Source organism: Rhinolophus hipposideros (genome assembly GCF_964194185.1).
Source record: "Rhinolophus hipposideros genome assembly, chromosome: 6".
NCBI classification, from domain to species: Eukaryota; Metazoa; Chordata; class Mammalia; order Chiroptera; family Rhinolophidae; genus Rhinolophus; species Rhinolophus hipposideros.
The window spans coordinates 925,614-1,213,971 of record NC_138052.1 but is presented as its reverse complement, the minus strand read 5'-3'; the positions used below and the strand labels follow the sequence as shown (position 1 = coordinate 1,213,971).

Here is a 288,358-nt window from a genome sequence, read left to right as displayed (position 1 = left end):
GATGGCAATTATTTCTTGACTGCCAAGCCCTGGGTCAGCTCAGGGAACCCCCTCCCGCACTGAGTGGTGTGATTGCCTCCAGCTCGGTTTTATAGTGAAAATAGCCAAACTTGACTCTATTTTTAAAAAGTGTTAGATTCACTGATTTAAGATACATCTTCTAAAAGTTCAATATGTTTAGATTTCTCATGAGCATTTTTTTAACAATTTGCATTTTCTAGAGTGCTTTCAGCTTTTTAAAACACATTCACACTTACATTATATCAATACCACTGCCCTATTAATAACTCCATGATATAAATGAGGAAACTGGGGGATACACAAGCAAATAACTTGTGTGAATGGGTGAAGGAAAGACAGGGATACTTGGTGAGCGACCACATGTGCCAGGCACTGGGGTGCCCTTTACACTTGTTATCTTGTCTCATTTTGTCCCCACGAGAACTCTTGGAAGTGGGAATGTGCATGGTGGCCCATTTTACAGATGAGAAAAATGAAACTCTGAGATTAGGTTCACAGCTGGAGGCTCACAGCTGGAGGAAGATGAGGCGGAACCATGGTTTAGTTTATGGCATTACTGAACCTTTTCATCCCTCTGGGCTGTTAAAGGTCACACTCCTTCACTTGGAGAAGTTTTGGCCCCTATGGAAAGAGCAATAGGGACATCCTCTCAGGAATGAATGAAAACCACTACGAGAGTGAAGGAACAAGATGGTAGGACTTTTCTTATGATGACTGATGCACTGGGACAGTCTAGAACTCTGCGACACTAGGACATGGGCATTGGTCCCATGACCCACCCCCTTCACGGCTAGGTCCCTTTAGAAAGTCTGCTAACCATTCTAATCTAAAATGAATAAACATCATCAGGTTTTGTAACGGTCAATGTAGATAAGCATGGTAGTTATTAGCACCATTCCCCAAAAAGTCTGGTTCTCCTTTTAAGGCACACGTTAGGAAGTCATGCCCCTGGCATCTTGGAGTTAGGTATGGTCATGGGATTCCCCTTGTTCAATGAGCAGAAGTGACCCATGCCACCTCCAGAAAGAAGTTTTAAGAGCCAGTCTACAAGTCTCATAGTCCCTTTCACATTGCCTTGGCAGTAGACAAAGAGATGGAGCCTGGGTCCTTAAGCAAAGAAGATCAGTCCCTAATGGATCTGCGATGGCCATGTAGTATATGGGAGAAATGTGTTGTTTTTATTATAGTTTCTGAGACTTGGGGAATGTTTGTTACAGCAGCAAACTCTAGCCTATCCTAACTGACACAATAATATATTTGAAAACAGTATACTTTCTAGACAGATGTTTTATTATAACATGTATTTGCCTCATTCTTTTCATCTATAAAATTGGGATGACATGTTATGAGGTTATGAGGACTAAATGAATAATACACATAAATGAGTGTATGCTTGGCATAGAGTATGAAGTAGACATGTTAACTGTTATTATTAATGTTGTTGATCTTGCTCTTATTTCTTTTTGTTGTTGTTGTTGTTTTTTGTTGAGAGCCCACTGGCCCATGTGGGAATCGAACCGGCAGCCTTCAGAGTTAGGAGCATGGAGCTCTAACCACCTGAGCCATCGGGCCGGCCCTCTTATTTCTTTTTTAATCTTTTCCTCCATACGCCCCAATTCCTAAGCAGGATCAGCCCAGTATGTAAGGGGAGGAGTTGGGACTTGCTCTGCAGGACTACCAGTGTGAAGGGCAAAGGTGGGGCCAGGTCTCCCCATGGACAGTCAGCTCTGGGAGTGAGCCAGTCCCTGCACAGTCTCTCTGCGATGGCAATTGCCCTGTCAGCCACATTTAAAACAAGTTCTGTTATAGTAGTCATGCATAGTCTCTACTTTGAAAATGTAGAAAGTATACAAACGTGTAAACAAAAGTATTACCTATAATCCCACTCCAGAGATAACCTCTTTTAATATTTTTTATATATCCTTCTCATGTTTTCCTTTCATCATTTCATTTTTCCAAATAGCACTTATACTGCATGTAGTAGTCAGGCAACCTATGTCACCTTTTTTGTTTTCTTTTGTTTTGTTTACTAATAATATGTCAAAAACATTTTCCCAACAAAATAATTCTAGTGCAGTTAACAAGGCACATATGAATGTGCTGCAATTAAATTACCAATTCCTAATTCAGAATCCAACACCAAACTGATTGAGCATTTACTACGTTCTACTGATAAGGTGGTGAAGAAAATCAGCCGGCTCAGTCCTCCAGAAGCCAACTTTCACTACAAGGGGACTTGCACCTTATGGGAGACTCGGGCTCTTGGCCTTGGGGGAGGGGCCCAGAGAACATTCGTAAACCTAATCTTTGTGTCCTGTGTGCCTGAATTGAGATCGTGCTAGAAGCAGGCTAAAACATAACAAACACCTTCTTAAATGAATAACTCAGTTCAAAAAGAAATGGGAATAGTACTAAGGACCCAAAATGGGAAAAGACATGGAAACAAGAGGACTAAGTAGTGCTGTACTTCAGAGGGAGGGGGGATGACAGGGTCCGTTGATGACCCCTAGAGCATGGATTTTGTCTGTGTGAAAAAGAAGAGGTCATGGGCCCAGCAGGGTGAGGGGCTGTGGCTGAGATCCCAGCATAAGATGGCACCTCAGATGCTTCATATTTTGTAAAAGAGCAGGTTGTACCTTGTAAAAAGGGGAAACAAGGATACTTCCCTGTTTAGCACCAAAGTAGGGGACAACGGATGAGCCCCAAGATTTTGTAAACTCAAGACATAACTTGCATAGGTTTAGTGTTCAACTTTACTGTACCTCATGGCCTAGGTACCAAACAAACCAAGTAATTAATAAATGAAAAGTATTCCTGAGCTGGTAACACACCATGGGCACCTGGCAAAAGTCAATATCAATGCCCTCAATCCAGATCACAAAGAAGTCCCCCAGAAAAAGCCCTAGCTCTCTTGCCAAAATTACAAAATAGTCATGAATGTGAACAATCAGAACCAAGAGTCAAAAGAAACAACAGAGAATCAGAACTCCAAATATTTCGTATAATGGGAATAGCTGATAAATACTATATTGTTAAACACATAAAGGAAGAAATGGAATTATAAAAAAAACAAAAGAGCCGAATATTGTAGAAAAAGAGAGGGCAGGTACTCAGATAAAACATTGAATGCTGCATGTGTTAACATCAGTCATTTCTCACTTCCCAAGAAGATTCCTCTGTCAGTAGTCTTGTATTTGACTGCAAGTAACAGAAAACCCAACTTATCTACAATGGCTACAACAAATCTGGATTATTTCTCATATAACCACAAATTCAAAGAAGGGCTTCCCTTGGCACCAGTTCAGCTATTCAACTGTGGCATCAAGGGCCCAGGCTCTCATCCCTCCACTTGACCTCCTATAGTAAACTATTTTGTATCCTCATCCTTGCTATCTCATGGTCACATAAAAGAAAGGTTAAAAATGAAGATGTGCCCCTGCTTCCCCCAAACCACCACCATCACCACCACCATCACCTTCACCACCATCACTACAACCACCATCACCACCACCACCACCCATCATCACCTCCACCACCCCCATCACCCCACCGACACCACCACCCTTGCAGAAGATTTAGCTTGTGTCTCCCTGGCAGGAACTATGAGCTATATTCACCGCAAGCCTCTGGGGAGGCTGAGAAAGAGACTATGTCACCTGAGACTGGCACAGGACTGATCTAAACAAAACTGAGATACTTCTACATAGCAAGGAAAATGAGAGGGAAGGATGCTATTGAGTAGACTGCTGACAGGGTTCCACAAGCCCCCAGTTATGATCCCCAACACACACACCGTAGCTTCTTCTGGTGATTTGGATGGAGGTAGGAGGCATGGGGCCACATCAGACTTTTAGTAGGAACTTTTCAAACTACTCTACCCATTCCCTACATACCCAAGATTCCACCAGGCCTCCAGGGGTGTGTCCTCCCAGCCCCATATCCTGCATGCTGAGTCACTGAGATACTGAATGTGTGGTTCCCAAAACAGGCCAGAGCTGGCATAAAGGTTAAAGCCTCGCACTGTGACAGCCAGTTCAGGCTAAGGTCCACTTCTGCTGGCTACCCATGCCATTCTGCATAATCTCCCCATACACCCACTCCCTCTCTTACAGGTACTTTCTTCTTCCTCAGGGACACTTCCTTCCAGAAGACTCCAGTGTGGCAACAGGGGTTGGGCAGGAAGTTTCTTAACTAAAGATGAATGTAGAGGACTGCTAAAGAAATAAGAAGCATTATTAAAAGTAAAACAGCTGGAGGTAATGTTTAACCAGCCCAAGAAAACACACTCTTCAATCAAGTTCACACTCACTATTAAAACATGAACCATATGTGATATTTCTTCAATTACTATAGAAAGGAGAACTTAAGATAAAATTTTGGGTCCAAATTCCATTTTTGGCTATTACTTGAAAGTAATAACATTTTATAAATAGATAATATTAGAGGTTGTCACAAACTCCACTGGAATTAGCTCAAAGCCACAATATTGAAAACCACCGTGAGAAGGTTCCAGAAGCTGGCCCACAGTGTCACTGGTGGTGGGAACACCTGTCCACGCTATTCTTGCATCCCAGCCACAACCCCTGGTGGAATTTGGCTGTAAACCCCCAGGCTATTTTAAGATTTGTGGAAACACAGAATCTGCATGGAATTAAGTGAGGAACCAATGGGTCATTAAACAGCAGTTGGATATTTGTTATGAAGCACAGAACAAACTCTATCAAAGGCAAGACAGAGCAAATTAAGTTCAAGGAGGAAAATTCACTTGCTGAAAATGCGAAGTCTCTGTTAGAAAAGACATTACAACTTCTATATTTGCATGCTTAACTCCACTAAGACTCCAAATCCTTGCTGTTTCTGTTTTTTAATATAAATTTAGTGGAAATCTGGTTGGTGATGAGTTGAATTTACTTTCAACAACTGAGAACAATTAAGACACATACATAAATGTTGAATCACTATCTTGTACACCTGAAACATAGTACAGTATTTTATGTCAACTATAAAAAAGAAAGAAAAGTCCACATAAAACAAGATTTGCCACTCAGGCCAGGAAAAAAAAAAGACAATTATTGATGACCAGGGCTCCAAGTCTGGATGCCTGGGGAATTCTGGGAGCTGGGGCTTTTCTTCCCTGGCAGGTGGTGCTGGGGCTGGTGGGTGCAAAGGGGTCCTGCACACTGCGGAACAAACAAGAGATGCAGAGACAGCTCCCACTGAGGGCGGGAGAGAACAGTGCCCTCTTTCCCAAGGAAAGAGGGACTAGGGTGCAGGCAGAAATGCAGATACTGGCCTCACTCCCTGGGGTTGAAACTGGTCTTGCTATGGTCCCCTGGTGCCTAGGGAATCATCCCAAAGCCTGGAGGGGTGAGGCTGGGCAGAGCAGAGTGGTACAGTGGCCTGACCGCTGCGGAGGTGACAAGGCTGGTGGGCGGAATAGAGACCCTTCTTCTGTGTCCCAGTCCCCTCCCCTAGGCAGCCAGTCCTTTTCTCCACGGAGGGGGCTTACCTGCCCTCCCCATCACCCCACCCCAAACTGCAGGAGGGGCTGAGGCTGGTGAGTGAAGACCTGCTCTCAGACATCTGATGGAGTCCAAAGAACACAGATGGTCCTGCTACAGCTCAGCGAGGGAGCTTGGTCAGGGCACCCAATTTCTCTGAGGCTCAGTTTCCTTATCTGTAAAATAGGGCTCCCGTACTATCTAGGGCATCTGGCAGCAGACTTAGAACAGCACTTGGCACCAAATGTCTTCGCTGATATTATCATTGTTATCCCCATTTTGAGGAAGAAACTGAGGCAGACAGAGTTAAGTAGTTTATCCAAGGCCACTCAGCTGGGTTTGAACCAGCAGGCAAACCCAGACTGTGTGCTGCTTTCCCTGTGATGGACCTAGGAAGCCTTGTGTCCCTGCTGTCTCCAGGCTCTGTCCTTGGCAGGGTGCAAGGAGAGAGACACACAGCGCCTCGTGAGCAAGGCAGGTTTGGTGGCTGTGGTCCCAAGCATACTAACACTAGCATTGCCAGGCTCTGTGGCTGGCCCAAAAGGTGCCCTGAGGAAGGCCAGAGGCAAGTACCCACTTCTCCATGACCCTCAGCTTCCCTCACACCAAGGTCCTCAGCCTTCCACAGCCTACATCCTCACACAAGGCCACCGCAGGCCCACACCTTCTGAGGATACTTTCTAGACACAAGCTGTGCATGTGGGCCAGTCACTCCACGGGCCTCAGCGTTCTCCTCTGTAAACTGGGACAACAGAAATCCCACCTTATGAGGCTGTTATGAAAATAGTAGAAGTTAATGCTCCTGCAGCTACCAAGTTCAGAGTCCACCCAGGCGACGGCTCAGGAAGTGTTATCCCAGTTTCCTCCATTGTCTTTTGTCTCACCACCTAAAATACTTAGGTGCATTTCTCCAATTTTCCTCCAGACAGGGTTTCCCCAGGGATTTCCATGGCTCAGCAGGGTGGGCTTTGCCCCGAATGCCTCCAGCCAGTGCAGAGGACATGGCCAGCATGAGTGACCACACCACCCGTACCATATAGACATCTTCCCCGACCACCAGCGGTCAGGACAGGGGGAATAGGAACAAGGCCCACGTGGCAGGTGCTCGGGATTTAATAATCAGAACCAGATAAAGCCCTTGTCATACCTCTTTGGCCAGTACTAGAGAGCTTTTCTAAAGAAGACCTGAGGAGAGGGAAGTTGTGGCTATGCAGATGACTTTTTGGGAGGTCAAACATGAGGGGGCGGGGGCAGGAAAGGGGGGATAGGGTAAGAAGATTGTTGACTTAATTTATTAGTCCCATCAGTGCTTACTGAGCGCCTGCTAGATGCCAGCCACTGCCCCACAGAGCCTGCGGAGGCCACGGCCAGCGGAGAGGCCCTGCCCCTGGGACTGACACGCCCGTTGTATGAAACACTTGGGCCTCAGAACGGTAAGCAAGTCTCCTGCCCATCCTAAGTCATGGCCTTTGCAAAAGTTGTGTGTGTGTGTGTTTTAACATAATCATGTGTTTTTCTCTTAATGTTCCTACAATAAATCCTATTTTGACATGGTGTAGTGCTATTGGATTAAAATTTCTATTAGTGTTTTTACTTTAATATTCAAAAGTTCACTTTGCCTACAGTTGTGTGGATACACATGCGTGAGTACATATGCACACACACAGTGGGTAGATACTGACAATCAAGTTTTGACATCGAGGAAATTTGATGGAAATTACTTCCTAAAACTTTGGTAAACTTTGACTATAGAATTGCTTGTACCCATTAGAAAATACAATAGAAAAAGGATTAGATTTATAACAATAAACAATAAATATCTAGATATAAACTTCCCTCCATAGTATTGTTCTTTTTCATTGATGTATAATTTATATACCACAAAATGCACAGATTTTCATTTTTCAGTTCAAGAATTTTGACAGTTACAAACACCCAACTCAAGATCTAGAATATTTCCATCACTCCAGAAAGTTTCCTCATGCTCTTTTCCTGTCAAGGCCCCATATGCACATTCAGAATCAGTCTGATCTCTATAACCAGAAATTAGTATTGCTTGTCCTAGAAATTTGTATAAATGGAACACACTGGATAAACTCTTTTGTGTCCAGTTTCTTTCATGCAGCATAATATTTTTGAGATTCAACCACATAGCAGTTCACTTTATTGCTAGTAGTATTCCATTTTTGAATATATCAAAAGTGTTTAATACATTCACCTATTGATGAATTGGGAATTTTTCCAGTGTTTTGTTATTTGAGTAAAGCTGCAATGCACATTCATGCACAAGCCTTTTTAAGAATTCTTGAGTAAATACCTAGGGGGCAATTGACAGGACATAGGATACAGGTATGTTTAGCTTTAGAAGGAATTGCTTTCCTATTTTACATGCCCAGCAGCAATGTGTGAGAGTTCCAGTTTCTCCACATGCTCACCAATACCTGAAATAATGAGCTGTTTTAATTTTATCCATTCTAGTATGTTTATACTGGTAATTATTTTTTAATTTATTGCAGTGAAAATTGTAAGTAAAATTACATAGATTTCAGGTGTACAATTCTGTATTACATCATCTATAAATCCCATGTGTGTTCACCACCCAGAGTCAGTTCTCCTTCCATCACCATATATTTGATCCCCTTTACCCTCATCACCCACCCCCCACCAAACCCTCTGGTAACCACTAAACTATTGTCTGTGTCTATGAGTTTTTGTTTCTCATTTGTTTGTCGTGTTCTTCTGTTGTTTTTGGTTGATGTACCATGTATCAGTGAAATCATAGGGTTCCTGCTTTTTCTGTCTGACTTATTTCGCTTAGCATTATACTCTCAAGATCCATCCATGTTGTCACAAATGGTCCTATTTCATCTTTTCTTACCACCGAATAATATTCCATGGTATATACATATACCACAACTTCTTTATCCATTCATCTATCAAAGGACATTTTGGTTGTTTCCATGTCTTGGCCACTGTAAATAAAGCTGCAATGAACATTGGAGCACGTGTATCTTTATGTATAAATGTTTTCAGATTTTTAGGATAGATACCCAGGAGAGCGATTGCTGGGCCATATGGTTACTCTATTCGTGATTTTTTTAAGGAACCGCCACACTGCCTTCCATAACGGCTGCACCAGTCTGCATTCCCACCAACAGCGTATGAGGGTTCCTTTTTCTCCACAGCCTCTCCAACACTTGTTACTATTTGTCTTGTTGATGAAAGCCATTCTGACTGGGGTGAGGTGATATCTCATTGTGGTTTTTATTTGCATTTCTCTGATGATTAGTGATGTTGAGCACTTTTCATATGTCTATTTGCCATTTGTATGTCCTCTTTGGAGAAATGTCTCTTCAGGTCCTCTGCCCATTTTTCAATTGGGTTGTTTGTTTTTTTGTTGTTGAGTTTCATGAGTTCCTTGTATATTTTGGATATTAGACCCTTATCGCAGGAACTGTTTGCAAAAATCTTCTCCCATTCAGTCGGTTGCCTCTTTATTTTGTCGATGGTTTCTTTTGCTGTGCAGAAACTTTTAAGTTTCATATAGTCCCATTAGTTTATTTTAGCTTTTACTTCCATTGCCTTTGGAGTCAAATTCATAAAATGCTCTTTGAACCCAAGGTCCATAAGTTTAGTACCTATGTTTTCTTCTATGCAGTTTATTGTGTCAGGTCTTATGCTTAAGTCTTTGATCCATTTTGAATTAATTTTGGTAAATGGTGACAGATAACAGTCGTTTCATTCTTTTGCACATGGCTATCCAATTCTCCCAGCACCATTTATTGAAGAGGCTATCTTTCCTCCATTGTATGTTTTTAGCTTCTTTGTCAAAAATTATCTGTCCATATTTATGTGGTTTTATTTCTGGGTTCTCAATTCTATTCCATTGGTCTATGTGTCTCTTTTTCTGCCAATACCAAGCTGTTTTGATTATTGTAACCCTGTAGTACAAGCTAAAGTCAGGCAGTGTGATGCCTCCAGCATTGTTCTTTTTTCTTAAGATTGCTTTGGCTATTCAAGGTCTTTTGTGGTGCCAAACAAATCTGACGATTTTTTGTTCTACTTCTTTAAAAAATGCCATTGGGATTTTGATGGGGATTGCATTAAATCTGTATATTGCTTTGGGTAATATGGCCATTTTAACTATGTTGATTCTTCCAATCCATGAGCACGGAATCTCTTTCCATTTCTTTGTGTCTTCTTCAATTTCTTTCAAAACTGTCTTATAGTTTTCAGCATATGAATCCTTCACATCCTTAGTTAAGTTTATTCCTAGGCATTTTATTCTTTTTGCTGCAATTGCAAAGGGAATTGTTTTTTGTATTTCTTTTCCTGAGATTTCATTGTTAGTATATAGGAATGCAATGGACTTTTGTACATTGATTTTGTAGCCAGCAACTTTACTGTATTCGTTGATTGTTTCTAATAGCTTTTTGGTGGAGTCTTTAGGGTTTTCTATATATAGCATCATGTCATCTGCAAAGAGTGACACTTTAACTTCTTCATTCCCAATTTGGATGCCTTTTATTTCATTCTCTTGCCTGATTGCTCTGGCAAGGACTTCCAACACTGTGTTGAAAAGCAGAGGTGATAGAGGACAGCCTTGTCGTGCTCCTGAACATAGAGCAAAGGGCTTCAGTTTTTCACCATTAATTATGAGGTTAGCTGAGGGCTTGTCATAGATGGCCTTTATTATGTTAAAATATTTTCCTTCTATACCTATTTTATTAAGTGTTTTCAGCATAAATGGATGTTGTATCTTGTCAAATGCTTTTTCTGCATCAATTGACATAATCATATGATTTTTGTCCTTTATTTTGTTTATGTGATGTATCACATTGATGGATTTGCGGATGTTGAACCATCCTTGTGCCTCAGGGATGAACCCCACTTGGTCGTGATGAATAATATTTGTAATGCATTGTTGTATTCGATTTGCTAGAATTTTGTTTAGGATTTTAGCATCTGTATTCATCAGAGATATTGGTCTGTAGTTTTCTTTTTTTGTGTTGTCCTTACCAGGTTTTGGTATCAGGGTAATGTTGGCCTCATAAAATGAGTTAGGGAGTACTGTCTCTTCTTCAATTTTTTGGAAGAGTTTGAGCAGGATTGGTATTAGATGCTGTTTGAAGGTTTGGTAGAATTCACTAGTGAAGCCATCTGGTCCCGGACTTTTGCTTTTGGGAAGGTTTTGGTGACTGATTCAATTTCTTTACTGGTGATCAGTCTGTTTAGATTTTCCAGTTCTTCATGGTTCAGCCTTGGAAAGCTATATGTTTATAAGGACTTGTCTATTTCTTCTAGGTTATTGAATTTGGTGGCATATAGTCCTTCATAGTATTCTTGAATGATCCTTTGTATTTCTGTGGTGTCCGTGATAACTTCCCCTTTCTCATTTCTGATTTTGTTAATTAGTGTCTTCTCTCTTTTTGTCTTAGTGAGTCTAGCCAAGAGTTTGTTGATTTTATTAATTTTTTTCAAAGAACCAGCTCTTTGTCACATTAATTTTTTCTGTCGTCTTTTTGTTCTCTATTTCATTGAGCTCTGCTCTGATTTTTGTTATTTCCTTTCATCTGCTGACCTTGGGTTTCACTTGTTCTTCTTTTTCTAGTTCTTTAAGGTGTAACATGAGGTTATTTATTTGGGATTTTTCTTGTTTCTTGAGATAGGCCTGTAATGATATAAATTTCCCTCTTAAAACTGCTTTCGCTACGCTCCAAAAATTTTGGTAGGATGTATTTTCATTGTCATTTGTTTCCATGTATCTTTTGCTCTCTCCTCTAATTTCTTCTTTGACCCAGTCGTTCTTTAAAAGTATGTTGTTTAATCTCCATGTATTTGTGTTTTTTCATGCTTTCTATTTGCAGTTGATATCCAATTTCAAAGACTTTTGATCAGAGAATATGCTTGGTATGATTTCAATCTTCTTATATTTGCTTAGGCTGCATTTATGCCCCAATATGTGGTCTATCCTTGAGAATGTTCCATGTACACTCGAAAAGAATGTATAGTCTGATGGTTTAGGATGAAGTGCTCTATATATGTCAATGATGTCCATTTCATCTAATGTGTCATTTAGGGCTGCGGTTTCGTTACTTATTTTCTATTTGTATGATCCATCCATAGCTGTCAATGATGTATTCAAATCCCCTAGTATAATTGTGTTTTGGTCAATTTCTCCCTTTAGTTCTGTTAGTAGTTGCTTGGTATATTTCGGTGCTCCCTGATTGGGGGCATAAATATTGATGACTGTTATGTCTTCTTGTTGTATAGTCCCCTTTACCATTATGAAATGTCCATCTTTGTCTCTTGTTACCTTTTTCACCCTGAAGTCTGTTTCATCTGATATCATTATGGCTACACCTGATTTTCTCTGGGTACCATTTGCTTGGAGTGTCAATTTCCACCCTTTCACTTTGAGTCTATGCTTGTCCTTGTAGCTGAGATGTGTCTCTTGGAGACAGCATATGGTTGGATTTAGTTTTTTGATCCAATCTGCTACTCTGTGCCTTTTTATTGGTGAGTTCAGTCCATTTACATTTAGGGTGATTATTGATACGAGGGGATTTCCTGTCATTCTATCTTTAGATTTCTGGTAAGGCTGTGTCTCCATTGTTTCTTTGCCTTTTTGTTGTTGTCTATTATTTCTGTGTGGTGGTATTCTATGATGTTTCCCTCTGTTTCTTCTTTTATTACAGTACATATTTTAGTTCTAGACTTTCTTTGAGTGGTTACCCTTAAGTTTATGTAAAAGAAAGTTTGATATTTAGAGTATTCCATTTTCTTCAGCACGCTTACTTTCTCCATTCCCATATTCTGGTTCAGGCCTTTACTCTCCCCCTTTTTATGTTTTAGTTGCTACATGTTGTGCCTGTCGTTGGTGGTCGAATAGCCTCCTTTAGTATTTCTTGTCGTGTATTAGTGCAGGTCGTGTATTAGAAAATTCCCTCAGCTACTGTATGTCTGGAAAAATCTTTATTCCTCCTTCATATCTAAAGGATATCTTTGCTGGATATATTATTCTTGGCTCATAATTTCTTTCTTTCAATGGTTTGAATATTTGGTTCCACTCCCTCCTGGCTTGTAGAGTTTCTGCTGAAAAATCCGATGATAATCTAATGGGCTTTACCGTCTTCTTTTCCCTGGCTGCCTTGAGGATTCTGTCTTTGTGGTTGATTTTAGACAGCGTCAATAAAATGTGCCTTGGAGAAGGCCTGTTGGAATTGAGGTAATTAGGTGATCTGTTTTCTTCTTGGATTCGAGGATCCAGTTCTGTCCACAAGTTTGGGAAGTTCTCATCAACAATTTGTTTGAACATAGTCTCTGTTCCCTTCTCTCTTTCTTCTCCTTCTGGTATGCCCATTATTCTTATATTGCTCTTTCTGATGGAGTCAGAAAGTTCTTGTAGAGTTCTTTCATTTCTTTTAAGTCTCAAGTCTCTTTCTTCTTCCATCTGTGTAATTTTCAGGTTTCTATCTTCGATGTCACTGATTCTTTCCTTCATATGGTCAACTTTACTACCTAAGCTGGTTATTTCATTCTTAATTTCTTCTATTGAGTGCTTAATCTCCAGAAATTCCATTTGGTTCTTTTTTAAAATTTCAATCTCTTTCATAAAATGCTCATATTGTTCTTTGATTGTTTTTCTGAGTTCATTAAATTGCCTTTCTGTGTTTTCTTGCATCTCGTTGAGTTTTTTCAGAACTGCAATCTTGAATTCTCTGTCATTTAAGTCACATATTCCCATATTTTTAAGTACCTTTTCTGAAGACTTTTCACTTTCTTTCTGAGCTGTCTTATTGCCTTGGTTATTCATGGCAATTACTGATTTATTATTTCTCTTCCTAGACATCTACAGGAGTGGCTTCTGCAACCGGTTGAAAGAAAGAGGTCTTTCTTTTGTTTTCTAATACTTGTTGGTGGAATGTTTTATTTTCTCTCCGACTGCAGCCTTTTTTTTCCTCTCTCACACAGTAGTGCTATGTTTTCTCTGCACTATTCCAGCTTCTCACACAATGGGGGTTTTCCTGGGAGACGGGCTTCTCCTCTGTTAATAATTCGCCTAGGTAACAGGGCGTAGCGTCAGTGTTGGTATGAGGAGAGCTTTTGAAGTTCCAAAGCTCTTTCTGCACCAGATTCAGATCCCATATGTTCCAGCAGTTCTGTTTACTCCTGCAGGGATCCGCCCAGATTGGTGGGGCCAGGGGCGGGTGGGTTGTACGAGGTGGCCCAGAGCAATGGCGGCGACCACCACCACAGCCAGTCCTGCTTCCACAGCTCCCTCCCCTTTGCCGGAACTAGTTGGGCTGCGAATCTGTGTCTGCGGTCCACAGTTCTCAGAGCAGCAAATATTCTGTTCTTTTGATCTGACACTGCTACTGTTCCGCTTCTAGCACCGGGCAGTTGGAGGCTGGGCGAGCTCCGGGAGGGTAGGGAGGAGGCGACTAGTCTCAGTGCCTAAGGCTTCCATTCTCTGCTCGGCAGTGAGGGCTTAAACCACCGATTTCAGCCTTCTTCCCTCAGTCTTTGCTCCGAGGTTTCTGCCGTGAGTGTTGGGTTCAGCTGTGTTATATGCTGCCCCCTCAGCCCTGTGGGCCGTAAGCGGAGCCCTAGCAGTCCGAGTCCTTCCCTCTCCCGCAGCTGCGGTAGTTCCAGGATGCAGCGAGCTCGGAGCACTGAGCTAGGTCTGTGTCCTGCGCCCGCGTGGCTCCGTCACCACACTTCTCCCTTCCCTCTTCCCGGCTCACGCGATTCTCCCACCTTTTAGGCGACTTCAGTAGTGGGTCTGTTCATCTTGCCTGTTTGCTGTTTAGGGGTCCTTTGTGGAGTTATTGTTGTTCGATTAGTTGTAAATTCCAGGGGAGCTTTACCGAGGCTCACCTCACCCCGCCATTTTAATCACAAAATCCGAAATAATGTTTTTAAAATCAAATGACATACCAAAATGATAAGGGTAACTGTTTTCAAAAGGTGAGTCTCAGAAAAATGCAAAGAAAAAAAAAAGCACATTTCTCTTTGATGGTTATTAAGAATTTTCTTTGTCTCTCATTTTTACAAGTTTAATTATGATGTGTGTTGACATTAATTTGGGGGACTTACCCTATTTGGGGTTTACTCAGCTTCTTGAATTTCTAGGCTTATGTATTTTGCAAAATACAAGATATTTTCAGTCATGATTTCTCCAGATACTGTTTCATTCCCACTCTCGTTTTCCACTGGACCCCAATGATACATGACACAAATGTTGGATCTTTTGTTATTGTTCCACAAGATCCTGAGGTTCTGTTTTCACTTTTGTTTTCAGTCTATTTTCTGTCTGTTGCTCAGATTAGGTGAATTATATTGTCCTCAAGTTCACTGGTATTCTATGCTCTGTAATCTCCACTCTATCATCGAGCCCATCCACTGGACTTTATTTAAAAATTCCTGTTATGGCATTTTTCAGGTATAGTTTTATTACTTCTACTTTTTTGTTATGAATTTTCTATTTTTTAATTTGTTTCAAGAGAATTTGTCATTGCTTGTTGAAGCATTTTAATCCTAGATTGTTAAAACATCTGGTTCCTCTCTAGGATGGCATTAATTGATTTTCTTTTCATATTTAAGTTGTGGTTTTCCTGGCTCATTGCATAATGGATGATTTTTATTGTATCCTTGACAATTTCTCTACTATATTTGAAGACTGTGTGTATGGTTATATGTTTTATTTTAACAGTCAATTGCCAGTTTAGGTTTAGTATGCACGTCTAGCCTACTTTTGTGGTCTATTTTTTCAATGAGAATCTAATTTTCAGAGGCTTACATCACAATTTTGTTCTGATTGGTTTGTCCTGTGTTGCTGGGGCTCCCACAAGTCCCTGCTGTTGCCTAAGGAGCTGATGGGATTTCCCCAGGCCCAGCTACCTGGTGCCTCTAGGTAGGTAGAGGGACAAAGAGGCTTCCTTGGCTGGGACTTGTGGCTGGGACTTGTGGATGTGGCGTCCCCCTTGCTGGTGCCATTGTTTCTGGGTGGAGTGAGGGGGAGTCTCAGGCCCAGCAGGGAAAGAGAGTGTTTGCCCTGGCCACCTATTGTCATCAGACCTCCCCCCGGACCCTACATGGCTCATTGTGTTTTTAGTGGCACTGCTGGTCCACTGAGGGAGGAATGAGCCCACTGGGCCTCCTTATGTTGCTAGATTGGGGATTGGGAAGCAGCAGGTCTGGGCCCTTCTGTGGGTGAGGTTTGTAAGCAGCCTTCCCTCTTTGCTGTTCCTGCCATCCTGGAGCCTCAAAACAGCTGGCCTTCCTCGTTTACCTCCCAGAGTCCTTCTCTGGTTGTTTCTGGTGACATTCCAGGGTTTGTCTCTGTACTTAGCACGGAGGAGCAGGGAGGAATGGGTCTATGCCACCTTGTCCAGACCGGAAGTTGAAACATTGCTTTTTATTTCTCTCCCTGCTCTGATCTGCTTGACAACCACATCCCAGTATTACAACAGGCAACATTTGATTTAGTCACATCCAGCCATTCCAGTCTCATCCAATAATTGTTAATATTTTTTTTGTTTCTTAGCTTTTGTTTCTGAAAAGTTAAAATTCACACAAAAATAGAGAAGGTAGCACAGAGAAACCACACCTGTTCTTCCCCAGCATCTATAATTAACATCCCGCACCCACCATGTTTCATATGTACCCCCTCCCCGCTGGAACATTTTAAAGCAAATTCCAAAAGTGCTTCAAATTGCGTTCTCTAACTGAGAGTGATCCTCAGACCCTTTCTTTGGACAATGCAGTCTCCATTTGAGCGGCTCAAGTAAATGTTTGGTCTTTCAGAATTCTGAATTCTTTAGCAGTTCAAGAGGGCGCAGAGCAAGAGGGCAGGTGAAACTCACAGGGAGCTCGCTAGCTGCTGGGAATGAGCCGGCCACTGTACTGTGTGAGGAGATTGGTCAGGCCTGCCCACCATGCACGGCACGTGCCTTGCTGCAGCCCATGAGCTGGCGGTCACGGGGGTGGCCTGGTCCGGGTCATCCACAGGGAGCCACCCTGCCCCACGATGCATCCAACTTCTGCATCCTCACTTGGGAGAACAAACTCAGCCCATCTCTCCTCCTGATTGTGCCACCCCCCATGTTTATACTGCTGGGAGCTCCCCCTGTTGGGGCAGGCCACCCTCCAGGACAGACTGCATTCAGCAGCTACAAAGGGACTGGGCCCTTCATAGGCACCTCTGTATTCAAGAATACCTACTTTCATCTTGAAATGTTAAGAGAGAAGATTTAGGAAATCTTTGTCTATCAGCAAAATCTGCCTCTCAAAAATCTGCCTACTGGCCAAGTACAAACTCAGAAGCCTCATTTTGCAGTCCTGAATCTGAATAGTCCCTCTTGCAAGCCCAACGTACCTGAGGCAATTGGATGCATCCAGCACAAGAGGGAGATGTCAGGACCAGGAGATGAAATGAGATGGATGTATTAACATGTTTCAAAAATGTTATTCCCATAAAAATGTGACAACGGCTATATGAGGGAAACAAGGGGCCTAGAGGCACTGTCAGGAGGTTCCCAGGAGGGAAACATGGACGCCCCAAATCTCCAGGCCAAGGCGAGTCAGACCAACTCAGGCACAGCGGGGGTCTGGGCTCTGCCCCAGAATCTGGTTCTCGGTTTTCCCAACACTGAGCTGCCTGGAAGGAAGAAAGTGGACAGGACCCAAAGCCAAGGCTCTGTCTAGGCAGGGACAGTATAACCTTAGCCAAGTCACTTATACTTGCTCATCCTCAACTTCCTCATTTGTGAAATAGGGGAATGATGCTAGGGCTGCTAAGAGAACCAAATGAAATAATGCGCAGAGGAGACCAGCACAGAGCCTGGTACATGAGAGAAGCTGTAATTTAATACACTGACATTAATATAGTGATTACTATAGACCAGCAGTACATTTAGCGATTTACATATGTTGACTCACTTATTCCTTACAGTGACCCTATGAAGTAGTCCTAACATTATCCTCATTTTACAAATGAGGAAACCAACACTCAGAGAGGTTAAGTAACTTGCCCCAGGTCACACAGCTAAGTAGATGGAACTGGGATAGGCACACAGCACCCTTGCTCCTAACAGCCCCACTTGACTTTGTTTTCATAAGGCTGAGGCCAAGACCCTACTCCTTGGGCCTCCAGCCTAGGTGGGCCTCCTTTGATCAGCATGAGGAGGAAAGGAATGCCCAGACTGGTCACCCAACAGCCAAAGTCAGGAGAAAAACACCCACAAGGAGGCCCTAACCCGGCCCAGGGGTGCCTGCGCCTGTCACTCTTTGTGCTGGAAGCCTGCCTCCAGCCTGTTGCCATTGTGGGCACAGCCTCAGCAAGGCCCTGTCCTCAGCCCCAGCCCCTAGCCAGGTGGATGCCCTGGTATGCCCCACACGTGTGGTGTGACCCTGACCTCTGGCAGCTGTGGGACCCAAGTACAGGCAGACCTCAGAGACAGTGCCCGTTTGGTTCCAGTCCACCACAGTAAAGCAAATATCGCAATAAAGCAAGTCACACAAGTTTTTTGGTTTCCCAGTGCTTATAAAAATTATTTATAGTATACTGCAGTATGTCTAAAAAAACAATGGTTATACCTTAATTTAAAAAAAAATTTTATGATAAAAAAATGCTATCCTTGAGCCTTCAGCAAGTCATAAACTTTTTGCTGGTGGAGGGTCAATGCTGATGGCGGCTGACTACCAGGGTGGTGGTTGCTAAGGTTGAAGTGGCTGTGGCAGTTTCTTAAAATAGGGCCACAATGAAGTTTGCCACATGGATTGGTTATTACTTTCACAAATGATTTCTCTGTAGCACTAGATGCTGTTTGATAGCATTTTACCCACAGTAGAACTTCTTTCAAAATTGGAGTAAATCCTCTCAAAGCCTGATACTGCTTTTCAACTAAGTTTAGGTAATATCCTAAATGCTTTGTTGTCATTTCAACAATCTTCATAGCATCTTCACCGGGAGTAGATTCCATCTTTGAAAAACACCACTTTCTTTTCTCATTGATAAGAAGCAACCCTTCATCCTTTAAACTCTTATGATGAGGTTGCAGCAATTCAGTCACATCTCCAGGCTCCACTTCCAGTTCTAGTTCTCTTGTTGTTTCTATGACATCTGCAATTACTTCCTCCACTAAATTCTGGACCCCTCACAGTCATCCGTGAGAGCTGGAATCAACATGTTCTGAGCTCATGTTGTTGGTATTTGCCCTCTGCCCATGAATCATGAATGTGCTTAATGACATCTAGGCAGTGACTCGTTTCCAGAAGGATTTACTTTACTTTCCCCATATGCATTAGGCAAATTATTTTCTACGGCAGCTATAGCCTTATGAAATGTATTTTTTAAATAATAAAATTTGGAAGTTGAAATGACTCCTTGATCCATGGGCTGAGAAATAGATGTTGTGTTCGCAGCATGAAAACAACATTCATCTCATTGTCCATCTCTATCACAGCTCTTGGGTGACCGGGTGCATTGTCAATGAGCAGCAATGTTTCGGAAGAAATCTCTTTTTTTCTAAGCATTAAGTCTCAACGGTGAGCTTAAAATGTTCATTAGACCATAATGTAAACAGATATGCTGTCATCCAGGCTTTGTTCTTCCATTTGCAGAGCACAGACAGAGTACGATTAGCATAATTCTTAAGGGCCCTAGGATTTGCAGAATGGTAAATGAGCATTGGCTTCAACTTAAAGCCCCAGCTGCATGAGCCCCTAACAGGAGAGTCAGCCCGTCCTTGAAGCTTTGAAGCCAGGCACTGACTTCTCTCTGGCTATGAAAGTCCTGGATGGCATCTTCTCTCAATATAAGGCTCTTTGTGGGAACAGAGCCCCATAGAGCAGTTTCCAGGCTCTCGGCCTCACATGGAAAGGTGCTGGCTCGGTTATTAGATGGCCGTCAACTGTAATCAGATGGCCATCTGCTGTGGCTGGGTGGCCATCACCTGTTACTGGTTAGCCATTAGCCACTAATATAGCTGCCGTGGCTACGCTAGGGGATTGATTGGTTGGCAGAGAAGCGGACGGTGAATTGCAGCTAGCAAGTTGGGTGGGTTGGCAAAGAAGCGGATAGCGGATTGCGGCTGGCAATTGCGGATGACAGATTGCGGATCGTGTGGATGCCACTTCCTGTGTCTCATCTGGCTGCCAGAGAGAGGAGAAGGGTGCAGGAAGACCCCCCGTTGGGGTACTGGCAGATGTTTGCTTTTGTGTCTCGACCAGCCACCAGCAAGAATATAGTGGTCTGAACCCCCTATCTATGGCTCCGTTGTTCCTTTTTGGCCTCATATATCCTTTGTTCTTGTGTGGGGAGTAGGAGCTGAGACCCTGCGTGACACCCTTTCATCTACATTGCAAACCTGTTGTTTAGTGTAGCACCTTCGTTAATCGTCTTACCTGATCTTCTGGATGGCTGGGTGCGGCTTCTACATCAGGACTTGCTGCTTCGCTTGGCACTTTATGCTACAGTGACGGCTTCTCTCCTAAACCTCATGAACCAACCTGTGCTGGCTTCCAACTCTTCTTCTGCAGCTTCCTCACCTCTCTCAGCCCTCACAGAATTGAAGAGAGTTGGGCCTTGCTCTGAATTAGGCTTTGGTTTAAGGAAATGTTGTGTTGTGGCTGGTTTGATGTTCTATCCAGACCACTCAAACTTGTATTATATCAGCAAGAAGGCTGTTTTACTTTCTTATCATTCATGATCTCACTAGAAAAGCACTTTTAATTTCCTTCAAGAACTTTTCCTTTACATTCACAAACTGGTGCAAGAGGCCTAGTTTTCAGCCTATCTTGGCTTTTTAAATGCCTTCTTCACAAATTTAATTGTTTCTAGCTTTTGATTTAAAGTGAGAGATGTGTGACTCTTCCTTTCACTTGAGCACTTAGAGGCCATTGTAGGGAAATTAACTGGCCTGATTTCAATGTTGATGTGTGTCTGGGAACAGGGAGATTTGACAAGATGAAGACAGCCAGTTGGCAGAGCAGTCAAATACACACAACATTTACCAATGAAGTTTGCTGTCTTATATGGGCATCGTTCACCGTACCCCAAAACCAATAAAATAGTGACAACAAAAACCACTGATCACACTTGTAGTCAAGGTAGCAAAATAAGTCATTTTAATAGGTAATTTTAATAGGTAATCTCTGTGCTAGTCTCTTCGACACCACTTCAAAATCACAACTAAATTATAGAAGAGCCGTCCTTGAGCACGGCCTGAGGACCGGCTGAGCGAAGGTCTTATAACGAAGGGTACAAAGAAGCAGCACTAAGGCTGGTAGGAGGGGCAGAGACGTGAAACAGGCCGGTCCCACATCCACGTGAGACAGTCAAGAATCAGGAGGCATATCTCAGCCGTGGGGGTCCCGCCCCACACCAGGCAGCTCCAGCTCCAACCACCAGTGCAGGGAAGAAGAGTTCCCACATCTGGCTGTGAAAATCAGCAGGAATTCCATCTGGATGAGACAGAGCCCATGCATGGACTTACTTGCTGATGGATGCACTTGTTCTAAGCGCCAAAACTGTGAAGCATCTCAAAAAGCATCCGGGAAATACAGGGAGGGTTGAATTGTCTGGCTTCAGAACAAGAGCTGAAGGGCAAGCTCTCTCTGCCATTTTGTTCCTTGTTGAGCCCTCCCCTCACAAAGCCAGCAGGTTGGCACCATTGTTCCCTGGCTGAGCCCTCCCTTAACCCAGTCTGTAGGCACTGGCAGGAGGGCACCAAATCTATGTCTCCACCAAACTCCCACCCTGGCCAGAAATTCTTTCAGTAGCTGACTGCATGGGCATGGACTGGCATGGGCCCACACCACGGACTTACCTAAGACCTATGAAAGGTCCACAAACCCCAAACAAGCTGTGCCTGGCCTTCACATGTCTTGCACCTCTTGCTAAGTGGCCCCCAACAGTACTAGTGGCAGCTCAGTTTGCAGCATAGTCTCTCCTAGGTACCTCCAACCTAGCACAGGCAGCGACCAACTGCAGATGACTCTGTAACACCTATCAGGTAGTCCCTGCTTTGCACAGGCAGCAGCTGACTTGGTCTCATACCAGAGCCCCTTCAAAGAGGCCCCAGAACGACACACCTTGTAATCAGTTTCAGACCTCTCTATAGCACCACTCAATTAGCTCCACAAACAAAACACTCAAAGGGTAGACTCAGCAGGCACCAGAGCCCCACTAAAGTGAATCCCACTCAATGGGGTCAGCCCCCACACAACAGCTAATCCACTGTAGTCATGGCTAGTCCTCAAAGCCAGTCAGCCTGAGAGTCAATTCCACCCACTGACATGCCAATGGCAGTCAAGGCTCAACTACAACAGGAGGTCACAGACAACCCATACAAGGGATACTCCTGGAGCACCCAGAGCAGGTAATCAGAGAGAGTGCACCACTGGGCCCTACAGGACACCTACAACATAAGGCCACTCCGCCAAGACTGGGAGATGTAGCAGATCTACCCAATATACAGAAACAAACACAGGAAGGCAGCCAAGTCAGGGAGACAAGGAAACATGTCCCAAATGAAATAACAGGACAAAACTCCAGGAGAAAGAAAAAAAATTAAATGAAAAGGAGGCAAGCAATCAATCAGATACAGAGTTCAAAACACTGGTTATAAGGATGCTCAATGATGAATTCAGTGAGAACTTACACAAAGAAATAGTAAACACAAAAGAAGACAAAAACCATAAAAAAGAACCAGTCAAAAATGAAAAACACGAAACTGAAATGAAGAATATATTAGATGGAATCAACAGCAGATTAGATGAAGCAGAGGATCAAATCAGTGATTTGGAAGATAAGGTAGCAGAAAACACCCGTAATAGGAACAGCAAAAAGAAAAACAAAGAATTTTAAAAATGAGGATTGTTTAAGGGACCCCCGGGACAACATCAAGTGTAACAACTTTTGCATCCTCATCAGGACAAACAAAAGAAAAAATAAACAAATGGATCTACATCAAACTAATAAGTTTTTGCACAGCAAAGGAAACTATCAACAACACAAAAAGAAAACTTACTGAATGGGAGAAGATATCCACCAATGATACCTCTGATAATGGGTTAACATCCAAAATATATAAGGAACTCATACACTTTAACACCAAAAAGACAAACAATCTGATTAAAAAAATGGGCAGAGGACCTGAAGAGACATTTCTCCAAAGAGGACTTACAGATGGTCAATAGACATATGAAAAAATGCTCAACCTCACTAATCATCAGGGAAATGCAAATCAAAACCACAATGAGATATCACCTCACCCCTGTCAGAATGGCTGTCATGAAAAAATCAACAAACGAAAAAGCATTGGAGAGGATGTGGAGAAAAGGGAACCCTTGTACACTGTTGGTGGGATTGCAGATTGGTGCAGTCGCTATGGGAAATAGTATGGAGGTTCCTTATAAAATTAAAAATAGAACTATCTTATGACACAACAATCCTACTTCTGGGTATTTATTAAAAGAAATACAAAACACTAATTTGAAAAAGACATATGCAGCATTATTTACTATAGCCAAGATATGAAAGAAGTGTCCATCAATAGATGATTGGATAAAGAGGTGGCACATATATGTGTGTGTGTGTGTGTGTGTGTGTATATATGTTATTCAGCCATAAAAAAGAATGAAATCTTACCATTTGCAGTGGCTCTATTATGCTGAGTGAAATAAGTCAGACTGAGAAAGACAAATACCATACGATTTCACTTATACATGGAATCAAAAATCAAAATAAATGAACCAACAAAACAGAAACAAACTCATAGATACAGAGAACTGATAGTTACCAGGTGGGCGGGGTGGGTGGGTGGATGAGTAAAAGGTGAAGGGAATAAGAAGTACAAATTGGCAGTGACAAAATAGTCACAGGCATGTGAAATACAGCCTAGGGAATATAGTTAATAATATTGTAATAACTAGGTATGGTGTCAGGTGGGTACTAGACTTTTGGGGGAATCACTTTATAAGTTATATAAGTGTCTAACCGCTATGCTGTACACCCGAAACTAATATAATATTCAACATCAACTGTAATTTAATTTTTTTATTTTTTTAAAGATCACTGATCACAGATCACCATAACAAATATATTGAAAAGTTTGAAATATTATGAGAATTATCAAAATGTGACAAAGACACAAAGTTGGAAAAATGGTGCCAATAGACTTACTTGGTTGGTTCGCAGGTTGGTTGTCACAAACCTTCCATGTGTAAAAAATGTAGCATCTGCAAAGCACAATAAAGTGAAGTGCAATAAAATGAGGCATGCCTGTAGTTGAGGTACACCAACCACGGATGACTCGGTAGCTTCTACCAGGCAGCCCACAGCTGGGCAGAGGCAGCGGCTGACCTGCGCTTGTGCCAGAACCCCTTCAAAGAGGCTCCACAACCAACACAGATGTGACCAAAACATACAGTGAATATTTAAATTAAAAATATACATTACAGTAAAAGACACATTGCCATTAAAATACTCCTTCTCGCTTCGAACTCTCGTATCCCATTGTTCTTGCCACTTTCTGAAGCAGTTCTGGAAGTCCTCTTCCATGAGCATCATTAGTTGTGCTGTTGTGGCTGCCTCGATGTCCTGAATCATTTTGACTTTGGGGGAGATCCAGAAGGCTCACGGTGCCAGATCTGGTGAATAAGGTGGATGAGGACACTCCGTAATATTTTTATGTGACAAATTGCTGTATACTGGAAGTGATGTGTGACACCGAGCGTTGTCATGATGGAGGATGATTTAGGGCACGCTTTACAACACACCTTCTCTCAACTGTAGCTCACACCCCACTGACTGCACCGAACAAGTTGAAACTTGCCACACACTGTTACTAAGGTTCAAAATATGGCTTCCCGTATTGAAGATCCCTGCCTTTCCATTGGATGGCACTCAGCAGCAGCATTCACTGTATTTTTTTTTTATCACATCTCATGGATGCTCTGGCTGCAGGCTAGGCTCCCTACCTGCCACCACCCATCTTGTGATGCCAAGAGGGGTGCTGTCTCCTTCTTCCGCTGGCTGCTCAGAACCCTTGGACCAGGCAGTGTCATTTCCATAAAAGGTTCCTCTTTAATAGAAGAGGTTAAAGGGGGCAAGGCAGAAATGAATAGCAAGAACATTACCATTTGGAGCAAATGAAAGGTGGTCACTGCAGAGCTGGGAGAAAGTGTCATGGCCAGCCAGGTTCACAGCTGCGGGCCCTGGGGACAGAGTGGGGGTTGCCTGCTAGGCTGGTCTCTTTAATAGAAGAGGCTAAAGGGGGCAAGGCAGAAATGAATAGCAAGAACATTACCATTTGGAGCAAATGAAAGGTGGTCACTGCAGAGCTGGGAGAAAGTGTCATGGCCAACCAGGTTCACAGCTGCGGGCCCTGGGGACAGAGTGGGGGTTGCCTGCTAGGCTGGTCTCCAGGACAGAGGGGCCCCTTCCCCACAGTGTCGCTGGGGCAGGCAGGGCAGACAAGGAGACAGCCTCTCTGAAACCTGGTTCTGTCCTTGGAGCTGCCAGTGCTCTCTACCCTGTGTGCCCACCCAGGGCCAGACCCCATGAGAGGCCCCGTAGCCCTGCCCCAGAAAGAAGCTTCTGTTAGAAAAATCAGCTGAGCTGTCATGCAGATTTTAATCTATGAGGAGGGTGACTGTAATAACATTTGAGATGAAGCCAGGCCAGATAAGGGAGGGAGCAGGCCATCATCTGGTGAGGGGAGCTGGTGAGAGGGGAAAACACCCCCAAATGTGTTCTACAGAGAAGTAGCTGTAGAGGGCAAGCTACCTCAGTGAGGGGTGACCAGATGAGCCCAGGAAACACAGAAAGAGGCATGAGCTGGTCACAAACCCAAACAAAGAGTCCTGCCAGAGGGCGCTGACCACCCCAGCCCTGCAAAAACATCAGGGCCCCTGCACAGGCACTCTTTCATTGCCCGCACCCCCATGCCCAGACCAAATAGGCTTCAACACTGGGTGGGGGTCAGTGGCTTTTCTCAGTCTATTCCATTTAACCCTTAAAAGAGTCACTATGCCCCCAGGGTATATTCCCATCACCCCACTGCCCTCCCTGGTAGCTACCTCCCCACCCATCCCTGCTGGGTTGGGGTCCCTTCTGGGAAGGAAAAACAGTGATATAAATCTGAGATTACGTCCTGCTGGGAGCTGGACACTCCACACAGACACCTCTCAACCTCTCTATTTACTTCTCCCTGCCACACAGACTTTTGGAGCCTGACTTTGCCCTAGAATTTCTAAAGGCGTGTCCCTTTAGGAGAGGTTCCAAGTATAAGAAAGAGGACAATGCCCTCAGGATAACATTATGCCTGTGTACGCCTCACCAAGCTGGCAGAACCTGCCGCTGTCCGGTCAACGACCCTGCCAGCAGGGAAACAAGCAGCGGGGAGGGTGGGCTTCCAGGTGGGGAGGGACACCCAAACAGGGCCTCCACTGCAGGGCAGAGTCCACACCTGGCAGCAGGCGAAGCAGGTTCCTGCCCAACCACCCACGGGGAGGGCAGGGCCAAGTTCCCAGGTGCCCCTGCTCAGCCAGGGTGACCGGTCACCCGGGCTCTGCAGGGCAGGGGGCCGTGAAGGGCCACACTAGTTTCTCCCGCAGCCACAACTAGGTCACAAACCTCAGCTCTTGAGGGTGGGGGAAGATCAGGGCCATGTTGTTTCCATCTGAATTACTCTGATTCTCATTAATTTATTTACACTCCCACTTTCTTCCCAAAAGCAGTTCTGGGGGCCTAAAATCCAGCGGGAGAAAGCACAAAGAAAAGTGGGAAGCAGATGAAAAGGAGGCCCAGGCTGCTCAGAAGGACAGCAGCCGAGGGCTGCTCAGCTGGCTCTGCTGTGCCCTTCAGCCACTGCCCACTCTCCCCGAAGGGTCAGGACAGGCAAAGAGAAGCCGAGAGGGCTGCTCTGAGCGCCCCTCCCCCATGTCTGGCATTCCAGGCCCTTCCAAGTTCGTTTAGGTAGAAGTGTGGCTGCAGGCTCCCCAGCGCCCGGGCGGGCTCCTACAGCCTGTGTCCTGCAGGCCACGAGACAGCTACCCCGGGATGACACTGTGCCGGCGTCCGTGCGGGGCTGCGGCGGGAAGGGCGGGCTCCCTCGCCGAGCCTGAGTGCCAGCCAGTAGTCCGCCTGGAGGGGGCCTGGCCACGGGGACGCACTGCGGCGGGAGGGAGCCGGAGAGAGGGCTCCCTGGAGGCGGGGGTGGCCTGACCCCGGCGGGCCGGCCTCCGCAGGGGCCCGGGGCACAGCGGGGAGGGCACAGGCAGGGAGCGGCGGGCCTCCACGGAGGGGGCAGCACAGGCGGAACCAGAGGCCAGGGCGGCCGGCTCCGCGCCCGGCCCCCCCTCTCGGTCCCGCTGGGCCAGCCACCGGGGTCTGGGCCGCCCCTCGCTGCCCCACGGCCCTCCAGCGGGTCTCACGGCAGCGCCGATTCCACCGCGATCCACCGTGATCCCCTTGAAAGTTTGTCCACAAATCAAACCCCTCTCTCGCCCCGCCGTGGGAATCGGGGCCATCCCCAGAGGAAGCTCTGAGAACAAACGTGCTGTCCTCCTCCCCTTCGAAACAGCACGGGAAGAGGCAGAAAGAACGCGGGCGCAGCAGGGAAAACCCGCCCACCCCGCAAAGCCTACTGCGGGGCGCCGGGCCGGCCTCTGGCGGCAGTGCTGCCCCCGCACGCCCTCCGGCGGGACTGCAGCCCGGGAGCGAGCGGAGACAGGGTTGATCTCCTGGTTCTCAGACTTTGAGGACGTATTGTCGGCAGGGTGGGAAAGCTTGCATTTGTGTTCTGAGGCTCTTTCAGGTTCACAGAAAATTGCGTTTCACTCCTAAAGCCGAAATTTTATCGCAGCTTGCGCTTTCCCGGAGCAGCAGTACAATGACTTGTTTTTATCTGATCATCACTTCCCACCACTGGCATGTTCTTTTCTTTTTCGACACTAAGTCAGAGATCATACATTAAAGAATTTGTGAAGTGGATATTCAGGGTTCAAAGATAGTCACAGAGCAGAGAGTTGCAAATGCTTATGCTTGGACTCTGAAAACACTCAGGGCTGGACGCTGCCTCCCGCAAACTATTAGACCGCCTCATATTCATATACAACCTTAAGACCAAGGGGAAACTTGGCTGCCCCGTAAATCGAGCCAGGTTGCCAAGTGAAGGGGACCTACTGAGTGCGAGGAGTTGGCTGTGCTCTGTGATGTCACTTCAATCCACGACTGCCCTTTAATGTGCACGTTTCTGGTAGTTTTTCAGGGGGTGACACTGAAGGCTCAGTGCAGAATAGCTTGATGAAAGCTTCCCAGCCAGGCAATGAGGTGTAGTTTGCATTCCATCCTGCTCCGGCATGTTCACTGATTGACTGGAGCAACTTCACTCAGGGTTGCTGTCTCATCTGGATTGACTTTAATGTGAGAAACTGACCTGCAGCCTTGGGGCCTCAGTGCATGTGCAGTGCTTAGATCAAAGGGGAAAATAGGGTAAAATCCTGTAGCCCAGTAGGAAATTTTCTTCCTCCTAAGAGAACTCTAAGTCTCCCTGGCTAAGTAGGGGGTTCCCTATCAGCCATTCCAGTAAGTATGAAGTTGGATTACTCAGCTTCTGCAGGGAAGGGGAGGGGTGAGGCTGTTTATCTGTGGGTCAGGCTGCTCATGGGAGGGGCAGCCACCCACTGGGGACCCTTTATTAGACCTTCCCAATCCGGGCCTCAGTTTCTCCATTGGGACAGTGAAATTGTCACAAGATGGAGCCATGGGCCAAGCACAGATGGTTTTGGTGGCCTTTGGATAACACCCTAGCTTTCTGCTGAACACTCTGGACCCACATTCCTATCTGGCAGCAGAGACAGTTGTCAGGAGCTAAGAAGTAGCCCCTCTAGACCTTCTCACAGCTCCCCACCCTAGCCTTGGCCCCTAGCATGGGGGAGCTGAAGTGAGTGCAGGGTGGAAAAGGGCCAGTCTCCGGAGCCAGGTTGCCCAAGATCAGAATTCCAGCTAGGCTGACTCTCTCACAAGAGTGAGAGGAGCTTGGCTGACCCTGGTAGACATCCATGGGCTCCAGGCTGGGCCCAGACACCAGGGCCGAGGGCAGGGGTGCCCATGCAGGAGGCTTCAGCCTTCTCTCCTCAGTCAGGAAGAGGAAATGTTACGGAAAAACCAGGTTCAGCTGCTTGCCTGAGAAAACTAAAGTCCAGGAGACAACTGTTGCTGGAAAGAAAAGGAAGTTTATTCAAAATGCCGGCATTCCAGGAAGATGGCGGACTCCTGTCTCAAAGGCCATCTCCCCATTCCTAGAATGGCCAGAAAGTTTTATAGGCATGTAAGAAGCCGAACAAAGGAAAGGGGGAGTTAGGCAAGCGATTCCTGAATGCTTACATCCAGAAAAAGACATCCTAGGGTCTGGTTCAAAATAATGTTATTTCAGACAGGGTCACAGGGGCAATTCATGCATCATCTGGTGGAAAATTGCAAGGGAGTTGCAGCCTGGTTATTGGAGTCTAGAGGTCTAAGGGCTGAAACAGTTTCTTTTGAGTCCATGTTCTGGCAATTAACCAGGTTAACTATGTATGCACATAACTGAGTAATTGAATCAGGGAAGAGGGGAAGGAAACAAAGAAGAAAAACAAACTAGATTGTTACATCTTGCAAAATACTGTCACCCTTAGGAAGTACCAGCCAGCCACGTGACCTTGGCCAGGGCCTTCCTTCATCCCCTCTGAGCCTGTTTTCTGTAAAATAGCTTGCTAATGGGATTAGGAATGACACTTTAACAGTTAACTCTGGATGAAGAGCAGCCTCAACTGTGACTTAACACTTGGTAGAAGAGTGTCATCTGGGTAAGGATGCCTTCTGATTGATCCATGGCATCTCTGCATTCCAGGCCTGGGGTTCAGCCTCCAGGCTAATGAAGTAAGACTCCCCAGGACTCAGCCTGAAGAGGGGTCAAGTGACTGCAGGCAGAGGCGGGCGTATCCTAGCACACCTGGTTCCAGCCCCACTCCTGGCAAGCAGGAATCATTTCTGGGGAAGTCTGATCAGGTCACCCCAAGCTTCCCTAGGCCAGGGATAGTTTTAAAACAGCTAAGGATGGGTGGGGGCTTTGGGACCCAAGGTCTCACCACCCCAACACCCAGCAGCTCTGTCACTCTGCATTGTGTTCAGGACACTGCACCGTTCTGTCCAGAGTGGCTGTTCTTTCAGATCCTTTTGACAATTCCATGTTTCCCTTAGTGGGTTTTGGGGTGTTGGGGGTGATTTTTCCAGCTCCCTGGGTTTGCTTCCAGCAGTCTTCTGGTATAATTTAATATAAAGTGTTACCGAGATTGACATAATAAAGCCTCACAACCCTCCCCCCATGCTTTCATGACCCCCAACAAAAGGAAACCAAGGACCCCCCTGGCGGGGGTTGGTGTGGGCATTTGTACCCAGGCCTGGTAGCTGTACTCCCTCCCCAAGGCCAGTCTGTTCTGAGTAAAATCCCAGCTGACCTGAGCTGAAATTCCACGCCAGTCATTTCACACCCCAGCCCAGCCCACCTCCTTATCCGAAGAGGTGCCACCCTGTGAGTATGAGCTTAGCCCACTCCTGATGCCTGCGGGAGGCGTCCAGAGAAGCCCCCCAGCTGGAAGCCGGACACGCCAGGGCACCACCGCAGACCAGTCAGGCCCAGGGCAGCCAGACCCTCCCAACGACCAACCAAAGCTGGAAACTGAACATTTGTGTACGGACTCTCAATTTTTATATATCGGCTCAAGTTTTTACAACTTTTTCATTGGGTTGTAATAAACATTGAGGAAAACATGCACACTGCAGAGGAACTTCATAAACCTGGCTGGCAGGCCTCTGCGGATACTCCAGCATGGCTCCCCGAGGGGCTCCGGCTCATTGTCCCAGGGCCACGGCGGGTGGGGGAGGGGTGGCCCACGCGGCCGCCGCCCAGGCCCCTCCTCCGCAACCCTCTGTCCCTCCCCGGCTCTCGCCCCTAACGGGGTGCTGCCGGCCCCCACCGCCCTCCAGTCCCTCCAAATGTAGCCCGCCTGTCGGCGTTTGGAATTCAGAGCTCCCAGTGTGCCAGGTCACTGCCTCTTCTCCCGAGAAGTGGGGAAGGGCCTAGTCCACTCGCGGCCGGGACCCAGGGGAAGGAGCACCCCAGCCCAGAGGCGCCAGGCGCCGCGCGCCCCTCCCGCCCAGAAGGGCCGCCGCGCCCCGGCTCCACGTCCTCCAGCCGCTCCCACGCCTCGGCACGCGGGAAGCGGGCCCCAGCGGGTGGCACCCCGCCTCGGAGAGGCCCTCCGCGGCCAGAGACCGGCGCGCACGCCCAGCCGGGGCCTGCCGCCCAGCGCACTCTGGGGGCGGAGCCGAGGGCCGGCGCGGGCGGCGACGGTAAGAGGCGCCGCGGGGGCGGGGCGGAGGCGGGGCAGGCGGACTGCGGAGACGCGGCGGCGTGCGGGGCGGCGCAGAGCCTTCTCGGCGCCGAGCGCGGCGGGGCGGCGTGGGGGCGGGGGTGCGGGGGTGCGGGGGTGCGGGCGGGCGCCGAGCCGGAGTCGAGCCCGCATCGGGCCGGGGGGCCGGGGCGCGCGGAGAGCGGCCATGGCGCCGCTCGGGGCCAGGGCCCGATCGGCTGCGCGCAGCCCGGGCGCCGAGTAGGCAGGCCGGATCGCGGCGGAGGCAGCTGCACTCGCGCCCCCGCCCTCGCAGGCCCCGCGCCCCGCGCCGCGGCCGCCGGCGATGGTGACACATGTGGCGGCGGCGCGCCGGCGGCAGGACCATGGTTGAGCGCGCCAGCAAGTTCGTGCTGGTGGTGGCGGGCTCGGCGTGCTTCATGCTCATCCTGTACCAGTACGCGGGCCCGGGGCTGAGCCTGGGCGCGCCCGGCCGCGCGCCGCCCGACGACCTGGACCTCTTCCCGACGCCCGACCCGCACTACGAGAAGAAGTACTACTTCCCGGTGCGCGAGCTGGAGCGCTCGCTGCGCTTCGACATGAAAGGCGACGACGTGATCGTCTTCCTGCACATCCAGAAGACGGGCGGCACCACCTTCGGCCGCCACCTCGTGCAGAACGTGCGCCTCGAAGTGCCCTGCGACTGCCGGCCGGGCCAGAAGAAGTGCACCTGCTACCGGCCGAACCGCCGCGAGACCTGGCTCTTCTCCCGGTTCTCCACGGGCTGGAGCTGCGGGCTGCACGCCGACTGGACGGAGCTCACCAACTGCGTGCCCGGCGTGCTGGACCGCCGCGACCCCGCCGCGCTGCGCGCGCCCAGGTGAGGCCCGCCCGACGCGGGGCCGCGCTGCGGGACCCAGCGTGCGGCGGCTCCCGGGCCGTGCCCCTGGGCCCGTCTCCCTCCCCGCTCTCTTCTCTTGCCCTCTGGGGGCCCCCACGAGCCACGGCCCTTCGGGAGCCGCTGCGCCTGCAGGCGCCCGAAGCCCCCGGTGGCCTGCAGCGGCCGCGGTCACACCGCGCCCTGGTACTGCTCTCCTCTCTGTCCCGCGCCTCTGCCTTTCCCCACGTCCCGCCGCGCTGCGCAGTGCCCGGGCTTCCACCGGGCCGGCGCCAGCCCTAGGCCCAGGCTGGCCTTGGGTCGTCCGGTGGGCGAGTGGGTTCCTGTGCGCGCCGAGCTCGGCCGGGCTGTGCGCGTTCCTGCGCTGGGCAGACGTAGGACGCGAGTGAACAGTGGGGGGCCTCTCCCCCTGCACCTGTGGGGCCCCCAGCCCGTCAGCCTGCCTTGAGGGGCTGGGGAGGAGCTGCCAGGGGAGGGAATTGGCTCCGCCTGCCCGTGTCTGCAGGTAGAACAAAGGCCCGAGTGTGACCTGGGGCTGCGGGCGGGAGCAGGCAGTACCGTAGTGCTGCCCGCCCTCTAAGTTGGGTCAGAACCCGGTGCTATTTTCCTTTGAAAGGAACAAAAGCGGCCCAACAGCCAGGTTTGGGGAAACTGAGCTGGTCGGGGGTACCTGTGCAGCCAGACACCTTTCCTGTAGGCCCCTACTGTGCAGGTTGGGGGCACAGGGCTGCCTGGGGGGGGGCTTCTCTCCTGAGAAGCACTTTGCAGCCAGAACCCCAAGTTAGTGTGGGGGTAGTGCTGGGTTTCAGCTGGTTCGCGTTGGGATTTTTTCCTTCCTGTTGGTGTTGGTGCCCCGTGGAGCCTTCTCCCCAGGATGTCTGTTGGGAAAGGCCAGGAGTGAGATCTTGTTGCTTTTTGTTTACCTTCCGTATTTGCCTTATGACTGCATTCTCAGATGGGTGGGGTGGGGAGCTGTGTCGCCGTCCTGTTCCTGGCACTGGTTGTCCGGAAGGTGTAGGGTCTCTGGTGAGGCTGGAGGATGAAAGTGAGCATCTGGCCAGTCCTGTGCTGAGTGACATCCACGCATTGCTCTCCCTGCTCCTCCCTCCGTCCTTTTCCTGGGGTCTTTCCCAGACTGTCAGGAAATTGGGGCTCTAGAACTGGCAGGAGGTGGGGGGTGACTTCCCACTTTCCCTTGGCTGTGTTGTCTACCCCCCAACCTGCCCTCCCACCCCTCTCCTTCCCCCAACAGCTCCTAGCCTGAGAGGTGATGTTCCCCACCCCTAAAGGCCGTGCTTACAGATCTGCCCGTTCAGGGCCCATGAAGCATTGCTTCCTGCCCACTCTTGGCCTGGGGTCACAGCCACCCTTCGGCCTCTACCCCCCATGGCTCAGCCACTCTGTACTAGACTGAGCTTGGCCTGGGGCCTTGCAGCCACCACCCCCAAGCAGGACTGTGGGCTCCTGGGAATTGGGCACTGCTGAACTCAGATAGGCCCAGGTGGAGTGGGGGATGGGGACATACACTATCCTGTGTGCCAGAGGGAATTAGCGCAGCAAAGCCCCTTTAGGGAGGGTGTGCAGAATGTGGTTTGGGGGCTGCCGCGAGGCCTGAATCAAGCTTGCCCAGTGTATACGTGGCCGTGGCCCTAGTTTGCAACGAGGACACCTAAGTCCCACCTCCTAAGATTGATTATCCCTTTGGGTCAGTAGGGTGAAAGGCCCCTGGCCTCCCTTTTCTGCAGCTTGTCCATCAGAATAGGAGGCCAGCCGCCCTCACAGACAGAAGTGGGAGGGTCACGTGGAACTGACTGGCCCCCTTCCTGCCATGCCAGTGTCCCATGGTGGGGGTGGGGGGTGTATATAGCAAGAATAAGAAATGCCTGCCTGTTCAGCCAGCCGCCTTTGGCTGCATGGGCTACCAGCCCCCTCCTGCCCACCTGGAAGTTGCTGAGCTCAGCAGCAGCAGCAGGCCTGGTGGAGGAGGGGTTTCTAGGGTCCTCAGGAGGCCCTTGCTCTGCCTTCCACTCTGGGAGCTCTGTGCCAGCAGGCAGGTGACAGATTCACCTTCCAAGTCGCTCTCCTCCCCCTCCTCTCATTTCTTTCCAGGCGCTAGTTAGATGGCTTTTTTAATGAGCTTCTTTGAAAGGCCGAGGTAATCTTGGGTTTTTTATAAGCCCATCTGCACTGAGGTTTACCTGCCAGTGCTCCCCTAGTCTGTGGAGGTTGGGGTACAATTCTCCCATCTGTGTAGGCACCCAGCTCCTCTCAGGATGCTGGCAGTGCCCAGCCTCCATGGGGTGCCTGGGGTTGGTGTGCCCGGTTTCACGAGTCTCAGATGTCACCTTTGCCCTCCTTCCAGCAGGGCCAGGTCCCACTCTCCCTGTGGACCAGTGGGTGCTGCTGGGGTCTGGGCCTGGAATGAGAACCCTTTTTTTCTCTTCTCTGGTCCCAGGGCCAAGCACATTGCAGGGTTCAGACAGATGCCTTCCTGCCATGAGGGGTGCTTCTACAACCTCTCTTCCGAGCTCCCAGCTCCTGGTGCCAGCGTCTGCCTTATTTTGAGGCCTAGGAGAAGTGGGCCTTGTGCAAGAAGTGAGGGTATTCCCAGCTACACCTTTCATCCCATGGGTCAGGCTGGGTCATCTCAACTGGGCACGTGTTGAGGTGACAAGTGGAGCTGGACAGGTTTTCAGTCCCTTCCTGGAATATGGTTTAAAAGTTCTAGCAGCTCTTACTGCTTCCTGACTTGGAAAAGAAAGATAGGTGTGCGAGCGAAGCATTGGCAGATCCCTCTTTTGTCCTGTGCCCATCGAGGGTGCTGCCACACCTGCTGACATTAGCCAAGGAGCTTGTAAGGCCCCCCCAGGAAGACCTGGCCTTGAGAGGTGTGGCTGCCCAGGGGCAGCTGGCAGGTAGCTGGCTGTTGCTGCCAAGAACCACTTTGGTTAGAGTGTCTCCCGGGTCGCCTCACAGGGTTGGAATGGTGCTCCTAAGCTGCCAGAATGTTCCTCTTCTCTTTCCATCTGCCTGAAGGGGATAGAAGACACAGTCAGGGTCTTCCCTGGGTTGCCCTGGAAATGTCCCTGAAATCATTAGGCTTCATTTGGCACCAATAAGGGCATTTGGGACCTGAATGTGGCTTCTGGGCCATCTTGGGGTGCTGGGCTGACCACATCCTCCCTGTGGCATGGCCCCCCGAGCTCCTGGTGGGCTCCCAGCACCTATGATGTTGCCCTCAGAGACCGTGCGTCCTACAAGGGGCCAAGAAGCCTGGCATGATGGAGTGTGCCTTCTCGGTCCTGCATCCTCTCTCCACCATCCTGAAGTCCCCTCTGGTTGCAGAAATGTGCTTGTGCTGCACTCTGCCCGGCTTGCCCCCGTCTCCTCTCACTCCTCTGCGGTCTCTACCTCCTTCCTGCCTCTGCTCTGCTGCAGCTCCCTCCAGGAAGGTTTCCCTGGCAGTACTCTGTTGCCATAGGTCCCTGTGGCCGCTTTCCATCTTGGCATGTTCATGGCATGTTGGCACAGGCTGGGTGCCAGTGGGTACTTCCCTCATGTGGGCACCAGTGGGGATGTTCTCCTCCTGACCCACAGCCTCTCCAGGAGCTGTGCTCAGCTGGCTTTCCCTGAATAAGTCAGGTGTAGGGAGTCGGCCCTGAGTGCAGTGCTGGTCCCAGAGCACCCCGAGATCTCCTCTGTGGGCCCGACCAGTTGACGCACTTAGGTTGGAGTGGTTCTGGCACAGTTTTTTTTCTATGGCATTCAGCAATTCTCCACTTGCCTTTACAATCACTTTCTTATGTGCCGTGAAGGGATAAAACCCACATTTGCCTTCAGATGTCACCCAGAGCATGTGACTGGGACCAATGAACAGGGCCCTGCCACCTCCAGGACCTGATTGGGGTGTTCCCATGGCCTGAATCACCTGGAGAGTGCTTGGGTTAAGCCAAAAAGAATCTGAAGTCAAATGTTCAGAATTAGATTTTCATTTAAAACCAAACAAAACTTCTTTTGAGCAAATGCATGACAACTTTCGTTTTAAGCAAACTTTCAAATGGCTTACTGACAGTCATTTTAAATGGTGCTCTGGCTTGCGAAGTTGCCATGTTCTAAATCACGGGGCCTTGCTCGGCCAGGGCTGCCTGTCTTTGTAGGCACTGCCCTGGTGGGGCCTGGGGCCATGCGGAGGCCATTGGACCCTATTCTGTGGCACTCCCTCCTGTCTGGGGGCTGGTCTGCTCCTGGGTCAGAGAGGCTTCCCCTGTGGCCGCAGAAGCACCATGAATAGGGGTTTCTTTCTTGGTAGGAGGTCTGAGAGGTTTAGCAGCTGCAGTTGGGGAGTGGCAGGCGGTCGGGGGGCCTGACTTTGTTGTCCTTAAAGGGCCCTGAGTCTCTCACATCCTCTCTTTTTGTTGTTGTTGTAAAGTAATGAGTGTGATGGATACTTGGGAGGAAGGTATAAAAGAAGTCACCCTATACTCCATGCATCCTTTTCTTCTGGAATTGAAACCATAATACAAATTCTCTGTTAAGATTATTCCTTGTCATTAAAAGCACGATACTTCAGGGCCTGTAGATGACCCCGCATTGGTTTGCAGACGCTGTCTCTGACCCCGTGCAGTGCTGCAGTGGATGTCCTTTTGTGTAAATATTTGGCGTATCTCTGATTTCCTCAGAAAATTCCTAGGAGGAGAATTTGAGAGTTGAATGGTCTGAATGCTTAAATGCTCTCCATATACCTGTTAAATTACTTATCACAAAGTCTACACCCATAATGTTGCCACCTGTGGTATTTGAGTGCCCATCTCAGCAGCAGCTTCTTTGTACTGAATATTGTTGTGGGTTTAAAAAGGGTTTACTTTCTTAAATAATCAAAATGGATCTGTCTATGGTTTTTATGAAAGAATCCTGCCTGATGAGTATCCCCTTGAGTTTAGCCCATCACTTTTGTGGGTATGGCAGGGGCCATGCCCAGTCACCCCAAATGCCTGCCCATCTTGTTACAGATATGTGCATGTCACCCCTGCTCAGAGAGGGGTGCAGCTGTGCCATCTGGAGTCCGGTGAGGGGTGACTGGGCTGTGAGGGGAGCCAGGGGTCAGAGAGGGAAGGCTGTATACGGGAGGCTGGCTCTTGTTCCCTGAGTGCTCAGTAGGTATTTGGAATGGGTCTCACTTGGTTCCCCCCCACTCAAGGCAGGTGTGTGACAGTTGTCCCCATTTTCCGCACAAGAAAGTCAGGGCCCAGAAAATTTGGGGAATTTGCAGAGTCCCTCAGTCTGGAGAGCCAGGAGCTGACATTCGGCTATCTGTCTGTCCTGAAGCCTGTGTGCCCGCCCAGCCTGTGGCTGCCACCCTGCACTGTCCCCCAGCTGGGAGACTGTAAGTGAGAACAGTAGACAGCCATTAGGGCAGATAGGCCAGGCTCAGCGTGTGTGGGCTTCCGAGGCCCTGGGCAGACACGGCCAATTCCGCAGGCAGACTGTGTCGTTCAGTTTACTGGGAAACATCTGGCAGCCTTTACTGCAATAGCAGCAAGACCCTAATTAGGCCACATCCTCTTGGTTCTGGCAAGGTACCTGGTGAGGTTTGCTGATGGCGTCGGCACTACTGGCAGCTTAGACCACCGTGGCGGCAAGGCCAGTGCCGCCTCCTGCCTGCCCTGTGCAGTAGGCCGTGCTCAAGTGGTCCTGCGGACGGAGCCGCCAGCCACACCACCTGGCCCCGTCGGGAGGTTGTGTGACTCAGGCCAGGTGGGCATTCAGCTGGTCTGTGGAGAGCACGCCCAGCGGCTGGGGCTCGGCCCTCCCCTGACAGCATGTTGTCTGACTGCTTCTCCTTGAAACCACAGGGACTCTCCTCCTCCCTGAGGAGGTACCGTACCAAGGTACGGGCTGTACCTTGGCCTCCCTGGCCAGCACTCACAGGTAGGGAGACACGTTTGCAAGGTTTTCATCTCTCAAGAGTCTTGTTCTTACCTGTTCTACAACTTAGTTGGCTCTTTCTCTTCCCACTAAATTTTTGCTATTTGGGTCTTTTTTCTTTTTTTGGTGGGGGTGGGAGGTGTTACACAGAAAAAAGGTCCTAAGCTTGGTCAAGGCCACAGGGGATGACATGCTGCCCAGCCACAAAAATGGGCCGGCATGTGAGTGGTGACAGCAGGAGGTATGACCTGTAACGTCTGGGGGCGTGGAGAAGCTGCCTACACATAGGCTTTGCAGAATGAGTACAAGTGTGGACAGGAAGTGGTGCTCTGGAAACACTGTTAGGTTCCAGACGCACCCTCGGAGACATAGCCAGTCACAGGGACAGGTAGAGCAAAAAAGGGGAGTGGGCATGCGGGACAGTGAGCAGAGCAGGGCTCTACCAGGGGGGCAGGCAGAGGCCCAGGTGTTGGTGTCCAGTCTGCCCTGAGTGCAGGTCTGTCACTTTCCAGCTATGGGACTCACGGCCTAATCTGTGTCCCTCCCTGGGTGAAATGCCCCCTTCTGGTATGGCATTGTCCCAAGTCCCCAGCTTCCAGGGCCTGTTGTTTTGGAAGAGTGTGGCATGCACATCCCTCCACCCCAGAGAGAGTTAAAATGCTGATTGCAGACTGCCTGACCTGGGTGGACACTTTTAGAGGACATCAGGATAAGCTGAGCAGGCAGGAAAGGAGACTGTCCGGCAGCTGGAGCCCACACACATCCTGCCCAGCCCTGGCTTGGGCCTGGGCCCTGTTTTCCTTGATGGAAGGACAGAAACCAGCCAGGGCAGCCTTTCCCTCCCACTGCCACCAGCTGCCTGTGACCAGGCTCCTAGCCAGCTGAGAATGCGCAGCGCCCCCACACCGCCACCCTGCAGTGCTGCCTGCTTGCACCCCTTTCCAGGCAGTCTCCAGGGTGGCTGGACTGCTTGGGGCTCCAGCTTACCAAGGGCTACCTGCAGGGACTGTCACCCCAAGTCCCGCAAGGCCACCACAGGGCTCTTGGGCCCTCTCTGAGGCTCCAGAGGAGGGCTGAGGCGTGTGGGGATTCAGCCCCTCAGCTCCTTCCGGGCAGCCAGGCAGCAGTTCTGGGCTTCAGCGGGCCCAGCGGGAAACCGGAGGAGGAAGGCAGAGGCCCCTGGGCAGCGTCTCTTACCTTGTGTCTGGAGCCAGGGTTCCCATGGGCACAGGGCAGCCGTCTGTCTGAGCCCCAGTTCCCATCTCTGAAATGGTGGTGTTTGTCGTCTCGTTCTGTAGAGGAGCCAGTGTGACCTGTTACCTCCTGTGACCTCAAGGTCCCTCCAGCCTCACCTTGTTGTGTGCATGTCTCGTCGGAGCTGTGGCCACTCATAACCCCTTAGAATTCTACAGTCCAGAGGTGGAGCACAGGCCTCGCTGCCCAGGAGTGGGGCTTTGCTTCCCGCAGCTCTGTGGGAGGCTGGCCGTGGTGGCAGGGGCTGGGGCGCTTGGTGAGAGGCAGGCAGCTCTCAGATGTCTGAGCGTGGCCTGTCTGAGGGCCACGTGTGAGCAGCGCTGCTGTCCTGTTTTTTTACATGGTGAACGGGCGTCAGAGCAAATCAGTAGTCGTCTGGGAGGACAGTGAAGAGATGAAAACTCCACCATTAATTATTTATAAACCTATGGAGTTGAAGGGGGTCAGTGTCTGTGCAGACCCAGCTGCATTGGTCACAGCAGGAGCTGGGGACCCAGGTACCTCGGGAAAGCACCCGTTCCTGCAGCCCTGGCCTGGCTGCACACCTCGGTGTGCTTCGAGCTCCCTCAGCCTCGTGTTCCTTCCCTGCCTTGTGGAGTGCTGGGAGGACGGGACGACACACTTGGCTCCTGAAATGTGTGTCCGCCCTCCACAGTAATTCAGGACAGAGGTGGTCCATGGGCAGCCCAAGCAAGGAAGCCAGCTAGAAGAAAATAGGCCGCAACAGATGGGAGCGCAAGAGCAGGAAACCCATGACCATAGCCGGGGGAGGAGGGGGCCATAGAGCAAGTGTGGGTGCGCAGGTGTACAGCCGGACCAACGGGTCAGATCCCAGTTCTGCCACTCACAAGCTCTGACTGCTGTGCGTCGGTTTCCCACCTGTGAAGTGGGCGTACTGACAGTGCCTGCCTCATAGAATGCTACTTGGAATTGTGCCTGGTGCTGGGGACTCTTTTTTACACGAGGCTGCAATGCATTTCCTCTCTCTGGGGACAGGGCAGGACCCTTCAGAGCCAGCGAGGAGTTTGGCTCCTGACCCTACTCTGGATTGGTCAGCTCCGGGGCCAGCAGGGCACTTCCTTTACGGCAGCTGACGACCAGGCAGCTAGGGCGCCGTTGTCTGGGACATGCACCAAGCATCGCTGGCTTGCCTACATGACGACCTGGGCTGTGCCGTGCTTCAGCTGGGGGGGTCTGCCCACCCCCACAGCTGTGGCACTGGGACCAGCCTGTTCCTTCGTCTCCGTGCCCACTGAGCAAAAGGGCTTTGCTGTGTTTGCCCCCGGGATTCCCGGCAGACCCCCCCTCCCCCTGGCCGACAGCCCAGATGAAAGGAGCACAGTAACCAGCGCCTGCGGGGATGTCCAGTTGGTCCTGCTGTCTATGGCCTGTGTCAGCAGCAGCTGTCCCTCTGAGAACGCAACCAGGAAGAGCTCAGTGGCGAGGGTAGGAAGAGGTGAAAAGTGGGTGACCTCGACTAGGCACAGAGAGGCTAGCTTTGCAGAAACCTCGGGGTGTGCCCGGGCTGCTGTCGTCACCCACCCACAAGCGTGTGAGGGGGCGGGCTCGTGTTTTCACTTGGTGTTTGCCATGACCTCTTTGGCCTGTACTTCTGTCCCTACTGCAGGCTCAGCGCTCCAGCACGGCACAGGAAGCCTGCTATGGCCTCCCCTTTGCCCACCCCCATCACCTCTATCTGCACTGTGCATTTTTCATGCACCCTTTTATGCTCTCATGGCAGATATGTATCCCATAAACAGTGCACAGCACTGTTTAGGTGTTACGAACTTTCTAGAACTTGCGTCAGAATGTACTTGACCTTCTGCAACTTGCTTTCTTCACTTGGCCTTGTTGAGAATTATCCCTATTGGTCCATGACATGAATATTTAATTCATTGACTGCTAGATTTAACATCAAGTTTGTCTAGACACATCTCTTGTTTCCCTATGCTTTGTTCTGAGAGCACATGGGAGGAGTATTTCACAGACGGGTGATGGGGACGGGCTTGCCCCCTTCCTCTCGTCCCCATCGTGGGCAGGAGGGTGGGTGGTCTGTCCCAAGCCCTACTGGACAGGACCAGAACATTCCAGACTGCCTCCGACCCCCACACTCTGTCCTGCGGTTCCCCACCACTTGGCGTGTCAGACATTGCCAGTAGCCGTGGTCTTAGCACATTTTTCCTACGATGGCTGAGACGGGCATCCTATTGTGTGGTTACTGGCCTCTGCAGTCTCCTCCCGCTTCTTAGTTTTGGTGTCTCTGTGCTGCTTTCTCCCCTGAGGGGTAGTTTGTCCCCTTATGTGTCCTACGACGAAGTTCTGCGGGGAATGTACATACCAGGCTCCTCACGGCTGTCCTCCCGCACTGCATGTGACCTGGGCGTTTGCTTTACCAGCACCTGCACCCTAGGGACTGGGGACCAGCACGCCCATCTCCCAGCCAACAGCACCAAGTGCGCATGCAGCAGAAGGAGGGGAGTGGACCTGCTGACCTCTGAACCCTTCTGGGACCCCCTGTGGGGGCTCAGCCAGAAGCCCAGGAGGCTGAGTGGGTAGACAGATGGCCACTAAAGCCAGCCATCCTCCCTGCAACAGGGACGTCCCCAGGGCCGTCCTATGAAGTCCTCAGCAGCTCTCGGGTTTGCAGGAGCTGAGCCCAGAGGCCAGATGAGTGGGTGGGCCTTCTGTCTGGCATCTCACGCCCTCTGCCCCTAGTTTGTTGGGGTTTCTGTGAGGTTGGGTTGGAAGAAAGGATCCCGCAGCCACAACCAGAGCCTGGGGCCCACTGCTTGGAAGTCACAGGACCCTCCTGCCCTCCGACGGAAATCTGGGTGGGGCTGCCTGCGTCCCTTTGCCTCCTGCCTGGTGCCCTGTACCCTGTCTCCTCAGCCACACCCCAGGGCTGCCCCTGTGTGGCACTCTGTAGACGGAGCTTCCTGCCTCCTTCCGGAGAGGGGCATGAGGGCAGGGCTCCCTCACTGTTCCGTCAACCTTGGCATGCACCCCGCCAGCCCTGCTTGACCCCAAACCCGTATCTGCGGCGCTTGCTCCTAGCCCACTTCTCTCACTGGCCTGGGAGTGGTGGCCCCTAAGTCACCATCCATGGAGAAGTAGACAGCTCTGCCACCACAGGACTTACAGGGTCCCAGAGACAACCGTGGGCACGTCTGTGGCCCAACGAGGGCCATGAGCAGCACCCCCCTGAGTTAGGAGTTTTAAAGGCTCACGGGTAAATATTTACCTCTTTGGAGCCGCCCTGTCCTGGGGAACTAAGGACCTGCCAGCACTGAGCTTTCTCATTTGTGTCACTGCAGCAAGAGGCAGGCAGTGAAGTCAGGGTATAACGTGTAGCACTGCATTTTCTCTGCAATCCTGCATCATGTTCTTGTCAGAGAAAACTTTGCAACAGCAAGAAGTCCTCCAGCCAGACCACAGCTCATGGAATGGGGATCTTGGGGAAGGTGCTGTCTGTGAGGTGCACTGCTATTCCCCTAGGCACCCCACGTACAGGGCGTGTATTATACTTGGGGGCTGGGGCACACTCTGCACTCACTCAGTGCCAGGCCTTCCTCATTCTTGCCTCACTGTTAGGTGTCCCACAGTATGGATGAGGAAAGAGCCAAAATAACCAGCTACCCAACATCACAGGTGGCAGAGCTGTGGCCCCAGGGTGACAAGGAGTAGGAGAAGTCCCCAACTAGGAGCGAGTGCCAGGCACCAACTGGCCACACTGCCTGCCTGTGCTGGAGGTTAGCATGACAACTTCAAGGATGGGCTTTTCCAGGAGCCCAAGATGGTGCAGGGGTTCTGGGGGGAGGCCGCTGAGTGACTGTCCGGTCACTCTCCTTGAGGCCCAGCCTAATGGGCCTCAAGTGGCTGGCTGCCTGCTGGAAGCAGCCAAGTCTTTAGGTCTGATGTGTAGCTTCCCGGAGAGGCAGAGCAGGTGGTCTCCTGCGGGGGAGGAAGTCGTCTGGTGTCACCTGTAAGGAGAGGGAACAAGTGGGCCATGGCATGAGAGCACAGTTCCTACGCTCTCTGGAGAACGAAGGCCTCTCCTCTGCAGCCTCAGACCCTTCCCACAGCCCTCCTTCCCGCCCAGCCCATGGCAGCGCCCCAGGGCCCCCATCCTGCAGAGGACAGACCTCAGCTCCAGGTACAGCCCCCTCCTTCTCTCCTCTGCTCCCTGATGGCAGGCAGGTGGCTGGGCAGGCAGATGTAGGCAGTTTGTTTTGCTCACGTCAGTTCAGACAGAAGGCTGCTTTCTGGCGTACCGTCTGAACCCCGTGAAAGCTCGGGGCCTAATGAGTCCTGCTTTAAAACCATCAGGAATAGGCACTCATGAAGCCCAGCCCTGTAGGAGAGGAGGTTTTTTTCTTTTCTTTCCTGGATGCTGGGCTGGCGCTGTGCCCAAGTAGAAGTGGGAAAACACCCACTTCAGCCAAGCAGGTGAAAGGGGGGTGATGGGATTGGTGTGGAGTGTCCCAGAGCAGGAAAAGACCCTGTCCTCAGGCTGCTGGGTCAAAAGGGTCCCTGCGGACTTCAGGCAGCTGGCTCAGGGGCACAGACTGCACTGCAGGCCAGCTGAGTCCGAGTGTGAGTGCTCCCGGCCCTGCCGTTCTGACGTCCTTCTGACTTGTTCTATGCGTGGCCCCTCCTGCCTCACCAAGCCCTGACCTGGCCTTTCAGGTGCACAGAAGATGAGAAGCAGAGGCCAGCGGCCAGTGCCTTGGGCCCCTTCACACACCACAGCACCTGTCTGTGGGCCAGCACTTGCCACGAGGCCCTCTCTGGGCAGCAGAGCAGATTTGAGTTTTCAGGGGCTTCCCACAGACCAAGGAAGCCCCCTGCTGGGGGGTGGGCCCCTCCTGTGGCGTCCAGCACAACGCGGGCAGTGAGGGTACGAGAAGGGGCGGCTTTGGGTTAAGTTTTAAGAAAGAAACATACAGAGACTTAATGCGGTTAAATCTCAGAAGGCCAGAGGTCTCACAGTCATGAAAGACTGGAGCCCAGAATAAAGCCGACTGGAGGTTTTTATTGATAAGTATACAAGGGAGTAGCAGTGTTTTTGACAGGGTCTGTGATACTCATTATTGGGTTGTTTATAGAAACAACCCAAACCAATTATGTTGATCTTTAAACAGCCGAAGCAGAAAGTCCTTGAGGTGAGGTCTGCAACTCTTTTAAGGGACATATATCACATGTTGAAATTGTTTCACAGAGCTGAGCAGAGAGCTTAATCTTATCACTCTTGAGACTTTTCTCCCAATTAGGTGAGAGGGAAAAGTCAGAGCCAGCAGCTGCTTTTCCCAGGCAGGGGGAAAGGGAGACAAGGCTCCTTCCCAGATCTTTCTAAGGCAGCTCATGGGGGTCTTCATGGGGCTCTGCCTGGCTTGAGTTGTCCCCCCCCACCCCGTGGGGAATCTTACTCGTCATTGGCTGCAAACCTTCTGTTGGAGACTAAATAGAGAGAAATAGACAGTCCCAGAGATGCACAGTCTCACAGACTCTTCTTTCCTTAAGGAAAGACACGGGGGACAGTCTGCGAGGCTGCTGTGTGACAGCACCCTTCCATGCCTCAGCCACCCTCATCCTCTGCACTGCTCCCCAACCCCCACCCCTGCCATCTGGTCACTGTGTCCCTCCACTGGCCAGGCCAGAGGCAGCCTGAGGTGGTGCCAGGTGTCGGGTGGGGTAGTGCACAGGCCGCACAGTGTGCCTCAGGTGGGGGGACAGGGCTGGGTGGTGTTGCAGCCCAGCCAGCTCCTGCTGGACAGTCAACCATCCCATGAGCTGTTGCAGGTCATTTCCAGAGGAAATGCTCTCCAGGGGGTCAGTGGTTACCCTAGAGTCCGGGGGAGTCGGCCTGCAGCTGTGTGTGCGCACTGGTCACTGGCCTCGCTGGCCTGCCCAGCTCGGAGCCCTGGCTGAGCCATGCAGTCAGCTGGCAGAGGAGCCCGACCTGCAGGCCAGCTAGTGGCTATTGCATGCTGAGCCAATAGGAAGCCAGCCTCCACCAGCCTGGGCTCTGTCATGGAGCCTTCTGCATTGTCTTGTTTAGCAGGTTTTCACTGAGCTTTCAGTCTAGCAGTCCTGAGAGGGACACTGACATAGGATCCAGCCTGCCCTCCCTGCCAGGACTCCCCAGGTCTGGGAGGGCCTGGGGATCTTTGGCACCTCCCTTAGGTTGTGCTGGTGGACCCCTTGAGCTTACAGGGCTAATCGGAGGGCCCTAGCACCCTCTGGTGGCATCTCTGCTGCCCATCTTCCAAGCCAGATGCTGGTCTTCTCCACGTGACATCATGCACATCTTGCTCTCTTCTCGCCCTGCTCACTTGGCTGCCTCTGCTGTGACTCATCCTTGGGCCTGGGCACAGGCTGTGAAGGGGTCTCCACTGCTCCTGTTACAGGTGGGAGAACGGGCACAGAGAGGTCAGGGACTTGCCAAAGGTCACATGGCTGAGGCAGCAGACGCGGGACTTGAACCCAAGCATTCTGGAGTCCTGTCTGGCCCTGTCCACTCCCCTGGCTGCAGCCACTTGGCAGCTGTTGTTCTGGAGCCATGTTCATAGAGAGGGTCATGTGCAGGACGGGCCCCTGTCCTGCCCCAAAAAGTAGTGACTGACTGAGAGAAGGTGGTCGCAGGAACACAGCCAACATCCTGGGCCGGGCCAGGGTCACCCAGAGGCAGCTCCGTCTGTCCCACATGTGGCAAAGAGGAAACTCAGGGCCATGGAAATTTACTGCTAGACCTGAACATTACTTTTTCAATATCTTCAGTTCTTCCTCTAACAGTAATAACTGCCGTAGCTCAGTAGCCAGCCAGGGAATCTGGGGCCCGAGACTGGACCCCCAGCCATCCTTGCTGCACCTCTCTCAGGCCTCTGAAGCCCGTGACGCCAGCTGAGAGTTCAGGGCCTGTGGTCACACTGCACAGCGAGCAGTCAGGGAGGCCAGGCCATCGGTGCTCCTGATCCCCACCTGGTTTCCAGGCGTGCCCCGTGTTCTGAGGGCCAGGACTAGCTCTTGCTGAGGCAGGAATGCGTTCTAGTGGGGACTTGACTCTGGCCTGCCTCTGCCCTCTGGCCGAGGGCATCTCCAAGTGGTTTTGGCAGTGGAGGCATGCTGTCCCCAACTGCTTATCGGCCCCAGCCATGTGGGCTGGCGGAGAAACAGGCCATTTGGGCTAGCCAAGCCCTGAGGACAAACTCAGCCATGGTTTCCCAGGTACCAGGGATCCCGTGGGGGCCGGGCTCCAGCAGGCAGAGCCACAGGCCTCGAACCTGCACACTCATGTCCCTTAAGTTGGGACAAGCACCTCTGCCTCCACCCTGTGCACAGGTTATGCACGTGTCTGATAACCTCTGGGTCTCTGCTGGCTCCCAGCCCCCTCCTACTCCTCGCGGCTATGCACACAACCCAGGAGAAGAGGTGATAGGCACTGATGCTGGGGGCGGGTCCACGGTCCGTCTGGGGCCAGCCACGTGGCACACACCCTTATTTAGTGTGTGATCTGTGCTCCCTGTCTCCACCAACCACAGGCTGTCGTCTGCCTCACAGAGCAGCGGCCTCAGGGCATGACTGGACCTATGTGGGCCTCGGCACATCGGCCCCTCCTCCCAGAGGGTAAGGGGCTGGGGCTCCCAGGGCTGACCGACACAGGCTGCACAAGACCCCCCACCTCCAGTCATAGAGCCTCCCCCCCCCCCCCCCCCCCCCCGCTTCTTCCCTTACTCCCTCCCAGCAGCGTGCAGTGACTCAGAAATATCCTGGAACAAGAATTCCTTTTTTTCTTACAAGCGGTTGGCACTTTGGGACATTTCCTCCCTTTTGAAATTCTTTCCCACAAACCCCCTTTAAGAGCTGAGCAATTTTCCATTCTATGGCTAGGCCATCGCTCTGTCCCTGCCCCCTCAGGACCGGCCAGGGTATGAGGGAAGTGTGTTTTCATGGGAGATTTTCTGTCACTGCAAAAGCAGGGAAGGGGCAGCCTGGAGCCAACCCGTTGCCCCTTGGGTCCCCTGCCCACACAGAGTGGGAGTGCCGCTGCTGGGCTTTGGGGGAGGCTACACAGGGCTGAGAGACCAGACTCCTCAGGCAGCTGGACCTCGGGCGCTCCCTCCCCTTCTGTCCTCCCAGGAGAAGGGGCCTGGCTGATGACAGTGACAGCAGTCCTCGGGTCCTAAGTAGGCATAGCAGTGGGTATGCTGGGTGCTCCCTATGTGTGCCATCATGGCTACCCTCACTACACCCGAGACGTGGTGGCAGGGCTCCCACAGGAAGGAAGGACCTGAGCATGGACAGGCTCGGGGGCTGTGCTGCTGTGGACAGCAAAGCTAGTTCTGCACTTGCCACCTCTGGCTCATCCTTGGGATGGCCTCACAGTGACTGGGGCACCTGGCACTGAGGGCCCCAGGTGGCCTGGGAGTACGCGTGCGGCTGTGGAGTATGTGTGTCCTTCCCCAGTTGTTTTTCAGGCTTGCCTGAAGAGATTAGTTACAGATGCCCTACTGACAGTGGGGTTCAGAGGCTCAGCTGCCCCTCCTTCCCACGGGGAGAGATCTTGGGGACAGGCCTGGGGGAGCGGCTGGAGACCTCTAGCAACACCCCCATGAACACAGCACCTCCCCCATGACACCCCCCCCCCGGTAGATACACACACACACACACACACACACACACACACACACGGCCCCCCAGGTAGATACAACTGTCAACTGAAGTTTGTTGCCACCAATTTCAACATCAACAGGAGTCCCCAATTTGCGGTGCAGTGAAGGGAGAGACTTACGCAGTAAACAAGTCAATTGTGAGGCAGCTCAGGCACGAGGGCTCAGCCATGCAAGTATTACAGCTCTGGTGCTCACAGCTCAAGGCCAGGAAATGCCCCACAGGTTGAGAGGGGTGCCTGTCTTATATAGAGAAAGTTCCTACCCCCTGGTTTTTGATGGTCCATTTTCATGCAGATAAGGAATCCATATCTGCACGATTTGATTGGCCCAAATAACACTGTTGTGATTGGTCAGCAAAGATGCAAATGTGAGAGTATATGAGGTCGGACAGTTAAGTTCGCGAACTCATCCTAGAAAAAGTGCTGCATACCTCATTGCTGAATATCACTACAGTCACCTTTGAAGTCCTCCCCTTGGGAAGCTATGTACCGATGCCAGTGCCTAGTCCACCCTTCAAATCAATTTTGGAACTCTTTTTCTGGAATGGCCATCAGAGCTGTTGTCGTATTACCCTTGATGTCCTGAATGTCATCAAAATGTCTATCTTTCAATATTTCCTTTATCTTTGGGTAAAGAAAGAAGTCACTGGAGGCCAGATCAGGTGAGTAGGGAGGGTGTTCCAATACAGTTATGTGTTTACTGGCTAAAAACTCCCTCACAGACAGTGCTGTGTGAGCTGGTGCAGTGTTGTGATGCAAGAGCCATGAATTGTTGGCGAAAAGTTTAGGTTGTTTTTGTCTAACTTTATCACGGAGCCTTTCCAGAACTTCCAAGTAGTAAACTTGGTTAAGTGTTTGTCCAGTTGGTACAAATTCATAATGAATAAATCCCTCTGATATCAAAAAAGATTAGCAACATCATTTTAATTCTTGGTTTGGATTGACAGAACTTTTCTGGTCATGAAGAATTGGCTGAATTCCATTGTGCACTTTAACACTTTGTTTCAGGGTCGTATTGATACACCCATGTTTCATCACCAGTGATAACATGGCCCAAAACATCGTCTTGCCTCTCCAAAAGGTCTTGGCAAACTTCGACTCTCCTTTGCTTTTGTTCATTGGTGAGCTCCTTCAGGATCTTTTTTTTTATTATTATTGGGGAACAGTGTGCTTCTCCAGGGCCCATCAGCTCCAGGTCATTGTCCTTCAATCTAGTTGCAGAGGGCGCCGCTCAGCTCCAGTTGCTGTTTTTCAATCTTTAGTTGCAGGAGGCACAGTCCACCATCCCATGTGGGAATTGAACTGGCAACCTTGTTGTTGAGAGCTCATGCTCTAACCAACTGAGCCATCCCGGCGCCCCTCTGGCAGCTCAGCGGCAGCTCGTTGTCTTCAGTCTAGTTGTGGAGAGCGCAGTTCACTGATCCATGTGGGAATCGAACTAGCAACCATGTTGTTCAGAGCTAACCAACTGAGCCGTCTGGCCGCCCCTAGGACCATTTTTGCACACACCTTTCTCATGCCAAGATTTTCAGTTAAGATTGCCCTAATTGTTTCTCTATCAATGTTTACTTGGTCTGCTATGCTTCTCATAGGTAGCCAATGATTTTCACACACAGTTCAACGAATTTTTCAATGTTTTCATCAGTTCTGCTCGTTACTGGCTGCAGTGACCTCTCCTCATCAGTGATGCGTTCTCTCTCCTCAGAAAAACATTTAATCCATTTGTACACTGCCACTTTCTTCATGGCATTATCCCCATAAATTTGGACTAACATGTTCCTGATTTTACTTCCACTCTTGCCAAGTTTAACAAGAAATTTAATGTTTGTTCGTTGCTCTGATTCAAGCTCAGACATTCTCACAATGGCACACAAAAACACGAAACAATAATGAATGCCACTCAGCAAGACACCACCACACAGCGACAGGAACAGAGCTGTGAGACACTGATATACCAAGGTTATGAAGCCTTGCCAGGCTGTTTGTACAGTGCTGCCAGTGGAAGTGCACACGGTGGGGAATCTGGCAAGACCAGGTTCAGACTCAGTGGGCCCAGGCGGGGGCCCAGGACTGCACTTTGTGGAGGTGGGGGCAGGACAGAGGAATGTCAGGTCCTTGCCTTCAGGAGGCACAGAGCTCACGCCTACCTGCTTGCAACTCATGGTGTTTTTGTCCCTGCACTGGTGTCATTGCACAGCCCCAGATGGGCCCAGGCCCCGCCCCCAGTGATTTCCTCATGGCCAGTTCAGCGTCTGCTTGGTTCATGGTCTGAGGCCGACTGTGGGGCCAACTGGGCCCTGTGGTGGCCACAGATGCCTGCTCGTGGCACTGGCCTCCTGCAGCTCCCCGCCACCTCTAAGGGTGGGTGTGAATCCCTCAGCCCCCTGGGTAGTCAGGAAGCACTGTCTTTGTGCTCAGCGGTGTGACCTGCCCTGCTTTGCCCCTGGCCTAAGGCTGTGCACGCATGGGCACCCTGTGCTGGGCAATGCAGACGTCCTCTGCCTGTTTGTCCCTGAGGACCCCAAGCAGGCCACTGTGCAGGGGGTTGGGAGGGAGGCTGGGAGTGCGTGTCAAGCTCTCAAGGTCTCCGAGGCCCTGGATTTATGAGGGGTCCCTGCAAAGGATCATTTGTGGGTGGCGCTGTCCTTTCCTGGGTCTAGGGCTGTAACAGACATAGCGCTCCTCCCTTCGGTGCAGGGCTCCGCCCTCCAGGCAGAGTGTTCATCACCCAGGTGTCGCCACTGCAGGCCTGTAGCCTTCACATCCGTTTCCTGCTTCCCACATCCCCTGACTCGGGGATGGTGCAGGGGCCATGGCGTCCCAGGCCATCAGTAGCAGAGGCCTTTCTCGGCTGGCAGGAAGGGCCTTGGCAGTGCCCTGCAGGGCTGGATGCCACAGCCCTGGCTCATCCTCCAGACAATCTGGGCCACGTTTTTATTCCCCCTTGTGAGGTGTGTGTGTGTGTCCAATCTGAGACCTCCTGCGGCCTGGCAAGCTTGCTGGGCAGTGCACCTTCCCTCCCTTGTGGACACCCCCCCACTGCAGAGCCCCAGGCAGGACTGGCTGTGGAGCACCGGAGCTGGAGCTTGTAGGCACCAGGAGGACGTGTAGTGGGGCCTCCGGGGCGCCCGCCAGGCCACATTGTCTCATTCCCCATCTTGCAGTGCCTTCCCCATCCACACCCAGGCCTACCCTGCTTCGCGCCCGAGCTGTACACTGTGAGGCTGTGGACTCAGCAAGCAGGGATGGTCCTTCCCCAGCTCCCTTGGGGCCTGTAGTCATCTGCTGCTGCTACTTCACCCTGGACATTCCCCGCCTTTCTGGGGGTTGGAGGAGCGTGGACGTTTCCTGGACATCCTCCCGCTCTGTGTGCTACCACCACTGACTGCTTTTGCTCCTGGTTCCATGGAGCAGACAGCGTGCTCCTTGGTCAGTCTCGCTCCAAGCCTCTCTGAGCTCCCCAGCAGGCCGGGCCATGACACTTGGGCAGACAGACGCGTCCATTGGGAGGCTTGACGTGACTGACTGGGGGAGGGTATAATGGGGCCCGCTGTCTGGCGCGGCAATCCTGTGCTGCAGCCGCGGCCTTGCCTGCAGATGCCCCGAGCATTTGGCGCTCCGCGGTCAGACCCCGTGGTGCTCCAGGCCCGGCCTACAGCCCTCCTTCCCCGCGGTGGCTGCACACTGGCTCTGCACCCCATCTCTGAGCCAGGGAGGGCGGCCTGTCCGTGCTGGGGCGAGTGCTCACAGAGGAGGAGCATGGCTGACCCGCAGTGTGGGTGTGGCACACAGAGACCCAGCCGCACCTCCGGTCCCTCAAGCTGACCTTCTCAGAAGCCCCCATCTCAGGAGCCCTCCCATGTGACTCAGGCCCTCTTTTCCATCCGGATCCTGTCACCTGACGGCACCCCACCTGCCCCCTGAGCCTGCCTCCACCCCGTGCCTGGTGAGTCACTGCCCCCCTCCTCACACCCTGGACGACAGAACTCAGCACCCCAAATCTGGGGCCCTGCTCACTTCCTCAGATGCTGCTGCCTCTTCCTAAGGGCACCACTGTCCCCATCCGAGTGTCAGCCTCTGTCCCCTAGTGCTCGACCCAGGCCTCTGCAGGGCGCCCACAGCCAGGAGGGCTCTGTCTCCACTGCGCCACCCCCCCATCACACAGGTGTCTCCCCACCCCGTGCCAGCGGTTCCCCGTTACACCGTCAGTGTCCACCCAGGGCAGGTTGCTAGACCCAAGCCCTCCGTCATCCTACCCGGTCGCCCCCCTATCCCCAGGGCTTGGAAAGCCCCGCAGATGGGCACTTGCTGCCTGCTCCTCCTGGGAGGCAGGTTCTTGAGCTCCTAGCACAGAGCACACTTTCCCTTGTAGTACAAGGCTCGAGCTGGGTCGTCCAGGCTGGTATGGGGCTGGGCTCACCGCTGCTGCTGCTGCTGCATGTGGGGTGGGTATCGCTCTAATGTCTGGCCTGAGTGCATGCTGGAGAGATGTACCAGGAACCTCCACCCCACCTACCACCTCAGGAGCCTGTCCGACCCAGTGTTCTGCCAGGCTCAGACTCCACAGAAGGACAGGCAGGGCAGCTGTGGACAGTCCCTCTCAGGTCCCACCCCTTTCATCAAAGCTGGGCTTGGGGACTGCTCAGTCCACTCCACTGGCCTCCTGCCCCTGCTTTCCCTGCCCACTCAGCGTCCCCAGCCAGCTCCCTCTTCTCCAGACAACTCTGGGCTCCTTGCTGTCCTGCAGGGGCCTTCTGAGTCAGACCCCTCAACTGCAGCGAACTCAGAATCAGGGAAGTGTGCATTGGAAGGATCCTAAGCAGTGAGAGTTAGACGGAGGAAAGGTAGCAGTGTGTGTGCGCGCGCGTGCTCAGGAAAACACCTGTGGGCCCCTGGCAAAACCACGTGATGTGTGAGCAGACTGCAGGACCCTGTGCACTCCGGGCCTGGGCAGAGCTGTTAGCACCGTGCTGGCTGGGCTCTTCCTCCTCTAGGTCTGTCCAGAACCCACCCTCAGGACCCTGCTTGCTGCCTGTTCTCAGCACACCCATACCTCCCACAGACAGACAAGGGGCCAGCTGATGGGAGGCAGCCAGGGCTGGGCCACGGAGCAAGGAAACAGGCTTGAAGATGCCCTGGCCCCACATCTTGCCTCCATGGGTGCCCTCCAGGTCCACCTTGCTCCAGGAAGGGCTCAGCCTCTGGAGACCCAGGGTCATACAGCTCCCACAGAGGCACCTGCTGAGCTCACCCGGCACCCCGAGAGGCTGGCACAGGAGGATGTGGCTGAGGGAGGCAGCGCTTCCTGCTGCTCTGGTGGCGTGGCTGCTTCAAACCTCCCGAAGCTCGCCGTCTGAGAGCAGCCTGTACCCTTAACTGTGTGGCATGCTCGGACCCCCCCACCAGGGCACAGGATGTGCGAAGCAGTTCCCTCCCTTGGCCAAGGTTCGAAGGGCAAAGCCCCCAACCAGCGCCTGCACACAGGTGCTCAGCACAGGTGAGGTAAACAGGCTCCTTGTCGAGATTGGAGACCCTTGGTACAATGCAGGTTCGTAGCAGGGAAAGTGGGCGTCTTTGCCCTGTTCTTAGAGCCAATGCATCTGACTCTTCCTTGTATGGACCGTGTTTGTTCTAAGGTATTTTGGATACTTTTATCAGGTTAAGGGAACCCTGTGGGGACAGAGCCCCAGAAAGCAGTTTCCAGGCTCTTGGCCTCACATGGAAAGGTGCTGGCTCGGGTAGTAAATGGCCATCAACTGTGATTGGATGGCCATCGGCTGTGGCTAGTTGGCCGTCAGCTGTAGCCGGTTAGCCAATTGGCCACTAATATAACTGCTGTGGCTACGCTAGCAGAAAAGTGGGGGCTAGCAAGAAGATGGGGGCTGAGCCAGCAAGCGCGGATTGCAGTTAGGATGGCAGGTTGCGGACAGTGGATCCAGCCTCCAGGGTGACTGTAGTGCCGCCAGCGAGAATATAGTAGTACCCCCTGTCTATGGCTCTGTGGGTGTTCCTTTTAGGCCTCACCATGTCCTGCGTTCTTATGTGGGGAGCGGGAGCTGAGACCCCGCCTGCCGCCCTGCATGACAAACCCTCTCCTTTCCCTGCTTTACTGAGAGTTTTTATCGTGACTAGGTACAATAGTACCTTGGTTTACAAATGCTGTAAACCTGGAAGTAAATGCTTTGGTTTTTGAACATGACTCAGAAGTTGAACATGTCACACGGCTTCCACTGAGTGCGAGGTCCTGAGGCCTAGCTGTCGGCTGTTTTCGAACGTTTCAGAGCTCATGGATTATGTTCGAAAACCAAGGTACCACTGTATTTCACTCCAGCAAATGCTTCTTACACACCTGCTGAGATCTGTATTTGTTGGAGTGATAAATCACCTGTCTGGATTTTCTCCCACTAAATCATCCTTGCGTACAGGGGGTAGCCTGACGTGGTCACAGTGTCATATCTTTTATAGACTCTACTGGATTTGATTTGATAAGATTTTCATTTGGGATTTTTTTACATCTCCCTTGGTAATGAAAAGGGCTGTAATTTTACTTCTCATGCGTTTGATTTCGATATTGGGGTTATGTTGGCCTCTGAATGAGTTTTTTTGGGGGGAGATGGGGAGTTCTTTTCTTTATTGTTGTTTAGAAGAGTTTGCATAAAGTTGGATAATTTGTCCTTTGGTAAAAATAGCCTGGCATTTTCTTTGTAGGAATTTCACACACACACACACATACACACACTGTGGGGACAAAACCCCAAAAAACAGTTTCCAGGCTCTCGGCCTCACATAGAAAGGTGCTGGCTCGGGTAGTAAATGGCCATCAACTGTGATCAGATGGCCAGCAGCTGTGGCTAGTTGGCCGTCAGCTGTAACCCGTAAGCCATTGGCCACTAATATAACGGCTGTGGCTATGCTAGCAGAAAAAGGAATGGGGCTAGCAAGAAGATGGTGGCTGGCAAGCGCGGACTGCTGTTAGGCAGATTATGTAGATCCTGCTTCCTGTGTCTCCAGTCCAGCCGCCAGCGAGAATATATTGGTTTGACTCCCTTATCTATGACTCCATGGGTGTTCCTTTTTGGCCTTACCGTGTCCTGCGTTCTTGGGCGGGGAGTGGCAGCTGAGACCCTGCACGACAAATGGCGCAGCGAGCAGGGTACCCCGCGTGACACACACACTTTTTATTTTGAAACATGTCAGGCCTACAAAGTGGTGAAAGAGTAGTAAAACGTGTCCGTTTTACCCAGACATGCTGATTGTTAGTGTTTTGGCATGCGTGCCCGTGCGTGCTAGCTCTTGCTATCTGAATGTCCGTGTGTATCTGGGTATATGTACTTCTGTGTGTGCACCTTTTTGTTTTACTTTTTGGCAGAATTGTTTGAAATTAGGCTGCAGGCATTCCTCAGTACTCGAATACTTGTAGGAAGATTTTTAACGACTTCGAGTTTTTTAAGATTATAGGGCTACTTATGTTTTTTTGTTTGACGGCTTCTCTACCTCTCCCCCCTTACATATTCTCCTGCCCCCCCCCCCACAGTTGCTGAGAACAAGTGAGAGTCCATCCTTCCCCTTCTCTCCTAGCCCTCTTCTCCTTCCCTCATGGCTGGTTTTGGGCTCCCTGGGATGCCCCCCCACCCCATGTGGGGTGCTGTGCTGTAGACTCGAGGAAGCCAGGTGTCTGTGTCATGCAGTGAGGAAACACTCCTCAAGTTACGTGTCAGGGCCACACAGTCATCGAGTGGCAGAGCCCATGGCAAGCAGGGAGGCCGTTTCCTGATGCCCACGACAGCACACTCAGTGCCCGTGGGCACCCTGCCCTAGCTCCTCTGAGGCCGTAAGTCCAGGATGGGTCAGTGGCAGACACACACCAGACATGGATGCCCTTGATAACTGGGAGATTGTGGCCCATCTGTGGAGGGGGTGTAACGGTGGTACCCACCCCAGAGGCTGTAGGAATATAGTGAGGCGAATGTTTGCTGCGCCCCACTTCCCACACCAAGCCGCAGAACCCTTCTCCCACCCCTGACCACAGAAGTGGCCTTGGTGTTCCTGGTTCCAGAAAGAGGTGGTCACCCCCCGGGGCGGGAGCAGAGCTGGGTCAGCAGGGACCTTAGAACAGCAGGTGGGATGTTGCCGTTAGTTTGGGTCTTGAATGGCTTCTGTCTGGAGTGTCGTGTTTAGACTCTTAAATTTCTCTGTCTCGGGGAAAATAGTTTATGTTCCAAGAGCATGTGAAGCCATCGCTCTCTGGCTCACTGTGCGTGTGTAGGGTGAGGCATGTATGGGCTGAGGCGTGTGCCTGGAACGGGGCTGTTGTCAGCCCCTCCTCTCTGTTCACAGGCTCCATGGGGTCTCATGGGGGAGAAAGGAGGATCAACCTAGCATCCTGACAGGAGGGGTGTTGTGGGGCGTAGAGCCAGCCACGTGTTGCGGGGTTAGCAAGTTGAGCCTGGGATACCCCTAGTGGCCCTCAGACAGGCTCTGGCCTTCCTTATCTATAGAAATGCACATAGCTGGTGGTCTCATGGCTTTGGAGACACTCGAGTGGCTTCTGGGGAGGCCCAGAGCTCCCAGGCTCTGGCTTCACGTCTCAAGTACAAAAAAATGAGAATCAGAAGAACAAGGTGCCTGGGGTTCCAGGCCTGGGGGAAAAGCCCCCTTTGAAGGCTTGTGGCATTTGTTGCATTTCCCACCTTTTCTCTGTGCCCAGTCCATGTGTTTTCCAGAACTGGCCTCAAGTTGTAACACAGGCTGTGATGTGGCACTTAGGGTCCTCCTGTGTCACTACAGTCCCCAGAGGGCTGTGTCCCCCAGCTGCGATGGAGTTGCCAGGCGTAGGGATGAGATCGTGGGCCCCTGAGCGCACGTTGGGTCCTGGGCTGTTTGTACCCCTGCAGGGCAGTCCACTAAGACACCACGCTGCGTGGCCTCGGGGGCTCGGCCCTGGCTGCGCGTACAGTGTGTCCTTGGCACAAAGACCCAGAGGCTGGCTTTGCGTGGAGATGGAGCAGCAGGTAGAGAGAGCCCTGGCAGGCCCGACACTGCCCCCAGCTTCTCTCACAGGCCACTTCCCTGCTGGGGCCCTGGCAGCCATGACGGTCTGCAGTTCCCGCTGTGAGGACCTGGGGGAAGAGCCGCAAAGAAAGAGTGAGTCTGAGCCAGGATTCAAGCTGATGACAAGGCTCTGGAGGCAGGTCTCGCTGAGTCTGCAGGCACATGGCCCCTCCTAGGGAAGCCGCAGGGCACAGCCCTTTCATTGTAGCCTGGGGTAGGAGTGTGTGTGTTCTGCTGGAAGTGAAGTCTCCCCTGCTGGGTGTCAGGAGCCAGAAAGTGCCGGGCGGTCGGATGTGGAGCATGAATGGGCTGCTGTGTGCGTGGGTAAGCAGGCGGGAGATTGGTGCAGTTGGTGCAGTTGGAGGGCGTAGGGAAACTGTGAGGGGGGAGGAGGTGGGGGGGGAGGCGTGGGGGGGGCGTGGGGGAGGCGTGTGCGGAAGAGCCCCTGGGCGTGTGAGGAGACGCCTCTCTCCCCACTTTTCTCTCTCCAAAGGCCCACACAGAGCACAGCTTCTGACGTTTGCCCTGAAATCCAGGGCTGGGGCTGACCCTGGCCATGGTGGATGTGAGGACAGCGGGCAGGCTCCCAGAAAGCTTCAGCCAGTCCTGTGCCCGCTGGAGAGGATGTCTCTGGAAGTGCACAGTGGTACGTGTCCCAGCCCGTAGCTGGGAAGTGCATTTCTGGAGAAGGTGGCCTCACGTGCATTTTCGTGCCCCAGGTCCTGGACATGTCCACTGAGACGCTGTCACAGGGGTCACCGTGGTAAGAGGGGAAGGTGACTGGCACCCAGCCTGCAGCCAGGGAAGCGGGCAGGAGGCCCTGGCAGGGCCAGTCTGCGGCTGCGTCCAAACACTCTTGTGCCTCATGGCACCCCAGCCCTGGGCTGGGCCTTCCCCATCTGTGCCTGCGGAGGGATGAGGCCTGTACATCCCTGGGGAAGTACAGGGATGGGAAGGGATGGGGAAGGCCCTACAGTGCATGTGGCCCTAATGGTTAAGTCACTCCCTGCCCCATGGGTCACCAGGGGGCCTTGTGAGGATCGATGAGATCACAAAGTATGGGGCTTGGGGTAAAACCTCCCAGTGTGGGGCCCCAATTCCTGGTCACTTGCCTGAGGAGGAAGGTGGGGGCTTCAGCCCCCTGGAATGCGTTCAAAGAGGCTGCCTGCCTTGGGACCCCTGTGCCATGCCCCAGGCCAGCAGGGACCCTGGTAGTGCCCCGGATTCTCTGTGCGGTGGAGCCAGAGGTGAGGTAGCCTGCTCTATTTTCCTGAAACTTTGCTAACCTTGTTTGTAAGTCACAGGAAGATTTTCATTTGCCCACATAACCATATGTGTTGTCAGGAGGAAGACAACAGTGGAGCTGTTTCCTAAGCCTAAACTCACAAGACTTGTTTTTCTTCATATTTTCCCACAACTGGGAATTTTGAAACGAGGACTGAAATTTCGTTATTTCCCACCGTTCAACAACATGAAACCACAGGCTCCTTTCCCCTGCTCAGCGACCTTGCTCTTACAGGAACTGCAGTCTGGGGTCCCCCCTTCTCGTCCTCTGGGGATTTGTCAGGAATGCTGTCCCTCCCCCACCACACATTCACACACCCCTTCCCGCTCCTTCACATCTCAGCTCAGATGTCACACCTCAGAGGCCCTGCCTGACCCTCAGCAGAATTAGGCACACCCTTTGCTTCCTGGCACTTGCTCATCTGGATGTTTCTGGCCACATTCCCAGCCCTTCCAGATGCCACAGGAGGGCAGGGCTGTACCTTTCCTGCTAATGGGCCAGTGCACTGTGAAGGAGGAAAGGGTAAGTCAGCCTGCAGGGACCTTGGAGCCCAGGACTGGAGCTGAGCCCTGAGGCAGGGGAGGTCACCCGCTCACAGCTTCTGTCCTGCCCACAGCTCTTTGCCTCTGCCCAGCTATGAGGGCGTCACCTTTGTGCGTCCTCTGGCTGTGGTGCCTGGCACACACCCCCTTTACCATATCCGGCAGGAACCCGGGAGGTCCAGGAGGTGGTAACAGGCGTAGGGGGGCCGCGTGGGAGCAGGGGTCCCTGGCAGAGTCTGACTCTGGACCTGCCCCCCACTGTCTCCTTTACATTCTCAGCTCCTTACCATGATGGCTCCTGGGGACAAACAGTACCTCCATGCTGGCCCGGGGAAGGGGTTCGGGCTCAGCTCCCAGTACCACCCCCTCTGTGGAGAAGGGTCCAGGCCGAGCCAGCACTGGGCAGTAACTAACAGCCAAACCTCAAGGCAGGGTCTAGCCTGTGGGAGAGGTGCAGGCAGGGGGACCTGGGGGGCGGCGAGGCCTTCTGCTGATGGGAGCTTGCTGGAAGTTCCGTCCCCACCTCCTGGGGCCCCTGGTCACACAGCCCCCTCCCAACAGCGATGGCTGAGCACCCAGGGCAGGAAGGGGGTGCCCTGCATGCTAGGGCCACACCACCACTCCCCTGCAGTCCCTGCCTGTCCCTCGAGACCTTGAATCCAGAGGCCCTGGAAGGGGGGTGGTCAGAGAGGCCTGTGTCTGGAGCTGTGAGCCCGTGTAGCCCGTACACCCTGGACACACGGAGGCCTCTGGCCTAGCCGTCATCCTCCAGGTGGCAGCTTGGGGGGGCGCAGGCTTCTCCCTGGGAGCTGGACTGTGGAGCAGGGGTGGGGAAGGGGTTACGGCAGAGTTGCTGAGGCACTGATGGGTCAGAGCAGCCCTGCTCAAGGTCGCATGACCCCTGCCTTTGCAGAGACTCGAGAGCCCTGTGAGGATCAGTCGTGGCTCCCCCCCGTGTCTCTTGCTTCGGGGTCTCCGTCCATCTGGCTTTGCAGTAGGGACAGGAGTACTGTCAGCACTGCTCCCAAGCTCTAGACTGTGAGGCGACAATGGCGTCAGCCACTTGCCATCAGGAGATGGGGGCTGGGGCAGCACACGTGACCAGACCAGGAGCCTGCCCGGGGGCTCAGGGGAGGCCCATCCGATGTCCCCCAAGGTTCCGCCTGAGTCGGGTCCAAGCCCAGGGCGTCCCCTCCCTATGATGGCCAACGTGGCAGGGAGGTTTTGGGTGCAGTGGTTCAGCTCAGTGCTGCTCTGTCCTCATTGCAGGTCTGGACATGTATATTTCTGTATGTAGACCCTTCTGACTCTTAACTAACTCACTGTACTTTAAAGAAAATGGAGTGTAAACTGTGTTTGTAGTTAGTGGTTGGCAGTGGTCAGCAGGTAGCGGGGGCCGGCTTTGCCAGATGACATGCTTCTGCGCCTTCTGGGGGCTGTGGCTCAGCAGGTGAGCAGGTCTCATCAGGCAGTTAGTCTGGGTCCAGGCAGGCCTGGGCTCCCACCCCAGCGTGGCCACCGTCAGCTCTGTGGCCAGGGTTGATGTTTAACCTCTCTGGGCATAACCTCGTCTGCAAATGGGAGTATTTCCATCCTACAGGGTGTCTGAGTGTCAAGGACGACCAGGGTAAAGGACTGAGCGTTCGCTAAATTAATCCTGTTAATGCCGAGGCCCTGATACCCAGGCCTCACCCAGACCTGGCTGGCCCCCCCTGGGAACTCCTCTGCTCATGTCCAGGTCCTGAGTGTGTCGGCCCTGAGTAGATGGATTGGGTTCAGAGGCCAAAACAGGATGCAGTTTATTCCCCTCCCTTTGAACAGGACTCAGCGTAGGCAGGCTGGTGGTGCGGCCACGGGAAGCCCCAGGAACCGAGGCTCTTTCTCTTGCCGGATCACCCTAGAAAGCAGGGCTTCTGCCTCACAGTCAGAATGACTTCTGGTGTTCTGCGGTCACATCGTCATTCCAGCCAGCAGGAGGAGAACGGGGAAGGATGTGTGTGAGAACGTGCCGATACCCTGACTTGTCACTCAGCCACACCTGGCTGCAGGACATTCCCTCCTCAGGGGCGTCCATGCTGATTCCTAAGCCTATGGTGTCACCTGGGGCCCACTGAGCTCTCCTCTCTGTAGCTGGACTCTTCCCACTGTGAGAGCAGCTCCCTGGGGGAGCCAAGGAGGCCGTCCCTGCTCTGCTGGAGGTGGGAAGGGCAGGTCAGCCAAGCACCAGCCGCCAGCCCTGCCTGGGTCCAGGAACCCTGCGAGTGTAGGCCTTGCTGGAGGAAGATGACAGCGCCCACGTGCCCAGCCCTGCAGCTCGTCCCTGAAGAAGGGGTGGTATTCTGGGGCACGAGCTTCAGTACTGGCTCCAAGCACAGCCCCCATGGTTGAGCCGGCTGTTTGCCTCTCTGGGAGTCAGCCTCCCACTTCTCCGGCTGGCATGATCAATGTGGGGCCACCCCAGAGCTTCCATTCTAGTGTCCTGCCAAGGAAGTGGCAGCTTTAGGCTCTCCTGCTCTGGGAGTCCCAAAACAGGGTGCTCTGGGGGAGGGGTGGAGCTGCACGCCTGCGAGCACACAGCACCTGACCACGGGGTGGGGCTGCTCTCCCAACCCAGGCACATTTGGAAGTAGAGTCAATTAATCATGAATAATGGCTAGGGACGAAAAAAAATGGCGGCGTGAGGTGAGGCTCTGTAACGCTCCCCTGGAATTTACAACGAATTGGACAACAATAACTCCACAAAGGACTCCTTGCACAGCAGACAGGCAAGACGAAGAGGCCGACAACTGAATTCACCTCCAGGTGGGTGAATCGCGCGAGCGGGGGAGGAGGGAGAGGAGAAGTGCGGAGACGGAGCCGCGCGGGCTCAGGACACAGACCTAGCTCAGTGCTCAGAGCCCGCTGCTCCCGGAACCACCGCCGCTGCGGGAGAGGGAAGGACTCGGACTACTAGGGCTCCGCTTACGGCCCACAGGGCTGAGGGGGCAGCATACAAAACCGCTGAACCCAACGCTCGCTCACGGCAGACCTCGGAGCAAAGACTGAGGGAAGAGGGCTGAAATCTGTGGTTTAAGCCCTCACTGCCAAGCGGAGAACGGAAGCCTTAGGCACGGAGACTAGCCGCCCCCTCCCTACCCTCCCAGAGCTCGCCCCGCCCCCACCTGCCCCGTGCTAGAAGCGATAAAGTAGCAGTGTCGGATCAAAGGACAGAATATTTGCTGCCCTGAGAACTGTGGACCGCAGACACAGATTCGCAGCTCAACTAGTTCCGGCAAAGGGGAGGGAGCTGTGGAAGCAGGACTGGCTGTGGTGGTGGTCGCCGCCATTGCTCTGGGCCACCTCTCACAACTCACCCCGCCCCTGGCCCCACCTATCTGGGCGGATCCCTGCAGGAGTAAACAGAACTGCTGAAACAAACGGGCTCTGAATCTGGTGCAGAAAGAGCTTTGGAACTCCAAGAGCTCTTCGCATACCTATCAACCTGTTGCAGAAGACACTCCTGTAGATGTCTAGGAAGAGAAATAGTAAATCAGTGATTGCCATGAATAACCAAGGCAACAAGATAGCTCAGAAAGAAAGTGAAAAGTCTCCAGAAAAGGAACTTAGAGATATGGACCTTTGTGATTTAAATGACAGAGAATTCAAGATCGCAATTCTGAAAAAACTGAACGAGATGCAAGAAAACACAGAAAGGCAGTTTAATGAACTCAGAAACACAATCAAAGAACACCATGAGCATTTTACAAAAGAGATTGAAATCTTGAAAAAGAACCAAATAGAATTTCTGGAGATTAAGAACTCAATAGAAGAAATTAACAATAAAATATCCAGCTTAGGTAGTAGAGTTGACCATATGGAGGAAAGAATTAGTGACATCGAAGATAGGAACCTGGAATTTACACAGAGGGAAGAAGAAAGAGACTTGAGACTTAAAAGAAATGAAAGAACTCTACAAGAACTTTCTGACTCCATCAGAAAGAGCAATATAAGAATAATTCGTATACCAGAAGGAGAAGAAAGAGGGAAGGGAACAGAGAATATATTCAAACAAATCGTCGATGAGAACTTCCCAAACTTGTGGACAGAACTGGATCCTCGAATCCAAGAAGCAAATAGAACACCTAATTACCTCAATCCCAACAGGCCTTCACCAAGGCACATTGTATTGAAGCTGTCTAAAATCAATGATAAAGAAAGAATCCTCAAGGCAGCCAGGGAAAAGAAGACGGTAACTTACAAAGGAAAGCCCATTAGATTATCATCAGATTTTTCAGCAGAAACTCTACAAGCTAGGAGGGAATGAAACCAAATATTCAAACTATTGAAAGAGAGAAATCATGAGCCAAGAATAATATATCCAGCAAAGATCTCCTTTAGATATGAAGGAGGAATAAAGACCTTTCCAGACATCCAGAAGCTGAGGGAATTTTCTAATACATGACCTGCACTACAAGAAATACTAAAGGAGGCTATTAGACCACCATCAACAGGGACAACTTGTGGCAACCGAAACATAAAAAGGGGGAGCGTAAAGGCCTGAACTGGAATATGGGAATAGAGAAAGTAAGCGTACTGAAGAAACTGGAATACTCTAAATATCAAACTTTCTTTTACATAAACTCAAGGGTAACCACTCAAAAAACATCCAAATCTGAAATATATACTGTAATAAAAGAAGAAACAGAGGGAAACATCATAGAATACTACCACACAGAAATAACAGACAACAACAAAAAGGCAAAGAAACAATGGAGACACAGCCTTACCAGAAAACTAAAGACAGAATGACAGGAAATCCTCACATATCAATAATCACCCTGAATGTAAATGGACTGAACTCACCAATAAAGAGACACAGAGTAGCAGATTGGATCAAAAAACTAAACCCAAACATATGCTGCCTACAAGAGACACATCTCAGCTACAAGGACAAGCATAGACTCAAAGTGAAAGGGTGGAAATTGACACTTCAAGCAAATGGTACCCAGAAAAAATCAGGTGTAGCCATAATGATTTCCGATGAAACAGACTTCAGGGTGAAAAAGATAACAAGAGACAAAGATGGACATTTCATAATGGTAAAGGGGACTATACAACAAGAAGACATACAGTCATCAATATTTATGCCCCAATCAGGGAGCACCGAAATATACCAAGCAACTACTAACAGAACTAAAGGGAGAAATTGACCAAAACACAATTATACTAGGGGACTTAAATACATCATTGACAGCTATGGATAGATCATCCAAACAGAAGATAAATAACGAAATCGCAGCCCTAAATGACACATTAGATGAATTGGACATAATTGACATATATAGAGCACTTCATCCTAAAACATCAGACTATACATTCTTTTCTAGTGTACATGGAACATTCTCAAGGATAGACCATATATTGGGACACAAAATCAGCCTCAGCAAATTTAAGAAGATTGAAATCATACCAAGCATATTCTCTGATCACAAAGCTTTGAAATTGGATATCAACTGCAAAAAGAAAGCAGGAAAAAACACAAATACATGGAGATTAAACAACATACTTTTAAAGAACGACTGGGTCAAAGAAGAAATTAGAGGAGAGCTCAAAAGATACATAGAAACAAATGACAATGAAAATACATCCTACCAAAATTTTTGGGATGCCGCAAAAGCAGTTTTAAGAGGGAAATTTATATCATTACAGGCCTATCTCAAGAAACAAGAAAAATCCCAAATAAATAACCTCATGTTACACCTTAAAAAACTAGAAAAAGAAGAATAAGCGAAACCCAAGGTCAGCAGAAGAAAGGAAATAACAAAAATCAGAGCAGAACTAAATGAAATAGAGAACAAAAAGACAATAGAAAAAATTAATGTGACAAAAAGCTGGTTCTTTGAAAAGATTAACAAAATCGACAAACCCTTGGCTAGACTCACTAAGATAAAAAGAGAGAAGACACTAATTAACAAAATCAGAAATGAAAAAGGGGAAGTTATCACGGACACCACAGAAATACAAAGGATTATCCAAGAATACTATGAAGGACTATATGCCACCAAATTTAATAACTTAGAAGAAATGGACAAGTTCTTAGAAACATATAGCCTTCCAAGGCTGAATCATGAAGAACTGGAAAATCTTAACAGGCCGATCACCAGTAAGGAAATTGAATCAGTCATCAAAAACCTTCCCAAAATCAAAAGTCCTGGACCAGATGGCTTCACCAGTGAATTCTACCAAACCTTCAAAGAGGATCTAATACCAATCCTGCTCAAACTCTTCCAAAAAATTGAAGAAGAGTCAGTACTCCCTAACTCATTTTATGAGGCCAACATTACCCTGATACCAAAACCTGGTAAGGACAACACAAAAAAAGAAAACTACAGACCTATATCTCTGATGAATACAGATGCTAAAATCCTAAACAAAATTCTAGCAAATCGAATACAACAATGCATTAAAAAGATTATTCATCACGACCAAGTGGGGTTCATCCCCGGGGCACAAGGATGGTTCAACATTCGCAAATCCATCAATGTGATACATCACATAAACAAAATAAAGGACAAAAATCATATGATTCTATCAATTGATGCAGAAAAAGCATTTGATAAGATACAACATCCATTTATGATTAAAACACTTACTAAAATTGGTATAGAAGGAAAATACCTCAACATAATAAAGGCCATATACGACAAGCCCTCAGCTAACCTCATAATTAATGGTGAAAAGCTGAAGCCCTTTGCTCTACGTTCAGGAACACGACAAGGTTGTCCCCTATCACCTCTGCTTTTCAACATAGTGTTGGAAGTCCTCGCCAGAGCTATCAGGCAAGAGAAAGAAATAAAAGGCATCCAAATTGGGAATGAAGAAGTTAAATTGTCACTCTTTGCAGATGACATGATGCTATACATAGAAAACCCTAAAGACTCCACCAAAAAGCTATTAGAAACAATCAATGAATATAGTAAAGTTGCTGGCTACAAAATCAACGTACAAAAGTCCATTGCTTTCCTATATACCAACAATGAAATCTCAGAAAAAGAGATAGAAAAAACAATTCCTTTTGCAATTGCAGCCAAAAGAATAAAATACCTAGGAATAAACTTACCCAAGGATGTGAAGGATTTATATGCTGAAAACTATAAGACATTTTTGAAAGAAATTGAAGAAGACACAAAGAAATGGAAAGACATTCCGTGCTCATGGATTGGAAGAATCAACATAGTTAAAATGGCCATATTACCCAAAGCCATATACAGATTTAATGCAATCCCCATCAAAATCCCAATGGCATTTTTTAAAGAAATAGAACAAAAAATCATCAGATTTGTTTGGAACCACAAAAGACCCCGAATAGCCAAAGCAATATTAAAAAAAAAGAACAATACTGGAGGTATCACACTCCCTGATTTTTCCTTGTACTACAGGGCTACAATAATCAAAACAGCTTGGTATTGGCGGAAAAACAGACACATAGACCAATGGAATAGAATTGAGAACCCAAAAATAAAACCACATAAATATGGACAGATAATTTTTGACAAAGAAGCTAAAAACATACAATGGAGGAAAGACAGCCTCTTCAATAAATGGTGCTGGCAGAATTGGATAGCTACGTGCAAAAGAATGAAACTGGACTGCTATCTGTCACCATGTACCAAAATTAATTCAAAATGGATCAAAGACTTAAGCATAAGACCTGACACAATAAGCTGCATTGAAGAAAACATAGGTACTAAACTTATGGACCTTGGGTTCAAAGAGCATTTTATGAATTTGACTCCAAAGGCAATGGAAGTAAAAACTAAAATAAACAAATGGGATTATATGAAACTGAAAAGCTTCTGCACAGCAAAAGAAACTATTGACAAAATAATGAGGCAACCAACTGAATGGGAGAAGATTTTCGCAAACAGTTCCTCTGATAAGGAGCTAATATCCAAAATATACAAGGAACTCATGAAACTCAACAACAAAAAAACAAACAACCCAATTGAAAAATGGACAGAGGACCTGAAGAGACATTTCTCCAAAGAGGATATACAAATGGCAAATAGACATATGAAAAAATGCTCAACATCGCTAATCATCAGAGAAATGCAAATGAAAACCACAATGAGATATCACCTCACCCCAGTCAGAATGGCTTTCATCAACAAAACAAATAGTAACAAGTGTTGGAGAGGCTGTGGAGAAAAAGGAACTTTCATACACTGTTGGTGGGAATGCAGACTGGTGCAGCCGCTATGGAAGGCAGTGTGGAGGTTCCTCAAGAAATTACGAATAGAATTACCATATGACCCAGCAATCGCTCTCCTGGGTATCTACCCAAAAATATAAAAGCATTTCTCTATAGAGACACGTGTACGCCAATGTTCATTGCAGCTTTGTTTACGGTGGCCAAGACATGGAAACAACCAAAATGTCCTTCGATAGATGAATGGATAAAGAAGTTGTGGTACATATACACAATGGAATACTATTCGGCGTTAAGGAAAGATGATATAGGACCATTTGTGACAACATGGATGGATCTCGAGAGAATAATGCTAAGTGAAACAAGTCAGACAGAAAAAGCAGAGAACCCTATGATTTCACTGATATGTGGTATATAAACCAAAAAGAACAAGACAAACAAATGAGAAACAAAAACTCATAGACACAGACAATAATTTAGTGGTTACCAGATGGTAAGGGGGTGGGGGTGGGTGATCAGGGTAAAGGGGATCAAATATATGGTGATGGAAGGAGAACTGACTCTGGGTGGTGAACACACAATGGGATTTATAGACGATGTAATACAGAATTGTACACCTGAAATCTATGTAAATTTACTAACAATTGTCACCCCAATAAAATTAATTAAAAAAAAAAAAAAAAAAAAAAAGAATAATGGCTGTGAGTTCAGAGTTGCTCTGCAGTCTGTTGCCCAGGAAGAGGCAGCCTTACAGCAGCATTTTCTGCACTGCGTTTGGGGTGGGGGTTCCCTTGCCTGCACTGCCAGCTCAACACCTGATGATCCGGGTTTTCTTGCAAGCACTAGGAGGCACCGTGCTTGGGGCTGAGAGCAGCGCTGCCCTCACAGGGAGTGGTCTTCACTCTGTTGGGTGCTGGTTCGCTCTTGTGCTGCCTGTCTCTCCTGCGTCCTCCTTTGCCTGCCCTGTTCCCTCAGCTGTGCTCTCTCCATGATGCACATGAGGGTCCTGGTTCATAGAAGGGAGGTGACACAGCTGACAGCCAGTCTGGCCCTCACCCTGGGGACCTATGCCTGCAGGCCCCTTCCTGTCACAGGAAAGAAAAGGAAGCAGCCAGCCACACACAAGCGGTGGGAATCGAGCTAAAGTCAGACTTGTGTCTTCTAAGGCACTGAATCCCCATCTGGACTCTGCTGAGTTATTTCGCGCATGAACCGCACTCTCTGGAGCTGGCCTGACCCACATGCAGCGTTCTGGGCCCCCATAAGGGGCCGGGGGCTCGGGGTGGGCAGCAGGCAGCACTGACGAGGCTCTTCTCAGTAAGCGAACCTAGGCAGGTCATGCCGTGGGCTCCTGGCTGGGGCCACCACTGAGGTTGTCATTTCCTTCCTCTGAGGTAGACCCTAGCCTAGGCAAGGGTCCTGGCTCCCCTACCCTGAGGTGCCCCATGGTCCCCGTGGTGGGACAGTAATCAGAGCAAGGCTTTGGGGAGGCAGGGTGCCCGCATGTGAGCCCTGCCAGCCCCTGTGGTCCTGCACACGGGGGCACCCATGGCTAGTCCTGCGTGTCCCACTCTGAATATACAGATTCTTCTCGGAGTATGGCTTTTAAAATAATCATTTGCATCCTGGTGTCACAGTGTGGGCTTTGTCTTCATGAAGGGACTCCTGGGCCCTGGGAGACCAAAGGACACAGTGGGGATAGAAGGGGGCCCATGTACCCCTCACAGAGCTTCCCTAGCCACTCTGGGACCCCAGAGCTCACCCTGGGGGAGAAAGTGGCCACGTATTCTGTTGCTGCTTGAAGCTGGTCCCCATGGACCCTGACTAGGACTCTTGTGACACATGGCATTAGTTTTCTCCCAGTGACTGTGTATCCAGAAGTAATACAATAGTATTTCTTTAAAAAGAAAAAAGACTAATTCTGCTTCTAAATAACTGTGTCCTCCCCAGCAATTCAGGAGCTGCAGCGCTGAGGGCACTGGTAGAAAAATTCACCTTTGTTTTGGGGTCTGAGTTCAGAGAATTGTGAGTTAGACTCTTGTTCACAAAATCCCTGTCCTCTGAGCCCATGGCCCAACAGAGGAGTCGGGGCAGCCTGTGGCCCAGGCGAAGGGGCGCAGCCTGTGGTCCGGGAGAGGAAGTGAGGGGGAAGTGTGGCCCTGTAACATGCCAGCCTGATGGCGTTTTGTCACAGGACAAATGAACACAAACCTTGCAAAGCTGGCCCCATCTGGTGGCCTGTTTGCACCCAACACCCCATTCTAGGCAACAGGGATGTTTTATAACGTTTCTTACTATGTTTCAGTTATTTAAATAATGCACGACTCCTGTGAGAATGCAGGATCCAGTTCACGAGTCCTGGGAAAAGGCGGGAAGGGCTGCAGCCCATGCAGACTAGAATTATTCGTTTTATAGCATGAAATTTCTTTGAAGACCCACGTTTAACTTTGAAACCCATGTGAATTTTGCACTCTGTGCCATGACCCATCCAAGCTTGTTTTTCTGTAAGAGGAACAAGACCCCTTCCAGTCTGGCCCTGCATGCACCTTGTGCTTGCACTAACCCCCTTCTCCAGAAGGCTGTGCTCCCACAGTCTTTGAGAAGCCTCCCTGACCCCGCCCATTTGGGAGTGGTGCTTTTGGCCTTCCCGCCCTCCGTCATGTCCTATTGCCCTTGTGGGTCCCAGCCCACCCAGCCCTGAGCTCTTGGAAATGGGGCGACTGAGAGCTGTTCCCTGCCTGTGATGCCGAGGCCCATCCCCTGAAAGGGGAGAGAGGCCTCCTTGGCTGTGCCTGACATGCTGGAAACCTGAGTGACCATGGCCACTGTCACTTGTGAGGGGCCTGGCTGCACTGCTGCTTCATGTCATCTGAGCATTGGTGGCATGCTGTGGGGCCTCCTGAGTGCCAGGGCAGAAGCCACTGGCTCCCTCCTCCCTTCCTCACCCCATTTCCCCCCACCTGACCGGGGTCATTCCCATTGTGGGTTCTGGGGGACAGCCACCTGGCCCCAAGTTCTGTGTGCAGCTTTGGTACTGGAGGCAGAGGGGCTGAAAGCGTGACACCCCCGCCCTATGCTCTGTGCGTGGCTCAGTCCCAGATGGGCTGCACAGAGTGTTTGGGACATATAAAAGAACTTGCATAGTGTACATAAGAAATATAAAAGCAGACACGTGTGCCCTCGCTGCCTGCCTTAAGAATAAGAAGCCACCGTGACCTAGTACCACTCCGGCCTCCCACCCCCGCACACACCAAGGCGAGCCTCTGACTGGAATGGTCACATGTATCACATTTTAAAAAAGTAATTTCAATATATATGTGTGTGTATCACTAAATAGTATTTTCTTTGGTTTTGTTTATTTTTGGTAACTTGATAAACAGTATCGTTGTACTCAGTTAAATTTTCTTAATTTGCTTTTTTCCTGCAACATCTCGTTCATCAGATTTACACGAGTTACTGTGAGTAGCTGTAGGTGGTTCCTTTCTATGCTGAGCAGATGAGCACCGTCAGCACGCACATGCGCTGGGGCTGTCAGCAGTCCTACGGGCAGTGTCGTCCACATCTGGCAGTGGGCGCACACTGACAAGCCTGGACGCACGCAGGCCCTCAGCTCCCCAGCGGAGACGCTCCGTAATGGCTATCCCCAGTTCACGTCCCATGAGCACCTCTCAAAACTTGGCAGTGTTCCCTTCTGTTTTGCCACTCCAGTAGGTGTCCCACTGGGGCCTAAGCTGCCATTTGCTCAGTGACTGATGAAGTGGAGCGTCTTCCCATATGGTGGTTTTAGCCAGTTTCCTTATTGTTTTCTGTTATTTTTACTTTTTAAGTTAAAATAATTTATACTTATAGACAAATAGTTCCATATGTTCGTTGCAGCATTGTTTAGAATGGCCAACATGTGGAGGCAGCCTGGGTGTCTGTCAATAGAAGAACAGATGATGAGTAGGTGGTACATATATACAATGGAATACTGCTCGGCCATGGATGGGAATGGGTTCTTGCCATCTGCGGCGGCATGGATGGACCTGGGGGGAGGGTGTTGTGCTCAGTGGAGTTTGTCAGACAGACAAAGACAGATGCAATGTGATTTCGCTTACATGCAGAATCTAAAGAACAAAAAACAAAACAGAAACAAACTCACAGATACAGAACATTTTGATGGTTACCAGCTGGGAGAGGGTTGAGGGGGTGAGTGAAAAAGCGGAAGAGATTAAGAAGTACAAATTGGTTGTTACACAGTAATCATGGGGGTGTAGGGTATAGCATAAGGAATATAGTCAATATTGTAATAACTGTGTGGTATCATATGGGTACTAGATTTATCCCAGAAGGGAAGAGGGCTGGGGGACAGGGTGAAAAGGGTGAAGGGATTAAGAAGTACAGATTGGTAGTTACAAAACAGTCGTGGGGATGTAAAATACAGCATAGAGAATATAGTCGATAATATGGTAATACCGTGTTTCCCCAAAAATAAGACCTAGTCAGACCATCAGCTCTAATGCATCTTTTGGAGCAAAAATTAATATAAGACCCAGTCTTATACTATACTATATAAGACCTGGCTTTATATTATAGTAAAACTCCTGAAATTGATATAAAGTAATATTGAATGTCAACTGCAATTGAAAAATTTAAAACGCGGGGAAAGGTGAAGGGGAATAAGAGGTCCAAATTTCCTGATATAAAACAAGTAAGTCATGAGGATGTAATGTACAGCATGGGGAATGTAGTCAATAATGTTGTGATAGCCTGGTACGGTGTCAGACGGCTGCTGGACTCACAATGGTGGTCATTTCGTTAGGTATGTAGATATTGAACAACTGTGGTGTACCCCTGAAACTGATATAGTGTATATTAGCTATATTTTAACAAAAATCTTAAAAATATATATAAACACTGAAAAAAAACAAATAGTTCCAAGAGGCTTATGGTAAAAACCAACAGATCTGCCTTGAAACCTTCCCAAAGAACCACTTGCACTTATCTCCTTATTTCTAAATAATGCACAGTGCTATGTCTTGCTTTATTGATTTAAACGTTACTGTTTTTCTGTTTTGGTAAATGAAGATTAACATTTTCGTTTATGTTAATCCTATACATCCTTCTCCATACCCCACTCATCCTCCAAGTAGAGTTAAAGCTCAAGTTTTCACTAAGTCAGTAATCGCTGCTTACATTATAATGTCCCTAAAACCATTGTTTACTTCTGAACCTAATAGTATACTTCATTTTTTATATAACATTTTGTTTTTCCTGGAATTAATGATTGCCCTATTTTTTTTCACTTGCTTTGTTGTCTATCTTCATGGTCTTACTTTTTTCCAGGTGATTCCAAAGATCTGCTCTGTCCCTACCATTCATTCTTTTCCACAAATGCTCCGTTGTGTGAGGAATAAATTGCATGTCCCCTTTTCCTGGGACCCATGTCCCTCTGCTCCTGACAGGCCCAGCGGGGTGCACAGTTGACATCCTGGCTCTCCTCGGTTGAAGCTCCTGGCTCCCACATTTGTTTTTTTTTTTTGTTTACTAAATGAGATACATACTCCATTATCTTCCTAAAGCAGGATTCTTGGGAAATAAATTTCCTAAGCCTTTCTTTACATGTCTGAAAATATTTCTACTCTCCCGTCACACTTGGTCGATAGTTTGGCTGGGTATGACATCTAGTTGGTCAATTTTGAAGCCATTACTCGTTGATTTTTAGCATATGGTGTTGCTGTAAAGAAGTTTAGTCCCAGTCTGACAACCAGTTCTCTTTATGTAGTCTGTCTTTTCTGTCCAGATGCTTCCTGGGTCATCTCTTTAATCCTGGATGTGATCCCACATTCATTTGCTGGGCACTTGGTGAGCCATTTCACTCTAAATGAATTATTTCCTGCAGTTCTTGTTTCTTTCATCAGCTCCTTCCCTCTCTCTTTCTGGAAACATTGGCTATCACTTGGTCCACCTGGATGAACAGATCCGTGGGAGAGTCATAGGCAGAAAGACCCCTGTTTTGTGGGAAACCCCAGGTGTCAATAGAAGAGGAAATTTGCTCTGGGGCAGAGTCCATCCAGTTTCCTGTGGGTGGGGATAGGGCAGGATGAGGTTGGCCTGGTGGCGGGGCTGGGAACACCTGTTTTGCCCCGTGCTCAGTTCCTCATCTGTGAACTATGAGTGCCTCCAGAAAGTGCATCAGGTCTCATCCTGGGCAGAAAGCTGCCAGATGTGGGGGTCTGCCATCGGGGTCTTCCCCACACCACGCTGGGCCCTCGTTCCCCCTTTTGGCAGACAACAAACCAGAACACGAATAGCCAAGTGTGTCTGGTGATGTATCTAATGGGCAAAAGAGCCAAGCGAGAGATGGGAGTGGGGGCTTCCAGGCAGAGGGTGGCCAGGGCACAGTCTGCGGTGTCATGGTGGCAGAGTGCATGAGGTCAGGGTGGACGACGCGAGTGGAGGTCGGGCACGTGAGCTCCTGAGCAGGCTGGCAGAGTACAGGTGTACGTGCCCGACAAGGGCTCCAGCCCCAACCAGGCAGGATCAGGGCAGGAAGTGGGCAGTGACCTAGGGCTGCTGGCCCTATAAGCAGGTTCTAGAATCTGCCTGGGCCCTTTGTCTCCACCACAGGCCATGTCTGGGGGACAGAATCGGGGGCCCAGGGCATGACAAGGTCCTGAGCAGAGAAGGCGCGGCACGCCCCATCCTAACACCTGTCCCAGTCACTCTAGCTGTGGGCAAACCCCTGCTCCTGTCCACCTGGGCCAATATCCGGGAATGCAGCAAGGAGGGAAGCCACCTCACTCAGCACCCATGGTCACACAAGCAGCTGTGGGGTCAGCATGAGGCCCAGGGGGCGCAGTCAGTCTGTCTGGCTCCACCAGAGCCCACACAGGGACCACAGGCTCATACGAATCTCCTGGAACCTTCCATATACGTCAGTGCAGAAAGCGTCCTCAGCGACTCCATCCATGGGGGGGGGCCTCAAGCCCTCAAACACCGACATAATCAGTTTGATTGTCTAACCAGGCACAGCCGCCTGTGGGACTTCAAGTCAGCCAGTATGGACTCCAGCCCGCCTCACATATAACTCACTGTGTGATGCAGAGCAAATCACGTGCCATCTCTGGGCTGTGAACAGAGGCACCTGGAATACAGGTGGCCTTGCCCCTCAGGCAGGGCTCCCCTCCGTTTTGGCTGTCCAGATCCCAGCTGTAGGTAGGTCACTGGGTGACCTTCACCTCTGTGAGCTGACACCCTACAACAGGAATGCCTCATGGCCAAGGGCTTCTGGGACGTCTAACCTGGCCTCCTTGGGGCCTCAGGCATCACACTGCCAGCTGCCAGCACACTTTGGGGAGGGAGCGCCACTGTGTACGCTGTATCCTTGACCTCAGGTTACCTTTGGGGCCACGTTGAGCCCTATGTGGCCTTGGATGGGGCCAGGTAGACAAACCTCTCTGTCCGTTGATATGTCACTTTGATTTTCTGTGTCCAGGAGAAACAGTCACACTAGCCTGTTTCTGTGGGAGAGGTCAGGGCCCCACAGGATTGGGGGAGGTCTGTGTAGCCCCGGCCTCCCTGTGGGGCCTGAGGGCAGGACACACGAGCAAGCTGGGCATGGCAGCAGACACGTGTGTGCCTTCATCTTGCTCTTGGGATTTGTTTGTGTCTTTCTAGGCATGGCCTACATCTGTTACTCTGTGTCTGCCTGTCCATAGTGGCCTCTTTAGAAGTGGTGGTCGTGGTCAGGATTTATAAATGTCTTACACTTGGTCTCTAGGAAATTGGCCCTTCAATGAATTCATTTCCCTGGTCCTGGCCACACTTAAGGGCTTTCTCACTGGCCAGAAGCCACCAAACCAGCATCTGCAGAGAGGAGCCTGACCACCCGCCCCACACCAGCGCTGAAGCTGCTTGGGGCCTCTAGGCAGTTGCTTAACCTCTTGGCGACTGAAGGTTCTGTGTGAGGTGACCACCCTGAGACACCTTATCTCTTGGATCCCCTCACCCCTCTCGGTCTTGTCCCCAGGGAGGCACCATGGCCCTGCTTAGTGCACACACAGGTTCCACGTCCGTGCCTTCCTACTCCCTACCCCAGGATGAGCTCAGTGGTCAATGTGACATCACTGCTGTGACAAACGCCCAAGAGGGAGCCGTGTCTCTAACACAAGGCTTCCCTGGGAGGTGGCATTGGCTAAGGTCTAGAGGATGAGCCAGAGCCAGCAGATGAAGTAGAGAAGGAAAAGGACACAACCCATGCAAAGGCCCTGGGGTGTCTTCAGGAGCCAGGGAGAGGGCCAAGAGGAAGTCCCAGTTGTCGCAGAGGGCCTGGGAGGGCACAGGTGGGCCTTTGTTCTTCTACCAAGGTTGACAAGAGCCCCTGAAGTGTGTGTCACAGGAGCTTGGGGGGGGTTCATATTTGGGCCATAAGTTACTCTCGCTGGAGGGGCTGGAACATGAGCTACTTGCAGAAGCCAGAACCAGTGGCCACTGCCTGGGCTGGAGCACGGCCCATGGGGAGGATGCTTTAGAGCAGATGGGGGCCTGTCGGGCTCACCCCTCGGCCTGGCCCAGACCACAGCTGGTGAGGTGGAGCCCAGACCTGAGGCAGAGTGCAGACAGAACTCAGGCTTCAGGGCAGGGGCGAGAGTCAACATACCCATCTTGCTCTTTAGTCCTTGCTAAGAAAGAAGCTCTGACTTCCTCCCCACAGCCTTTGGTGGGCCCTCAGCCCCTGGTGTGCCTCTGTCCAAGCCCTGGCCCCACTGTCTGTTGGAGAACCTCAGTGGTAGAGCCTGGCTCTGCCTTGCCCAGCCACGAGTGGCTCAGCCCCTATGGGTGCCGTAGGGACTGTCCAGTGGCCAGCAGCTGCCCTGTCTTCCTCAGCAATCTGAGCGTAGCCAGACCAGTCTTTCCACCTGCCGCCTGGAGCCATCAGCTAGCTGCCTCTCCTGTTCAGGAGGCCGAGCCTTCTAAAGGACGTGTTTCAGAACTGCTAGCCTGCGGTTTTCTGGTGGTGCTCCCCTTAGGCTGGGGTGACCTCCACTGGTGCCCTACCACCTTTGCCCTTGCCAGTTACTTCACCCACCCACCAGGGCCCCCTTACCCCTGGTCAGGTCGAGGCAATGCCAGCAGACATTGTGCCCAGAGGCTCTCCCAGAGGGCAGTGTGAGGAGTGAATAAGTTGGGCACTCTTGTTTGGCCTCTACAAAGAGGGGGCAGTGTGGGTACTCTTCCATGTTGCCATCCGGGACATGCAGGGGGTCAGGGAGGTCTAGCCTGGATCTTCTCCCCCCGAGAGTGGTGTGTGGGGCCTAGTGGGCTCCTGCTGCCTGCTTGCAATCAAGGACATTACAGAGTGCCCACCCCAGGCCCTCATTCTCCTTGGCCTGAGGCCCACCACCATGCAGTCAGCCAGCTCTGGAGGAGGGGCCTCCAAGAATAGCTGTAGACTCCTCCAGGTGGACCCACATACACCAGGCCTGTCACAGGAACATCTGGCATTCGCCCCATGGCTCACGGTGTCCTGGTGCCATGGGGCCAGTCATAGCATGCCCTGAAGGGACATGAGTCATCCTTGGTTCCTGTCACGGGAGGGGGGTTGGGTAGAGCCTTCCTGCGTCCTTTCTTCCATGGTACGGACACTACCTTATGGTGGGAAGGTGACATCTTGAGGGATGCCCAGCTCTGTGGGACTGGCACAGTTTTGGGGAGACAATACAAATTACAGATTATAGCTCACCCTGGGGTCCTGGGCTGCGGGTCTGCTGGTGTCGTCCCCCACTGAGCCTCCTGGGAACCTGGGGTAGGAGGGTGTGCCTAGTGGGAGGCCCTGACCCAGGCCTGCCCGTGCAGCATGGGACTGTGTGTGACTTCCGCTGAGTGGTGCTTTGGACATCACCGAGCCTTGCTACTGAACAGCTTTTTAAATCACTGGTTCCAGGCCGTGTGGGCTCTGGGGCCACCCTGCTCCACGTGCATCAGGGTAAAGCCAGGTTGTCCGTCCTGAGGTGTGAGCAGGCAGGAGGGTGTGCCTGGGGCTCGGGGAAAGGCCTCCAGGGGAGCTCCCGGGCCTTTTGGGAGGGCACTGAGGCCCCGTACTGCAGGACACGACGATGGTCACACTGCAGCCGTGATGGTGGCTAGGTTTCTCATTCAGAAGTGGCCATTTGTGTTCCCGGAGTATAGACTCCGGGCAGTCAGACTTGGGGTTCCAGCCCCCTCCCTCCTTCACCCCATAAAGGCCCCTGCACCCGACCTTACCCCCTGTCGCCATCTCATTGCAGGAAGTTCTACTACATCACCCTGCTGCGAGACCCGGTGTCCCGCTACCTGAGCGAGTGGCGGCACGTGCAGCGGGGCGCCACGTGGAAGACGTCTCTGCACATGTGTGACGGGCGCACGCCCACGCCCGAGGAGCTGCCGCCCTGCTACGAGGGCACGGACTGGTCGGGCTGCACGCTGCAGGAGTTCATGGACTGCCCCTACAACCTGGCCAGCAACCGCCAGGTGCGCATGCTGGCCGACCTGAGCCTGGTGGGCTGCTACAACCTGTCCTTCGTCCCCGAGGGCCGGCGGGCCCAGCTGCTGCTGGACAGCGCCAAGAAGAACCTGCGGGGCATGGCCTTCTTCGGCCTCACGGAGTTCCAGCGCAAGACGCAGTACCTGTTCGAGCGGACGTTCACCCTCAAGTTCATCCGGCCCTTCATGCAGTACAACAGCACGAGGGCGGGGGGCGTGGAGGTGGACGCGGACACCATCCGGCGCATCGAGGAGCTCAACGACCTGGACATGCAGCTCTACGACTACGCCAGGGACCTGTTCCAGCAGCGCTACCAGTACCGGCGGCAGCTGGAGCGCAGGGAGCAGCGGCTGCGCAGCCGCGAGGAGCGCCTGCGCAGCCGCGCCAGGGAGGCGGCGCCCCGCGAGGACGCCGACGAGCCGGGCCGCGTGCCCACGGAGGACTACATGAGCCACATCCTCGAGAAGTGGTAGTGGCCCGGCAGAGCCGCCCGCACGCCCGCCACAGGCCGCCGCGTCCCGAACAAAGAGCGGCCGTGGGGCGTGGGAGGGGCGGCCCGGCTCGGCCCGTCGGGGCTCACGGTGTCCCCAGGGGCTCACGGTGTCCGGTGTCCGCCCCCGGCTCCGCGTCCGGGCCCCGCCTCGCTGTCCCAGCAGCCCGGAGTCGCAGACGGGCAGAGGCAGCGGGGCCCCGAGTGGCGGCAGCCCGCCCCGCACAGCGCCCCTCTCCCGGCACGCGCTTCGGCCGCCGGGGCCCCTGCCCAGGCCTTTGTGAAGCCCCTTCCCCGTAACACAGGCAGCCTCGGAGGTGGTGTCAGGAATGCACCGTCAGGGCCCGCCCATGGGGAGCCGCCCCCCTCTGGCCTCCTGCTGTGGGTCAGGAGGTCGGAGCACACCTCCTGGCTGTCCGCTTCCACCTTCCACAGCCCCCAGACTGAGGACGCTGCGGCGGTACGGGGTGGGGCCGGGAATGGCCTCCTGCCCCCTTCCGGAGGCAGGCACGCGGCATCCAGGAGTGGAAAGGCTATGTCCGAGCCGGCCTTCGGGGTAACCGCCCAGTTAGACCAGCTCAGACAGGAAGGGGGAGGCAAACCGAGGGCCCCCTTACCCCATTCTCTTTTCTGACCCCTGGGACTTGTTAGTGGAATGCTCCAGCCCCAAGCCATCACTTGGACATTTTTTCAGGGCTTATACCCCATGGCTCCCACCACCCGATGTATAAAAGTCCCCTGGCAGGAACACACGGACCACAGCTGCTGCCATGAGCCATACCTCAAGCATGGTGGTTCTGGATGGCCAAGAGAAGGGACTTGGGCTTTCAGAATCTCAGTAGGGTGGGAAGGAATGGCTCTGGGTGGCTCTCTGATACGCAGATTCACAGCCCTGCCTGCCCTGAGCTCTCCCTGCATTTCCCTGCCTACCCTTCCCCCCTCCACCACCCTCCCCCAAGCCGGTCATGCACTGTTTCCAGCAGCCCTGCAGAGTGAAGAAGCCATGTTACACTTTCCCCATGCCCATTCTGTCCTATGCTCAAGAAGGCCAGGCCAGGGCCTTATCTGGGGGTGCCCTCCCCGAATGAGGCCCAAGACCTGTGTTCTGGGGTGCTGGGTGTGAGCCCCACACTGATGGTGACAGGAGCCCTATCTCTCCAGAAAAGGAAGCACATGTGCCCCAAGTGCCACAGGCCACCTGGCAACGGGCTGACAAGGGCAGCGGCTTCATAGGCAGATCCCGCCAGCAGTTCCCTGCCCTTGGTTCCTTCTGCCACCCCAGCTTTCCCACCAGGGAGTGAGGAGTCGAGGAGCAAGGAACCTTCCGTAGCTCAGGAAAAGCCAACTTGATGTAAAATGAGGTGGCTGCCCAGGAGGAATTGGCTTTAGTCTTTGCTCGTCTGGCATAAGAGCCCCGCCTTGCAGCTTCCTACACTGGCCACTTCATCTTGTAGTTCAAGGACAGAGCAGTCAGCAGGCCGTGATGAGCACCACGCCAGCCCAACCCAGGACCACCCCCAGGAATGGGCACATCATGCTAAGGAGGCAGCACCCAGGTGACTTAATGGCTCTTCCCGAAGAAAGTGAAGGACAGCGTGGGGGTGGGGATCTGCTCAGATGCTCAGCATTTGGGGCTGGCAGCTCCAGGAAGGAGGGGGGGCATGTTCACAAGAGCTCTGGGGGCTTTGGCCTCCCATCAGGAAGTGGCCGACTCCAGGGTATAAGTGGAGAGTCCAGGCCCATTCTGCCTGAGGCCTGGCTGAGAAGATGGCTCTCCTTACTGCGGGCCTGAGCATAGGCTCTGTTCTGTACATACTGGAATGTTTTAACATATGGCCTGTTGTCTCCGTTCACACGGAAACATGGGTCTCAGTTGCTTTGCTGCATCTAGAAAACAGTCCTCCAGGCAGCACCCAAGCTGAGCTGCCCAGAGATGCAGTGCCCCTTGGCCCTTCTGGGCTCCAGTCTGGCACTTTCCACTAGGCCACCTGCTTTGGGGTGAAGGTTCCTTGTGCCTACAACATCTCCAATGCCAGGGCTGGGCTCCACAGACAGCATGGGGCGGCTCCACCCAGGGCCCTTCCCAGGTCTGAAAGGACAGAAGAAACACGCAGTGAGCGAACCACTCCCCACAGAGGCCTGCAATGTCCCCTCCTGGACAAGGGACCAGGGATGACAGAATTGTGCGAGCAATGAGTGAACTTTTGGGGAACTGGAAGTGTTTAACTTGAACCCAGGAACGTTTAAAGCTTTATTTATTTATAGCTTCTTAAAAAAAACAAAACAAAAAAAGTGTTGAGAAGAAATCTTTTGGTTATTCATACAAAAAATGAGTTGATGGAAAAGCAAGTCATAATCATGTAATTGTTTTTGTCTAGGGCAAGAGTGAATGTTAGCAGATGAAATAAACCCTGAAAAGGAGCCGCTGGTGTGCTGTGGTCTGTGGTGACATACTCTGCCCGGCGTGGCGTGGCGTGGCGTGGCGTGGCGTGGCCGGGACCTTCTGGTTTGATTTTCAAAATGATGTGAGCACAGGACCGGATGCAGGAACAGAGGCAGTTCCCTCAGGCCGTGAGGGACAAGTTAGCACGGTAGTGCTTTGTGAAAGTAAAAGATGTGGTTGTCATCTTTTACTAATCATTACCTGCAAAACTTGAGAAGATGAATTCAGCCGAAAGGCAGGGTGACAGATACAGACACCATCTGCTTGCTTTCTCAGTGACCTCTCCCTCGAGTGGTTCAGACCATAAGGCCTGAGGGGGTCCCTCCTTCTCCACCTTCCTAGTATCTCTACCTGGAATCTAACCCCATAAAGTCCACGTGGGACAAAGAATTGGGGGAAGGAGCCAGGTGTGTCAAGCTTCCAACCCACGCTGCCTGCAGAAAAAGGGAAGGGCAGGCCTCCCAAGCGAATGAAGGGCAGAGCAGAAACCCTGGAAATAGTGTAACAGCCAGTACCCATGCAGCCCCACTTTCTGGTCACCAGAGCTGTGTCTCTTACGTGGAGGAGACAGGCACACGTGGCTGCCCCTTATACCCCACACTCAGATCCAAATACAGAGCAAGGGAAGAGCAGAGACAGACTCCAAAGGGGACCCAATGTGGAGAGACCTACACAGAGACCACTCCAGGAACATCTCATTTGGTTCCCTCAGCCCAGTCCTCAGGACCCCATGATGGAAGCGCCCTCCACTCTCGGGGAGCTCCATTCAGCTCTGCAGGGCCAGTGTGTGATCACACAGAGGTGAGAGAAGTCCTAAGAACATCCCCCCCAGGTAGGGGTTTTCATCCTCCTACCTGTATTAAAGGGGGAGGCACTTCAAAGTCCCCTGAGCCTGAGGCCCAGGCGGCTCTCATCCCTGCACAGCCCTTGCCCAGGCCTGCACTCAATGTAGCCTCCCTGTGTCCCTGCACCCATGGCCCTCTGGCCTCCCACACTTCCAGGCCTGCCTGCTTGTGCCTTGGGTCTCTGGTTCTGACAGTTCCCCCTCCCCTCCTGTCCAGCTGCTGCCGCACCCCATCCACTGCACCCCCTATTTCCCTTGCTGTCCCTTCTTCACACCTGAAACTCCAGCTGTGACCAGGAACTGCGACTTCCTGGGGTGGGCCTGCCACCTACATGCTTTCCCTGGATCTACACCCCCAAGCACTTACCCTCACATGGTGCTCTGCCTGGTTCACTTCTCTCTTCCTAGGGGATGTCCTGCCCCACCTGGGCTTGGGCCCCTTTGTGGTGGCATAGAGAGGAGCCGGTCCTCTGGCGCCCAGAGCACTCAGGCTCCCTGGGGGCTGTTGGCCAACCTCGAGGGAAGGGAAGCCCACAGCCCTCTCCAGGGGCACGCATTTGGTCTCTGGGACCTCCAAGACTCGGAGCCCTCAGGAGGGCACTGGTTGCATGGATGTGATAGGGACACTTTGCCCAGACCCTTTCTGGTGGACCAGGTCCCCTCTCCAGAAACTCCTGCCCTAGTGGCCCAGGGTAGGCACCCAGCTCCCTTGACAAGGCCTGGCTTGGAGGGCTACGCCTCGTGCTCCAAGGAGACTGCTTGCTGTGGGGAGCCTGGTCTGGGCTCCCCTTCATGCTACAGCACAGAGAAAACTCAAGGAGAACAGCTTTGTTGTCAGCTCAGAGTTTGCATTCCAGCTGGGGCACTGACCTGCTGTTTGCCCCGCTCTGTGAAATGAGAAACTGCTGTAAGGATCCACCTGCTTCTGGAGAAAAAACCAGGCCTTGAAGAGGCAGACCTTGTGCTATCCCTCATCTGTCTCCAGCCCTGACCACGGACAGGCTGCTTGGAGGGCACTTGTTAGAAGCAATGTCCTGACCCTCCCCATGACCAGCTCAGTCACATCCACTGCGCTGCCCACCAGCAGAGCAAAGCCACCTGGGATTCAACTTCCCATAGGCACACCTAAGGACTATCCTGTTTTTCCTTTTTTTCCCCTCAAATGACCTTGACAACTTTTCAGGTCCTCCACTGGCCAGCCCCATCTATCCCCGCCCCCCCCCACCCCCATCAGCACCATCTTGTTTTCTGCCCCTAGGAGGTGGATGGGTCACTCAGCCTTCTGTCTCGCCAAACTGATACAAAAGACCACCTTGGCCGGACGTTGCTGGGCCTCCCACCCCACTCCATTCCTAGCCCAGCCCACCCAGGCCTCAGGCCTTCTGAACTAGGGCCTTGGGCTTCAGGTAGGACCTGGGTTCCAGGGTAGGCCCGGTGGTGGTGTCTAAACTCACACAGCACTGCCCAGCCTTGCCCCCAAACATGCCCTTTTTAAAGAAATAGCTCACACTCTGACTTTGTTTCCTTTCCCTCTAAGGTGTGATTTGATTTTTTAAAATTTGTCCATTTTACTTAACAGTCTCTCCTGGTTAGAACCAGAGTGTTAGGGCTCCCCCTGTCCTCTCTGGGTGGCATTGGGGCCCAGGGGACATTCCTGTCCCCCAGTGATGGGTGGCAGGGTGCTCACACATGGTCCCCTCTGCCATCCCCCTGCCACCTTGTCAAGAGAACCATCTGCCCTTGGCCATGACCACCAGTCTGTCCTCATGGCTCCACTGCAGAATGTCCAGGGCAGTCAGAATTCCATGTCACCCTCTTGGCTTGGGTGAGGCATAGAGATCCCTCCTGGGTCCAGTCTGCCCCTCTGATGCTCTAATGACAAGCCCCCACCTCAGCTCTCTCGTCCCTGTTGCCCTTCTCTCCAACCCCTCCCCCTTCCACAGGTTACTTCCCCCACCACCATGGGTATGGGGTTCTTAACCTCCCCCCCGACAGACCGCTTCCCCACCTACTCACCAGCCATGGGAGGCCCACTCTGTCTAAATTTACCACACTGCCATTTCCATGCCACTGCAGCTGACCTTCCTGCAACTGGGCTGGGTGTTGTCGCCCCTTTCTGCTTCCTTAGCCCATCCACGCTGTGAGGCCTGGCCCTGGCAAAGGCCATGGGCGGAGCACTGAGGCCCAGGGTGTCTTCCCTTCCTCTCTGCCTGAGGGCTCCCCACCTCCAGTGCCCCTGGAGCTTCTCAAGGCCCTCTCTGATGGGCCCATCCTCACTGGACCCCTTCTCCTGCCCTGCTCTCTCGCTCATGGGAACTCTGGGATTTCTCTGGGAAAGGAAGTGTAGGGACTGTGGGAAACAATTCTTTCTTAAACAAAAGCTAAGCATTCAAGACTTGACCTCTCCAAGACTTAAGGAGCCAGCCTGGCTCCTTGAGGCTCAGCTGGTTAGCAGTGCGGCTTTGTTCTGAATGGTGCTGCCCTTCCTGGGAGGCACGAGGCTGGATGCAGGGCTCCAGGAGCTCCAAGCAGGCTTGTTGGCGAGTTGCTGAACACATTAGTTCAGTGCTTCCACAGGGCCATCTCGAGGGAGGGCCCGTGGTGTGACAGCTGCACACACTGCAGGCGCTTGCTACAAAGGGCCCTGAGTTCCAGCAAGAGGGCTTCCAGTTGAATAACTCACACATTGTTCTTTAGGAAGCAGCTTAAAGCGCAGCCCAGTCTGTGCTTCCGAAGCGGGCCGAGAGGTACTGCCCAGGACCAGCCTGGAGTCTCTGCCCATTCTCAGCTGGCACTCCACGCAGGAAGTCATTTTTCCACTCCAAAGGATTTAAAACTCGGGCATCACAGCAGAAACTGCTACTTGTCCCTTGATATTTGTCTTCCCCTCCTTCCCTACATGTCAGTGGGAACACAGCCAGCCAGGGTCAAGACCACACTTCCCAGTCCCTTACAGTGCGATGTGGCTATAGCACTAAATTGTGGCCAACTGTGCAAGACGAGATGACACTCACAGCTTCGGGAAACAATCCTGAAAGAGAAGCAGTGTGCCCTTCTCCCTTCCATCCTCCTACATGATGGCTAGAGGAGGGTGTGATGGGAGTAAAGCAGCCATCTTGAGTCACAAAGCAGAAGCCTGTGTTGAGGACGGCAGAGCAACAAGATAGGTCCCTGATGACTATGGAACCACCCCCCCAGCTTTGGGCTGCCTACCTAGGCGTTTCATTCACGTAGGAGAGAAATAAATATGTATCTTAGTTAAGCTGCTGCTCGTTGGGGTTTCTGTCACTCTCAACTAAACCTAATCCTCACAATGATGGGCCCCATGGCATGGACACCAAAGGTGGTGTTTCTGCAAAGGAAACAGCTGGAGGCAGCAGCTCAAGTGACAACAGCTCATTCCGCCAGCTTCTGGGGACGTTCTGTTTCAGGTTTACCCACCTATGGCTCCTGGCATCATGCACATGGATGTGTTACGATGTAGAATACCCATTTGCACTTTTTGAATTTTGAAACATGTGAATGAAATAGGTGGCTGAAAATAAAAACAAAAGCAAATGGAAGATAACTGCTAAATTCATGATTTTCTCAGAATTCAAAGAACAGGGAGAGGGTGGGACTCAGGTTGGAGGAATAAAGGAACTCCAACTTTATCTGTAACATTTTACGTGTTACAGTTAGAAAACAGGCAAATAAAAGAATAACAGCTGTCACTGCTGGGTGTCCATGGGGATGTTGTTGTAGTATTATTCTTTGTACTTCTCTTTATGGTTTCATGTTCCGCAAAATAAAGCCACCCGTGTGACAAACTTACACGTGAGGCAGTGTAGGAGCTCAGACTGCCACTCAGGCTTCAGGCTCCTGAAACAGGAAGGGAGGCCGACAGACAGCCTGGCCCAAGAACTTCCAGGCTGAGCTGTGGGGCTGAGGGACATGGCTTTGAGCACTCATTTACGTCGTTTGGCTGCATGGATTGTAGTGTGATCATGCTCCTCCCCAGTGCGAGCCTACTCTCCCTCACACAACTGTTTGTCCCCTTCACCAGAGCCCCAAGTACAGGTAGGGCCCCCATTTGACCCCTCTTACCCCCTGACATGGGGTGCCTCACTATTGACACTCGTTGGAGGCTTATCCCAGCTAGTGGGAATGGGAGTCCTCACCCCCTCCTGGGCCTGCTTTGACACCACCCAGAGGGGCACTGGGCTTGTAGAGTCCAGGGTCACCACTTGGCTTTTGCCAGTGGGAGTGGGAGGTGGGGTGGGGCCACAGAGCCTCCTGTGGCATTTGCCTGGAGTGAGTGGTTATTGCCTAAGAATTTTCTGTTTGGTCTTGGCTAAGAGAGCAGGTGTTCTTTGGGCTTTTCTGTCTATGCTCATTGGCATCTCTGGGTTGCTGGCTGCTTCTGCTCCAATTCTGGGACACATGAGGCAAAAAGAAAACCCAGGAACTCATAACATGTCATTCCTTGGGCCTCAAGGTCCCTCATTGGTCTGTCTTCTTTTCTCTACATTTTAGGGTCTAGATGGATAGATGATAGATAGACAGATGATAGATATAGATAATATGTTGTATAATATACTATCTATCATATGCATGATACATACACCCTATATATATATCTGTATGTCTATGTCCAGGAAATAAGCAGTGTTTTCCGTAGCACTTAGCAGGAGCTTTAGGGACAAGTGCGTCCACTCCACATTCCCAGCAAAAGGTTCCTCACCAGAAGAATTTTATTTTTACTTCAATGAAGCTGCCTCTGGGCATGGTTATTCTTAACCCAGCACAGGCACCAACATTTCCTTCGATCAATTTAAAGGAGGCACCATGAGGAAGGATCTCAGGCACACTCTTGAGAAAGTTGATATGAGGAAAAACATAACTGTATCAAGTCCCGATGCTGCCGCCTTCTGCCAGCAAACCCCAACTCAGACCAGCCCTCCCGACAGGCTATTTCTGAGTTTCCCCACCAAGAGGAAGGACCGACCTCGTTCACAAGGTGAGTGCCGTCTGTTTGAGGGCCCAGGCAACCAGTAGGACCACTGCCATCCTTTTCTCTGCAATTACCTCTTTGGTTCTTTTTTAGTTCATTTAGGGGACCCGCTCCATGGAAGGCCACTATGAGCTCTATGCGGCTGGCTTTTCCTTCACAGGGTCTGGCCTCCCTTCAGGGCTGGGCTCACTGTGGGACCTTGTCACATGAAGTTGAGTGACAGGAGGGGCACTGAGCCAGGAAGGGAGCCCCATGGGCTCCTGCCTCAGCCCAGACTCTGTTCATGTCTTAATGGCTCAGGAAGGAAGGGGCTCCCGTGATGCCCCCACTGCCCTCGTGCCAGTCCTCACAGGCTCTTCTTTCATACTCACCCTTGACTGTCACTCTGGTCCTGAACTTACCAGCCTGGGAACTGGTGTGAAACTCTACCTTCAGCCCGTCCACATGCCAGCTTTGGGACAAAAATGCTCCCTCTCCATGAATATGTGTTTCTATTATAAAATGAGCAGTCAGATGAGATTCGAGATGCAAGTAGGTCATTGCTGCCTGGACCTCCCTGTGAGGTGCCATCTGTAGCTGGAGGATTAATGGCTCCAGGCTGCAAGAGGAACCATCTCCTGGAATCCCAAGGGCATTGACGTCCAGTGGCCTGGTGGGACCTGTGAATAAACCGCCCTTCATTGTCCTTCACACCCGCATGTACATACTGGAGCTTCCTAGAATCAGCTCCTGGAGACACTGCTTGCCGTTGAATTCTTACTTGGGTCCACACCTTGGGAACACAAACCTAGAGACCCTGACTCCAGGGCAGCCTCCAGAAGTCCTCTTTCCACGTTGCTTCTCCCTTGATGGAGCCACAGGAGGGCTGAGGGGAGGAAAGCCAGCTTCCTCACACCCCCAGCCTGAGGGTCAGGTCTACAAGGAGCCAGAAGTCTGGCACTGCCATAGTGACCACATCATGCGGTTCCGGGGCTACTACACAAAAGTGTCCCGGGCTGTTCCCTGCTCATAGCCACATCACAAAACCCCCTTCTTTAGACCAGCTCATTCAGGCCAGGCCCCGAGAAAAAAAATAAAGGTAGAGGGGGGTGGGGTGGGGTGGGGCAAAACAAGCCTGGTTGTACTCGCTAGAGATAGCAGGAGAGACGTGCCTTGTGGACAGGCAAACCACAGCTGTGCGTTCATGTTATGTGTGCTATGTGCTATGTATGTGCACATGCTGTATCTGTTACATGCTATGCATGTTACATACCCTATATGTTATATACATATTATGTACTGTGTTACATGCTACATTAAATGCTGTGTGTTACATGGTATACACATATGACTAGCGTGTGTTACATGCTATGCATGTTATACACTGTGTGTACCTGTCGCGTGTACCATATTATGTGTTACATGCTGTCTGTGTTGTATGTAATGCATTATATGGTTGTATGTTACATGTTATACATATAATGTCCTGTGTATGTTACACATAATATGATTCACTGTGTGCTATGTGCTCTGTATTACACACCATACACGTCACACCTATGTGTGTTGCATGTTACATGCATGTACTATATTTGGACACATGCTACATTGCATGTTGTGCATCTTCTACACTGTGTTACATGTCGTGGTCCATGCTATACATGGCTGTTCCATGCACCTCCTCACAGACACTGGCCAGTGGAGTCCAGTCCCCAGGAGGAGGTGCCAGTGGGGGAGCAGGCTGCACCCTCTCCGGCTCTCAGCTCCCTGTACCCCCACCTGCAGTGGCTGCAGAGGGTCCCAGGCCCGGCCCAGAGCCTTTGTGGGGGGCAGCTTGTGCTAGTAGCTGGGCTTATTGCATATGTGGCTGCAGTGGGGCCTTTGTGCTTTTTTACACCTGCATTATACTAATGTATGCAATTTCTCTCCCCATCCTCCTGTTGTTAGACATTGGGTTGTTTCCAATTTGTAGCTAGTTATGAATGCAGTTGTTATCAAACTATTTACATGGACATATATCTTTATTTTTACTGGGTAAATACCAAAGAGTGGAATTTATGGGCCATATAAAAGTATATTTTAACTTTATAACAGACTTCCAGTTTTCCAAAGTGTTTGAACTAATCTACCCCAACAGGCAGTGGGTGACAGTTTCCATTGCTCCATATCTTTGCCAAACTTTGTTGATATCAATCTTTCCCATTTTATACATTCCAGTAGTTGAATAGTGGTACAGCAGGTCCTTGAATAACGTTGTCTCATTAGATGTTGTTTCATTATAACGCTGATCAGAAGAAAAAAATCAGTTCCCAGTCAGGGCCACTGTCTGTGTGGTGTTTGCACATTTTCCCCAGGTCTGTGTGCTTTTCTCCAGGAATTCCGGTTTCCTCCCACATCCCAAAGATGTGCACAGTAAGTGAACTGAAGTGTCCATATTATTCCAGTTTGAGTGAGTGTGTGTGTGTATGTGTATGTATGTGGGAGTGTGTGCATGTGAGTGTGTCTGTGAGTGTGTGTGCGACTGAGTGTGTGTGTGTGTGTGTGTGTGTGTCCCTGCGAAGGGCGGGGTTCCTGCTTTGCACCTTGAGCTGCCATGAGAGGCTCCAGCCATTTGCGACTCTGAACTGGATTGGAAAGTGAATTGGAAAGTCATTAACTTACTATTTGATAGTTTTTTAAAATTTTTCTTAAATGTACTCACATTTATTTCAATGTTTAATATTAGAAGTGTTTTTGGTCTTTATTCAAAAGCTTGATTTTTGTGACCAGAAATATGCTGGAGGAACTTTTGTTTATACCATTAGTGAAATTGGTTTTGTTAGATGTCGTTTTGCTTAAAGTTATAGTTTCCAAGAACCTACCGGTAACATTAAGTGAGCACTTACCGTATCTCATGTGATTTTTAATTTTTATTGCCCAGATAAGTAATGATGTTGAATATCTTTTCATATGCTTGTGGCTATCTACTTTTGTGAAATGTGTCTTTTGCTTATTTTTTTTTTAAATTGGGTTGCTTGTCTTTTTATTAATTTGTATGAATTCTTTATATACTCTTTGTAGGAACCCTTTGTCAAATGTATGTATTAAGAATACCTTCTCCCAGCCTTTAGCTTCACTCTCTTGATGAACTTCTTTGATGAAGACAGGTTCTCAATTTTAACAAAGTCTAAATTACTATTTTTTGTTTGTTTTGTGGTTAGTGTTTTTTATGTCTTTTTGGCCAAATAAATGTAAGCATAGATCATACATAAGACTCGCAGGAAGCCTCCTTAAAAGTATAGGGCACGCCTTTCACCTTTCTTTTCTCTATCCTGCTGCCTAGAACGCAAATGTGATGGTTGGTACAGTAACATACGTCTTAGGCAATGAGGCGATCTTGGGAATGAAGCCAGAAGATAGATAGAAAGAGCCTGAGACATCATGAGGCATCATGAGGACTCCATACTGGCCCTAAAACTGTCTACTTCCAGACTTCTTTTATATGAGACAGAAACAAACTTCTATCTTGTATAAGCCTCTATTGTTTATGACTTGGTTCCTCGTAGATGAACCTAATCAAAACTGATATATAAAGACAGATCTGGGCCGGCCCAGTGGCTCAGGCGGTTAGAGTTCCATGCTCCTAACTCCAAAGGCTGCCGGTTCGATTCCCACATCAGCTAGTGGGCTCTCAACCACAAGGTTGCCGGTTCAACTCCTCGACTCCCACAAGGGATGATGGGCTGTGCCCCCTGCAACTAGCAACGGCAACTGGACCTGGAGCTGAGCTGCGCCCTCCACAACTAAGATTGAAAGAACAACAACTTGACTTTGAAAAAAAAGTCCTGGAAGTACACACTGTTCCCCAATAAAGTAAAAAAAAAAAAGATCAGTTAGAAAACTCACTAACTCCCCTTCTGTTCTCACTTCAGTTTCTAAGTCAGCAGGTCGTAATTCTCATTGTCCATAAGAGTTACTCAGTGAGCGTATAAAACCTGGGATGCCCAGGATTTTGGTAGGGCCTGGGTGGGAGGCTCAGGCACAGCATTTTTTCAGATAGCATGTAGTCTCTCCAGGAGATGCCCCGTGGGCTGTCAAGGTTGAGAATGGGTGCTTCAAATTAACACTTTATTCTTGACCTGAAAGTGTGGCCATAATTGTCTAGGTGCCTGAGCTTTGGCCTTTAGTGATGAAATGGACCAACAAAAATAGACTTATGAGATACAAATAGAAGTAATCTCATGAGTGCTAATTCATGCCTGGAAATATAAGGAACACTTGCCAGCCAGCAAAACAAACGAATTAGCTTCTTCAGTGCCCACACACAGTGTGGGACATGCAGCGGCACCCAGGCCCAGGGGCCAGAAGGGTCAGCTCCCAAAGGAATGGCCCTGAGCCAAAACCTCCGTGAGCCTCACTCCTCCTCTGAAATAGGAATTCTATTAGCAATAACACCTGCCTGGCCCCGGGTTGTTGAGAATCAAATAAGATAATGAATTTCAAACGGTCTGGTATGTCACTTCCAGGCAAGTTTCCCGTCTCTGCAGCACAGGCCTGAAAAGACTGTCCCATAGCGCAGCGCTCTGAGGGGTCACATGCTCAGCCCTGAGTCCTTCAGAGATTGGCCCTGAGCCACCAGACCAAGGCTCAGGCCCCCAGCCACCTAAGCAACTGTCTATATCGCCTTTTAGACCAGACGCCTCAGGAATCAAGTGAAAACTATTGATGTTCTATCTGGAAAACACAAAGGCCCAGACACATACCCACAAAACACGCACACGACCTCGGAGTTCACTAGGAACTGAAAGTGAGAACTCCTGTTCCACACTGTCACCTCCATTCAGGACCACAGACAGCAGCCACTCCACACAATGGGACCCCCTGTTAACTAGGGTGTGGTAGAGAATAAAACTGAGTGGTAAGTCCTCCAAAATGAGTGTGCTCATGGACAACTTGAGCCCCGTGGCCCTGAGACTCATCTCTTAACAGAAGGCAGCGCTCTACCCTTGAAAGGGAGGGAGAGTAGAAGGAAGGAAGGAAGGAAGGAAGGAAGGAAGGAAGGAAGGAAGGAAGGAAGGAAGGAAGGAAGGAAGAGAGGGAGGAAGGGAGGGAGGGAGGGAGGGAGGGAGAAAGGGAGAGAGGGAGGAAGAGAGAGAGGGAAGAAGGAAGGGAGGGAGGGAGGGAGGGAGGGAGGGAGGGAGGGAGGGAGGAAGAGAAGGAGAGGGAGGAAGCAAGGGAGGGAGGGAGGGAGGGAGGGAAAAAGGAAAGAAGGAAGGGAAGGAGGGAGGGAGGAAAGAAAGAAGGAAGGGAAGGAAGGAGGGTGGGAAGAAGGAAGGGAGAGAGGGAAGTAAGGAGGGAAGAAGGAAGGAAGGGAAGGAGAGAGGGGGAGGAAGTAAGGGAGGGAGGGAGGGAGAAAGGGAGGGAAGGAGGGAGGGAGAGAGGGAGGAAGGAAGGGAGAGACGGAGGAAGGAAAGAAGGAAGGGAAGGAAGGAGGGAGGAAGGAAGGAAGGAAGGGAGGGAGGAAGGGAGGGAGGAAGGGAGGGAAGGAGAGAGGGAGGAAGCAAGGGAGGGAGGGAAGGAAAAAGGAAAGAAGGAAGGGAAGGAGGGAAGGGGGAGGAAGTAAGGGAGGGAGGGAAAAAGAGAGAGAGAGAGGGAAAGAGAGAGAAAGAAACCAAATTGTGTCCCTTCAATATCCATATGTTGGAAACCTAACCCCCAATGTGACTATATTTTGGACGTAGGGCCTTTAAGGAGGTAATTAAGGTCATAAGGGTGGGGCCCTGATCCAATGTGACTGGTGTCCCTGTAAGAAGAGGGAGAGACACCAGAGACGCATATACACAGAGGAAAGCTCATGTGAAGACACAGTGAGAAGGCATCCATCTACAGGCCAAGGAGACAGGAACATGCCCACACCTTGATCTTGGACTTCCAGCCTTCAGAACCATTAGAAATTTCTGTTGTTTAAGTCACCCAGCCTGTGGCATTTTGTTATGGTGGCCCAAGGAAAGTGAGACAGGGCTTGTGCAGCCTGAGGCTCTCTCTGCACAGCTGGGGATGGGTGGGAAACATCGGCATTTGCAGAACATGAATCACTAGCTTGAATCGAAAACCCCACAACATCATTTTTATTTACAGGTTTACATATTTCTTTTTACAGAGCAGTGCCTTAAGGTCAGGGCTCAGCCAGGTGTGGTCCATCCCAGTTGGATAGCCCTGCCAGCCCCTGCAGGGGTGGCCACCCTGCCTCTGGGACCCGACGTTATCTCCACACACTGGACTAAAAGCTGTGTGCAGCTTCCTGAGAGGCAGGTCCCAGTGCTCAGGCATCCTGGCCCCAGGCCCCTCACCACACTCACTCAACCTCCTTCTTAGGGAGCTCGGCCTTCACTCTTGTAGGAGGAGCTCACTCCATCTCCAGGCACAACTGCCACATCACACTCAGGAGTGGCCAACTCAAAACTCACCCCCCCGCCCAGCTTCTTGGCCATCAGCCCTGTGCTCACGACAGCCACACAGCGGAGGGCTCACGAGGTGTCTGGATTTGTATTTCTTTCTCAGTGAATTAACCCACCATTCTCTGTCCAGCTGCCAAGCACAGCAAACCCCTCTCACTCCCGTCTAGCACCCTGGTCACCTAGATCATGGCAAGAGCCTCCTTCCCGGGTCTGCCTCCTTCTGGACCTTCTAAATGTCCTCCACACAGCAGCCAGCGTGGCCCTGTCAACACTGAGCCATGCCCATTCTTTCTGTGCTCTTTATGCCTCTCAGGGGAAAGTATTAAGCATGGCTTACAAGGTTGTATTACACGTCGCAGTCAGCAGATTACAGCCCACAAAGCAGTAATGTCCCACAGCCCATTTCTGTACCTACCGTTCACGGGAACACAGCCCCATGAGTTCATTCCCTGTGTCTATGGCTGCTTTCCTACTACAACGCTTCACATGGGGCACCCTAGACATTGCCATGAAGATACTCCAGTGACCCCAGGGACAGGCCCACTTAGAGAGCAACCAACAGCTGTGCCACACTGCCAGCCGTGCCAGTGGAACGGGACCCTCCAGCAGGGAGCCTTCAAATAATCAAGCATATATGTGCATATTAATACATATGTAGACCTATATACATGTATAGGTAGAGGGTTTGATTCATTTGCTTTACAAAGTGGGATCCTGTTTCACACTTTTCCGCATCTTGATTTTCTCAGTGATATTTTGTAGAAATCTTCTGCCCCGGTGTTCACTGTGTCTTCCTGTGGCTGCCTCACATTCCACGTATGCATGACTGTGATCTGCTCAGCCCTCCTCCAAGCTGAACCGTCCTGTTGCTCCCGCTTCGGGGGCATGGGTACCGTCCCTGTGCACACAGCTTCAGCCACTGCACTTTATTTCTGATATGATGGATCAGAGTGGCTGCTGGGCAGGCCTAAAAACAGATATATTTCTAATTTTAACAAATGCTGCCCAACTGTTTTTCAGGTAGCCCGATCCCAACCCTGGAAAGACCTGAGTTTCTTCTTGCTGTGTCCACAGGGCCCCCAAGTATGCAGGGCTGTCACTGGCTGTCTGGGGGCCAACAGGCCCCAGTTCTCCACTTGTTCAACACAATTCTGTGTGAAGCCTTTGACTAGTCCACCTCCCACTGCTTCTCCAGCTTTTCTCAGGCACAGTTAAATGTCATCAGCTGATCAGCACCAGTAGGTGTAAATAAAAGTCACACCCAAACTCCCCTGTAGAGTTTTGCTTTTGGAGAAAGAACACTACCCATCAGTGGTCCAGGGGACAAGGGCAGCTTAGGCCTCCACCCTCTCCTTCCCCTGATATCCAGGCCTCCCTGGGGTCCTGATTGTCCAAAGGGAACTACCAAACCAGCTGTGAAACTGCCTGCGGCCGTTCCTCCTAAGGGCAGATATCAATTTTCAGAAGCAGAACCATCTAAGCCAGAGTTTCCAAACTCTCTCTGATCAGAGCCCTTGTTGTCTCAGAAACGCTAAGGGGTCCATTTATTCAGCAGTTAGGTCCAAACCATTTAACAAGTATGTATATGCTAATAATTAGTAGCTGTCTGAAAGCCATATACATAAATTGAAGGAATTATTTTTATTTCATTCTCTAATAAGTGCCCTTGTGGACTTGTTGGGGGCCACAGTTTCTCAAACCCCGCAGTCAGGTTGAATGCCGCCGGCCCCCCGGAGATTTCCACGTGGCATTAAAAGCCACGTTTGGGAGCTGAGGTCATCAGAACGGGCAGTGTTGTCTGACGTGGAGAACGCACGACCCCGTGGCCAGCAGAGGGCTCTGTCGCCTCGGGCCGCGCAGTCCTGTCCTGCTCGCCCCTCCCTCCCGCCACCGTCCCGTTGTCACCCAGCGCAGAGCCCGCGGGAATCGGGGAAGGTCTGCACGCACGGGCGTCGGGGCCTCGGCTGCGAGGCAGGAGCTCCGCCCTGCGGTCCCCCTGCCGTGTAGAGCACGGCGCCAGGGGCCTTGGCCCCGGGACCCCATGTTGGCGCGGCAACACCCCGCCGACCCGTGGCCGCCACCGCACAGGCGAGCGGGAGGAGAGCTGGCCGCACGCGACCTCTGACGTCCCGGGCCGGCGCCTCCGCGGACCCTGGCAGGCGCGGGGCAGCGGGTCCCGGGCCCCCGGACGCCGGCGCCAGGCCCGGGCTCCGCGCAGCCCCGCGTCTGAGGCCTGTGGGCGGGGCTCCGGGCGGGGACACCGCGCAGCACGCAGCACGTGCGCTGCAACGGCGGTCAGCAGAACGGACTCGCCAGAAGGCGAGGTAAGTTATAAAACAGTACATACAGTACTTATTTTTGACGTGACGATATAGCCTGTTTCTTCTTGTTTTTCTGCATCCTTCAGGTTTTCTAACTATTGCGGCAGTCATCGGACTTAACCGTTTAAAGCAATGGTTGCCTCACGAGGCCCCCGTTCCTCTCCCCGGCAGGGGACGCAAGCCCGAAAAGGGGGTGCCGAGCGCGCGGGGCACACGGCGGGGCTCCAGGCACGACAGCTGTGCACGGCAGAGACCGGCGCGCGGGAGGCCGCTGCCTCGGCCATCCTCGGCCATCCTGAAAGCCCAGGGAGCAGGCCCACGTTGGAGACGCGACCGGGGGAGGAAGAAACCAGCCTGACGCCCGAGCAGCCGCTGCGGGGCGCGGGAGGAGCGCAGGCCAGGTGCGTGGGGCGCGGGCGGGCGCCACCTGCCGACCGCTGGGGGGGGCCTGCCCGGCGCTCCCGCCCGCTGTACTTGCACCTCCCCAACCCGTCGCCTGGCTTCACACACACTGCGAGGCCGGCTGCCCAGCAGCGTTCCTGGGGACAGTGGGGATGAGGGGCGGTGAAGACTCTTGGAAGGTGGGAAAATCTCCAAGCATCAATATAGAAAGCATACCAGTGACACAAAAAGGCAGACAATAGAAAATCTTTACCACCTAGGGGTAGGAAAAGATTTCTTAAGACAAAAAAACAGCATAAACCAAAAAGGAAACATTGGTATTTTTAAATTGTTTTCATTAAAATTAAGAAGTTCTGGTCTTTAAAATTTAGACACCATGAAGAACATAAAAAGAGAGCAACAACAAAAAAAGGTATCTGCAATACATATACTTGAGAAATGATTCATATCCAGAATATATTTTAGAAACAAACAAACAAACAAACAAAAGTAAGTCTATGAACCAAGAAAAAAAAGATACAACTCAACAGCTTAAAACCTAGAACTTCCTACTTCCTAGGAAAGGAAACGGGGGGGGGGGGGCAGTAAATGTGTGAAAAGATGGCCAACTTCATTTGTTTTCAAGACAACAAATTAAAGCAATGATATCCAATTCCATACTCACAAGATTAGCAAAAATTAAAGTCTGTCAAAACAGGTTTAGAAAAACAAGAGCTGGAGTACGATCAAAATGGCGGCGTGAGGTGAGCCTCTGTAACGCTCCCCTGGAATTTACAACTAATCAGACAACAATAACTCCACAAAGGACTCCCTGCACAGCAGACAGTCAAGACAAAGTGGCCCACTACTGAATTCACCTCCAGGTGGGTGAATCGCGCGAGCAGGGAAGGAGGGAAGGGAGAAGTGCAGAGACGGAGCCGCGCGGGCGCAGGACGCAGACCTAGCTCAGTGCTCGGAGCCCGCTGCATCCCGGATCTTCCGCAACTGCGGGAGAGGGAAGGACTCGGACTGCTAGGGCTCCGCTTACGGCCCACGGGGCTGAGGGGGCAGCATATAACACGGCTGAACCCAACGCTCACTCACGGCAGACCTCGGAGCAAAGACTGAGGGAAGAGGGCTGAAAACGGTGGTTTAAGCCCTCACTGCCGAGCAGAGAACAGAAGCCTTAGGAACGGAAGCCTTAGGCACGGAGACTAGCCGCCCCCTCCCTACCCTCCCAGAGCTCGCCCCACCCCCACCTGCCCGGTGCTAGGAGCGATAAAGTAGCAGTGTCAGATCAAAAGGACAGGATTTTTGCTGTTCTGAGAACTGTGGACAGCAAAAACAGATTCGCAGCCCAACTAGTTCTGGCAAAGGGGAAGGAGCTGTGGAAGCAGGACCGGCTGTGGTGGTGTTCGCCGCCATTGCTCTGAGCCACCTCTCACAACTCACCCCACTCTGGCCCCACCTATCTGGGCAGATCCCTGCAGGAGTAAACAGAACTGCTGAAACAAACGGGCTCTGAATCTGGTGCAGAAAGAGCTTTGGAACTTCAAAAGCTCTCCACTACCTCACAGGGACGTGGCGCCCTATGATCCAGGTGAACTGTTAACAGAGGAGAAGCCCGTCTCCCAGGGAATACCCCAATTGTGTGAGAAGCTGGAAAAGTGCAGAGAAAATATAGCACTACTGTGTCAGAGAGAGAAAAAAAAGGCTGCAGTCAGAGAGAAAATAAAACATTCTACCAACAAGTATTGGAAAACAAAAGAAAGACCTCTTCCTATCAACCTGTTGCAGAAGCCACTCCTGTAGATGTCTAGGAAGAGAAATAATAAATCAGTAATTGCCATGAATAACCAAGGCAACAAGACAGCTCAGAAAGAAAGTAAAAATCTCCAGAAAAGGAACTTAAAGATATGGAAATATATGACTTACATGATACAGAATTCAAGATTGCAGTTCTGAAAAAATTCAACAAGATGCAAGAAAACACAGAAAGGCAATTTAATGAACTCAGAAATGCAATCAAAGAACAACATGAGCATTTTACGAAAGATATTGAAATTTTAAAAAAGAACCAAATGGAATTTCTGGAGATTAAGAACTCAATAGAAGAAATTAAGAATGAAATAACCAGCTTAGGTAGTAGAGTTGACCAGATGGAGGAATGAATCAGTGACATCGAAGATAGAAACCTGGAAATTACACAGATGGAAGAAGAAAGAGACTTGAGACTTAAAAGAAATGAAAGAACTCTACAAGAACTTTCTGACTCCATCAGAAAGAGCAATATAAGAATAATGGGCATAGCAGAAGGAGAAGAAAGAAAGAAGGGAACAGAGAATATACTCAAAGAAATTGTTAATGAGAACTTCCCAAATTTGTGGACAGAACTGGATCCTCGAATCCAAGAAGCAAACAGAACACCTAATTACCTCAATCCCAACAGGCCTTCTCCAAGACACATTGTATTGAAGCTGTCTAAAATTAACACCAAAGAAAGAATCCTCAAGGCAGCCAGGGAAAAGAATACGGTAACCTACAAAGGAAAGCCCATTAGATTATCATCAGATTTTTCCGCAGAAACTCTACAAGCCAGGAGGGAGTGGAACCAAATATTCAAACTATTGAAAGAGAGAAATCATGAGCCAAGAATAATATATCCAGCAAAGATCTCCTTTAGATATGAAGAAGGAATAAAGACCTTTCCAGACATACAGAAGCTGAGGGAATTTTCTAATACACGACCTGCACTACAAGAAATACTAAAGGAGGCTATTCAACCACCATCAACAGGGACAATTTATGGGAACATAAAAAGGGGGAGAGTAAAGGCCTGAACCAGAATATGGGAATGGAGAAAGTAAGCGTGCTGAAGAAAATGGAATACTCTAAATATCAAACTTTCTTTTACATAAACTTAAGGGTAACCACGCAAAAAAAATCCAGAACTGAAACATATACTGTAATAAAAGAAGAAACAGAGGGAAACATCATAGAATATCACCACACAGAAATAATAGACAACAACAAAAAGGCAAAGAAACAATGGAGACACGGCCTTACCAGAAAACTAAAGATAGAATGACAGGAAATCCTCACATATCAATAATCACCCTAAATGTAAATGGACTGAGCTCACCAATAAAAAGGCACAGAGTAGCACACTGGATCAAAAAACTAAACCCAACCATATGCTGTCTCCAAGAGACACATCTCAGCTACAAGGACAAGCATAGACTCAAAATGAAAGGGTGGAAATTGACACTCCAAGCAAATGGTACCCAGAGAAAATCAGGTGTAGCCATAATGATATCAGATGAAACAGACTTCAGGGTGAAAAAGATAACAAGAGACGAAGATGGACATTTCATAATGGTAAAGGAGACTATACAACAAGAAGACATAACAGTCATCAATATTTATGCCCCCAATCAGGGAGCACCGAAATATACCAAGCAACTACTAACAGAACTAAAGGGAGAAATTGACCAAAACACAATTATACTAGGGGACTTAAATACATCATTGACAGCTATGGCTAGATCATCCAAACAGAAAATAAGTAATGAAATAGCAGCCCTAAATGACACAGTAGATGAAATGGACATAATTCACATATATAGAGCACTTCATCCTAAAACATCAGACTATACATTTTTTTCTTGTGTACATGGAACATTCTCAAGGATAGACCATATATTGGGACATAAAATCAGCCTCAGCAAATTTAAGAAGATTGAAATCACACCAAGCATATTCTCTGATCACAAGGCTTTGAAATTGGATATCAACTGTGAAAAGAAAGCAGGAAAAAACACAAATACATGGAGATTAAACAGCATACTTTTAAAGAACAACTGGGTCAAAGAAGAAATTAGAGGAGAGATCAAAAGATACATAGAAACAAATGACAATGAAAATACTTCCCAGCAAAATTTTTGGGATGCAGCGAAAGCAGTTTTAAGAGGGAAATTTATATCATTACAGGCCTATCTCAAGAAACAAGAAAAATCCCAAATAAATAACCTCACGTTACACGTTAAAGAACTAGAAAAACAAGAACAAATGTAACCTAAGTTCAGAAGAAAAAAGGAAATAATGAAAATCAGAGCAGAACTAAATGAAATAGAGAACAAAAAGATAATAGAAAAAATTAATGTGACAAAGAGCTGGTTCTTTGAAAAGATTACCAAAATTGACAAACCCTTGGCTAGACTCACTAAGATAAAAAGAGAGAAGACACTAATTAACAAAATCAGAAATGAGAAAGGGGAAGTTATCACGGACACCACTGAAATACAAAGGATCATTCAAGAATACTATGAAGGACTATATGCCACCAAATTCAATAACCTAGAAGAAATGGACAAGTTCTTAGAAACATATAGCCTTCCAAGGCTGAATCATGAAGAACTGGAAAATCTAAACAGACCAATTACCAGTAAGGAAATTGAATCAGTCATCTAAAACCTTCCCAAAAGCAAAAGTCCTGGACCAGATGGCTTCACTAGTGAATTCTACCAAACCTTCAAAGAGGATCTAATATCATTCCTGCTCAAACTTTTCCAAAAATTGAAGAAGAGACAGTACTCCTTAACTCATTTTATGAGGCCAACGTACCCTGATACCAAAACCTGGTAAGGACAACACAAAAAAAGAAAACTACAGATCAATATCTCTGATGAATACAGATGCAAAAATCCTAAACAAAATTCTAGCAAATCAAATGCAATGCAAATGCAACAAGAAAAAGGAACGCCCATTAAAAAGATTATTCATCACAACCAAGTGGGTTCATCCCCGGGGCACAAGGATGGTTCGTTCAACATCCGCAAATCCATCAATGTGATACATCACATAAACAAAATAAAGGACAAAAATCATATGATTATATCAATTGATACAGAAAAAGCATTTGAAAAGATACAATATCCATTTACAATTAAACACTTAATGAAATAGGTATGGAAGAAACATACGTGAACATAATAAAGGCAACATATGACAAACCCTCAGCTAATCTCATAATTAATGGTGAAAAAAAATGAAGCCATTAGCTCTACGTTCAGGAACACAACTGGGCTCTCCCTTATCACCTCAGCTTTTCAACAAAGTGTTGGAAGTCCTTGCCAGAGCCATCAGGCAAGAGGAAGAAATAAAAGGCATCCAAATTGGGAATGAAGAAGTTAAATTGTCACTCTTGGCAGATGACATGATGCTGTATATAGATAACCCTAGACTCCACCAAAAATCTATTAGAAACAATCAGTGAATACAGTAAAGTTGCCGGCTACAAAATCAACGTACAAAAGTCCACTGCATTCCTATATACTAACAATGAAATCTCAGAAAAAGAAATTTAAGAAAAAACAATTCCTTTTGCAATTGCAGCAAAAAGAATAAAATAATTAAGAAAAAACTTAACCAAGGACATGAAAGACCTATATGCTGAAAACTACAAGACATTTTAAAAAGAAATTGAAGAAGACACAAAGAAATGGAAAGACATTCCATGCTCATGGATTGGAAGAATCAACATAGTTAAAATGGCCGTATTACCCAAAGCAATATACAGATTTAATGCAATCCCCATCAAAATCCCAATGGCATTTTTTAAAGAAATGGAACAAAAAATCACCAGGTTTGTCTGAAACCACAAAAGACCCCGAATAGCCAAAGCAATATTTAAAAAAAAGAACAATACTAGAGGTATCACACTCCCTGATTTTTGCTTGTACTACAGGGCTACAATAATTAAAACAGCTTGGTATTGGCGGAAAAACAGACACATAGACCAATGGAATAGAATTGAGAACCCAGAAAGAAAACCACATAAATATGGACAGATAATTTTGACAAAGAAGCTAAAAACATACAATGGAGGAAAGACAGCCTCTTCAATAAATGGTGCTGGCAGAATTGGATAGCTACGTGCAAAAGAATGAAACTGGACTGTTATCTGTCACCATGTACCAAAATTAATTCAAAATGGATCAAAGACTTAAGCATAAGACCTGACACAATAAACTGCATAAAAGAAAACATAGGTACTAAACTTATGGACCTTGGGCTCAAAGAGCATTTTATGAATTTGACTCCAAAGGCAAGGGAAGTAAGAGCTAAAATAAACAAATGGGACTATATGAAACTTAAAAGCTTCTGCACAGCAAAGGATACCATCGACAAAATAAAGAGGCAACCAACTGAATGGGGGAAGATTTTTGCAAACAGTTCCTCTGATAAGGGGCTAATATCCAAAATATACAAGGACCTCATGCAACTCAACAACAAAAAAACAAACAACCCAATTGAAAAATGGGCAGAGGACCTGAAGAGACGTTTCTCCAAAGAGGACATACAAATGGCAAATAGACATATGAAAAAATGCTCAACATCACTAATCATCAGAGAAACGTGAATAAAAACCACAATGAGATATCACCTCACCCCTGTCAGAATGGTTATCATCAACAAGACAAATAGTAACAAGTGTTGGAGAGGCTGTGGAGAAAAAGGAACCCTCATACACTGTTGGTGGGAATGCAGATTGGTTCAGCCGTTATGGAAGGCAGTGTGGAGGTTCCTCAAAAAATTAAAAACAGAATTATCGTATGACCCAGCAATCCCACTCCTAGGGTATCTGCCCAAAAAATCTGAAAACATTTATCCATAAAGTGACGTGTAGTCCAATGTTCATTGCAGCTTTGTTTACGGTGGCCAAGACATGGAAACAACCAAAATGTCCTTCGATAGATGATAGATGAATGGATAAAGAAGTTGTGGTATATATGCACAATGGAATACTATTAGAAGGTAAGAAAAGATGATATAGGAACATTTGTGACAACATGGATGGATTTTGAGAGTATAATGCTAAGTGAAATAAGTCAGACAGAAAAAGCAGAAAAACCTATGATTTCACTGATATGTGGTATATAAACCAAAAACAACAAAAGAACAAGACAAACAAATGAGAAACAAAAACTCATAGACACAGACAATAGTTTAGTGGTTATCAGAGGGTCAGGGGTTTTGGGGGGGGGGTGAGATGAGGGTTAGGGGGATCAAATATATGGTGATGGAAGGAGAACTGACTCTCGGTGGTGAACACACAATGGGATTTATAGGTGATGTAATACAGAATTGTACACCTGAAATCTATGTAATTTTACTAACAAATGTCACCCTAGTAAACTTTAATTAAAAAAAAGAGGAAATTATAAAAAAAGTTCACAAAATGTAGGAAAATTACTCCCAGCTTCAAATTCCATATTCAGCCAAATATCAAGTGTCAGATTAGAATTAAAACATCTTTAGGCATGTAAGGACTCAAAAATACTTCCTATGTATTCTTAGGAAGGCTGTCTTTTGGCAAAACAAGGTGGGAACCTGGGAGACGAAGCCCTGGAATCCAGGACACAGGCTCCATCAGCAGAGAGGCAGAGGGGGTGTAAGATGACAGGGACTGGGGGTGGCTCGGGGCTTGAGTATGTCCCCTCTGTCACCATGAAGGCAAGGTGTGAGCACGGAGGGCTGCGGGGCAAACACCACATGTGCAGACCATTTAGGTGAGTGTCTATTCAGAAAGATGCATGAAAGACATTTGACAGATCTGCTGGACCACCTGGAGAAAAAAGCTAATGCATAGAAAAGTAAACAAATGAGAGAGAGACAGAAACAGAGAGAGTTAACTCTAGTTAAATAAGTTATTGCAACAAGGAAAAAGGTTTTAATACATAACTTGTTCGAGCAATAAACAACATTGACATAGTCACAGTGATTAAATCACTATTGATTTAAAATGGCTAAGCTACGGTATTCATCTGCTCCGGCTACCACAGGCTGGGTGGCTTACACCACAGAAACTTATTTTCTCACAGTTCTGGAGGCTAGAAGGCCAAGATCAAGACAGTGGCCTCATGGGGCTGTGGTGAGAGCCCTCATCCTGGCTGCAGACAGCTGCCTCCTTGCTGTGTCCTCATGTGGCCTTTTCTATGTGTGTTCGCATCCATAGTGTCTCTCTCTTCCTGTAAGGACACCAGTCCCATTGGACCACAGCCCACTCTTATCACCTCATTTGACCTTAATTATCTCTTTAAATCCCTATCTCCAAATGTAGTCACACTGAGGGTTAGCATTTCAACATATGAATGGGGGGGGGGACACAATTTAGTCCATAACAGCTACTGCACTCAGTGATGTGGGGGCAGAGTGGGCCCGAGATGTGGCTGCAGGGGAGTTAACACCTCAGTTACCTCAAGTAGCTCTGCAAAATACATATGGACATTTTTGAGAAAATTGAAGGGGAATACTGAGAAAATTGAAGGGGAATACTGAAAAAATAGCTTAAAACTGAAAATTATTTGCCTCTGAATGGAGAATGATTCAGCAACCTGCTAATTTTCCACACGTTTTTAAGCACTGTTTCAGTTTTTACACCTTCATGGTGGACACCTTAATGGACTTGCCAAAAGCCACTCCCCACCTCACCACGCATTTGGCGGAAGCTCATTGACCTCAGCTGGAAAGGTGGGCTTGACTGATACCCAGTGACTGGCTGCAGAACAGCAGCGCCTTGCCCAGTCTTCTGGAAAGGCCCTCTTGGCATGGTCCTCTCATCGTGCGGACAAGGAAACCGGCAGCACCAAGTGCTGTGGGTCATTCCCTTGGTGCAGAGCTGGTGCTGTGGCTGGCAGAGTGGCGAGATGAAGAACCTAGGCCTTAATGACATCTTGGGAACCCTGAATCACTCACGTGGAAGACTACCCTCCCTCTGACTCCTAATGTTTGAACTAACGTTTTATCGGGTACGCCAGCCTGAGGAGGATTCTTCTTATATGCACCTTAAAGCATCCGAAGAGATACAACTCCATTCATGTATAAAATGGCTAAAAGTACAATTGTATTTTAAAAAGTAGTACATACATTTTGGCCCTACTTTAGATATTATGTATATTGTGAATATACATGCAAATATGTGAAAATGTTAATACAGGCATAACTCAGATATATTGCAGGTTTGGTTCCAGATCACTGCAATAAAGCAAATATCACAATAAAGCAAGTCACGTGAATTTTTTGGTTTCCCAGTGCATAAAAAAGTTATGTTTATACTATACTGTAGTCTATTAAATGTGCAATAGCATTATGTCTAAAAAAATGTGTATATCTTAATTTAAAAATACGTTAGTGTTAAATGCTAACTATCATCTGAGCCTTCAGCAAATTGTAATCTTCTTCCTGGCTGGGCAGGGGGGTCTTGCCTCAGTGATGATGGCTGACGACTATCAGCGTGGTGGTTGCTAAAGGTTTGGGTGGCTGCGGCAATTTCTTAAGACAATGAAGGTTGCTTCATTGATTGACTCTTCTTTTCACGGATGATTTCTCTGAAACTTGCAAGCTGTTTGATAGCGTTTTACCCACGGTAGAACTTCTTTCAAAATTAAAGTCAATCTTTTCAAACCCTGCTGATGCTTTATAATAAATTTATGTAATATTCTAAATCCTTTCTTGTCATTTCAACAATCATCACAGCATCTTCACCAGGAGCAGATTTCCTCTCAAGAAACCACTTTCTTTGCTCATCGATAAGGAGTTGCTTCTCATCCTTCAAGTTTTATCACAAGGTTGCAGCAATTCAGTTACAACTTCAGGCTCCACTTCTAGTTCTAGTTTTCTGGGTATTTCCCCATCTGCAGTGAAGTCCTCCACTGAAGTCTTGGACCCTTCACTGTCATCCATAAGGAGAATCCACTTCTCCCAAACTTGTTAATGTTGATATTTGGCCTCTGCCCATGAATCACAAATGAGCTTAATGGCATCCGGAATGGGGAATCCTTTCCAGACGGTTTTCAGTTCACTTTGCCCAGATCTGTCAGAGGAATCACCATGGCAGCTACAGCCTTACGAAATGTATTTCTTAAATAAGACGTGAGAGTCGAAATTGCTCTTTGATCCCTGGGCTGCAGAATGGATGTGGTGTCAGCCGCAGGAAGACAACATTCATCTCATCCATCTCCATCAGAGCTCTTGGGTGACCAGGTACATTGGCAATGAGCAGCAATATTTTGAAATAAAAAATTTTTTTCTGAGCAGTAAGTCTAAACATTGGGCTTACAATATTCAGTAAACAATGCTGTAAAGAGATGTGCTGTCATCCAGGCTTTGTTGTTCCATTTGCAGAGCACAGGCAGAGTAGATTTAGCGTAATTCTTAAGGGCCCTAGGATTTTCAGAATGGTAAGTAAGCATAGGCTTCAGCTTAAAGTCACCAGCTGCGTTAGCCCCTAACAAGACAGTCAACCTATCCTTTGCAATTTTGAAGCCAGGCATTGACTTCTCCAATCTGGCGATGAAAGTCCTGGATGGCATTTTCTTCCAACAGAAGGCTGTTTCATCTACATTGAAAATCTGGGTGTAGCGCAGCCACAGCATTCTCCAGCTCAGCTAGATCCTCTGGAGAACTTGCTGCAGCTTCTGCATCAGGATTTGCTGCTTCGCCTGCACTTTTATGTTATGGAGACGGCTTCTTTCCTTAAAACTCATGAACCAACTTCTGCCAGCTTCAAACTTTTCTTCTGCAGCTTCCTCACCTTTCTTAGCCCTCATAGAATTGAAGAGAGTGGGGCCTTGCTCTGGATTAAGTTTTGGCTTAAGGGAATGTTGTGGCTGATTTGATATTCTATCCAGACCTTTAGATATTCTATCTAAAACTTTCTTCATATCATCAAAAAGGCTTTCACTTTCTTATAATTCATGTATACTGGAGCAGCACTTTTAATTTCCTTCAAGAACTTTTCCTTTGCATTCACAACTTGGCCACCTGTTTTCTGTAAGAGGCTAGCTTTTGGCCTATCTCAACTTTCAACATGCCTTCTTCACTAAAGCTTAATTGTTCCTAACTTTTGATTTAAAGTGAAAGAGGCAACTCTTCCTTTCACTTGAACACTTATTATAGGCCATTATAGAGTACTTAACTGGCCTAATTTCAATATTGTTGTGTCTCAGCAAATAGAGAGGCCAAGGAGAAGGAGAAAGATTGGGGAATGGTCTGTCAGGAAAGCAGTCAAAAACACATTTATCTATTAAGTTCACCATCTTATATGGGGACAGTTTGTGGCGCTTCAAAACAATTATAATAGTAACATCAAATATCACTGACCACAGGTCACCATAACAAATATAATAATGAAAAAGTCTGAAATATTGCAAAAATTACCAGAATGAAGCACAAAGAAATGAAGTGAGCAAATGCTATTTGAAAAATGGCACTGCTAGACTTGCTAAACACAGAGTTACCACAAACCTACAATTTGTAAAAAAAAAAAAAAAAAAATTTAAATGCATTATCTGTGAAGCACAATAAAGTGAAATGCAATAAAATGAGGTATGCCTCTGGTAGTAATCTCTGGTAGTAGAATTTGTTTTCCTTTTCCTTTTCTGTATCCATCAGGTTTTTATAAAATAACAGGTATTACTTGTGTAACTGGATAATTTTGTCATAATCTTGCTTTGCTTTGTTCATGGTCAAACTTCTTTTGTTTTAGGTTTAAATATATTAAAAATAGATTTCATATTATTTCATAAGGGCATTGTAAATGTGAATTTATTTAATCATAAGAAATACTGCTAACATTCATTCACTATGAGGCCCTTATATTAAAACCAACAAGACACATTCTAAGAGAAAAAAACAACAGACTAATATTTTTATAAATATAGATGAAAAAATCCTACAAAATGATAACAAATCAGATCCAGCAATGTATAAAGAGAAATATACTCCATGACAAAGTGGGATTTCTCTCAGAAATACTATGTTGTTTTGACATCTAAAAATCAATTAAAGTAATACATTACCAATAGAATAAAAAAACAACAACACAGGATTATCTCAACAGACATAGAAAAACATTTGACAAAATCCAACAAATTTCAGGACAAAAACACTTAAACTAGGAAGATACGGGAACTTCTTCAACTTGATAAAGGGCATCTATTGAAAACCAACAGCTAATATTATATTTAATGTTGAATGCAGAATATTTTCCCCACTAAGATCAGGAAAAAGACAAGGGTATTTTACCTAAATATCATGAATGTTTATTGGAACATTCAAAAGTCTTGTGGGAAGAGGGTTATTTATCCCATGTCAGGTCATTCCGTATGCCTGGCCCCCGCCTAGTAAATGTCAGTCACTTCCCCTTCCTCTCCACTTTCCATTTTTATGGTGATGAGCACCACCCATTTTGAAAACTTATCCAGGGAGCAGCATTGCCTTTTGCTTGGAAACACTGGTCTACATAGTTTTCAAAGTGGCATCATCCCTTACTCTGACATCTTTTATGTCCTCAGAAACAATCCCTGGAGTGCTCCTTGACAGAGACCAAAGACAACTACTGTGCGCAGCTGGCCCAGATCCAGGCTCAGATCGGGGCCCTGGAGGAGCAGCTGCACCAGGTCAGAACCGAGACCGAGGGTCAGAAACTTGAGTACGAGCAGCTCCTGGACATCAAGGTCCGTCTGGAAAAAGAAACTGAGACCTACTGCCATCTGATAGACAGAGATGGAAAGTAAGTAACACTATGTGAAAATCCAGTTCTACCGGTACCTGTCTTAAATCACAACCATCCACTCACTGCCCACTCCCCTTCCATTCCTTCCAAGCCTTTTCTTATTCCTACAGCAGAAAAGCATGTCCATCTCTTGCCCCTGCAGTCATCTCTTCCATACTTTGTACATCACTGCGTCTCTCTCATCTGCCTTGGATGACCCCAGTCAACCCTGCAGAAACCCCCATTTATCATTCATGTCAATCACTGTCGGTATATCACTGCTGTCCTGAAATAAATAACTGGAAGTTCTAGCCAGGAAAATTAGGCAACAAAAATAAATAAAGACATCCAAATTAGAAAGGAGAAAGTAAAATTGTATCTATTCACAGATGACATAATCTTATGTATAGAAAATCCTAAAGATATCCACTAAAAACTATTAAACTACTGAATGTTGCAAGATATAACCTCAATATACAAAATCAATTGTATTTCTAGACATTTGCAATGAACAATTTGAAAAGAAATTAATGAAATAATTTAATTTACAAAAGCATCCAAAACAACAAAATACTTAGGAATACATTACACTCTGAAAACTGTAAAACATTGTTAAAAGAAATTAAAGCTCTAGATAAATGGAAATATGCCCTATGTTCATAGATATGAACTAATATTTTTAAGATAGCAATATGCTACAAATTGGTCTACAGATTCAACACAATTCTTACCAGAATTCCAGTTGTATTTTGGGGGAACAGAAATTGAAAACCTAATTCAAAAATTTATATGGAATTTTATGAGACTTAGGATAGCCGAAACAACCTTGAGAAAAGAAGAACAAAGCAGGACTAACACTTCTTTTCAAAACTTACTATAAAGCTACAGCAATTGAAATAGTGTGGTTCTGCTATAAACACAGATGTATAGAGCAAAGGAATAGAACAGAGAGTTCAGAAATAAACCATCACATATAAACTATCAACTGATCTTGAAAAATGTGTCAAGAACTATTCAAAGGGAGAAAGAATAGAGTTCTCAACAAATGGTGCTGGGACAACTCAAAGCCACATGGAAAATGATAAACTTAAATCTTTACCTCACACCATAAAACAAAAATTAACTCATGGATAAAAGACCTTACTATAAGAGCAAAACCTATAAAATTCCTAGCAGAAAGCATAGAAGTGAGTCTTTATGTCCTCTAATTTGGCAATGCATTTTTAGATATGACAAAATGTGTGAGCAATGAAAAAAACATAATAAATTTGACATCAAAATCAAAATCTTTTCCTTCAAAAGACACCGTCAATGTGACATCATAGGAATGGCCGCAGCGGGGCGCACTTTTTGAGTTCTCCTCCAGATCTTATCACAAATGGGACATATAACCCATCAAAGGACTCTCTGCTCATCACACAGAACAGCTAAGCGACTCGACAAGGATTACTTGCAGGTGGGCAAATTGGGCAAGCAGGGGAAGAAGTAAGGGAGCGGAGTGGAGACACGGTCCATATCTGTGGCGGTGGAAACACAGCGGGCATCCGCAGCTGCAGAGACACAGGGGATCCCAGGACAGAACAGAGAACACAAAAGCCAGGAGGTGGGCTCTTTCCCTGCATCCCACAGCTGATCTCTACTGCCGAGGGGCAGCATATCCAGCATTTGAGGCAATAACCTCAGTGAGGCCTCCAGTTGGGCACTAGGCCGGACAAAGGACACAAACTCTATACCTGGGACCCTCCCCCCCTTCCAAACCTACCCCAGCCCTTCCAGAGACTTAAATTGGCCCCTGAACTGAAGAGTAGTGTCAGATTACAGAAGAGCCTTAGTGCTCAGGCTCTGGGAAGACTGGCAGGCAGCTCTGACCCAGGGAAAAGGCTGGGAAGAGTGTGGTTTTTGCTGGGCTAGGAGAGAAGAGACTCCTCCACCCCCAGCCACCACCTTTTCTGGCCTTCGGAAAGAGTGTGACATGGCTGGGCTGGGAGAGAGACGACCCCTCCATTCCCAGTCCCCACCCTTTCTGACCTGCCTAGGGCAGGGCAATTACAGCTGCGGAGGCACTCCCAGGGATCAGCAGTAAGCAGCAAATGCATCTCTGGGCTTTCAGCAGCTCAGAAATCTCCCACCTGCCACACACACACACACACACGGAAGAAATGCCCTAAGACTCAGGAGAACTGGACACAGTGCTGGTGGTGCTACTCTCAGTGTGCATATGTGCAGGCAAGAGCAGACACTGCACTGACTTTGTAGAAACTACCATCCAGACCCCTCAGCCCCATGCATCTAAATCTGCAGTCCCAAAGTCACTCTGGGCACCAGGTGACCGGCTCTGCCTGCACAATACGCAGGGGACTCTTTGGTACAGCAGAGGACAACCTGGAGATTACTTGGTGGGCTTAAGCCAAGACTGGCGCTGCTTTTTGTTTTGCTTTGTTTTGTTTTGTCTTTATATCTTTGATATCTTTGCCTGTGTTGAGTGGGGGTTATCGGGTGTTTTTACCTGTGAATGTATTTGATTTTTTTTCTTTGTTGTTGTTGTTGTTGTTGTTGTTGTGCTTGGTGATTTGCTTTGTTCTGAAATTGCCCTACCAGGGCCCAGCTTAAGAGGCACAAGATTCAACATATCCAGAGGCCAACTCCAGACCAAACCAGAGTACTACCGTGTTTGATTGACCTACAAGTCACACACCCAGAGGAAATTCTCTGCAGGCACAAGAGCCCATAGAGGCCAAACCACATTTAAGTGGTCAATCCTCACACAGCAGAACACCCTGCGGTGGGCAGAGCCAAGTCTCACAACTAGACAGCCTAGGAGTTAACCCCACCTACTCACAAGCAAAAAGCAATTAAAGATCTTCTTTAACAGGACAATATACAGAACACAAGAGTCACCTTTGGAGCACACACAGAGGAGAAGAACGAAGTAGTGCAAGTCAAATATAAAGGACACATACTACATAAGATAACCCAGCAAGAACTAAGAACTCTAGGGAATCTACCTAATACATCGAAGCAAACACAGAGAGCCAGACAGAATGGGGAAACAAAGAAACATGTCCCAAATAAAAGAACAGAAGAAACCTCCACAACTGGACCCAAATGAAGCAGAGGTAACCAACCTATAAGAGACAGAGTTCAGAACACTGCTGATAAGAATGTTTAAGGAGCTTAGTGACGACATAAAGAAGGATGTAGAAATCATAACGAACAACCTGTTAGAACTAAAGAACACAATTACCGAAATTAAGAACTCACTTGAAGGAACTACCAGCAGGTTAGATGAAGCAGAGGATCGAATCAGCAACTTAGAAGACATGTTAGCAGAGATCACCCAAACAGAACAACAGAAAGAAAAAAGAATAAAAAACAATGAAGATGGTTTAAGAGACCTCTGGGATAACATCAAGCGCAACAACATGCGCATGATAGGAATACCAGAAGGTGATGAGAAGAAACAAGGGATTGAGAACATATGTGAAGTAATAATGTCTAAAAACTTCCCTAACCTGATAAAGGAAACAAACATACAAGCCCAGGAAGTGCAGAGAGTTCCAACCAGGATAAACACAAACAGGTCCACACCAAGACACATTATACTTAAAATGGCAAAGCTTAAAGACAAAGAGAAAATACTAAAAGCAGCAAGAGATAGACAGAGGGTTACATACAAGGGAACTCCCATAAGACTATCAAATGACTTTTCTACAGAAACGTTTCAGGCCAGGAGGGAGTGGTAGGAGATACTCAAAGTGATGAAAAACAAAGGCCTACAACCTAGATTGCTTTATCCAGCCAGGCTATCATTTAAAGTTGATGGAGAGATAAAGAGCTTCCCGGAAAAGAATAAGCTAAAGAAATTTATTACCACTAAGCCAGCATTGCAAAAAATACTAAAAGGACTTCTGTAAATAGAAGAAAGATGAAAACAATCTACTACAAATTTAAAAATGGCAATAACTACATACATATCAATAATCACTTTAAATGCAAATGGATTAAATGCTCCTATCAAGAGACATAGGGTGGCTGAGTGGATAAGGGAGCAAGACTCTTGTATATGCTGTATACAAGAGACTCACCTCAGATCAAAAGACACACACAGGCTGAAAGTGAAGGGTTGGAGTAAGATATTTCACGCAAATGGAAATGAGAAAAAAGCTGGAGTTGCAATACTTATATCTGACAAAATAGACTTTAAAATGAAGAACATATTAAAAGACAAAGATGGGTACTATATAATAATAAAGGGATTGATCCGACAAGAGGACATAACCCTAGTAATCATCTATGCAGCCAACATAGGAGCACCTAAATATATAAAACAGGTACTGACTGACATAAAGACAGAGATCAACAGTAACACTATCATAGTAGGGGACTTCAACACACCTCTGACAACAAGGGACAGGTCTTCCAGACAGAAAATCAATATGGAAACAACGACCTTAAATGCCACATTGGACCACCTGGATTTAATCGATATTTTCAGAGCATTTCACCCCAATGCTGCAAAATACACATTCTTCTCAAGTGCACATGGAACATTTTCCAAGATAGACCATAAGTTAGGCCACAAAACAAGTCTTGATAAATTTAAGAAAATTGAAATCATACCAATTGTCTTCTCTGACCACAGTGCTATGAAATTAGAAATGAACTACAGGAAGAAAACTGGAAGACACACCAATTCATGGAGGCTGAATAACATGTTACTAAATAATGAATGGGTCAAGCAGGAGATCAAGAAATAAATCAAAAGATATCTCGAGACAACAAAAATGAAAACACGAAGAACCAAAATCTATGGGATGCCGCGATAGCAGTCCTAAGAGGGAAAGTCATAGCATTGCAGGCCTACCAAAAGAAACAAGAAACATCACTAATCAACAGTTTATCTTCACACTTAAGGGATCTGGAAAAAGAACAGCAAAATAAGCCCACAGGGAGCACAAGGAAGGAGATAATAAAGATCAGAGCAAAAAAAATGAAACAGAAACCAGAAACACAATACAAAAGATCAATGAATCCAAGAGTTGATTCTTACAGAAGATAAACAAAATTGACAAACCTTTAGCCAGACTCATTAAAAAAAAGAGAGAATGGACCAAATTAATAAAATCAGAAATGAAAGAGAAGTGACAACAGACATCAAAAAAATACAAAAAATTTTAAGAGATTACTATGAGCAACTATATGCCAACACATTTCATAATCTGGAAGAAATGTACAATTTTCTAGAGGCGTACAACCTTCCAAGTCTAACTCAAGGAAAAACAGAAAACCTGAATAGACTGATTACCACCAGGGAAACTGAATCAGTAATCAACAATCTCCCAACAAACAAAAGCCCTGGACCAGATGGCTTTACAGGTGAATTTTACAAAACGTTCAAAGAAGAATTATCGCCTATTCTCCTCAGGCTCTTCCAAAAAATCCAAGAGGGAAGACTCCCAAACACTTTTTACGAAGCCACTATCACTCTGATCCCAAAATCAGACAAAGACACCACAAAAAAAGAAAACTACAGGCCGATATTGCTAATGAACATAGATGCAAAAATCCTCAACAAAATATTAGCGAACAGAATTCAGCAATACATTAAAAAAATCATACACCATGATCAAGTGGGATTCATCCCTGGTATGCAGGGGTGGTTCAACATCCACAAATCAATTAATGTGGTACACCACATTAACAAAATGAAAAATAAAAATTACATGATCATATCAATAGATGCAGAAAAAGCATTTGATAAAATCCAGCAGCCATTTATGATAAAAACCCTTAAGAAAGTGGGAATAGAGGGAATATCTCAACATAATAAAGGCCATATATGACAAACCCACAGCTAACATCATACTCAATGGGGAAAAGCTAAAACCATTCCCCCTACGATCAGGAACAAGGCAATGTTACCCACTTTCTCCACTTCAATTCAACGTAGTGCTGGAAGTTCTAGACATATTAATCAGACAAGAAAAAGAAATAAAAGGCATCCAAATTGGTAAGGAGGAAGTAAAATTGTCATTATATGCAGATGATATGCTACTATATATAGGGAACACTAAAGACTCCACCAAGAACTTATTAGAGCTGATACATGAATTTAGTAAAGTAGCAGGATACAAAATTAATATTCAGAAATCAGTTGCATTTGTATATACCAATAATAAAACATCATGAGAAATTTAAAAAGCAATCCGATTTACAATTGCTCCAAAGACTATAAAATACCTGGGAAAAAATTTAACCAAAGAAGTAAAAGATCTATACTCAGAAAAATATAAGACACTGAAGAAAGAAATGACAGAAGATATAAATAGATGGAAACACATACCATGTTCATGGATAGGAAGAATTAATATAATTAAAATGTCCATACTGCCTAAGGCAATATACATATTCAACGCAATTCCTATCAAACTACCAACGACATTTTTCACAGAAATAGAACACATAATCCTAAAATTTATATGGGACCATAAAAGATCCCGGATAGCCTCAGCAATCTTGAGAAATAAGAACAAAGTGGGAGGTGTAACGATACCTGACTTCAAATTATACTACAAGGCTACAGTAATCCAAACAGCATGGTACTGGCATAAAAATAGACACATAGATCAATGGAACAGAATAGAGAGTCCAGAAATCAATCCATGCCTATATGACCATTTAATCTACAACAACAGAAACAAGAATGTACGGTGGGGTAAAGACAGTCTATTCAATAAATGGTGCTGGGAAACCTGGACAGACACGTGCAAAAAATGAAGCTGAACCACCTCCTTACACCATATACAAAAATAAATTCAAAGTGGATTAAAGATTAAATGTAAGATCTGAAACCATAAAATAGCTAGAAGAAAATGTAAGAAGAAACTTCACAGACATTACCCGGAGTAAGATTTTTACTGATATGATCACTCGCGCGAGGGAAGTAAGAGAAAAAATAAACATGTGGGATTACATCAAACTAAAAAGTTTTTCACAGCAAAGGAAACCATCAATAAAACAAAAAGGGATCCTACTGAATGGGAAACATATTTGCCAATGATATATCTGATAAGGGGTTAATATCACAAATCTATTAAAAAAACTCACTCAATTCAACTCCAAAATAACAAACAACCCAATTAGAAAATGGGCAGAGGACATGAAGACACATTTTTCTAAAAAGGACATACAGATGGCAAACAGACATATGAAGAAATGCTCAACCTCACTAACCATCAGAGAAATGCAAATAAAAACCACAGTGAGATACCACCTCACCCCAGTCAAAATGGCTATCATTAATAAATCAACAAACACGTGCTGGCGCGGATGTGGAGAAAAGGGAACGCTAGTGCACTTTTGGTGGGATTGAAGATGGTGCAGCCACTATGGAAAACAGTATGGAGGTATCTCAAAAATCTGAAAGTGGAACTACCTTATGATCCAGCAATTCCACTCCTAGGTATCTATCTGTAGAAATCCAAAACTCCAATTCAAAAATCTTTATGCTCTCCTATGTTTATTGCAGCACTATACACAATAGCCAAGACATGGAAACAACCGAAATGCCCATCGGTAGATGACCGGATTAAGAAACTGTGGTACATTCATGTAATGGAGTATTACGCAGCCATAAAGAAGAAAGAAATCTTACCATTTGCAACAACATGGATGGACCTAGAGAACATTGTTATGTGAAATAAGTCAGAAAGAGTAAGACAAGTACCATATGATCTCACTTATATGCGGAATCTAAAGAAAAGAATAAGTGAATGAACTAATCAGAAACAGTTTTGGGGACAAAGAAGAAAAACTAAGGGTTGTTAGATGGGCAAGGGGGTGGGGATAAGGAGGTAGGTGAGGGGATTAGAAAACAGTTGGTAACCACAAGATGGCCTCAGGGTTTTTGAAAATTAATTTGGGGAACGTAATCAGTAATGTTGTAAAGATTTTGTAGGGTATCCGATGGACACGTGTCCCATTTGGGAGACCACCTCAGGGATGCTGTAGATGCCTGATCACTGCACTGTACACCTGAAGCTAAACAATAATGAATGCCAACTATAATTTTACATATATATGTATGTATATGTGTATATGTATATACTTACAAGAAGCGGAGTACAGCATTAGGAATAGAGACAGTGGAAATGTAATGGCTCTGTGCGATGTCAGAGGGATAGTGGATGGGGGAGAGGGAGGTTCACACAGTGTGAGGGATATAAATGATAAACGTCTAAGTATTACTTTGTCTTGTGCACCTGAAACTAATAAAAAAAAAAGACACTGTCAAAAGTAAAAGGACAACCCACAGAATGGAAGAAAATACTTTCATATCATGTATCTAACAAAAGCTTTTTATCTAGAATGTATCTATAACTCTTCCAATTCAAAAATTCATAAAATCCACAAATTAAAAAAAATGGACAAAGGCATTTTCCCAAGAAAGACAAATGGCCAATAATATGTACATAAAAAGATAGTCAACATTATACATTATACATTAAGAAAATACAAATCAAAACCAAATGAGATACTATTTCACCCCCATTAGGATGGCTATTTAAAAGGAAAATGACAAATGTTGGTGAAGATGTGGAGAAATTGGAACTCTTGTGCATTGCTAGTGGGAATATAAATTGGTGTAACTGCTGTGGAAAATTGTATGACTGTTCCTTAAAATGTTAAATACAGATTAACAATATGATGCAGCAATTCCACTCTTAGATATTTACCCCAAAGAATTGAAAGCAGGGACTCAAGCAGATACCTGTACACCAATGTTCATAACAGCATTATTCATAATGGCCAAAAGACAGAAACAACTCAAAAGTCCATTGACCTATGAATGGCAAAACAAAATGTACATACATACAATGGAATATTACGTAGCCTTAAAAATGTATTAAATTCTGATGCGTGCTATGCTATGGACTGAAGTGTTTCCCACCTGCCCAAAATCGTATGTTGAAGCCCTAACCCCCAAAGTGATCCTATGTGGGGATGAAACCTTCCGTATATAATTAGGTTTTGATGAGGTTATGAGGATAGGGAACTCATGATGAGATTAATGCCTTCATAAGAGAACAAGACACAAGAGTTCTGTCTGTTATGTGAGGGTGCAGCAAGACGGTGGCCATCTGCAAGCCCAGAAGAAATTCCTCATTAGAATCTGACTATGCAGACACTCTGATCTCAGACTTCTAGCCTCCAGAATTGTGAGAAATAAATTTGTTGTTTGAGCCACCCAGGCTATGGTTTTCAGTCATGACAGCTTGCATTGACTATGACATGCTACGACACGGATGAACAGTGAGGACATTATGCTAAGCAAAATATGAGGTGTGATCAAAATATAGTGAATGCTGTATTATATAATAATGCATGCTGCTGCCAAGTGCCATCCAATGGAACAGCAGGGATCTTCAATATGGGAAGCAGCGCTTTGAACCTTAGTAACAATGTGTGACAAGTTTCAACTTGTTTGGTGCAGCCAGTCGGGTGTGAGCCACAATGGAGAGGTGTGCCATAAATCATCCTCCAACATGACATTGCTCTGTGTCACACATCGCTTCTGGTACAGCAATTTCTGTCAAATAAAAACATCATGGTGTGTCCTCATCCACCTTATTCACCAGATCTGATGCTGTGCGACTTCTGGCTCCTCCCCAAAGTCAAAATGACCATGAAACGTAAATGTTTTGAATCGATTCAGGATATTGATGCAGCCATGACAACACAACTAAAGAAACTCACGAAAGCGGCCTTCCAGCACTGCTTCAGAAAGCGTCAAGAACGATGGGATAAGTGTGTTCGAAGCGAGGGGGAGTGTTTTGAGGGGGATTAATGGCAGTGTGTCTTTTACTGTAATACATATTTTATTTAAACATTAACCATATTTTTTTAATCACCCCTCATATGTCATATACAAAAGGGGGAATATCGTGTGATTTCACTTGTATAAAGTACCTAAAAAAGAAAAATGCATAGAGATAGAAAGTAGGATAGAGGTTACTAGGGGTTAGTGGGAGTGGGGAATGGGGAGTTGTTTAATAGATACAATATTGGTATGGGATGATGAGAAAGTTCTGGAGATGAACAGTGGTGATGGTATTGTAAACATACTTAATGCCACTGAACCGTACACTTAAAAAGGTAAATTTTATGTATATTTTACTTCAGTAAAAAAGCAACAGCTTAGTCTTTGACTAATTATTAAACCAATGATTGTTGAAAATCAGTGATGCATTTTTTATAGAGTATAATCATCATTTACAGTATGTTTTAGGTGACATCATCACAATAATAGATGAATAAAGTATTCCCAAAAAATTTATATAGCAATGAAGAATTACATGCCTTTTGTGGACATTTTATAAGTGCATTTTATATTACAGTAGAAATTTTTGCTCTTTCATCTTGGCCCAGTCAAGATGGCAGAGTAAGTAAATGCTGTGTTTACCTTCTCTCATGACATCAAAATTACAACTAAACTACAGAACAACCATTACTGAGAATTGCCGGAAGTCTAGCTGAACTGAAGCCCCATAACTAAGGACATACAGAAGAAGCCACCTCGAGACTGGTAGGAAAGGCAGAGATGCAGAATGGGCTGGTCCCACACCCTCAATGTGACCATTAAAAAATTGGAGGGATAGCTCAGCTGCAGAGGAGCTTCCCCCCACCCCCGGAGGAATAAGGAGTCCCAAACCCACACTAGGTTCTCCAGCCCAGGGTTCTAGTGCCGGGGAGAGAGGTGCCCATAACTGCTGGCTGTGAAAACCAGTGGAGATTGTGCCTGAGTGAGAGGAGGGCAGCTGCAATCCCAGGCACTCCTCTTTAAGAGACCTTGCATGGACTTCCTTGCTGACAGACTCACTTGCTCTGAGCCACAGCACTGAGGCAGCAGCTTGAAAGGTTCCAGGGACATATGGGGAGGAACTGAGTTGTTTGGCTTCGGGACTAGGGCTGAAGGGGAAATTTTCTTCCAGACAGAAGTGCTGGCAGAAGCCATTGCTCCTTTGTGGAGACCTCCCCCAGCAGACAGGTGTCACCGTATCTGAGTCTCCGTCAGCCTAGCTAACATGGCTGAGACCCCACCCCACCCCAATCTGCAAGACTACCCAAGTCGCTTCCAGCAGCTTTTCTACACAAGCGGCCTGACTTGGCTCATGTTAGAAAACTCCTAAAATCTCTCTGACGTTCACAAAACCCAAACAAGCAGCATCTAGCTGTGGCATTGTCTTGTACCTCTGATCTAGTAGCCTTAATCCCAGCACTAGCAACAGCCAACCTCGGTTCATGGCTCAGTCTCTTGAGGCATCTCCAAGCCTAGTGCAGGGAGCAGCCATCTGTGGATTGCTTTGGGCTCACGCGTGGTGGCCCCGGGCAGAGCACGGGCTGTAGCTGAACCTGGCCTGCAGGGAGTCCACTCCTAGGAGGCCCTGGGGAACACATTCCTGGTGGTTAACTTCAGACCAAACCAGGGAATCACCTGGCCACTTCCAAGGACAACACACCCAAAGGACAGACAGGGAAGGCACCAGAGCCCTGCTCAGTGACTCCTGCCCTATACGGTCAGCCCCTGCACAACAGCTCCTCCACTCTGGTCACAGCTGTCCTCACAACCAGTCAGCCAGAGGATCAATTTCTCTCACTGATGTGCCAACAGCAACCAAGGCTCAACTACAGCAGGAGGGCACACACAGCCCCCACAGGGACACACCTGGAGCACCTGGATCCACTGACCAGGGAGACTGGGCCACTGGGCCCCACAGGACATTTACTAATAAGGCCACTCGACTAAGACCAGGAGGCATAGCAGCCCTACCTAATACATAGAAACAAACACAGGGAGGCAGCCAAAACGGGGAGAGAGAAAAAATAAAACATGTCTGAAATGAAAGAGCAGGACAAAACTCCAGAAAAAGAACTAAACAAAATGGAGACAAGCAATCCCCCAGATGCAGTGTGACAAACACTAGTTACAAGGATGCTCAGTGATCTCAGGGAGAACTTCAACAGAGAGACAGGAAACATCAAAATGGAGATGGAAAATGTAAAAACAAAACCAGTCAGAAATAAAGAATACAATAACTGCAATGAAAATTAGAGAGAATCAACAATATATTAGATGAAGCATTTAGAAAACAAGGTAACAGAAAACACACAAACAGCAAAAAAAAAAAAAAAAAGAATCCAAAAACATGAGGATAGTTTAAGGGGCTTCTGGGACAACATCAAGTATAACCCCTATTCGCATCATTTGGGGTACCAGAAGGAGGAGAGAGCAACGGATTGAAAAACTATTAGAAGAAATAATGACAGAAAACTTCCAACCTGGTGAAGGAAATAGACAGACAAGCCCAGGAAGCGCAGAGTCCCCCAAATAATATGCCCAGAGAGACCTACACCAAGGAGTCAGTCAAGGATTTCATGGGAACTTGTAAGGCAAACTCAAGGCTCTGTGGTTTCTTCCGTTCTGAGATTTCCCCTTCCGTTTCAGCTTCTCAGACAGGCGCAGTCTAACTTAGCCTCTCAGCCCAGTAAGAATGCCACTTTTTGTTTTATTCCCTGTGGGCCACATGAGGAAGTCACTTAAATATGATTGTATCCAATATTTTTCTCTTCAGTGCTTGAAACCCCTCCAGGTTTTGCTTGTCTCTGGTTACTCTCCAGTGCATTTCAACAGAGTGTATACTTATTGGTAGAAGGGTCTGATACAAGATGCTCTTGCCATTGCTGGAGCCAGACTGTGATCAGATGTCTCCACGTTAAGATTAAACAAGATCCAACTTCATTTCTTTATCTGGGTGATGGTTACACCACTGTGTTCACTTAAAAATCTATGAAGGTTCACGGTTATATACTCGTGTCTACATGTGCTATAAGTCCATAAAAAGTTTATTACAAGAAAAAAACAATTTCACGTTGGCACCCAGTTTAAAACCTCAGGGGCTTCCTTGTGGCTCCAGGATCAAACTGAGACCCCTCCCTCTCTGGGACCTCTCTCCTGGCCACGACGCTGGCTACACAAGCTCCCTTGAGATCCCTAAATGAAATACACTAGCTCTTGTTCCTCCATCCCCACCTCTGTCACCCGACATGGATAACTCCTACTTGTTCCTCGGGCTTCAATGTAAGCACCATCTCCTTGTGGAAGCTTTTCCTGACCACCAAATGTTTCTTCTACTACACTTGAGGTGCCCTCTATTGTGTTCTCACAGCCCTAAGTTCCCTCCCGCGCCGCCACCTTAACAAGCACTCATTACACTGGCTTGCAGTGTCCAGTGAGAACCTGAACAGCAGGAACCACACCTCCAGCTCCAAACCTAGTCCGAGCAAGAGCTCAGAGAATTTGCAAATGAACAAAATGCATGCTGTCCTTCCTGGTAGTGTTAGTGCTGATGGGGCAGCTTGCTGCCAGATCCTGCCTCGGCAGTTTACGAAGGCTGGGGACCCAGAAGAGGCAGGCGTGCTATCCAGATTCCAGAGAACTGGCCCCAGCTCCGTCCCCAGGTAAGACGTTCAGGTAAGGAGAGCCCTCCTTCCTGTCCTGGCCCACTTCTTCTGTCAGATGCAGGCGGGAGAACTTTGAGCTCTAACAATCTGCCCTTACTAAACATAAATGCTGAATGACTGACCAGGCAGCTTGGAAGGAGAGAGGAAGTTTATTGTGTTGAGCAGACCTTATTTTCATTACAGTACCAGGAAATTCATTCAATTCAGTCCGGGTGTAGACGGCTCTGGAGATACTTAGAGCCCCTTTTCCCAAGCACCTGGACCTCTGTTGCATTTAATGGAACAGAATTACAGTAAAATACAACCGTTTTTATAAAGTTTTTTTAAGTACATAATTTCTTTAAAAGTCTAATATTTTTCTGTTTACCTTATACCAAGGATAAGTGGTTGGAAAGCATGTACTTGACAAACTTTTCCTCAAATTTGTTGCCCTTAGGTTAATGTATTCTGACACTTTCATTCTGGAGAGGGATAAATTGTGACGAGTAAGGCAAGGCATAAATTACAGATGGGATGAAGGCCTTCACTCGTGTTCTACTTAAATCTTCCAACTTTGGCGTCTGAGTTGCTAGGTAATTGGGGTAGACTCGGGAGAGAGCCTCCTGCTTGCAAAAGAATGACCACGGAGTTTAAACTTTATGGAGAGCATGTCGCTGCTTAAAGCTGATTTTGTGGTTTGTTTTTCTAAATTGTCAGCATACCCTGAGGGGAAAGATCTTCTACTCAGTACACTGACTCAATGCCACCTAGGAGTGTCCTTTCTGTGTTAGATCACGAGGTCAAAGACCACATAATAAAAGAAATTGGTATCCTCCAGATACTTTGAACTATCAGTAAAGACCTGAGTTAATGAGCCTAATTTGCATGAATTCAATCATATAATTACCAAAGTCCTGATTAAGATCTTTCCTCACTACCCCAAGGCAAGGCAAACATGAACTTAAATTTAAAAATGTTATCTCATTAAACTAGACACATTTATATTTAAGTTCATTAATTCCAATCATCCCACAAAAATGTCCCCATAAAATCAAATATTTAAAAAAACTAATTATTAAAATTACACAACAGTGTACACAACTTTGCACACAATGCGCCCTCCATTTGTGTTACCAAGAGAAAGTTTCCCTTAGGTGGCTTTACCAAAACATGTACAGTTCCATGAAATTTGATAGCACAGTAGTAATATTTTATTCAGAAAAAAATGTACTAGATTTCCCTGTAACCCTTGAGTTGAATTATTTCTTTTAATCATTCATGGCAATTTCAGAAAAGGATTGCTTTCAAGTACCCACATTTATTCATAGGGGAGGTGTGGGCTAAGAGGAGCCATTTTATACTTATCGCAGCGAGGGTGGGGTCTGACCTGTCCCAAGTTACAGCATCAGAAAAGCAACATTCCCAGCTACAGGAACCTGGGGTTTCCTTCCTCCCTACCACCGGGCCAGTCTCCTCCAAACACCACACAGCCTTCCCCAGCTTTCAGCCTTCATCTTGGACCACATTAAGGCTGTTTGTTCAGGCAGAGCCTTACCAAGGTTCATACCATGAGGACTTACAGGACAGCAGAGTAGATGAAGCTCCATTCTTGGGAACTCTGAGTCAATGTAAAATCTTTGCTCTCCCGAGAGGTGGCTTCACCCCAGACGAGCGCCTACCACGATGCATGCGCCTAGTAGGTAGGCAAACACCTATCTGTTGCAACTTGAAATGCCACGTCTGACAGACTCAGCACTTCCTCAGTCTTACGGAAGAGGACATGCCCTCATTCTCAGCGCGGTAGTACTGAGCACAACGTTCAAACAAAACCCAGGCACGTCCCCTAGCACAGCCCTAGCAGCAGGCTGTGTGCACAGGTTCTGATCTCAATCCAATACCACTGTTCATAGAACATAAACAGTCACACTGCTGCATGTCATTCTGACATGTCACATTATTTCACATCATTTTGGCACTGATTCAGAAAAATTTTCCATTACGGCATGATGAGAGGGGGAAAAAATCCATTACATACAAATGGTGGTTAAAAACAATACACCTTGAACAGTTTCCAGAAGCTAGAATGTTCCAATGCAATCAATCCTCACTTCTTGGAAAAAAAACTCTCCTGTCTTTCTAGTGACAATTTGCTTTCATACAGTAAAGACGACAAGCTGACCAAGACCAAATCTTAGTGGTAACATCGTTTCTTAGGGCATTAGAGGTTCATTTTGAAAGATGCTTATGGCACCTGAACCAAGAGTTACTGACAAGAAAAGGAAGGCCCAGATCATTTCAGAAGCAAGCTGGGTCTTGCATATTTCGATTCAACTATTAATAGGGTGGTGACAGGTGAGGGCAATGAGGACGCACAGTACACAGGAACAGATGTGACACTGTACCTTCCTCAAATGAAATATGCACAGAGACCTGGTACAAAGACACAGAGAAAGGAGGTCTGGGTCACGTCCCAAGGGAATCAGCATTTAAAAAGCCTATCCCAGTGACTTTAGCATTTCTTGCACGATCTCCCAAAAAAGAAACTGGGAAGATGCACAATTCTGTCCACAGCAGCAGAAGCCTCTCCTGCTGAACAAACTTTTTTTACCCTCACTGGTTCTATCCCTTCAGCTGCTCTGACCAGGAGAGGGGCAGGGCAGCAGGAACTCATGCTACAGCCTTTGTCACCAGCAATGATTCTGAGGGTCCTTTTCAGTATTGGATCAATTTATCTAAAAATCATTTGAGCTCCCGCTCCCCAATTTTAATGGAATTATAGAAGCAAACTCAAAAGCTCCTTGAGGCTACCTAAGAGATTCCAAAGATAATATGAGTATGGAAAATATAAATTACCTGATATTTATCATAAGACTTTGATTTTTTAAAAAGACTGCAAATCAGTATGTGACCTGGCATAGAAGAGTGAGGCCTTAGCTATCCACTCGCACCCACCTCATGTTTCTAAAAAGCAGGCAGTATGTGATAAGCGTGCTTGCATGGGAGGGGCCGTCGTGCACCGCGTGCTCGGGCTGTGCCCTGCAGCCTGGGAGGCAGAGGGAAGGACCCGGAGCCCCACCCCACACGGGCCAACGGCACACCAGAGGACCCCTCGCGGGGGCCTCCCAGCCCTGCCCACTCACCAGGACAGGCTGCTCCAGGCCACCCCAGGCTGCTGAACACAGACATAAAAAGCATCGACTTAAGGGGCTTCTGTGGTTTCAAGATGCAACTGTGTGGAGTGACAGCAGGTTGGGTGCTGGCAACTGTAAGCCAAAGGCGACCCGCAGCACTGACCTGAAGGGACTATGGAAAAGTGTGTAAGAAAACCAGGAGATACCCAGTCACACCCTCCTGCTCTCTGACCTGGGAGTCTTTTGTAGAGAAAAGTCAGAGCCAACTGCCCCTGGGTCTGGCAGAGGAAACTCCTACCCAGGAGGAGAGGGCGGGGACAGAGTGACCTTCCTGAGGGAGCCGGAGCCTTCACGCAGGCTCACTATGGCTGTATCCAGTAAGGAAATCATAACATTTCTTTAGAAAGTGGAAAGAAAAAGTGAGTATTTTCACAAATACAAAAATTGTTTACAAAATAATTACTTAAAAAGTTCGCTGAGGTTGGGTGGGGAATAGGATAATGTTTTCATTTCCAATTAGTCACAATGGTATTCATGGTTTAGAAAGACAGCAGCCAATTTCCAGTCTCCCTCACCTGCTCCCACACCCCAGAGCCTTACTCCTACCCTCACCGCCACCCACCCCAATGCTGTCCCCAAGTTAATTTGCCCCGAGCTAACCCTAAAGACACACAATTGTTGGTTGGGTCTCAATTCAATGATGAACTAATGCTGGGGAGAAAACGCAGGAAAGACACAGGAGCGCCCTGGCCTAAACTTCGAGGTGTGTAGCCCTTGGACAGAGCTCCTGCCTGCGGCCCTGGCGGCAGACTGCGCCCCGCTGCCTGCCATCAGCGGAAGTGAGGAGGGACGCAGCGGTTAGGGCAGCTGGGCTCCCGCATTGGTGCTCACACAGAGGGTGGGCACCTGTGCACTCTGGGTAGGAGCACAGGAACTCATTTTACTCCCGTTGCTTTTGCCAATTTCCCTTCTAGAGCAGTTAGAAGACAGCTCTTTGCAGAGTCCCCACAGCTCGGCCACTGGTCTTCCTCTGAGGTACAAATCCAAGAAAGCCTTAGCTCTGCAGAGGCGGAGCCCACCGGCGTGCAGGAGTCAAAGGAAAGCTCAGCATCAAAGGCACACGGCCTGCCCAGCCCGTTCATCAGCAGTTGTATAGACAAATCAGAAATAACTAGTGCTCAATATAAAAGTGTTTTTCACACCGTGTCACTTTCCATCCTTCTCTGGAGATCATAATTCTTCACGTTTCTGAGGTCCTATGGAAAAAGAGAACAATTAAAAAGCAAACGGACTGTCCTCAAGTATAAAAATACAGAAGGGGCATTTTCTATATTACAACCTGTCATTTGTGCCCAAGCCTCCAATTTATCTCTTTTTAAAATTTTTTAGGAACTTTAGTTTGGTGTGTTTGTATTATATTTTGAAAGCAAAAACGACATTTTTATTTTTACAAACATTGAAACTACCAGCACATCCCTACTCAATGTGAACTGTTTTCACGGTAGAGCATTTACTTCCAATAAAATGTAAATTTTTAGTCAAGTCTTTTTTGTTCCACTTCATAACACATAAATAATTTTCCTATGTAGCAGTGTAGCTCATTTACCATTCTCTATTTTTGGAAGTTTAACTGTTTTTAACGCTTTTTGTTTATAAATATTAGTAAAATAAATTTCCCCATGTATATAACTTTTTTCTTCTGTTGAATTATTTCTTTAAGGTAAATTCTGGAGAGGAATTACTGAGAGACCACATATTGTAATGGCTCCTGGTGACAAAAGACTCACTGCTTTGTAACAAGGACTGTTCGCAGACACAAAGCTTCAGCACGGTGGACCCACAACAGTTCCATCACCATCTCCCCAACAAATGGCATTATCAGTATGTAATTTTTTTCTATGTAGTAGATATTTAATCTGATCGCTGTTTCCTCAAATTCATTTATTATTTGTGTTTTCCTCTTATTTGAACAGTATTCTACATTCTTTGCCCATTTATCTGTGGAAATCCTTGAGGCTTTATTAATATACCTGAATTAATTATTTTTATGGTAAATACCCAACCTTTTAGCTATGATATAATATTATGATATAGTCTTCAGGATGTTTAGGTGAATCATTCAAGATCCATGTTCTCAAATTGCTTTTTTAAAATTAGTTTTGAGTAGAATAAATTGTTAAAATCCAGAGCTCAGCTTATTAATAGTTTACAAAGGGTCACTTTTGTATTCTAATGATTTTTTTCAACTGGCTACCATTAGAGATATACACGTAATAGGGAAAGCATTAAATAGGAAAACTTAGTCCTTTCTATTCTTAGCCTAAGTTAAGTACAAACACTCCATCTCCACCCCAACATTCTTGTTTGAAAGAATTCCTTTTTTTCAAATCAATATATACTTTGTCTTGATCCTAAATGTGTTCATTCACTAGTGCTTGGACAAATTTAATGAAAAACCAAGGAATCTAACAAGAGATCCCCCAAATAATGTGAGGTTTGGCTTATGTATCACAACTCATGAACCTAAATATCCATAAATATCCATAGTCCTTTCTCAAACAAAGCGGGGGAGGGAGGAGGGACGAAAGAGGCAAAAGTTGCATTAATAAAACCACTGTTTAGAAGGCCAACTGAAAAAGGAAAATGAAAAATACACACTGGTGACGTCAGAATGAAAGGATTAATAAGTAATTCTTCTTTTCCTTTTATTGATGATTCTGTTGTTTTTGCAGTAAACAGAAATGAGAACTGCAAAGGAGCATTTGCCCAAAGACAAGGTTTTTCCTACCTTCTTGGCGTGGCTCTTTTGTCTTCTCCTCATACAGCGCTCCTGTTTCCTTCTCCTTCTGAAAGCGCATCTGTAGCTGTTTGATTTCTTGATCGTAGTCCTGCCATTCTGGGACAATTCGAACAGCTGCTTCCAGCTTGGGCTCTTTGGTCATTGGATTATTACACTGTGAAAAAGCAAAATAGCATCCTTCCACTGAGTGTAGAAAGGATACATTATACAGAATTCAAAGGTGTTTCTGTTCCTGCATTACAAGTGCTAACTGGACAAAAAGGACAATATGGAGGAACCAAATGATACATTAGCAGAAGTAGTACCTTCACTGACTGTAAACAGTGAACACAGCCCCATCAGACACTAGAGGATGTGGTTTTCTGCCTCAAGCAGAAAAGAGATCTGCTTACTGTGAGTTGTTGTGCAGTCCCTAAACTATACAACAGCAGAGAAAAAGTAAATAAGAATCTGCATTAATAATGATGTAGTCATCACCCTGGACTAAGATACAGAAAAGAGCCGCAGACAGCTTACCAAATCAATTGTTTTTGCCCTTTTCTTAGAGGCGTCATCACACCACGTTTCACACCAAAGCCATTCTTGAGGGAGTGATTTAATTGGCACCTGGTGAATCATGTTATTGGGCAAATCCTGTTAGGTAAAGAAAATAAAACACAACAATCTAAAGTTGTGGGGAAATTTAAATAAATGCATAGCAAATTAGTGATGTTAGCTGCTCATTACATAACACTTGCCAATCACAAAGGTTTACAGCTGAAAGGGTCCTTACCAAAAATCTTAGAGAAGCTAAAATATTTATGATGCTTTTAAAATCCACAAAATTTAGAGGACTTACCCATACTTACCTTACTTGAAAACCGTAAGCTTAAAACTCACAACTAGCCTGCAGCTAGACTTCCCACCAGAGGGCAATTCTAAGAAAAATACTCAGGCCTTTGAAAGTCAATAAAAATAAAGTGTAGTTCTTATATTTCTCAGTTTTGCCTAAAGGAGGCTCTGAATCCATCTTGTCTACTGATGCCTGATCCCAAATGGATGAAGCCCACATGTTTTCTAGCTAACTATATAATCTATGCTTTGAAGCTTTTTCTCAGAAAACCTTTTGAGTTTGACACAAAATATTCCATTGTCCTAAAACAACCAGTATGACCTAGCAATTCCACTTCTGAGTATATACACAAAAGAACTGAAAGCAGGGACTCAAATAGATACTTACACCAATGTTCATAGAGGCATTATTCACAACAGCCAAAAGGTGGAAATATCAAATATATGGTGATGGAAGGAGAACTGACTCTGGGTGGTGAACACACAATGCGATTTATAGACGATGTAATACAGAACTGTACACCTGAAATCTATGTAAATTTACTAACAATTGTCACCCCAATAAATTTAAAAAAAAAAAAAGGTGGAAATATGCCAAATTTCCATCAACAGACGAATGAATAAGCAAAATATGCTATACTCACACACTGGAATATTACTGGATCTTAACAGGAAGAAAATTCTGATACATGCTACAACATGGATGATACCTTGAAAACATGCTAAGTGAAGTAAGTCACACACAAAAAGAAAAATATTGTATGATTCCAAAAGTACTTAGAATAGGCAAATTCACACAGACAGAAAATAGAACAGAGGTTACCCGGGACGGGGAGAGGGGTGGGGAGGAAAGGAGAGGTTAATGTTTAATGGATACAGGGTTTCTCTTTGGGATGATAACAAATTTCTAGAGATGGACAATTACACAACACTGTAAATGTACTTAATACCACTGAATTGTACAACTAAAAATGATTAATTTTACGTTATGTATATTTTACCACAATTAAAAATGATAAGAAAGGTAAAATAAAGACACTTTCAGCAACAAAACTAAAAAAAATTTATTATTACTGAACTCACATTAAGGGAAATTAAAGGATATTCTTCAGGCAGATGGAAAATGACCCTACGTGGAAGCCCAGAAATGCAGGGAAGAAGGCAGAGTAACTAAAAAGGTAACTATGTGAGTAAGTCTGAATCTAGATAATGACTGTACTTCATGAGAATAATAACTTTTTCTGGGGTTTAAAATAGAGAGAGATATAAAATACACAGCAACAAGGCATTTAGGGTGGGATGAATATAAATGGAGTTAATGAGTTCTAAGATAGAGCTACTCAAAATGTAGTATGTGGACTGACACCAAGAATCCTGCTAGGAATGCAGCTTCTTAGGCCCAGCCATATACATACTGAATCAGCTTGGGCGAATGGGACCCAGGAATTAATGCTTTAGTAAGTCCTCCAGGTTATTCTTTTATATATGCTGAAATTTGAGAAACACTGTTCTTTTTTTTGCATTGTGTGGTAGATGGATAAAATGCACCAGTTAATATTAGCCTTTGCAAAGTCAGAAATGTATACTGTAATTGCTAGGATGATCATTAAAAGAATTGCAAAAAAAAGTGTATACTGTAAGCTAATAGAGGGAAAATGAAAGTATAAAAACTCTCAATCAATCTAAAAGAAATGGAATAAGGAGAAAAAAAGAAACACAGAACACATGGAGTAAGTAGGAGTACTACAGAAAAGCCAAACTCATTGGTGATTACATTAACTATAACGGATTAAGTGTTCAAATTAAATGACTGTCACATGAAACAAAAATAAACAAGATATGTTATTTGTAAGAAATAAAACTGAAACACAGGGATAGAGAAAGACTGAAAATAGAACAATTAAAAAAAAATACCACGTAGCACTAACTGAAAGGAAAACTTGTGCAGCTGCACTAAAATTAGATGAAGCATACTTTTAAGGCCCAAAAAGAAAAAGAAAAGGTGTTACCAGTCTGAAATATATATACGACTTCTAAGTTTTTAGCCATTTAATAACATAGTCTCAAAATATGTAAAGCAAAATTTAACAAAGCCAAAAACAAGAAAGATTTCACAGTATAGAAAAAAATTTCTTACCACAATTATCTCAGCAACTAATAGAAAAAGGACAGACAGAAGATACATAACGGGATATTGCTAAACTTGACCTGATGAACATAGAAAAATATTACACTTAACAACTGTGTAATATAAAAGCAGATAAAATGTTTACCAAAACTGACCATATCTGGGTCAAAAAGTAAATCTCAAATTTCAAATGCCTGAGATCACACAGAATACATTCTCAGATCATAGAACAAATGAGCTAGAATAAGAAAAATGTAACTGGAAAATCCCCATGTATTTGTCATCATTTTTAAATAACTCATGAGTTTAAAAAGAAGTCACAATGGAAACTAGAAACGCATTGAACTTAATAAGGAAATTCTACATATAGAGCATGGAATGTAACCAAAGTCTTGCTGACACAGAACGTGAAAACTTCAAATGAACTTAAATATCTATATCAAGAAATTAGAAAAAAATCAACAAATTAAAGAAAGTAAAAGATAAACAAACAAAAATTAGTGAAATAGGAAAGAAACACTGTAAACAAAATGAAAAACATTAAAAGCTGGTTCTTTGAAAAGACTAATAAAACTGATTAATTCCTAGGGAGTTGACCAAGGGAAAAAAGGGAAAGCACAAATAAAAAAGGCCAGGAATTGAGAGAGAGAGAGAGAGAGAGAGAGAGAGAGAGAGAGAGAGAGAGAGAGAGAGAGGGAGAGAGGGAGAGAGAGAGAGAGAGAGAGGGAGAGAGAGAGATAAGAAATCAGTACAGTTCCTACAGACTTTAAAGAGATTACTGGTATAATGGAAACATTCTAGTTCTTGACAGACATTTTTCAAAACTGATTAAATAGTACACTTAAGATCTGACATGTACTTAAGCATGTCACTGTACACAGCTATTTGTAAGAAATAGCTTCGTGACAATACGTTAGGAAATTTAGATACAACTTAACAAAAATAGTGAAAAATGAATAAAAAATGTCAAAAGTCCCATAACTCTTAAAGAAATTGGAGTCATAATTTAAACACAAAGAAATCTCTATGTGGCTGCACTAGTGAATTCTACCAAACATTTAAGAAAGAAACAAGGCCAATCGTACACAATGACCAATTACAGGTAAATGAAAAAGAACAAAACCTAACTCATTTTATTAAGCCAACACTGCCTTGATACCAAACCCTAACAGGGATATCACAAGCCAATGTCACACAAAAACATAAATGCAAAATTCATGCACAAATACTAGCAAAAAGAATCCAGGAATATATAAAAAAGGATAGTAAGTCATGATCAAGTTGTAATATATTTCAAAAATTATATTAAGTATAATATATAAGTATAATATAATATATAATATATTAAGTACAATATAATTAATTATATTACAGAATAAAAGAGAAAAATCATATCTCAGCAGATGTCGAAAACATAACATTTAACACATTAGATTAAAGAAAAAAAAGAGCAGCAAACTAGGAATAAAAGGAACTTCCTCAATCTGAGTGTGAAGTAGCTACAAAACAGCCACAGCAAATATAATACTTGGTAGTGAAATGCTGAAATATGTTCTTTTGATTCAAGAATGTCCACACCCACTATTTCTGTTCAACAATATGTAAGTCATAACCAATGGAGAAAGCAAGAATCTTTGAAAATGTAAGATTGGGGGGAAAAGTAAAATTGTCATTATTTGTACATAATGTGAGTATGTATGTAGAAAACCCAAAAGTACATACAGATTGGCAAGGTAGCTGAATACACCAATGAACAAAACTCAATTGCAATTCTAGATACCAGCAACAAAAACCAAAATTTTAAAAAATAACTCTTAACAAAGATGTATAAGATCTCTATAAAGAAAGTCATCTACATTATTGAGCGAAATTAAACACAACCCAAATATAAAATCCTAGCAAGTGTTTTTTCCTCCTGAACTTGACAAACTGATTCTAAAATGTACACGAGAAAATAAAGGATACAGAATACTCTAAGACACTCTTGAAGAAGAATGAGGTGGGAGGATTTGATTTACCAGCTACAGTAATTGAGATATTTGCAGTTATGATTGTGAGACAAAGAGACCAATGGAATAAAATAAAGGGCCAGAAACAAATCCATGCACATATGGGTACTTCATATCTGACAAAGGTGGCACTGTAGAGCAATATGTTTTATCAAAAAAAAGTCATGGGCCGGCCCAGTGGCTCAGGTGTTTGAAGCGCGGCGCTCCTAATGCTGAGGTCACCAGTTCAATTCTCACATGGGCCAGTGAGCTGCGCCCTCTACAGCTAAGATTGTGGACAACAGCTCTCCCTGGAGCTGGGCTGCTGTGAGCAGCCAGAGGTCAGCGTGGGCTGTCGCGGGCTGCTGAGTGCTGCCACAGGCTGCCGTGTGCTGCCAGGAGCGGCCGGTAGCCAGTATAGTGGCCGGCAGCTGGCGAGAGCTGCTGCGAGCTGCTGTAAGCGGACGACCTGCGACTGGCGACCAACTGCCTCAGCCCAGGGGTAGCGCAAGGCTCATAATATCAGCATGGGCCATGGAGCTCTGTCCTACACAACTACGCTGAGAAACAACGGTTTGAACCTGAGTGTGTGTGTGTGTGTGGGGGGGGGGTGTCAAGGGGGAGAGGGAGCAGGAGGTGGGGGAGGGCGGGAGAATGGGGGGAATCATGCTGATAGAACTGTACATACATATGTACATAAAGAATGAAAGCTGAACTTTTATCTCACACCATGCATAAAACAAATTCCTACTAGAATATAGACTCTAAATGTGAAAAAAAACAAGGTTCATATACAAAACATCTTCATAACCTTAACAATAGTCAAAAAGCATTAACCATAAAGGAAAATACTGACCAGCTGACTACAAAAGATACCAGTAAGAGAGTCAAAGTGGGAAATTTTCTAAAATAGATGGCTAACAAAGGATATACTATCAGTACATATAAAGAATGCCCATAAATCAAGAAGAAAAACAAACAATCCAAATACTTAAATAAGCATGTCACAAAAGACAATATATAAACAGTTGTAAACATACAAAATGGTGTTGTTGTTTTTTTTAGTTTATTTCTCCAGTTTAGTCAGAACTGAGACCAAACTTCTTTGACAGTGTTACATTGACTGTGCTCAGACTTATATTTTTCACTCAGTTAAAATTTTGAAATTTTTACTTATAAGGTAATAACTGTCTTGGAAATTAAGCAGTTCACAAAGCAATTATTTTCCATCCACATCGACATTTATTACTACTATAAATAAGATATTCATAATTTCTCGAGTTTCAATCTGAACATATAATTTGTGGTAACAAGATGTGGGTTGTAGTACAGATTTTATAATTCATTGTATGGTCCTAGAGAAACCATTCTGGATCTCTGCCTTCACTCACATCTAACAGGAATAATAATACCTTTTAAAACCTACTTTATAGACAAGTAGACTTAAGATTTATGTGAAAACATTTTGCTAAAATTGTAACATTTTATCACATTAACTATTTTCTAATACTTGATTTGCTTTTCATAATTTAACCAAAATAAAGATTGCATACTTTCAGACCTACAAAATTCGGTAGTTATACAGGGTGAATTAAAATAGTAAAGCTAGTCACATAGTAAACCCATTCATCCATGTTCTCAATTACATAAAGAAATAGTAACTATAAAAATAGGTCAATTTGTGTGAAAATGTTCCTATTTATTCTGGCTTAGGAGTTCTTGCCCCTATCAATGGATTGCCCGGCATCGGCCATGGCATCAGGTAGGTACTTGTCCACAGACTTTGTCAAGCAGATTTGGCAGCCCAGCCGGGATCTGTCTGTTAGCCCACACGCCAGATCAAGCCCGTCATTCTCCTCATCAGTGACTGCGCTAACCTCTCATATGTGTGCTTTGCAAAGATAAGGTGACAGGTAGAACAAGCCAAGGTTCCCTCACATGCACCCAAACCATCCATATCTAGATTATTTTCAACCACAACATCTAGCAGAGTCACCAACTTTTCCTTTGGTTGTTAATATTTCACCGTCGCGGTTTAAAAAGTGGACTGTTATTTTATCTTCGGAGCCGCTCCGCGCCCGTGCCGACAGGCTCGGCGTCCTGATTGCCGCCGCGCCGCCGGCCCGGCCCGGCTCAGCGCTCCCGCCCGGCCCCGGGTTCCCGGAAGGCCGCCGGCTCTCGCGCTGGCTCCGCCGAGAAACAGCCACCGACGGGCCGCGCCGCGGAGGCGGCGCTCAGGAACCGGGCGCCCCCCGCGGCGGCCATAGCCGACAGTCTGGTAACTCCAAAATGGGATTTAACTTCATTATTAATTATGGAAATGCAAAATAAAACCACAATGGAGAGCAACATCAGCAAAACTGGCAGAGCATGGAGCTCTGACAATTCACCCAAAATTGGCAACTCAAAATCTGGCAAAAATAGTAAGAATAACTTTTTCAGAACTGGAAATTAACCAAACACTTGCAGCAACCAAACGAGCATTGAAAAGTCAAGAAAAATGTCTGCATGTCGGTAAGAACAGTGAGCTTTGTGGTGTTTTAACTCGCACCCTACTCCCATTCTCCTCCTCTCCTTCAGCGGCAGAAATTAACCGCCTGCATTTCCATACTAAAGGAAGAAGGCTGAAGGTCTTTCAAAGCTTCACTGCTAAAGCACAGTCATTATTTGACCTGACTGGTGATTCCCTGGAAGACTGTACTGTAAAAGCTTATTTCTACTCAATCTCACTTGAACTTGCCCAAATGCCAAAAGCTTCTCCTTAGCAGCACTTCTTGAATATATTAAGCTTCCTGAGGCTGCCTGAGGTAAAGCAAAGAACTAACCAAAATCTTTAAAGGAAAAGCTGAACAATAAAATATCCATAGAGACTTTGAAAAGAAAAGACATGCTCCTGGGAATACGGAAGTCAACATACATGTGAGGCTCCTCTGCATGCTCAGGGCTGTGCACATAATCAAGAAGGACCTCAGACGGGCCAAGCTCTGGCTCTGGCTGGTCTCAGAGCTCTTTGCAAGGAAAAGGTGATGCTAAGGTAGAGCTGTAACATGCCTGAGGCTGTGATGTACCGAGAGGCATTGGGCAAAAACTGGGAGCAGTTTTAGTGATTCTGAGCCTTAGGAAATCTCTGTCCAATTACCACTAAGCAAATCAGACAGACAAAAAATTCAGACTTCACAGAACTAGTTTAGAAGGCACAAACAATTAGTACAAGCAGCAACAACAAACCCTGGTGTGGGGGAGGGGAGAATCTGATTTCAAGAGCTGCCATACTATATTATTTTAAATGTTCAGTTTTCAACAAAAATGAAGAGACATGCAAAAAACCCAAGGAAGAATGGCCCACATAGAGGAGAAAAAAACAAGTAATAGAAACTATACTTTCAGAGGCACAGACACTGGACTTATAGGACAAAGACTTTAAGTGATATATTTTAAATGAGTTCAAATAAAAGGAAACCATGTCTAACAGAACTAAAAGAAGTATGAGGATAATGTTTGAAAAATTAGATAATATTAACAAAGAGATAGAAATTATATAAAAGAACCAAACAGAAAATCTGAAGTTGAAAAATACAATAACTGAAATGAACATTCACTGGAAGTGTTCAACCACAGATTAGAGCTACCAGAAAAAAAGAATCAGATCAATTGAGATTATCCAGTCTCGAGAGCAAAAAGAAGAATGAAGAAAAATAAGTACAACCTCTGAGACCTGTAGGACACCATCAAATATACCAACATACACATAATAGGAGTCCCAAGAGAAGAGAAAGGGGCAGAAATATTTGAAGAAATAAAGAAAACTTCCCAAATTTGATAAAAACATTAATCTACAACATCCAAGAAACTCAATGAACTCCAGGAAGTAGGATAAATTCAAAGAGACCTACACCTAGATACATCATAATCAAACTGTCAAAAGACAGTATTATGTACCAAGAAATGAGCAAGAAAGAATAGGAGTTGTCATAGACAAGGGATTCTCAAAGTTAACAGCTATTTCTCATCAGAAACCATGGAGGCCAGAAGGCTGTGGGACAATATATTCAAGCTGCTGAAAGAAAAAACTGTCCAGCAGGAATTTTATATCCATCAAAACCTATTCATCAAAAAATGAAGAAATTTAGACATTCCCCAAGAGCTGATAGCTCCAGAGCCACCTTACCAGAAATACTAAAGGGAGTTCTACTGTCTGAAATGAAAGGACACTAGACAGTAACTCAAATTCACATGAAGAATTAAAGAGCACTAGTAAAGGTATGCAGGTAAATATAAAAAGACATATCAACGTGTTTCTTGTTTGGAACACCTTTCTCCCCCATCTGATTTAAAAAACAACTACAAAAAGCAATCATAAGTCTGTGTTGAAGGGCATATAATGTGTAAACACATACACTGTATGACAATAACAGTATGGGAAGGGACAAGGCTACATAGGAACAAAGTTTTTGTATACTACTGAAATTGTTATTAATCTAAATTAGATTGTCATAAATTAAAGTGTTAATGATAATCATCAAGACAATCACTAAGAAAATAATCAAAAAGTATATAGTAAAAGAAACAAGGGAATTAAAATGTCTATATAACATATGAGGAACACAAAAAACAAGAGGACATCTAGAAAACAAATAGGAAATGGCAGATGTAAATCCTACCTCACTAATAATTACATTAAATGTAAATGCATTAAACTCTCCAATTGAAAGCCACATGGGATGCCAGCTCACACCTACCAAATTAACAGATTGACAATAAGTATTGGTTAAAACATAAAGCCACAGGAATTCTTACATGACGGATGAGAGTATAAATTAAAAATACTTTGGAAAACTGTTTGGAATTATCTAGTAAAGAAAACGAGATACACAAATCTAATGCAATTCTACTTGTAGTTGTACACATGGCAGAAATACGTGTACATGTGCATGAATGACCACAGCAGCATCCCCCGTGAAAGACACAAATGCAAAATCACCCAAATGCAGAATAGAAAAACAAAACAGTGTGACTGTACACAACGTGGATGAACTTCACAAACATAAACTCTGAACAAAAGAAGTCAGTTTCAAAAGGGTACATCTTTTATGATGCCACTGAGAAAGGAAAAATACAGACAAAACTAAACTATAATTTTTAAGAATACACGTTTAAGTAGTAATTCTACACAGAAAAGCAATGGGATCATTACCACAGAAGTCAGGATGCTGGATACTTTTGTTAAAGAAGGATGGCTTCTGGGATAACAGTTAGTTTAGGTTTTGTTTCTTGAACTGGGTGGTGGTATATAGAAAATTGGTTTGTGGTAATTCATTGATGCATATAAATATGTAAATATTTGTATATTTTTGTTTTGAACACCTTTCTTTATGGATGCTATATATCACAACAAAGGTTTAAAAATGTTTAAGGTAGACTTAAGCAAAATAAAGTATGTGAAACTATCTAAAACATTTAAACTGTAATCTCACCTCTGGAAAATGTTTAGCATTAACAAACTGTGGTTCATCTAAACTTCTTGAAAAACACTATAGTTTCTGACATAGAAAAAAGGGATATTGTGACACTGTATTCTATACTGTGATTCCTGAGCTGGTTAGTGCCTAAAGAAGAGAAACAAACTGACCCCAGCAGGCAGAAAAACAAATTTATCAGACTAGCTTGGGTACAAAATGAAAAGACACAGTAATGGTTCTGAGAGGCACCCTCCCTCCATTTCCCCTCCCAAGCGAACACCAGGCCTATGACATTCTTCACTAGTGTGTCTTCTCTTGAGGACAGATAAAAATGTCACACACATATATACTGTCCCAACAGAAAGAAATAAAACACTGTCCCAACAGAAAGAACTGAGAAGCAAATAATACTTCATTTTTCTGACACAACATTGTATACCCATCACTGAAAGTGTTAACCAAAAACAAATAGCCACTTACTTGATCAAGATTTGAAAGGCTGTTAGGATCCTGACTCAGACCTTGGTATTGTCCCCTGAGTCTGTCCCCAGCAGCTATTTTCCTGAATTTCTTCAGATCAACAACATACAGTGCGCTGGAGAAAGAAGATCATTTGTTATGACCATGGATTACAGCAGAAAAAGCAACTACTGACAATGGAACAGGCTACTAGGCAAAAATTCTGGCTTCTTTTTGGAAAGGGAAGCTGCAGTGAAGCTCAGGGTCAGTATGTACTACTTCGAAGATGGGGAAGAAAGTCATTACAAAGCCCAGATTCTGCCACCACAAGCTCAGTTTGTCACTGTTCCTCATTTAATTGCCTTCCAGAGGAAATAATCTCTGACAAAAGATTTCTAGCAAAATGTCAGCATATTAGATAATAAAAGCTATAGTAACTGCTAACTAATCATTAGTCAAAGATAGTCTCATGTCTTAAATGTTGCGGGGGGGAAAAAAAGCCCAAACAGCATTACCATTCTTTTTGACCAAAAACATACAGTGCTTGAAATTACCACACCCCAACATTTATCTTTGTACGTACTGCTTCCTACCGGTCCCCTCACCCTCCTAATCTTCCAAATAACACTTTGACCAGAGAGATAATGTAGTGCTCATTAGAAAAGCAACAAATGCATATAGGAAAATTTATCCTGTAGCAACACTGAAATATACAAAATAATGTATTTAATTACTTACTGCAACATTGTATGTCACAGCCAAAGACCATAAATGTAATAACACACATACTGTTATAACACTGATCTGTAAATGTAAAAAGGAATGAGGTCTTTCGTATTGATATAGTAAGATCCAGTAGAGATATTAAGTAAAAAAAACAAACGCAAGGCACAAAACTGTAAATAGGATGGTATATTTTATATAAAAGAGAATTCATATTCTGTGTAAAAAAGAATTCATAGTTGTTTACGTAAGAATCAAGAAACTCTGGAAGGACAGATACAGTAAATTAATAGAGGAGCTTATCTGTTGTGGAATGGGAACTAGGTGGAAGAGAGACAGAATTGGGAAGATCTTTTTTGACTTTGTATGTTTTATAATTTTGTTTATAAAACATATTAATGATTACCTATTCACAGTTTTATTATGCAACATTAATTTAAAAGAAAATGAAAAACCAGTGTTAGGAGTCCTCCTTTTTCAGTACCTGATATGATACTTTCGCCCAGCTAAGTGGCTGGCCCAGTACCCTGATTTCCAGAACCTGTAGCCATCCATTTCCCTTCGGCTATCACAGAAAGGAGTATAACCATAAGGGGCACCGTCCAAATTGAAATCTCTTAACTCTTTCAGATCTGTTCGGACAATCTGGAGAAAAGAAGATCACACATCTGTTGTTAGACAAGCACACAGACAGCAGTCTCCTTAACACACAGAGCACCTCGCTGAGGGAGGGCATCAGGGCGGGCAGCTCTGTGGTTACGGGCACAGGTGATGCAGGAGGCCAGTTCCCACCTGAATCCTGGGTTCATCCACCGATTAGCTGAGTGCCCACTGACTAACAAGTGAGACACTTAGCCTAGTGTTTGGCACACAGTAGTCTAAATATTCGAAAAGAGCAGAAATAAAACAAATTTACATTGTTTAGTGTCTTCGTGACTCAGTTTCCTCATCTGTAATATGGAGATCTCACAGGGTTGTTGGGAGGTTTACGTGAATTAATATATGGAAAAATGTGAAACAATGCCTATTTTTAGTTTGTATGTGGAATGAATTAAGTAAGATACAAAACTGCACACATTGGGGGGTGGGTGATGAGGGTAAAGGGGATCAAATATATGGTGATGGAAGGAGAACTGACTCTGGGTGGTGAACACACAATGGGATTTATAGACGATGTAATACAGAATTGTACACCTGAAATCTATGTAAATTTACTAATAATTGTCACCCCAATAAATTTAATTAAAAAAAAACTGCACACATGATATAACGCCAACTGTAAAAGAGGCATAGAAAAACTATGAAAAGGAGTTATGTCAAATGCAAAATTTAAAAGTGATCACATCTGGGTGATACCTTTCCATATATTCTAAATAATGGAAAATGAGCATACACTTTTCCATAACTGGAAAAATAAAACCATTCCAAAAGGAAAAGGAAGTCTCACGCCTTTAACACAAACTATTGAAAGTGGCCTAGAAGAGCTTACCTGATCAGCATCCACAAACAAGAACTTGTCAACGACTAGTGGGAAGAGCACATCCAGGAAGAGGATCTTGTAACCCCAGATGATGCGTTGCTTTTCAGTCTGTTGATGAAGCCACCGGGGCCATTTGTACTGAACAAGCTCATACTGGAAATTGTATTTCTTTGCCATATAAGGTATAAACTCCTATTTTTAGACACACACACAAGGAACAACACACAATCATTTACTTTGATTAAGAAAACTAATTGACATAAGTAAACCAACATGATTATGGCACAAGTAAAACATTTACCATAACAGTGGTCTAATAAAAAAAACTGACCCTGACTCACTTGTGACTACATAAAATACACAGAAACTTTTGTCAAATTTCTTTATGACTTCTAAGCACGACATGAAATGTGACAGAAATCTTTAAGTAAAGGCTTTTAGGTAACAAATTCACGTGTGTGTGTGTGTGTGTGTGTGTGTGTGTGTGTGTGTGTTTAAGGGAAATGAACTTTAAGTTAATTTGTCTAAACTTGACCAGTAAAACATTGTTTGAGCTTGATTTCATGCCTTTCTCTCAGAGTGGTCTAAGCCAGGGAATGACATGACAAACCCAAACACTCTGAACAGATCTGCTGCCAGTAAGTTTTTCAAATTCTAAACACAAGTACTGTTAGGGGAGCAGAAGTGAATTACTTATCCAGGAGAGATATTACTGAATACATTAAAAGTGGTTTATAATAGTAAACTCTACAGAACAACAACAAAAAGATGCAAATAAATCAATTTAGATGACAAATACTAACTGATGTAAATAAAGCAGAAAACTTTCCAAGTGTGATTTTTGTTTTACAGACATGAAGCATTCCTTCCATAGATTACTGAGTAGCAATCATCTCCCTGGAAACCAGCACAGAGCTTTCTAAGTAGACAAGACATGCCACTCAAAGGAAGAGAGTGGTATTTCATCAAAGCAGAAGATAGAACTCTCCTCCTCTGTTAGCCAAACTTCAAACAGGACATAACTTTGTGTTCAATTTTGTAACAACTGTTCCCCCCAAATAGAACAGTCTGGAAGAGTAACTGACATAGAACTATGCAACTGAATCAGGGTATTTAATAAAAGGAAGGTTTTTAAATTATACAGATAACATAGAAGTAGTAAAAAGTATATTATACTACACATATCTCCTTAATAAGAAGGTTTTCCTCTTCCCTGAGGAACAAACCTTAAATGTGGGGGACAAATAATTCTTCAAGAACCAGAATTTCACAGGAGTCTTGGTATTCTTCAGTACTGATAACATCATTATGCTGTCAAAGAAAAGCAAATAATAATAATAATCTTCCAAAGCACTTTAACCTCAACAAAATTAAGAAGAGTCAATTACGAGACTGCTAAATGTTTGTCACCGCAGAGCTTACTCATGGTTCAATCAGGCAGAGACCCTCAGTAATGGAAAATGAAAATTGTACTTATTCCTTCTTACAAAGTTATCACTGAATGAGAAAGGAGTATTTCTCACCTGTAAAAATATACCTACTAATAAAGACAAATGTTTTAATTATGTCACATGTTTAAATAAACTGCTTCATGAACTGATTAATTATTATATAAATGAATAAAGGGGGTTGTGGTCAACTGACTACGTCATGCTAAAAAGAAAACCTGGAAAGCCACAGCCACTCCATGGAACTGCCCAGCCTCCCACACCTGTACTGGAGACCCCTTCCAAGGAGAAGAGCGGGGACTGGTAAGGGGGGCAGCAGTTACAGTTTCAGGATTCCTTACTTTGAAAACAACAAAAACACATTTTGGGTCAAGGAATTTAATTGAGTTCAGTTGTTACTAACCTCTGACATCGCTATTTTAGATCAGATATTATTTCTTGGAAATAGGAGGTCTAAAACATGAGTAAAATGACATTCTGAATTATTTGCTACACCCCTGATTTGTAGTGGGAAATGGAAAGTAACAGGAACCTGGCACTAGGAACGTCACTACCAGGCCCAGGCGCCGTCCTGATCACTGACCACAGGGCCCGAGGCCTCTCCCTGTGATCATTACGGCACCAGTGCAACCGTGGGCTGCCCTCTCCTAATCTGACCTTTGGGGAGTCCCTTCACCCAGAATAGAGGTGTTCTTCTATGAGAACTAAGATGTCCCTGGCTCTAAAAATCCTGAGTCTTTAGAAGGCAGGTCTACGGCCCTATTCTACTTCTGTTCTCTGTGGTAACCTAATCTGTGGTCTAATTAAACACCACTATGTATAATGTGTGCACAGTGATAGTAAAGATTTATAGTCTTGGAATAACCACAGATGCGTTTAACACAAGCTTAACTTCATGCTGTCGGCCAGATTAAAACAAATACAATTATATGTGGTAATCTACTCACAACTCTCAGAGTGTTTCTAATAGACACAAGTATAATGGGCAGAATCCCATAAAACATTTACTCTCTAAATAAGAATACTGTGACAAAGTCATTCATGTATATTGAAATAATCAATGTGACTAACCGAAGAAATCGTTCATAGAGATGACCAGATGCAACAGAGAAGATATTAATTATGTCATCTTTATCTTGTTTCACTTCCTCAGTGTTCTGTCCTCCCGTGAAGCCCCTATAATAATAATCAAGGGAAACATAAGCACATGTGAAATGCTGGTGCAGACACACGGCCCTTTAAGAGAAGCAGAGATGATGTTTCACTACTCCCCTTCCTCCCCTAGAGGACGGTACACGGGCAGCAGGCACAGAGCCTCCCTGAAACCCGGGGACAGCACAAGGCCAGCACAACCACCCATGGGACAATGCAAGGATGCTGCCGGCAGGGCACCACGCAGCTCTGGGAACACACTGAACACAGGTTAGCTGGTCCACAGAACGCAGTCTGTCCAAAGGGAAGTAACTGGGCCGTCACCAGTCAGCCCTCCGAAAGGCAGGCACGAACCAACAAGAGCCGAGAAGTATGGAACAGAAGTAACCACACTGAGGAGATGTTAACTTCTTTTAGTCCGTCAGTGGTAAATACTCCTCTGTGCTAAGTGTAAGTGCGCCTTTTGGCTGCACAGAGCAGAATCTGAAAGGCACAGGACAGAATTACTATACTGAAGAGAAGGGAGGGATGGTGCTTGGAGCTCAGTTTTCCCCAAAAACATTACTTTTCTTCTATGAAGACTGTTTACCATTTGAAGGAGCCCCAGAACCCCGGCTCATTCTCATTGGCCCCGCCGCTCAGCAGGTCTTCGTTCACCATGTCCGCCTTCTTCTGAACCTGCAATCGTATGGGTCAGCTTATCCCTCCCACTGGGCGAGGCATTCAACTGACCCGACCAGAGGTCCACTGTGACTACTGCCAACACTGGGGGGTCAGTCCTCCCACAAGCAGGTACAACCCACCCAGAGGCTGGGCGTCTGCACCTGAAGCGTCTTCATCATACCACATGGAACCTTAAGTGAGGAGACACCAACCTCCTTTAACCAGACAATAGCTGTTTTCAGTTTTAAAAATGGGCAAATAACCTCAAATTCAACTGTGTAGGAAATGTAGTCTGAGTAAAAATAGAATAACAGTTCACCAAGCTAACAGCTAGTTCTAGGTAAAAAGTGCAGGAAGGAGTCATTTAATGTCATAGCCGTTTTCAGGATTTACTAGGACAATGACAGGGTGCATGTTTTCTACAGCATAGGGACCATTTCCCTGCTCCACCACGTGTGTCCTGCTTTAGATTTTACTGCGTGTGGATTACAGGCAGACTCAGAGACACTGGGTTCAGTTCCAGACCACTGCAATAAAGCAAGGAGCTCAATGAAGCTAGATGGCACCTTTTTGCTGGTGCAGGGTCTTGCCTTCAATTTGAAGTGCAATAAAAAGGAGTGTCTGCACTTACTCGATAACAACTTTCACTTGAATTTAAGGCAACAAGAACTTTAAAATTCTTAAAATTCTGAGACTAGGAAACAGAAGTGAGAAGAAATTAAACAGGGCTACCATTCACCATTGTTGCTGAAATCTTCATTGGCATGCTCTCCAATTGTCTGAGAATAAAGTCATTGCTAATAGTGTGAATTGTTGCTATACAAGCAGCACAATATCTATGAGAACATTCTATCTAAAATGAGACTTGTACTGCTGAGATTATCTAAAAGGTGCTCACCCTCAGTTGAAGAAAGCCACAAATGCATATTCACAGAAGACATTTTGCATTTAAAGCAGCATTCCTATAAGCACCAGAGTAAAATTCCAAAGGTGTATTGAAGTCTTGGATTTGTTTCTGCCCCCTCAGCTTTACTGAGATATAACTGACAAATAACATCATATAAATTTAAGATATACAATGTGCTGACTTTGTGTACACATGTATTGTGAAATGCATATTACAATAAGGCATGATGACTGGAGGAAACATAGTCATCAACTCACATATTATAGTTGGGGGCTGGTTTCAAGATACATATTTTTGGATAATAGCTACCAAATACCAGAATACTGCCACTTTTACCAACTAGAAAAGAGTGACTGCTTTAACATCCCAAACTCACCTTCACTTTAATAATTTTGCTCTTGAAGTTATTGAGGACAACAACAACTTCATCCGCATCAGGTGGAGAATCTGTACCGTCATGGCTTAGAGAGAAAAGGAAGGGAGTCTGTAAGGCAGACACTACAAATCACAGTCAAGGATCTGAAATCAATCCACCATATTGGTTCATCATTTTATCACAGAGGTGTTTTTCAGAACAAATTATTTTTTCACGACCTGGAGGAAGCCCCTTCAAGCTACACAGAAGCACTGGCCAAAATTTCTATGCTTTAAACACTGATCCTCCCAGTCAGCCACAGCCCAAACTTCCCGTCTGAGTCCCTCTGAAATGACCTTCATAGCGTGAGAGGGACGCAGTGCTGAAGCGCAGGCCGAGCACTTGCCCACCATCTGTCATCACCAGGTCTGAGCCCAGCCCAGCACTGTGAGTAAAGGAGTGCCTGGGCTACGGGCTGCTCTGCAGTCACAGAAAGCACATCCCTTCTACTCCCTGCTGAATGAGCAGCACAGCATGGCTCTACTTCAGGCTCATAAGGGCACCTTTCAGGCTCAGAAGGGCACCTGCTCTGTCCTTCTGCCCAGACGCACTTGACTAGCCAGGCACCCATGCTCCGGCAGAAGAGAGCTAACAAGTTCTATCTGCAGGCAGACGGGGCAGAGGAGGGAAAGCAGTTCCCTACCAACTAACTGCAATGCCTACAATTTCCAGCCACCAATTTTCAAGGTGTTGACTGCAGAAAGCTATGACAAAATATGAATTCACTGTCATCCCACAGAAAGCACAGTTCTCAAGCAAAGGGCAGACTCTGATGAGGGAGGATGAGACATTCCAAAGGCTTGGAGTACCCAGTGGGAAGCACAGGAGGCAGGGAGCTCTAGAGAGCAGGAAGAGAGGAGAGTCCCACACTCCTAGGGAGTGGGGGACAATGGCCAGGGAACAGGCACACAGAAGGAACAGGGTTTACAAGGACAACAGATACACTGTTTATGACAGTTAAAATTCTATAAACCCTATTTGGGGAGAGCATTACTTAGAGGAGAACCTACTGCTTACAATAAAGATATCATTATAATACAAGCGTCCTCTATTTCCTGAGTAAGAAATAGACATGGAAAAAAGCAAAGTGTCCTTCGATAGATGACTGGATAAAGAAGATGTGGTATATATACACAATGGAATACTATTCTGCCATAAGAAAAGATGAAATAGGGCCGTTTGCGACAACATAGATAGAACTTGAGATTATTATGCTAAGTGAAATAAGTCAAACAGAAAAAGTCAAGAGCCATATGATTTAACTGGTATGTGGGATATAAAACTGAAAACAACAAAGGAATAAGACAAGCAAATAAAGAAACAAAACCTCAGACACAGACAATAGTTTAGTGGTTACCAGGGGGTAAGTGCGGAGGGGGGTGGGAGATGAGGGTAAGGGGGATCAAATATATGGTGATGGAAGGAGAACTGACTCTGGGTGGTGAACACACAATGTGATATATAGATGATGTAATACAGAATTGTACACTTGAAACCCATGTAACTTTACTAACCATTGTCACCCTACTAAACTTTAATTAAAACAAAAAAGAAAAACATACAAGAATTCATACTGCTTTCATCTGTGTCAGACCTAAGACGAGGATACAACAGAGGGTGTTTAAGCAAACCCTAATGGAAATCATTCCCTAAATGCATCACATGAAGTCTTTTCACGTAGCCTAAAGCTAATTTAAACTGCGTTAGGCAGAATGTAGACCACACCTTTTTAAAGGGTAGTGTAATTTTTTTACCTGTTAATAACAGTCATTTGTAGCAAACCTTGAACCAAAACCCTGACCTCTGATGACATGCTCTGGGAGTGACACAGGCCAGAAGGACCAGCACGAGCACCAAAGTGTCACTACTGAAATTCACAGGCACTGTGCACCTACAGCTCACTCTGAGGCGGGAAATGTATCATCCAGGGAGGGAAGTCGGACTGTCCTTCATTTCCTTCCTCCTTTCTTAAAATGACTCAGCTTCTCATCTGCCTATGGTTTTCATCACAGTGACAGATGATTTGATTCTAGGATACTGATAGCAGAAAGGGATGATTAAAAAGTGAAACTTCACAATACTCACTAGTATTTTAGTGTTTATTACCCAATTATACCCTGCCCATTCTTCCATGTTTAATTTCCTGGAAAAGCACTGTTTCATCACACATACATTTATAAATTGGCCCACTGCCAATGTAGTAGTCAATTTGAGCTGATTTTATTAGCAAAATGTTCTGAAAAAAATGCACCTTTATCACCTAATCCTACCTGTAAATCCTATAAATATCTTCAGAACGTCCCTTCCTTAGTCTGAGAATCCAAGCTCCTGGGTTGGCTTTTAACTGAAAGTAACCCTAGGATAAGAAGAAAAGACAAATTTCAGTTTTCTTTGAAATATCAAAATGCTGTTTCTAAGGGACAGTTACTCCTTTTTCTGAAATATCAGTCATCTACATTCTAAATAAGTTAACAGATCAGTGCAACTTTTAAAAAAAATCTACACATTAGAAACACTAGCAAAATATGCCAGTCGAGCTGAGAATCCTGCCTGCCAGCCGTACTTTAGGGAAGAATCAGCACGTGATGTGAGTGAGCTGCAAACCAACAAAAAGAACAGTACTGTATCTCACATGCAATGCACTTCCAGGGGCCAACTGGTTCAGAGCAGAATATTCTAGCATGTTTTCTTTTAAGGTGACATGTAATTACAATCTGTAAGTTTAACTAAACTGAGGACCTTCATATTGACCAATTCAGTCCCTCATGCATTTTTTTTCATCTGGCTCGTGTGCAGAATGCCAGCTCTGTCACAAATGGGAGCGCCCACAGTAACACGACTCAGTATCACCATCTGAAGTCCTGGTGATTTACCAGATTGGCCATAACAATGGTGTCCACGATGACTGGGCTGGCTGAAGTTCCTAACGTAAACTGCAGTCCTCGCGGGGGCTGGCCAGTGGTGACGTCATAGCAGTGACCTTCCAGTAAGAGGTACTCCAGCTCATACTCAGCAGCCACAACGCCGTCCACCTGCAACACCACAATTAAGTCACTTGAAGACTACTCAGCAATAAAAGGAAACAAACTATATGCAACCACATGGATGAATCTCACACACATTACGCAAAGTGAATTAAACCAAACATAAAGGGCTACATACTGCATGTTCACATTTATAAGAAATTCAAGTAAAGGCAAAATTATAGTGACAGAGGGAAGATTAGCAGCTGCCTGAGGCCACAAGTGGGGAAGAATGACGCCTGCAAAGGGGCACAGAGAACTTTTGGGGGTGATGCAATGCTCTGTATCTTAATTGTGCTGGTGACTGTATACAATTTTTAAAACTCAGATGGGTTGAAAAGAGAGTCAGGAAAAAAGGACACACAGAAAACAATAAGGAAGTTATTCCAAAAGTACAGATGAGAAGATAAGACTCTCATCTAGGAAGGTAGCATTGGGAAAAGCATGTAAAATAAACTGTCCAATGAATGAATAGATCTAAAAGCTAAATAATGGAAAAGAGAAAAGACAATCCTACAAGGATTATTTTCCATGAAACAACAGAGAAACAATGAGAAAGACCCAAGAAATATCAAAGGAAAATGCAAATTCATTTTGGTCTTTAGAATATAGCTGAAAATACTGCTGTTCTAAATGTCAATGTTTAAAATGTACTTAATGGCTTCACATGGCATAAAACCATTCATGTTTTACAACAACTGCCCAAATTATTACTGATTCTTTGTAGAAAATATGCTATAACTACAATTCTTGGGGGAGCTTGGATTTAGCTAATTAAAGCCTAGTTCAGACTTGGTTTGTAACTCTAGCTACTGCTAATTATGTAGTATTTGGAACTTCATATGGTACTGCAATGCTAGATTCCACAAGCATAATGAATAATAAGAGCTAAGAGGTAGCCTCCACCTGCTCTCCAAGCCTCGGGCTCTGTATTTGCAGTGGACTGCAGAGAAACTGGAGGGGGCCTAAGAAAGAACAGCAAAAGCTCTGAAGATATGGAAAGTACCCTGCTTTGTATCTGATTCTGGACTTCCTTGCACTGTTCTTTAGTGTTTTTTGTGGCCATTTTATAATCTTCTCAACAAAAGTTGGTTCCTCAAGGGCAACGACTGTATTTCCTAAAGATATGGTGGACAGGACTTGGGTGGGGAGTAAGGTAAGTGTGAACACACACACATACACACACACACACACACACACTCCCCTAACTTAGTAGAAGGACCCTTTAAATACCTAAAGGGTCCTTCTTTAAGAAACTAGAGTTATTTAACTTAATGAAAAGAATGCTGAGGAATACTTTGGTAACTATTTTTAAGTTCCTGGTTTCCCAATTCCCAAAACAACAGAATCAGGAAACAAGCTTCAAGTGTATCAAGAGATATTTAGGGTAGACACAGAGACAAACGTCTTAAAAAGGAAGGAGGCTCTGAGAAGCTTTAAGCTCCTTGAAAGTAAAGACCATGTCTTTTAAATCCTTTGTTAATGTACTCTGAGCTGCGTACAAGAGAGTGAAGAGACGTCAGTGAAATTACACTTGTGAGCTCTGTATCTTTGAAAATGGATTAGAAGAAAAGGATCACTTACCCTAATGACTCAGAATACAGTTATATGGAAATTAATGAAATATAGAAAAGATGGAGAAAAATCAATGAAGCCAAAAACTGGTTCTTCAAACATATCAACAAATTGACAAACTTTTAGGTAGATGACCAGGGAAAAAGAAAGAAGAGCTAATTTACTGAAATCAGTAAGGAAAAAGGAGACATTACTACTGAACTTAGACTATAAGAAAATGCTATGAATCACTGTATGTCAACAAATTAGAGAACCTACATGGAATGGATAAATTCCTAAGATACAAAAAAAACTCCGGAAATTGACGTAAGATGAAACAGAATATATAAATAGACCTATAACAAGAGATTGAATTAGTACTTTCTCAATTTCCCAATTAGGCAAGAAAATTAAATAAAAGATACTCCATTTTAAAAGAAAGAAGAACTACCTCTGTTTACAGATGACATGATGTTGTATATAGGCTTGTATACTAAGAACTATAAAACACTGTTGAAAGAAATTAAAGACCTAAATAAATGCAAAGACATCCCATATCCATGAATCAGAACTCTATATTATTGATGGTAACTCTCCAAATTGACTAGGGATTAAATGCAATCCCTGTAAAATCCCATCAGCCTTTGCTGCAGATACTAAGAAACTGATTTCAAAATGCAAAGAACCCAGAATAGCCAAAACGATCTTGAAAAAGAAAAATGAAACTGGAAAAGTCACACATACCAATTTCAAAACTACAGTAGGGAGCTTTGACAGGACAGTGTGGTGCTGGCCTAAGGACAGACACAGAGATCAAGGGGACAGAATTGACAGCCTAGAATTAAACATTCACAATTAGCGTTGACTGATCAACAAAAGTGCCAAGGCCATTCAATGGGGAAAGAACAAGTCTTTTCAACAAATGGTGCTGGGACAGCTGGATATCCACTCAAAGAATAAAGCTGGAACCCTGCCTCACGTCATATATAAAAATTAACTCAAAATGAATTAAAGACCTAAATGTAAGAGTTTAAAATTTTGAAAGTCTTAGAAGAAAACATAGAAGCAAATCTTTGTGACTTGAGATTAAATAATGGTTTCTTAGGTAGAACACTGAAAGCACATGAAACAAAATAATAAAAGAGGTAAATTAGACTTCATCAAATTTGAAATGTTTGTGTTTCAAAGGACGTTATCCAGAAAGTGAAAAGACAACCCATGGAATGAAAGAGATTATTTGCCAATAATATATATGATAAGGGACTTGTAGGCAGAATATATAAAGAACTCTTATAATTCAACAAAAAAACAAGCAAATTTTAAAAATACACAAATGATTTGAACAGATATTTCTCCAAAGATGGTATTCAGATAGCCAATAAACACATGAAAAAATGCTTAACATCATTTGTCATAAGCGCGAATGCAAAATGGTACACTTTACCATATGATGTAGCAATCCCACTCCAAAGCATATACCCAGAGAAATAAAAGTATATCTCCAAAACCCTGTACATGAATGTTCACAGCAACAATATGCAAAACAGCCCAAAGTAGAAACAACCCAAATGTCTACCAATGAACGGATAAATGGAATGTGGTATATCTATACTAGGGAATATTATCTGGCAAGAAAAAGGAATTAAATACTAATACATGCTACAATATTGATGAATCTTGAAAATTTGTTAAGTGAAAGAAGGCAGTCATAAAACTATGTGATTCTACTTACATGAAATCATAGAGACAGACAATAGATTGGGGCAGCCAGGAGGAAGGGGAGTGACTGCTCATGGGTACCGAATTTCTTTCAGGGTGATGGAAGCATTCTAAAATTAGATAGTGATGATGGCTGCACAACTCTGTAAATATATTAAAACTACAGAACTGTGCATTCTAAAAGGGTGAATTTTATGGTATGTGGATTAGATCTCAATGAAACTGTTATTTTTAAAAATATAATTATGCGTGAACATTGATGTCTGAAAAGCCTGCCTAGACTGTGATCCAGTCTATCCAGTCAGAAACTATCATGACTACATTTTAAATAGGTTTTACACATGACTAGATACTTGGAAGCAATGATCTTACCTCTTCTAAATAAATATTATCCAAATCATACGGCGTTCTGACAGACTCTACCATCCAACTCTCAGGTGTATTCAGATTCAGAGTGAACAGAGGAGACTGTGGCATATCCAAAAATTTCGCTATTGGACCCTTAGCAAAGCTATTATCTGAAGTGAACAAAACCTCTGGTTCTAAGACGTAACGATAAAAGCTGAAATTAAAAAGAAAAATGTTAGCAGATGGGTACTAGACGTATCAGGGAGATTACTTCATAAATTACATAAATGTCTAACCACTGTGCTGTACACCTGATAATAATTTAAAATAATATTGAATGTTAACTGTAATTAAAAAATAAATATAGTCATGGGATGTAAAGTACAGCATAGAGAATATAGTCAATGGTATTGTAATAACTATATAGGGTGTCAGAGTAGTACACTTGGTGGGGTTATTACATTGTGAAGTGTATAAATGTCTAATCACTATGTTGTTTTGTACACTGGAAACTACTAATGATAAGAAAAATGTTCTTTTTCGAATACAATCACAGTCCTTGAGATTCCAGGCATCCACACAGGTAAACAACTGGCTTACAACAAACCAGATTTGGAAGAGTATCCTTCCAGACTGGGGAAGTGTTTGCAAACATCTAAATGATGAGCCGTCCTGTGGTTGTTGCAGATGCAGGAGAAGAGCAGGAGGGACAGGACTGAGATGGAGGTTCCTCCTTCCTGTACTGTCATGGGTGCTGCTGTTGGGACAGCAAACATAGCCTGCGCGCTTGCCTCCCTTCACTGACAAAAGCTCATTTTTCTCTTAAAAACAAAATCCTAAATGGTGATGGGTTCTCAGGCAAGCCCTAGAAACACGACATGCAAGTCTGAACCCTGCTCCTGCCCAGGGACAACGGTGGAAGCTGGGACCCCTCTTGTCACTTCCAAACCTGTTTCAGTTCACTTAGGATGTAACGTACAGAACACAGGCACATTTGTAAACTAGGAATTTCCCAAGCCCCAACATATTCTACACTATTACTTTAACTGTTTTTATATAACTTTTTCCATAAATGACCATTTCAAAGTTCAGAGAATATTCATCTAAGCCTGCCCTCCTTTTCAAGATATGCACAAAGGAGCCTCAGCAAGCTTCCTCTGACAAACATATTCCAAATTGAAATAACTGCTCTTCTTCTAAAATGAAAAAGTAAAAGATCTTTCCTCAGCACAGCTGACTAGGTACATTTAACAGCTGTATTGGTCCAAATGTTCTAAACTTAGAGAACCGTGTACTAATTCTGACCCAAGAAAAGAAAGAAGATAAGCATGAGGGCACGGATCTTGGGTTAATCCCACCGAAACACTCCCAGACCCATATTAAGTTCGCAGAACTTCTGATGAGAGCAAAATTTAGCAAAACGAAACACTCAGTAAATGGTCTTTTTAAATGCAACATCCACCTATAAACCCATTTAATCCTTAACACTGAATATCAGCTTTCAGATTTAATACACTTTTTCAACTGTTGATTTCTTAAACAGCTTTTGTTTTACCTTTTCAAAGGCATGTCAGAAAGTTTAGACTGGCAGTTCATAAATACTCTTAGATTCATGTTGATCAGCTGAGTTAAAACCTGAAAGAGCAAACCAAACGACAAAACAAATTTTTTCTTATACAGAAAATGACTGATATTTGAGACAAAATATTTATATTTTCTCTTCAGAAATTTACCACATGATACTGAGTTAACAGAGAGAATATTTCTTAATATCTCAAGAAAAGATACAAAGATAGTAAGTGCCATAAGTCTGCAATGGCACTTACAGAAAATCACAACTCTTGTGCACAATCTAAATCACACATATGGATCACATGACCAAAAACATGGGAAGTGGGCTACTGAAATCACTGTCCCCGTGTGTATGAAGCAACAGACAGGTAATGTAGAGCTGTCTGCACAGGAAAATTCGAAAGATTCATCAGTGCAGGATACATACTACAGTGTGTGTGTGTGTGTGTGTGTGTGTGTGTGTGTGTGTGTGTGTGTGTGTATCTCCACAAAAAAAGGTTAGTTGATTATACTTCATTAAAAATGTCCTTAAAAAAATAAAACTAAAAAAAAAAAAGTTGGGGCAACTGTTTTAGGCAGAGCTCTTAAAATTTTCTTAAAATTGTAGTATCTTATATATATCTAAAAGACATGCTACCAAAACATGCTAGTTATAAAAAAATGATAAAGCAGAATTCTTTTACTTTTTTACCTCTTCACCATTACAAATTAAAATATGGCATAAACAGATTTAATTCAGACATTTTGCTCTAAATAGAGTAATTTTTTTTCTTACTTATATGAGCTAACCAATCAAACCTGTACCAACTAAGGTTATGAAGCTGTTTTCAGAGCCATGACCAATCTTTATGGAAACAAGACATGTGCCGCCCAAGGTTCCCTGCAGCGGTTTGCATGCCCTTTGAAGAAAACTAAGCGAACAGTGATGCTCTCAAGAGTCACGGGGGCACGTGACCACCCACAGATACAGCTGAGAACTGCCTCTGCAGCTGTCCTTACCAAGAGCAGTGGGGCAAGTCTCTGTGATTCTCTGGTGACGGGGTCAATGACAGCCATGACATCAAAGTACGTCTCCCCTTCTTTTGGCCTCAGCTTAATTGCACTATAGAGATCAAAAGATAAAACATTAATCTGTAGGTAAACAGGAAACAAAGGTGTTTTTGTTTGTTTTACGTGGGGGTGGGGGGGTGTCCAACATGGCCTATCAGCCCTCTCAGCATTTCAATAAAAATTTTAGATCTAGAACAACAAGGTTACATGGTGGTCAACGACATGATTACGTCTACCTCAGAGTTTACAAAACTCTCCAATGACTCAGGTCCACACAAAACGGATTGAAAGGTGTGTGTTACAAGAGGAAAACCAGCTTGAAATTGTATGTAGCCAAAAACTGCTAAAAGCTTCTATCTGTTTTTGACAATTACAGAACATTATACCAATTTTTATTTCTTGGCAAGAAGGGCATGAGGACAGAAAAAATAATTTTTTTTTACATAAGAAAAGGAATTCAAGAACATTACAGAAGATTTTCAAAAGAGAGAAAAAGAAACTACATAATCATAAAATCTCACCATCCCAACCCAACCATTGTGTGGTATATTCCACGCAGTCCTTAAATGTCTTTGTAAAGACCAGCTATACCCTCAGAATATTCAATTTTCTTCTTTTCCCACCACAAAAATCATGTTTTTCCTTTCCATGTTGTTACACATCAAATATCCTGAGTAAGAAGTAATCATCTGGTGACCAAATGAGTCTGCCATAGTTTACTTAAGCAGCTGCCTTATTGCTGGGCATTTAGATGGCTTTCAATCTGTAAAATAACTTTGTCCATCCAGCTTTTATCATGCTTGGAAGTGTCCTTAGAGTCAACGACGTCCTAGATATGAGATGACTGAGTCACAGGACACAAACATTTCTGTGGCTAATATATACTGACAAGCACATTTCCTGAAGAACTAAACAAATTTACAAGGCCAAGAAATGAACCTCACCACATCTTGTCAGCATTAAGTTACACAGATTATGTCTGCTCTTAATAAGTGAAAAACGGCAGCTGGTTAGGTTTCAGCTTGTACTGGTAGGATTTCTGGGAAGAGTGTGCATTTTCCCATATGTAGTTTCCAGTTGCGTTGCTTCCTTCTAAAGTTATATCAACTTGAGTGATTTAGGAGGAGCGGAGCCTCTGATACATTTTTAAAGGAATACACATTAAGGGATTTAAAAATACATCCAATTTTCCCAAAACATGAATTGTTTAAATTATCGTTTATCTTTGTTTGCTCTGAACAATATTTTAATGTGGGTTCAATGCTAACCACGACTTTTATGCAAGAAAATCTGCTCAGCGGGATGAAAACAAAAGTATAAAACAGAACATAACTAATAAAATTGGGTAACCATAGTTTAAATGATGATGTTATATCTTAACTGCTTTGGAAATAAACATCGGAATAGCTTTATGACTGTACTGCAGCAGATGCTCTCAATTTTTTATAGTAACAACTTCAGCTACCAATTATTGCAATACAAGAAAATGTTTTTACTGATACAGCTCTTCTCAAAGTGTGGCCTCAGACCAGCAGCACCAGCTTTACCTGGAAGTTTCTAAAAACAAATTGTCAGGCCCCAACCCAGATCGAATGAAACAGAAACTCTGGGGGAAGGTCCAGCAATCTGCATTTTAACAAACTCTCTAAGTAAAAATATGAGAACCACTGCCCTCAGATAATTTGGACCTCTGTGAGACTCGAGAATTCTAGAAAGCAAAGCTCATTAGACAATAGCATCACAGAGTCTCACAAAGCTTGGAAACAAGAAGTGAAGTCCCCACAGTCCTCCAGGGGACAGCGCCTGAGTCAGGCCTGCCCAGGCCAAATCCCAGGATCCTGGCAGTATGGGATCGAGTTCTGTTTGACATGTCGTGTTCTACGCCGGTGTTCTAGATGATCCACAACACGCACAGCCAGAAACTGACCCTGTCAGGTCTTTTAACCACCCCCAACCTCTGTGACAGAAAAAAGAGGGCAAGACAAAACCAAGAAAAGAGGAATACTGGTAAGGAAATAGAGAACAATATAAACTAATAGTATCATGTTTAAATGTACTCATCGTATTGGTCAGAGAAAAGACCAGAATAGGCTCAAGAGTGAAAGACAAAGGAACAAGATTTGGGGCTCGTAGATATTTTTGTGAGGTGAGTACAGCAAATGTCCAAGAATACAGAGCTTCACCAATCTTGACATACAGGAATCACCCTGGGGGGAGGGGACCCCATTGCAATGGAGATGCTGACTCTGGAAGTCTGGATTGGGCCAGACACTGCATTTCCAACCATCTCCCAGGCAGTGCCCCACTGCTGTTCCAGAGACCACTCTTTTAGGGCAAAAGTACACATAACTGATAATTAAGACCTTTTCGTGTCTTGCAAAAATAAGAAATTTCTGATTTAAATAAAACAAACACTCAACTAACACAACCCCAATAAGAACTTCTCTAATTATAACTTTTATCATAATAGAATTTGTAATTAGGATATTTTAACTATATAAGACTCATGGAAAAAATGATGTTCTAGAAAGGGAAGAGTTCTTGCTCAGGATTACTATCTTGACCACGAAAGGCAAACAAAATGTCAGATCAATTAGGAAATGCTTCCTGCGGCAGTAACTAGATAATGAATTACTTCCTGAAAATATACAGAGTGATGAGAAGATGGGTGCTAATGGGCAAAATCCAAGTAGGGTTATTAGCAAGGAGCCTCAGAAGTTTTCACTCACTGGTAACACAGACATTAGAAGACACAGCCAGTGAGAAAGGAGAAGGTCTCCATTCTAGCCTAAAATTGTCGAATAGTCTGTTCAATTTGATCTCCACAAGGGGTGGTGTGAGAAAGCACAAGTCAACTAAACCAAAGTCCTATCTGCCCCAGACGAATTAAACCAGAATCACAAGGAGCAGGATGCAGACTTCTGTGTCTAAAGCCTCCCTGGTGATTCTGAGGTGCAATAAAGATGTCTACCTACCTGGTCAGACCAGGGCTACATACCTCAACTGTAGGGGTTATTCCTAAAGACAAGGCAATGTTAAGTCCAATCATAAGGAAACAACCCAAACTGTGAAGCACTCTACAATACAATTGCCCTGGACTCTTAAAAGTCAATCTCATAAAAGACAAGACAGAATAGAAAAGCAGGGAACTGTTCTACCTACAAAAAAGGAGACTAAAGAAATATAATTTACTAACTGCAATTTGTGATCTGGACCAAAACAAAATAACTAAAAAATAGCTGTAAAAGGTCATTACTAGAAATTTGAATATGAACTGGCATTATTTAGTATTATTGTGTCAAGGTTAAATTGCTGAGGTATGCTAACAGGTACTGTGGAGAAACTCCTTACACTGAGGAGATATGTGATGACGTCCAATGTAGTTTCAAATGGTTCACAAAGTATGTAAGTGCACGTTATGTTTTTTATATGCACTATATACGTTACATGGACTATACACACACACACACACACACACACATACACAAACACACACACACAGGTGACAAATAAATATGGCATTTGTTAACAATTGGTGAATATGGGTTAAACATATTTGGGTGTTCACTGTAATTGCCTTTCAACTATTCTCTACGTTTATTTACTTCTCAAAATAAAAATTGGAAAAGATATGGCAAGTACTTCCTCATAATGCTAAACTTAGTTTTATTTTATTGAAAACAAAAGTTTTCAATATAAGACGAATGAGACAAGTGCTCTAACAAATTTTTTATTCTTGAGTATCAGAAAATTACAACTGATCCGCTTCATTTAAACGCTTTTCTTTCTAAAATAGTGCACTCAGAACTATCTCAGATTTAGAAATAAATGTCAACTTTTACGTAACTTAGATCTGTATATGAATTTTACATATGAACATGAATATATATGAAAACAGCACACACGAGACACATTTTCCATTCATATGAGAACTTATATTCACACTTCATATGAAAAAATAAAGACTATGAGGTAAAGATAACCTTAAAAGCTTAATATTCAAGATGGCACAAGTCTGGGGTGTGCTGTGTGGGGTGTGAGTGAGAGGTGTGGAGTGCAGGGGGTGTGTGTATAAAGTGTGGGGTACAGGGTGTGAGGGTACAGGAGTGTGGGTGTAGGGTCTGGGGCGTGGGTGCTGGTGCAGGGTTGGGGTGCAGGGGGTGTGGTGTGGGGTGCGGATACAGGGTGAGGGTATGGGTCCGTGCCACCTCAGTGCTTGCCACGTGCCCGCCATGGCCCTGAAGGCTGAGGGTGGGCACTGTCGAGACGCTGAGCCCTGGCCCCACTCTCCTCTTGGTGTGTAAATTCAGAGAGAAACATGAATGGTTTTGAAACATGTGGGACTCAGCATTTGAAAACATGGTTTTGAAACAGTGGGACTCAGCAATTTTGCACAGGAAGTTTTGGGAGATGTTGTTTACTGTAGTCTGCCTGAGGTTGGGACAAAATTGAACAAACAAGATGAGTTTCATGCTTTGGAAAGTGTGAAAGTCACTAGTGAACTCTATTCTCCTCTATCAGAAGGAACTGAAATTAATGAAGCTCTTGCAGAAAACCCAGGACTTGTCAACAGATCTTATGAAGACGGCTGGCTGCTCAAATAGACTCTGAGTAACCCTTCAGAACTAGAAGAGATAATGAGTGAAGAAGCGTGTGAGAAATACATCAACTCTACTGAGGAGTGAAAATGGAACCCCCTGAATAAAATAGTATGAAACAACTTAATCTAGCATAGTTGTCTTAAATTAGTGGTGGATAGAAGATTTAAAATAGCAACTTTTGGGCTGGCGCGGTGGCTCAGGAGGTTAGAGCTCCATGCTCCTAACTCTGAAGGCTACTGGTTCGATTCCCACATGGGCCAGTGGGCTCTCAACCACAAGGTTGCCAGTTCCATTCCTCGAGTCCCGCAAGGGATGGTGGGCAGCGCCCCCTGCAACTAAGATTGAACGTGGCACCTTGAGCTGAGCTGCCGCTGAGCTACCAGATGGCTCAGTTGGTTGGAGCGCGTCCTCTCAACCACAAGGTTGCCGGTTCGATTCCCACAAGGGGTGGTGGGCTGAGCCCCCTGCAACTAGCAACGGACCTGGACCTGGAGCTGAGCTGCGACCCCCACAACTGAGACTGAAAGGACAACTTGACTTGGAAAAAAGTCCTGGAAGTACACACTGCTCCCCAATAAAGTCCTGTTCCCCTTCCCCAATAAAAAAAAAATAGCAACTTTTAGTAATACCAATAGAAAAAGAAACTACTGTATTTCCCACTGTATAACGCACTCCCACGTATAATATACACCCACATTTTGGGCCCAAACTTTCAGGGGGAAAAAATATTTCATTTTAATTTTCTAATTTAAATTTTCAATTGTTTACATTTAGGTACTTGTTTTTTGTATTATAAAGGAATTTTAGCATTTATTTGTTAACATATTCTGTATGGTACAAGAAATTTTATGTACCAAATTTACGACATTTATGCATCATAGAGGCCAAGAACTCTTCATCTTCGCAAGTTCGTCCTAAGTTCAACAAAACCAATTATTATATTCCAGGGTATTATTTTGCATACTGATATCATATTGATTTCTAGAGTTACACTTTTAATTCATAAGCATAAATAAAATAGTTAAAAACATTTATATAGATACAGAATTAGTGCTACCCATGTATAATGTGCACCCTTATTTTTCCCTCACAAATTTGGGTAAAAAAGTGTACATTATACATGGCAAAATATGGTACTTACAACAATGCTACTGGAAGAAAATATCCCTTAACTTTCCAATATTGGAAGACAAACACAATATGCATCTTTTTCTCAATACCCTGTGACTTTTAGACTAGGCGACAGTTGTAATATTCAGGATTCCTGAAATTATCTGTGGTAAAATCTAGTGATAAAAATTAGGTAATTCAAGGATAACACTGTTACCATAAGCCATATATAATATTGTAACTTTTTTAAAACCGTCTCTGGATTAGGGTCAAAATACATAATGATCTCCCCACCAGAACTGACAGTGGAGAAGAGTTTTGTTAGCTGTACAGTGTCAGATGTTGGACCCTACTATCTGAATTTTGCAACATACTGCACGTGCTGGTGCTGCTTTTATACAGTGAAGCAACACCCTTGCAGGAAAACAAGAAACAGTTTAATAATAATACATTGAACTTCTTCATTTAAAGAAGTCTTATATTCATGAATACACACAAATTCAACATTATTGCTATACCTGTGTCTGTCTTCGAAAAACTGGTACTCGATTCTTGCATCTCCTTTTGGTTGAGCTGACAGGAGAGCATCCACCTTCATTACCAAGTCACTTGCCCTGAAAGATGCAATTGGTGAAAATTTAGCATCTCTTTAAAATGAAGGTTCTTCCAGTTATTGCGAACACCCACAAGACAGTCTGAAGAAAGTATAAGCTTTGTACCAAGAGGAATGAAAAAAGTACTGATTTTGTGAGTGATTAGTTTTACAACTTTGGGGAAGGTACTGACCTTTCCATCCGTGAATGGCGATAACGCCTGCTTTCCACGGCTCCCATAAATACTGCACTGGCTAAACAGACTGCCCAGCCCATAACAAACTGTCAGTTAACGTTATTTACATCCTCCCTCATCCTCTTCTTAATAACTTTATTACTTTTTATAATTATTAGAGTGATAATTCACTGGAAAAATTTCAGGAAAAAATATGAGAAACTGAGATATACGAGTAAACAATACCTTTATCAAGAAATTAGCACTGAGACATTTTGAGTCATAATTTCTTTATATTTTTAAATAAATATACATACATATTTAATAGCTACAAATAAATAAATACACAAAGGGTGCCAAAAAGGTGTATACACATTTTAGAAAGGAAAACTGCATTAAAATTGTAATACTCAATATATACCGATAACAAAATATGAATACAAGTCACGTTTGACTTCTGCAATTACAAGACGTGCTCCAAGTGGTTACTATCAACGTCCAGACACTTCTGATTACAGCGAACTACTGCTTGAGTAACGCTGACCAAAGTGTCCACTTGTATATGTTTTTGGCACCGCCGGTATATACAAAGATATATATATTATGTATATAATACACACATACACACACACATACACACAGAAGTGGGATTATATTATCTAGTAACCTGTTTTTTCATTTAACAATACATTATAAACATCTTTTGTTGGTTAAGAAATACAGGGGCCCATCAATATTTTCATTGACTACATAATATATTTATGGATACATCATAATCTATTAAACCAACCAGCTATTGAACATCTAGGTTCTTATTTCACTATTATAATCAATCAACACTATGGTCACCACCCCTTCTAACGTTGATTTTTAACCAAGGAAGATCTTGAACTAAATCACAAGATTAAAGAAAAAACAAAAGCCCTAATCTGTTGAACAAAGGACTAAATTCTAAGAATTCTAAAAGAGCACTCGTGAATAATATTTGAAATAGAATAAAGCCTATACATTTTCTCAGTAAACCAAACAACTGTATCAAATTACCTCTTTTGGTACTTTTCGATACTAACTCTGAAAACACGGAATACACAGGCCATTTGTTTCTTGTGGTATGTCAACATTGCCACAAAGCTTTCAAGTGACACTTGGTTATATGAACTGAGCTAATCAGGCCAACATGAAACTTTCTAAATGTTCAGGAAGCACCACAATCAAAGAGCCCAGAGCGGAGCTTCAGAAAGCTGAGGCGAGCCTCGTGGCTGTGGTATGGGTCATGTTGAAAGCTGTGGTTGGGATGAGGGAGGGAGTGCACTCCACGGTGCAGCAGCTGGCATTAGTGAAACCCCTAGGCAGGCAAGGTGATTCTGAGAACATAACAGTTTTAGAATCAATCGTTTGGCAGCCCCATGACTACCTTATTTCCCTAAATTCACCCAGGACAGACCCAGAGCCATCTCTAGTTCATAGAAAGCAAGTCTTTTGTGCATAGTCTGGCAATTACATACTAGTCCACAAAGACTCAAGCACCCACCCCCCAAACCTCCACAGAGGGAGAGAGTGATCCAAGGGTACACAACTCTAAGGCTATGCTCGTGACATGGTGGCTTCAAGTTATGGGCTATGTCCTGGCCTGCCTCAGGGAAGTGTTTCACAGGCCTGAACAAGAGGCATCTCAAGAGCCACTGAGGTAAGAAGGAACCTCTTATCTATAAGGAAAAGAGATTCTTTCCCATATCACACAAGACTGCAAAGGGACTACTTTGGCAGCTACTAATGTCAGAACTTCACTAAGACAAGCGTCTGAAACTCTGCAGCATGATGGCATATGAAAAAGATTAAGAAAAAACCCTAAGAACTTTTAAATTTTATATCCTCCACTATGCATGAAAGAACACTATCAAGACAGTGAAAAAGCAACCCACAGAGTGGGAGAAAATATTTGCATATAATATATGTGTGAGAGATTGCTATCAAGAATATACAAAAAACCCCAACAACTCAACAAAATAAACAATTAAAAATAAGCAGAGGACTTGGACAGGTATTTTTCCAAAGATATACAAATGGCCAATAAGCACATGAAAAGATGTTCAACATAACTAATCATTAGGGAAGCACAAGTCAAACCACAAAGAGCTTCATACCCATTAGAATGGATATTATTTTTAAAAAAATACAGAAAATAACAAGTGTTGGTGAGGATGTGGAGAAATTGAAACCTTTATGCCTTACTGGTGAGAAGTAAAATGGTACAGCCTCTGTGAAAAAGGTATGAAGGTTCCTCAAAAAATTAAACATAAAAATATATCCCCAACTACATACTCATTTTATATTTAATGCAGGAACCATGTGTATATGACTAGAGGTTCCAGTTATACAGCACTTACATGGAGCAGTTAAACAATTTATTTTCTTCCATTGAGAAATAACTCATTAAAATGCATTAGTTAATAATAATACTGGAAGAATTAAATTAAAAACCAACCAACAATAACCAACTCATCATCACCTTTGGAGGATTCAAGAGAAACAAGTCATTAGTCCATAATGGTAAATACAGGAAAAAAAGCATTTAACCTGCCCCTTCCTGAACAAAATAAAACTGACGGTAATTAAGGAAATAATAAAGGAAGCATTTCTATACATAAATATTCCAAGGTAATAAACTTACCACTCTACTTTTGCATATGTTTGAAATTTTCCACCATCAAGGATTAAAAATTAAAAATGGAGAGAACTCTTTCAGTTCTTTAAATAGCTGGCTACAAAATAAATTAACTTGTTTCAACAGAGGCATAAACAAAAACCTGACTTGAAAGCATTATTACAGGGGTGGCCAGATGGCTCAGTTGGTTAGAGCCTGAGATCTCAACAACAAGGATGCCGGTTCAATTCCCACAGGGGATGGTGGGCTGTGGCCTCTGCATGGACAACTAGATTGAAGGACAACAGCTTGGAGAGGATGGGCCCTGGAGAAACACATTGTCCCCTAATATTCCCCAATAAAATTTAGTTTAAAAAAAAGTAAGAAAAGAAAAGAAAGCAAGCATTATTACATTGTAAAGCTGGAAATAAAATATCTTGGAATGGGTAGCATGAGGAAAGTCCAATTAATATAGCCCCTACCACATGAACAAATTAACTTCTATGCAAACTTACACATCTTCTTCTACCCGAAGCTGCTGAATATGAGATTTGATTTTCTGTCCTGAAGTTTTTAAGATGATATTTTCTAGGAGGTGGAAATCATCTTGATTAAAGAGTTCACTATTCCCCAGTGGCCCAATGATCTGTGAAGAAGAGCAGGGTGGTCAGTGCGGGAATCCATGAGCTATAAAGAAGTCTTTGTCATCCTCAGTCTATCTTACAAACCAAATCACATGAAAGACCGCAGAATGTTTCCATCTGAACAACATCAATGAACAAAAGTAAAAACAAAACCCAATCAACTCATACAATTATTTACTTATCAATTCCTCAACTACATAGAGTGTGGACTTGTATACAATATTTTTACAGTAAGCAAACTCGGAAGTAAGATACCGCTTTCATTAATTCTCACAGAGTATAAATAACAAAGCTAGAACGACATGTAGTGGAGACGCCAGGAACTTCACCCTCCACGCTGAGAATTTAAAGTTTGGTACGTTCACTAGAGTCTCATTTCAGTGGCTGCGGATCTCATGAACCGGTCTAAGCCTAGACTGATTAAATTCCTATGTACTGTACAAAGTATAAATATGGTCCCTGTAGAGATGAATACTTAATGTATCAAAGGCCTCACTGGTTTGTGTTCTGACAGCCACCACAGTCTCACCACCGTGCACAATGGTGGGACAAAATTAACCAGCAAGAAGTTTCCACACAAGGATGTTCAGGTCAAAATGAAAAGCTTCCTTAAAATAAGGAAGCAGAAATATCATCAGCACTGCATAAGCCCTAATCTCCTATGGAAAAAGCGTGGCTCTCCTGGAAGAGCTTACTAGCTTCCCAAGAGAATGCTGCCAAGACTGTTCACTGATCTAATTTGAAATCCAGGTTGTCTCAGCACAAAATCCTTACCCTTCCATTGCTGATGACTGCCCTCTGTCCTTTCTTTAGCTTCAGGACATCCCTGCAGTACATGGCATGAGACAAAATGAAATCCATTTTGGAAGACTCAAAGACCTCTTTAAAAAGACTGAAATCCATGCCCTAGGAAAGTAATTGTTATTAGGAAAAGTAATTATTAAACCATAAAAATGAATAATCATAATGAATAAATCATAAAATGCTCGTTTAATGGAAAGTAATAACTAATTTGAATAATTAACATTATGATGTCTCCATTTTCCCTCCCAATTTCTTACCCACCCACTTATCAAGTAATGCTTATTTCTTTTTCACGTTCTTATACATGATTGATAAATTGGCAAGCTAGTGTTTTATTCTGCATTTTAAAAGGTTGCTAATTTCAAGTGACAGCCTTTTTTCTAACTGAAACATCAAGCATACTCATAATTTTATAAGAAATTTTAAAAACTACAAAACACTAAAAAGTAACATATAAATGAATAAACATGGGCTTATATTGGAAACACATCAAGAAGACGTAAGCCTCTAACTCATTAAGTGGCTTAAGTCTCAGGTTTTTGCTCTATAAACAAATATTGTCTGTCTTCTAAAAATTATACAAAACAAATGGCTTTGTGCTTAAAGCATACATGAACTTATATCATGCACATCTTGAAACCTAGCAAATTTAAAAGCCATAAAGGGAATGTGGCAGAATTGTTATTTCTTGGAAAGATTCTTCCAATTTAAAGAGAGAAATCCTGAGACTCCAGGATTATAATACCACAAGTCCTGAATCACGAACAGGGCGTCAGCCCCAGGAGCAGACTTCCGTGGTAGGTAACAGTGATGAGCCTCGTGCGGACGCACCTCGTGCAGACGCACACTCACCCCGACAGAGAACTGCCCCACATCCGCGCCTGCCGCCAGGGCCTCCGCGGTCTCCTCCTTGGCCATTTTGGTGATGAAGTTCTTAGCAGAGCTGGAGGTCTGTGTTTGGAGAGCTGCCCAGATTGCTCTGGAGATCTGAGTGGTCTCATAACTTAAGTCTTCACTAGGATTATTGATCACGCTTATTCTAACATTGTTACTGGATTTCTAGTTACAAAACGGGAAATAAGGGTTACGTGGTGGATGTTTTGACCTTAAAAAGCAGCATTAATATCAGTCATATTCCATAAATAGCAAGTAATACCTCCCTTAAAAAGTCTTTATGGTGATAAAGAGTATTACAAATATATATATATTTTAAAAGTCTTTATTTCTCCTCTGCATACAGAATGAAATTAAAATGCAATAAGCAGGCATTCAAACCCCTAAATGAATTGACCCCCAGCCTTCCTTTCCAACTTCATTTCTTACCATCCCTGTAAATACACCATCAGAGTCCTAAACTCCTCCTCCCGTCCCCCACATTTTGTGTTCTTCTAATACACGTCTTGCCTCACATTGGCATGTGAACAACAGGTACCCCCATCTTTGCTTTCTTAAGTCTCAAACACTCTTCAGGGCTCTGCTCAAACCCTTTTTCATTCACGTGGCCTTTCTAGATTTCTAGTAACAATTAATCTCTTCCTGGATAAAAAGACAAAGAGTCCATGTGGGAGAAGATATGTGGGACGCATAAAACCAAAAAAGGGCTCGTATCAAGAGCATAAGCAACAGAAATTCATACTTATATATATCTCAAGACATATACAAGAATATTCATAGCAAGAATATTCTTAAAATAGCTCCAAACTAGAAACAACCCAATTGTCCATCAAATATGCTAAACAAACAACCAGAACTTTGTGGTATAACCATATGATACAATACCACACAATGAAAAAGAACTACCTATCACTACTTGTAATATCATGAATAAGTCCCAAAAATATTGAGTAAAGAAACTAAACACAAACAATTATTATCAGATTCCATTTAAATAACATAACAAACAGGCATATTCTATGATATGCAAAGAGGAAAAAGGCAGGAGTGGTAATGGGGCCACAAACGGGGGTGGGCTTTCAGGAATCTGAGACTTCTCCTTTACCTGGGGGGTGGTCACATGGATATGTTCATTTGGGACACTGTGTACCCTGTGAGCTGTGCACTTCCTCTGTACCTATTTTTTGCTTCCATTAAAATATTTACTTAAAGTATTCGATTCTCCCTCTCTTGTTCTACCACTCTCCCACAGCTTGCGTATCGATCAATTTTACAGTGCCTGGTACAGATACCTACAGTCTACCCTGGATTTAACTTTGCCTTAACCACAGCATCTAGGCTGTTTCCTCACATTACAAGGCACGCAGCATATTAGTAAAGTTGAAATCGCCTGGATATTTCAGAAAGCCTCCCTGGGACACAAGGTGCCAAGGGGACACGAGAAGGGTGTGAAATACGAACTGCTCAGGAAAAGGAATGGAACATCTCATTCTCTGACAATGGCACCCTCTAAAGGAGACAGTGTCTTGTCAACCATTCAGCACTGTCATTCACTCAAGTTCCATGATCTGTGCCGCACATCTGTCACACCACCTGTGTGTGCGTCCCTGCATGCCCAGATCTCCTGCTACCGTGTGCGGACTCACGCGCCTGCACAGTGGCACCACACACACTCCCTCAGCATAAGGCACCCGTCTCTCCCATGTAATACCAACAGGATCTTCACAGCAGCAAAAACACGAGCAGTGATACAATAAAAACCTGTCTCTGATGAACATCTCCTATTTGTTCCTCTAAAAGAATCTATTCCCTCAAATACAGGCAGAATATTGCAGTCTTCTCTGATCACATACTAGCTGCATACCTTTGAAAAAACAACACTTTTTCCCTCAGGCACTAAGACAGCAGGACTCGTGCCTCCCCACCAGAACAAGAGTCGGCACACAGGTGCTCGCGCACAACGGCAGGCTCAAACAAAGATAACGGAGTGAAGCTGTAGACACTTACCTGATGTTTAATAGCATCATACAATAACTGCCTTCCAGAAGGGCTATCAAAATCCCCAACAATCCAAAAAGTTACTGGCCTAATAAATGAATCATCTGTAGAAAAACAAAACAACATATCTGAGTAGGAGGGAAGAAGCACATTCTATGGCTATGTTTCAATACTGTTATTAAGCTAAATAATTTCTGAAAACCATGCAAAAAATAAAAAATGAAAGTTTAATAAGAATACAAAGCAGAAGTAGTGAAACTTCGATACTAACACGAAAGCAGGGTAACTTTCCCTGCTTAATTATAAGCCAGAAACATGCACATGTATTAATTCTATTATTGTTTGGGCATCTGTTAGCATGTAAAATGAAAAAGAGCCTCTGAACGTGTGGGTAACATATGATAGTCTTTAATCATGTTAATTTGTAACTTTATGAAATATAATTCTTTGCAAACCCTTACACAAAATTTATCTGCATAGATAAATTATCTACTGTTACCGACAGGTTCCAGACACATGCCAATAAAGGGTCAATAAATTTTGAATTATAACGGTGCCCAAAATAAGATAGTTAAAAAAAAAGAAACAGAACATTCTGAAATTTAAAGTTACCATAGATTTCCTTGGAAGACATTCCTGGACAAGGTAAAGGAAAAAGAGTAGAGGAAAAGAAAATGTCACTTCTGTAATTACTGTCTACTATCAGAGCCAGATTCGAACAATGCCTAACAGAGCTCCTGTGAGCTCCTTGGCCCACTAGTATCAGCACTGTCCCAACACCCCTCACGACCCATTTCTTTGAGGAATCTAATGGATCAATTGCCTGTACTTACATCTACAGAGGGTGCCAAAAAAATGCATACACATTTTAAGAATGGAAAAAACTGTATTAAAATTGTAATACTCAATATATACTGATAACAAAAGACGAATACAAGTCATGCTTGACTTCTGCAACTACTAGAAGTACGCAAAGTGGTTATCATCAGTGTAATTTTAATGCAGTTTTTCCTTTCTTAAAATGTGTAAACAACACGACAGGGCCGTTTCCTATCACCTTTGCTTTCATCGTAGTGGAAGTCCTAGCCAGAGCAATCAGGCAAGAGAAATAAATAAAAGGCATTCAAATTGGGAATGAAGAAGTTAAATTGTCTCTTTCTGCAGATGCTATAATGCTATATACAGAAAACCCTAACAACTCCACCAAAAAGCTATTAGAAACAATAACCAAATACAGTAAAGTTGCCGGCTACAAAATCAACGTACAAAAGTCCATTGCATTCCTATATACTGACAATGAAATCTCAGAAAAAGAAATAAAAGAAACAATTCCTTTTGCAATTGCAACAAAATAAATACCTAGGAATAAACTTAACCAAGGATGTGAAAGACTTAAATACTGAAAACTATAAGCCACGGTAACCACAAAATGGCCTCAGGGTTTTTGAAAAATAATTTCCGGAACGTAATCAATAATGTTGTCAAGATTTTGTAGGGTATCTGATGGACACAGGTCCCATTTGGGAGACCACCTCAGGGAAGATGTAGATGTTTGATCAATGTACTGTACACCTGAAGCTGAACAATAATGAATGCCAACTATAATTTTATATATATAGTGTGATGGCTCGGTGCAATGTCGGAGGGATAGTGGAAGGGGGGGATGGGGGGTTCACAGTGTGAGGGATATAAATGATGAACGTCTAAGTATTACCTTGTCTGGTGCACCTGAAACTAATAATAATAAATTAAAAAAAAAAAACTATATGCCATAAAAAAAAAAAAACCTATAAGCTATTCTTAAAAGAAATTGAAGAAGACACAAAGAAATGGAAAAATATTCCGTGTTCACGGATTGGAAGAATCAACATAGTTAAAATGGCTGTATTACCCAAAGCCATATACAGATTTAATGCAATCCCCATCAAAATCCCAATGGCATATTTAAAGAAATAGAACAAAAACTCATCAGATTTGTATGGAACCACAAGAGACCCTGAATAGCCAAAGCAATGCTAAGAAAAAAGAGCAATACTGGAGGTATCGCACTCCCTGACTTTAGCTTGTACTACAGGCCTACAATATTCAAAACAGCATGGTATTGGCAGAAAAACAGACACACATACCAATGGAATAGAACTGAGAACCCAGAAATAAACCCACACAGATAGGGACAGATGATTTTTAACAAAGAAGCCAAAAAAATACAATAGAGAAAAGACAGTCTCTTCAATAAATGGTGCTGGGAGAATTGGAAAGCCACGTGCAAACAAATGAAATTAGGTGATCTGTCACCATGTACTAAAATTAATTCAAAATGGATCGAAGACCTAAGTATAAGACCTGAAACAATAAACTGCATAGAAGAAAACATGGTTACTAAACTATGGACCTTGATTTCAAAGAGCAGTTTATGAATTTGACCCCAATGGCAAGGGAAGTAAAAGCTAAAATAAATGAATGGGACTATATCAAACTAAAAAAAACTTCTGCACAGCGAAAGAAACCATCAACAAAACAAAGAGGCAACCAACTGAACAGGAGAAGATTTTTGCAAACGCCTCCAATAAGGGGCTAACATCCAAAATATATAAGGAACTCATACAACTCAACAACAAAAAAACAAACAACCCAATTAAAAAATGGGCAGAGGACCTGAACAGACATTTCTCCAAAGAGTACATACAAATGGGCAACAGACATATGAAAAAATGTTCAACATCACCAATCATCAGAGAAATGCAAATAAAAACCACAATGAGATATCACCTCACCCCAGTCAGAATGGCTATCATCAACAAGACAAATAGTAACAAGTGTTGGAGAGGCTGTGGAGAAAAAGAAACCCTCATACACTGTTGGTGGGAATGCAGACTGGTGCAGCCGCTATGGAAGGCAGTGTGGAGGTTCCTCAAAAAATTACGAATGGAATTACCATATGACCCAGCAATCCCTCTCCTGGGTATCTACCCAAAAACTCTGAAAACATTTATCGGTAAAGATATATGTGCTCTAATATTTATTGCAGCTTTGTTTACGGTGGCCAAGACATGGAAACCAAAATGTCCTTTGATAGATGACTGGATAAAGAAGTTGTGGTATATATACACAATGGAATACTATTCGGCGGTAAGAAAAGATGATATAGGACCATTTGCGGCAACATGGATGGATCTTGATTATAATGCTAAGTGAAATAAGTCAGACAGAAAAAGTCGAGAACCATATGATTTCACTGATATGTTATAAAACTGAAAACAACAAAAGAATAAGGCAAACAAATGAAGAAACAGAAACTCATAGACACAGACAATAGCTTGGCGGTTACCAGAAGGCAAAGGGAGAAGAGGATGGTAGATGAGGGTATGGTTACAGAAAGAGAACTGAGTCTGGGTGGTAAACACACAATGTGATATATAGATGATGTATTACAGAATTGTACACCTGAAATCTATGTAACTTTACTAATAATTGTCACCCCAATATACTTTAATTAAAAAAAAAAATGTGTATACATTTTTTTGACACCCTCTGGATATGAGAAACCAGAAATTCTCTCTGAGAGATTACAGTGGGAATGAAAACAGCTACCTCAAATGACAATCAGTGCTTTGAAAGGGTAGTATGTGCGACCAGAGGGGAAAAGCATCTGTCTGTCATTAACACAATATCATTTCACACAATCTTAGTCTAAAAAAGAACTCTACATGGAAATAAATTTTAAATTTACATAAGTGTTTCTAGAATCAAGTTTATCTTGAAAAAACTAACCCGAGGTTGTCATTGAAGAGGCAAGTCAAACCAATTTTCAATCCACTGACCCATTTTACATCATAAATGTTTTCCCATTTTGAACCATGAAACATTTTTCCCTTTGACTTTAATATTTAACATAAAATTTATGAAGACAACATTTAAATTTTCAAAAATATATGAAGAATTAAATTTTAAACAGGTATTTTCTACACTCAAATCGTTATAAGAAATAATTAATAAATTATGGAGCATCTCTCCCAACAGACACTAACAATTAAATTTTTTGCAAATATTTTAAAAAAAAAAAAGAAACTAAAAAAAACCTGAAAGTTGAATCCAAAATAAGGCTGGAATGTATTTATTACCTTTCTTTGACAGGTAGTTCATACTATTGGCTATCGCAGCAGTCTTGCCTTGGAAATCCAAGGCAGTAAATCGAGCATAATCATCCACAAAAAAGTTATCTGGAAAACAAATTGAAATAGATTTGTAATTAATATGCCTAAATTCAACCTAATGTTAATATTCAACTGGTAATCTGATATGACCATAACACAAGTTTTATAAAAATGCATGAGTGAAATATAGTTTCATGTTTACTGCACAACTTTTACAACCCCACTGACCCCATCCCATTAATCACATTGTAAGACACAAAGTTAATAAAAATGTACGTATCTCATGTAACTCTCATATACGTGTGTGTCACTTTAATCATTTAAATTTATCCTATTCCCACTTCTATCACTGTACAACTACAGAATGATCTCTCAAAGGGATGCCCTTAACTTCATCTCTCCCTCCCACTGATCATCCACCACAGTAAGCTCTTCCCTATCCTATGGGGGTGAAGGGGGAGAGAACAATTGGGAGGTAAAAAATATAACAAAACTATCATTTTAGGTTTTTCGTGTGCCACAATATAAGTTTAGCCCTAACAGAAACAAAAGGTCATTTTCAGATCTGTATCTTCTGATTAGTGCCCTCGGGCAATGTCCCCCTCAGGTTATTCTTGTCAAAATTCCAGTTCATCAATTTACCCCCTTGCTCTACACTCCCCAGTAATTTCTTCCCACCTACAAAATGGTCTCCAGCCTGGTGCCATAAGTGTTCTATCTCTAGCAACGTCTCCAGTCTTACGGATTATTACACCCCAACCATATTACGGATTATTACACCCCAACCAGAAGCCATTCTTCTCTGTCCTCCCAGCTCAGCTTGTTGCCCATCCCCCATTTATCTGTCTGTCCACCCACTCACCCACCTAGCCTTTCATTCACCAAGGCACACGAAGGGCCTACTCTCCTTTCTGTCAATAGTCTAGTAAAGGACAGCAACAGTAAATCAGACAGACCCGGCCATGCCATCATGCATGGGAGAGGAGGACGCACGATGGCCTTGAAACAGTACTGTCTAAAAAGGCCCCAGGACAGTAAGGGCCAGGGCAGCGTGGGGGTAGAGCTGTGATCACTGGGCCAGGCGGGTGCCCACTGCTCCCTCCCTGAGGCTTCTAACGCTCAGCAGAGGCTGCAGCTCTGCCACCATGGCCTAGCACATTTCAGTGATGACCACTATGCCCAATGGACAAAGCATCCAACACACAGAACTGTTCGTATGCTCCTTATTCATGCGCAATCTAAGATAACCATTCAGTTTAATTTAAATGATGAAAACAACAAAAAGTTAGGACACAGACTCATGACACTGTTTGCCTTGCTCTATTAAAACTCCTGGAGAAGGGCGGCTGGTTGGCTCAGTTGGTTAGAGCGCAGTGCTCATAACACCAAGGTCGATGGTTCAATTCCGACGTGAGCCAGTGAGCTGCGCCCTCCACAAATAGAATGAAAACGATTTGACTTGGAGCTGATGGATTCTGGAAAAACACACTCTTCCCCAATATTCCGCAACAAAAATTGGGGGAAAAAAGAACTTGGGACGAGTTCTTAAAAAAAAAACAAAAAAAAAAACAACTGGAAAAAAGCTAAAACCTAGCTGTGAACAAAGAATGCAGCTCACATTCTGACTACTTTCTTTTTCAAGTATAAGCATATATATATATATATATATATATATATATATATATATATATATATATATATATGAAAGCATATAAGCGTTTCAAGTAGAAGCATATATGTACCTACAAGAAAAGGAATTCAGTTTCAAGTTAAATTAGAGATAGTTGCCATAAAGTAACATCCATAAACAGACCTATATATTCATCATTCTCAACTACAATAACGAATCCACTTGGTTTTGACTGCACCAGTACACGTTATCTTTTCTCCTCCAGTGAGATTTTCTCCGGCAAGTGATGATAGTTCTACCTTATTTCCATCTGTTTGCTAAAGTAGCCTTCAGAATCTCACTGAAAGGCAAAAGGAACAAACTGCACCTGGGCTTACCATATCTACCTCTTAAATGGTATTTCTGCAGATACAACCCCGACATCCACCAACTGAGGAACAGATAAGCAACTGTGGAATATCTATACCGTGGAATACTAATCAGCCACAAAGAGGCGTGAAGTGCTGGGACAGCCTACAACATGGATGAACCTGAAAAATATTCTGCTAAGTGAAAGAAGCCAGGCATAAACACTCCCCATTACATGAAATACGCAGGATAGAAAAATCCACAGAAACAAAACTACATTAGCGGTTCATGGAGGATAGGAAAAGGGGGAAATGACTACTAATGGGTACATCATTTCTTTTGGGGTGATGATAATGTTCTAAAATTAGATAGTGGTAATGATCGTACAACTTTAAAAATATACTAAAAATATACACTGTAAAAGAGTACACTTTTAATAGATTGTTTTATGGCATGGCACTATTTATTAATTAAGCTTTATTTTTTAGAAAGGCATTCTTATGTTTTCAGAGTAAAACTACTTAAGATATTTGTCGATGTTATTGCAGCCTGATTCCAGAAGGAAGATTGAAAAAAAGATAATTGCTTAAGACCTTTATGACTAAGAAAGTCAACAATACAGGTGCATTTTATTATCTAATGTCTGTTTAGTTGGTATTTAAAAGGCACTGAATATTTTTCAAAGTTTACAAGGATTTATCCAGGAAGAATTTCTCTCCTTTTGGAGGAAACTTCTGTGAGTTTAGAAGCATGTATTATAAACTCAAAGTGCAATGAGTTTAAACATAAAATTGTATCACAATCTCAGGTTATTTTCTGAACGTGAAAACCCAGTAAATGCAAAGATTCTGAAGGACAAACCAAAACCAACTCAAAGCTGTTCCTGAAACGCTCCTTACTGGTTGCTGTTAAGTCCAGGTATTCTCGCTCGGCTGTCAAAATCCTAGAATTGATTCGTGGAACAACATTTGGCTGATTCATAATATACTCTACCACATCTTGGTCATGGGATAGTTCACCCTAAAAAAAGAAACAGGACAGAGGTAAATGAGTGTTAAACAAATGTGATCAAAAATAATTTATGAGAATCCAAGAAATCATTAACTTTATAATATCTTCTTATGTCCTGGCAACAGCTAAAAACAAGAGTTACCACATTGCAGGTCCCACCATTGCCAAGCACAGCTTGGAGCTTTATGAATAGTATAGCTAACTCTTTCAACAACACGAGGCAGATGTTACTAACGTCCAGTTTAAAGATGAGGAAGCTGTGGCACAGAAAGGTTAAATAGCTGACTCAAAGTCACAGAGCTGATAGGAAGTGAGGGAGAAATGCAAACCCAGGTGTACGTGATCTCTCCACATACCACTGTGCTTCCCCAGAAATAAGCAAGCTCTACAAACTAGTTAACAGTTAATGTAAGCAGAAATCCACTCTGAATCTGTTTATTATTATTCACTTCTCTCCAAAGAAAGCCAAATGCATTCTGTCAAGCAGTTACTATACTTTGTTATAAAAATCACCCCAAGCTTTTTTCAGCCTCAGGAATTCAAGCAACCCTACATTTCCAGAGTCACAATTACACTGGGGGGATGAGAAATCATTTACCACTTATTCTTCCCTTTTGTATCTCTCATATTATAAAAACACGTGTACAGTTAACCCTGAATAACACAGGTTTGAAATATACAGGTCCACTTATATGCGGATTTCTTTTTCAATAAATACTGTAAATGCATTTTCTTGTACTTATGATTTTATTAATAACCTTTTTTCTCTAGCTTTCTTTATTATAAGAATACAGTAAATAATACATACAACATACAAAATATGTGTTAACCAACTGTTTATGTTACTATTAAGGCTTCCAGTCAACAATAGGCTATTGGTAGTAATTTGTGGGGAATCAAAAGTTGTATGTGGATGCTTTACTGCGTAGGATGATCAGACTGCTAACACCTGCATTGCTCAAGGGTTAACTGTAGTTTATTGTGCAAGAATAGAAGGAAGGAAGGAAAGAAGGGAGGGAGGAAGGAAGGAAGGAAGGAAGGAAGGAAGGAAGGAAGGAAGAGAGGAAGGGAGGAAGGAAGGAAGGGAGGAAGGAAGGAAGGAAGGAAGGAAGGAAGGAAGGAAGAGAGGAAGGGAGGAAGGAAGGAAGGGAGGGAGGGAGGGAGGGAGGGAGGGAGGAAGGAAGGAAGGAAGGAAGGAAGGAAGGAAAGAAGGAAGGAAGAGAGGAAGGAAGGAAGGAAGGGAGGGAGGGAGGGAGGGAGAGAGGGAGGGAGGGAGGGAGGAAGGAAGGAAGGAAGGAAGGAAAGAAGGAAGGAAGAGAGGAAGGGAGGAAGGAAGGGAGGGAGGGAGGGAGGGAGGAAGGAAGGAAGGAAGGAAGGAAGAGAGGAAGGGAGGAAGGGAGGGAGGGAGGGAGGGAGGGAGGGAGGGAGGGAGGAAGGAAGGAAGGAAGGAAAGAAGGAAGGAAGGAAGGAAGGAAAGAAGGAAGGAAGGAAGGAAGGAAAGAAGGGAGGGAGGGAGGGAGGGAGGGAGGGAGGGAGGGAGGAAGGAAGGAAGGAAGGAAGGAAGGAAGGAAGGAAGGAAGGAAAAATGTTTTCCAAGGAGAAAAAACTCAGAGTTCCACACCTAGCCATAATTATGAAGTGTCAAAAATGAAAGAGGATCCTGAAAGATCCTGAAATCAACCAAAGAGAGGATCATGAAAAAAGAAAGAGAAGAGACTTACTACCCAATCCTACAGACCCGATACTCGACAAATCAGAAATCAAAAGGCAGTGGAATTATATATGTGAAGTGCTGAAAGAACTGTCAACCAAGAATTCCATACCGTGGCAAATAATCATTCAAAAATGAAGGGTGAATGAATACATTCCTAGATAAACAAAAACAGAGGGAATTTTTCACTTCCAGGCCTAACCTATGAATACTAAGGGGATGCCTTCAGGCTAAAATGAAAGGACACAAGACAATAACTCGAATCCATAGAAAAAGCTAAGAGCACGAGTAAAGGTAACCATACAAGTAAATATAAAGAATATAAACATATACTTTTGTCTGTGATTCTTTTTTCTACTTCACTTAAAAGACAACTATAAAATAAGGCAACAGTTATAAATCAAAGTTGATAGACATGTTATGTGCAAAGATGTAATCTGTATGACAATAACAACATAAAGGAGGGGCCAAATAGAGCTATAGAAAAGCAAAGTTTTTCTCCACTATTGAAATTAAGGTGGTATGAAAATTTTAACAACTAAACAAATGCTATATAAAAAGGACTATATACCATAACAAAGTGGGGTTTACCGCAGGAATTCAAAGTTAAGTCAACATATAAAACCAAACAACTGAAGACGTCATCAAACTGGACGTGTGAAAATGAGCCTCTGTAAATCTCTTACAACAAATTGAACAACTACAACTCCACAAAGAACTCCCTGCACAGCAAACAGGCAAGTAGAAGAATCTCACTACTGACTTCACCTAAAGGTGGGCGAATCCAGCGAGCGGGGGAGGTGGGAAGGGAGAAGTACAGAGACAAATCCACACAGGCGCAGGACACAGACCTAGCTCAGTGCTCCGAGATCCCGGAACATTTACATCCCGGAACTGTTACAGCTACGGGAGAAGGAAGAACTCGGACTGCTAGGGCTCCGCTATGGCCCACAGGGCTGAGGGGGCAGCATATAACACGGCTGAACCCAACGCTCACGGCAGAGACCTCGGAGCAAAGACTGAGGGAAAAAGGCTGAAAACGGTGATTTAAGCCCTCACTGACCAGCAGAGAACGGAAGCCTTAGGCACGGAGACTAGCCGCCCCCTCCCTACCCTCCCAGAGCTCGCCCCGCCCCCACCTGCCCGGTGCTAGAAGCAAAACAGTAGCAGTGTCAGATCAAAAGGACAGAATGTTTGCGGTTCTGAGAACTGTGGACCGCGGACACAGATTCGCAGCTCAACTAGTTCCGGCAAAGGGGAGGGAGCTGTGGAAGCAGGACTGGCTGTGGTGGTGGTCGCCACCATTGCTCTGGGCCACCTCTCACAACTCACCCCGCCCCTGGCCCCACCTATCTGGGCGGATCCCTGCAGGAGTAAACAGAACTGCTGAAACATACGGGCTCTGAATCGGGTGCAGAAAGAGCTTTGGAACTTCAAAAGCCCTCTGCATACCCACACAGTCACTGTGCCCTGTGACCCAGGTGAACTATTAACAGAGGAGAAACCCGTCTCCCTGGGAATCCCCCAATTGTGTGAGAAGCTGGAATAGTGCAGAGAAAACATAGCACTAACGTGTGAGAGAGAAAAAAAGGCTGCAGTCTGAGAGAAAACAAAACATTCTACCAACAAGTACTGGAAAACAAAATAAAGACCTCTTCCAATCAACCTGTTGCAGAAGCAACTCTTGTAGATGTCTAGGAAGAGAAATAATAAATCAGTAATTGCCATGAATAACCAAGGCAACAAGACCGCTCAGAAAGAAAGTGAAAAGTCTCCAGAAAAGGAACTTAGAGATATGGAAATATGTGACTTAAATGACAGAGAATTCAAGATTGCAGATCTGAAAAAATTCAACAAGATGAAAGAAAACACAGAAAGGCAGTTTAATGAACTCAGAAACACAATCAAAGAACACCATGAGCATTTTAAAAAAGAGATAGAAATTTTGAAAAAGAACCAAATGGAATTTCTGGAGATTAAGAACTCAATAGAAGACATGAAGAATGAAATAACCAGCTTAAGTAGTAGAGTTCACCAGATGGAGGAAAATAATCAGTAAAATCGAAGGTTGAAACCTGGATATTACACAGATGGAATAAGAAAGAGACTTGAGACTTAAAAGAAATGAAAGAACTCTACAAGAACTTTCTGACTCTATCAGAAAGAGCAAGATAAGAATAATGGGCATACCAGAAGGAGAAGAAAGAGAGAGGAGAACAGAGAATATATTCAAACAAATTGGTGATGATAACTTTCCAAACTTGTGGACGGAATGGGATCCTCGAATCCAGGAAGCAAATAGAACACCTAATTACCTCAATCCCAACAGGCCTTCTCCAAGGCACATTGTATTGAAGCTGTCTAAAATCAACGACAAAGAAAGAATCCTCAAGGCAGCCAGGGAAAAGAAGACGGTAACCTACACAGGAAAGCCCATTAGAATATCATCAGATTTTTCAGCAGAAACTCTACAAGCCAGGAGAGAGTGGAACAAAACATTCAAACCATTGAAAGAGAGAAATTATGAGCCAAGAATAATATATCCAGCAAAGATCTCCTTTAGATATGAAGGAGGAATAAAGACCTTTCCAGACATACAGAAGTTGAGGGAATTTTCTAATACACGACCTGCACTACAAGAAATACTAAAGGAGACTATTCGAACACCATCAACAGGGAGAACTTGTGGCAACCAAAACATAAAAAGGGGGAGAGTAAAGGCCTGAACCGGAATATTGGAATGGAGAAAGTAAGCGTGCTGAAGAAAATGGAATACACTAAAGATCAAACTTTCTTTTACATAAACTTAAGGGTAACCACTCAAAAAAAAATCCAGTACTAAAATATATACAGTAATAGAAGAAGAAACAGAGGAAAACATCATAAAATACCACCACACAGAAATAATATAGACAACAACAAAAAGTCAAAGAAACAATGGAGACACAGCCTTACTGGAAAACAAAAGATAGAAGGACAGGAAATCCTCACATATCAATAATCACCCTAAATGTAAATGGACTGAACTCACCAATAAAAAGGCACGGAATAGCAGACTGGATCAAAAAACTAAACCCAACCATATGCTGTCTCCAAGAGACACATCTCAACTACAAGGACAAGCATAGACTCAAAGTGAAAGGGTAGAAATTGACACTCCAAGCAAATGGTACCCAGAGAAAATCAGGTGTAGCCATAATGATATCATATGAAACAGACTTCAGGGTAAAAAAGGTAGCAAGAGACAAAAATGGACATTTCATAATGGTAAAGGAGACTATACAACAAGAAGACATAACAGTCATCAATATTTATGCCCCCAATCAGGGAGCACCGAAATATACCAAGCAACTACTAACAGAACTAAAGGGAGAAATTGACCAAAACACAATTATACTGGGGGACTTAAATGCATCATTGACAGCTATGGATAGATCATCCAAACAGAAGATAAATAACGAAATCGCAGCGCTAAATGACACATTAGATGAAATGGACATAATTGACATATATAGAGCACTGCATCTTAAAACATCAGACTATACATTTTATTTTAGTGTACAAGGAACATTCTCAAGGATAGACCATATATTGAAACATAAAATCAGCTTCAGCAAATTTAAGAAGATTGAAATCATACCAAGCATATTCCCTGATCACAAGGCTTTGAATTTGGATATCAAGTGCAAAAAGAAAGCAGGAAAAAACACAAATACATGGAGATTAAACAACATACTTTTAAAGAACACTGGGTCAAAGAAGAAATTAGAGAAGAGATCAAAAGATACATGGAAACAAATGACAATGAAAATACATCCTAACAAAATTTTTGGGATGCAGCGAAAGCAGTTTTAAAAAGGAAATTTATATCACTACAGGCCTATCTCAAGAAACAGGAAAAATCATGTTACACCTTAAAAAGCTAGAAAAAGAAGAACAAGTGAAACCCAAGGTCAGCAGAAGAAAGGAAATAACAGAAATCAGAGCAGAACTAAATGAAATAAAGAACAAAAAGACAATAGAAAAAATTAATGTGACAAAGAGCTGGTTCTTTGAAAAGATTAACAAAATCGACAAACCCTTGGCTAGACTCACTAAGATAAAAAGAGAGAAGTCACTAATTTACAAAATCAGAAATGAAACAGGGAAAGTTATCATGGACATCACAGAAATACAAAGGATTATCCAAGAATACTATGAAGGACTATATGCCACCAAATTCAATAACCTAGAAGAAATGGACAAGTTCTTAGAAACATATAGCTTTCCAAGGCTGAGCCATGAAGAACTGGAAAATCTAAACAGACCCATCACCAGTAACGAAATTGAATCAGTCATCCAAAACCTTCCCAAAAGCAAAAGTCTGGGACCACATGGCTTCACTAGTGAATTCTACCAAACCTTCAAACAGGATCTAATACCAATCCTGCTCAAACTCTTCAAAAAAATTGAAGAAGAGACAGTATTCCTTAACTCATTTTATGAGGCCAGCATTACCCTGATACCAAAACCTGGTAAGGACAACACAAAAGAAGAAAACTACAGACCAATATCTCTGATGAATACTGATGCAAAAATCCTAAACAAAATTCTAGCAAATCGAATACAACAATGCATTAAAAAGATTATTCACCATGACCAAGTGGAGTTCATCCCCGGGGCACAAGGATGGTTCAACATTCGCAAATCCATCAATGTGACACATCATATATACAAAATAAAGGACAAAAATCATATGATTATATCAATTGATGCAGAAAAAGCATTTGACAAGATACAATATCCATGTATGATTAAAACACTTAATAAAATAGTTATAGAAGGAAAATAACTCAACATAATAAAGGCCATATATGACAAGCCCTCAGCTAATCTCAACATTAATGGTGAAAAACTGAAGCCCTTTGCTCTACGTTCAGGAACACGACAGGGCTGTCCCCTATCACCTCTGCTTTTCAACATAGTGTTGGAAGTCCTTGCCAGAGCAATCAGGCAAGAGAAAGTAATAAAAGGCATCCAAATTGGGAGTGAAAAAGTTAAATTATCACTCTTTGCAGGTGACATGATGCTATATATAGAAAACCCTAAAGATTCCACCAAAAAGCTATTAGAAACAATCAACGAATACAGTAAACTTGCTGGCTACAAAATCAACGTGCAAAAGTCCATTGCATTCCTATACACTAACAATGAAATCTCATTAAAAAAAATACAAAAAACAATTCCTTTTGCCATTGTAGCAAAACGAATAAAATACCTAGGAATAAATTTAACCAAGGAAGTGAAAGACCTATATGCTGAAAACTAGAAGACATTTTTAAAAGAAATTGAAGACACAAAGAAATGGAAAGACATTCTGTGCTCATGGATTGGAAGAATCAACATAGTTAAAATGCCCACATTACCCAAAGCAATATACAGATTTAATGCAATCCCCATCAAAATCGCAATGGCTTTTTTTAAAGAAGTAGAACAAAAAATCATCAGATTTATTTGGAACCACAAATGATCCCGAATCGCCAAATCAATCTTAAGAAAAAAGAACAATGCTGTAGGTATCACACTCCCTGACTTTAGCTGGTACTACAGGGAAACAAAAATCAAAACAGCATGGTATTGGCAGAAAAACAGACGCATAGACCAATGGAATAGAACTGAGAACGCAGAAAGAAACCCATAAATATGGACAGATAATTTGTGACAAAGAAGCTAAAAACATGCAGTGCAGAAGACAGCCTCTTCAATAAATGGTGCTGGCAGAATTGGATAGCCACGTGCAAAAGAATGAAACTGGACTGCTATCTGTCACCATGTACCAAAATTAATTCAAAATAGATCAAAACTTCATCATAAGACATGACACAATAAACTGCATAGAAGAAAACATAGGTACTAAACTTATGGACCTTGGGATCAAGGAGCATTTTATGAATTTGACTCCAAAGACAAGGGAAGTAAAAGTTAAAATAAATGAATGGGACTATATGAAACTTAAAAGCTTCTGCACAGCAAATGAAATCATAGACAAAATAAAAAGGCAACCAACTAACTGAATGGGAGAAGATTTTTTTTGCAAACAGTGCCTCCAATAAAGTGCTAATATCCAAAGTATACAAGGAACTCATGCAACTCAACAACAAACAAATAAACAACCCAATTGAAAAATGGGCAGATAAAAAAAAAAAGAAAAATGGGCAGATGAGCTGAAGAGACATTTCTCCAAAGAGGACATACAAATGGCAAATAGACATATGAAAAAATGCTCAACATCACTAATCATCAGAGAAATGCAAATAAAAACCTCAATGGGATATCACCTCACCCCAGTCAGAATGGCTATGATCAACAAGACAAATAGTAACAAGTGTTGGAGAGGCTGTGGAGAACAAGGAACCCTTGGGGGCCGGCCCGGTGGCTTAGGCTGTTGGAGCTCTGTGCTCCTAATGCCGAAGGCTGCCATGTGGTTTGATTCCCACATGGGCCAGTGGGCTCTCACTACAAGGTTGCCGGTTCAACTCCTCGAGTCCCACAGGGATGGTGGGCAGCGCCCTCTGCAACTAAGATTGAACATGGCACCTTGAGCTGAGCTGCCTCCAGGATGGCTCAGTTGGTTGGAGCGCGTCCTCTCAACCACAAGGTTGCCATTTTCAACTCCTGCAAGGGATGGTGGGCTGTGCCCCCTGCAACTAGCAACAGCAACAGGACCTGCAGCTGAGCTGCGCCCCCCTCCACAACTAAGACTGAAAGGACAACAACTTGACTTGGAAAAAAGTCCTGGAAGTACACACTGTTCCCCAATAAAATCCTGTTCCCCTTCCCCAATAAAATCTAAAAACACACACACACACACACACACACACACAAAAAAGATTATAACAGTAAGCAAGGCTATTTGGTACTTACCTAAGAAAAGATACAGTGGTCAATGGAGAACAACAGACAGTCCCAAAGTAAGCCATACATTAAGAGGCAATCTATTTTTAATAAGGGTGCCATGACAATTTAATGAGGAAAGAGCATTTTTTTCAATAAATAGAGCTGAAATAACTGATTATCCCAAAATATACTTGATTGTATGCCAAATTGGATATGGAAAAAAAGATGGACTCCTACTTCACACAATATACAAAAAACAAACTAAAAATGGATCAAAGAAATAAATGTTAAGAGGGAAAACTAAAAATGCTCAGAGGAAAGCATAGGTATAAATCTTCATGACCTAGAATTAAGCAATAGTTTCTTACATGATACAAATAGTACAAGCAACAAAAGAAAAAGAAGTAAATTGGACTTAAAATTCAAAACATTTTGAGCTTTGAAGAACCCCACAAAATAGTGAAAAGATAAATCACAAAAGGCGAGAAAATATTTGAAAATAATATATATAATAAGTGATTGGTATCCAGAATACATAAATAACTCTTACAACTCAACAATAACAAAACAAGTAACACAATGAAACGTAAGCAAGTAATTTGAATAGACATTTCTCCAAAGAAAATATAAATGGTCAATACGCACAGGAAACAATGCTCAACAGCATTCGTGTTAGAGTAATACAAATCCAAACACAGTGAGACACATGCCACCCCACTAGGCCATACTTAAGGAGACAGACAAGATCGAGTGCTGACCAGAATGCCAAGAAAGTGGAAACTGGATGCCAAATGTTTAATGGTGCAGCTGCTTTGGAAAACAGTCTGGTAGTTCATCAAGCTATTCAAATAAGCAGGCAATTCTATTACTGGATATATACCCAGTACAACTTGTACATAAAATGTTTATAGCAGCATTATTCCTAGTAGCAAAAAAAGTGGAAAAAAACCAATGACTGGATAAACAAAATATGTTATATCCATTCAAGAGACTATTATTTGGCCATGAAAAGGAATGAAGTACGTACTGACACATACTCCGACAAGGATAAACCTTGAAAATGTTATGGTGAGTGAAAGAAATCAGTCACAGAGACCACATATTGTATGAGTCTATTTATACAAAATGCCCAAACCAGGCAAACCCATAGAGAGGAGAAAACAGATTCATGATTGCCAGGGGGTAGGGTATGAGAAAATGGAGAGTAACTACTACTGGGTATCAATAATTTAACCTTTTCTAAGTCAAAATTCCTTACAAGTAGAACAAATGTGTCCTAGAATGGCTAACTTCTCAAGTATTTTTAAAATAAAATGTAATCCTGAAACCAATAAAATTAGTTATTTCAAAAACAATGTAGAGAAAGTCTAATGACTATTTTCATTACAGCAGAACTTGCAGGGAGTCTGCAAATCAATTACAAGTGCTTTATAGAAAACAGTGATACTTAATGAATTTCATTGCCTACTACAGAGACTACAAAAATGTAAGTAAACCTTCTCTTTCAAAATCAGCCTTCAAAGACCACTCACCAAGTACACTGCTCTCTGGAAGAAGGTCGTGGTCTCCAGGATTTTGTGCATTGTGATGGTTTCCAACTCATCAGGATCTAGCTGGTCCTTTTCCAAGGGCATCCCATTGAACAGAACAACAGGCAGGAGGCCAACTCCGGTCTGCTCATAGTAGGCTCTTGCTTCCTAAAACACAAGGGACCACAAACAGAACATTTTGGTCCTTCAAAATGGAACGAAGCATATTTTTCAAACATACGTATTTTTTTCCAACACGAAAAAAATCAACAGAAATATAGTCGCTAAGAAATAATTAAACAAATTTCTTTTTTAAAATATCCAAGGTGACATCATAGTTAATATCCTACTGGGCAAATGTGAAATTAAGTTACGGAGTTTTTATAAAAACACAAAACCACGCAAATTAGGAAGTGGTTTGGGGGTAGAGGTTGGGGTAATTTTAAGCAGCCAAGCTACCAAACCTAAATTACATATACTATAACCCAAACTATACAACAGACCTTTCTGCAGTGATGGAGACATTTTATTTTTGCTGTCCAATGCAGTAGCCACTAACCATGTGGCTATTAAACACGTGAAATGAATTAATTTCCATTTTAAAAGTCACATGTGTCTAGAAGCTCCCCATAATGGGCAGCTCAACAACAGATTGATTATTTGTGCTCCTGGGCAGATATCCTGAGAAGAAATATTTACACCCAATTCTAAATGTAAAAGGGTCCATCCATATCACTAAAAATTTGCACCTACAGAAAACAAAACAAGATTAGTGAGGGAACAGTGCTCAAACACTGCTCTACAATATACTGAGTTCAATCTTTTTCTTTCTCCAGGACAAAAGAGATTTTTTGGCAGGGAAATGCTAGGCTAACAAAATGGCAAATATATCTGAGATGAATATATTTTTTTCCTGTCATTTTTCCCTGGCAACATAGGTTCATTCTCCAGATATCAAACACAGCCCCAAGACTAAGTTTTCAGAGTAAAAACTGTATTACTATGCAAGATATTAAAAAGAGTTCCTTAAAAACTTTCTTATTAAACATCTTGTAACTGGTATTTTCTGAAAATAGCAGAAATTTTTTTACATGTAACCATTTTAGATAGCACAAATAGAGAAGTTCTGCAACTGGGTAACTAAGACCAGTCATCAGCCATAAACTGATTAGTTTCTAATCACATCCAGCCACAGCACTAACTGATGGTACAAACCTATCTGAGGGACTAAATAGAGCACAGACAGAAGTGCCTTCTACGTTGATTTCTGCCGTTTCTCTATATCATTGTTTAAACTTTTAAAATTTGCACTCCCAAAATTTTACCCATGTTATTTCTGTTCTTTGACATCTCAACTGTTTCAAAGAAGTTCATAAAAACTCAATTTTAATATATTTTGAGCTTTGAAAAATCATTTACCCAACAAAAGTTTAAGAGTTAGAAAGCCCATATTCTAACTCAAGGTGACAATAAGAGGTAAATAACAATGGTTGTCTCTAGAAATAGCAGCTAAGTGAAAGTCAGGAGTAGGAGGGATATGTTTTGATTACATCTTTCATTTTTATAACTTGTAAACAGTTTATCAGACCAAATAACAGAATAGCCCAATTATCAAAGAGCGAAGTTTAAAAATTACATGTGAGAATTTCTATCAACTGATCACTAAAAATGCTAATTATAAATAATTTAAAAACATTAATTACACTCAAAATCTATCAATGAGCCACTCACAAATGACAACTGAGATTTTACCAGTGTGAAACAGACTGTTCTATCTATAAGATGTTTTATGTAAGCTTCATAGTAACCACAAAGCAAAAATCTACAGTAGATTCACCACAGATAAAGGAATCGAAGCATACCACCACGGAAAATCATCAATTCACCCAGGGAGAAAGCAAGAGCAGAAGAAAGAAATAAAGGAACTATAAAACAGTTCCACAAATTAACTAATAAGATGACATTAGTATACTGATAATTACTCTAAATGAAACTATTAAACACTCCAATCAAAAGGCAAAGAATGACAGGATGGATTAAAAAAACAAGATCCAACTATATGAGCCTGCAAGAGATTGGACTCCCAGAATTGGAGTCATTGCAGCTTTAAGGACACACACAAGCTCAAAGCAAAGAGATACCAAAAAAAAAAAAAAAAAAAAAAAAAAAAAAGATAGTCTATGCAACTGAAAACTAAAGGGAGCAGGGATAGCTACACTTTTTCTTCCCCCTTCTCCCGCACCCCCACTCCCCCATCTCTGGTTCAAGCCGTTGTGTCTCAGTCTAGTTGTGTAAGACAAAGCTCCCTGGCCCATGCAGGTATTATGAGCCTTGCGCTCCCCCAGGCTGAGGCTGTCAGTCGCCAGGCGTTGGTCGGCCACTCACAGCAGCCCACAGCCCACGCCAACCTCCGGCTGCTCACAGCAGCCCAGCTCCAGGGAGAGCCGTTGTTCACAATCTTAGCTGTAGAGGGTGCCCCTCACTGGCCCATGTGAGAATTAAACTCGGCGTTAGGAGCTCCAACCACCTGAGCCACCGGGCCAGTCTGGGATAACTATACTTATATCAGACAAAACAAGAGTTTAAGACAAACACTGTAAGGAGAAAAAAAGTTGTTATATAATGATAAACAGAAGATGTAACAATCAAAAATATATATGCACCCAACATCGAAACACCTAAATATATTAAGCAAATACTAATAGATCTCAAGAGAAATAGACAAAAATACAATACTAGTAGGGGAGATCAACACCTCACTGTCAACAATGGATAAATAATCCAGACAGAACATCAATAAGGAAACGTTGGATTGAACTATACTTTAGATCAAAGGACCTAACAGCCATTACATAGCATTTAATCCAACAGCAACAGAATAACATTCTTCTCAAGCACCCAAGTAACATAACATTCTAAAAATCAGCAGCAGGAGGAAACCTGGAAAATTCACAAGTATGCGGAAATTAAACAACACACATCTTAACAATCAATGGATCAAGAAGAAATCAAAAGGAAAATAAAAAATATCTTGAAACAAACAAAAATTGAAACACAACATACTGAAACTTATGAAATGCAGCAAATCAGTTTTAAGAGATACATACCTACATTAAGAAAAAAGAAAGGAGACCCAAGATGGCGGAGTAGTTTATACTGTGACTGCTCCCTCAGTGAACACATTAAAATTACAACTAAATTATAAGAAAATCAACCTACAGAACTATCTGAAGTCTGGCTGAACAGAAGTTTTATAACTCAAGATATAAAGAAGAAGCCACACTGAGACTGGTAGGAGGGATGGAGACGTGAAATGGGCTGGCCCCACACCTCCGTGCGGCGGTTGAGAACTGGCAGGGACATCCTGGCCACAGAGGTTCCCCACCAAGAAGTGAGGGACTCCAGCTCCCCACACCAGACTCCCCAGCCCGGAGTGCTTGTGGCTGAAGAGCCTGAGAACTGAAGAACACAATAACTGAAATGAAGAATACACTAGAGGGAATCACCAGCAGACTAGATGAAGCAGAGGATCAAGTCAGCAACTGGGAAGACAAAGTAGCAGGAAACACCAAAAAGAAAAAAGAATCCAAAAAAATTAGGATAGTTTAAGAGACCCCTGGGACAAACAGTGGGGTTTATGACCATCCGGGTGGGATGGAAGGTTGCGGGAAATCCAGATGCCCTATTAAATGGCCTGAACAGACTCACTCATACACAGGCACTCACCCTGGCTCCAGTGGAGGGACGATGACTCTGGAGGCGTGGGAGGCATACGGGGGACAAACTGAGCCGTGTGTCTTTGGGGCAGGGCTGGAGGACAGTCGCCATTCCCCTGTGTGGGGTCTTTCTCCCCTGCAGCCTGCAGGCAGGTGCCATCTTTCCTTTGGTACAGCCTATCCCCACCACACCCAGATCTGAATCTGACTGGCCTGGTGAGCGCTGCTGCTGCTGACTCACTGGGACCCCGCCTTACACCTCCTGCAGCCAGCCCCACTCACATTGCACTCATGCTTAGAGAACTATCAGCCCCAGGTGAGCAGTGACTGGCCTTGGTGTGCTCTGCGACTTTTGCTGATTGCTCCAGGCTCTACACGGGCAGCAAATCAGGCCACATTAACCTGGGGATTATAACTCTTCCCACTCTAGTGACTCCATGGGACCCAACTCGCGTACCGCACGAGGCTTTATCAGTGCCTGACCCTTAAGGAGGCCGGCAGATGGCAGCAGGCCTCAGGGTGTCCTGGCTTTTTGCAGAGGCCTGGTACTGGTGATAGCTGTCTTCGGTTTGCAGTGTGTCCTCTCCTGCATGCCTTCAACTTTAGCACAGGTGCAAACAACCACAGCTCCTCCCAGGTGGTCCCAATTAGCCCACAAGTGGCTCACACAAAGCACAGTCTCAATAGGCACCCAACTTGGTAGGGTGAATCCCACATGGCAAGAGTAAGCCCCCCCTACCCAACAGCCTGCAAGCTGTGGACATGACCAAACCCCATAGCCAATCAGCCTAAAGGTAAATCCCACCCACTGGCATGCCAATAGCAATCAAAGCTCAACTATAACAGGAGACACACAACACACACACAGAAAACCCCTGGAGCAACCAGAGCAGGTGACCACGGAGACCGTGCCACTGGGCTCCACAGGGCACCTACTACATAAGGCCACATGGCCAAGACTGGGAGACATGGCAAATCTACCTAATACATGGAAACAAACACAGAGAGGCAGCCAAAATGAGGAAACAAAGAAATACATCCCAAATGAAAGAACAAGAGAAAACTCCAGAAAAAGAACTACAAGAAATGGAAGTAAACAACCTAGCAGAGACAGAGTTCAAAACAATGATTATAAGGATGCTCCAGGAACTCAGTGAGAACTTCAACAGAGAGATAGCAAGCAGAAAAATGGACAGCGAAACCATTAAAAAAATGTGAGAACTGAAGAATACAATAACTGAAATGAAGAATACACTAGAGGGAATCACCAGCAGACTAGATGAAGCAGAGGATCAAGTCAGCAACTGGGAAGACAATGTAGCAGGAAACACCAAAAGAAAAAAGAATCCAAAAAAATTAGGATAGTTTAAGAGACCTCTGGGATAATACCAAGCACAACAACTTTCATATCATAGGGGTGCCAGAAGGAAAAGAGAGAAAGCAAGAAAGGGATTGACAATCTATTTGAAGAAATACTGACTGAAAAGTTTCTTAACCTGGCAAAGGAAATAGAAATACGAGGCCAGGAAGTACAGACAGTCCCAAACAAAATGAAACCAAATATGCCCACACCAAGACACATCACAGTTAACATGGCAAAGGTTAAAGACACAAAGAGAATCCTAAAAGCAGCAAGAGAAAGGCAACTAGTAACTTATAAGGGAGCCCCCATAAGATTGTTAGCTGATTTCTCAACAGAAACTTTACAGGCCAGAAGGGATTGGCAGAAAACATTCAGTGATGAAAAACAAGGACCTACAACCTAGACTACTCTACCAAGCAAGGCTATCATTTAAAATGGAAGGACAGATAAAGAAAAAGATGAAGAAACTTCCCAGACAAGAAAAAGCTAAAAGAGTTCATCAGCACCAAACCAGTATTACAAGAAATGTTAGGGGGACTTCTTTTCAAAGAAAAAAAAAAGATCAAAAAAATGAATAATAAAATGGCAATAGCTACATATCAATAATACTTTCAATGTAAATGGATTAAATGCTCCAATCAAACAACACAGGAGAGCTGAATGGATAAGAAAACAAAACCCTTACATATGCTGCCTACAAAAGATTCACTTCAGATTGAAAAGCACACACAGATGGAAAGTAAAGGGATGGAAAAAGTTATTTAATGAAAATGGAAATGAAAAAAACGAAAAAAAATCTAGGGTAGCAATACTTATACCAGACAAAATAGACTTTAAAACAAAGGCTATAATAAAAGACAAAGAAGGATCCAGTAATCCCACTTCTGGGTATTTATCCAAGAAAACCTAAAACACTACTTCGAGGGGACATGGGCATCCATGTGTTCATTGCAGCATTGTTTACAATGGCCAAGATGTGGAGGCAGCTTGGGTGCCCATCGATGGATGAATGGATAAAGAGGAGGTGGTACATAGATACAACAGAATACTGCTTGGCCATGGAAAGGAATGAGTTTTTGCCACCTGTAGCAGCATGGATGTATCTGGAAAGTACTATGCTGTGTGGAGTATGTCAGATAGAGAAAGACAGATGCAATGTGATTTCACTTATACATGCACTCTAAAGAACAAAATAAACAAAAAGAATAAAAACAAACTCATAGACATAGAAAACATTTTGATGGTTGCCAGATAGGTGGGGTGCAAGGGTGTGAGTCCCAAAAGGGAAGGAATTAAGAAGTACAAATTGGTTGTTAAAAAGTAGTCATGGGGATGTAAGGTATAGCATAAGTACTATAGTCAATAATAATGTAATAAGTATATATGGTGTCAGATGGGTACTCAATTTATTACAGTGATAGATAGAAGTGGGGGTTGAGGAGCAGGATGAAAAAGGTGAAAAAGATTAAGAAGTACACACTGGGGGGCAGCTGGTTAGCTCAGTTGGTTAGAGCACGGTGCTCTTAACAAGGTTGCTGGTTGGATCCCCACATGGGCCACTGTGAGCTGCACCCTCCACAACTAGACTGAAGCAATTACTTGACTTGGAACTTATGGGTCCTGGAAAAACACACTTAACATACATAAAAGTTTAAACAAAACAAAAGTACACTTTGCTAATTACAAAACAGTCATGGGAGATGTAAAGTAAAGCATAGGGAATACAGTCAATAATATGATAATAGCTATGCATAGTGCCAAGTGGGTACTAATCAGGGGAATCACTTCTTAAATTATACAAATGTCTAACCACTGTGCTGTACGCCTGAAATTAATATAAACTAATACTGAATTTCAATTGTAAGTGAAAAATTTAAAAAGAGGGGGAAGGTGAAGGGGAATAAGAGGTCCAAATTTCCAGGTATAAAACAAATAAGTCATGGGAATGTAATGTACAACATAGGGCATATAATCAATAATATTATGACAGCATGGTACAGTGTCAGACGGTTGCTGAACTTATCATGATGATCATTTCTTTAGGTATGTAAACGTTGACTAACTATGGTGTACCCTTGAAACTAATATTCTATGTTAGCTATATTTTTTAAAAAGAAAAGAAAAAAGAAAGATCTCACACAATCAACTTTTACACCTCCAGGCAGTAGGAAAAAACAAACTAAGCCGAAAATTAGCAGAAATAAAGATTATAAAATCAGCAGGAAATTTTAAAAATAAAATTGACAAACCTTTAGCTAGACTAAGGAAAAAAAGGGAAAAAAGCTCAAGTAAATAAAATTAAAAATGAAAGAAGAAGCATTGCAAATGATACCATAGAAATAAAGAGACTACTATGAATAATTACACACCAACAAACTGGAAAACCTAGAATAAATGAATAAATTTCTAGAAACATAAAAATCAACCAACACTGAATCATGAAGAAATAGAAAATCTGAACAGACCAATGAATAACGAGTAACAATCAGTAATCATTAACTTCCCAATAAAGGAAAGCCCAGGACCATATTGTTTTCCTGGTGAATTCTACCAAATGTTTAAAGAAGAGTTAATACCAATCTTTCTCAAACTCTTCCAAAAATTGAAGAACACAGAACACTCCAGAAACATTTAATGAAGACCGCACTATTCTAATACCAAAGACAGATAAGGGCACTAAAAGAAAACTACACACCAATATCCCTGAATACAAATGCAAAAATTCTCAACAAAATATTAGCCAACCAAATTTATCAATACATTAAAAGGATCATACACTATGACCAAGTGGGATTTATTTCCTAAGATGCAAGGATAGTTCAACATATGCAAACCAATAAATGTGATAAACTATAATAATAGCATGAAAGATAAAAGTCATATCATCTCAATAGACGTAGAAAAAACATTTGACAAAATATAATACCCTTTCATGACAAAAAATAATCAACAACCTGGGTATAGAAGGAACATACCTAAACATAATTAAGGCTTGTATATAACAAGCCCGCAGGTAACATTATACTCAGAGGTAAAGAATGAAAGCTTTTCCTCTAAGATCAGGAAAAACACAAGTGTGCCCCTCACTACTCCTATTTAACATAGTACTGGAAGTCCTCGCAAAAGCCATCAGGCAAGAACAAGAAACAATAGGCATCCACGTCAGAAAGAAAGAAGTAATATTGCCCTTGTTTTCAGATGATATACTCTTATATGTAGAAAATCCTAAAGCCTCCACCAAAAAAACTATTAGAAATAATCAAAAAATTCAGTAAAGTTGCAGGAAACAAAATCAACATACAGAAATCATTTGCCTTTCTATACACCAACAACAAAATATTTGGGGGGTGGCAGGCAGTGGGAAACTCTACTCACGATAGCATCAAAAACAGTTAAATACTTACAAATAAATTTAACCAAGGAGGCAAAATATTTGTATATTGAAAATCACACGGCTTTGAATTAAAAAAAAAAAAGCTATCCCCTGCTCATGATTCAGAAGGACTAATATAGTTAAAATATCCATACTACCCAAAGTCACCTATAAATTCAATGCAATCCTTATAAAAATTCCAATGGTGTCTTTCACAGAAATAAAGAAAAAGCAATCCTAAAATTCAAACAGACCCCAAATAGCCAAAGCAATCCTGAGAAAGAACAAAGCTGGAGGCATTATACTTCCAGATTTCAAACTATACTATAATTTTATAGCAATCAAAACAGCATGGTACTGAAATAAAAATAAACAGAGATCAAAGGAACAGAATCAAGAACTCAGAAATAAACCCTTGCATACACAGTCAACAAATGTTTGACAAGAGAGTCAAGAATACTCAATGGGGAAAGGACAGTCTCTTCAATAAATGGTGCTGGGAAAACTATATAAACATACGTAGAAGAATGAAACTGGACCCCTATCTTACACCACTTACAAAAATTAAATCAAAATAGATTAAAGACTGAAACAGGCCTGAAACCACAAACTTCCTAGAAGAAAACCTATGTAAAAAGCTCCTTGACACAGGTCTTGGCAATGATTTTTTTAGATAAGACAACAAAAACATAAGCAACAAAAGCAAAAGAAACAATCAACAAAACAAAAAGGCAATCTATGGTATGAAAGAAAATATTTGCATTTCATATATCTGATAAGGGGTTAATAACTAAAATATGTAAGGAAAAAAAGTCTGATTAAAAAATGGGCATAGGAACTGAAAAGAGATTGTTCCAAACAAGACATACAGATGGCTAACAAGTACATGAAAAGACACTCAATATCACTAATTATCAGGAAATGCAAATCAGAATCACAATGAGATATCATCTCATACCTGTTAGAATGGCTATCATCAAAAAGATAAGAAAAGTTCTCCTCTGGATCTTATTACAAACGGGACACACAACCCATCAAAGAACTCTTTGCTCATCACCCAGACCAGCTAAGAGACTCCTGGAAGGATTACTTGAAGGTGCGCAAATTGGGCAAGCAGGGGAAGAAGGAAGGGAGCGGAGTGGAAACGCGCATCCCGCTAAGAAAGGGTGGCCTGCGGTGGCCGCAGTAACCCTGTAACCCACAGCTCTAAAGACGCAGGTGTCTCCAGGGCGGAACAGAGAATAGGAAAGCCAGGACAGGAGGTGGCCGCTAACCCTGCGTCCCACAGCTGATAGCTCCCGCGAGGGGGGCGGGGGGGGGGGGGGGTTGGTGGGCCCTAGGGCGGACAAACACAGACTCCATACCTGGGCACCTCCCCGCTGCTCCTCCAATCCTACCCCCGCCTTTCCAGAGACTTAAACTGGCCACTGAACTGAGGAGTAGTGTCAGATTACAGAGGGGCCTTAGTGCTCAGGCTCTGGGAAGACTGACAGGCAGCTCTGACCCAGGGAAGAGGCAGGAAGAGTGTGATTTTGGCTGGGCTAGGAGAGAAGAGACGCCTCCACCCCCCAGCCACCACCCTTTCTGGCCTGCCTAAGGCGGGGCAACTGCAACTGCAGAGGCACTCCCAGGGATCAGCAGTAAGCGGCAGACGCAGCTCCCAGATTAGAGCAGCTCAGAAATCTCCCGCCCGCCCCGCCTCCCTCCCATACTGGAAGTAGTGCCCTAAGACTCAGGAGTACTGGACTGGTGTTGCTACTCTCAGTGTGCATGTGTGCAGGCAAGAGCAGAAACTGCACTGACTTTGTAAACACTACCATCCAGACCACCCAGCTCCACGCATTTAAATCTACAGTCCCAAAGTCACCCTGGGCACCAGGTGACCAGTTCTGCCTGCACAATAGGCAGCGCACTCTCTGGCACAGCAGAGGACAACATGGAAATTACTTGCTGGGCTTAAGCCAAGACTGGCGCTGCTTTTTATTTTGCTTTGTTTTGTTTTGTTTTGTTTTCTCTTTATATCTTTGATATCGTTGCCTGTGTTGAGTGGGGGTGTTTTTACATGTGAATGTATTTGATTTTTTTACTTCGTTGTTGTTGTTGTGGTTGGTGATTTGCTTTGTTCTGAATTTGCCCTACCAGGGCCCAGCTTAAGAGGCACAAGATTCAACATATCCAGAGGCCAACTCCAGACCAAACCAGAGTACTACCGTGTTTGACCTACAAGTCACACACCCAGAGGAAATTCTCTGCAGGCACAAGAGCCCATAGAGGCCAAACCACATTTAAGCGGTCAATCCTCACACAGCAGAACACCCTGCGGTGGGCAGAGCCAAGTCTCACAACAAGTCAGCCTAGGAGTTAACCCCACCTACTCACAAGCAAAAAGCAATTAAAGATCTTCTTTAACAGGACAATATACACAACACAAGAGTCACCTTTGGAGCACACGCAGAGAAGAACGAAGTAGTGCAAGTCAAATATAAAGGACACACACTACATAAGATAACCCAGCAAGAACTAAGAACTCTAGGGGATCTACCTAATACATCAAAGCAAGCACAGAGAGTCAGACAGAATGGGGAAACAAAGAAACATGTCCCAAATAAAAGAACAGAAGAACTGGAACCAAATGAAGCAGAGGTAACCAAACTATAAGAGACAGAATTAAGAACACGGGTGATAAGAATGTTTAAGGAGCTTAGAGAAGACATAAAGAAGGATGTAGAAATCATAACGAACAACCAGTTAGAACTAATGAACACAATTACCGAAATTAAGAACTCACTTGAAGGAATTACCAGCAGGTTAGATGAAGCGGAGGATCGAATCAGCGACTTAGAAGACAAATTAGCAGAGATCACCCAAACAGAACAACAGAAAGAAAACAGAATAAAAAACAATGAAGATGGTTTAAGAGACCTCTGGGACAACACCAAGCGCAACAACACGCGCATCATAGGATTACCAGAAGGTGAAGAGAGGAGGCAAGGGATTGAGAACATATTTGAAGTAATAATGTCTGAAAACTTCCCTAACCTGATGAAGGAAACCAACATACGAGCCCAGGAAGTGCAGAGAGTTCCAACCAGGAAAAACCCAAACAGGTCCACACCAAGACACATTGTACTTAAAATGGCAAAGCTTAAAGACAAAGAGAGAATCCTAAAGGCAGCAAGAAAAAGACAGAAGGTTACATACAAGGAACGCCCATAAGACTATCAAATGACTTTTCTACATAAACATTGCAGGCCAGGAGGGAGTGGCAGGAGATACTCAAAGTGATGGAAAACAAAGGCCTACAACCTAGATTGCTTTAACCATCAAGGCTATCATTTAAAGTTGATGGAGAGATAAAGAGCTTCCCAGAAAAGAATAAGCTAAAGGAATTTATTACCACCAAGCCAGCATTGCAAGAAATACTAAAAGGACTTCTGTAAATAGAAGAAAGATGAAAACAATCTAACTACAGATTTAAAAATGGCAATAACTATGTACCTATCAATAATCACTTTAAATGTAAACAGATTAAATGCTCCAACCAAGAGACATAGGGTGACTGAGTGGATAAGAAAGCAAGACCCTTGTATATTCTGTATACAAGAGACTCACCTAGAATCAAAAGACACACACAGGCTGAAAGTGAAGGGTTGGAGTAAGATATTTCGTGCAAATGGAAATGAGAAAAAAGCTGGAGTTGCAATACTTATATCTGACAAAACAGACTTTAAAATAAAGAACATATTAAAAGATAAAGATGGGCATTATATAATAATAAAGGGATCGATCCAACAAGAGGACATAACCCTAGTAAACATCTATGCAGCCAACATAGGAGCACCTAAATATATAAAAGGTACTGACTGACATAAAGACAGAGATGAACAGTAACACTATCATAGTAGGGGACTTCAACACACCTCTGACAACAAGGGACAGGTCTTCCAGATAGAAAATCAATATGGAAACAACAGCCTTAAATGATACATTGGACCACTTGGATTTAACTGATATTTTCAAAGCATTTCACCCCAATGCTGCAAAACACACGTTTTTCTCAAGCGCACATGGAACATTTTCCAAGATAGACCATATGTTAGGCCACAAAACACGTCTTGATAAATTTTAAAAAGTTGAAATCATACCAATGTCTTCTCTGATCACAGTGCTATGAAATTAGAAATGAACTACAGGAAAAAATCTGGAAGACACACCAATTCATGGAGATTGAATAACTTATTACTAAATAATAAACGGGTCAAGCAGGAGATCAAGGAAGAAATCAAAAGATATTTCGAGACAAAGGAAAATGAAAACACGATGATGCAAGATCTAAGAGATGCTGCAAAAGCAGTCCTAAGAGGGAAATTCATAGCATTGCAGGCCTACCTAAAGAAACAAGAAAAACCACTAACCAACAGTTTATCTTGACACTTAAGGGATCTGGAAAAAGAACAGCAAAATAAGCCCAAAGGGAGCACAAGAAGGAGATAATGAAGATCAGAGCAGAAATAAATGAAAGAGAAACCAGAAAAACAAAAGATCAATGAATCCAAGAGTTGATTCTTAGAGAAGATAAACAAAATTGACAAACCTTTAGCCATACTTATTAAAAAAAGGAGAGAGTGGACCAAATTAATAAAATCAGAAATGAAAGAGGAGAACTGACAACAGACACCACAGAAATGCAAAAAATTTTAAGAAACTACTATGAGCAACTATATGCCAACAAATTTGACAATCTGGAAGAAATGGACAATTTCCTAGAGGCATACAACCTTCCAAGGCTAACTCAAGAAGAAACAGAAAACCTGAATAGACTGATTACCATGAGGGAAACAGAATCAGTAATCAACAATCTCCCAACAAACAAAAGCCCTGGACCAGATGGCTTTACAGGTGAATTTTACAAAACGTTCAAAAAAGAATTATCGCCTATTCTCCTCAAGCTCTTCCAAAAAATCCAGAAGGAGGGAAGACTCCCAAACACTTTTTACGAAGCCACTATCACCCTGAACCCAAAATCAGACAAAGACACCACAAAAAAAGAAAACTACAGGCCGATATTGCTAATGAACATAGATGCAAAAATCCTCAACAAAATATTAGTGAACAGAATTCAGCAATACATTAAAAAGATCAAACACCATGATCAAGTGGGATTCATCCCTGGTATGCAAGGGTGGTTCAACATCCGCAAATCAATTAATGTGATACACCACATTACCAAAATGAAAAATAAAAATCACATGATCATATCAATAGATGCAGAAAAAGCATTTGATAAAATCCAGCAGCCATTTATGATAAAAAGTGGGAATAGAGTGATCATATCTCAACATAATAAAGGCCATATATGACAAACCCACATCTAACATCATACTCAATGGGGAAAGGCTAAAACCATTCCCCCTAAGATCAGGAACATGACAAGGTTGCCCACTTTCTCCACTTCTATTAAAAACAGTGCTGGAAGTTCTAGCCACAGCAATCATACAGAAAAAGAAATAAAAGGCATCCAAATGGTAAGGAGGAAGTAAAATTATCATTATATGCAGATGACATTATACTATATAGAAAGAACCCTAACGACTCCACCAAGAAACTATTAGAGCTGATAGGTGAATTTAGTAAAGTAGCAGGATACAAAATTAATATTCAGAAATCAGTTGCATTTGTATATACCAATGATAAAATATCAGAAGGAGAAATTAAGAAAACAATTCCATTTACAATTGCTCCAAAGACTATAAAATACCTGGGAATAAATTTAACCAAAGAAGTAAAAGATTTATACTCAGAAAATTATAAGACACTGAGAACAGAAATGAAAGAAGATATAAATAAATGGAAACACACATCATGTTTATGGATAGGAAGAATTAATAGTTAAAATGTCCATACTGCCTAAGACAATATACGTATTCAACGCATTTCCTATCAAACTACCAACGACGTTTTTCACAGAAATAGAACATATAATCCTTAAAATTTATATGGGACCATAAAAGACCCTGGATAGCCTCAGTAATCTTGATAAGTAAGAACAAAGTGGAAGTATAACAATACCTGACTTCAAATTCTACTACAAGGCTACAGTAATCAAAACAGCATGGTACTGGCATAAAAACAGACACATAGATCAATGGAACAGAATAGAGAGTCCAGAAATAAATCCATGCCTATATGGCCATTTAATCTATGACAATGGAAGCAAGAATGTACAATGGGGTAAAGACAGTGTATTCAATAAATGGTTATGGGAAACCTGGACAGACACATGCAAAAAAATGAAGCTGGACCACCTCCTTACACCATATACATAAATAAATTCAAAATGGCTTAAAGACTTAAATGTAAGATCTGAAACCATAAAATACCTAGAAGAAAATGTAAGAAGAAAATTCACAGACATTACTCGGAGTAGGATTTTTATTGATATATCCCCAAGTGCCAGGGAAGTAAGAGAAAAAATAAACATGTGGGATTACATCAAACTAAAAAGTTTTTCACAGCAAATGAAACCATCAATAAAACAAAAAGGGATCCTACTGAATGGGAAAAGACATTTGCCAATGATATATCTGATAAGGGGTTAATATCACAAATCTATAAAAAAACTCACTCAACTCTTCTCCAAAAAAACAACAACCCAATTAAAAAATGGTCAGAGGACATGAAGACACATTTTTCTAAAAAGGACATACAGATGGCAAACAGACATATGAAGAAATGCTCAACCTCACTAACCATCAGAGAAATGAAAATAAAAACCACAATGAGATACTACCTCACCCCAGTCAAAATGGCTATCATAGATAAATCAACAAACAACAAGTACTGGAGCGGATGTGGAGAAAAGGGAACGCTCGTGCACTGTTGGTGGGATTGCAGATTAGTGCAGCCACTGTGGAAAACAGTATGGAGGTATGTCAAAAATCTGAAAATGGAACTAGCCTATGATCCAATAATTCCACTCCTAGGTATCTATCCATAGAAATCCAAAACTCCAATTCAAAAATCTTTATGCACTCCTATGTTTATTGCAGAACTATACACAATAGCCAAGACATGGAAACAACCGAAATGCCCATCGGTAGATGACTGGATTAAGAAACTATGGTACATTTATGTAATGGAGTATTACGCAGGCATATGGAAGAAAAAAATCTTACCATTTGTAACAACATAGATGGACCTAAAGAACATTATGTTAAGTGAAATAAGTCAGACAGAGAAAGACAAATACCATATGATCTCACTTATATGTGGAATCTAAAGAAGAGAGTAAGTGAATGAACTAATCAAAAACAGTTTTGAGACAAAGGAAAAACTGAGGGTTGTTAGATGGGCGGGAGGTGGGGATAAGGGGGAAGGTGAGGGGATTAGAAAACAGTCGGTAACCACAAGATTGCCACGGGGTTTTGAAAATTAATTTGGGGAACATAATCAATAATGTAAAGATTTTGTAGGGTATCCGATGGACACATATCCCATTTGGGAGACCACCTCAGGGAAGATGTAGATGCCTGATCACTGCAATGTACACCGGAAGCTGAACAATAAGGTATGCCAACTATAATTTTATATATATATATATATATATATATATATACACACACACACACACACGTATATATATAAAAGTAGTTATGGGGATGTTGGGTATAGCATAAAGAATATGATCAATAATATTGTAATAAATACGTATGGTGTCAAAGGGATACTAGATTTGTTGGGGTAAAAGATGGGAGAGAGTCTAGGGGCAGGGTGAAAAAAGTAAAGAGATTAAGAAGTACAAATTCGTAGTTACAATATAGTCATGGGAATGAAGGGTATAGCATAAGGAATATAGTCAATAATATTGTAATAACTATATATGGTATCAGATGGGTACTAGATTTATTGGGGTGATCACTTCATAAGTTATACAAATGTCTAATCATTGTTATACATCTGAAACTAATATACTATTGTATATCAACTTTAATTGAAAAATAAAACAATTATTTAAAAAAAAGAGACATAACAAATGTTGGTGAGGGTGTGGAGAAAAGGGAACCTTTGTGCACTGTTGGTGGGAATGTATATTGGTACAGCCATTATGGAAAACAGGATGGAGGTTCCTCAAAAATTTTAAAGTAAACTGTGATATGATTCAGCAATCTCAGTTCTGGGTATGTATCTAAAGGAAATGAAGTCAGGATCTCAGAGATTTCTGCACTCCCATGTTTATTGCAGCGATAAGTTTATTGCACTCCCATGTTAATTGCAGAGATAATGAAGTCAGGATCTCAGAGATTTCTGCACTCCCACAATTGCTAAGTATGTGTCAGCAGTTGAATGGAATCGCTTCTCCGCCTTTTGTCTAAGATCAAGTGTAGCAACTGAATGGATACAGAAGATAAAGTGTGTATACACACACACACACACACACACACACACACACACACAGTTACTTGTACAGTGGAATATTCAGCGATGCTGCCATTTGCAATAACACGAATGGACCTTGAGAGCATGCTAATTAATTTAAATATGTCAGGGGGAAAAAAAGACAGATACCTGTATGTGGAATTTAAACGAGCCGAACTCATAAAAAGAGATTCGAGTGATGATTGTCAAGTGCTGGGGCATGGGGGAAATGAGGAGACGTTGGTCAAAGAGCACAAATGTCCAGTTATAAGATGAGTAAGTTCTGGGGATTTAATGTACAGCATGGTGCCTTTAGTTAACAATACTGTACTGTACACTTCAAAACTGCTAAGAGAGTAGCTCTTAAATATTCTCACCACAAAAGCAATGGCAAGTATGTGAGGTGACTGATGTGTTAACTAACCCTCCTGTGGTAAATATGTACCAGATCAACACACTGTACATCTCAAACTTACACAATGTGACATGTCAATTTTATCTCGATAATGCTGGGGGGAAATCCTTATTATTTGCTGTTAAAAACATAAAAAGCACTAAAGTACATAATCAAAAACAGTAATGAGGAAAAAGGCAAACCAGCTCACTCTCACAGATCCACTAGCTCCTGGTATGAACTTACCCTTATAAAAGTATTGGTAGAGAGCCAGTATTTTAATCAGTGCTGAACTCAATATGAATTTATACAGATAATAACCTCTGAGTTTGTGTTTTGTTTTGATTTTACATTTATCTCCCTAAAAACTTTAATTTTCAGGGTAGGCAGGTGTCACCACCTGTAGGAAGCCTTCAACAGTCACCTTGTCCTAAACTGGTAGGACCGCCCACCCCTCCCTCCTCTAGGCCTGCCACCTACAAAGCAAACCCTACTACCTTACAATCACCAAAACCTCACTGCTTTTATTGTATCACCCGCCAACAGGCTGTGTGACGCCCCAAGTACAGGCACACCCTCTTGTTCAACTTTCTATTACCAGGGCTGGCACAGAGAAGTTATCAAGTACCACCATATGTTTAAAATTAAAACTTTATTCCTTATTTCAAAGTATTTCAGGAGTGTCTCTAGTTAAGTTCTTGTGTTTTGTTCTCACTAAATAGTGTTTTGTATAAGCCCGTAAAAAATGGATCAATTTACAGTAACAGATCTCGTAACCAATCTAAATTAACCAAGTTAATAGCAACAAACACTTGCCATTAAAGCATGTTAACCTCTTACGCTAGTGAGCTACTCTCTAGAATGCACATACTTTTGCTCTCCTCGTTTGAGCTGTATGTTTACCAAAGACCAGCTGTGTATGTTTGCAAACCAACTATTTTTCGAAATGAAACAACATAAGTCAATATGATTCAAGCCAATAAAATATATGAGTGAAGGGAAAAAGGTGGTCTACCCAAAAAAATAAAATTCAATCACTAGAAAAACTCAAAAAGGTGAAAAGTTAAAAACAATTCATGCTGAATGAGATGTGCGTAAAACAACTATAAAACACGGGAGGAAGATTACAAAAATCTCAAAGGATTCGGTACTCAGATGGAAAAGAAATTATAAACAATTCATTATGAGTATGGTTTCTAAAGGAGTAATAGCTCCAATCTCCAAACAGAATAACCAAAGGCCTTATCCTTCATTTGAAAAAAGGAAAAAAGTTGGGAAACAAACACATTTTTGTTTTAAATTAAAACGTTTTGTGAATGTATTTTGATTCATTGTTTGAACATTTATTTTCAGTAAACTTACTACCTCATTCCTATTTGCAATACATAAGAGATCTTTACTGCACTTAGTATCTCACAAGAAAGACTACTATTTTAAAATAAATATTTTTAGGTGTTTCTCTATGTCCTTATCACCATATTTTACCATTCTGCTTATTACATTTCTTAATACATTCCCATCTTTACCCTGAACTATAAATGACAGACATGAAGCTACACCTCATATCCTGACAACCACACATCATATGTCCAATAATTTCATCCAGAATATATGTCATACAAATACTACAAGGGCGTTGGGAAAAAGAAATTGCTTTACATTTTAATATTTAACATACAAGTTAACTATCAATGACATATTCACAAAACTGAAATATAAACTACATTTGTGAGACGTCATCAAAATGGTGGCATGAGGAGAGCCTCTGTAACGCTCCCCTGGAATTTACAACGAATCGGACAACAATAACTCCACAAAGGACTCCTTGCACAGCAGACAGGCAAGACGAAGAGGCCCACTGCTGAATTCACCTCCAGGTGGGTGAATCGCGCGAGCGGGGGAGGAGGGAGAGGAGAAGTGCGGAGACGGAGCCGCGCGGGCGCAGGACACAGACCTAGCTCAGTGCTCAGAGCCCGCTGCGCCCGGATCTTCCGCAGCTGCGGGAGAGGGAAGGACTCGGACTGCTAGGGCTCCGCTTACGGCCCACAGGGCTAAGGGGGCAGCATACAAAACCGCTGAACCCAACGCTCGCTCACGGCAGACCTCGGAGCAAAGACTGAGGGAAGAGGGCTGAAATCGGTGGTTTAAGCCCTCACTGCTGAGCGGAGAGCGGAAGCCTTAGGCACTGAGACTAGCCGCCCCCTCCCTCCCCTCCCAGAGCTCGCCCCACCCCCACCTGCCCGGTGCTAGAAGCGATAAAGTAGCAGTGTCGGATCAAAGGACAGAATATTTGCTGCTCTGAGACCTGTGGACCGCAGACACAGATTCGCAGCTCAACTAGTTCCGGCAAAGGGGAGGGAGCTGTGGAAGCAGGACTGGCTGTGGTGGTGGTCGCCGCCATTGCTCTGGGCCACCTCTCACAACTCACCCCGCCCCTGGCCCCACCTATCTGGGCGGATCCCTGCAGGAGTAAACAGAACTGCTGAAACAAACGGGCTCTGAATCTGGTGCAGAAAGAGCTTTGGAACTTCAAAAGCTCTCCACATCCCCACAGGGATGTGGCGCCCTATGAAAGAGGAGAAGCCCATCTCCCAGGGAATCGCCCCATTGTGTGAGAAGCTGGAATAGAGCAGAGAAAACAGCATAACCGTGTGAGAGAAAAAAAAAAGGCTGCAGTCGGAGAAAAAATTTTACCAACAAGTACTGGAAAACGAAATAAAGACCTCTTCTTATCAACCTGTTGCAGAAGCCACTCCTGTAGATGTCTAGGAAGAGATATAATAAATCAGTAATTGCCATGAATAACCAAGGCAACAAGACAGCTCAGAAAGAAAGTGAAAAGCCTCCGGAAAAGGAACTTAAAGATACAGAATTATGTAACTTAAATAAAAGAGAATGCAAGATTGCAGTTCTGAAAAAATTCAACGAGTTTTTAGATATGAAGGAGGAATAAAGACCTTTCCAGACATACAGAAGTTGAGGGAATTTTCTAATACACGACCTGCACTACAAGAAATACTAAAGGAGACTATTCGAACACCATCAACAGGGAGAACTTGTGGCAACCAAAACATAAAAAGGGGGAGAGTAAAGGCCTGAACCGGAATATTGGAATGGAGAAAGTAAGCGTGCTGAAGAAAATGGAATACACTAAAGATCAAACTTTCTTTTACATAAACTTAAGGGTAACCACTCAAAAAAAAATCCAGTACTGAAATATATACTGTAATAAAAGAAGAAACAGAGGGAAACATCATAGAATACCACCACACAAAAATAATATAGACAACAACAAAAAGGCAAAGAAACAATGGAGACACAGCCTTACTGGAAAACTAAAGACAGAAGAACAGGAAATCCTCACGTATCAATAATCACCCTAAATGTAAATGTACTGAAGTCACCAATAAAAAGGCACGAAGTAACAGATTGGATCAAAAAACTAAGCCCAACAATATGCTGTCTCAATGAGACACATCTCAGCTACAAGGACAAGCATGGACTCAAAGTGAAAGGGTAGAAATTGACGTGTAGCCATAATGATATCAGATGAAACAGACTTCAGGGTGAAAATGGTAGCAAGAGACAAAGACGGACATTTCATAATGGTAAAGGAGACTATACAACAAGAAGACATAACAGTCTTCAATATTTATGCCCCCAATCAGGGAGCACCGAAATATAAGCAACAACTAACAGAACTAAAGGGAGAAATTAATCAAAACACAATTATACTAGGGGACTTAAATACATCATTGACAGCTATGGATAGATCATCCAAACAGAAAATAAATAACGAAATAGCAGCCCTAAATGACACATTAGATGAAATGGACATAATTGACATATATAGAGCACTGCATCCTAAAACATCAGACTATACATTTTTTTCAAGTGTACATGGCACATTCTCAACGACAGACCATATATTGGGACATAAAATCAGCTTCAGCAAATTTAAGAAGACTGAAATCATACCAAGCATATTCTCTGATCACAAGGCTTTGAAATTGGATATCAACTGCTAAAAGAAAACAGGAAAAAACACAAATACATGGAGATTAAACAACATACTTTTAAAGAACGACTGGGTCAAAGAAGAAATTAGAGGAGAGATCAAAAGGTACATAGAAACAAATAACAATGAAAATAGATCCTGCCAAAATTTTTGGGATGCAGCGAAAGCAATTTTAAGAGGGAAATTTATATCAATACAGGCCTATCTCAAGAAACAAGAAAAATCCCAAATAAATAACCTCATGTTACACCTTAAAAAGCTAGAAAAAGAAGAACAAGTGAAACCCAAGGTCAGCAGAAGAAAGAAAATAACAAAAATCAGAGCAGAACTAAATGAAATAGAGAACAAAAAGATAATAGAAAAAATTAATGTGACAAACAGCAGGTTCTTTGAAAAGATTAACAAAATTGACAAACCCTTGGCTACACTCACTAAGATAAAAAGAAAGAAGTCACTAATTAACAAAATCAGAAATGAAACAGGGGAAGTTATCATGGACATCACAGAAATACAATGGATCATCCAAGAATACTATGAAGGACTATATGCCACCAAATTCAATAACCTAGAAGAAATGGGCAAGTTCTTAGAAACAAATAGCCTTCCAAGGCTGAACCATGAAGAACTGGAAAATCTAAACAGACCCATCACCAGTAACGAAATTGAATCAGTCATCCGAAACTTTCCCAAAAGCAAAAGTCCGGGACCAGATGGCTTCACTAGCGAATTCTACCAAACCTTCAAACAGGATCTAATACCAATCCTGCTCAAACTCTTTGAAAAAATTGTAGAAGAGACAGTACTCCTTAACTCATTTATGAGGCCAGCATTACCCTGATACCAAAACCTGGTAAAGACAACACGAAAAAAGAAAAATACGGACCAATATCTCTGATGAATACAGATGTAAAAATCCTAAACAAAATTCTAGCAAATCGAACACAACAATGCATTAAAAAGAAAATTCACCACGACCAAGTGGGGTTAATCCCCGGGGCACAAGGATGGTTCAACATCCGCAAATCCATCAATGTGATACATCACATAAACAAAATAAAGGACAAAAATCATATGATTATATCAATTGATTCAGAAAAAGCATTTGACAAATTACAACATCCTTTTATGATTAAAACACTTAATAAAGTAGTTATAGAAGGAAAATAACTTAACATAATAAAGGCCATATATGACAAGCCCTCAGCTAACCTCAACATTAATGGTGAAAAACTGAAGCCCTGTGCTCTACGTTCAGGAACACGACAGGGCTGTCCCCTATCACCTCTGCTTTTCAACATAGTGTTGGAAGTCCTTGCCAGAGCAATCAGGCAAGAGAAAGAAATAAAAGGCATCCAAATTGGGAATGAAAAAGTTAAATTATCACTCTTTGCAGGTGACATGATGCTATATATAGAAAACCCTAAAGACTCCACCAAAAAGCTATTAGAAACGATCAACAAATACAGTAAAGTTGCTGGCTACAAAATCAACGTACAAAAGTCCATTGCATTCCTATTTACTAACAATGAAATCTCAGAAAAAGAAATACAAAAAACATTTCCTTTTGCAATTGTAGCAGAAAGAATAAAATAGCTAGGAATAAACTTAACCAAAGATGTGGAGAACCTATATGCTGTAAACTATAAGACATTTTTAAAGGAAATTGAAGAAGACACAAAGAAATGGAAAGACATTCCGTGCTCATGGATTGGAAGAATCAATATAGTTAAAATGGCCATATTGCCAAAGCAATATACAGATTTAACGCAATCCCCATCAAAATCGCAGTGGCATTTTTTAAAGAAGTAGAACAAAAAATCATCAGATTTGTTTGGAATCACAAAAGACCCCGAATAGCCAAAGCAATCTTAAGAAAAATGAACAATACTAGAGGTATCACACTCCCTGACTTTAGCTTGTACTACAGGGCTACAATAATCAAAACGGCATGGTATTGGCAAAAAAACAGACACATAGACCAATGGAATAGAATTGAGGACCCAGAAATAAAACCACATAAATATGGACAGATAATTTTTGACAAAGAGCTAAAAACATACAATGCAGGAAAGACAGCCTCTTCAATAAATGGTGCTGGCAGAATTGGATAGCTACGTGCAAAAGAATGAAACTGGACTGCTATCTGTCACCATGTACCAAAATTAATTCAAAATGGATCAAAGACTTCAGCATAAGACCTGACACAATAAACTGCATAGAAGAAAACATAGGTACTAATCTTATGGACCTTGGGTTCAAAGACGATTTTATGAATTTGACTCCAAAGGCAATGGAAGTAAAAGCTAAAATAAACAAATGGGACTATATGAAACTTAAAAGCTTCTGCACAGCAAAAGAAACCATCAACAAAATAAAGAGGCAACCAACTGAATGGGAGAAGATTTTTGCAAACAGTGCCTCCGATAAGGGGCTAATATCTAAAATATACAAGGAACTCATGAAACTCAACAACAAAAAAACAAACAACCAAATTGAAAAATGGGCAGAGGACCTGAAGAAACGTTTCTCCAAAGCAGACATACAAATGGCAAATAAACATATGAAAAAATGCTCAACATCACTAATCATCAGAGAAATTCAAATAAAAACCACAATGAGATATCTATCACCTCACCATCATCAACAAGACAAATAGTAACAAGTGTTGGAGAGGCTGTGGAGAAAAAGGAACCCTCACACACCGGTTGGTGGGAATGCAGACTGGTGCAGCCACAATGGAAGGCATTGTGGAGGTTCCTCAAAAAATTACGAACAGAATTACCATATGACCCAGCAATCCCTCTCCTGGGTATCTACCCAAAAAATCTGAAAAATATATCCATAAAAACACGTGTGCTCCAATGTTCATTGCAGCTTTGTTTACGGTGGCCAAGACATGGAAACAACCAAAATGTCCTTCGATAGATGAATGTATACAGAAGTTGTGGTATATATACACAATGGAATACTATTCGGCGGTAAGAAAAGATGAAATAGGACCATTTGTGACAACATGGATGGATCTTGAGATTATAAAGCTAAGCGAAATAAGTCAGACAGAAAAACCAGAGAACCCTATGATTTCACTGACATGTGGTATATAAACCAAAAACAACAAAAGAACAAGACAAACAAATGAGAAACAAAAACTCATAGACACAGACAATAGTTTAGTGGTTACCAGAGGTTAAGGGGGGGTGAGGGGAAAGAGATTAGGGTAAGGGGGATCAAATATATGGTGACGGAAGGAGAACTGACTCTGGGTGGTGAACACACAATGGGATTTATAGACGATGTAATACAGAATTGTACACCTGAAATTTATGTAATTTTACTAACAAATGTCACCCCAATAAATTTGAAAAAAAAACTGCATTTGTAAACAAAGTGATCTGGTTTCTGAATTTATAAATGCTAACTAACTAAATACTTGAACCACCACTACCTTTGTTAACGACAATCTAAAAAGGGAGGTGAGGAGAGTGCAGTGTTGCAGTCACACGAGAAGTGCCAAAGAAAGAATGAATGTGTTACCTTCCGATTCTGATCATAAGCAGAATCAATCCCCAAAATGCTGTTCACTTCCACATACGGGTACTTCTTCTCCAGGACACTGACCACATGCTCAACCTTCACCTTTTCTCCAGTCCTTACTTTGTTGTAAATCTGAAGAAAGGAAAACCAGGTAACCAACTACACTTGTAAATTCAAATTTGAGAGTGTTTATTAAAAAGATTTCTGAATGTACAGGGAAACATGGTTATTTTTTTTAAAAGGTCCAATGGGAATAGCAATTCTCCCTTTTCCATATACCTCAACATGCCTTCTTACATTAGAAATTATATATACTTTTAAAATGACACAATCAGTTCATACTCATATTAAGTCCCAAATACAAAGATATGTTAATTTTTTTAAATCTCAATATTTACAAGTAATCCTTGAAATAAGAATTCATGTCCCTGATATTTAGGGGAAACAGGTTGCAAACATGTATGGTATAATCCCTGTTTTTAAAAAGCAGACATAGCTTTACACAGTGGCAATATAGCCAACAAGGTTTATCCAAGACGTAATTATTGCTAATTGAAAAAGGAGACATAAAACAAACACCACCACCATGTCTGTACATGTACAGTTAAATACCTAGAAGGGTAACAGCAATCTTTTAATAGTGGCTACCTTCAAAGAGCAGGATTAGGAAGGGTAAGGGACAGAGAAATTTTAAATTGACACACTTTAATATTATTTGAAAATTTTTTACAATGAAATTTTTTTTACTTTTTCAATTAAAAATAAACAAAAAAATTAAAACTCACATTATCCTTTCCTTCACATGGCGATGAGGGGGGGAAACTTTAAAAAGCAGACTTTAAAACACTTCTTAGCTTTCGCAACTTTTTCTGAACTAATTTCATTCCCCGTACTCACCATCACTGCTCAGCAGTCACAGCAACGGCTCATCAGTTAGTACCCTGCCACAGTCTTTGCCCTGCTTCAAATCCATCTCCACACATGCATCAGAATGATCTTTTTAATTACAGTTTAACTCTGTGATTAGACACCTGTTACCTCCTCTCATGGCTCCAACGACCAGGTTACCCACTCCACTCTGCTCTCACAATACTCTGCTTAAGTTACACTAACCACTTGGAATCAGCACCTGTGACTTAAAGCCACTGCTCACCCCACTCCCGTTTTTCCTCCCACACAGCTGGGACAATGTCCCACTCCACAAACATGCCCATGGCCACCTCTAGTGGAGCGAGGGCCGGGTGCTGTCATAGCCAGCTGTGCTCCCCACACTAGTAGCTCCTCTGCGTGGAGGTGTCCCCACTAGACTGTAAGGGCTTTGAAAACAGAGGTGACGTCTTACTCTTCTTTGTATCCCTCACAGATAGGACCAGGTCTGGTAAATGCTAGGTCCTTGGTGAATGTTAGCCGGATACATAAGTGCACATTTTAACTAATAAAAAATGCCCCTGACTGAATGTCTAAACAATGAACATAACAAACATAATAAACAGCAGACTGACATCATGTTTATAGGTAAAATTCAATAATTACCACTAATCTGTAAACAAAAGAACTGTTACTTCTGAATATAACTTTTTTTAATACATTGAAAATGAAGTTTTTTATATTCAAAAATAGAAAAAAAAAACAAGAAAATAAGGAGAGTTCTTTAAATTTGAGCAGTATTTCAAATATATATAAAAATCAGGGCATTTCAAAATCTCCAGTTAATATGGAGAAAAACAAATTAAGAATTTTGACTTCAACAGTAAACTGAATTGTAACTGAAAAGATTATGATGGTCTTAAAGGAGGGGGAGCAAACATTTTTTTAAACAAGCAGAGAACATCACATTTACCAAGGGCATGAATGAGTGATTTCAAACCATAAGAAGGCAGAGGCTAACGGACGTTAGTGTGGCTCCTAAGGAAGATTATCTTGGCTGAAATCACAGCAATCTTTATTAGCACTGGTGAATCAATAAAGTCGAGACAGGAACGGATGGGTGGCTCAGTTGGTTAGAGCATGAGCTCTGGGCAACGGAGCTGCAGGTTCGATTCCCACATCGGCCAGCGAGCTGCGCCCTCCACAACTAGAATGAAATCAATGAGCTGCCGCTCAGCTCCCAGATGGCCAGACGGCTCAGCTGGTTGGAGTGCCGGCTCTCAACCACAAGGTTGCAGGTTCAACTCCTCAACTCCTCGACTTCCTCAAGGGATGGTGGGCTGCGGCCCTGAAACCAACAACAGCAACTGGACCTGGAGCTGAGCTGCGCCCTCCATAACTAAGATTGGAAGGACAACAACTTGACTTGGAAAAGTCCCGGAAGTACACATTGTTCCCCAATAAAGTTCTGTTCCTCTTCCCCAATAAAAATATTTAAAAAAAAATACATCATTAAAGATTTTAACGATATAATGTGATGGTTCAGTGTGAGGTCGGAGGGATAGCAGATGGGGGGAGGGGGGTTCACAGTGTGAGGGATATAAATGATGAACGTCTAAGTATTACCTTGTCTTGTACACCTAAAACTAATAAATAAATAAAAAAAAAGAATAGAATTACCATAAAAAAAAAAAGATTTTAACGTAAAAAAAATAATAAAAATAGAGACAACTCCTAAAATATCAAACACATAAAGGTTGTATGAACAATTTTTTACTTTTTCTTTGTCCAGAAATATCGAATCCCCTTACCACATACTGCTTCTTAGAGTAAGTTTGACTTTTAAAAGTTATTCAACATTTGGAATGAACACATACATGCGTCAGAATTTGGAAGGCGTGATAGTCATCCACTTCTTGGGCAACGTAATTATACGCTCTCAGTACAGCCACTCCGCCATCCTGCAGCCCATCCACATCTTCAGAATCGTTAACAACAAAGATTAAACCAAGTCTGAAGGAGAGGAAGAAGGGAAAAGAAGAAAAAGAAACTCATCTCAAAGAATAAAACCCATTAAAAGGAATGGCATCCTCGTACCCCACACAAATACTCTAGCTGACAGAGGAAAACGATCCTCTATTGAAAAGCACAGCTCACAATTAAGTCTGAGATGGTTGGCAAACGCTTTCATCACTTACAGAATAAGAAAAGCAAGTTCCCGGGACAGCCAGTTGCCTCATGGTTAGAGCACAGTGCTCATAACACCAAGAGCGCTGGTTCAATTCCCACATGGGCCAGTGAGCTGCGCCCTCCACAACTAGAGTGAAAACAACGACTTGATTTGTAGCTGATGGGTCCTGGAAAACACACTGTTCCCCAATATTCCCCAATTAAAAAAATATATAAAAAAAAAGAAAGGCAAGTTCCCAAGGGGGCTTAGGCTTTCAACTGTTAAAGGAAGCCATTTCCACCTTGTGAAATGAGGCCTTTACTGACATGATGGGCATTGCTATAGTTTTATATAAAGAATTTGTTCTGTTTTTCAACAAAAATTAGGGTAAGTGAAAAATTTCAGAATGTGAAACTATTTGGGGGGGGGCGGATTTTGAGATTCAACAGGCAATGACAATCATAGATAAACGGAAAGCATAAAAACATTTATTATTGTCCTTGAGCAAGAAGCTACAACCAAGGTTAAAGTTTATTACATGTTAAAAATTTAAATAAAGGAATAAACCACAAAGAGATACCATTACACATCTACAGACGCAAAAAACAAAACCCTTGCACTGGCCAACAGAGGCCACTATCCTCCATATTGGAGTGAAAGCCATTCAGTGGAGAAAGGATAGTCTTTTTAACAAATGGTGCTGGAACAACTGGACATCCACATGCAAAGCAATGAATCTAGACAGAGACCTTATAACCTTCACAAAAATGAACTCAAAATGGATCACAGACATAAATGCAAAATACAAAACTATAAAACTCCTAGAAAATGCAATAGGAGAAAATTTAGGTGATCTTGGGTTTGTTAATCACTTGTTAGATCTAACATCGAAAGCTTGACCCATGACAAAAAGAATTGATAAAGTGGACTTCATTTAAATTAAGAACTTCTGCTCTGCAAAAGAAACTGTTAAGAGAATAAAGACAAGCCACAAACTGGCAGAAAAATCTGTGCAAAACACGTATCTGATAAAGGACTGATATCCAAAATATACAAAGAACTCTTAAAATGCAATTTAAAAAAAAGAAATGGGCAAAAAGTCTGAATAGGCACCTCACCAAACAAGACATACAGCTGGCAAATAAGTACACAAAAAGATGCTCAACATCACCTATCATTAAGGAATTTCAAATTAAAACCACAATGAGCTATACCAATTAGAATGGCTAAAATCCAAAACACTGACACCACCAAATTCTGGAGCAACAGGGACTGTCACTCATTGCTGATGAGAATGCGAACTGGTACAACCATTTTGGAAGACAGTTCAGCAGTTTCTTATAAAACCAAACACATGTAATCATAAGATAAAGCCATCATGCTAGTTGGTATTTATCCAAACGAGCTGAAAACTTACATCCACACAAAAACATACATACGGATGTTTATAGCAGCTTTATTCGTAATTGCTCAAACTTAGAAGCAACCAAGATGTTGCTTCTGGGAAAGACAAAACTATGGAGACTATAAAAAGACCAGTGGTTGCCAGGGGCGGCGGGGAGGGCAGAACAAATTGGTGGAGCACAGTGACTTTTAAGGCAGGGAAACTCATCTGTACAAATCTATAAAGGTGGAAATGTGATAATACATTTGTCAAGACCCACAGAATGTGCAGCTCAAAGAGTAAACTATGGACTTTAAGTAACAATTATCAATACCAGTTAATTAATTAACATTACTCTAAATAATACAAAGTCTATTAATTTTTTTTAAAAAGGTATAGCCTAAAAATAGAAAAAAACATATACCAAACTTCAAGTTCTCAGGATGTATGTGTACAAGGTGTATATACATGGATGGGATTAGCGAGAGGGTTTGTTTTCAGATGAAAATTGGCTTTGTTAAAATCCCACTAATGACAGAAATTATGAGTAGACTCCAGGCAGAAATAACCTCAATATTATTCCCACAAAAACTGAAATAATGGCTAGAGCCTAATTATCTCCTCACGAAGTAATTCCCCTTCCCAAGATTCCAATTTCTAGAAAGAACATCAGTTTTTGTTAGCAAAGCACCCAATCTCTGACTTATGTTTCTCCCAGCCCTTCACCAAATCACTCAGGAGCCTCTCAGATTCGTCCCCTCCTCTCCTTGACCCCATCAACACCTGCTGCACACATCAACCCAAACAAAGGGTGAAGGGACAGCTGCCTGCCATAGGCGCCTCCCACTGTTCACAGCATCCTGTCTATCGCCTTGCACGTCAATAAATATTTCATTAGTGCCCACTATGTATCATGAGCCACCTTCTTCTGTGTCCTATATTTCCCACTTAACCAAAACACAGCTTTGGCTGTAATCCAGTTGTTTATTGCTCCATCTAACCAGGTGGTATGCATGTTTTACAGGAAAAAGTTCATTCAACTCAAAATCTCTGCTTTTCCATTAATAAAAACCCTCTATTTTCTTCAAAGTCTATCTAAAATCCAACTTCTCCATGAAACTTTTGTCCTTCCAAATATCTGTCTATCATCTTTTGTTTCCCTGAAATTCTAAAGCACTTGTAACTAATAGGACATAACCTAACACTTGATAAAATATCTTATTAAAGTGTCTGAAAGTATGCACAGTATTTTTTTGAAGAAGGTAGAAATGTGGTTTATATACTTCACAACATTTAGCTCAGTACTGGGTACGGAATACACAATAACATTTGTTAGCTAAAGAGTTATTTTCTTTTTTATTCTCATTTTTTCCAAGAATTTAAATTTTGTCAACATGTAAAATTACCAGATATTATTCAGAAGGTAAATGAGAATATCTCAACACTTATATGTAAAAACCTTAACATTGTTTTTCAAACGCATAATGGAAAGCCAGCCATTCAAGTACCCTGTTGGCATAACTGGCAGCACAAATGAAATCAATGTGTCTGTCTGTCTGCATCTATATAGGTGTACACAGTCATTTAGTCCTTGACACTGTAACCAAAGTTGCCAGCAAAGCTCTTTATCTCCACCGGAAGTGGAGATGGGCTTTGGGATGTGGACACTCACTTGGAAAAACTCCCTTTTGATGGGAAGGAGCTCACACCACAAACTACCAGGGGAGCCAAAAAAATGAAAACATATAACTTGTATTCATCTTCTGTTATCAGTATATGTTACAATTTTATAATTGTATTACAATTTTAATACAGGTTTTTCCTTTCTTAAAATGTGTGTACATTTTGTTGGCACCCTCTGTATTTCACATGAGCTATTTATTGATAATCCAGTGGTGGCAAGCTTCTATTCCCTGAGAATCAAATTCTTTATCCCAAAAGATACTGGCTTTCTACTCAGGAAAAGATAAAACTGCCATTACGATCCCCATTACTAATTACCGTACAATTCAGTGAAACCAGAACTGCATTTAAGAATGACAAATCTGTATCGGTGTTACCTTAGTGGGATGTGATTACTGAGGAACATCTCGGCGGTGCTCATCAGGTCTGCTGTGCTCTCATGAGCAGGATCAACTATGAAAATCTGCAGGGAGAGGGAAAGGAACACTTGAAATGACACTCATCAAAATGCCACTGGGCCAATAACAATGCCCTTAGTCTTTACACTTCAAGGCAATATTTCCCAGCTACTCTTGAACCACATAAGAGAGGAGATACACAAACAGCAGTTTGTGTAGAGGAGAGGAGAGGAGATACACAAACATCCAAAGAATATGGAACTGAAAGGATGAGTGATGTTCTCGTGGTCTTATGCTAGTTAACATGGCCATATTACCCAAAGCCATATACAGATTTAATGCAATCTCCCCATCAAAATCCCAATGGCATTTTTTAAAGAAGTAGAACAAAAAATCATCAGATTTGTTTGGAACCACAAAAGACCCCGAATAGCCAAAGCAATATTAAGAAAAAAGAACAATACTGGAGATATCATACTCCCTGACTTTAGCTTGTACTATAGGGCTACAATAATCAAAACAGCATGGTACTGGCAGAAAAACAGACACACAGATCAATGGAATAAAAGTGAGAATCCAGAAATAAAACCACATAAATATGGATAGATACTTTGTGACAAAGAAGCCAAAAACATACAATGGAGGAAAGACAGCCTCTTCTATAAATGGTGCGGAAAGAATTGGATAGCCACGTGCAAAAGAATGAAACTGGATTGCTATCTGTCACCAAGTATCAAAATTAATTCAAAATGGATCAAAGACTTCAGCATAAGACCTGACACAATAAACTGCATAGAAGAAAACATAGGTACTAAACTTATGGACCTTGGGTTCAAAGAATATTTTATGAATTTGACTCCAAAGGCAATGGAAGTAAAAGCTAAAATAAACAAATGGGACTATATGAAACTTAAAAGCTTCTGCACAGCAAAAGAAACCATCAACAAAATAAAGAGGCAACCAACTGAAAGGGAGAAGATTTTTGCAAACAGTGCCTCTCTGATAAGGGGCTAATATCCAAAATATACAAGGAACTCACGAAACTCAACAACAAAAAAATAAACAACCCAATTGAAAAATGGGCAGAGGACCTGAAGAAACGTTTCTCCAAAGAGGACATACAAATGGCAAATAGACATATGAAAAAATGCTCAACATCACTAATCATCAGAGAAATTCAAATAAAAACCACAATGAGATATCTATCATCTCACCCCAGCCAGAATGGCTATCATCAACAAGACAAATAGTAACAAGTGTTGGAGAGGCTGTGGAGAAAAAGGAACCCTCATACACTGTTGGTGGGAATGCAGACTGGTGTAGCCGCTATGGAAGGCACTGTGGAGGTTCCTCAAAAAATTACGAATAGAATTACCATATGACCCAGCAATCCCTCTCCTGGATATCTACCCAAAAAATCTGAGAACATTTATTCATAAAGACACGTGTGCTCCAATGTTCATTGCAGCTTTGTTTATGGTGGCCAAGACATGGAAACAACCAAAATGTCCTTTGATAAATGAATGTATACAGAAGTTGTGGTATATATACACTATGGAATACTATTCGGCGGTAAGAAAAGATGAAATAGGACCATTGTGAGAACATGGATGGATCTTGAGAGTATAATGCTAAGTGAAATAAGTCAGACAGAAAAAGCAGAGAACCCTATGATTTCACTGATATGTGGTATATAAACCAAAAACAACAGAACAAGACAAACAAATCAGAAACAAAAATTCATAGACACGGACAATAGTTTAGTGGTTACCAGAAGTTACGGGGGTGGGGGGAGGGAGATGAGGGTAAGGGGGATCAAATATAGGGTGATGGAAGAAGAACTGACAACGAGATTTATAGATGATGTAATACAGAATTATACACCTGCAATCTATGTAACTTTACTAACAATTATCACCCCAATAAACTTTAGTTTTAAAATTATATATATATATATATAAAATCTCATTCAGTAAAGTTCAGACATGTGGTAGGAGAGAAACAGACTGCAATTTTGACTGGGAAGGCAAAAAGGTGGTTTCAAGGGCGAAGAAAGTACAAAGGACAGTTTCCCTTGCACATTCTGCAGAAGCCGACCTTGGCACTAACTGGCCCCCTGTCTCTTTAGGAGCTACATAAGGGAAGAGAAAGAAATGAGAGGGGAAAAGAGGGCCAGCTAAGAACCCTCTTCCTCTATCTCTTTACAGCAGTGAAATAAGGAATAACAGGCAGTAGATGACAGGAAGACTTATTTAAGGGAATAATTGGACTATTAAATTTTAGGGATTAAGATATTCAAGAAAGGGCCAGCCCAGTGGCTCAGGGGGTTGGAGAGACGTGCTCCTTAACGCCAAGGTCACTGGTTCGATTCCCACATGGGCCAGCGAGCGGCGCCCTCTACAGCTAAGATTGTGAACAACAGTTCTCCCTGGAGCTAGGCTGCCATGAACAGCCGTAGGTTGGCATGTGCTGCCATGGGCTTGTGTGTGCTGCTGTGGGCTACCCTGTGCCGCCATGAGTGGCTGGTGACCAGGCGGGAGTGGCTGGCAGCCAGCATGAGCTGTGTGCTGTCGTGGGCTACTGTGTGCTGCCATGAGTGGCCGGTGGCCAGCGTGAATGGCCAGCAGCCGGCGAGAGCTGCCATGAGCTGCTGTGAGCAGCCAACCAAGCCAGGGGGAGAGCAAGGCTCAGAATACCTGGATGTGCCAGGGAGCTGTGTCCTACACAAATAGACTAAGAAACAATGGCTTGAATTGGAGTGGGGGAAGGTGAAATAAATGGGGGGGTGGGGGAGATAGTCAAGAAAAATAGTAGCAATGTATTCATCTTCTGAGTTAAAAAAGGGGTATTAAAACTAAGTCTGAATCTTCAGGTGAAGGACGAGGAGCATTTCCTCATACACTGACACCTCACAGCTCTACAAACAATCGATACTTTTCAAAACCCTTTCAGTTTGGATATGGTGTTAGAAAAAGAGTCTATTTAGGAGTGGTAGTGGTGGGGAGAAGCAGCTAGTAAAGGAGAGAAGTTAACATTCTGGATATGACAAAGAGGTCATATGAGAGAAGGCAAGGCAGAAATGGAGTTTATGACCAGACAATAAGGAGTTTTACTTACCATGTTATGCAAATTTTTCCTGATCTGCCGGATAACACCAGGAAAGGTGGGTCGAAGCAACTCCTGTAGACTAGAAGGCCATGAATTATATCTGCTATCGACTTCCAGGTTGTTGATCCACTGGCAAAAGATAAAACATTGTGCATACAGTTTAGTCACCATTAGTGAAATTTGCAGAAATAATGAGACTTTGAATATTTTAAGAAAAATTACACAGGAAAAGACCATTTTCAAAAATATAAAGATCAAGTAGAAAAATGAGTGACTAAAACATAAGCCACAGAATAGAAGATATTTGCAACCTACAAAAGCAATAAAGGACTATCAATAAAAAAAAGAAAGTGAAACTGAATCAAGAATACGTATAAGAAATTTACAGAAGAAATTCAAATAGGCAATTAACACAAGGAAAGATGTACATCGGCACTAGTGATCTGAGAAATATAAACTAAAGTCACAATAAAATTCCATATTCATTCAACTGAAAATACTTTAAAGTCTGTCACTATCCAAGAGGAAGCAGATACAGAGCACTGGGAACTCACACCCACTGCTGGTGTCTGGAGCAGTCATTTTAGAGAAGACCAAATATAGGTAAGACTTCATTTCTACCTCACCACTAAGTCCTGCCATTCTAGCTCTACACCAAATAAAGTCTACATGTGTGCATGAAGACAGAGGTACAGAAAGAGCCATTAGCATACTGCTTCTAACAGCCAAAAATTAGAAACAGCTTAATGCCCATAAAGAGAGTAATGGGTACATAAACGGTCCGTACCATTCATAGGAAAAGGGCAGGGAGGGAATCTGAGTGTATTACCTTGCTCATGTAAACACAGAGTATTTCTGGAATACAAATTAATTGAGAAGAAAAACTGGACAGCTGGGTGATGAGACTTCAATATATATTCTTGTGTATCTTAACAATCATGAATGTATGAGATTTTTAAAAAATAAGTAAAATATAAAACATGATATGATAAAATTAGATCTATAAGTATCAACCTACATATGTCTTGAAAAAAATTATTGAATAATAAAGGAAACAGATTAAGCATACTGATATGGCATTTTTCAAAATTTAAGAACATACAGTAGGGAATCAAATGATAAAATAAAGGACAGGTGAACACACAGCATGATATATTGATGATGTATTACAGAATTGTACACTTGAGATCTATGTAACTTTACTAACAATTGTCACTTCAATAAACTTTAATTAAAAAATAAATAAATAAAATAAGGGACATGAGGAAGGCACACCAACTCCTGAAGAGGAATCACCCTCAGGGAGGGAGAGGTGGTACTGGGAAGAGATGCAAGGAGGGCTTTGACTGAAACATACTTTCCTCAAAGAAAACAACACACCTGACACTAAATGACTGAATGTTAACACTTAGTAAGTATGGTGATGGGCACATGGTTGTTAATGATGTGTCTTTACTCTTTGTAATTTTAACAGAACATTTTAACAGAAAAACAAACACAACAGTATTAACCAAAAAAGCCATTATATCACCAAGTGATGACCATCTAGATTCTACATGATTTCTCTTTCAGAAAAATTTTACACTACAGAAACCTGTCATACCAAGGGTGTGTAGGCACATTTCTACCACTGGTCTCACGTTCACCATGACTGCCCAGGTTAGCTCTGTTCCTTCGTCCTCTTTTACAGACGAGAAGACAAAGACCCAGACACTAGAGCAGATATTAATCTATATAAATCCTTCACATATAAAATCTCAAATGCCTTGTAAAGAAGCTTATTGGCTAAAAATTATGTTTTTAAACAAAATCACACAAGACTTGTATGCAACAGAGAAAATACACACTAAACAGTCTCTCCCACCAGATGCTCAGCTAAATCCTTGGGGGATACAAAAGTGGGAAAATCACTGCCTTAACCATATCAAACGTGATAACTCAGCTTTTGGAGCATCCATGAGCCTACTTTATTATACACACATAGCCCCATGTAAGCAGGTGTGGTCCATTTTTGATGCCAACAAGAGAGATGGCAGGAATACCTTACCTCTCACAAAAAACAAGTGAGGACATCAGAACAAAATGCCTGGCAGATGTCCCGGACGCGCTCACAGAATACCTACGGAAATAGCAGGACTCCTGATGTCGACAGCATAGTCAGCCTCCGAGGGCTGGATGTTCAGCTTCAGAATATTATGCAGAGAAAGGCCTTCTATCCCCAGTCTATGCAGACCCTCCATGACTCGAGCTTCATTCCTCAAGACATCAAACAGACTGAAAAAAAAATGGTAGAAAAAGCTTTCAAAAGAATCCCTGCCATGAAAAAAACATATCCGTTCAAACTCAAATCCCCATCAAACCTGTTGAGAAATCAAAAAAGGGAGTATTTTCCTCTGCTTCATCCTGTCAAAGTATGTAGGACAAAGCAGGTGGGATCTGCTTCTTGGTTCATGTTTGTTTATACTAATCAACATACTGTATACAGAAATTATCTCTAAATATAGACATAATGTTGAGGATGAAATAATCCTAAATGTGGATTTTACATCGCACGTTTTTAAAAACACTGCAGTACTCTGTGTTACTTCTCACAACTGCACATGAATCTACAATCATCTCAAAATAAAGGATTTATTTAAAAAACACCAAAAAGAACTACTAGATTCCATAGGTCTAATACATGCTTCAGTATTAATTTACATAGATTGTAAATCAATTTACAATTTACACACACATATGACCACAGAAAAAGGTCTGGAAAAGTCACACCCAACAGAGACGTTTGCTGGGGAGGAGGAAGAAATAAAACAGAATGAAGACTTTACTTTTCAATTCCTTTATCTCTGTATTATTTAAAACTCTTTACAATGAAATATATATTTTTTTTTAATAAAAAACAAAACAAAACCTTTTAAAGTGTCCTTCATTAATTTTTTACTAGCTCTATAAAGCAGTATTGTAAACATAAGCTCAATTACAATAATCTTACTGTGGAAACCGCCTCTTCCGAAGCATTAGCAATAGCTTAGCTTTTGTTTTTACTGTTATGAAGCCATAGTGTCATCTGTGCCAATGTTAATTCCAAGGATAAAATGTGAATTCCACCTGACTGTCTACTATCCCACTCCAAAAATTCACAAGGACAATTTAGAGCAATTCAGCCCTGAACCACATTTTAACAAACAAAAAGGTAGGCATGCAAATAACATATGTAAGACAGAACACATTCTGAGAAACTAGAGGCAGCGTTTTGAATAAACAAACCAACTTCACAATGTTCCCAAAAGCAAAAGAAGCTGCTCATTTCTGTTTCCATAGTTAACAGGAAAACTACAGCCTCTAAAACGGCATCCTGAAAAGACACTTGGGCCTTAAGTGTCCAAGGCCTTCAATGTACATTATGATAAAAAACGGCCAAGTGTCATCATACCCATCTCGGTCAGAACATGCACGCACTGGGGCTAGTGAGCCATCAGGCTTCCCAACATGCCACAGCAAGGACGACGATTTGAATGCATCCCAAGGAGCTACCAAGTGTAAAAACTTTTCAGAGAATGAAAAAGATTACCTATACCTGAATATATCCTGTGTGTCTAAATCAATATGAAGTCCATTGATGAACAACGCTGAATCTCCAGGCTGTAATCCTAACGTTCCCTTGAAATACTGAAATGTTAAAAAAATTATTAAGGAGCAGGAAGAGAATGATTAATTGAAATTTCCACATTTCTGACTTTATTATATGTAAATGTTGACATCCTCTTATGTACCATAGGAAAGCTGGGTTAAGATTTCCTTCTGTGTATTCCCACAGACCCTTCTTAGCATTCACTACACTGTAATAACACTGCTGGTTTATGTGGTACACACCTTTCCTCCTTCCCTCTGTCCTTGCGACAATAATTAATACAACTGTTTCCTATAATGGTGGGGGGGAGGGTCAAGTAAGCCAAGTGCTGAGGGTCACTTTTCATAAAAGAGGAGTCCTGTTCCTTTTCCCTGTTTGTGATGCCAACCGAGGTTGTGACAGCAGTCACAACAGCTTGGCCTTCATGATGAAGTTCAGAGACCTAATCTAAAAGGGTTTCAAAACCCCACACTCCCTTAAACCTTCAAACTAAGGTCCACCAAAAAACTCTGAGTTGCTGTGCTAAGAACAGCACCTACATGCAACCTAGCTCTCCAAAACCTGCCATGGTGGTGCACAGAGGGGTCTTCAACTGCTGCTCCCTGAGACATTGGCCCCCTGGTTCTCCCAGGGCGGGGGTAGGAAGGAGAGGGACTGCTCAGCTCCTTTCATTTCCCAGTAGTCAGGGGACTAACAGAAATACACTCTAAGATCTAGGATTGCATGGGGGGAAAAAAAGACAAGGAAGCCATGGCTTCTGCTTCTTTGCCCTACTAGAATTAAGTGGCAAACAAGATAAGCGGACAGTGGAGAGCTGCATCAATGAGAATCAGAATTCTTTACATGGGAGAGAAAAATCTCCATGTCCACTCAGTCCCAGACTGCAAGTACAGCACCCTTTGACTCTAGGAAAATTGGAGTCTCAGCTGGTAAACATAGACCATATTTCTAAATCTACGTAGGCTACACAGGTTGGTTTGGCTTCTGAAAATTCATCACACTAAAATATTTTTTGTTTTTGTATTTGTTTTATATTTTTGTATTTTATACTTTAATAAAATATTTCACTCCAAAAAATGAAGAACTCAGGAAGTACCAATATATAACCTGTATAATTTAATGTTTTTTCTTCGTGGGGAGGGGGAAACCCTAAAATTAAGGTAATATTTGATATGTTATCCTGGAAGTTAAAAATTAAGTAAATAAAAACTGTCATAAGTTTCTTCAATTTAGCAAATATTTGAGATATATTTGGTTTACTTATTCCTCAAGTCTATTTAAGTAACTAATATACATAAAGATTAAGAAAATAGGGGGTATAGACAGTAGATTGAACACAAGCATTTTTTGTTCCCTTTTGAAATTCTCTTCAAATGTCAGTTTTTTTTAAAATGGACTCTCTTAAAGTTATAAATCCACAATGACAAAGAGACCAGAAAAGAAGAAAGGCAACTAATTTTGCAACCTAAAAAGGAGATGTGTGAGCAGCAACTGTCTTAGCAATCCTGAGAAAGTTGAATGCTAGGCTGACAGAGGAGAAAGCCAGCAAGGACTCCGGGAACTGGCAGCACAAGGAACACATGTATGAGGGGATTTGGGGCTAACAATGAGTTTAAAAAATTAGTTCTGATAGAGGGCCTTTTTAAGATAATAGCCTACAGACTCCCTTGATTTCACACAGCAGGTAGCTGCTGTCACGACTCCCACTACTCCAAAACAATGGAGGCTCATCTCTGGAAAGAGTAAAACAGAGAATCTGGGAACTATGGGAAGTGAAGCACAACTGAGTATGAGGACCCACACTGAAAATAGGAGACTGAGTAGAAGTTTCTGAGTTGGCTATTTGGCTTCTACAACTCCCGACTTCACCCTCAAGACACAAGACTAGAAGATCCTTTACTGAAGATTGAAAAAAGAGGAACGGTGTAAAGATACTGCCACTGGAGTTCCTAAGAAATAGCCATTCCAAGATAGCCTAAAGTGAAAAGGTCTCATCGTTAGGGCTTCCAATCAGCTGTTTCAGTCAGCTTTTGACTCTCTCATTCTTCAATATGAGCAGCTAGCCACAGATCACTAAACATCTTGGAAAGCCTCTAACATAAAAGACGAGACCAAGACAAAAAGGCAACTTAAGTGGAAATAGACTATGCAAAGAGAAGAAAATATACACATGCACCACTTATACCTTCAAAAACATATGAGAAGACTATAAAAAGAATCCAAGAACAAAAATATCCCTAGGAAATTAAAAATTTGAGAACTACAGGAAAAATCTCAACAAAGGTGTTGAAAATCCCTCCTAGAAAACTTAAAAATAAAAGACAAAAGAATTGGAAAATAGGAAAGAAGAGATGTTTTTAAATTAGGCCATGCTAGTCAAGGTGTGAAATCTTAAAAATAAATAGAGTTCTAGGAAAACAGAAAAGAGAAACCAGATGGAAGAAATGCAAATAAATAACTCAAAAAATTTCTCCAAACTAGAGAAAACGATTTTCCAGATTTAAAGGGCCCACCAACCACCCATCAATACAGAGAATTTTTTAAATTGCATATCACTGTGAAATTTCAAATTATTAGGGTCAAAGAAAAGATCCTAGATGACTCCAGAAAGAAAAATCAGATCTCATACAAAAACTTCAGACTTCTCAATAGCTACAATGGAAACCAAAATTACAAGGATCATGCCTTTAAACTTCTAAATGACTTCCAATCTAAAATTCTATACCCAGCCAAGCTATGAATAAAAACAGAAATGGAAAATTGATTTCTCAGTCTCAAATTTACCTTGCATGCAACTTTTCTCATGAAGAATGATTTGCTGTACCAAAATAAGTGAATAAACCCAAAACAAAACAAAGACTTGGAATCCAAGAAATAGGAGATGCAACAAAAGAAGTTAAAGGAAGGTCCCCAGGATAACTACTATGCACTAGACATAAAGAACAACCAGTCCATATTGGAGCAAATCAAGAATTGATAAACTCATGACATAAAACTACAGGTAAAGTGAAGAGATGGGGAAAATGCCAATATGGAGTTCTGGTAGACATGGGGGGAAAGGGTCAGTGAAAGAAAGGGAAACCTCATCCTTGTAATAGGAGGCCAATATATGAGGGCTGACACTGAAAAATAAAGTACCGATCTAAGCTTGCTAGAAGTCTGGAGACAAATATCAAAAGAGTCAGCTAAGATTTGCAAGCAGATGTTTCTGGGAAGAGGGACATAACGGAGTGAGATGTGTTGGGAGGTTTTATTTTTCCAAATAAATTGGTGGCATGACTGGTGCTCTGAATTATATTGATATTCAACTTTGATTAAAAACTAGAAATATGACATTAAACATTTTTAATAGTACAAAAATGAATAAATGAATAAATGCTTATAAAATATTTTTTAAAAAAACTAAAAATACAAAAAAAAGACTACAGAAATAAATCCAAATACCACCATCTTTGATAAAAGGAGATTAAAACTATTAATGTCACTGATTTAACTTACAATCTTTATCTTTAAAGACATAATACAAAACAGAAAGGCCACTATTTTCCATTGGTTAATACCTTCTGATTCTCTTCCACTTCAGTTCTAAGTTCTGAACTCACAGCTGTTTTCGTTATTGCTCTAAGAAAAGAAAAATATGGCCAATGCTTGGTTTAACATTTGATATGTCTTCAGTTTCCCTATATTTAAGTACGAAACAACAAATTGTTTAATAAACTACAAACACACACACACACACACACGCACACACACACAAACTAAATGGAAAAAAACCTTAAATCTTTACAACTGAAATATATTTCCATTTTTACAAGATACAATACTAAGGAAAAGTAGCAGTAATGGCAGCATTTTAATGCAAGTGCAGTTATTTCCAAGATCTTAGTTAAACAGATGTAGCTCCATTTCTATATATGATGTCCACAGCTCACAGGCTAAAGGATAATATAAATGAAATAAGGCAACAGACTGCTTGTCCTACGTAAGCACTTACGGTAGAGGCAGAATCTTACATGTGTGTCGTCAATAGCACACTGAACTAAAGGAAACTGTACTATGATATGTAAGTCCTGTCTAGGAAGTATTTTCAAGACTAATCAAATAAACAAATTTATTTGTAAAACATCTCACACCAGAAGTCAAAACACCTGATTCAGAGACTCAAGAAAGACTGACACTCATTTAAGTCATTAGTCTCTAAAACTTTGGCTTTTAAAGCAATTTTGCCTTGCATTTATGTGACGTAGAGGGTCGTTATATAATTGAAAGCAGTATCAGAAAAGCTGCATTCAAAACCTTATTCTGTCAGGATGAACATTTTCTTCATAAAGGTTAAATAAGATGATGTACATGAAACTCCTCAGGGAGAAAAACACTATCATCCCTGTGAGACCCCAGATCCGTTACATCTGCATACGTTACATTTTGTTAACTCAACCAATTCTGAAAGGCTGGTGTTGTTATTTGCATTTCAGTGCTGAGGAAAGCGTTTATTTACAAAGTTCACACAACCACACAATGCAGTCTTGCCACCTTCTCAGAAAGAGAGTACCATTCGCAGTATAGTGCTGGTAGTAACAGAACTCTCATTTTCTAAGCATTTCCATATTTTAATTGTTTAATTTTGCATATAAACATGAACTAGGTATATGTCAAGAAGAAGAATGCCTCAAAGCCTTATTACTCTAATTACCTGGCTTTGGTAGGAAAATTTTGACTAAGATCCTTCATAACCACCAAAGCTAATTCAATAGGAGCAGCCAAGATTCGGGCAGCAGTCTGGAAGCTTAGATCTGCAACAACATCAAATATAATATAAAATGTATTAATCTAATGCAATGAGAAATGGGAAAAACATTTATTTCCCACCATTTTCTTAGTAATTAAGAATGCCTCATGAGACAACCATTTCAGAGAGTGCCCATGGTTTAATTTCCAGTTTTATTTTCTTTATTAGGTCCCTAGAATACTTATTTTAACAAGTTTCTTGATCTACCTGCATAAAACATTAATACATATGTTAAAACATTTAGCACAAGATAAATCCATCCCAAGTCCTTTTCCCTCTTCCGAATTTACAACAAATCAAGAAGCATAACAAAAGACTATCAATTATGTTAGGTAAAACCTAATAGTCCTTTGGACCAGAAAAGCACGCATGCATTCTCCCTTACTGACAAGCCTCTAACATTTGGTAGATACACTGTTTAATAAATGTGTACATATAGACAATAAAGACCAAGGCAAATATGTTTCTAGTATTTGTGTAACCAGATACATAAGCTTGTATCTACCTTATGTATCTGGTCACACAAAGAAAGATCTGGCACTCATTTACATATTATTACTTCTGCGTAGTGTTATCTGTCTACAAAAGGACTTTCTTTTCTGATTAATCATAATACATCATTCTGTTCTTAAAAATCTGTGGTACCATTAGAATCACGTGAATAAATGCAATTACATCTAAATTCTACATTTTTTTAATACCACAAAATTTACTCAAAAAGTAGGCCAGTGATTCCGCTATGCTTTTATTTTTATTACCTTGCAATTGCCAAACTTTTAAAGGTGCCATTTCATTGGTGCTCTCCACAAGATGCTTTCTAAGTTCTTTCAAATGTTCCTTCAGGTCAGGATGCAGATCTCTAAAAGAAACATAAAATCAGTCCTTTTCCCGTGTCTTTTCTCAAAGCACACTTAGAAGTTGGCTCCAATTTTATTTTCATGATTTTCCCCTCTAATCATTGGGAAAATTCCTACAACATAGGGGAAAATATTGAAGTATAATTATGTTTCTGAAAAGATCAGTTAATATAGAAAAGGTCAATTTGTGTTTTTTTTAGTTTCAGGTATACAAAACATAATAGACATTTATACCCCTCACAAAGTGATAACTCCCCCTGTAATCTACTATCCCTCTGACATCGTATATAGCTGTTACAATACTATATTGACTATATTCCCTATGCCGTACTTTACATCCTGTGAGTAAAGGTTAATTTAAAAACCATAGTATTTACAGAAGAATAATGAATCTCTATGATAGTCATTCTCTATGTTTCAGGGAGAGAGAGGAAAGACACTGGAAGTAGGGAACAAAGGGAACTTCAACTCTACCTGCAGTGTTTTACTCACCTTGTTTCTTTCTTTCTTTTTTAAATTAAAAGGAGGAGCACGTTGGGGGAAACAAAACCTTGATATATGGCTCTTTGGTACAGAACAGCAAGTACAATAGCAATCATCAATTCTGCGTGGTGAGTATATGGGTATGTTTTATTATTCTCCATACTTTCCTGTATCTTTATAATTTCTCAAAATAAAATTGGATATATAGATGATGTATTACAGAATTGTACACCTGAAACCTATGTAACTTTACTAACAATTGTCACCCCAAATTTTTTTTTTAAAGATTCTATTGGGGAAGGAGAACAGGACTTTATTGGGGAACAGTATGTATTTCCAGGACTTTTTTTTTTCCAAGTCAAGTTGTTGCCCTTTCAATCTTAGTTGTGGAGGGTGCCATTCAGCTTCAGGTTGTTGGCCTTTCAGTCTTAGTTGTGGAGGGCGCAGCTCAGCTCCAGGTTCAGTTGTCATTGCTAGTTGCAGGGGGCACAGCCCACCATCCCTTGTGGGAGTCGAAACCAGCAACCTTGTGGTTGAGAGGATGCGCTCCAACCAACTAAGCAATCCCGGAGCTCAGCAGCAGCTCAGCTCAAGGTGCCGTGTTTAATCTTAGCTGCAGGGGGCGCTGCCCGCCATCCCTTGTGGGACTCAAGGAATTGAACTTGCATCCTTGTGGTTGAGTGCCCACTGACCCATGTGGGAATCGAACCGGCAGCCTTTGAAGTTAGGAGCATGGAGCTCTAACCGCCTGAGCCACCAGGCCGGCTCCCCAAATTTTAATTAAAAAGAAAAAATTGGACATATATTGCTACTGATCCCAAAATGAATTTCTTTCAGCAACATGCTCATAAATCCTTTGGTCACATGAATACAATTCAAGATAATATCTAACCAAGATTACTGGGTTTTGTTTAGTTTTATCTTGAAATACAGTGGCACCTTGGTTTTCAAAAGTCTCTGTTGACGAACATTTCGGTTGATGAACGCCATAAATTTTATGGATTTATGGTATCATTAGATAGTAAAATTCATGCTGAATTTGCAGTTCTAGGGGTTGATTTTAAAGGTCTAGAATGGATTAATCCATTTTGCATTACTTTTTATGAAGAAACCGCACCTCAGTTTTCGAACATTTCAGAACTCGAACAGTCTTCCAGAACAGATTATGTTTGAAAACCGAGATACCAGTGTATAGTGCATTCTATTTAAAGCTCGTACAACAGAAGTTATCAGAATCAGGGATGTATCATTTAGATCAGACAGACAGATGGGTGGTAAGAGTCATTCTGTTCTTTTAAATGATAGAAACTCAGAATTTCATAAATACAACATGCAGAAAGTAAAATATTTACGCAGATTCTTCACCTTCCAACAAATCCACTTCCTATCAGCTGCTACAAACTCCTCTTTATAATACAAAGACCAAAATTATAGTCCCATTACTTTAGCTAAATAACTATTCTGAATGTCCAAATTCTTCAGTAGTCTACCTTGTGCTATGAAAACATAAAATCATAATGCTATTCAAAAAAAAACACGAAAAACATGAATATTTGAAGAGACTCTGGAAACCTGGGGCCAATAAAAAATGGAACCTGATTACCTAGTAACTAGGCCAAAACTGACGTGAAACACACAGAAATGTACATGTGCCTGGGATGAACTCAACATGAACTCCATCATCCCTGCTAAATTCTTCATTCAGCCAAATGTTAAAGCTGAGTATATGAAACTGAACCTATACATATTATTTCTATATGAGCCCTTCCTTAAAAAAAAAAAAAAAAAGCGGACCGGCCCGGTGGCTCAGGCAGTTAGAGCTCCACGCTCCTAACTCCGAAGGCTGCCGGTTCGATTCCCACATGGGCCAGTGGGATGCAGGTTAAACTCCTCGAGTCCTGCAAGGGATGGTGGGCTCTGCCCCCTGCAACTAAAGATTGAACACGGCACCTTGAGCTGAGCTGCCGCTCTGCTCCCAAACGGCTCAGCTGGTTGGAGCGCATCTTCTCAACGGCAAGGTTGCCGCAAGGGATGGGGGGCTGCGCCCCCTGCAACTAGAAAACGGCAACTGGAGCTGAGCTGCGCCCTCCACAACTAAGACTGAAAGGATAACAACTTGAAGCTGAACGGCGCCCTCCATAACTAAGATTGAAAGGACAACAACTTGAGTTGGGAAAAAGTCCTGGAAGTACACACTGTTCCCCAATAAAGTCCTGTTCCCCTTCCCCAATAAAATCTTTAAAAAAAAAAAAAAAAAAAAGCGAATTCAGCGCTCCAAAGCCTGGTGGTTTAAAGAGAATAAAACCATTTCCCAAAAAAATATACATACCTTAATTTTCCAAAGAGGAATCCTTGAACTTCATCAATAGGATCGTTTTCACCAATCACTGTGGTGTTTACTTCAGTTCCTACAAAAGCACAGCAAATACATGTACAATCACTCAGATTAGAAATAAAAACATAATACTACTAACCTGATAAAGTCTGAATAATGTGAAAAAATTTAGGAACACCTGAAATTGTGATACCATTGAAACTGAATACTTCAATTAACATTTTGAATGGTGACAAACAGAATAAATGTGTTTTTAATATAGCCTATGTTTCTGGATAAAGAATGCATTTTTCCCTTAAACTTGGGGAAACTACATATTAAAAATTTCAAAATTAATGCCTTTAAAATTATAAATGGATTTTTCAATATGAAAATTCTGAACACTGTGTAACCAGGCAACTTAATCCTAAGTAGCATTATTGATAACATAATGATGATTTACTAGGTTATCTTCCACGTACTCAATCCAATCAATTGTATCTTTAAAATAATCTCAAAAGACACTGTACATGAAACTTGTTTTAATTCAAGTAATGAATTCAAAACCCTAGAGTATGATGCAAGTATCCATAGTAAACTGTTCCAAGAGCAGAAAATAATAAAAACCATTAAATAATTCGTTAATTATAGGAGAGTTTAAGATTTCACACTGGGCCACAAATTAACGGCTATTTGTGAACTACATATCATCAGTAACAATTGCTACTACTTACTGAACATTTTTGTGCAAAAAACTGTACTAATGCCTTTACCTATACATCTTATTTTCTCCTCACAAATACTTTAAGAGGCATATATCATTATCTGCACTTTCTCTAGGACGTAGAGAATTTGCTTAATGTCACCCAACTTGGAAGTCAGAGAAGCAGGATTCAGACACAGGTTCATCATATTCCTAAACCTATTCTTTTTCATTAAAGAAACGAGTTCCCCTTTATGTTTAAGGAAAAGCAAACACATTGGTCTAGTTTACAAATTCACCTTTCACCTGAGTATCATCCTTGGCCTTGTACTCGGTGCTCTTCATGGCCAGTTCCACACCATAGCCGGACAGATAAACAGGCTCCCGCTGAGGATTCTGCAGGCAGAGCAAGCAGTTCCAGCGTGACCATCGAGGCCTTCTCGTGTCACGCTGTACACACAACGTGACCGTGCCAATGCCGCGCAGCCATCACCTAGGATTATATGCTCAAATACACGTCAACTGCCACGGGACTCCCAGCCTCCTCTAGATTTTGCATCATGCCACTAGTGTGAGAACAAGGATTCCACGACAGAAGCAAAACCAGAGGAAGGGAAGATAGAAAGGGAAAAGGTAACCAAACCGTGTAAAGAAATGGAGAAAGAAAAGGAGTTCCAGACCTACGCAGCAGGGTTGAAACTGGTGAGGTTCCAAACCTCACCAGAAGTGCTCTGTGGGGAGCATGTGTGTAAATGTGTGCGTGTATGTTTTTTATTGAATTTAAATGTCTGCAATCAGGGTTTGGGCTCACCAAACATCACCGGCTCACCACCATCCTGAATGAGGGTGGCCCTTTAGACATTTTAAATCTTGGATATCAGCCACAGAGCTTGGGGGATACTGGGAAGGAGAGCAGTTGTCAAAATTAAATATTAATAAATCCGTTTCTGCTCACACAAATTTTCATTTAAAACTTTTATTTTACATGCATGGACTTAGTATCCAATATTTATTGAACTTATTATGACACAGAAACTCTAGGGCTAACAATCTGTACATATAAATACTTTAAATGCTAAATATTATACAAGGTTTTAAAAGCTTAATTTTACTTCTTTAGAAACCCTTCCTTTTCCATCTAATGAAAAGATTTCAAAAAGAAAATAAAAGGTTTGAAAAGGAACTGAATTCAAGAATCAGTTCATAGTATAATGACCATATCTGGACCAAATTAAATACAATCTACATGGTTCATTTTTTAAATAGACTGGAAACTTTATTAAACTATTTTTTAAGTATAACCATTTTACATTTCCTGAGAAAGACAAGCAAAGTGCCTCCTGTGTGCAAATAACAGATTTGATGAAAGTACTACACTTCTTAAAAAAATACAAATACTTTTATAAAGGGGGAAATTATTAGTTTATGTGCTAAGGTCATGCTGGGCAAATTAATATTTAAAACATTATAAAATAAGTCAATACTTACAGATATATAATGTCTGAATATGTAACTGATCTCGCCTGCATCACTTTTTGATACAAGCTGGCGGTGGAAATTATAAAATGCCTCACAGCCGATCTCAGAGTAGAAAATCACCACCGGACTTTGAGGATTAGATGAGGGGTATCTGTGATCGCCTTTAAACAATAAGGGTTTGGGTCTGAAAACAAATATTAAAAGCTTAAAATTGTAAACTTAACCAAGTTTTTAAACAAAATGCAGCTTGATGATGTAAGATTATAAGCATCTTAATATAAAAGGTATCAAATTTTTAAATCATTTTCAGTGAGTAAGAATGCTGTCAGGTATAAGTCTTATTTGTTCATCATTAAAAATAGTAATAAAACTACATTACATAAATACTAACTTGAAATACAGACTTTGATTAATAATTGTGAACCAATTCCTAGAGAAGGGGGGAAAAACCAGAAAAAGGATGTATATCCAGACCTTACAGTACTAAAACTTTAATAAATTATTCCACCATACAAACAGCAAATCATTATCCTTTTATCTGAAAACATAAGTACAAATAATACAAAAAAGTAGAGGACTACTTTAAGCATATGACTTGCCAGTTATGCATAGCATTTCCCTCCTGTCATCTTTACTACTATGATCTTCCTATTAATAGGTTTAGCATTTAAATTTTCCCCATAAATTTTACATAAATTTAAAAATTCTCTAAGAATGGCATCCAGATATTAACAGATATTAACATACACTTTATGACCTACCAACTCCTCTTAATGACGGATACCTACATGAACTAAACGGAAGATGACTCTTGTTAAAACAAGCCTACCTACCTGTATAAATTTATAACCACAGAAAAAAAGTCAAAAAGGATACATGCCAAACCATTAAAAATAGCTACGACCTTTCAGAAGAGGATACACTATCACTCTTTTCTTTACAAAGGTTGCACATTGTAAAAAATTAAACAAAGAATTAACCACTTTTCTTTTCCCCAAAGAAAAGTGCAGCCACCTTGACCCTGAGGTGGCTGAAATGAACGCTGGGTTTTTGGGTGTCACCCTGAGTTAAGAAGCACTCATGCCATTTGGTGGAAAGAGAACAGTGCTGGGCAGGTAACCTCACTGAAGAAGAACTACCCCCACCTACAGCACCCTTAGCACGTCTGATAGAACAGATCAACACAGCAGAGAGATAACTGGTATCCTATTTATAAGACCACCAGAGGAGGAAGGACAAAGGGTACTTCCCAACCAGACAGCAAGAGGTACTATTTATTATATTTGTCCACAAAGGAAACTGACCTGTCAGCAGAAAGCCAGCCCATTAACTGCCAATTTAATGTTGAAATTAAGCTTGCGATTATCTTTTAAATAGTCTACTTTGTCTGAAACCAGTAATATCCTGAGAGATCATTAACATAATTACTCAGGCAATGGCTTTAATACACAGAGTATTCTTTACTAAACTGATGACAAAGTCTATATAATTTCTAAGATACAGTCATTGCTAAATAATAACAGTAATATTAAATACTCTTATTATCTCCATTTTAAAATGAGATGAGGAAAGTTAGATTAAATAAATTGCCTAAGTTCACAAAACATTTTAAGTGATGGAGCTGGAATTCAAATGTAGTCAGTTTGGTTCCAGAATCCACACCTATAGACTACAGAACCCGTTAAAAAAAAAAAAAATCAGCAGGTGGACTTGATATAGAAAGCACAATGCATACATGACAACCATAAAGAGAAACAGTCTACCTTTCAGACGCTGTAAGTATAAGAGTCTCAAGGGCATCAAAATCACAAGTCTTCTTTCCATGCACTGAAAAAAATGAATTACATCCTTCTGGTGGAGGTTCATCAGCTGCTATCTGTCATTTAAGACACAAGATTTGTTTAAAATAACTTCTAACCAAAAACAAGGTAAAGACGTAAATATTCCAAATAAGTAACAAAATGATAATAAAACAACATCCGTAAAGCAAAAATGAACATCTACTGAATACCCATTATGTGACAGGAAGTAAGAACTTTACGTGTCACTGCTTTCCTTGTATAATCTTTTTCTAGTTCCTCCCAGTATCCTCCCATGAGAAAGATAGGACCCCAAAATAGGACCTTGAAATTCTCTCAGACTATATCAAAAGATATCCAGCGAATACATTATATACCTTGTAGAAAATTAAGCTTACAAATGTCAATTTTTAAGGATGCAGTCTTATAATATTAAGGATTAAGTATGATATGCAAATTAACATGAAGCCCCTCACTGAAATAGAAAGAATGACATAGAATCTAAAAAAACAACTGGGCCTACGAAAAGACTATTGATGGAAAGGTAAAATTATCTAACAAGCATAGTAAGTTATTCAAAGGAAAGGCTGAATGAGACATGAATTTATATTTAGAGTGAAACGCATTAATGCCAACACATAATGAGACAAGTCAATCTGCACCTTTAATGAGAGGCACACTGAGGAGAGCGAGTATGATGAGTAAAGGATACACTGACAAGCACTGGTGTATGAACTAATGTCTTTTATGTAAGATGTCCTTTTCCATAGATGAAATACAAAAAAATAATAAAAGAAACGGAAAGCTTGCTATGAAAAACTGATACTAAAACTTTTCATTATGTTCTTTATTTTTCTGTTAAGTATAAAACTTACAAACACAAGAAAAGAACAAAGAATAGTATCATAAGCCCCCTTGGCCCATACCCACGGGCCAGCTTCAATAAGTATAAACTCATAGCCAATTTTATTTCATCTACCTTTCTACCACACTCCATTGAATTGTTTCCACATGAATTCTAAATAAAAGTAATAAAATTCTGCATAAATGGCAACTGACAGCATAGCTTTTCAACCTTCCCACCTTCCCCATAAAAATAGAGCAACTAGATAGCAAAGACCAATGGATCACATTTCTGACAAAACTAGGTGGAAGGCAATCCCCACGATACAGAACACAAACGAGACCTGCAGTTATCAGACTGCCGTGGAGAAGGACACAGAGGGAAACGAAATTCTGATGCTCCTGAGAGCAAGAAAACCCCAAACAGTCGACAGGCTTCACTGGAAAGTATGGTGGGTCAATGTGCTAATATCAGGTGAGCACAGGGATCCACGGTAAAGTTTAAAAGGGTCAGGCAGTTCTGCCACTCTGACCCCTCAGACTCACAAGCGAGGATGCCCTTCTAGGAAAGGGCCCCAGTCTAAGGAGAAACTGCTGAGGGTAGAATAAAACTTGAAGAGGACAAAGATATAGAGACAATGAAAGACAAAGTACAAATAAAAGTGTAGGAGGGGAACAGAGTCAGAAAATTTCAAAAAGCAAGCCACCTTTTTTTAAGCCACCATTGTTGTTTAACATTTACATTAAACAACAGAAGGGGGGAGCCATGCCAACCTCTACAAGTTAAGGAAAACTAATTACACATCAAAATGAGCAGAAAAGTCTAGATGTCAGATCTCATCCAAAGCTACTGTAAGAAAAGGGGTGGGGGACAGAATAGTACCCTTCCTCTCCCAGATGAGCGCTATACAAGAAAAACTGCTGCGATGACAGAAATCTCCTACATCTGCACAGTCCAAATATGGTAGCCACTGATAATGTGGCCAGTGCAGCTGACAAGTGAAATGCTTTACTTCACTTAATTTTAATTGACTTAATTATTTAAGTAACCACATGTGGCTAGTGGCTACCATATTGGACAGCAGAGCTATAGTCAATAGAACCATGTCAGAAATAAATAGCCAGAAAACAGATAAAAATGTAACCTACTATTTCAAGTAAGTAAAAATACATGAAGAAAACTATATAAAATATAAAGAATAACCTAAATCAGAATTAGAGAAAAACTGAAATGAGGTGACAGACTGAAGCAAAACTTATAAGTAAATCATTTAAGAAATGAAGACTAAGCCAGAATGAGCACAAAAACAAACACAGTAAGTAATGATTAAACAGAACATGAAAGAAGGAAAAACTTTTAAATCAAAAAGAAAGAAAAGAGAGATCCAAGAGAAAAGTGACCAAGAAATGAAGTTAGGCAAAGAAAATTCAGCATATAGATGATATGAATTCCAAAACAAGAGAACAGAACAATAAGTTTTTAAGAGAACTTTCTTGAAATAAAATATTATTAGAAACTCTGTATTAAAACAACATACTGTATACCTGAAAATACTGACCCAGAACAATCACTGCTAAGTTATATTCTAGTAAATTATGACTTTAAATAAAAAGAAAAAAATCCCTTAGGTCTCTAGATAGAAAGAGCAAGAGACTTTTAAGGGAAAAATCATTGTATTATCATCACACTTTCTGCAGGAAAACTGTATACTGAAAGTAAATGAAATAATATGTTTAATACAGTCAAGGGAGAAAATATGAACTAAGTATTTTATAGCCAGATTGTTATATAAAAATGCAAAAACCAAGGAAATACTGTTCCTGTGAGCCCTTCTTGAAGAACCTACCAGTCAGCACATGTCAGAAAAGTCGACTGAGTAGAAATGTTTGGCAAAGGGACTGGTGGTGAGCATTAAAAATATAAATTATCTGTAGAAACGAGACTAAATGGGGACTAATGTGGAGACAGTATAATATGAAACATCTATGTTCTACATAGAATATACTCATTTTTTAAATGGAGGGATGGAGAATGGCAATCACTTAGGCCCAAAGAAAATTTTTTGACTATTTTCAGTAAATGTAATTGTGGCAACAGAATGACTATTGTTATTAATACTACTGTGTATATAACATGGATAAAACAAGTAAGTCATCAAGAGATATAATTCTATCATCCGTTATACCCTTGAGAACTGAGATTCTAATGCAGAAGAAAACAGATATACATATAACAAAGTAGTCCTTAAATTTAAATTGAAAATATCCATATGAACTCACAAAGTATTTCATTTTACATGGCTTTATGTATTTGGTCTCTAGATATATGTGCAGTTATTTCCTCTCTCTGCCCACTTAAGAGGCCTGAGAACAATATCCCCAGTGCCTAGACTGTGCTCTCAAAATACCACCTTCCACATACACCATTTTAAAAAAACCCTTTAACAAGCCTCTTAGAAAACAGCTGATCACAAATCTAGAGCCAGAGATGTACAAAATGAAACTGAAACTTCTTATCATACCAGATAGCAAGAAAGCAACCAGACTACTAGGGTAGTAACAAAAGAACTCAGCAGAAGACTCACACTTTCTGATTTCCCAAAGTAGTACAAGGCTACAACAATCAAAACAGTGTGCTACTGACATAAGTGCAAACATGTAAACAAGCATTTGTAAACTCTTACATATACATATGGTCAACAGGTTTTTCAACAAGGATGCCAAAACCATTCAATGGAGAAAGGATACTTTTTTCGAAAATAGCGCTGGGAAAATTGGTTATCTACGCATAAAAGAATGAAGTTGGACTCACCCTCTACCATAGTCAAATATTAATTCAAAGTGGATAAAAGACCTAAATTTAAGAGCTAATGCTATAACTGTAGAACTCTGAGGAGAAAACATAGGTGAAAGCTTCATGAAGAAAACAGGGCAAAAGAGTCATGACATTGGATTTGGTGATGAGTACTTGGATAGGACACCAGAAGCACAGGCAACAAAACAAAAATAAAATGGACTTCATCAAAATTAAAACCTTCTGTACGTAAATGGATAGTATCGACAGAGTGAAAAGGCTACCCACAGGATGGGAGAAAATATTTGTAAAGTATATGTCCGACAAGTGATTAATATCCAAAGTATATAAAGAACTCCAGCAGCTCAACAACAAAAACACCGAACAGTCCAATTCAAAAATGGGTAAAGGTCTTACATAGGTATATCTACAAAAGAAGACATACAGTTGGCCAATAAGCACATGAAAAGATGTTCATCATTTATCATTAGGAAAATGAGAACTGAGATTCTAAACCACAAAACACCACTTCCCGCCCATTAGGACAGCCATTATTTAAAAAAAAAAAACAAAAACAAACAAACAGAAAACAGCAACTGTCGGCAAGAATGTGGAGAAAGTGGGATCCTGGTGCATTACTGGTGCAGCTGCTATGCGAAAGTTTGGCCGTTCCTCAAAATGTTAAAAATTGAATCACCACATGATCTGTGAATAACACTCCTATGTACATGCCCAAAAGAACTGAAAGCAAGGATGCCACCAGATACTTATACACCAATGTTCTTAGCAACATTATTCACGACGGCCAAAAAGCAGAAACAATCCAAGTGTCCATCAACAGATGAGTGGATGAACAAAATGTGGTGTGTACATCTGATGCAGCATTATTCAGCCATAAAAAGAAATGAAATCCTGATGCATGCTACAACATGGATGAACCTTGAAAACATCATGCCATGTGAAATAAGCCACACATAAAAGGATGAACACTCATGATCCCACTTCTATGTGGTTTCTAGAATGGGCAACTTCATACAGATAATAAGTAAAATGGTGGTTGCCATTTTACTTAAGTAAAATGGTGGGAAGAAAAGGGGGTGAGGAACTATTATTTGATGGATACAGAGCTTCAGTTCTGCAAGATGAAAGAAGTTCTGAAGATGGATGGCAGTGATGACTGCACAACAACAAGAATGAACTAAATATCTCTGAGCTGTACACTCAGGAAAGGACAGGAAAATAAATTCATTTTATGTATATTTTAGCACAATAAAAACAAAATGGAAAAAAAAACTAAATGGTCAGAAAAGGATAGGGAATCAAACTCATTCAGAAACCTGGTATAAAAACCAAGAATCAAACATGTATTCTGCCTACTCTAGTGAACAGTACCATGAAATAGTGCCGGGGGGGGGGGGGGGGGGGGGGGGGAATACGTACTTCTTCATATCCAAGTTCCAAGAACAAATGAAAGAGAAACAACAGAATCAGTCACCACTTTCTAATCCCCAAGAATGAATGGATTAAGCACAGAGCAATAAAGGCAGCTAAATCAAAAAGAGGAACTCAGACAGTAGGTGCCTCCTAATGGAAGAAGAGAACACTACCTACAGACTCGCCAGAGGGATGAAACACTATTGGGATCAAGCCCCGGGACCCAGCAGCCGAGTTGCAGGGAACAGAGGACAGAGAAATACGCTGAACTGCATCGTGAGTATGTGATCGACCAAATGTAGATTATGAAATAAAGTATAGGGCAAACAGTCCAAGTTACTCAACAGAAAAGAAAGGGATAAAGAACTTGTAAATTAAGAGACCCCCCACACACCCACACACATACATACATACCCAAAAACAAAAAAAATTATCAAAATTTTTTAAATGGGCAAGACTAAACTCTACTGTATGGAGACATACTCTTGGGCAATAAAATAACAACCACAGCAAGTGATTCCTTGATTCCTACAAAAAATTGGGAAAGCGGTTCCTTTGGAGGGCAAGAGGCAGCTGCGATGCGGCCACATCACAGGCAACCCCGCAGTTTGGCTGGGTAAGTGCTAGTTCTTGACCTGAGTGAAAATTGCAAGACTGCTCACTTTATCATAATTCCTACTTCTTGTGAATGGTTTTCTATACCTGTTTTATTTTATAATTGAAACAAGGGTTTAAAATTAATATTTCTTTTATATCAAATATGCCATCAGTGTACACAGGTTTCTTTTTTGTATAATAGGAGTTTGTTCAACTCAAAATTGAACAAGATCAACAAATTGTATTAAACTGACACATTTTTAAAGTTTCTCTTGAAGTTCCTCCCTCCCTCTTTCCTTTTCCTTTTAACTTACTTGTTGTAGAAATCACATCACTTTACTACAAAGTTTCTTGCATTCTGGATTTACCTGACTGTGTCCCCGTCATACAGTTTCATGCTTCCCGTCTCCTGTGTTTCCTGTGAGCTGCTTTGAGATCTATAAGCTGTGATCAGATTCAGGCTCAACCGGCTTAACAAGACCACCTCCTAGGCTGTTTTGTAAATGAGGTCTCGTAGTCTCTTTTGTGTGTGCATACTTTTTTAATTTCGTAAACGAAAATAAGCGCAAATTATTTTTTTTTTATAATCTGTGGTTTGAACATTTAACATCAACTGTGCCTGTTACTTATAAAAAAAAAACAAAAACAACATAAATCCTAGGAAATTTCAGGCAGAAAAGTTATAGCTCTGTAACCCAATGCCAGGACAACTGCAATTTAGCCAATCATGTTATAAACCCCTAAAACATACTGTTACATGCAAGCATTGAACTCACCTGCTGAAAGGCTTGAATTGTAGCTGAGTATGAACGAAGAGACAGACAGAATTTCAACAAATTCTGCTGTAGAGGTGACAGAAACTGAAATGCAGCTTCCAGTATTGCATGATAATAGGAATAATCAGTACCTGTCAAGAACAGTAACCAAAATAATCATATATGACTAGAGATATCCAAATAAGACAGTTCCAGAAGTATAAAGCTGTGTGTTACAAAGGCATACGATCACAAAATAGTACCACCATACTGTCGTGTCAAATGCTTAGAACTCCCGGGAGTACACATTGCAATTGGACTTTTCCTCTTCTTCCCTTTGTCAGCTCTTCCCTCCCTGTAGACTGCTACTTTCTCACTTCCCTGGATGACTAACTCCTACCTACTTCCTGAGCAAGAATTCAGCGGTGAGACCACCACTGCAGGGAGGCAACCCAACCCGACCCCAAGCCTCACTGGACCGAGCACATCTCTTCTTTGTTCCCATAATATTTCTTTGCTTACCTCTTTCACTTATCACATCATTTATAAAATTATGTATTCACTATCCACCCCTCCCCAAATAGTCTCTGAGTCCCCATAAGTAGAAGCTATGACTTATTTACCTTTGTATTCCCCAGTGCTTAGCACATTATCTAATCAAATAACCCAACAAAACTGAACAGTGTGATAAGGAAGTACAAGGTATTAAAGGATACTCATGAAATTGTAGTTTGGAGCAAAGCATTTAAACAAATAATTAGAACAAATTATCTGAGGGAGGCCGACTCAGGTGGTTGGAGCGCCATACTCCAAACGTTGAGGTCACTGGTTCGATTCACACGTGGGCCAGTGAGCTGCACCCTCTACAGCTAAAATTGTGAACAACGGCCTGGAGCTGGGCTGCTATGAGCAGATGGAGGTTGGCATGAGCTGCTGTAAATGGCTGACCTACAACAGGTGACCGACTGCCTCAGCCAGGAGAGCGCAAGGCTCACAATACCAGCATGGGCCAGGGAGCTGTGTCCTACACAACTAGACTGAGAAACAACGGCTTGAACTGTAGTGGCGGGGGGAGGCAGAAGAAAGGAAAGAGAAAAAAATTATCTGAGGGGAAAAAACACATGTGCCAGTATGAAAAAAATCCCCAGGAAATAGTAAGTAAAAAGCACAAGATAGAAAACAATGTATATAGTATGCTATCTTTTTTTACCATAAGAAAGAATGAGAAATAAGAATACACATCTATGTATTTGTTGTTTAAAAAAAGACATTGAAGACTAAACAAATTAAATGGTTATAAAAAGCAGGGGAGAAAACAGAGACAGACAGACAATAAGATTTTTCTGTGTAAGTATAGACTTTTATATACCTTCAATTTTTTTTGTTGTTGTTGTTAAGATTTTTATGAGGGAAGGGGAACAGGACTTTATCAGAGAACAGTGTATCAATAAAGTGTATTTCCAGGACTTTATTGGGGAACACTGTGTTTTTCCCAGGAACCATCAGCTCCAAGTCGTTGTTGTCCTTTCAATCTTTAAAGGTGGCAGGTGCAGCTCAGCTCTAAGTCCAATCGCCGTTGTTCAATCTTAGTAGCAGGGGACACAGCCCACCATCCCTTGCGGGAGTCGAACCAGCAACCTTGTGGTTGAGAGCAGGCGCTCCAACCAACTGAGCCACCCATCCGCCCTACCTTTGACTTTTAAATCACATATTATCAAAAATTATTTTTAAAGAAAATATTAACATTCTAAAAAGCAAAATACAAAAGGTTCTACACTGCATAAACATCTTCTAAGTAGAAAAAGAGATCAGAAAGAAATACCTCAAAATGTTACCAGAATGTTAATGGTGAATATTTTTGGGTAGTGGGACTACAAATAATATTTCAAATGAAATGTTTAACATACTTGTTATCACTTCCAAGAATCCATATGCCCCTAATTCTAACCAAGAACACATTATCATTTATACTGCAGAAATCTCATTTTAAATGTCAGAGTGCAAATTCATTATGAAACCCACTTGAATAAATTTGTTTTTGTTGGGGTTATCACTTTGTGAGGTGTGTAAATGTTTAACCATTATGTTTTATACACCTCAAACTAATAAAAAATGTGAAAAACTAAATAAATGTGTTTTATGAAATCGTAAACTCAAAGTAAAATGATTTGTTTGATAACTCAAACAATTCTAGTTGACTCTAAATTACATGTATAACTAAAACAAATGCTTGTTAAAAATCTTTATGTATTTACATGGCAAAAAAAATTCAGACTTAACTTTTAAAATATGTATAATATTAATAAAAATCAGAGTTAGAAATCAATTTGGTTCAATATTAACAGCAATCACAAAATTTTCACCCATTTCCTCTTCAACAAGACTTAAATGCATGTCAATGTATTATCAAGGTTTTTAGGTGCTATGTATCAGCATCTTTGACAACTAATGTTTATATGCTATATAGCTTACATTGAATTAGAAAATGTTTATGAAAGCACATCATCAACTGTAAACAAATGATAGAATTTACACTGTAATTAATTTGATATCTTGACACTCAAGCTGTGGGTAGCTGGCAGGCATCATGGAAAACATTTTGGATAGCACTAACTTAATGATAACAAACTTAATGGGTAATAGATCAGTTATGTAATTAGTTCATAACAAAAAAGAGTGAGTCAAATCTGATAGTTATTAAGTTAATAGTAAATGATTTTAAATGAATCTGACTGTCACAAAATATTCACACAACACTTGTAATAAAAGAACACACACACACACATACATACACACACACACACAAAGGGTGCGGGAGTCAAGGATACTGCTTAAAGCCAAAGTTATAAACTGCTTCAAAAATAATTATTAGCCTGTATTGGCTCTGCTGGCTATTGTCATAACTCTAATCATTAAGATAAAAATGTTTCCCATTAGCTGCCATGCCACACATGCTCTGAAAGAAACCATTTTTTCTACTATTTTCCCAGAAACCAAAGTCAAAGAAGCATTTGCTTCAACTTTACCGTGATGATCTGATAATCCAATACTTTGGCTGGATTCTACAAAATTCCAAAACTTCTCTTGACTGTCTTCTGCTAAAAACTCACTGGGAAAAAAGGGGGAAATATCAGAATACAACAACTTAATAAAATCTAATATAAACGCTATTACTAAAGAGAATAAAATAAGTTTTTAAGTTTCCAAATGTCCGTAGTCTGACTTTTAAGTATACATTACACAAACATGCATAACATATTTTTAATGATAAGAAAGTCTTACTAGCCTATTAGCTCTTAATAACTAATTAACTTAGATGAATATCCATTAGCTTAATGGGTATTCCTTTAAAAATCTAGAACAATAGAAATGTTGTAACAACAGAAAAGTGCCAATATCAAGAAGGCTATGAAACCCCAGGATGTGGAAATGCCCTCCGTAGTGGCAGCAGAATTAGAAATTGTTCATTCTAGCACTAGCTCTGCTCACTTATTTTCTGAAAGACCTTACAAAAAACAAAAACAATATGCGTCAACTAAGGGTCTTCCAAGGAAAACATGAACCCTAGAAAAATTTCTAGGAGATAAAAGGCAGCATGTTGTAATCGTTTAATATCCATGAATCCAAATTTTCAAAATCACCAAATTTTAGTTTATATTAACTAAAAAGTTAACACTGACCTAATAAAATCAGGTCTTAAGACCTTAATGCTGTCTTAATTATTTTTCCTTGACTTTACACTACTGACCTAAAATAATGGCTATGCTAAATTCCCCTTCATTCAAGAATCATTTATCCCTAACAGAAAATGCATGTACTAACTGAATGTTTAACGCAAACTGATTCTCTTCTCCTCTCAGCCACAACACTAACGTAGCAGTGACCTTTCCCTGTCCTCAGGGCACCACAGACCTGGATCAGCTTCCCAATACAGGAAGACTCTCCCCTTGTCAACGAGATGCACAATTCTCACTCTACTCCACAGCTAGACACAGAAATATGGAGAAAATAAGAAACATTTCCTGGTAATGCACAGCTTCTCTAAAAACAGGTTTCTGAAACTACCCACTATCATAATTAAATTATTTGGAGCCCCCTGGAGTGTGGCATTTTTCTAGGCTTTCTGGAACTGACACAGACTTCATACCAACCTTACAATAGTTTATAGGCAGGTACTAAGACAGATTGTGATATGCAAATAAACACGAAGATCACGAGATAAGCAAATCATCAGTTGCAGTGATAAGAACAAGGATTCACTGAGGCTCAGACCCTCCCAGAAAGGCCGTATGCAAAAACACATGCTTTTCAGTTACATACAGGAAAACTTCTTGGAACACACATTCTTTTTCATCCCACTGCATATATAAGTCCTACAATATCTAACTTTCAAACAGTCTTAAGAAAATTAATTACTAGGTCACTGAACTAATCCAGGGAAGGTAAGAACAACACAAGATACTACGCAAAAGAGTACTAACCATTTGTTCACAGTATACTTCAGTTTGTTTGCTTTTTATCCTGAATTGTTATTTGGCTTATACCTATTCCACTGAGTAGACAAACTATAATTTTACAGATGAAATTATTTGATGTCTGGGATTTGCTTTAAAATATTCCAGCGGGGGAAAGGAGGAGGGTATAGTGGTGCTGGTTACTGGACTTAACTCCCAAAGTTATTGTGGGAGATCAGAATTTGTCTCCCTCCACCAGATGGCTTTACAGGTGAATTTTACAAAACATTCAAAAAAAGAGTTATCACCTATTCTCCTCAAACTATTCCAAAAAATCTAGAAGGAGGGAAGGCTCCCAAACACTTTTTGAGAGGCCACTATCACCCTGATCCCAAATCAGACAGACATTACAAAAAAAGAAAACTATAAGCCGATATCCCTAATGAACATAGATGCAAAAATCCTCAACAAAATATTAGTGAACAGAATTCAGCAATACATTCAAAAGATCATAGACCATGATCAAGTGGGATTCACTCCTGGTATGCAAAGGTTCTTCAATATCAGCAAATCAATTAATGTGAAACACCACATTCACAAAATGAAAAATAAAAATCACATGATCATATCAATACATGCTAAAACCATTCCCCTTAAGATTAGGAACAAGGCAAGGTTGCCCACTTTCTCCACTTCTATTCAACATAGTGCTGGAAGTTCTAGCCACAGCAATCAGACAAGGAAAAGAAATAAAGGGCATCCAAATTGGTAAGGAGGAAATAAAACTGTCATTACATGCAGATAATATGATACTACACAGAGACTCCACCTAAAGACTCCACCAAAAAACTATTAGAACTGATAAATGAATTTAGTAAAGTAGCAGGATACAAAATTAATATTCAGAAATCAGTTGCACTTGTATATACCAATAACAAAATATCAGAAGGAGAAATTAAGAAAACAATCCCATTTACAATTGCTTCAAAGACCATAAAATATCTGGGAATAAATTTAACGAAAGGAGTAAAAGATCTGTACTCAGAAAATTATAAGACACTGAAGAGAAAAATTAAAGAAGATGCAAAATAGATGGAAACACATACCATGCTCATAGATAGGAAGAATTAATATAGTTAAAATGTCCATACTGCCTAAGGCAATATACATATTCAATGCAATTCCTACCAAACTACCAAGGACATTTTTCACAGAAATAGAACATATAATCCTAAAATTTATATCGAACCATAAAAGACCCCGGATGGGCTCAGCAATCTTGAGAAATAAGAACAAAGTGAGAGGTATACCGATACCTGACATCAAATTATACTACAAGGCTACAGTAATCAAAACATCATGATACTGACATAAAAACAGACACATAGATCAATGGAACAGAATAGACAGCCCAGAAATAAATCCATGCCTATATTTAATCTACAACAATGGAAGCAAGAATTTACAGTAGGGTAAAGACAATCTATTCAATAAATGGTGCTGGGAAACCTGGAGAGACACATGCAAAAAAATGAAGCTGGGCCACCTCCTTATACCATATACAAGAATAAATTCAAAATGGATTAAAGACTTAAACGTAAGATCTGAAAACCTAAAACTCCTAGAAGAAAATATAGGAAGAAACTTTACAGACATTACCTGGAATAAGATTTTTACTGATATATCCCCTTGGGCAAGGGAAGTAAGAGAAACAATAAACATGTGGGATTACATCAAACTAAAAAGTTTTTTCACAGCAAAGAAAACCATCAATAAAACAAAAAGGGATCCTACTGAATGGGAGAACATATTTCCAATGATATATCCGATAAGGGGTTAATATCCAAAATGTATACAAAACTCACTAAACACAACTCCAAAAAAAACAAACAACCCAATTAAAAAATGGGCAAAGAACATGAAGAGACATTTTTCTAAAGAGGATATACAGATGGCAAAACAGACATGTGAAGAAATGCTCAACCTCACTAACCATCAGAGAAATGCAAATAAAAACCACAATGAGATACCACCTCACTCCAGTCAAAATGGCTATCATAAATAAATCAACAAACAACAAATGCTGGCGCAGATGTGGAGAAAAGGGAACGCTAGTGCACTGTTGGTGGGATTGCAGATGGTGCAGCCACTATAGAAAACAGTATAGAGGTATCTCAAAAGTCTGAAAATGGAACTATCTTATGACCCAGAAATTCCACTCTTAAGTATTTATCCGGAGAAATCCAAAACTCTAATTCAAAAAAATTTATGCACCCCTATGTTTATTGCAGCACTAAACACAATAGCCAAAACATGGAAACAACCGAAATGCCCATCGATAGACGACTGGATTAAGAAACTGTGGTACATTTATACAATGGAGTTATATGCAGCCATAAAGAAGAATGAAATCTTACCATTTGCAACAATATGGACGGACATAGAGAGCATTACGCTAAGTGAAATAAGTCAGACAGAGAAAGACAAATACCATATGATCTCACTTATACGGGGAATCTAAAGAAAAGAACAAAGAATGAACCAATCAGAAACAGTCTCAGAGATACAGAGGAAAAACTGAGGGTTGCTAGATGAGAGGTGGGGTAGGGATAAGGAGGAAGGTGAGGGGATTAGAAAACACAGTCAGTAACCACAAGATTTCCATGGGGTTACGAAAGTCAATTTGCGGAATGTAATCAGTAATGTTGTAAAGATTTTGTAGGGTATCCAATGGACACTTGTCTCATTACGGAGACCACCTCAGGGATGATGTAGATGCCTGATCACTGCACTGTATACCAGAAGCTGAAGCTGAACAATAAGTATGTCAACTATAATTATATATATAGTTATAGGAAGTGGAGTACATCATTAGGAATAGAGACAGTGGAAATGTAATGGCACTGTGCGATGTCAGAGAGGTAGTGTATGGGAGGAGGGGGGGTTCACACACTGTGAGGAATATAAATGATAAATGTCTAAGTATTACTTTGTTTTGTGCACCTGAAACTAATTTAAAAAATGTTAAAAAATAAAAAAAGAATTCATCTCCCTCCTATACAGAACTAGACTGGAAGGAAAATGAGTATTTAAAGAAGGTCTACTTCTAAAGAAGGTCTACTGACAGACACTCCGCTCAGCATATTCACCCACATCCCCAAATCCTCACAGCAACTCTGAGTTATAACCATTTTTAGAATAAAGAAACTGCAATTCAGAGGGGTTATTAACTTGCTTCAAGGTGAGTGTAGTTAAGCGAAAAATCTGGAATGTAAACTCCAATCTGTTTGATTTACATCTCCATCATGCTGCACTCTTGGGCTTTATAATGTCTAGCACTCAATAAATGACTATCAGTTTTGTTTTAATAATAGTACTTTACTTACACATATTTTTGTTAGGTATTATAGCTGCTCAAACCACACCCAGAGTTTTACTTCAATTAAATATATAACACTTCATGCAAAAGCACAAAGCTACAACACCTCCAGCAGCATCAGGACTGATCTGAAAATACACACGGGAATAGTCTTAATCCCTAAGGGCTAGATGCAAGGAAGGCAAATGGCCTGTTGGAGCTGCATATGTCGGTTTTTGGGGACGGAGTGTGCCCTTCACCTACCCTTTCCCCTCAGCCACACACAGACTACCGCATAACCCACCACGAATGTTCGCCAGGAATCCAGGAGGGAAGAATGGTGGCCTCAGCCAGCTCTGGAAGTGACTATGGATGGAGTGGTTTCAAACAAGCACAGTTCACTTGTGAGTTGCCTGCATGCCCATAACTTTGGCAAATTATCTGCCAATAGCCACAGAAGAGGACTAAAAACTGCACCAGAATGGCATGTGGCCAGGATACCATGAAAAGGGGAGATGTTTGACATGCGCAAGTTGGTGAAGTATCCAATACTCACTTCACAGACAGCAAAGAAACTGGAAAAATTGGTAAATCGAGGCTAACAATTTTAGCATACTTTCTCAGAAGTCCATAACTATATGCCATAAGGATCTTCTACGACAATGCAAAAACTAAGGAGTTAGTTAGTGTAAGTAAGAGCAATGGAATATAACTCAGTTAAGGATGTTAAGTAGGATATCATAAAACATCCATTACAGTTAATTGTACAAACGTACTTGAAAGTGATAGTAAATCTCAATGACCTAGATTTACACCAGCCAAATCATCAAAAATCAGATTAGCAAAAAGAGAAAACAAAGTTCAGTTATTAGAGTCCTGGCTCAGGCAGTCTCTAATATCAAAAGACCTTCGGTCACTTCACTTTCACAACGACCCTGTATCTAACAAAGTTCCAAGATTTGAGGAACTCATCCCATTTATCAAATTAGTTATTGTCACATCACTATGAAGTACACTTAGGGTTTGGTTTGATTTGGTTTGGGTTTGTTTGTTTGTTTTGTTTTGTTTCGTTTGGGTTTTTGCCATTTTATTGCTGAGAAAAGGGAGACCCAGAAAAGAAAGGGAAGGAAGTCTGTTCCACAGAATCTGCTCCTCAGCAAGTTGAGACCGGCTCCCACTTGTCCTACCTGCCTACCTGTCCTCTCACCAAGGCCAAGAGAGGCTTTTCCCTTAGGAGATGCAACTATTCATATACACAGTCTACAGAAATAAACTCTTCATTCCCATTTTTCTAGGCATTAAGTAGAAAATGTTAGAAGATGAAATTCTAAGTTGAAGACCAAAAAGTTAACTGAAGAAATCCAAAAGTTCACATCTCTAACTCTATCAAGTTCTGAGACTAACCAAGCATTTGACATTCAATCCACCTAATTTACGCTTTACGAAGATTCTCTGCAAGTCGTAGCTATAAATTGTTTGAGATACAGTAAGTTTCCATCTATAAACATTAAAAAACTGACTAAAAGAGAGGTATCTGGTTACATTTATATTAAAAATATAAGTAATAAGTGTACTTGGAAGACAAACTTCCCAGGAAATCATTGACTATACTGTACTTTATTGATTTTTAAGACACTATGGATTTTAAGACATAATTTATGAAACACTAAGAATGAAAGATGCTACCAATTCTAATTGTACGACAACATCTTGATTTAATTAGAATGCATCCTGATTTTTGCAGATGTTAAAATACAGAACGTGTACATCTTAGGGCAGATAAAATCTGGACATTTCCTCAACTGCCTCCTTGTGCTCTCTTATCTTGGGGTCTTATTCCACGTTCTTAAGAGCGACATGTCCTCTTTACCCCACCTGGCCAAGCTCTCTTGTCTTCCTTCTAAATAAAGAAAAAATTTCCTTTAAGTACATCTCTCTCTTCCCTTATTACCACATTTATACTTTTCCTGGAAGATAGCAGAATAATTTAACCAATTCAATATATTTGTCTAAAGAAGTCCCCAAGTATCCCTATGAATCCTATCCTACTAACAGATTCTAACAGCTCAGTGCACACTGAAAAAGGCTCTCACTAAATGCATTTAATGATGAGAATCTCACTTCCTAAAAAGCGCCTGAATATTCACTAGCAGACCCTACATTTTTGCTCAAACATGTGAAAGAAAAAAATGTCTTCTTACCTGGCTTCTAACAACAACGGAGTAGAAAACCATTTTGTCGTAAGAGAGGTTGTGATGGCTTTTGAATCTGCCTTTACTGAAGAAAAGAGCCAGAGTCCAGTGACTACAATCAGAAGTCCCATTTTACAGCAAACCCCTAAAAAAGGAAAAAGAAAAAAAGGTTCCGCTTCAGAGAAATGTTGAAACCTGTTTCTTAATACTTAGAGACACAAAACAACATGAATATTACAGAACTAGAAATGTTTCCAAAACGTGGCAGCACCTAATACCTAGAGAGTTGAACAGCTATTTCCTGACTAATGGACACCTACCGAGACGTGTGGAGCCCATTATGCCCACTCTTTCCCATAAAGGCTCTGGTTCACTTCCTGGGGCATCTATCCTATACGGAGGGATACAAGTCAGTGGTGGTGCACAGCAGGTTGCACACAACCATCCCTCACGAAGCAAGAGAGTAAATAAACCTGAGACAGAAAACACATAAATGATGGGTGTTACCTTGCAGTCCTAAGCCCCAGTACCTCAGAATGGGAGCTTACTTGGGAATCAGGTCTCTACAGAGGTGATCAACCTAAAATGAGGTCATGAGGGTAGGCCCTCATCCAATATGACTGGTCTTATGGGAAAGGGGTAACTTGGACCAAGAGACAGACAAGCACAGAGGGAAGGCTCTATGAAGAGACAGACAGAATACCAGGTAAAGACAGGCAGATACTGGGATTCTACTGCAGGTCGAGGAATGTCGGCTGTGACCAAAAGCAGGAAGAGGTCAGGAAAGACCCTCCTCTACAAACAGGCCTTGTGACACCTTCACTTAGAAAAAGGTCTTGTGACACCTTCATTTAGAATCTGTAGCCTCCAAAACTGTAAGACAATAAATTATGTTTGTTCTAGGCTTCCTGGTTTGTGGCACTTTGTCTTGGGAGCCCTAGGAAGCTAATATGATGGTTCTCCAACATAAACCCAAAGATACGTCCTGGAATGAGGAAAGGTTAAGAACCCAAAGGGTCCCCATGTACACACTAGAGAAGCTGGGGTTCCTGGTAAATTGGTGTGACCATAGAATGTAGGGCTCCTGAGCTCTCAGCGACAGCCTCCCCAAGCACAGTGATCTCACAGTGTCCAGATCATTCCAGAAAAGTGTCTCCAGCTGCCGACTTCTTTATCTGGTTTTTCATCCCAGAAGTCTAATATGAAGAACCCTAACCAGACTTGCTCCAGGCTAAATAAAAGTCAACATCCAAGTCCCACCCGTTTGAATGGGAACCCAAAGAGGATGTGAATATGTAGGAAACACTAAACCAAACTTGTGCTTCTGGACGTTAACATCTGGAAAGGCTCACCCCAATTCGTCAACACTGGCTATAAAATCTATTGTTGGGGGGACAGTCCATATTGCGGGGAACCAGTCAGTACTGTCTTTTCACAAAAGCATTATCATTTAGGCCAACATTCTGTTCATATAACACACAACATCTCTAAAGGACAATGGTCAAAAGCAAAATAAATTATACCAAATAGAAAAATTGCTTATAGATGAGTTTTAAGCTCAGGCTCTGCCAGCTTCTTTGGAAACAAAAAATTCATATGAACATTCCATATATGAATATTTTTGGGGGGTGTCCGGATGGCTCAGTTGGTTAGAGCGCCAGCTCCTGACAACGATGTTGCCAGTTCAATTCCCGCCTAGGATGGTGGGCTGTGCCCCCTGCAACTAAGACTGAAAAGGGGCGACTGGACTTGGAGCTGAGCTGCGCCCTCCACAACTAGACTGAAGGATGACCTGACTTGGAGCTGATGGGCCCTGGAAAAACACGCTGTTCCCCAATATTCCCCCATAAAAATTTTTTTAAAAAATAAACATTTTTTAAATCAACATTTGTAAAGACGAGGAGTAACCAAACTAGACTTTTGACAATGAAACCTGCCAGCGGTGATTCCTGGCTTAGGGGCCGGTGGTGGGGGACTGCTGGTGTGTGGAGGGACGCAGAGTAGATGATGCAGGCCCCTTTTGGAAGCTAGCAGAAGTTACCACCATTTCCTAGAGATTTGCAAGCAAGGACCCAAACTTTTACCATTTTGAACCACACGAGAATTCTCTTAGGAGTATTTTTAGACACCCTTCCCTACAGGTCCATGGACTGTAGTCTCAGAAACCTGCCTGCACCATAGAACAAACATGGTTATCAAAAAGAGAAAACCTTTTGGAGCAGGTACCTGTGATCAATTCCTGGAGTTTGCTACTTACTAGCATTTTAATCATTAGCACGTTACCTAATAATATCTCTGGCCCCTTTGTCTCCCAGACTCTAAAACAGGAATACCACCAGTGTGTGCCACACCGGGTCACTGTGAAAATGAAAAGGCAATGTGAAAAACAACTTCGTAAAGTGCCAAGTACATTCTGTTTTAGTAAAATACATCATAAGGGGAAAGGAATAAAAACTATCTTCTAAATTATAGACTAATACATCACCGTTATTACATAGCCTCAAAACATGCCTCAGAAACCTATCCTCTTGGCTAGGGAAAAAAATCAAAACAAACCCTCCCCAAACTCACTAAGTTTCTAAACTGGACAGAGAGTGTCTGAACTATACTGAAGCAGTATTATGCTACGGCTGTTTGCAGTTTTTCCTGCAGGAGCCTAAATGTGTCATCCCGCAGGTGAGGATTCCGGATAACAAGTTGGGCACCACCACACAGGGAAGTTAAGGGACTGAGACTGGCCAGGGCCCTGAGAAAACACGAGCATGTACTGAGCCATTACCCCGGGTAGCACTGCATCAGGCGCTGTGTATGCCTGTCACTGAGTCCTCCCACACAAGAGACCGCAGTCCCTTAAGGGCAGGTGGCAGCCATGTCTACTTTGCTCACCACAGCGAACAGCAGTGCCTGGCACACAGTAGATACTCCATGAGTGTGCTACATAATGGATGAAACACTATCATTCCTGCTTAACAATAAGAAAATGGAAGCTCAGACAGGCTGAGGCTTCACCGACTAATCTGCGATGCCTGGAACCCACATCTGCCTATTTGTAAAATTTCTGCAGTACCAAGCTAGCTCCCCTGGTTCTCTGGCTTTACAAGTGGTAAAGACACAAACCGTGCAAACCCAGACCGAGCAAGGTGCTTTCTTGTGAGAACCAAGGCAAGTCTAAGGATTTTCTGAGGGCAGAATCCTTGGGACACAGGTGACAGAGAGGAACAGTTTCCTCCTGAAACCAAGGGGGCGGGTCTGAAGTCGGGACCAAAGCAAACCATCCACCCAGCCTGACAGAGCCATACAGAGGCTGCCGTTAGGGACTGAGTGTGCGCTCTCCAGAGCAGGGAGTTGTGTGTTTCACTGTTACATGCCTAGCTTACTGCCTGGAACATAGGAGGTTCCCAAAATAAAATAAACAAATACAGGCTTCATTCATTAAGGGATAAATGAAAGAAACCAGAAAGAAAGGAGTGTGGCACCAAGAGAAAGACAGTACAAAAAGCCTAGAACTTGAAAAGGGTAAAAATGAAAATTACATCCTGCGATACACCAGAGATCCTCTTGCCCTGTTTTTAGAAAACAGCGACAGACAGAGTTCTTGGGGCAAGGTACAGCACCATGAGAAATGAGAAGGGAGGGAAAGGTATACATTAAAGAGCTTTTCCACCCTGAGCCCACTTCCTTGATTCCAGAGGTAACACCAGAGGAAACGGATGTACAGAGAAGCAAAGGTAAGGACCTCACTGAAGTGGCCTTTTGTTTGAGGATGCCTTCATTTTACAAGATCCCTTATCACTTTGATTAGAAACCTTTAAATGTTGCTTATAACAATGAATAGTCTGAGAAATAACATCTGTAGAATCTGCAGTGTGGCATTGCATGATTATAGGCACAACGCTTGTGGCATGGCTGATAAACCTGCTTCTTGTTTATTGATTTATAGTAAGATATTGGAAACATTAAGAAGTTATAATATGGAAAATGCTTTTCACTTTATGGAAAGCAGAAGAGGAATGAAATTCTAGGTCATCACCAACTTTTTCTTCTATTTTTCAACTGAAGATAATAGATAACAAACAAAATAACTTCCATGCTGCAAGTTTACAAAAGCCATTTGGGTTTCAACATACGTGATAAAAGTGAGGAATAATATTAGAAAGTACCCTTCTTGTGAAATAAATTTACTTCTCAAATAATTAAACTTAGTATACATTTACACCTATTACAAAACTATTTGTTGTGAACCACATAAATCTAATTTGTGACACAAGCAGTTACTATACATCTAATATGAAAATGGTCACGGGTAACCGCAGAGAAAAATCGAATGGGAATTGTCTCCAGTTCAATTTACTCCCCTCAAAGGAGCAGCGCACGCGAAGGCAGCCCGCTGCTGCCCGAGGCAGTGCGCGTCCTCCCACAGCACCGAGCGTCAGCCAGGCTTGCAGGAGCACGCCACGGGAGGGCTACCCCGCGCTAGACTGCGCGGGGCGGGGCCGCGGCCGTCAGCGGGCTCCCAAGCCCACACTGAAGTTGGCTGGCGAGGGCGCGGCGGCTGTGGCCAAAACGGTGAGGCCGGTAAGGCGTGAACAAACGCGCCAGCTATCAAATCAAAGCGGCCGACAGCTTCTGCCTGAGGCACGACAACCACTCACGGCCGTGACTGAGCGGCGTACGCGGACCTCGAGCTTCAGGCAGCTCCCGGACTGACAGTGAAGCCGGATCGTCCCGTCTGCAGCCGCCAGGTCCCCGTAGGAAAGCCAGCCGCAGCCGCGTGCACCGCCCCGCGCCGCGCGGGGAAAGCAGACACCGCCAGGGGCACGTCGCTCTCCTGCCGCGGACGGCGGGCTCTCGCCCTACGCAGGGTCCGCCGCGCTCTCCACTCGCGCACCCGGGCTCCAAGCTCGCCAGCGAAGGCACGGCAGCCAAGACCCTGTGCTGTGCGCAGAGCCCAGTGCGGGCCATCGGCCCCTCGCAAGAAAGGTCGGGGCTGGGCACGGGAGGGGAGCGGCGTCGGGCAAGAAGCGGAGGCTCCGGAGACCGAGGCACAAGCTCGCCCGCGCCTCGAACCCTCTTCCAGTCCACGAGGCCGCCCCACACCACCCCAGGGGTACCTGTCACCTGCCGCGCAGCCGCGACAGCCGCCGCTCGTGTCCCCTTTCCTGCCCAAGCCGGGGCCGCGCTCGGTGCGTGACTGCGCTTGGGACAATGCCGGGGCGGAGGGCGGAGGGCGGAGGGCGGCGGTAGCGGCAGCTGCTGCGCCAGTGAGCAGCCGACACGCGCCTTTCCGCGGTTCAGTTCGTAAGCCGGCCTCGCGGAGCAACAGCACAGCTGCCAACGGCCCTTTACTTCCGCTTCCCATGGCCGAGGTCCGGAGGACTTCCGGCTACCGAGTCACGGCTGGGGAAGCCTAGAGCGTCACGGAGGGAGCCGCCATCTTATATCCGAGGAGGTCCCGCCTCCCTACTTGGTTTTTCCAGTTTGGCGTGGTCAGGGAGGCCTAAGTGTTCCAGGTCTGGAGAGGGTGTGTGATGGGATGGTCGGCTGAGACCCAAAAGTTTTACCAGATGGTGAGGCCACACAGGGGTTTCAACCTTCCTTCGGATTTGGACTATGAGCATTTCAGAGTCTACTTCCTTAAATCTTTCTATTAAAAGCACTGTAAAAACAAAAAAGCACTTTTATACAATAAAGAACAAAATGACAATGTTTCTTGCCTCTTAGGCTTTATTTGACGCCATAAACTGTGGTAGCATCCGTTCTAGGCAGCATGGGGAAAACAAGACTTTAAATTTTATGAGAGAATTTCTCCTATACTGGCACTGGCAACTTAATCTGCTGGGATTACTTGATTGATTGGTTGATTGGTTGGTTGATTGATTAATTGATTGACAACTATAAATCATTATGTAAAATTGTTTTGAATATGTGACACTGGGCAGATCATTTAACCCATCCAGAAATGAATGTGTTTAGAGGGTATAATTTTAACTTTTATGTGAAAGTGGACTAAAAAACAAAAATGCATTAAAAATTACATTAAAAGGGTAAAATTTTAACTAACTTTTGATTATATGACACAGACAGCCCTTCCCCCAAGAATCCCAGAACAACAACTAAATACTGTTGTGGGGACAGAGCCAGGAGTGCAGTTTCCAGGCTCTCACCCTCACATAGAAAGGTGCTGGCTCAGGTAGTAAATGGCCATCAACTGTGATCAGACGGCCATCGTCTGTGGGTAGTTGGCCGTCAGCTGTAACCCGTAAGCCATTGGCCACTAATATAACTGCTGTGGCTACGGTAGCAGAAAAATGGGGGCTAGCAAGAAGACGGTGGCTGGCAAGCGCAGATTGCAGTTAGCACAGCAAATTGCAGCTTGCCAGGGGTCGGTCAGTTGGCAGCAAAGCGGACAGCAGGTCGCACGTCGTGTGAATCCAGCCTCCAGTGAGACCATAGTGGTGTGACTCCCCTATCTATGGCTTCGTGGGTGTTCCTTTTTGGCCTAGCCACATCCTGTGTTCTCATGTGGGGAGCGGGACCAGAGACCCCGCCTGACACCCCGCACAACTGTGCTTAAGAACTTCAGAGCTGACTACTGGGTTTTCTGTTCCTTGCTAGTACAAATGGCATTAAAATAACTTTAAGGAATGAAAATAAGCATTTTAAAATTCATTTCTTGAGTAAACGTTTGTGTTAGTGGATTTCCATTGTGTGTTTTCTACCACCCTTTAAATTACTTCAGGTGGTGTTTCCATTAAAAAGGAAATGTTTTTTAATTCACCACTTTTTTTTTTTTTTCACTTTTTTTTTTTGTTTTACCTTGTTGTGGGGACAGAATCCCAGAGAGCAGTTTCTAGGTTCTCGGTCTCGCGTGGCGGGGTGCCGACTCAGGTGGTTGGCCATTGGCTGTAGCCGGTTGGCCAATTGGCTGCTGATATAACTGCTGTGACTGTGTTGGTTGGTTGGCTGATTGGCAGGCAGGGATTGCTGATTGTGTGGATCCTACTTTGTGTGTCTCCAACCCAGCCACCAGCGAGACAATTGTGGTATGACTCTCCTATCTATGGCTCCGTTGGTGTTCCTTTGTGGCCACACCATATCCTGCGTTCTTATGTGGGGAGCGGAAGCTGAGACCCCGCGTGACACCCTGCATGACACTTGGTCTTGCTCTGTGATACATGAACCCCACTGTTGATTCTGAGAAACAATGAACCTGCTAAGAAGGACTCCTTGTAGTTAATTGAACCCAAATTCATAATCAGAGTCAAGAAGCTATTAACACACACACACACACACACACACACACACACACACACACAGGCTCCATTTCAGTGAAAAGCCACAAAGGTGGGCTGCCAAGCCTTCTGCATTGTGCTCCTGCTTGCTGAGCCTACCCTTATAAAGGAGTTTCTGGAATAGTATTTTGACCAATAGGAGTGAGACCTTCCCTATCCAATCAGAGCTGCACAACTATATCCTCTTTTGCATCTTTACTGACAAATTGGAGTGGCTCCACAACAACCAATAAGAACCCCGTGGAGCCCACCTGTGCTATTCAGGCCAGTGCTATTTGGATCAAACTATGTGGATTTGGAGTCCTACTTTGCTTAGAAATAGACCAATCGGACTGGGGGCAGGAACTTCATCTATAAGCCAGCCAGCCTTCCCTTTGTCTCAATGGAGTGTACTTTCTGCTCCATTTCCCCAGCTTCAGCTGTAACACCAGAGCTGCAACACTTGAGCGGCATTACTCAAGTAAAGTCTCTCTCTTCATCAAACCCAAGTCGGGGACTCCTGATGGCACTGAATTAGTGACAGAGACCTTTTGTCAACAATGCCAGTTTGCTTACTTATAAAACTAAGTGCAGAGCTCCCAAGAAAGTTGGGTTTCTCTTTTTCCAAATCCCTCTCAAAAAATTCAGTGCTGTTTTCTCTGAACAAAGACAGATACAATTTTTAAAGCTTTTTATTTTGAAATAATTATAGAATCACAAGAAAGTGGCAAAGGTAGTGCAGAGTTCCCATGTTCCCTTCAACGAGTTCTCTTGATGACTACATCTTAACTATAGTACAATATCAAAATCACAAATTTGACATTGGTACAGTGTCTGGATAGTTCTGTTATTTTATCACATGTGTAGATTTGTGTAACTACAACCAAAATCAAGATACAGATCTTTGTGGTGCTGGAATAGTTCCGTTGGGTTAGAGGGAAGAAGGGACAAATAAGTGGAGTCCAGAGGATTTTTAGGACAGTGAAACTATTCTGTATGGAATTCTGGTGGTGGATATACATGTATTTGGACATTTGTCAAATCCATAGAACTTACAAGAGTAAATCCTAATGTAAACTATGAACTTTGGGTGATGATGTGTCAATGTAGGTTCGTCAATTGTAACAAATGTATCCCTCTGGTGTGAGATGTTGATAGTGTGGGAAGATATGCCGGAGAGGGTGGATAAGAACTCATTTTACCGTGAATCTAAAACTGTTCTAAAAATAAAGTCTAGGTGCACTTTTAAGATGTGGAACACTTCATGAATTTGGATGTCATCCTTGAGCAGAGGACAAACTAAATTCTGTATCATTCCAATTTTTAGTGTGTGTGCTGCCAAAGTGAGCACTAAAGTACATTGAAAAGGGGGAAATCATAAATGTTAAAGATGGAAGAAATATAAAGATAACCTAATTCTCTATCCTCACTGTAAAAATGAAGAAAAATGAGACTCACACTTTAAAAATAAATAATATTCTTTATTTTTAGTACAGTTAATTTTGCAGAATAATTGAACATACAGTTTCATATGTCCAACACCTAACACCCAATACAGCATTTCCTCTATTATTAACATCTTGCATCAGTGTGGTACATTAAGGTTACATCCATACTATGGAATATTTAAAATAATTTTCAAATGGAATAATTTCCAAACCACATATCTGACAAAGGACTTGTATTTAAAATATATAAAAGACTCTCAAAACTCAATATTGTGGAAATAACATTGTTAGATTATTATTAACTAAAATCTATAGTTTACATCAGGGTTTACTCTTAGCATTGCAGAGTTTTATGGATTTTCACAAATACGTAACAACATGTATCCACCATTACAGTTTTATACAGAATAGTTCCACCACTCTAACAAGACCCAGTGCTTCAACTGTTTATCTCTCCCCCAAATCCCTAGCAACTGACCTTTTCACCATCTGCCATAGTCCAAATGTTTGTCTCCCTCCCCAAGATTGATATGTTGAAACCTAATGCCCAATGTGATGATATTTGGAATTGAGCATTATACTCATATGTCCTCTGATGATTCCATTTTATGTCCTCTCAGCATATGAACTAAACTTAAAAAAAAAATTTTTAGTGGATTTGCTAGAGTTTGTAATATACATTTGCAATTAGTCCATATGCACTTTCAAATAACACTATACTACTTCAGGGTGGTACTGATGTATAACAGAATATTACCAATTTCTACATCCTATCTATTACTGCATTGCTGCCATTCATTTCACTCATCTGTGTGCTATACCCAACCAATGTAATGTTGCTGTTATTACTTTGGAGACAGTTATTTATTAGATTAGATAGCAATAGAAAATATAAAATTTTATTTTACCTTCATTTATTCTTTCTCTGATGTTCTTCCTTTATTTCTATAGATCCAAGCCTCTGAACTACATCATTTTCCTGTTCTTTAAAGAACTTCTTTGAATATTTCTTTCAAGGCAGGTCTACTAGAGAAATATTCTCTCCGTTTTTACTTGAGAAAGTCTTTATTTCTCCTTCTTTTGAAAAATAACTTCACAGGATACAAAATTCTCTGGTACTGATTATTTTCTTTCAGGACTTTAAATATTTCACTCCATACTATTTCTGCCTGCATAATTTGTGAAAAGAAGTCTGATGTAATTCTTATCATTGTTCATCTATAGGCAAAATTGTTTTTCTCTCTGGCTTCGATCAAGATTTTCACTTTCTCTTTGGCTTCTGCAGTTTGAGTAGGATATACGTAGGTGTAGATTTTTTCATTTTTTATCCTACATGGTGTTCTCTGAGCATCCTGGATTTGTGACTTGGTTTCTTTCATTAATTTTGGAAAATTCTTAGCCATTCTTACTTCAAATATTTTATCTGCTTCTTTATCTCCTTCTTCTCCTGGTATTCCCATTATGCAAATGTTAAACCTTTGTAATTATCCCACAGTTCTTGAATATTCTGTTCTGGTTTTTAAATTCCTTTTTCTCTTTATATTTCATTTTGGGAAGTTTCTACTGACATGTCTTCAAGCTCACTGATTCTTTCCTCATCTATGTCCAATCTGCTGATGATCCCATCAAAGATATTCATTTCTGTTACAGTGTTTGTAATGTTTAGCATTACCTTTTAATTTTCTTAGTTTCCATCAAAACGATTACCTCTTTGTTCTTGCATGTTGTCCATGTTTTCCATTAGAGCTTGTAGCATGTTAATCAAAGTTACTTTAAAATCCCAGTTTGGGGCGACCGGGTGGCTCCGGTGCTTGGAGCGCCGTGCTCCTAACACCAAGGTCACCGGTTCGATTCCTACATGGGCCAGTGAGCTGTACCATCTACAGCTAGATTGAGAACAATGACTCAACCTAGAGCTGGGCTGCCGTGAGCCAGCGGCTGGCGACCGACTGGCTCAGCTGGGTAGAGCGCAAGGCTCATAAGACCATCATAGGCCAGTGAGCTGCATCCTCCACAACTAGACTGAGAACAATGGATTGACTCAGAGTTGGGGGTGAGGGGGCAAAAAATAGATAAAATCCCAGTCTGATAATTCTAAAATCTCTGCCATTGACAAAGCATCAGAGTCTGATTCTGACGCCTTGTCTGTCTCTTCAGATTGTATTTTCTTCCTGCCTTCTAGCATGGCTGTAATTTTTGCTCGAAGCCGAACGTGATGTACATGTGCTGGGTGAAGGAACCACGGTCGATGCGCCTTCATTTGAAGTTTTATGTTCTCCTGGCCAGGGATTGCTCTGTGTTTACCTTCCGCTGTAGCTGTCAGAGTCAAAGACCTCAATTTCCTCTAGTGTCCTTGTCTTTATCTCCTTTGTTGGCTTCTTAAATAGAACCAGATCATTTATTTCTTTTAGCTGTAATCTACATTATTATACAAGAGCCCTACTGATGTGGTGATAAGCTAGATGGGAGGGAAAGTGTCCCACAATTCTATGACTAGAATCAACAAAAGGTCACTGCCACCAATCCAATGCCAACAGGGGTCCCCAGTCTGTGGTGCAGAAAAAGGAGAGACTTTATTCAGGTGGACAGTTTGCAAACCTTTGTTAGACAGAAGGAACACAGTGCAGGAGCCTTTGCGGCCCAGTCTGTGGCTTTTCCCTGAAATGCAGCACACGTGAGAGACATCCTATGACAATGGCTGCTAGACTCTGGTTACAGATTTGGGCCCAGTTAACTACAAGGAGTCCTTTTGGATGGATATGTGCCTTCTCAAGCTCAACATTTTCTTCTTTCCTTTTTCATTTTTCAGTTATAGTTGACACACAATATAATATCAGTTTCAAGTGTACAACATAGAGATTAGACATTAAATACCTTATCACTGCAATAAATCTAGTACCCAGTCAGCACCATACATAGTTATTAACATTTCCTTTTTTCACTCAAAACCTGTTGGCAGACAATGTCAATGATTAATCAGACCAGCTCATCCCATGTTGAGGCCGGAGTGGTTTGGCTACCTGCTCCAGGTCGGTCTGGTCCCTCAGTGGCACTCCTGTGGTTGGGCAGCAGCCAATAGAGCAACCAGAGCCATTTGCTTACAAGAGGTATCCTAGGCACCTGCCAAATTCAAAAAAACTTACATTCTTCTGTAAAATGGCCAAAAACATTTTAGGAAGCAATAAAGAGCAAACAAAGGTACTTAATTTGTAACATCAAGAAAAATCATGGGTAATTGGTAAAAGATATTTAGCATCAGAAGTAACAGTTTTAACTAACGTGGCTTACAAACATGGAGGGAATGCAGTGGCCTGGTGGATCATTTATAGTTTTCATGCAACCACCGCTCAAGTTTTGAAGGGGCTTAAACATTTGGTCAGACAGAACATCAGTAACCTAAAAATAAGGTACATTGAACAAATTAGAACATCAAGGAGTAGAACAATTTGTAATCCTGATCTTAAAAGAGCACTAAGCCCAGCCGGGACCTAGCTGAAAATATCAGAAAACCTAAATCCTAACCAGTGATATTAGAGGTGAAACTAGAACGTCCCTTAAGAGATCTTGCAAGTTAAGGAGTTTGGTTGTCTCTAATTTTACCCAGGAAGAGCTGTTTCTCCAGGTATAGCAGGAGATATTGGCTATGGTACAAACACCTCCTTGGGCTACAAGCAAAAATGTAAGTCAATGCTAGTGTCTAGAACTAATCAAGCTAGGGAATCTAAAGATCTTGGTTGAGCTCTGATGATTCTAGTGGCTGAATGGCTATTCTGTTAACTGTTCTGGTTAGGACAGTTTTCACAGAAATAAAGATTTCACAGTATTATATCTAACTAAGCAGTGAAAGCCCAGACCATGAGCTTACAATTTCATGGAGGCATTTGTTCCCATATTAATCTCAAATTTTTACCTGCCATCATCTTGGATCCATCTTGGATCCAGCTACCTCTGAGAAGAAATCAAAGGAACAGACTGAAGGAAATTAGAAGCTAAAACTAAGACCATAGTCTTCGATGCTTTTACAAGTTTTCTACTGATGACGATTAAAAATTATACAACTGATTTATTTGCTTTATACCGAACTAGTGTTGAAATAGAAGTACCATTTACATCCACAAAAGTAGTACAAGCATACTCAGATTTACAAAGAGGCATAAAAATAGGTATAGCATGCAAAGCTGTTTGTGAAATTTGTAATAGTTAATAAAACAAAATTTTTATGAACTGTAAACAATAGTATAAATCAAGCCACTTTAAAACTAAAGGAGTTCATCACCTCCAAACCAGTACCATAAGAAACGTTAAAGGGACTTCTTTAAGAAGAAGAAGAAAAAAGATTTTAAAATATTAATAATAAAATGACAATAACTACATATCTATCAACAATTATTTTCAATGTAAATGGATTAAATGCTCCAAAGAAAAGATAGGGTGGCTGAATGCTTATGAAAACAAGACCCTTACATATGCTGCCTATAAGAGACTCACTTAAATTGAAAGCCACACGTGGACTAAAAGTAAAAGTACGGAAAAAGATATTTCATGAAAATTGAAAAAAACAAAGAAACAAACAGAAAGAGCTGCTGTAGCAATGCTTATACCAGAGAAAATAGACCTGAAAACAAAGGCTATAAAAAGAGACAAAGAAGGACCAGTAATTCCCCTTCAGAAGAAACCCAAAGCACTGCTTTGAAAGGACGTGTGCCTCCATATGTTCACTGCAGCATTGTTTACAGTGGCCAAGGTGTGGAGGCAGCCTGGGTGTCCATCAGTGGATGAATGGATACAGAGTAGGAGTGTTAAGGTCTAGAATCGACCACCCCTCAATTGGACAGAGGACACACGCGATAATGCAAGTCACACAGCGAGGTTTATTTCCAGCTAGCTGGGGTCCGAGTATCTGCCCGACGCAGCGGGTTTCAACAAGGACCCCGAGCACTCAAAGCCAAGGGTTTATATAGCATTTTTAAAGCATCCAGTAATTTTCCATAGCTTCAAAGAGTATACACATCATGGGCTTGTACCACATTCTGGGGATTTGACAAGATAAGCCAGCTTGTACCCCACCCAGTCGGCAGTTAACAAGATAAGCTCTTTTCAAACAGGACATCTGGTCCACACCCTGTTAAGGTCATCCAGAAAATGGCTTCCTTTCTTATGCTAACCTACTCTTACAGGAGGTACATATATACAATGGAATATTCTCAGCCATGGAAGGGAATGGGTTCTCACCATCTGCAGCAGCATGGATGGACCTGGAGGGTATTGTGCTGAATGAAGTATGTCAGACAGAGAAAGACACATGCAATGTGATTTCATTTGTATGTGGAATCTAAGAACAAAATGAACAAAACAGAAACAAACTCATAGATACAGAGAACATTATGATGGTTGCCAAATGGGAGGGGGGTTTGGGGAGATGGATGAAAAAGGGGAACGGATTAAGAAGTACAAATTGGTAGTTACAAAATTGTCATGTTTATGTAAAGTATAGCATAAAGAACATAATCAATAATATTATAATAACTATGTATAGTGTTAGGTGGGTCCTAGATTTATTGGGTTGATTACTTCATAAGTTATATAAATGTCTAACCACTATATTGTATACCTAAAACTAATGCAATATTGTATGTCAACTGCAATTGAAAAATAAAAAAAAATTTTGAAAAATAATAAACTAAGAAAAGATAGTGCTGAAAGATGAGACTCCCAGATCGGGAAGTATTCAGTTACTGCAAAGAGCAGAAAAAAAGTATGAATAACGTTGCTAATGATGCAACTAGACCAAAGCCAGAAGGACATCTAGTGGCCGATGTGTAGAAAGGTGAAAGCAATGTACAATGTTGCACAACACATGTAATCGGAACATGGAACATAAGAAGCATGAACCATGGGAAACCAGATATTATAAAGCAAAAAATGAAACATCTAAACTGTCGCGTTCTGCGCAACAAGAGTTGTGGGGAATGAGGAGGGCGGCTCAGGGTTAAGAAAAGACAGTAGTAATGAATAGAGTTTAAGTGCGGAGGCCAAGGAACCCCCAATCTCAAGGACTGGAAGCCCTGAATTGAGCTGCGCATCAGCTTTTATTAGTTCGGTGGGAAGTAAAGGAGATAAAGCTTGTCAATCTCAAAATCTGTGAATCCTATACATCATAATAGGAAACCTATTTAAGTCAATCACCCTTGCCTGCAGACACCTGGACCATAAGTCTCAGGATGTCTGTACCTCCGCAAGGGACAAAACCTATATGCATATGAATAGATAAAGAGGACCTCATTGAATCACTTCCCTTGCAGATTTTGGGAAGGAATGCAGCCACAAAGGCTGAGGCTTTCCTTAGCCTGAGGAAGGTGGGGGGCTGTGCCCACCTCTGTGAATCTTGTGGGTTCTCCTGTTGGTCCCCACGACTACGTCTGGCTTGAGTTGTTCCTTCTGTGAGGAATCTTACTCGTCATTGACTGTCCAGTCATCTTTTTGGGACCAAACAGGGAGGCATAAGGTGCAAACACAGAGGTTTAGCAAAGTCCCTGAAAGGATCCGTCTTACAGACTCTTTTCTTTGGGGGCAGGTAGAAGGAAACAAACAATTAAGCTGTTGTGTGGCGACACTAAACATCACTGTGCTCGGTGTTAGCGAACTAAAATGGACTGCAATGGGACATTTCCTGTGAGGCAACTACAGAGTGTGCTACTTTGGAAATGACAAACTCAGAAGAAACCAAATGGCTTTAATTTTGAGGCAAGATGTAGCACAGGCTGTTAGGGGCTAAGTTGCAAGGTGTGACCAAATAATATCAATCAGACTTCCAGGAAAACCTATTAACATAACCACCATTGAAGTCTGTGCTCCAACTACCAAGGCTGAAGAATAGGAAATTGAAAGCTTTTATGAGAGTATCCAAGAAAAAACTGATCACACACCAAAAGAAGACACGCTGATAACTATAGGTGATTGCAATACAAAAGCTGGAAATAAAGCAGAATCAAATGTGGTTGGACAGTTTGGACTAGGGGGTCAGAAATGAAGCAGGCAATCAGTCATGGATTTCTGCAAAGCCAATAACTTGTCCATTTGCAAGCACATGCTTCAAATAGCTGAACAGACAACTGTACACATGGACATCACCAGATGGCCAGTATAGAAACCAAATAAACTATGCAGTGGAAGCAGGAGATGGAGAAACTGTGTTCTCTCTGCCAAAACAAGACCAGAAGCAGATTGTGGTACTGGCCGCAAACTGTAAATATCAAACGTTAGAGTAAAGCTTAAGAAGAGCACTAAAAAATTAACAGTGCCGGGGGGAGGCTGGATGGCTCAGTTGGTTAGAGTGCGAGCTCTCAACAATAAGGTTGCCAGTTCAATTCCCACATGGGATGGTGGGCTGTGTCCCCTAAAACTAAGATTGAAAGCAGTGACTGGACTTGGTGCTGAGCGCCCTCCGCAACTAGATTGAAGGACAACGACTTGATTTGGAGCTGATGGGCACTGGAAAAACAAACTGTTCCCCAATAAAAAAAATTTTTTTAATTAAAAAAAAATTCACAATGCCAAAATATAATATAAAGGGGCGGCCAGTTAATTCAGTTGGTTAGAGCGCAGTGCAGTGCTCTTAACAACAATGTTGCTGGTTCAATCCTCACGTGGGCCATGCGGGCTGTGCCCTCCGCAACTGGATTGAAGCAACTACTTGACTTGGAGCTATGGGTCCTGGGAAAACACACTTAAATAAATGAAAGTTAAAATATAATATAAATAACATTCCTGATGCATTTGAAGTTCACAAAAAAAATAATTTGCACTGTTAAACTTAATTGACAGAGAACCAGAAGAACTGTGGACTGAAACTAGAAATATATAAAGGAAAAAAGAAAAGAAGACGCCAGAAGTAAAAGGGAAAGAAAAATTGAGATGGATGACAGAAGAAACACTAAAAATTGTTGAAGACAGGCAAGAGGCCAAAGTTAAAGGTGACAAAAGTAGTTATTAGAATCCTGACACAGTTTTTCAATGACTATCACATAGAGATAAAAAAGACTATTACAATAGTCAATATAAGGGGATACAGGAGAATAACAAAAATAAAGGAAAACAAGAGATGCTGAGCAACCAACGAGGCAGCACATTATCTGACCAGGAGGAAATAAAGGGAAGGTGGAGAGAGTACACTGAAAATCTACACAGAAGAGACAAAAGGATGACAGACACCTTTGAAGAAGAGTCCTATGAAGAACCTGTAATTCTAGGAAGCAAAGTGAAAGCTGCCCTGAAAGTATAGGGAAGAAAGAAATCATCGGGGGTAGATGGGATACGAACAGGATTATTTCAAGACACAGAGACTGAATCTGTCAACACATATGGAAAACAAGCAGCCTACAGACCAGAAACATTCAATATACATCCCAATTTTCAAAAAGGAGATGCCACGGAGTGCTATAACTATAGGACCGTTGCTCTACTCTGCCATGCAAATAAAGTGATGTTCTAGGTGACGCAACAAAGGCTTCTGCCTTAAGTGGAGCAAGAAATGCCAGGTGTTCAGTCTGGATTCAGCAAAGGAAGAGAGACTTGAGATCTGATTGCAAACATTAACTGGATATCGGAGTGCTCCTAAAACTTTCAAAAGGTTAGTCTGTGTTTTATGGACCACAGTACAGCCTTGACTACATGGAAAAGCTATGGGTTGCTCTGAAAGGAATGGGCGCGCCTCCGCACTTGACTGTCCTGACGCATAACCCGTGTTGTGGGTATGAAGTCACTGTCAGGACAGGTTATGGAGAACAGAACAGTCTCCTGTGGGTGAAGGTGTCAGACAAGGCTGCATTTTATCTCCCTATGTATTTAATCTGTGCGCAAAACATATCATATGAAAAACTGGGCTAAACTCAAAAGGAGTGAAAATTGGTGGAAGAAGTAACGTGTTTCAACGAAAATAAGACCTAGCCCGACAATCAGCTCCAATGCATCTTTTGGAGCACAAATTAGTATAAGATCGGCCTTATTTTACTGTACTATAAGACCCAGTCTTAAATAAAATAAAATAAATAAAATAAAATACTGTATCTTATATTAAGTTTTGCTCCAAAAGACGCATTAGAGCTGATGGTCTGGCTAGGTCTTATTTTCGGGGAAACAGTATCAGTAACTTAAGATACGCAGATGACATTATCTTACTGGCAGAAAATAGCAATGATTTGAAATGATTTATGGTGAAATTGAAAGAACAAAGTGCCAAAACAGGACTGCATTTGAACATGAAAAAGACAAAAATCATGACTACAGAAAAAATACACAACTTTAGCATAGACAATGAAGACACTGAAATTGTTAAAGATTTTGCTTGGCTTGGTTCCACCATCAATTCAAATGGAGACCGTAGCCAAGAAATCATGAAAAGGCTCAGACTCAGAAGAGCAGCAATGGAAGAAGAATTAGTAAAGATCACAAAGATGTGTCAGTAGAAACCAAGGCTAAGGTCATCCACACCCTCATATTCCCAATTACTATGCACAGATGCTAAAGTTGAACAGTGAATACTGATAGGGAAAAACTTGACTCATTTGAAATCAAGTTCCGAAGGAGACTATGTGAATACCCTGGACCACCAGAAAGAAAGACAAGTGGGTCCTCGAGCAACTTAAGTCTTAAACATCAGTGGAGGCAAAAATGACAATACTGAAGCTGTCCCTCAGGTACATCATGAGAAAGCAGGGTTCTTTGGAAAAGACACGAATGCTGGGAAAAACAGAAGGCAGCAGGAAAAGAGGAATAGCAAATATGAGGTGGACTGACTCCAGCAAAGGATACACAGGCATGATCTACAGGAGCTGAGCAGGGCTGTAGAGTGTATTGGCCTAGAATTAACCCCTGGTCATTCATAGAATGTGAAAGCATTCATGAGACTCTACAGAGTGGGAAAGCAAGAGAGCTTTATTGAAAGTCGGGCAGAGAGAGAGTTCTGTTGGGAACTGGCAAAAGGAGTTTAGCCAGGGCAGTCTGATAGAGAGAGCTGCACTGGGTTTCTGTTTAGCTCAAGTTTTATATTTTTCTAAGCAGGATGTAGGTTGCTTGTCAGCTTGGGGTAAGGAGGGACTGCCGTTACAATTGTCTTCTCCTGGGAACTGTCCTGTTCCCATCTATGATGGGTGTCAGCTTGTAGGGGGTTGTCATTGCGACTGGGAACCGTTCTGTTCTCACCTATGATGGATGTAAGGTGCTTGTCAGCTTGCAGGTGCAGTGCGAGCCAGGGAATTCAGAGCCAGGCGGTTAATGTTTAAGCTCTTTTTTGGTAGCCCACAAGCTTGGTCCTGTTAATTCTTTGCCTGTCCCATCCTGCAAACTCACAAGCCCGCTCCCATTAAGTCTTTACTTGTCTCATCATATAGGACAGGACATTGTGGACATCACTCATTCGTAGTGTTGCCAGGGGTTGGAGCTGACTCAAGGGCACACAACACACACACGTACATGCACACGTGCATACACACACACACACACACACAAGAACCAATCAAATAACAACTTGTACAAAATATAGCCCAACCCTCATTAACACATAAGTACTTTTGTTTCTGCAATCTTTCGGCTTCTCCCATTACCCTACAGCACCTGACTCTAGCTGAGAAAGCTTCTTCTCCCCTGAGAGCCCCCACTGGTGTGAGCATTAACAAAGTCTCATCTTTTATGCTTATTATTGGTTGTCATTAGCCATCCAGTAAATTCCTAGATGGTGGATCACTCCATCTAGGGGAGCTGTTGCAGAGGTCTCTCTAGGGAGGACCAACACACATGTGAAATAGGAGAGGTGTTTGGAAGAGACAGTCCTCCACGGGCCTCTCACATCTTTCTGAGAATTCAAGTCCCTGACCACACTTTCCTCAGGCCATTTCTCAGGGTTTTGTCTGCAGCAAGCAGGCTTGAGGGATGCGGTAATGTTTTACACTGGGACAAAAAGCAGGCTTGCATTCTGCTTGCTATAAAATAGTAGGTTCCCCACGCTCAGTGTTTCTCAGCGGCCATGCAAACACACTGTGTGCACAAATGATGTCTGGCTCGTATTGCACCCCCCTGCCCACCATGGGTCTGTGGAGTGGTGGGAAAGAATTGTATACATGATGCCCACCCGTGCTTCTTGCTGTGCTGTGGGCAATAAAAGTCCATGCAGTGGAAATTTATTACAGGAGTCTGGTAGCTTCTGCCACCACCCATGAAACAGTAACAGGCTAACATGTTAGCCAGTAGGGAAGACAAATGTTCAGCACCAACAAGGTGGAAAAGGATAACAAAAGATCAGAGGCAGAAAGCCCAGGAGAACATGGTTAAGGGCAAAGCTGCTGTTGTTTGGGCATCTCGCTCTCAGACTTTTACAGATTAATACCTGCCAGAAAAATCTTAGGACATATGAAAGGGACTCAGATTTACTACTGAGTTGCTCATAAAAAGAATGAGTAACCAGCACCACATACTGAAGGTACCCCTGCAAAAATTAAGAAATAAATAATGAAAGGAGAACAGACAACCAAAATTACAAATTTAAAGAAGCCTATCGAGGTCCGTAGAAGTCTGCAGCAACTGTACAGAAATTCCAGGACATTCTTCTAGCCAACGTTCCTGTCTCAGACCTTCCCTTCTCCAGAACTTCCACGCATGTTTTACATTTACTACAGAAGGCCATAAGAAAAGGAGTAAGACAGTTAACACAGACCAGAGGGAAAAACAGGAAGCTCATGATGACCCAGGGGGAGCATCTCCCCATTATATTCTAAGAGAAGACGCCTGGCTGGGACTTAGGAGACGATCCCTGTGTTTTGTTGACTCTGATTAATGACTGGTACTAGGGGGTTTATACTAGGCAGACACTAAGATCCAGGAGGTTCAACTTCTACTGAGAACAACTAAATGGCTACTGGGAAAAACATTTTTCAAGCAACTGTTATTTTTATTTTCTTAACTTCAGACTTATAAAGTAAAACTGTATATACAGATAATAGTTAATCTATGATTTCATAAAAAATATAATGCAAAACCTAAATAATATGGACGCTTAAGGGCTTCCTTGAATTTGAAATATCCTTTCCAACAAGCAGTGGAAATTTGGTGTGCTTTGGTGTGAATATATTATTCATGCATCTAAGATAAGTAAATTACACAATTTTAAAATAGCTTTATTGTGACATAGTTCACATAACATACGATTCACCCTTAAGTATACAATTCAATGGTTTTTAGTATAATCATAATGATTATACTACAAATCACAGGTTTTTAGCATAATCATTGATTGTGGGTGATGCAACCATTACCCAAAATCAATTTTAGAAGATTTGATTACCCCCCAAACAACCCCACACCCATTTCCCACTAAGTCCCCACCCCATCCCTCAGCAACCACTAATTTATTTTCTGTCTCTATAGATTTGACTCTTTTTGACATTTCATATAAATGGAATCATACATTATCTGGTCTTTTGTGACTGGCTTCTTTCACTTAGAATAATATTTTAAAGGTTCATCCATTTATAGCACATATCCGTACTTCATTGCTTTTTATGACTAAATAAATATTCCATTATTTGGATCAACCACATTTAATTTATTCATTTTTCAGTTGATGGACATTTGGGCTGTTTCCACTTTGGGGCTATTTTGAATAACGCTGCTATGAACATTCATGTACAATTTTTGCATGGACATACTCGTATATTTTCATTTCTCTTGGGTATATCTATAAAAGTAGAATTTCTATTCATATAATTCTCTGTTTCAGGAACTGACAGACTTTTTACAAAGTGGCTGCACCATCTCACATTCCCATCAGCTGTAGATGACGATTCCAACTGCAAGTACATCCTCACTACCACTTCTTATTGCCCCTTTGACTATATCATCCTAGCAGAGGTGAAACGGTATCATTATAGTTTTGATATGTGTTTCTCCCATGACTAATGATATTGAGCATCTTTTCACATGTTAGTTGACCATTTATATATCCTCTTTGGAGAAATGTCTGTTCAGATCCTCTGACCATTTTTAATTGGGTTATTCGTCTTTTTATTATTGAATTATAAGTTTTTTTTATATATTCTGGATATAAGTTCCTTCTCAGACATATGACTTGAAAATATTTTCTCACATTCTGTGTTGTCTTTTCACTTTAAAAAAAATATATATATTTTTTTTTATTGGGGAAGAGGAACAGGACCTTATTTGGGAACAAAAAAATAGTACTTCCAGGACTGTTTTTTCCAAGTCAAGTTGTTGTCCTTTCGATCTTAGTTGTGGAGGGTGCTGTTCAACTTCAAGTTGTTGTCCTTTCAGTCTTAGTTGTAGAGGGCACAGCTCAGCTCCAGGTCCAGTTGCCGTTGCTAGTTGCAGGGGGCACAGCCCATCATCCCTCGTGGGAGTCAAGGAGTTGAACTGGCAACCTTGTGGTTGAGAGCCCGCACTCCAACCAACTGAGCCATCCGGAAGCTCAGCGGCAGCTCAGCTCAAGGTGCCATGTTCAATCTTAGTTGCAGGGGGTGCAGCCCACCATCCCTTGCGGGACTCGAGGAGTTGAACCGGCAACCTTGTGGTTGAGAGCCCACTGGCCCATGTGGGAATCGAACTGGCAGCCTTCGGAGTTAGGAGCACGGAGCTCCAACCACCTGAGCCACCGGGACGGCCTCTTTTCACTTTTTTAATGAAATCCAATTTATCTATTTTTTTTCTTTCGTTGCTTGTGATTTTGGTGTGTATCTGAGAAGAATTTGCCTAACCCAAAGTCATGAAGACCTACTCCCATGTTTTCTCCAAAAATTTTGTAGCTTTAGCTCTACATTTAGAGCTATCCATCTGCATCATGACCACCACATACATAAATGTGGGTAGTGGGACACGGGCTAATCAAGTAGGGCATCCTGCCCAAAGGACACTAAGGGCCGTCAATATATTAGGATATGTGGTCCAGACAGGAGCCCCACCTCCCAGGACAGCTGGTGGTTCAAGACTCCAGACCTGCCATTCCCTGAAGGCACAGGGCTACATCTCCTCTTCCTGGTTTATAGGGTCCCCCTGGAGACCAGAGTGTACCACTGACACCTGGGTCATGCAGGAGCTGAGCTGCATGCTCTGCTCTTTCAGATGAGCCCTCTCACAAAGGGGGTCAGTTGGAGGAGATTTAGTAGTGGTCCTTGCCCACTACTGGAAGGTGTCATTCTGTTCTTTGTGGGAGTGTGAAATTCCCTCAATGTTGGCAGGTAGGCAAGCCAGAATGAGAGTGCTGTGTGCATGGGGGAAACACTGGGAGTGAAGAGCCTAATTGCTGTTAACTGCAATAAACTAAAATTTCACAAAACAATACCCTACTACATACAGTGTATATATCGTATGTAGTTTGCTAGGGCGCTGTAACAAAATATCACAGACTGTGTAGCTTAAACAGCAGAAATGTATTTTCCCACATTTGAGGAGGATAGAAGTCCAAGATCAAAGTGTCAGCAGGTTGGTTTCTCCTGAGAGCTCTCTCTTTGGCTTGCGCATGGCTCCCTTCTCACTGAGTTCTTACAAGGCCTTTCCTCTGTGTAAACACAACCCTGGTGTCTCTCTGTCCTAATCTCTTATTATAAGGTCACCAGTCAGATTGAATTAGGAACCATCCTCATGGCCTTGTTTTAATTTCATCACCTCTTTAAAGGCCCTAATTCCAAATACAGTCACATTCTGAGATAGTGGGAGGTAGGACTTTAACATAGGACTTTAACTTCAGCCCATAGCATAAATAAAGTAAAAACATAACTATATTTACACAAAATGTTATTTACTGATACTTAAATGTATCAAGTAAATCCCCTCCAAAAAATTAGGAAAGATTTTATACATATTGCAATGGATATGCTTGCTTGCTGATTAGTTTAGCACAGCCTGAAACATGTGGAAGAATGCACAGCTGATAAACGGTCAAGCCTGTTTATTTTTATCAGGTCGGAGTTGAAAATTGTAGTTCACACTGAAAATAGTGATTATAATGACAATACAATCTTTTTACTCACCAACTAAAATTTTTTCATCCTACTTAATGTCTTATAGACATCATTCAATGTAACTAAGACATCAGGCACCAAGTTTAATTCAGTAATCAGCATATGGATAATTTATCTAAGAACTTTTCTGTAACTTTTTTTCTTATGTAGAGTAATGAACGAAAGTTTAGACAGATAATGTGAGATGTAACAATATCTGTAATTGTGTTTGTTCAAACTATCTTTATTTTGTTCATATTACAGCTAGGGCAATCACTTTTTTTTTTACTTACTGTAACAGCAATGTCTTTTGAGCCCTTAATATTCTGAACATGTGGTTTCAAATTTATTTAAAAAGAACACCAAAAAAACTAATTAAATATGCCAATTTTGTTGCCCAAATATCATGTTTAAAATATTTACCAAATGAGATTGCTTTTCAACTAGAAAAATGTGATTCTTATTCTAGTACTCAAACCCCGTGCTTCCCCATTCCTAGCAACGACTTGAATAGGATAGAACAAGTGGGTCTGGTTTGCCCCAGCTTCTGAACAGAACATGTCTCAAATCTGGCTACTCAGCAAGCTTTCTTTAATAAAATGAATATCTTTCACTGCATTTGTTAGTGCATCCATGAGATCTGGCAAAATTTCTTTGGATACCAAAGTTTCATGATATGTAAAACAGTGATTCCAACCAGCATTTCTACTAGCAGCGTAGATCTCATCTATGCACTGTTTTCTGGTTCTATTTACCATTCCATCACTTCTATTGTTTTTTCCTACATTTTAAATTTAATTTACATTGTTCAGCATTGTATTTTTCCAATTCTATAAGTTTCCATTTGTATTTGAGATTAATTTTAGACAGCACTACTTTGTAAGCACTGTTTAAGTAGAGATCTGTTTTATTCACTGCTATAGCCCCAGCACTGGGCAAAATGCCTGGTTACACTGCGCGCTAAATAACTATGTGATAAATATATGAGCACATACTCCATCCAACAGGCCTGCCACTCACACCAGACTTAAACCTGGAGAGTTGCACTGCTTCCACCATCATTGCTCTCAGCAAGTGCACTACAAATTCTGCATGTTCTTCTAAATGTTTGTCAGTGGCACAGATTACATGAAATATGAGGTCTGGCAATTAAGTTAGCAAACTTGTTGCAATAATGTTGCTTACTTTTTTTGATATCAGAGGGATTATTCATTATGAATTTGTACCAACTGGACAAACCGTTAACCACGTTTATTATTTGGAAATGCTGAAAAGGCTGGTGAAAAAGTTAGATGACCTGAACTTTTCACCAACAATTCATGGCTCTTGCATCACAGCAATGCACCAGTTCACACGGCACTGTCTGTAAGAGTGTTTTTAGCCAGTAAGCAAATAACTATATTGGAACACCCTCCCTACTCACCTGATCTGGCCCTCAGTGACTTCTTTCTTCACCCAAAGATAAAGGAAATATCGAAAGGAAGACATTTTGATGACATTCAGGACTTCAAGGATAATATGACAACAGCTCTGATGGCCATTCCAGGAAAAGAGTTCCAAAATTGCTTTGAAGGGTGGAATAGGTGCTGGTGTTGGCGCATAGCTTCCGAAGGGGAATGCTTCGAAGGTGACTGTAGTGATATTCAGCAATGAGGTATGTAGCACTTTTTCCAGGATGTGTTCGCAAAGTTAATTCTCATACCTTGTGTTCTATTGTCACTGAAAGGTACTTTTAAATTTACCACTGGATTTATCAAAAATCAAATGTCCTATATCCATATTTAATGGGAGAGTATTTCTCATATGTCTTCTTCCTTTGACACACAGTATACCATTAAATGACACTTAGAAGGCATTTTCATTAACATTTATATAACAACTAAGAAATTGGGATAACTATTTCTTTTTTCTTTCTTGGAACATATTTAAAGGTCTTACCCATAAGTTCAGCATGAATTAATTTTTATATATAGTTTGAAGTAGGAATCAAGATTCATTTTTCTTTGTATATGAACATCCAATTGTTCTAACAATAGTTATTGAAAAGATGATTATATCCCCTTTGCACCATTTTGAACTGCAATTAATCATATATGAGGGTGGTTTGTTTCTAGACTTTCTATTCTGTTCCACTGGATGACACATCTGTCCTTACTGCAGTACTACATTAATAGTAAGTCTTGAAAGACTTGAAATCAGGTAATGAAGGTCCTCAACCTTTATTCTTTTTCAGGGTTGTTTTGGTTCTTTTAGCTCCTTTGCATCTCATGATTCTAAAATATCTATCTCCAAACACATAGAGATCAGCTTGTCAATTTCTGCAACAAGAATTTGCTGGTATTGGCATTGGGATTGTATTGGATCTATAGGTAAATTTGGGGGAAATTGTCACCTTAAGATCTAGTTTACTAATACAAACTCATGGTATATATGTCTCCATATGTTTAGTTCTTTAATTTCTCTCAGCAAATTTTTTGAGGCTTTCAGTACAGGCAGACCTCAGAGACATTGCAGGTTCATCTCCAGACCACTGCAATCAAGCCAATATTGCAATAAAACAAGTCACATAATTTTTTGGTTTCCCAGTGCACATATAGTTACATTAAACTATACTGTCGTCTATTAAATGTGCAGTAGCATTATGTCTACTAAAACAATGTAAATACCTTAACTTAAAAATATGTCATTACTATGTCTCATCTTTAGAAAGAGCCAAGGAGCGGACTTTGACGTACTCTAAAATACAGTGTTCTGAGAACAAACTTTCAGATCATGCCTTTAAATTGGATGAAAATTTGCAAAACTCTAAGGTAAAACTGGATTCGTAAAAATGCTAACTAATGTTCAAGATAAACAAAAATTAATTACATGGATTAAATGAACTGAGGACGACTATAATTTTATGACCTTTTGTTTGACATGTTGCTGATTTTTAAAATTTTTTTTTTGTTTTCCAGATATAAGGAAACATGTTTCTTTTAAACTACCTATAATTTAGAGCACTTTGGTAAATTATACCTTTGGAAGCAGAATTGAAACATTTATGTTTTTTTCCTACCAGATCCCTCTAGAATTTAAAAACTCAGTGAGTATTATTTTCACAGCAATGTGGTTATTTGCATAAATTCAGTATCAATCTGTTCTTTTTGCAACAGGACACAATTGGAAACTGATAATATTACCAAGGCTTTGACTAGAATGTCATGTTTGAGGGAGAGATTCATAGACGCAGATGCAGACTGAAGGAACTAGATTGACTATGAAACCCAATAAAAACCCTTTGGGAAAACAGCCTGGTGCCTTGCTTATAGGGTTCCCAGAACTCTTTCCAGGTAAGTAAAGAAGGTCACTTCCTGGCAGAGGCAGAGAACCTCAGGATATTTTGGGGGCCTCTAGAGGAGAAGAATCAATTCAAATCTGAAGGTACTGCAAGCAAAGTGTATTGGCGAGTATGTGCTTAACCTCTTAGCTTCAAGAGGCCATTAAAGGTTGTCTGGAGATTCCTCGTGAAAAATTCCAGCACAGCAGATTTCAAAGAGCCTATATGATCCATGGCTACTCTGGTGGTATTTACACAAGTAACAGGCCAACTTTATTTTGAAACTTGATTTGTTTTACAAATAAATTAGTCTTACTTTGGCTATCTTTGGTAAAAAATGAGGGTGATTTTAGAGAGAAAAATTCCGAGCAAAAAATTTAGAGCAAAAAAAATTTAGAGAGAAAATGATTCAGTAGGAACTATAATACACACGTATGGATATTAAATTCTAGTCCTATTAACTTTGTGAGGTTTTTGTTATTTACCTTTTATACTGGACTGGATCCTGAATTCTTCTAGCTTTTTAAAATATTTGGTTACAACTCTCCAAATTCACATTTTCCATTTTCTCCCATCCTTTGATTTGGAATCGAGAGCTAATATTGCCATTTTTCCTGAAGCTTTGCAAATTGCAGCCACATGACTTGAAATAAACTTCAGATAAATCACCACAACCACTCACGCTTACATAATCTCTGTGACTGGTGTTGTGTAAACCACATGCACACACACAAAGTTTGCCTGAACACCTGATGAGATCACCAGAGACATTCAAACTGCAAACCAGGAAAATCTATCAGATTGTCACTGTCTTCACTACAGCAAAAAAAGCTTTGAACCTAACATCTAATCTTAACTGGCAGCGTTCCAGGCTCAGAAACTGGGTTTATACTTTCTCTAATCATTAACCTTTGTTTTTCCTTTGTTTCCATAGAAATGCTGCTTATAAGTACCTGATTGCTTGCTTGCACAATATAGGCTAACGGTGGGGAGCCCATCTGCACCATCACCTTCTGAAATGTGACATAGTGGTTTAACTGAACTGACTTATTTTTCAGGACTGAACGATTGGTTCAATGAGATATGGAACAATCTACCAACTCACTTCTGGAATGTGAAACTTTTTATTCAAAGTTTCAAAGGCGAGACTGAGGGGGACCAAAGTTTTACCACCCCAAAATATGTCTTTGAGATACTGATTTTAAGCCAGTTGTTAAGAAATAAACTCACAGAGAATTGCTGACTCTCCCTACCCCTTCTTTGCCTAAAGGAATTCAGATAGTAAAATCTGTTTAAACTGCTTTAGCATCATAATATAAACTAAACAAGGCAGATGGGAAGAAATCTAGCAAAGGCTGTTTATTGAACTTCCCTTTGTTTCCCGCTGGTTCTGGGTGGCCCAATAAGAATTTGTTTACCATATTTACTCTTTCTCATCTACCTGTAAATTGCCTTGCTTTCCCTTTGAAATCCGAGACCTCTGCCTGCCTCCTTTCTCCTCTCTCCAAAATGGGTTATAAGTCTCAACTGCCCAATGTGTTTATGGGTCTCATGTTCTTATGTCACCCCGACATATACATCCATAATACATTTTGGACATTTTCTCCTGTTAAAAACAGAATTCTTTGTTGCTAAAGAATGCTAACCATCATCTGAGCCTTCAGCAAGTCATATTCTTTTTTCTGGTGAAGGGTCTTGCCTTAATGTTGACAAAAATGCAGTATCTGTGAAGTGCAGTAAAACAAAGTATGCCTCATCTTATACAACGGTACCCCCTTATCCTAGGTTTGACTCTCCACAGTTTCAGTTACCTGCCGTCAACTGTGGTCCAAAAATATTCAATGGAAAATTCCAGAAATAAACAATTCATAAGTTTTGAATCGTGTGCTGTTCTGAATAGCTTGATGAAATCTCGCACCCTCCCACTTCATCCCATCTAGATGTGAATTATCCCTTTCCCAGCATCTCCACACTGTATACGCTGCCCACTCTTTAGTCACTTAGTAGCTGTTTAAGATATCAGACTGACTGTTGTAGTATCACAGTTGCTTGTGTTTGTGTAACTCTTATTTTACTGAATAATGGCCCCAAGGAGCAAGGGTAGTGATGCTGACGATTTGGATATGCCAAAGAGAAGTCATGAAGTACTTCCATTAAGTGAAAAGGTGAATATAGTACGAGATATTTTGGGAGACAGAAAGAGAGAGAGGGAAAGACAGAGAGACTACATTCACATAACTATTATGACAGTATATTACTGTAATTGTTCTATTTTATTATTAGCTGTTGCTGTTGATCCCTTCCTGCGCGTAACTTATAAATTAAACTTTAACATAGGTAGGTATGTGTAGGAAAAATCAATAGTGTAAATAGTGTTCAGTGCTATCCATGATTTCAGGCATCACTGGGGGTCTTGGAATGTATCTCTTTCAGATAAGGGGGGGACTACAGAACATATTTTAAATTTATCCCTAAGTATTTCATTTTTTGCCAGTATTGTAAAGAGTATTATTTAGAAATTTCCTTTTCTGATAACTCATTACTAGTATATAGATAGACAATTGATTTTTAGATACTGAACCTATTCTCTATGACCTTGCTACATTCACTTACTTTGTTATTCTTCTCTAGTTTTCCAGGATGCCGGCCCCATTGATTTCACTTCCTGGCCTGCAGGCACCTGAAGCAGGTAGATCCCTGGTCCCACGTGTGCCAGTTGTCTGGGGCCATCTTAGCTTGTCAAGGCTGCAGTAATCAAGTGACTGCAATGGTGAAGCAAGAGGACAAATCCAGTATTGTCATTTTATTTGGAATATGTCATGCAGGGTGCCATGCGGGGTCTTTGGTCCCGCTCCCCACATAAGAACGCAGGACATGGTGAGGCCAAAAAGGAACACCCACGGAGCCATAGGTACGGAAGTCATACCACTACACTCTCGCTAGCAGCCGGGCAAGGCGCTCGAAGCAGGATCCACACGATCCGCAATCTGCTGGTCGCTTCGCTGCCTGCCAAGCAGCCGACCAACCAACGCAGTCACGGCAGTTACATCTGCAGCCAATTGTCCAACTGGCTACAGCCAACAGCCAACCAATCACAGCCTACGGCCATCCACTACCCGAGCTCGACGTATTCTGAATCCTCCCCGTGCCAGAGGACGCCTCTGTGGGATCCCTTCTCAGTTTTTCATGTGTGTAGAGTCATAGTAGGTGGGAGGGGGCTGGGAAATTGTCAGAGCTGAGGGATAAAGAGGAACTACGGGGGCATCAGGGATGATTAGGGGACAGTGAGGGGCCTGGAGACTGAGCCAAGGAGGGCAGACAGAGCAGCTGACCAACGCTGGAATTAATGGTGTTACATCCGCAAAAATGCCGGCATTGGGGTAAAGAGATGGTAAAAAAGCAAAGAGCCAGGTATGCTCAAATCCTGAAAAGCATCACTGCTAGCTCCAGAGCCATCTGAGAACTGTTCACAAGGATGCGGACTCCACGGAGTCAGGCCTCAAAGACGACCAGGTGTTTTTTTTTCTCAAGGCCAGCTTCCTGAAAAAAGGGCCCAGGAACAGAGGCCCTTGAGCTGGACCATTCAACCTATTGTGAGAGAAAGTCAGGTGACTTTGTGATAAGCGGATCAGGGCGGGGGAAATGGCCTGGATCGGTATGTCTGGCCGGCCACTCGGCTCTTCCGTGCCCCAGATCCAAAACAAGAGGCAGTAGTCCCTACGTCTACTCCTGCATCACCTACTTCCTGAAGGGGCTGGACTCCAACTCAAGGGTTTTCTGACCAAAGGTAGAGTCAGAAGAAGTAGCTAGGCACTGGGGAACTCCCGCCATTTGCCAGAGAAAGCCTTACAGATGGGGTGGGAGGCAGGCCTGGAGCCCGTCTCTGCACCTCAGGAGAGTGACTTTCAGGGGCCCAAGGCCACTGTGTGTGTGTGGGGGGTGGGGGGGGTATGTGTTCATGAGTGAGATCACATCCCGACTATTCAGAGGGCCTGAGGACACAAGGGCACCAAAAGTCAAAAGGGAACAAGCTGAGCATCTCCAAAGGCCCATGGAGTTGGCAGGGCCCCAGGGCCAGGGCATCGGTATAAGATTGGTCCCTGCCGGCCTGGCTGTGCCCTGATGCTGACTGACTCCCCACTCCTGTGAGCTCTGGTAGCCCAGCCTCTTCCTGGAGACAAGTGCTCCCACTCTGCCTCTCCAGCTTCTCCAGTAGGCCCCTGGCTCTCTTCCTCAGGAGAAGCCTTGCTTCGCTCCAGTCTGCCCTGATGCTTCCAGGGAACTGACCTTTTCCATATGCCCCGAGTCAGACCAACATGGCTTACCAGGACATGACCTCCTTCCTCAAAGACAGGAAGTGTCTGGCCCAGAATCAGACAGCTGACTAGAAGCAGAGTTGTGATAGAAATCAGATCCCCTGGCCCCCAGGGATTAATCAGATGTGTGGTGTGCTAGTGTGTAGAATAATAGCCTACTACAGATGCCCTCAGCCTAATCCCCGGATGTAATTAAGGGTATAGACCCTGAGATGGGGAGATTATCCTGGATTAGCAAGGTGAGCCCAGTTTAATCACATGAATCTTTAAATACAGAACTTTTCCTTGGTCAGAGAAATTATATGGAAGAAGGAGAGAAGATTCAAAACACGAGAGGGACTTAACCTGCACCGGTTGCTTTAAAAGTGGAGGAAGGAGACGAAACCAAGAAATGTGGGTGGCCTCTAGAAGCTGAAAACAGCCCTCATCTGAAAACAGCAGGAAAACAAAGATCTCAGTTGTACAACCACAGGGAACTGATTTCTGCCAACATCCCAAATAAGCCAGGATTCTCCAGAAAAGAAAGTAGCCACCGATACCTGCTGAGATTCACATCAGACATGACCTGCAAAACAGTAAGATAATAATCGTGGGTTTTTTCCAGTGGGTGGCGCTCTATTATTACAGCAATAGAAAACTAATTCAGATACATGCTATAGAGCTATACACAGAACCAAAGCAAAACCTGAATGAGCAGAGTCTAGGGGGGGCGGGAGTGTCCTGTGTACCAGATCTTGGAGGGGCTGCCATAGGTGACTGGGCTCCACGCACACTGAGTCTCTGTGTGTGTCTATAATATAGGTTTTCAGTTTGGGGGAGAGGATTCACTCCTTCAGTAGGAGCCCACACCCACCCCTGAGTTCAGGGGACAGGGCACGTGATTGTCTTCATTTCACTTGGGATTGTGGAGATAAGGAGTTTCTAAAAAGCACTATGGATCAGCCAAACAGCAGTTGCTCACTACAACATTCAATCAGGGTTCTCCTATTAAAAACATTTGAGCAAGTGTTTTTAACAGATTTCCATAGCCACACAGACCTGGAAGTAAAAATATTGTCACAATAATGGTCACAAATTATTAGTTCTTTGACTCTGCCTCCTTCCTCTGCAGGGAAGTTTTATTGTATGTATGTAATGTTCCCTGAGGGTGGCGATGGGTGTGTTTGCTTGTTCTGTATACCTAACCTCTGTGAGGTGCCTATCAACAAGTCTATTGACAAGTGAGTGGTCCTCCTTCCTGTCTGCTTCATGAGACACGTGCTGTTGTCTTCTCTGGCTGCAGGGGTGATCTCTCCTGTCCCTGCTGATACCACAGACAGGAACTGCTGATGTGGCCACTCTCAGGTCTGCTGGCAGTAACAGCTAGATCTCGGGTTTGGGGGCCAGGACGCTGGCATTTGTTACCATGGAAACTGCTCACAGCTGTGTTAGTAGTGTTCCTGACATGTCAACTTCCCACAGAGGCTGAAGTAAAAAACTTTCTTTCTACCTTTTGTGTTTCTCTCTGTTTAGCTAGATACATTGTTGTCAAGGTAAGAACCTACATTCCCAGGCTCCCTTGCAGCACAGTGTCTGTGTTCTGGTGATTGAGATGTAAGTGAAATAGTCCATGCAGCTTCCAGTAAATGTCTTTGAAGGAAAGATATAGGGCCTTCTTTGTCTTTTATTCCAGACTAGAATGCAGCTGTAATGGTTTAGTATAATAAATAATTCCTCTGGTCCTTTGTGCTGAGTTCCTGGCATCAAGCTTCAAAAACCCCTGGGATTTCCTGGGGGAAAGGAGCGTCTTTGTTATGCTAATGAGGTGACTTTGGTGGGCCTCTAGTCAGAGGGTAGAAGGTGGGGATTTTCAGTTGCCCAACCTCGGGATGGGAGGGAACTGGTATCTGAGTTCAATCATGTGACTACGAGTTAATTTAGCATGCCTACATAGTGAAACCTTAATGAACTTCTTGAAGTTCATTGAAGGACATTGAAGTTCAGAGGAGCTTCCTGGTTGGTGAATGCATTGAAGTGCTGAGAGGGTGACACACTCCAATTCCAAGAGGAAAGGGCATGGAAGCTCTGTGGTCCCTCTCAGACATCACCCTGTGTGTATCCTTTACAATAAAACTGGAATTGTAAGCATAGGGCTTTCCTGAGTTCTATGAGTCATTCTAGTGAATGATTGAACAAATTTGTGAGAATCCCCAAATTTGTAGCCAGTCAGTCAGAAGTGTAGGTGGCTGGGGATCACCTGCGACTTGTGGCTGGCATCTGAAGTGAGGGCAGCTTTGTGGAGGACTCTGCCCTCAACCTGTGGCCCCTGCACTAAGTGGGTGGTTAGTGTCAGGATTGAATTGCAGTCCAGTTAGCATTATATCAGTTGGGATGGAAACAGAATAAGTAGATGGCTAGAGCTGGTGCGGCCAACTTGGAATATGAGGCGGCCGATGACATTTGGCAGTGCAGAAGATAGTGACCTGGATCCTTCTAGCTTGCGCAGCCACCATACCGACATTGCACTGCCTACTTTCAGACATCACACTTTAACTTCACAGCTTTTGGCTACCACAATCAGACACACTCACGTTAATGTGAATTTATCTAAAAGTTATGCATGGCTTTAAAGATGGGTGTTCATTCTGTCTCATAATTAGTGGGCTGTAGATGAAGATCAGTTTAGACACTGAATAGCTGGTCTTTGGCTTATGAGGTGTTTTTCCATCTGCTTGGTGAATTGTCCCCTCCCTGTTTTGCATCTGCATGTGGCCCTGAGTGCCCATTGTCCCTGGGAACTCCATGGTGTACTTTTCTGTCTTACAGCTTCAGCCTATTCCTGGCTCAGCTTTCTTATGGCATTCATGGGGCTCAGGCTTTTCAGCTCCTGCTCCTTCTGATCTCTCTACATCACTTTCAAAGTCTGGAGAGATTTGAGAAGGTTGGTTAGCTGCATTCATTCTAGTACAGACAGAAATTTCCTTCCATCAGCCTATAAAATAGTTATCCTAGGATCAGAAGCCATCCTACTCTTGGTGTATTAGTTAGCTATTGCTGTGTAACGAATCGCCATAAACTTAGCAGCTTAGAACAACCTTTCTTATCTCACCATTTCTGTGGGTCAGGAATTCAGGCCTGTCTCAGCTTGGTCCTTTGCCCAGGTATTACAGGCTACAGTTAAGGTATCAGCTGGACTAGGTTCTCCAGTGGAAGCTCAACTAATGAAGCATCAGCTCCCAAGCTCACTCAGTTGGCAGTATTCATTTCCTTGGTGTGTAGAACTGAGCGTCCAGCTTCTTGAAAGTGTTGGGCTGGAGGCCACCCTCAACTCCTGGAGGTTGCTTGCAGTTCCTATAGGCCACCTGCAGTTCCTTGCCATGTGAGCCACATAGGAGCTTCATCAGACCAGCCAGGAGAGTCTCTAGAGTGAGTCTGGCAGCAAGACAGTCTTATATAATGTAACATGGTCAAGGAAGTGACATCCTCTCATCTTTGCCACATTCTATTGATTAGAAGAAAGTCACAGGTCTTGTCCATATTCAAGGAAAGGGAATTATACAAGGACATGAATATCAGGAGAGAAATCATGTCAGGTCATCCTAGGGTCTGTCCACAACATACCACACCGAGCATAGGTGCATTTGGAGTGAGGACAGTGGTACAGAATGTGGTGCCCAGATGAGACACATGCTGAGTTTGGCCTGGGTAACAAACAAGTGAAGGTTATAAAAATAATGGATATAAGCAAGTTCAAAAGCTTCACAATCTTTATATGTGTAGCTAATTTAATCTATACAATCAGGTTAAGATACGTAATAAATAGTATTCTTGTTTTACAGATGAGTGAACTGGATGAAACTAGGATTTCCCTGACTGGGGATTGGCCGGGGTGAGGGGGGGTGGGATTTGGATGTAAAGGAACCACAAAGAGTTAGTTATTTACTTTTCTCTAGATAATCACCCAGCAGGTGTGATGCCTGTTGGTGTCTGTTCAATCCGTTCAAACTACCTTGTGTGGACAATATCATTTTCAAGAACCTAGGATACTAATAAGCCCCTGAAACTGGTCAGGGACTTGAAAACCTGAGAGGTGTGAAAGGTTCAACCTGGCTGGGGCACAAGGAGGCTGTCTTCATCACACCAAGCTCAGTGGATGGGGATTCTCAGCCCTAGCAACACAACCATGGGTGAAACATCTATTTTCCTTCAAGAGTCCACTATGTGAGGGACTGGAGACTTGGGTGATACTGTTTGTCCCTAGTAACTAAGGAAAACTCAGACTTCGTTCATGTACTATGATGTGCTTATGATTATACTCAGTAAACATTTGTTAATCCTTCCTGTTGATGGAGATATAAAGATGAGTGATTTCTCTCTCTGCCTACTCCAGGAGGAATACAGAGCAGATAGAGTGGTGTTGTGGCAGAGGGACTGGAGAAGTTCCATGAAAATATGCCGCAATGCAGGGGAAGGCGAGGAATTCAAGGAAGGCTTCCTGGACAATATAAATAATTTTCTTTCCAGGTAGGCATTGTAGAATTGGCAGCACTCTGCTGGCTGATTGCTGAAGGTTGAGGCCTATAGAAGGAACTTCAGGCTTGAGCAAACCCCTGGGGCCAAATTGTGTGGAGCATTGGTAGAAACTATTGTTGAGAGAACATCCAATGTTTGGAAGCTGTAAATTATTAAGGCCTTTGAATATAGGGCTTAGAGGTTTGGAATATATTCCAAAGTTATTACAATATCATGGATGGGAAGGACAGGCTCAGTTTAATGCTTCAGAAAAAGAACTCTGTGGAGGACAGATTGAGGGTACGAAGAGATTTGAGTTGGGGCAGCACTACTATAATCCAGACAAGAATAACGAAAGCTTGAGCCGAGGCTATGGAGGTGACTAGAAAGGGGGTGGAGAGGTACATATGGTGACTCTGGGAGATGGAAGAGTGAAAACAAGAATAAAACTAAAGTCAGAGAGGATGGTGATGCCATTAACAAAAACCAGAAGTCAGGAGTGCAGAGAGGAGGCAAATCAACGTGTTCACTACGGTAAATTCCAGGGGCTTGTAAGACACATATGGATTGGTACAGCAGGTGGAACTGTCAGTGTGCAAGTCAGTCACCGTGTACATAAAATTTTGTAATTTTCAAGAATTATATTTGAAAGTGCAAGAGAGTATTAAACAAGTTAGGAAGACAGTATAGCATTAAAAGAGGGTTGGAGTCTTAGAAAATGCTATACAGTATCTGTGAAGGAGGGGGGATAAAGGAGATTGATAGGAATAAGAGTAAAACCAGGTGAGAGGGCGGTTATAGAGGCCAAGGGAAGAACACTGTAAAGAGGAATTACCGTCAGTAAACTAGCCG

At 43.1% G+C, this 288,358-nt stretch overlaps 2 protein-coding genes and 2 pseudogenes across 4 annotated transcripts; 2 read left to right on the top strand and 2 right to left on the bottom strand.

Moving 5' to 3' along the window:
* The first annotated feature begins 31,027 nt into the window (after positions 1 to 31,027).
* Positions 31,028 to 80,152, top strand: HS6ST1 (heparan sulfate 6-O-sulfotransferase 1). Its single transcript, XM_081052648.1, has 2 exons — positions 31,028 to 31,806; positions 77,006 to 80,152. The coding sequence occupies exons 1-2, from the start codon at positions 31,283 to 31,285 to the stop codon at positions 77,712 to 77,714; spliced, it is 1,233 nt and encodes a 410-aa protein (XP_080908774.1). The 5' UTR covers positions 31,028 to 31,282; the 3' UTR covers positions 77,715 to 80,152.
* Positions 80,153 to 121,338: 41,186 nt separating this feature from the next.
* On the bottom strand, positions 121,339 to 257,107 carry UGGT1 (UDP-glucose glycoprotein glucosyltransferase 1). The gene is given in 42 exon segments (XM_081051329.1): positions 121,339 to 125,572; positions 127,105 to 127,270; positions 127,633 to 127,749; positions 138,003 to 138,117; positions 139,189 to 139,349; positions 140,194 to 140,376; positions 141,411 to 141,495; positions 142,704 to 142,808; positions 143,374 to 143,462; positions 144,731 to 144,815; positions 147,040 to 147,125; positions 147,643 to 147,801; positions 151,438 to 151,627; positions 152,969 to 153,048; positions 153,985 to 154,087; positions 160,265 to 160,360; positions 163,674 to 163,804; positions 164,577 to 164,708; positions 165,459 to 165,665; positions 167,508 to 167,602; positions 168,111 to 168,134; positions 171,620 to 171,718; positions 174,530 to 174,650; positions 184,761 to 184,925; positions 209,571 to 209,702; positions 212,315 to 212,450; positions 216,052 to 216,137; positions 219,190 to 219,309; positions 221,304 to 221,454; positions 222,755 to 222,846; positions 226,369 to 226,429; positions 227,502 to 227,601; positions 228,356 to 228,456; positions 231,267 to 231,345; positions 232,254 to 232,350; positions 233,443 to 233,617; positions 235,197 to 235,309; positions 241,677 to 241,807; positions 244,682 to 244,764; positions 251,669 to 251,804; positions 256,771 to 256,793; positions 256,795 to 257,107. Coding segments are annotated over 42 exon segments (4,860 nt in total). The 5' UTR covers positions 257,019 to 257,107; the 3' UTR covers positions 121,339 to 125,546.
* On the bottom strand, positions 133,773 to 134,328 carry LOC308498857 (adrenodoxin-like; annotated as a pseudogene). Its single transcript has one exon. The product of its transcript is annotated as an adrenodoxin-like (transcript).
* Positions 155,931 to 158,720, top strand: LOC308498715 (glycine cleavage system H protein, mitochondrial-like; annotated as a pseudogene). Its single transcript has 2 exons — positions 155,931 to 156,042; positions 158,249 to 158,720. The product of its transcript is annotated as a glycine cleavage system H protein, mitochondrial-like (transcript).
* Positions 257,108 to 288,358: the final 31,251 nt, after the last annotated feature.

Coding starts and splice junctions, on each gene's coding strand:
- HS6ST1 (XM_081052648.1), top strand. CDS start 31,283: ATGTGGCGGCGGCGCGCCGGCGGCAGGACCATGGTTGAGCGCGCCAGC. Junction 31,807..77,005: donor GCCGCGCTGCGCGCGCCCAG/GTGAGGCCCGCC, acceptor ATCTCATTGCAG/GAAGTTCTACTACATCACCC.